At 40.6% G+C, this 288,358-nt stretch overlaps 2 protein-coding genes and 1 long non-coding RNA gene across 6 annotated transcripts; all 3 read right to left on the bottom strand.

Annotated features, from left to right (window-relative positions):
• Positions 1-16,510: 16,510 nt before the first annotated feature.
• On the bottom strand, positions 16,511-32,100 carry LOC132350249 (uncharacterized). Its single transcript, XR_009497882.1, has 3 exons — positions 31,839-32,100; positions 19,896-20,065; positions 16,511-17,010 (listed from the first exon to the last, which is right to left on the bottom strand). It is a non-coding gene; the product is annotated as an uncharacterized LOC132350249 (long non-coding RNA).
• A 3,086-nt stretch (positions 32,101-35,186) lies between these two features.
• DNAJB12 (DnaJ heat shock protein family (Hsp40) member B12) lies at positions 35,187-53,087 on the bottom strand. 3 transcript variants are annotated; one of them, XM_059899236.1, is made up of 9 exons: positions 52,855-53,087; positions 45,012-45,192; positions 43,654-43,799; positions 41,464-41,649; positions 41,265-41,344; positions 39,219-39,328; positions 37,572-37,744; positions 36,828-36,978; positions 35,187-35,704 (listed from the first exon to the last, which is right to left on the bottom strand). In XM_059899236.1, exons 1-8 carry the CDS (start codon positions 52,985-52,987, stop codon positions 36,857-36,859), a joined length of 1,131 nt encoding a protein of 376 aa, XP_059755219.1. In that variant the 5' UTR covers positions 52,988-53,087; the 3' UTR covers positions 35,187-35,704; positions 36,828-36,856. The 3 variants fall into 3 exon arrangements, with proteins under 3 accessions (XP_059755219.1, XP_059755218.1, XP_059755217.1); XM_059899235.1 differs by having other exon boundaries at positions 36,881-36,978; XM_059899234.1 differs by having other exon boundaries at positions 36,834-36,978; positions 52,855-53,070.
• Positions 53,088-62,691: 9,604 nt separating this feature from the next.
• MICU1 (mitochondrial calcium uptake 1) lies at positions 62,692-277,893 on the bottom strand. Of its 2 annotated transcripts, XM_059900042.1 has the most exons (12): positions 277,785-277,893; positions 240,675-240,836; positions 236,352-236,526; positions 223,729-223,891; positions 204,930-204,973; positions 180,515-180,629; positions 146,199-146,281; positions 140,617-140,814; positions 104,760-104,897; positions 95,290-95,398; positions 69,942-70,031; positions 62,692-63,712 (listed from the first exon to the last, which is right to left on the bottom strand). In XM_059900042.1, the coding sequence occupies exons 2-12, from the start codon at positions 240,833-240,835 to the stop codon at positions 63,552-63,554; spliced, it is 1,437 nt and encodes a 478-aa protein (XP_059756025.1). In that variant the 5' UTR covers position 240,836; positions 277,785-277,893; the 3' UTR covers positions 62,692-63,551. The 2 variants fall into 2 exon arrangements, with proteins under 2 accessions (XP_059756025.1, XP_059756026.1); XM_059900043.1 differs by lacking the exons at positions 204,930-204,973; positions 223,729-223,891; positions 236,352-236,526; positions 240,675-240,836; positions 277,785-277,893 and adding an exon at positions 181,457-181,579.
• Positions 277,894-288,358: the final 10,465 nt, after the last annotated feature.

The following is a 288,358-nucleotide window of genomic DNA, read 5'->3' as shown; positions in this document are numbered from 1 at the left end:
GGGACAGTGCAGTGGCCAGGAGAGAGTTGGATGAGAGAAGCGGAAAGTTTGGTGAAGCAGATGGTGCAATACAGGAGACAGATTGCAGTCACAGGGGCTTCGCTGTGGCCTTTGCACTAGCTGTTCCCTCTGCCGGAAACACCCTTCCCTCACAGCGTCACGTGGTTGGCTCCATGTCGGTCACGCTCCACAGGGAAACCTTCCCTCGCCACTCCCGCTACAGCAGCCTCTAGCAACATCTCCGTGCTTCATTTTCTCCCCGGCACTCACTACCTGCACTTTCCCTGTTTCCTTCAGTGGCCACCTCCCTCCTGGAGGATGGGAGTTCCATGAGAGCAGAGGCTGCGATCTGGCTTGTTCTTCATCGACTCCTCAGAGCCAGGCACATAGCAGGCCCTCCATAAATACTGTTGAGTTTAATTGAACTGCAACTGGGTGCTATGATAAAAGGAAGCCTATAATAATATTGTCGTTTTCTTCCTGAGCACTACTATATGCCAGGCACTGTGCTAAGCGCTTTACAAACATTATCTCATTTATTCCTCTGAACAGTTCTATGAGGGAGGTACTACTATTAGCTCTGTCTTAAAGGTGAGGAAATTGAGGTTCAGAGAGACTGCTTACGTTGCTCAAGGACACGCAGAGCCAAAATTTGAACCCACACGTTTATCCTCTCGACTAGCACTATCTGATAGAAATATGAGCCACATTTAAGTAACTGAAAGTTTTTCTAATAGCTACATTACAAAAATAATTAGGCAAAAGTAATTTTAATAATAGTTTAAATATTTAATAATATTTAAAATTTTAATCTGATATATTAAAATACTATCATTTCAACACATAATCAATATAAAAATATTAATGAGGGCTTCCCTGGTGGCGCAGTGGTTGAGAATCCGCCTGCCAATGCAGGGGACACGGGTTCGAGCCCTGGTCTGGGAGGATCCCACATGCCGCGGAGCAACTGGGCCCGTGAGCCACAATTACTGAGCCTGCGCATCTGGAGCCTGTGCTCCACAACAAGAGAGGCCACGATAGTGAGAGGCCGGCGCACTGCGATGAGGAGTGGCCCCCGCTCGCCACAACTAGAGAAAGCCCTCGCACAGAAACGGAGACCCTACACAGCCATAAATAAATAAATAAATAAATAAATAAATAAATAAATAAAATTTAAAAAGAAAACAATCTGTACTTAGAGTTCATAAAATTTGCAGTTCACCACAACTACTGAGCCCGTGAGTCACAACTACTGAAACCCGTGCGCCTGGGGCCCGTGCTCTGCAATGAGAGTCCACCGCAATGAGAAGCTCGCGCACCGCAACGGAGAGTAGCCCCCCCTCACCGCAACTAGAGAAAGCCCGCGCACAACAACGAAGACCCAACACAGCCAAAAATAAATAAATAAATAAAAATTTTTTTAAAAAAAATTTGCAGCTGAAAAAGTAGATCCTCATGTTCAAGTTGTTCCAAACATACTAAAATGTTTTCTAAGCACTGCATGGAGTATCACTTTTTTTTTTTTTTTTTTTTAATTTATTTATTTTTGGCTGCGTTGGGTCCTCGTTTCTGTGCAAGGGCTTTCTCTAGTTGCGGCAAGCGGGGGCCACTCTTCGTCGCGGTGCGCGGGCCTCTCACTATCGCGGCCTGTCTTGTTGCGGAGCACAGGCTCCAGACGCGCAGGCTCAGTAGTTGTGGCTCACGGGCCCAGTTGCTCCACGGCATGTGGGATCTTCCCAGACCAGGGCTCGAACCCGTGTCCCCTGCATTGGCAGGCAAATTCTCAACCACTGCACCACCAGGGAAGCCCGGAGTATCACTTTTTAAGCTTAAATGTAAACTGATTAAAATTAAATAACATGATAACTCAGTTCCTTGGCTGCACTAGTCACATTTCAAGCGCTCAACAGCCACCTGTGACTAGTGGCCACTGTGGGCTGTGCAGCCTCACCTGGTGTGAAGGCAGGTTGGGTGCGAGAGGCCCGGGGGGAGGGATTTGGAGCAGCCTGGGGAGCAGCTGTGGAAGAGAACGTGTGGGGAGCTGAGGTGGCAGACCTGGGCCCACCTAAAAATGAGGCGGGATGACCAGTCACGAATCCCACCAAGTAGCACAGGTCTGGCCCACTCACAAGGGGATCCCCTCCTATGGGCGCTACGTAGGTCTGGGCTTCTGCCCACCAAGAAAGTGATGGCCCTAAGACCCCTGGGTGGAGCAAATGGTGGCTCCTCTCAGAGCTTCTATCCCTTCCAGCACCACTACGAAGGGGTCCTGGGGGGGTGTGAGCCTGGATCTGGGCAGGCTCAGGCTGGGGATGGAATGATCTCCCTCTGCCCTCCCAGACCTCCCAGCTGGAGGGCGTGGTCAGGGGTGGGGTCCTGGCTAAACAACTCTGGAGTCAAATACACCTGAGTTCCAATCCCAGCTCAGCCAATTCTTTGCAGTGTGACCTCAGACAAGTCAAGTCCCCTCTCTGAGCTCTGGCTTCCACATCTAGAAAATGAAGACCAATAATGAAATGCTTGAGACTCTGATGATACCTACAGAGTGCCCAGCTCATAGTAAGTGGTCAATTAACAACAGCTAGTCTTCCTAGATAATGTCCTTTTCCTGATAAAAGCAGGAAAGTAGACTGGAGAATGTTCGCGATCACTGGAAAGGAGACCTCCAAAGTGAGCTGTAGACAGAGTGAGTTAATCTGGGTGTATGAGGGTTCCCTCCTCAGGGCTCCCGCACTTCCCCTCTGTGACACAGACCCGGTTAACCGTTGGGAGTGGGGAGGGGGATATGCCACTCCCACAGGCCCTGGGTGCTGAAGCATGACGTAAGAATGGCCAAGAGCCACCTTCCAGAAATGGGGCGGGTGAGTCAAACTGAATCAGGGTGAGGTCACCCTGGGTCCCTGGAGTTACTCAGAGTGACCCTGGTACATGCCTGGCAGGAGTGATGGGTGAACTGGCCTCCAGGAAAGCAGGTGGGGCTGGAAACCACCCAAGACAAGGAAACTGATGGATGGAAACTCCTGGCAGGCAGAGCATGGCCTGAGAGGCAGCAGGCAGAGGCCGAAAGTGGCCTTGCTCTGGGTATTTTTGAGGGTGAGGCAGCTCCAACTCCCTCTCCCAGTCAGCACCCCACTTGAGCCAGGAATACTGGTCCCGGACCCCAGCCTTCCCCAGTTCAACTCCCCAGCCCCCAAACCTTTGCTCTGCTGGGTCCTCCCAAGTGCGGGGGCTGAGACAGCCCTGAGCCGACCTCTGTCCTCTGCCCACCAAAGGTCTCTCTTGGCTCTTGTCACTTTGTCCTGCCAACATTTTCAACATTTCCTCCCTTGTCTGTCACCCCCTACTGGGACTGGTGCCCCTGGAGGTAGGACAAGTGTGTCTTGCTCACTGCTATATGTCCTGGGCACAGCTCAGACTCTGATACCCCACTGAGTGCTTAGGAGATACTTGCTGGGGCAATAGACTCAAGACCTTGGTGGGTTCTCATCACATTTCTAACGCTCGTTATGTGGCTGTGGGTCAGTCTTTCCGAGCCTTGTCTCCACATCTGTAAAGTAGGAAACATAATCCCCACGAAGAGCCTGGGAGAACCAGGTCAGAAAGCGGGGAGGATGAAGCGTCCAGCCAGCTCTAGGGAGTTTCTGATGGGTCACACTTCAGACACAGCTGTGAGCAAGTCACCCTACAGAAGAGGAAACTGAGGCACAAGGAAGCCATGCTAAAAGCCTGCCCAGGGAGGACTGGTGAGCCCTTCCTGCCCCACCCATACCCCCACCCCTGGCCCCATCCTGTCCCTGCTTTGGGAGATGGCCTTTCCCCATCACCTTCCTGTATGGGATGGGGCCTGGCTCCTGGCGGTAGGGAGGGTGCTGGAGACAGCACACAGGGCTGCCTCTGGTGCTGGGTGCTGGGGTCACAAAGCCCGGGCTGTGTGTGTGTGTGTTCATCACTCCAAAAATATTCACTGGATCCTCACTACACCCCAAGATGGAGGCAATGCAGCCTAATGGTGAGATGCTGGGACCCTTCCTAAGTTTCAGTCTCCTACCTGAAAAAGAGGGCTCTGAGCGTGACGCACGTCCAGTACTCAGCACAGGGCCCAGCTCATCATTAACACTTAAGATATAGCAAGGGTTTTTGTTTGTTTGTTTTTTAGACTGTCAGCCCTGTGACAGCACGAGGGACACTTGTTTTGGCCATCCTTAGCCACAGCCTTTACCTTTAGTAGGTGCCCAGGTAGATGAATGAATGAGTAGAAGGAAAGAGAGAACGAAGAGATGGAGGGAGGAGGAGGTGGAGAAGAGAGGAAGGAGCAGCTCTGTTCTGGGCTCTGCCAGTTTCCGTGCCCACTGCATCCTCCCTCGCCCACCCAGGAGCTGCCTCGAGGCTCCTATCACTGTGTGCTGCTGCGTGTGGTCCAGGGAGGAGAGCTGAGCTGAGATGGGAGTGCTGGGTCTAAATCCTGTTGCCAGTTGACTGAACTTAGCCTCCTCAGTGTTCTCTGTAAAATGAGGATGATCGTACCAACTACCTCACTGAATTGTAGGAAGGTCCAAAAGATGTCTATGAATACACTGAATACATTTGTAAACTGAAGAGTGTTAGGGATTATTAACTTGGTGGAGTGATAGGCAGTGTGGGCTCTGGAACCAGACTTCCTACATTCAAATTCCTGCTCCACTGATTGCAAACCTTGGGCAAGATGCTTAACCTCTCTGGGCCTCAGTTTCCTTATCTGTAAAACAAGGAAAATTACAGTACTCACTTCAGAGTTGTGAGATTTAAATGGGATAATGTATGAGAAGCTCTTAGATCAGTGGAGAGCGCGTGGCAGGCGCTCAATAAATGGTGGCCATGATAACAAAGCCTGCTCTCAGGAAGGATTCTGTGAATTATTTCTCATTAAAGTATGAATGAGTAACAAGACTATGCCCCCTCTCGCAGAGGAATTTGAATCTTAACAGGAATTAAAGGAGTGAAATCCCATCTAATGATAGAATTTTTAAAAGTAAAGGAGGGGGCTTCCCTGGTGGCGCAGTGGTTAAGAATCCGCATGCCAATGCAGGGGACATGGGTTCGAGCCCTGGTCCAGGAAGATCCCACATGCTGCGGAGCAGCTAAGCCTGTGCGCCACAACTACTGAGCCTGGGCTCCAGAGCCCGTGAGCCACAACTCCTGAAGCTCGGGTGCCTAGAGCCTGTGCTCTGCAACAAGAGAAGCCACTGCAGTGAGAAGCCCACACACCGCAACGAAGAGTAACCCCCGCTCACCGCAACTAGAGAAAGCCCGCGTGCAGCAACAAAGTCCCAACGCAGCCAAAAATAAATAAATACATTAAAAAAAAAAAAAAAGTAAAGGAGGAATATAGGGGGTAGACAAGGGCCTTCCTAGGGTCCCTCACAATCACAGTTGCTGCCTGCTGCACAAATCCTGCCAGGTCCCAGAGGAGGACCACACACAGGGGAAGGGAGAACACAGCCTCAGTCCCCAAGGAACCTCCCCTCTGCTTGGAGAAACAGGAAGCAACTAGACCCCAGGACAGTGCATAACTCCAGCTAAATATGGAGTGGCTTTGGCAGCACGGTGGGCAACAGCCCAGGCCCAGCTATCAGAAAGGCTCCAGGAACCCTCTAGGGAACAACAGGAGCCAGGGCCAGAGGTGGGGATGGGCACCAGATGTGATGAGGACTGACCTGGGACCAGTGAGGAAGGGGTGGGGCGCCTCATCTTCCACATCTATGTTTTCTCTACTAGGACCTCAGTACCAGGCTGGCACCTGTAGTAGAAGGGCCATGCGTTCTGGAGTCAGACTGCCAGGGCTCAATCCAGGCTCTACCTCTTTTCAACTGTGTGACATTTTGACGTCAGCGTGGAGGACACAGGTAGAGCTGGAAGCTGGCATCCATCTCCCATCTCTTCCGGTCCTTCTTTGGAGAAACATTCCTCCCGCCTTCTTTTCAGCTCATTGGAACAGGTGAGGCTGCAGCCATGGGGCCTGTGACCAGACCCACCAATCAGCACTGAATCTTCCTGGGCAGGGCCTTTTATCTGTGTGGTCATTCTACTGACCTGGAATTTGGGATGTTATGAACCTGGAGCTGCAGAAGACCACTCACGGCAGAGTGCAAGGATTCAGTCTTTATGATGTTTTAGAGCCTCCTTCAGTTTCCCAGAGCCAGTAAATTCTCTTCTTTGGCATAAACCAGTTTGAGTCAGGCTTTCTGTCATTTGCATCAGAAAGAGTCTGAAATTTCCATGGTGAACTTTCTTAACCTCTTTATAAATTTCAGTTTCCTCATCTACAAAAAGGGGATGATGATAATAGCATTCTTCAGGAGAAAGGAAGGGTTGTTCTAGGATGATTAAAAGGATTGGTCAGGGTCCAACACTTCACATAGAGCCTGACATATGTTAGACATTCAAAAAACGTCAACTTTTAGGTGCTCTGTGTTTGTTAATGAATCTGGCCCCAGGAGGTGAACTGCAAGGGCGTCTGGGAAAAAGCCTCTTCCTGTAACTCTGAGGGGTCCCAGGAAACTCTGGGGGTGGTGGTGGTGTGGGGGGCACTCTGCAGGGAGTGATCTGCCTTGTCCATGCAGATCACAGGTGCCACCAAGAAAGACTCTAGTGGGTGTGATGATTAATTTTCCTAGTCCTCACGATCTAATCAAGCCCATTTCACAGGTGAAGGATGTGAGGCTCAGAGATTACGTCCAATCCAATGCTAAATCCAGCGCCCACTCTACTGGCTCAGTCCCTCCCTTGGAACACATCAGTGTGGTCCCATGGTGGGGCGAGGTCTCAATCCCAACTAGGCTAAATTAAGTGGGTCCGCTGTTGTTAAATGAGGGCTTCCATTAGCAATTCTAGGTGGTTTTGAAAGGGCAAAAAGGAGTTATAAACACTCTCTCCCTTCCTCCCTGAGGGCGGCTCTATCTTTAACCCGCCGGCTCCTGCACAGGGAACTTTCTGGAGAAGGCTCGGTTTCCCCTTTCTGATCTCAAGCAGTGAAGGCACTGTCACCAGTTACAGGCGGTTTACCCCCCAGAGAGAGCCTGACGCAGTTTTGCTAGAGGAAACCACGCAAGCCTCAAGGCTTGGCACTACCCTTCCTTCCGGACAGACCAGGATGCCTGGGGGTGGGGGAGGGAACGGCACCTCCTACTTCCCTCCAGATAACCGCCAACCGGGCCAGATCATTCTCACGTCTGGGAATTGAGCTCACCTTGGGCTTTTCTCACGTAGCCTCCTTGAGCCTCAGTTTCCTCACCTGTAAAATGGCACCCACCTATTTCAGGGTTGTTTTGAGGGCATAACGGAGGGAAAAGTCCTAGGGTGTTCAGCACAAGGATCGGCACAAAGTCATGAGTGTTCGAACCCTCCCCCCAAACAGAGAGAGGGAGGCACCTGTGTGCTGGCGAGGACAGAGAGGATTCGAACCCGGGTCTTTTGTGACTCCAAGCCCACACCTTTACCTCTAGTAACTTCTGCCTCTTTTACTAGTGAGATCCTCCCCACCCCCTTCCCTAATATTTTTTCTCCTCAGCCTCCCCGCCACTCCCCGCCTCCTCCTGGCAGCCCTTGGGGACCTCCCAGCCGCAGCCCCAAGGAGCCAGACCTCCCAGGCCTGAACTGCTGCTAAGAAAAACTGTTTCCTCCCCGGTCCATTTACCCAGCTCCACGTCTAGCCAGCCCCGCCAGAGGAAAAGGCCAGCGAGATGCTCCCCACCCCGAGCCCTGACCGACTCCTGGACACAGCTCCACTGTAGCCACGATGTCCATGAGAAGTGGGATCATGTGCCCCTGGGTCTTCCTGCCGGATGGGAAGCGAAACCTGTCACCCCCTCTAATGCCCCAGTGGGGTCTCACCCAGTCTGCCCCGGGTTGGTGCCTTCTGATGGCGGAGGAGGGATCTCAACCTCAGTGGCCAATGAAAAGGCTCATGGGGGTGCTTTTAGTTGTCACGGCAACAGGGAACTGTATCTTTCTACCCCCATCCTGCGGAGCCCACTCTTCCAGGGACCAGCCAGGTCACAGTCTGCGGCCTCAGTTCTACCTTAGGATGGGGGGATGTCAAAGTAGAGGGACAGTTAGGGCCCAAACCCTTCACAAATGCTAACAGTGTAGATGAGCCCCACGTGAACAACACTGATAAGAGGAGGCTGCCTGGAGAAGGGGCACTATGCGTAGGCTTCTGTTAGAAGGGACAAGGAAACCCAACGTACTGTACTGGAGTGGCCACAGCACTGCAGGGGCAGGGCACAGGGCTGGGCAAATTTAGGTAGAAATGAGTGGAGTAGGTGCTTAGCATGCAGTTTAAGGCTTCCAAGCCGAGACTCACCCAGGACAGGGTGGGGGACCAAGGTGAGCAGCCACAGCCGAACTGTGGGTCTCACAGACCTTCAGGCAGGAAGAGAGAACCAAGGGTCACCGAGGCCATTACCTTGCCTCCGGGCAGCTTGCACTCCGTCTTCAGTACAGTCACGTCCAGCCTTGGGCATTCATTAACCTCATACTCTACCCAGGAAAGAGGAAGGTGACCAGGTTCATTGTCCCCATTTTACGGATGAGAAAACTGATGCCTGCCTGGTAAAGTATCTCACCCTTGGGCCCTAGGGCCTGGCGTTGGGTCCAAGCAGGGCTCTCCAGACCTTTAATTTCCTGGCGTGGTAGCTTGTCCAAGGAAGCCCCATGCCACAGTTCTGATGCTGTCCACCCTTGCTCATGATACAGGGATGCTGGGGCCACCTGAACCGCATATTTAACAAGGCAGGTGAAACAGCACAGAGAACCCCGCCCCTGCCTCTGATAGCTCTGGGGGTGGGGGGTGCAGTAAGTGCCTCCTTGGTCACTCTGAGAGTGAATCCAGCATCACTCCACACTCCCTTTCTCAAGAAGCCCACAGTCTAGGATGTAAATTAGTGAAGCCACCATGGAAAATAGTATGGAGGTTCCTTAAAAAACTAAAAATAGGGGTTCCATGGTGGTGCAGTGGTTAAGAATCCTCCTGCCAATTCAGGGGACTGGGGTTCGAGCCCTGGTCTGGGAGGATCCCACATGCCGCAGAGCAGCACCTAAGCCCGTGCACCACAACTACTGAGCCTGCGCTCTAGAGCCCGTGAACCACAACTACTGAAGCCCACGAGCCACAACTACTGAAGCCCACGCGGCTAGAGTCCGTGCTCCACAACGAGAAGCCACCACAATGAGAAGACCGCACACCGCAACGAAGAGTAGCCCCACTAGTCACAACTAGAGAAAGCCCGCACGCAGCAACGAACCCAACGCAGCCAAAAATAAATAAATAAAATAAATAAAATTTTTAAAAACCCTAAAAATAGAGTTACCATATGATCTAGCAGTCCCACTCCTGGACATATATCTGGAGAAAACTCTAATTTGAAAAGACATGCACCCTAATGTTCACTGCAGCACTATTTACAATAGCCAAGACAAGGAAGCAACCTAAACGTCCATTGACAGATGAATGGTTAAAGATGTGGTATACAGACACAATGGAATACTGCTCAGCCATTAAAAAGAATGAAATAATGCCATTTGCAGCAACATGGATGGACCTAGAGATTATCATACTAAGTGAAGTAAATCAGAAAGAGAAAGACAAATATCATACGATATCACTTATATGTGGAATCTAAAAAAATGATACAAGTGAACTTATTTACAAAACAAAAACAGACTCACAGACGTAGAACTAACAAACTTACAGTTACCAAAGGGGAAAGGGTGGGGAGGGATAAATTAGGAGTTTGGGATTAGCAGATACAAACTACTATATATAAAATAGATAAACAACAAGATCCTACTGTATAGCACAGGGAACTGTATTTAATATCCTATAATAAACCATAGTGGAAAAGAATATGTGTATGTATGAATAACTGAATCACTTTGTTGTATACCAGAAACTAACGCAACATTGTAAATCAACTATACTTCAATTAAAAAGAAAAAGAAGAAGAAGAAGCCCACAGTCTAACAGGGAGACAGATCTGCAAGGACCGCACAGTGTGAATAAATGCTGCAGGGACAACCTGGACAGAACACAGAGGCTCACAAGAGAAGGGGTGCCCGAGCCTGCTCAGCAAAGCCAGGGGTGACCTCACAGAGGAGGCAGCCTTTCAGAGGCCACAAGACATGTGGGCCTTTGCCAGGTAGATGAGCAAGGGAAGGGAGTCCCAGGAAGAAGGAACAATATCTTCAAAGACCTAGAGGCCTGGGCGAGCCTGATGCATGGGGAAACCACAAGTCAGGAGGACTGCGGCAGGACCTAGGCTGTGGAGTGAATGCCCAGGACAGGACTGTGTGCCCTGCAGTTGGCTGTTTCAATACCCTTCTGAACCAGCAGGTACCCACATTTGCTTTTCTCCAAATGGTAGAGTCATAGACCCTCCAGAACCACTTCTGAAAATCCCACTTTGAGAAACGCTGGATTAGAAGCTAACCACTGTCAACTACGGCTATACGCCAACAACGTGGATGAAATTCATGGGTATCAGGTTGAGAGAAAGAGGCCAGGGACCAAAGAGTCATTCTATATGACCCACTTATATCAAGTTCAAAGAAGTCAGGATAGTGGTTACCTCTGGGGAGCGTGGAAGGTCTTAAGGAGGGTGTCCAGGGGACAGTAATAATATTGTGTTTCTTGATCTGAGTGTTGGTTTCACAGATGTGTTCTCTTTGTGAAAATTCATCCAGCTCTATACTTCAGCTTTGTATATTTTTCTGTATGTAGCTTCTACTTTAAAAAGAAAAAAGACTGCTTTCCATAAACGTCAGTGCAAAGGTAGATACCAAAATTTTGTGCTCACATAATCGGCTGTAAGCCAGGCATCCAGATGATATAGAATATGTTTATATTGATTTTTTTTAGATTATTCCAAAATGAAAACACAAACATTTTATTGTCTCATAGAGAGCTCTCAAGCTCCAGAGAACCCATCCATATACAGACCCCCGGGGCTTGAAAAACCCCAGGTCAAGAGGAAGCATTACAATGCTCAGTCCTGGGCCTGGGAGATGGAAGATAAATGAGGGGCCTGGAGCCTCTTCCCTGGGGCAAAGGGAGGTGGTGTCCTCTTCCAATAGAATGTCTGGTGCTGGGAGGCTGAGGACCCCCAGGCAGAGGGGACTGTTTCCTCCAAAACCTCTGAGTCTTAGACCCAGCTCCATCACAGCTGAAATGGCTGTGAGAGGCGGGTCTTCCTGGCTTGGCTATGAGTTCCTGGAAGGCAGGGGCTTCTTTCACTCTGTGTCCCTGGTGCCCAGAGAGGGACCTGGCACACAGTGGGTCTCAGAGGAACCTTTTTGCCAGGGCCTCTTTGCCGAACCCCACATTGAGCGTGGAAGAGGGGGGTCCGTTTGGGAAGTTGTGGTTTCCCAGTCACTGGCTGAGTTCCACACCGCAGGCTCGCAAACCATGGATGGGCGATGTTGCAGGAGGGATTCAAGGGTGGGGTTTGAGTTGTCCAATTCCCCCTGGAGGGGAGAGCTGGAGGCAGAGGGGGCACTGAGCCTTGGGGACCATGAATATGGGCAGGAAATCCTAACCCTGCCTGCCCACCAGCCTTGCTGGAGTTGGTAACAGCCCAGCTCTGGGGGAGACAGACTGTTCCAGAACCCAGAAAGGGCTGCATCTGCGGGCAGGATGCTCAACATCCGCTCAACAGGTGTCTCCTCCTGTCCTCTGGGACATCCCTTCTCAGCCCTCCCCAGACTCTGCCACTCTTGCCCACTCTCAAGAACCAGCCTCCTTTCCCCACTTTGCTGTCTCCACTCAGCCAGCATTTCTCAAACCACCTTTATGATTTCTGCCCTAACCTTGTGCTACACAGAGTATTATTTACTTAATAGTTTTTCTTTAAAACAATGTTCAGTTGTTGTTGTTGTTATTGTTGTTGTTTTAACTTGCCCTTGTTCTAAGCAATAATATTTGTGAAATCCTGGATTTGATGTGCCAGTTTCATTTTTTTCTAACACACATTAAATTTTAATTTAAAATACTTGTTCTTGTATCACCTAAAATTACCCTGTGTACCACCACAGTGGAAATGATTTTGTACAATGGTTCAGCCAGGATGGGTGGTTATTATTATAAATAATAATTATAGCCTCACGTTAACAGCAAGTTGTATGCCTCTTCCATGCATTTGCATCTGCAGTCTCATTCAGTCTCTCAGTTCCTGCACTATGGACGTCATTGGCCCCATTTTACAGGTGATGAAACTGAAGCTCAAAGAGTAGTAGTGACTTGCTTAGGGTCACACAGCCAGTTAGGATTTTGGTCCTGATTCAAGGGTCTAGTGACCTGGAGAAGGCAGGGAAGCAAGAGGCATTTTTCTGTCTCCAACCAGAACTACAAGAGCCACAGGATGGCAACTCATGGAGTAGAGAGTTTGGATTAGACATGATGAAGGACTTCCTGGCTAGAAATGTTTAGACATGAGAATGACTGACCAAGGAAGGGTCTGGAATGCCCAGCTTCCCAAGTCCTCAAAACAAGACAAAGGCTTGCCCAGCTGGGATCATGCCAGTGCTGCCTAGAGGCAGGAGGATGGACTGAATGACCTCTCCAGGCCTCATCCAGGCCCAGAGATTGGGTGCATGTTTCCCCAAAGCATCTATTAAACAAGGAAAGGCATGTGGAGGCTCCCACTTAAAGGAACTGGGAACACCTTGTCTTGGCCCTGCCTTGTGAGGGAGTGTCAGCAACAGCAGGTCAGGGTGGCAGGGCATTAGCTCGCCCCCTTCCCTTCCCACTGCTCTGGCAGCTCCCAGGACACGTCTCCAAGGCTGGGAGTTGAAGGCCTGGCTGTTCTCAGAACCACTGGGGCTGCCTGGCCACCTGAGCCAGGGAACCTGCATTTCTTCAATCCTCTCTAGTGGATCCTTTTCAAAACTCCCTGATCTGAAAAGTTAGACACGTACTAACTTAAGGTGTTGCCTCTCCAGGGGATGAATTGTATTTTTTTTTTTTTGAAAGTCATAGTATTTATTTCTCAAAACAAAGAGGGTATTATCTTCCTTTCTTTAAAAAAAAATTATTTATTTTATTTTTGGCTGCACTGGGTCTGTTGCTGCACACAGGCTTTTCTCTGGTTGTGGTGCACGGGCTTCTCATTGCGGTGGCTTCTCTTGTTGTGGAGCACAGCGCGTGTGCTTCAGTAATTGTGGCACATGGGCTCAGTAGTTGTGGCTCACAGGCTCTAGAGCGCAGGCTCAGTAGTTGTGGCGCACGGGCTTAGTTGCTCCGTGGCATGTGGGCTCTTCCCGGACTAGGGCTCGAACCCGTGTCCCCTGCATTGGCAGGCGGACTCTTAACCACTGCGCCACCAGGGAAGCCCTATCTTCCTTTCTAATTAGACAAATAGGATATGCCCAGTTGTTTAAAAATATCAAATAATATAGAAAAGTATAAAAATGAATGTAAAATTACCCAATTTTTTTTTTAAATGCCATAGGTTCACTTTAAAAAAATATTTATTTATTTAGGCTGTGCCAGGTCTTAGTTGTGGCATGTGGGCTTCTTAGTTGCGGCATGCACGTGGGATCTAGTTCCCCGATCAGGGACCGAACCCAGGCCCCCTGCATCAGGAGTGCGGAGTCTTACCCACTGGACCACCAGAGAAGTCCCAAAATTACCCAAATTTCTATCATCTAGAAAATAGTGCTGTTGACAGTTTAGAGCACATCCTTCCAAAATTTTTTTTCATGGTACAATACACATAACATAAAATTTATCATTTTAACCATTTTTAAGTACACACGAATCATAGTTTTATAAGGTCTCCTGAATATCGGACTAATAATGCAACTTCAGAAACCTCCATGGGCCAGTGGGGAAGATGTCTGGGGGTAAGGGCCCTTCTGACATTGCTCAAGTGGAAACACAGATGCAGCCAGCCACTGTGTTTGGTAAGGTTGGTCCTGTTAAAAAATTAAAGCCAAGAATAACTCCATTTGGGTGTATGGAGGAAAGCAGGTCTGTCTCTTGACAGGGCTGCATGAGGAGAACTGAGGGGCATGGTTTTGCTGAACTTCTACAAGAGAACAGTCTGAGACAAGGAGGGCGAATGTGTCTGTGATTATCCATCAGGAGCCTCAGTGTAAGTTGTTTCTCTCTGCCCTGGCCTCTGGGGTGATCAGGAGCTGGGAACTTTGGAGGACAAGAAGGGCCAGGACGTGGCAGCAAGTCGGGTACAGATAACCAACCCTGGGGAATAACAGGCCCTTGGCAGGAAGGCGGCAGCCAGCAGACCAGGGAAGAGCGGCGTCAGCCTCCTCCACTTACATGGCCAGGCCAGAGCTTCCTTCCTCCAACCCTGCGGAGGGCAGGGGGCTGTGGGGGAGCCTCCAGTTCCCAAACAACGATTTCAGAGGGTGGTTGGGATGCTTTCAATCATGGAACCCCAGGCATTGATTCAGCAGATACCATGTGTTGGCTTCAGAAGATCCCTGAACTTGAGGAGCTGAAACAACCTGGGCAGGGCTACCCCCTCACCCCTGTGTGTTAACTGCACCCCCTTCCAGATCAGGAGTGCTGGCTCTCTTTGTTGATCTCCCACCACATTTACCGTGAGCCCTCACTCAGCCTTTCACACCCTCATTCCTGTTTTTTCCCTCTGTGCACTCCAACTGAGCTGTAAGATTCCTGAGGGCAGCTACTGGGGCTTCGGGGGTCTTCATAGCCCCCTGTTTTTGCCCAGTTCAGTGCCCCGTACAGAGCAGATGTTTAGGCAACATCCACATGGTGAGGCCTGTGTGAGAGACCCTGGCAACAAGAGCAGTTGGGGTTCTGAAAGAGGCAGTTCTAAGGCCCTCCGGATGGTTTGCAAGGCATCCAGGAGGAGGTGAGGAATACCTAGGCTCTTGGAGGTAGCACACAGTTCAGCTAATGGAGACGGAGCAAGCAGAGGGGGCATTCTGACGGGAGGACCTGCCGGGGCAGTGATGGGGTCGGGGCCGAGCCCCGGGAAGTCTCTCATGCAGTGACTCCCAGGTTGAGATGCCCTTGCTTGCAGGCCTACACCTGTGTCTGCCAGGAGGCGAGGGTGAGATGCAGGGGCTCCGATTACAGTCATGACCCGGGATGGTCTCGGGGGTGCCCCCTTTTCCAAGAAGCTGACTTTTGAGGAATTTGCCTAGCCACAGAAATCGTGATATGTTTGCACTGGCCTCAGCTGTTGATTAAACCTCCATCGGTGCAACTACCAACCCGGGAAGCACACTCTTTTATTCACAGTGTGTCCCCCGCTCCTGTTTTTCATGTTTATGGGCATCAGGTGGTTTGCAGAGGGATCCACACCCAGCGCACCCAATGAGGTCAACCGACGAAACGACAGCCGCCACCCTGCGGACCCTCGTTCTGGGAGCTGCAGGCTTGGGTCACCATCACCCCGGGCACGCCCCCTCCCTCCCGCCTTTACCCACCCCCAGTGCTTCTCTTCTGTCCCTGCTCCAGCCTCGCGCCTGCCCAAACTGTTGTTTATCAACACAGACCAGAACATTCCGCTGCCAGCAGAAACACACATGGCGATGGCGCTGCCATCCCACACCCTGCTGTCAACACACTCCCACGCGCTGTTGGCTGCTGTCAAAGCTGTGCTCACACACACATACTCACCCCCTCCTGCCAACACAGCTGTTCCCCGCTGCTTGGAATCAGGCCCTCTGTCTCACACACGTGTTCTCTGTGGGTTTTTCTCATGTGTACTCATAGCAGAGGCTCACACTTGTGGACCAGGCCAGCACACACTCTGCCCTCTGACCTGGGCTGTCAATCTCATCACTTGCAGCTGTGTGACCTTGGACAATGGACTTAACCTCGCTGGACATCAGACACCTCATCTGTAGAATGGGGATTATAATTACCTTATAGGCCTTTTCCCATAGGCTCAGGGGGTTGGGCGAGAGCACAGGCAACCAGGAAGTGCTCAGTGAGTGGGAGCTCTGAGGGTGGTGATGATGAGTGCTGTGTATCCTCTCTGGAATCTGGCCATTGGTTTTCCTTTCCCACGTCCGGCTGCTGGCCTCACCTTATGTTCACACCTTCCTGGCCATGTGACCTTGAGTGAGGCACATCACCTGTCCACTTCTCATATCCTCGCTGGCGAAATGGGTTTAACAACTGCCTGGCCTGCCGTGAGGGGCACGGGGAACAGGTTACCATCGTGCTTTGGAAGCCCATCAATGTGGTCACAGCTGCAGGGTGTTGTGGAAGAAAGGGATTTGAACGGGGCGACAGCCAAACTTGGGCTTTTTAGCCACTCTCCACCTCCTCTCATCTCCTCAGTCAACCCTCAAGCTGGAGTCAGTGTTTCCATTTGGGCTCTGCGGTGGGGCTGCAGTCCACCCAAGAGGCCGCCGCGGGGGCCTCGCTAAGCTGCCCACCTCCCCCCACCCGCTCCTTCCATCAGGCACAGCTGCTCTTCCCAGCAGGCCCAGTCTGCCGCGCCGAGCCCTCCAGCTTACTCACCTTCTCCTGCTCTCTCGCTTGCCCCCGGCCCTCTCCCTGTGTTCCCCTCCACCCTGTTGTCTTCTCCAGGACCCTTTCTGTCTTGTCTCTTCAACCTTGTCTTTCCTTCTCCTTGGCCAGCGAACCTGCTCTAGCCTTTTCTATTCTGGGAAACAGAGAGGTGTTCTTTTAGAGGGATATAGAAAACAAATGTGATCAGAGAACCGAGGCAGACCTGGGCTGAGAAGGTGGGTGTGCGTCACGCAGAAGCAGGCTCTGCAGCGGTGGAGCATCGAGTCAGGCCCTGTGGGTGAGCTGGGCTTCGCCCCACGCTGTAGCAACGTACCTTCCTGCCCCTTGATGGAAACAGGTGAAACTGCTGGAGGGCAGATCCTGGCCTGGTCCATGCTCAGAGGTTATGGCTTCTCCCTTTGACTCTGAGAGAGTCGCAAGCTCCGGCTGCCACTGGGAGGCCACTGGAGATCTGTTGGCTCAGGGGAACCATGGTAACGGGGCTGTCTCTATCCTTCGGGGCACTGGAAAGAGCACAAATGGAAACCCATATACCACATGTCTAGCTATCCAAAATGTACAAGTCAAGCTAAGAAGCTGTCAAATAAAATGTTTTATTTTCCTACCTCCATATATAAACTTTCAGAATGACCTCGAAAGTCAAGTTTGAATTTAGAATTCTTGGACTCTTCAGAGTCCCTCCCCAAGAACACGGGGACATGATAGAGCTTGGTTGGTGTGTGACAGTGTGTGCAAAGTTGGCTGATTTGGCATAAACATAAACTATGTTTCAATCTGATCAGTACCTTATGCTTTTAATTTCCTCCTAGGCTAGTGCAGCCAAAAGAGCTAGAAGGCAGTATGCACAGTGGTTATGAGCTTCATTCAAATCCCAGGGCTGCCAAAATCGAGCACTTAATCTTTTTGAGGCTCAATTTCCCCATCTGTAAAATGGGACTAATGATACCTCCCTGATTAAGTTATTGTGATTACTAAGAGAGATAATCCTTGTAAAGCCCTTAGCATGGTCCTGGAACACAATAATTGCTCAATAAGCTGTGAGCTATTATTTCTATTATAATTTCTCCACATGGGCAATGATAGCATCAGAGCAGGAAGTCATCCGCCTGTCTCTTCACTGCACACATGATGAAACAGGTCACTCAGCTAAGCAGAAGCAGATATGGAACTTGGGCTTCCAACTTTCCCACAGTCTTGGGTTTTTCCCTAGCTAAAAATAAAAAATAAAAAAATGGCGGCCCAATAATGTGAATACCCTTAATTTACTGAACTGCACACTTTTAAAATGGTTAATACAGCAAATTTTATGGCATGTTCATTTTACCACTGCGTTGGTTGGTTAGGGCTGCCATAACAGCCTACCACAAATTACCACAAACTGGGTGGCCAATTACAGAAATGTATTGTCTCACAGTTCTGGAGGCTAGAAGTCTAAAGGTATCAATAGCGTTGATTCCCTCTGAAGGCTGTGAAGAAGAATCTATTCCGTGCCTTACTCCTAGCTTCTGATGGTTTGCTGGCAATCTTTGGCTTTCCTTGGCTTGTAGAAGCAGCACTCCAATCTCTGCCTTTATCTTCACATGGTGTTCTTCCTGTGTATATGTGGCTCTCTCCGTGCGCCCAAATTTCCCCTTTTTATAAGGACACCAGTCAGACTGGATAGAGTCCACCCTATTGACCTCATCTCAACTAAAGACATCTGCAATTACCCTCTTCTTGAATAAGGTCACATTCTGAGGTACTAAGGGTTAAGACTTCAACACAGGAGTTTTGTGGGGGACACCGTTCAGCCCACGACAACCACAATGAGAAAGTGCGGCTACCTTGTACTCAATACCAGATTATAGGCAGGGGAAAAACACCTTTGGTGACATATCAGGGCTATGCTCATAGTAAGTCTTCAAGATGTGTTTCTTGAGGGACTTCCCTGGTGGCGTACTGAATAAGACTCCGCACTCCCAATGCAGGGAGCCCGGGGGTCCATCCCTGGTCAGGGAACTAGATCCCGCATGCATGCCGCAGCTAGGAGTCCGTGTGCCACAACTAACACCCAGCGCAACCAGATAGATAAATATATATTAAAAAAAAAAGATGTTTCTTGACTTGTGTTAAATCTGGTGCCAATAAGCTAAAAGGGCTGGACTCCCCCATTTTCCAAAATGAGTCCTTCTCTGGCCATGAACTAAAAGGATTTTTAACGACCAGTACTGTTTCCAGACAAGTACTTAATAAACTCTTTAAAAATAATTGGTTCTCTTTGGTTGGCTCAAGTCTGCAATCCTGGACACCATCTTGTTTTTACTACTTCTATCCTCAGAGAAGAGGTGAAATTCAGCTAGAGCAGGCTGAATTCTGTATTGTCTTGTTTTGCGTGTGAATAGCTTATTTTATTTAAATGTTTCCCTTTTTTTTAAGATTGACTGATTGATTGATTGATTGATTGCTATGTTGGGTCTTCGTTTCTGTGCTAAGGCTTTCTCTAGTTGTGGCAAGCGGGAGCCACTCTTCATCGCGGTGCATGGGCCTCTCACTATTGTGGCCTCTCTTGTTGCGGAGCACAGGCTCCAGATGCGCAGGCTCAGTAGTTGTGGCTCACGGGCCTAGTTGCTCTGCGGCATGTGGGATCTTCCCAGACCAGGGCTCGAACCCGTGTCCAGTGCATTAGCAGGCAGATTCTCAACCACTGCGCCACCAGGGAAGCCCCCTGTTTCCCTTTTTTTATGGAGAAATTCTTCAAACAAATAGAAAAGTTGCAAGAATGGCACAATAAACACCTACATACCCTCCACCTAGATGCAATGATTGTTAACCCTTTTGCCACATTTGCTTTATCTGCATCAAGTTTTTTTGGTGAACCACTTGAAACGAAGTTGCTGGCATCATGATGTTTCAGCTCCAAATATTTCAGCATGAATTTCCTAGGAATAAGCTGTTCTATATAATCACACGGTGATTCTCACATCTGAGAAAACCAGTTGTTCCATAATATCATCTCATATCCAGTCGGTACTCTAATTTGACCAGGCTGATTTTTCAAAAATTCTGAATCTAATGAACTCCAAATCTGTGAGGCTTAGGGTCTTGACAGTATGACTTGTGTAATGGGAAATTTTGGAGCTGAAAATTAACTTAACATCTAGAATCCTTCAGGCCCCACACATTAATGTTTCTTTTTCTCGTTTCCTTTGGCTAGCAAGCTAGCTCTATGAAAGCTCAAATGCATGCTTGGGGTGGGGCACTCCTGGAATTCCTTCTATTCTAAGACAGTGGCCTTTTGAGGAGTACCTGCAGGAAGACCTGTTTGGTCTGGGGACCTGCTACACTTGCCTGGGACCTCCCTGGGGGGAGTCGCCAAAGGGAGCTGGGTGGGGAGGGTAGCACGACCGACCTTGACCGGGGTGGAGACTCCCAGACTGAGCACTGCCTCCTCCACTGCTGGCCGGGTGCCAGTCTGGCGTGGTTGCCAGTGCTGCCATTGTCACAGGCTCTTTCTGGGGAGTTCCAGATGGCGGCCCAGAGGGTCATCCTGGCCTCCCAAAAGGCTGCTGCAAAGCAACACTGAAAGAAGGAAAAGAGGAAAATTCTGCAGTGAACTTCCCTGAGTTTGGCGGGCACGGTCTTCTTTCTTTCCCTTCTCTGCAAATCCAGGGCTCAGGATTAAGCCTTCAGTTTTAAAAACTGCTTCATAACTAGGAACAGCATTAATCCATAGAACCGTGCAAATAAAAAGGGGGGCCAACAAGGATGGAGGGTGTGGGGGGAATATCTGGTTTGTGATTCAGAACTGCCTTCTCCTCCAGCCCCCAGGCTTGCTCCAGCTTGCCTGCAAGTTCCAGCCAATGTATTTCTGGATGGGATGGGAGCCAGGGGTCAGATAAAGTTCCAACATATTTTGCAGCAGGCCTGACACTTTGCCCAGTGCTCTGGGCCCGTGAAAGCTGCCAGGATGGTGTGTTGGGAAAGCTAGGCCAGATGGAGCTGGTTTAAATGGGTTTGAGGGAGCGGGCAGTTGACTAACCGGACAACTCAGCAACACCCAGCCCGGTAACACCACGAACCAACGTGGCTGCCTGGGCCACTGAAGGGCCTGCACGCAGTTCCCAGGAAGTCACTAGCAGCCACCACGCTAATCCCCACCCCCCGCCCGCTGCATCTCCAGGACCAAGATCTGTACTCCCATCTTGTTATCTTTGGTAAAACAAGTAAACGCTTAACATACCAAGCACCTGACACGCATTATCTAATTTAATCCTCACAACAGCTCAGTGAAGTAGGTACTGTTATTACCCCAGCCAGACAGATAATAGCAAACACATGTAGATAACAGCTACACCTACACGTATGAGGCCCACTTCTGAACACTTGCCATGTGTTACCTAGTTTACTAGGGAAACCGAGGCACAGAGGGGCAAAGCCAGTCGTCCAGGGTCACACGGCTGGCTGGTAGGTGCGGACCTGAAACCGCTGGAAACTAGGTGACTCCAGATGGAGGGTCCACCCCTCACCACCCCGTGATTTTCCAGGTGGGGAACCTTTTCTGAGACAGGCAGGGGAAGAGAGACTGGGTTGAGATGCGAAACAAAGTGAAGGCGAAGGTCTGCACTCTTTTCCGCTTCCTGACAAGAATAATGAGAGGCACCCGTGGGAACAGAAACTCAGACATCTGACCCTGAGCCCTTTGCCACTCTTCCTTCCTCTCCCCTGGCCCACTTGGTCTGAACTGTGTTGTTCCAGGCCTCGTGGGAGCCACTGTGGGACAGACAGGGACAAGTGGGCAGGCCGCAGAAGGGCTTTTGCTCTCATCAAGCTGTATCTGACACTTCTCGACTCCGAGGCACCCAGCGGGCAGTGAGAAGCTGCCCTGTGCACCTCCCACAGCCGAGGCTGACTGTTCCAAATCTGGAACTGAGCCGGCTGGGCCCCCCCTGCATGAAGGCCAGGCTTCCTGTCACATTTTGGCTCTTCTGATAGCCCAAGGCCACCTGCAGTGATGTCACCTGGCAGGTCGAGATGCGCTGCCTGGTGTCAGTCCTGCTATGGTCATTGTCCTCACCAGCTCTGCTTTCACCTGCACGCGTGGACAAACGCACACATGCAGAGGAGCTGCTGTCCCCCGTCCCAGCTGCCCGCACACACTCATGGCCTCTGGACTGAACGCCGAGGAGGAAGCGTCAGGCCTTGCCTCGGAGCACCTGGCTGCGTGCTCTGAGGCAGCCCCTCCAACACAAAGGAAGGATAAGAGAGGACTCTCAGAGGAGATGATGTCTAAGCAAGGCTCTAGATACATAATAAACTGTGACAATGTCTATATCCTGCTCCTCAGTGGTACTTAGGTTGATGTATGCCGTCTTGACATTTTCTTATGTTTACAGACATATCTATGCCTTTATCTATATACATGCTCTGACTCCTGATATTTTTAATTAGAAAGGGACTTCCTTTCTTCACTTCTCAAGGCATCAGGAACACTCTTCCATGTGGGTATATATTGATCTAATGGCTGCGTAGTATCCACCGTATGGCTGTACCATCATTTGCAACAGCAGTCCCCTACTGATGGACATTTAGGCTGTTCTCAATGTTTTTGCTAATCAATCATCCATCCTTTCTTCCTTTCCATAAATATTTATTAACCTCTTACTATGTGCCAGGCACCTTGATCAGTGCTGGGTATATGGAGATGAAGAAAATGGACATGGTGGACTTCCCCGGTGGTGCAGTGGTTAAGAATCTGCCTGCCAATGCAGGGGACACGGGTTCGAGCCCTGGCCCGGGAAGATCCCACATGCCGCAGGGCAACTAAGCCCATGTGCCACAACTACTGAGCCTGTGCTCTAGAGCCCACAAGCCACAACTACTGAGCCCACGCACCACATCTACTGAAGCCCCCGCGCTCTAGAGCCCGTGCTCTGCAACAAGAGAAGCCACCGCAGTGAGAAGCCCGCGCACCGCAACAAAGAGTAGCCCCCCTCGCCGCAACTAGAGAAAGCCCGCACGCAGCAACGAAGACCCAAGGCAGCCAAAAGTAAATAAATTAATTAATAAATTTAAAAAAAAAAGAAAGAAAGAAAATGGACATGGTCTCTCCCTCACAGACCTTTCAGTCCAGTGGAGAGATAAACTTCTAATCCCAAGACGTGGTAAGAGTTAAGGAGGGAAGAAACAGGTAGCTCTAGAGGGAATAACAGGGCCCCTGCTTCACTGGGCACTTGAGAAAGACCTCTCTGGGGTGGGGACATTTCAACGGAGATCTATATGAGAAGGAGCCAATCATTCGAGGAGTGTAGGGAAGAGCAGTCTGGGCGGAGGGAACAACGTGAGCAAGGGCACAGCTGTATGTGTGTGTGGTATGTTTGGGGAAGTCTGAGATTCCTCCTAAGGCTACAGTGTAGGGGTGTAGTTGCAGTGAGGCTAGATAGGCTGGGTGAAATTCACGAGAGAAAGCCTTGAATACCAAGCCAACGAATTTGGACTTGATTCTCTAAGCAACAGAGCCACTCATGTCACTGAGTCTAGACACAGAATACTGAGGGCTCCTGCCTAGAAAGACCCAGGAGAATATTAATGTTCGAGAGGAAATCTCTGCTTCAAATGGAAGGTTCCTTTTCCTGCTTGCTAGGAGTTCAAAGCCTGTCCTGAGCTTTAGGGCCAGGCATGTTACCTTATTACTGAGTCCCCCTGAGAAATGTGGCCCAGAGAGATCAAGGCATTTGCCCAAGTGAAACAGCAAACCCATGCCAAAGGCAGAACCTAAGGCCCCAATTGCCAGCCTTCGGCTCCAGCCCTAAACCCCACCGTCTCTCACCTGGGCGTTCTTTCTGGCAGCCACTCAAAAGCAGGAGGAGGGTGAGAAAATGCACTTTAAAGAGAATTTGTGGAGCACCCACGAGTGTCAAGCACTGTGCCTGGCCTGGGAGGTACAGGCCAGTAAGGCCAGCCTGGAGGATACTCACAGCCCCCGAGACCTGCATGAGTTCCCCATCATCTTCACTCTAGAAATTCTCCCTGCGCCACCCCCTCCCGCCCCGAAAAGTTGTTATAAAATCATGCGTAACAAAGTGGCCAGGAGTTTCCGGCCTTGCTAAACTGGCTTACTCAATTTCCCTCATTTGTCCGCTCGGACCAGACGGAGCAAAGGGCAGCCATCAAAGGTGTCTGGGACGAGGCTCCGGCACCTGCCGGGTGAATGGGCCGCTGGGGACTCAGTCTGGCGGTGGTCTGGGCCGGGGGAGGGGGGGGGGACAAGGCCGGGGGCAGCCCGGTGCGCTGGGTGTGCAGTGTGCGCCACGTGCGGGAGGCCGCGAGCTGCAGCGGCCTGATGAGGCAATCGCCGGCAACGTGCGGCTGGGCCCGTGCGGGGCGGGGACTGGGGCGGAGGGGAGGGCGCTGGCGGGAGCCGCCAGCAGCACTTAACCCCCTCCCGGCTCCCTGCTCTCTCGGCCACCTGTGCTGGGCTCCAGGTGGGGTGCCGCGCTGGAAGCCCTCTACGCCGCCGCCGGCACTGGCTCGGCCCAGCGCCCTGAGCACACGCGTGGGGACGCGCGGGCGCACGGCCCGGGCTGGCTTGCTCGAATCCCCCCTGCCTCCCGGAAGCCCTGGCTCATTATCCCCGGGCTGTTGGTGTTCTCCTCCGCGCTGGTCCCCCCACCGCCGCACTGTGCCGACAGACACGCGAGTTCCTGGTGCGAACCCGCCCACACGCCTGGGCAGCTCCCCGTGGGCGCCGCACGCGCGGGGGCCCATCTGCCCCACTGGATTTGGAGAGCTATTCTAAGTCAGCCCCTAGATTTGTTGTCCTATGCTTGCTGGAACAAGCGCTGTGGCTTTGGGGAAGTTGCTTAACCTCTCTGAGCTTCAGATAAGTCATCTGTCGAATGGGGTTGATGATAGTACAACCTCACTGGATTGTAGTAGGAATTAAATAAGACAGTGTCTATAAAGTGTTAAGCCGCAGCGATCATTAGGACTCACCCAATAAATGATAACCATGATGATTTTTATAGAGGAGAAAATTGAGCTACACGCCCAGCTGAGCTCAGAGTGTCTGTAACGGGCAAGACTGGGCTTCTGGGTTTTGTTTTTGTTTTCTTTCCTATATCATGTTCATCTTTTCTGCCATATCACCCCTCCTCTCCTCGCCCAGGGCCTACAACACAAATCTCTTGATATTTGTGCCTACTACACGGCATCAAAAACTCTTTTTCGAGTATGTGGCACCTCAGGCCCTGCCAGCTACACCTGTGGCCTCCCAGCCTGGACTGTTGCCAGCTCTGGCCCCTGACTCATTGCAGTAAGTCACTTCCTGCCTCAGTCTCTCCATCTGTACTGTCCGGATAAGAGGCCTCCTCTCTCCAGTCTCCTGGAACTAGCAGAGGATGACTCAGACAAGGGTGGGGAAAGCCCACAGACACAGAAAAAGGCTCTTACTGGAGCCAGGGGCCACCGACTGATGCAAGGTTTGGGTTTTACGTGCAGTCCAGCAAGCGGGAACAGGGATGGTTTGGGGAAGGTGTAAGGAGCCTGGGAGAGCAGAGGAATTCCTGCCCCTCCCCAACATCAGACAGCTGGGGTTCGGGGACAGAGCCTCAGCCTAGGAGTTCAAGGGGAGAGCACTAGGTCTAGACTCTGCCACCCCCAGCTCTGTGACCACCAAAGGTTCATGATCCCTTTGATCTGTCTGCCCTTTCTGTCAAGTGGGAGTCGTGGCATTTCCCTTGCTGGGCTACTGTAAGGAGTGAAAGTGGTAACCCCGAGAGAGGGCAGAGTACACTCTGTGTTTCTAGGTGAGGGCTCAGGGTGAGGGAGGTAAGACAAAAGAAGGCAGCCCCCAAAGGCTTGGCATAGTCTAGTCACCCCAGGCTAGTGTCCAAGGGCCCCCTCCCCCAAAAGTCAGAGATCAGTGTACCTTCAGCCAACTCTAGACGTAACAGACCCCCACTTACACCCCATGAGGCACAAGAAATTTGGACTCAGAGTGGGTCCAGGGAATTCCCTGGCGGTCCAGCGGTTAGGACTCTGCACTCTCACTGCCAAGGGCTTGGGTTCACTTCCTGGTCGGGAACTAAGATCCCACAAGCCACATGGCACAGCCAAAAAAAAAAAAAGAGTGGGTCCAAACCTGGTCTCTACCATTTGCTACCTGTATGATGTGGGTGGAACAAGTTACTTACTGTCTTTGGGCCTCCACTTTTCCACACATAAAATGGGGACAGTAATGCCTGCTGTATGAGGCTGTTGTGAGGATAAGAGATAATGAGGTAAATATGAAGCGTTCATAACAGTGGCCATTGCTATTGTTGTAAAATGCAGTTTTTTTTACTTCACTGCTCCTCACCTTAACCTATCACAGGTGGAATATTATCATCTTGGGTCTTTGGGTTAGAAATGTTTACTGAAATCTGTAGTGTCTTTTTTTTAAGTTGATAGCCTCATGCCATGAGCTTTAATGGAAAGAGGTCTGTTTGCTGGGGGACTTTATAGACAATACTGTATTTGACATGTGACGGAGGCCTTATATGACACCCATTTTACAGATGAGAAAACCGAGGCAGGGAGAGGTCGAATAACTTGTCTGCTAGAAAATGGCAGCGCCAGGATTTAAACCTGACTCCAGATTGTCCCACCACACAGGGCCCTCCCTGCCTGTTGTGTTTCTGCTCTGTGTGTTGTCCTGCCCCTTCCTGAGTGGGCCTCTTAAGGTGTCCCCAAGGCCAGGGACAGTCATGATTATTGCTACCTTGTCTCCCAGGGTGTGGCTCAAGCACACAGTGGGTCCTCAGTCTATGCTGCTGACCAGAGAAGTTGAGTCCCGCTTAGCCGGGGGACGAGTCCTCTTAGGAGGGAAGTGACTCACACGGGCCAGCTGTGTCTGTGTGTCTCCGAGTGCGTCTCTGTTGTGGGTAGGGGTGGGGTGTGAACGTGGTCCTGTGGTGATGATGTGGAGGGAAACCCAGGCTGGTGATCCAGTTGCTGCTGTCTCTGCCAGCCCCAGCCAGGGCCAAGCCTGCCGAGTCACAGACCCCCCGGCCCTTCCCAGGCCCTGTCTGCTTGAAGCCTCTCTTCTCCTCAAGCTCCTACCCCACCCCGACACTCCTTGTGTCTCAGCCTTTCAGATGCTTCCTCCCCACCTCAGCGCCCTAGCTGAGCCTGGGAAGGGGTGGGGGCGGGGGTCTCAGGGCCATCCTCCTCCTCGGCCCAGTGCAGGCATCTGGCTGGGGCCATAGCTGGTTTCAGCTCCTCCTCCCCTGCCCCAGGAGAAGCTCTTTGGGTATGTCTAAGGCTGAGCCCTGCTATTTTTAGATGGCATCCCCTCCCTCCCCCTCCCAGCCTCATACCAGCTGGGGGAGGAAATGACTCACCTCAAGCCTAGACAGGTAGAGGCCGCCTCAGTGAGCCCCAGGCAGGCCCTGCCTGGTTCCAGCTCTAGGGCTGCCCTGCCCGGGGTCACCCCAGAGTGGCCTGCCCCCCAGCCTGAGGATAAAGCTGGGCTGGGATCAAGGCCCAGGATCCCACCAGGCTTTTCGTGGGCTCCCTCTGCTATTTCTCTCACAGGGCCTGGGGCAGGACACCTCCAATAGGTTGTGGACCCTCTGCTCACCTTAGCAGACTCTGGGCCTGTGCTAGGCCCCAGCCCAGTCTGAGTGGACTGACCATGGTCCCACTCATTAGCCTCAGTGGAGACCAGGGGTATAGAATGAAGAAAAACCCTGCTCAGTGGGGGACGGGGAAGGCACGAGGACCCTGGGTATGTGTGTGCTGAGTAGGGTGACCAGTTGTCCCAGCTTGCTCAGGTATGAGGAATTTCCTGGGACCTTCAGTGCCAAGCAGGAGAGTCCTGGGTAAGCCGAGACTGTTGGTTGCCCTGGCACTGAGTTATGGTCTGTATCTTGGGGAAAGGGCAGGTGTTGGGAACTTGTTTGGATGTCCTGGCCTAGTCCCACCCAGTCATGGCTGGAGGACCAAGTTCCTGGCCCGAGCCCTCTCTGCAGTCAGGGGATGGTGAACAGAAGTCCACCTCCGAGGGGAGGGACTCCGCCTGGGTTGTGCAAAAGGCCAGGAGCTCTGCACAGGTTGAGAGACCTGGGCAGCACCTTGGTCGGGGTACCTCTCCTTGCTAAAGCCAACGAGGGGAAGGTTGGGCCAGTCAGCACAGGGCTGAGTGCAAGGGTGAGCAGAGCCGGTGTTGGGGGAGGAGGGGTGCTGGGGAAAGACACTGGGAAGAGCAGGAAGTAATGACGAGAGCACAGGGTTGGCACTGGGGAGGCTCGGTTCCGGGCCCACTTACCGCCGGGTGCCTCAGTCTACTGTAAAATGGGGGAGAGGGGCACCTGTCTGCCTGCCCCAGCTACTTGCAGTAAGGACTCTGAGAGAATGCCTGGGGCAGTGGGTGGCAGGCTGGAAAGCTGGGGCTCGGGTAGTTGGTTAGTTGGAGAGGACTTGCTGGGGCTGACAGCCCACAGAGCTCTCAGCTGGTCGGGGAAGTGGGCCTTTGCCCTCCTCTCCAGCCCAGATCAGCATCTGGTCAACACAGCTCCTGGCCCTGAGGCCTCGCCTCAGGGGTCATATTAAAGGAGCTGTGGCTGAGGCCCAGACCTTGATGGGGGGACCCCGCTTTGCCATTGTCCTCCTCATCCTCCGGGTGTTGGCTCTTTTCCACAGACCAGGAGTGAGTGGCCTAGGCAGCAGCTCTGACACAACTGAGCTGGGCAGCCTGAGGCAAACCACTTATCTTTTCTGGGCCTCAGTTTCCTCATTGGTGAAATTGTGGGGTTAGATGAGGTCTCTGGTTTTTCAATATGTATTTTTGTAGTAGAAACTCTTCTCCAATCAAAGTTCCAGCTGCACTGAACGTTTGTTGTTTAGTGGGTGATTGAAACACTAAACAGCAGGGCAGGGCTGCTGGCCCCCTCTCACCTTCACCCTCGCACCCCCGGGGGCCCAAGGGCTCAGGGGGACACAGTATGAGACCCTTCTTTGGGGTGCCTGCCGTTTCTAACACTCTTATTATTTGTGCCTCGATGGCAAAGGTGTCCTTGTTTCCCTCTCTAGGTAGCCCAGAATTAGACCCCAAGCCCAGCACTTGGCACCGCCTACTAAATTCTCAAACTCCTGGTTCTTGCTGACACTGAGGTCTGTCTCAGCCTTTGTTACAGAGTTCAGTGGGCCCACAGGCCCCTGGTCCTGTCTCAGGGAAGTTACAGGACCAAAACCTACGCCACAGCTAACCTTGTGGGGCACTTCTGGGCTTGTGAAGGACTTCCATGACCTCATCTCATGTGCCCCCCGACAGCCTGCAGGACAGGCCTGAGAATCCCATGGGACATGGATCTTGGGAGATCGTCTCAAGATCCCCCTACCTGGGGTGCAGAGCTGGGCACCTAGCCAGGAAGCCAGGTCCTTTCCTGGAGCCACAGTCTGGGGCACCTGGCCAAGGCCCAGGCTTTCCTTAGCTTATCCCCGGGATGCTGGCATCTGCAGGCACCAATGACAGAAAGAGGAGGTAGGAATGTATGAGGAAGGCAGGAAAGAGGGAAAACTTTCTTCCTCATCCTGGGGGTCTGGGGCAGTCATTCTTCCCAGCCTACCGAACAGGGAGGGTTACCCCCACCCCACCCCATCACCTTCCCTGCTGAAGTCAGAGAGGGGCGGGGAGGGGAGGGAGGGCAGGAGGAGGAGGGGACGCCAGGACCGCAGAAGCTGGGACTGCACGAACGGGTACAGGAGGATGCCAGAGGCCAGGCAGCTGACCCGGGGTCACCCAAGGCCCCTGGGGAGGCCCCCGCCAACGCTGACATCAGCAGTGCCCTGGAGGGACGTGCAGTCCTCACGCTGTCTTCTCTGGCTCTCACGACAGCAGGCATGGGGAGGGGCCAGAGCGGAGTCAACAGTTCCTCGAATTGTGTTACCGCCCCGGCCTGCCAGCTCCTGAGCTAATAATACAAACAGATGTGGGTCACACAACTCCATCCCACGGCCTGAATCCCGCCCTGCTGCGTGAACCCCAGGCTCAAGTCCTGGGGCCCCGGGGTGAGGCCCTGTTTGTACAAAGCCCACCCCAGTCAGGCTAGCAGCCCATAGGTTCCACAGGTGACAGAGGCTGACATTAAGGACTCAATAGGTGAGGTCTGTGGAATGATGCTAATTGTAACAAAAATTTTTAAATGATACAAATGAAATATGATACAAATGTCCTTTACAGCCGAGGCTTGAAATCTGATCTCTGGACTCTGAGCCCAGTGCTTCAGTGCTGAGAAGGGACCAGAAGGAGACTGAGGCCCCTTGCAGTCCCAAGAGAAATGGCCCCAAGAACCACCACCCCCCTGCTGTGTGAGCCTGGGGCTCACAGCCTGAACGCCATGGAAACAGTTGCTACCCGTGTGGCACTGTGGGAGGCTGTCTGACACACAGGGCCCAGGATGCCATCCTCAGCACCCGGGGCCCTGGGTTGGTGACCAGCAGGTAGCAAAGCCTGCCAGCGGTGACCCTGAGGCCTGTGGCCAGGGCAGCACTGGGGCAGCCCAGGGACAGAACTGGGTCTGTGTCCAGGCGTGGGTGGTGCCAACTGGCACCGGCCTGAGCACTGGAGAACACATCCTCTTCCACCCATTAGGGGTGGGGAACACTTTGGACAGCGGTCAGAGGTCCCCTCGAGGATGAGCACTGTTTATGATTCTCATACTAGCCCCTGGTACAGCCATCCCCCCCTCAGGGAGAGGAGAAGTGGTGGGCATTTTCAGCAGGACTCTGCTTCCCCCATGAGGTGGGGAAAAGGGAGAGGCCTCACTCAGTGCTTATCTCACAGGAGCCTGGTTCACATATGCTATCCACCCAGCTGGATGCTGGTCCTCACTGGAGCCCTGTGAAGTTTGGCAGAAGTGTCCCTGGTCCTGCATGTGGGTTTATGGCTACAAAGCTACCTACAGGGTGACGCTGGGCAGGGTATGCGAGGTGGAGAAAGCTGCGGAAGGACAGCCACGAGTGGCCATCAGAAAGGTGTCTCAGTGCTGGGGGGTGCCCCTTTCTTCCTCAGCAGTGTTCATGGAGGCCCCACTGTGTGCAGGCCCCAGGGCTGCAGCACTGAACAAGTGGACAGGCCCCAGACAGGCCCTTGCCTCTTCAGGCTGTGAAGCCTTCTTCCAAGAACTGCACGAGCACCTTCAGTGAGAGGGCAGGGCAGGCCCAGGCTGCGGGAACACAGGCAGGCCTCCCGGAGGACAGTAGCGGAGCCACAGGAAGGCTCCGGGCAGAAGGAGCTGGGCGGCGTGTCAGGGGAGGGTGGGTGGAGCAGGCTGCATCGGGCAGCGAAGTCAGAGTGTGAGGGCCTGCAGGTCACCTGGAGACAGGAAAAGGACCTCACTCCATCCTCCCGGCCTCCACTTCCCTCATCTGTAAAGAGATCGTCAGCATCCTCCTGCACTGTTTGGGTGCCAGTCTCTTGGGCCCCTTCACTGTGTCCATCAGAAAAATGGCAACAATCCATCCAGTTAAGGTAGTGGGAGTGCTGACCAGAGTCCCTGAAGGCCCTAAGCCTGACCTCTTGGCTGTACGAGTACCAGCTCCACCGGAGAACTGTACCCCGTCCTCCCCAAGGAAAACTCCAGCCCGAGTCAGAGCTACAGAAGGCAGCCAGGCCCTCCCTGGGACTTCGTTTAGACTAAATTAATGAAGGGAAAGGGGAGAATGGGGTAAACAAGGTGTGGCAGTCAGACTCCCCACTCTTCTCCCAAGCAAAGCCCCAACTCCTGGGCTCTGGGAGGGCTGTCTGGCCCTGGGGGTCCTAGAGATGCCCCTCGCACCCCTTGTCCTGTCTGGGCCCTGGACCTTTATTTCCTGCCCAAACAGCTGTGGGGCTATTGGAAGTAACAGGAAGCCTGGGCTCTGTTCCTGGTGAAACATCCCTCCATGAGGGTCAGGGGGGACAGGGGTGACAGTGTGAATGCCACGGCCTAGGCCTCCAGCTTTGCCAACCTCTGTGCCTACTCCCCTGCTCGCCTCCCGCATGGCTGGCCTTACAGGGCTGTCTCCCTGAGGGCAGGGCCCAGCACCAAGAAAGGCTCAGACACGCTTGCTGAATGCTGAACAGAGTGGACAGGGGACAGCCAGGATTCGGGAGGCTCAGGGTCTCTTGTTCATTCATTCCCAGTGAAGTTCTTTCTCTGCCCAAGGCCACTGGGTGTGACTGGCGAGATGACAATCATAGATTGGGGACCTGGCATATGCATTGTTCCCTGAATGCAGTCCCTCCTGTACTTACCCAGCTTCAGGACTTTGCCCACACTGTCCCCTCTAGCCAGAGTACTCACCCCACCCGAGGCTCTGCCCAAACTCTCACCTCCTTCATAGATGCCAGTTTCTTTACCGAGAGTCCCCAGCCAGAGCCGCTCGCACCTCCACGCTCCCAGGTTTGTTGCCGTCACAGTCCTCTGCCCACTGGGGTCTGCTGAACGCCGGTTCACCTACCCGGCCGGTAGTTCCTCCAGGGCAGCCCGAATCTCAGCCGCCTTTGTGGTTTCGGTGTCTGGAGTGGGATTTGACACCCAGTTAGTGCTCAGTTAATCTTTGACTGAGAATGAATAACAACACTTAAATGGAGCTTCCTATGTACCGGACTGATTTTTTTAAAGTGTGTATATGTGATAACTTTTACTCCTCAAAATAACCCAATGAGGTAGGTGGTTTTATTACCTGCATTTTGAAGATGAGGCCACTGAGACAGAGGGAGCTTAAGTGACACACCCAAGGCCACCCAGCCAGTACGTGGATCAGCCCAGGAGGCAGCTGGGCTGTGGGGTCCACACTGACACCCAACTGATCCACCACGCTGCCTCTGGGGTGTGACTCCAGCTCAGGGAAGCCGCCCTGCATAGCAGGGTGGACACCTTTGTCATTGCTGGGAGAGAGAGTGCATGGCTCATAAGGGCAGCCCGGCCCCGACTCCAGCCCCTCAGATTAAGTCCATTTCCTTAGTGTGGTCTTTCCCCCCTTTCCCACCCTTCTGAACTCAGGACTCCTGCCACTCTACCTGGCACGAGTGGGTTTGATCCCCTCGAGGACAGCAAATGTTTTCAGAATGATTGCTCTGCCACATAGACCCCAAAGATATGCACAGCTTCATGGAGACCCTTGGGCATCACCTTCCCTACCTCAGGCCTCAGTTTCCTGCTCTGGGAAATGGGCAGACTTGCTCAAATCACATGGTGTGACCTTTGGTAAGGATTCTGAGCTGCTCCAGAGCCGACACTGTTGTCAACAGTCTATTTACCCGAATCTGCCTGTGCGCCTGCCCTCAACAGCCAGGTGACCCTGCCCAGGGAACTCGGGGCAGGGATGAGGTTACAGTCGGGCTGGGGTGTGTGTTCCTTGCCCCTTGGAGCAGTTCCCTTCTCGAGACCTGGGGGCAGCCTGGGACAAGGAGATAAGCTGGCTGATCCCAGGAGCCTGGACGGACTAGGCGCTCGTTTTGCCACCTGACAGTGGGTGGGGACGCTTGTCAAAGGCTCTTTTTTGCAGCAAACAGTCGACGGCGTCTGTCCCACCCCTTTTGGCTCATGGAGCCACACGGCCGAGGGCAGGGGGTTCGGGTGGGTTAATGGGGGCGGCTGGCAACGCCCCTGCCAACTGCAGCCAACAAGTGGCAGCTCGCAGACTGGGCTGGGCAGGCCGCGGTGACCCGGGCGGGGGCAGCCAATGAGCTCCCGGGCTGCAGTGGCACCACCGGGCAGCCTGCCTGTCTTTGGCTGGAGCGGCAGCAGCAGGGGCCTGGGGCCACCAGTCAGGGCTGCTGGGCCCTGTCTCTGGGAGGCCCGGGCAGATCTGCTGCTCCATTCACGTAAAGCCCTACTCGGGCTGCCACATTTCGAACTTCTCCAGCCCTCTGGGGGAGGAGGGTGGGAAGGCTGTGCAGCCAGAGACAGAAAGAAACTTTTCCCTTGCTCTGGGCCAGGGTGGGCTGGAGCTCCTCCCAGCTGGGAAGAGGGAAATCTGCTGGGCTCACAGCAGGCCTGATGGAATCAGAGGGATGGAAGGGAGGGAGCAGGACCAAGGGGAGGTGGGGGCTGTGATCGTGGCCCGGGCTGCCCACCCTGGACTGGTGTCAGGGACCCCAGGGTCCTGGCCTAATTGAGCCTCTTACCCTTTGCGGGGATGGAGTCAGCCCTGGAACAACACTTGTGACTGAAGTGGCTGTCAGCTGGGGCGAGGGGGCATTCAGGCTTGCCACCAAAACTCCTCGTGGTATGGGCTGGACAGTGTCAGCAGCAACAGGTGCTTGTGCCCTGCTCCCCACGCAGCTCAACCCCCTTGCTCAACACACACCCACCAAGGCCAACCAATCACATAATAAACATATATTTATAGATATACAATTTCAGAATTCTATTTCAAGAAATACAGCTTCTCAGTGGATCCATTAGGATCTATGTTCTTATTGCACATGGCTCAGCCCGTCTAGGGACATCTACTGAAACCAGAGGGTTGGGGTGGTGGGAGCCGAGCACCAGGGCCACCACGGGCAGGGTGCTCTCACCCACATCCAGTTCTGAGCATCTCTTTGGGAGGGGGCGGGGGGGGGGGAGGGCGCTTCATCACAGGGCAGGACCTTGTTTAAAAACCGTATTTGACATTTCTCCTTAACCAAGCTCCCTTTCCCAGCAAGAATCCTATTTGTTGGGGGACTTTTATAAAAAGAGCCAAGAGAAGCTCTGGGAGGGTGGTGATCCCCTCCTGGCTGGCAGCTTGGGGTAGTAAGGCTTTGGAGGATGGCAGGCTCAATGACACACCCACCACCAGAGGAAAATTTGGGAAAAACGGTAATTCCAAAAGGCCCAGTATAAACTGTGGGAATAAATAAAACCTCCCTCTCTTCCCCTGGCAGCAACTGCTGTTTTGAGAAAAATCCTCATTTGAGGGTGACCATAAGAAAACCCTTCTGGTTCAGGTGCATCCTTTATCCAACGTGCAAGAGAACGCCGGGTGGCATCATGTCCATGGAGGGTAGAGACAGAGGCGCCCACAGTCACGGACTTTCTTCGGGAGTCGGCTTCTGCCCCAGCGTCCTGGGCCCCACGTGGTTGACTCTGGGAGGAAAAGCCTTCTGGAGTCCTTGGTACAAGACTTAGGAAAAACCAGTAGCAACAATGGGGCTGTGCCCTGGGGCACCTATAAGGCAAAACTCACATAGGGACTAAGGGGGGAGGTGGTCAGGCAGAACCTGGTTCCCCTCTCCAACACTGCTGCTCTCAGTGGCATGGGGGGCAGGGGGCTCCTGGGCACCAGGACAAAGCGCCCACCTGAGCTGGCCAAACTTGCGGTGGGTGGTCTCATCCCCACAGGCCATCTGGGGCCTCTACCATGACTCAATACTGACCTGGCACCTGGCCCCAGGAGTCCTTTCTTCCCCCGCAGCCTGCTCCTCTCCAGTTTAACCATACCGCTGGCAACCTTCCAAGTTCTCTGCAGATTTATGCTATCATGATTACTGCTGCCATCAAAAACAGGCTGGGGTTGAGGGGAACGTTAAAAGCTGTGGCCCAACTTTCCTCATGCTGTCAGCTATGGCTAATGTCTAGCCTTCGAAGGACCAGGCTGCCTTCCCCAAACAGGCCTTCTTTTCTAAAACAGGGAAGAAATCAACTCAACAACTTAACCAAATCCCTGCATAGTTTAAAAAGTAGACTATATCTCTATATATCTATATATCTTTATATATGTTATTTACATATAAATAGATATATACATATACACGCATCTATAAATTACATTCTACAGAGAGTTCTCTTTCCTCCTCCTCTCTATCCTTGGCCAACACCTCTGATTACCTCCACTGAGGTGACTGGTGGTAGCTCCTGGGAGGGGGGAAGAAAGGCAGTTGGGTGCCCCCTCCCCCAGCCCTTCCTACAGACATTTGCTGCAAGTTTTACATTCTACTTTCGTTGTCATGGTTTCTGTATCCTAGGAGAGAGCCGATGTGGAGCCTGAGCCTCTGCCAGCCCTGGGAGGAAGGGAAGCAGCCCCATGGCAGGTTTTCCTGTCTGTCCTAACAGCTTTCTGCATTTACTGGGTGAGAGAGAGGGCAGTTGTGCAGCGTCCGGCCTCCAATTCCATTTTAATTTTTTTTTCTTTTTTTGTCTTTCCTTAAATATACAGTTCGTCACCTTGGCTCAGTGCATGTCACCACAAGTTCTCCAGGGATTTCATAGTCTGGGGAGGAGAGTGGTAACAGTTAGCTTGGCAGTTACGTGCCCCAGAGCCTCCAGCTCAGCCCACACTAACAAGCCAACTCCTCGGCCCTGTCCGGCGCTGCCCACCTCAGCCCCTGCCCCGTCGCCCTCCTGCAGTCTGTTTCTCTCTCCCAGAGGCACCAGCAAACGGCCTCAAAGCAGAGTCTGTAGCTGGATCCCTGCTGAGGGGACACAGGCAGAGGCGGGGGTGGGCAGCGGACCAACACAAAAAAGAACCATTAGCGGCTCTGCCCACACTCCTCTGGGCTTGGTCCAAGCTGTCCCCTCTGGCAAATGCTGGGAACAGAGCCTGCTATCCACACACAGGGGTAAAGGAGGCAGGGAGCCTGCTACCAGCACCATTTTTCCCCCACTCCTTCTGTGCTAAGGGTTCTCTGTTCGTTCGACCCTGAACTCATGACCTTCTGTTCCCTTCCTCAGACCACAGGTGAGATGCCTGGGTGGGCCGGATGCCTGCGGCTTCCAGGTGCAGTGGTGTTGAGAGGGCCTCTGACCCCACCAGACAAGGACCAGTCTGGGGGCACGGGCCCCTCCTGCTCCCAGCCTGTCGGCTCCCTCCCCTGGGCGCTGTCTGGCTGCCCAACCATCTTGTTCCATTTCCTCCTGCCTGGAAGGACAGGGGAAGAGGAAGGGCTCTCGGCCCACCCGTTCCCACGTGGTTCATCCTGGTGTCAGCTGGGGAGTGTGTGGGGGCTTTCAGGGGCTCAGTAATACTCGGCAGCCTAAATCCCAGGGCACAGATAATAGTCTGCTGCACTTGGGAAAGGGCCATGGGGGACTGGATGGCTGAAGTAGACCAAGGAGGCATGAGTGGCCCTCAGCAGCAGCCTTGGGCACCCCACAGCTCCAGAGCCAGCGAGCAGGGTAGGGTGCTGTGGAGGGGCACTAAAGGGCACTAAAGACTTCAGTTTCCCAGCACACCCCAGAGCTGTCCCAACTCTGCAGGCTGGAGGCCAGGCTGGGGACAGGGAAACTGTGCCGCGATCACAGGCTCCCTCCCTCCCTCCTCCCACCCTCCTCTGCCTCATGACCAAGACCAGAGCTGCCAGGAGTTGCAGGGCAGAGGAGGCCCTGGCTCATACTTGGACCTCGGTGGCAGGCTGGCCCAGGACTATCCATGCAGGGAGGCCTGCACCTCTGACAGTCGGTTACAGCTCGGGGTGCCCATCTTCTGTGCTTTGTGGTACATATCTGCGTCGCCAAAGTAGCGGGCCCGGTACAGCAAGCCTTCCTCTGCAAAGCAATGGGGCAGGGTTAGGGCAACCTCTAAGGCTGCTACAGTGCCTGCTTGGCCTGTGCGGGAGGGGAAAGGTAGTTACAGGCCCAGGAGCTGGGGCAGGGCTGGCTTCCCTTAGGGTAGACCCTGGAGGAGGAAATATGGTCCCACCTTGGGAGCAGAATAGAGGCCCCTTTCTATAGAGTATAGGCGAGGCCAGCCAAAGAGAGAACCTGTTATTCTGGTGAGACGGCCCCAGGGTCCCATGGATAGATCCAGATGCCCAGTCAGTGGGTGGGGAGGAGAAATGTTGTGATCTCTCTCTACATACTCACCTGCGGCAGCCAAACAACAGGCTGATTGCAGTGATTTACGGGAAGCTGGAGGACATCTCCAGGTGGCTCCTGGCTCCCAGCCCCAGGGAAACACAGGGGTGGAGGCCGGTTCTTGGCTAGGACATGGCTGGCGCAGGGCAGTGCCAGGTGCTGGGCCCACAGATCACTGGGGGAGCAGGGCTTTTTCCTTCCCTGCTCTCAAGCTTTGTGCCCCCAAACACACACGCACACACACACACGCGCACACACACACACACACACACATACACACTCACTTTGCTGCTTCTCCTTCCAACAGTTGTTTCGGAGATTGGCAATATAATCGTCTTCCACGTTCCGTTCAACCATTTTGAGGCTGGAGCCCGTGTACTCCTCAGAGAACGTGTCTGCCACGTAGTAAACGACGTTCAGGTGGTCGGTGACTCGCCTGTGGACGTGGCCCACCGACCTGGCCAGAAACAGACCAGGCACAAAGTGGGCTTGGGTCCCCAGGCCCAGGGCAGCTCTAGGGATGACCGGGGCTCCCAACAGGAGGTGTCACACAGGCCACAGGAGCAGCTGCTTCCTTCCCAAACTAGAGCAGGAACTCCACGCTACCCAAATGAGGGTGCGGAGAAAAGGCAGGGGGTCCCTCCCGAATGAGTGGCACAGACTACGGCAAGGCCCTCCTCAGGCCCCCTGCTTACCACACTGCTGCCGGCGCTTCTGCGGAGAAGCCCCTCTCTGGGAGGGCCTGGTCAGGGGAGGAGGGAACCCGGAGCGAGCACAGGCTCCACCTCTACCGAGCTGTGTGACCTGAGCTCCCTGTGCCTCCATTCCCTCATTCATCCCCTAAGCCAATCGTTGCTAAGGGCCTGCCTGTGTATCCAGGAGCTCCCAGTATAGAGTGAAGAGTCTTAGGAACAAAATGACAGGAAGGATTCCAAGGAGTTGCATCCTTCCAGCTCTTGGATTCTATCTTCCAGCTCCAACTGCAGGCTCTGCAGGCTCAGGGAAGAGCCTCAACATGCAGACAGGAGTTAGTGCTCTGGTGAGGACAGCCCCTGTCTGCCCATTCTTGCCTCTCAGCTCTCGGGCTGCAGAGAAAAAGGCTGGCATCAGGCCACAGAGCGCCTGTGCCGGCTGGTGTGGGTCCAGTGGACCGACTCTGCTCCCTGCTGGCTGAGAGGGATCCTGCCAGGCTCCCAGGCAGAGCCGGGCCACTAGATGGGAGCAGAGGGCTTCCAGCAAAAGGAGCTGAGCACCCGATCCTGGGCCAGGTGCTGGAAATAAATGAGGGGAGCTGACGCTTTAAAGGGGCAAATAACTTGCCCAAGTTCACTATCGGTGGTTGAGACCATATAGCCATTCAACAAATGTTGTCAAGCATTTCTAATGAGCCTGGCATTCTACGTGTATTACTCATTTTTCATAAGGAGGTAGATGTTATTATTATTCCCATTTTATAAATGAGGAAACCAGGGCTCAGAGAAGTTATGTAACTACTCCAGGGTCACATAGCTGCTTAGTTAGTAGAGGAGCTGGGATTCAAAGCCACCCTTGCTCTGACTCTAGAGCCCCTGTTCTTCCCATGGCCCCAGGGCCCTCAACCAGAATGGAAGAGAAGAGGTTCTTATTTCAAGGCCAGCAGGTAAGATGGGGAGAGTGTCATGCAGCCTGTGAAATCATATGCAAACCAGGTGTATGTGCAGTGTTCTAGGGGAAAGATCTGCAGGTTTCATTGCATTTTCTTAGGGGACTATGATCCTTAAAAGATCAAGAACCTCAGCTTCACAGGGAAAGTCTGGATTCTAAGCAGCTTTCTGCATTTTGATCAAGAACCCGCTGGATGAGGACGGGAAGGAAGGCCCCTGATGGGGGCTGAGACTCAAAGGCCCCCATCTACCCAGCATCCCGGCCTCACCCCAGCTGCAGGTACTCACGGTCTCAGGCTGAGACTGTAGGGTGGACTGGAAACCATGAGCTGGCTGAGAGCTGACACGAGGATCAGGATGAGGATGGGCATCAGCTGGACAAACACCCCCAGCCCACCCTGCAGGGAAGAGCCAACGGTCACCCAAGCCGGACCCGGGCGGGGGGCGACGCTGGCGGCAAACGCCACCAGCTCCCCCAGCACAATGGAGTCCGGATGGCAGCCAGCTGCCATGCAGATAGGCCATGACGCCGCTCCCTCCCCTTCCCTCCCACGGGTCCCCAAAATACAGAAACTCCTCTACCTGCCAGTTTCCCCAGATAAAAACAAAGCAGCAACTGGGGTTACACGCTGGGGTAGGAGGTGGGTATACGTATTCACTTGTGAGAGAATACCAAAAAAAAAGTGAGCAAAAGCGTCTGCCTCCAGACACTTGGGAGGCAGGGCTGGAGAGAGACCTTCCCTATATACACCCTTCTGAATTCTGAACCATATGACTATATTAACAATTTAAAAGCTGCCAGTTAAGAAATTATAAATAAAAAAATTTGTTCACTGTGTGATAATCTGTGATTTAAAAAACTCTTCTGTATGTTAAATACACACAAAATAAAAGTTTAAAACATGGATAAAAACAGAAGGCCACATTATCAGAGCAAAAGAGAACCCCTCTGCCTGGCGTAATTTTAAATATTCTGCAACTGTCCGCAGTATTTTAATCTTAGCTAACTGCTTTAATTTTAGTCAGCCAGCTGGTCTTATAATCTGTGGCATTCAAAATGTTTGATGCACTGTCTTGTTACAGCTTTTATATACTTTTTTTCTAATAAATTTTATTTATTTATTTATTTACTGGCTGCGTTGGGTCTTCGTTGCTGGGCACGGGCTTTTTCTAGTTGTGGTGAGCAGGGGCTGCTCTTTGCTGTTATTTATTTATTTATTTATTCATTCATTCATTCATTTATTTATTGGCTGCGTTGGGTCTTCGTTGCTGGGCACGGGCTTTTTCTAGTTGTGGCGAGCAGGGGTTACTCTTTGTTGCGCTGCGTAGGCTTCTCATTGCGGTGGCTTGTCTTGTTGCAGAGCATGGGCTCTAGGCACGTGGGCTTCAGTAGGTGTGGCTCACGGGCTCTAGAGCACAGGCTCAGTAATTGTGGTGCACGGGCTTAGTTGCTCCACGGCATGTGGGATCTTCCTGGACCAGAGATCGAAGCCGTGTCCCCTGCACTGGCAGGCGGATTCTTAACCACTGCGCCACCAGGGAAGTCCCTGTATACATTTTTAAAGAGTGCTGAAAAGAAGCAAGAAGAGCCAGCCCTATGTTGTCATCCTTTACAATTCTATCGTTAAGTTTAACTTTCCGTTGCTTGGAAAATGTCACTTTGGATTTACCAAATTGACCGGGACTTCCCCAGTGGTGCAGTGGTTAACAATCCGCCTGCCAATGCAGGGAACACGGGTTCACGCCCTGGTCCAGGAAGATCCCGCATGCCGCGGAGCAGCTAAGCCCGTGCGCCACAACTACTGAGCCTGCGCTCTAGAGCCCGCGAGCCACAACTACTGAAGCCTGCGCACCTAGAGCCCGTGCTCCGCAACAAGAGAAGCCACCGCAATGAGAAGCCCGCGCACCGCAACTAAGAGTAGCCCCCGCTCGCCGCAACTAGAAAAAGCCCGCGCACAGCAACAAAGACCCAATGCAGCCAAAAATAAATAAAATTAAATCTTAAAAAAAGGAAAAAAACCCAAAAGAACAAATGGACCTCACAAAGGCCATTCACACTGGAACCTGCCTGCAGGTAGAGAAATTTCTGCATTACATTCCCCAGCAGAGGCCATGAAACCCCTACTCTGGCTGTGGGTGCTGGGCAGTATGGCTCCCTCTGGTGTCCCTCAGCGGGATGGCACGGGGGGACCAAGATGGCTTCCCGGCTGAAGTTCTGGGGGCACTGCTGCCGCAGAATGTCAGCGAGGGGTATCACTCCCCAGCCCAGGCCCCATCCCCTCGGGTGGCACCGGGCACCCTCCCCGTCCCTTCCCCAGCGCTCTCCTCACTCACATCACCCTGGTTCTCCCTGCGGTCCTGCCTTTGATGGTACGTGTAGCGCATGCGGCCGTTGCTATAGACATGGACGTTACCTGGGGGGTCAGAGGGACTGAGTCAGGAGTGGGGCTGCTGGGAACGGGAGAGGCTGGCATCCAGTCTCCCACCATCACCACCAGGGAGGCCTGGCTGTCGGGACAGCGGGGGCACTTACTAGACGGGAAGCCACCTCCAAAGAACATGTTGAAGAGGTCTTCAGGGGAGATGTCGGCTTCAAAGCCGCGGTGGAAGTCCCCGTGCCCATGGCCGTGCCGGGCTGCCTGGTTCTTGTCATCGCCGAACTGGTCATACTGCTTCCTTTTCTCTGGGTTGCTAAGTACTGCGTATGCTGTGCCAATGGCTAGAAGGAAGGTAGAACGGTCAGGCCCGAGGATGCTGGGGGTGCAGCTGGAGGCGCCAATGGCGGTCAAGCGCTCACTTCCTTCAGGTACTCAAGTGGTGCTCTAGGAAGCAGGAGTCCTAGGGGCCAGCGGGAAGTCTGGCTGTTGAGCAAGAGGGGGCGGGTGGGGGACATGCAGGAGTACCTCTAAGTGAATGCGGGCAGCCTGGGCTGGGTGGAGGATTAATGCTCAGGCTCCTTACTCTCCACCTCGCGACGACGGTCCGATTTTTTCTACGCGCCAGGCCCTTTATGGGCATTATCTTTCTTACTCCTAACAACCCATCGCCATTTTACCAATGAGAAAACTGAGGCTCAGAGAGCTGAAGTGTCAGCTCACACACGTCTGCTGCTGCAGAACCAGGAATCAAACCCAGGTGTGTCTTGCTTCAAGTCTGCTCTCTGACTTTATGAAAACCACCAAAATGCCCCTACCTCATCGCTCTCTCTTGAGGTGTCCAGTGGGATGGGGCATCCCTTTCTGGAGGGTATGTAATCTTGAAGTCATAGCACGACATGAGGGCTGAACAAACATGTGATGTGCTGTTGTAAACCGGAGAGCAGCAGGAACTCCCAGGAGGGGCCACGTCCCCCGGCTCACCACTGCTGGTGGTGTGGCATGGCGAGCCCTGTCTTCCCTGGGGTCCAGGTCCCAGCCGCTCTTCCTTGGCGCAGCCCTGGGGCCTCCCCATTAGAGCTCCCCAGGTGGGAGGCCTGTGCCCCGAAGGCCCCAGCTCCGAGCCCTCCTTCGTCTCTTGCTCCTTCTCCAGCGGCCCACTCTCTCAAAGGAGTAGGTCAAAGCTGCATCTCTTCACAACCTGCAACCCCTGAGAATAAGGAGAATGCTCCTCCTGCTCCCATTGTGACAGGGCCCCGAGGCCAGGTGTGGTCTCTCAGTGCCTGTCGGGGCAGGGCTGCAGGCAGAGGTCAGGGCTGGAGAAACATGAACCACAGCTACCCTGCCTCCCCAGTCCCATTCTCCTTCTTCCCCTGGGGCTGGCGGACCAGCAGAGGGAAGACGCCTGCAGACTGCCTCACTGGGGACCAACCCCAAGCAGCCTGGAATGGAGCACCTGGGGCAGTGCTGTGAGACAGCACACTGGGTCTTGGGGTCTGCTCTGCCGCAGACTCCCCACTGGCTGTGGTCCCAGCCCCCGTACTGCACAGCACCCTGCTTGGGCCAGACAGGGCTAGTCACCATGCCATCCCCCAGAGGGAGTGAGCCTAAGATCCTGAAGGTTCCACTGAGGACAAGGTGGGTGTGAGAGAAGAGATGTCTGTGGAACTGCAGCGCCCAGCAACTCAGTGCTGGCACAGAACCGGCAAGTGTGCCTGATTTGTTCAGTGAAAATATAAATGATTAAAGGGCAGCTTATCATTTCAGCCAGAACTGAAGCACCCACCCCAGAACCAACAGACCCTGAGGCCAGAGAGACTTTCACATCCCCCCAGGGCAGGCCCTAGGCTGCGTGTGGTGTGAGAGGGACAGGGGGTGTGTATAAAGAGGCCAGGGTGGGTTGGCCACGGCTGCTGGTGCTGAGGAGGCCACCAAACTCTGACTCAGGGCCACCCAGTTTCTCAGCACAGGGAAACTATTACCAAGATCCCAGGATGAGGAAGTGAACATGGGTGAGTCAGGAGGCCTGCTTCTGCCCCTCAACCACCATGTGACCTTGGAGAAGCCACCGGTCCTCTCTTGCCTCAGCTCCCCTCCTGTAACCCCCGGGGAGTGAGGGGCAAGGAGAGAGAGGAGTGGCGCCATCTGTGCTCTGACAGACCATGTGGCTGGAGGTGGCTACTAGGACCTTCTTCCCAGGAAGCAGCTCCTGAGCTGGGAGGACTTGAGCCACTTCCCAAGGCCATTTCCTGGAAAAGCCCCTTTTCCCTCCCTCCCTCCTTCCCTCCCTCCCTCCCAAGGACAGGCGATCAAAACAGCCAAACACTAGGGAACCAGGGCCGGCTCACCTTTGAAAGCTTCAGTGGCGCCAGGCGCGCGGTTCTTGTCAGGGTGGAACTTGAGGGCCAGTCTGCGGTAGGCCTTCTTCAGGTCCTCATCTGAGGCCCCTCTGCTCACCCCCAGGATCTCGTAGTAATCTTTACATTGCTTGACCCTAGAGAAGGGAGAGGAGATTGGTGGGGGACCTCTACGTGGGCCCAGGTGGGGAGGTGTGGCGGGCGAGGAAAGAGCAGTGTGGGTGCACAGCTCTGAGCAGGCTTGGGGACCAGCAGGACAGGCCCAGTAGAGACAGCAAGAATACACTCAGGATTCAAGAGGGGGCAGTCGCTGTTTCTGCCAGGCCAGGAACCATTTCCCTGAGCTAACAGCACCCTCACTGCAGGCAACCACAGAAGGACTGTCGGTGTCCGTCAATCAGGGGCCTCTGCCCAAGGGCAGGTGTGTTCCAGGCTCTGCCAGCTCTACTCTCCTGGCTATCCGAGTCTGAGGGGGTAACAGAGAGGCCAGACACGGCAGGTGTCTGTTCACCCCATCACAGGGCCCTGAAGAGACGCTGTTTCTCTTCCACTGATTCTTATTCCTGGGGTCCCTGGAGAACCCCTGACTCTTGGCCCACAATCAGTTTCTATTGCTTATAACCCATGGGCTTGTCTGGTCAAAATCCTGTCTGGTCAGAAAGACTTAAATTTGGCAAATGCTTTTATGGCAAACTATAGTCACGCTGGGTCACACAGAGGCTGAACCCCAGGCCTGAAGCTTGCCAATGTCTTCACTAGCACCCAGGCCCATGTGGGAATGACTGCAGAGGGATTCCCGAGGCCGGCTGGTAGGGAGGCCTCAGGAGAAACGGGAGCAGGAGTAGCTACTGCTGAGAAGCCTTGGCTGGACCGGCTCAGCCTGGTAGCGAGCTGCTCTGTGCAGGGTCGGCCCAAGCCTTGGAGGGATAACCGTCTCCCGTCTCCACTCTACCCCACACAGGCTCTGATCCGAAAGGGCCTTTGCTGGGGGCAGGAGTGTGGGTTGGGGGAGTATCTGGAGGGGAGACCAGGCCTCATCTCTGACAAACAGGGCTGTGTAAAGAGGCCCAGGACCTGCTGGCCAGTGGCAGAGGAAGCCAGCAGCATCAGCTTTTCCAGCCTCTGCTGTGGGCTGTCTTGGTGGGAGGAACAGTAGAGCCCTGAGGCCGGCACTCCAGAGCCTCGTGGGAAACAAGGAGAGGGCCTGGTGAGCTCGGCTTCTTGAACCTCCTCCAGCCTTAAGACCCTCCCAGGTGAGGTGTATGACAGGCTGCAGGAAGCCTTCTCTAGAGTTGAAAATGTCCCAACACACCAGGCTCTGGCCCCTGCCCACCTGCCCAGCCCTCTACCTTTTCACGGCCGCTACTTGTTCGGCAGTGTAGCCTTTGGTGCTCTCTCCTCCTCCGGCTTCACCGTTGGCCGAGGGGGCGCTGGCCCCACCTGCTTTCCTATGAGTCGCCTGGGTTGCCTCGGCGGGTTGCGGTTGGTCGCCGGCCGACTGTGGTTTCTGGTTGAGGGACTTGATCAGGGCTGTGCAAAAGCAAGGAAGCTATTCAGGGCTCCTCCTCCAGCAAGGCCATGTGCAACGGCTGAGGGACTGCCTGGCCCTGGGAGATCCCGGGACCCCCACATCCCACCCAGTCTTTTTCCCAACGAAGCTCGCTCCTTCCCTGACTTGGGCCTGTGGAGGGCTAACGGGATAGTTGCCTGCTCTCTTAGGATCCACAGTTCTTAGGGTATAGATCATTTTTAAACTCAGCACAAAAATAAACCATTAACGCTTTAGGTTTTTAAAATCCCAAAGTGGACTTCCCTGGTGGTGCAGTGGTTAAGAATCCACCTGCCAATGCAGGGGACACGGGTTCGATCCGTGGTCCGGGAAGATCCCACATGCTGCGGAGCAACTAAGCCCGTGAGCCACAACTACTGAGCCTGCACGCCACAACTACTGAGGCCCGCGCCTAGAGCCTGTGCTCTGCAACAAGAGAAGCCACCGCAAGGAGAAGCCGTCACATGGCAACGAAGAGTAGCCCCCGCTCGCCGAAACTAGAGAAAGCCCGCGTGCAGCAATGAAGACTCAACACAGCCAAAAATAAATAAATAAATAAATAAATAAAATCCCAAAGTAATGTGTTTAATAGCCACCCTCCGTTGAGTGAGAAGATGGGCAAAGTACTCTGTAATGGGGATTCCACTTAGCAGGACCATCTGAGTCAGCTGGGATTGGTCAGAAGGCTTCCTGGAGAAGGCTTCCTCTCCCTTAGCCATGGAGAGGAATGGGGAGGCACTGATTCTGCCCCAGAGGGCCAGGGGTGGTGTGAGACTCAGGACTAACATCGGCTGTGCTCACTGCTTGCTATTGTTTACCTTTTCCAAATGGCTGGCCACATCAAATGTCCTACTTCAATGTTCATAGTCTATACAGGGCCTTAGCTGTCACCCTCAGAGAGGGTCACAGTTACTCAAACCCAAGTCCTTGGTGCCTGCCGACTCAATGAGGAAAGGCCCATATCTCTGGCAGGAGTCCCCTGTGCACATTTATTACAGGCACATAACCAGCTGTGAGCCCCCTAGTCACGCCTGGGGTACAGCACCCTGGGAAACCAGGCATCTGGACCACTGCAGGGACCCAGGACACCTCTGTGCAGAGCAAGGATGGCAGCACAGCCTGGATGGTCATCAGCTTCCTTCAAATGTGCCAGGTGCTTGCGGGGCTCCAGGCACCGTGCTGGGTGTCAGACACTCTCTACTGCGACGCGTGTGGGTCTCACCCAAAGCCTGGAGCAGGGCTCGCTGAGAGCAGAGCACTGGGGCTCAAGTGGACCACTGTGTCCCGAGCCACCGCTGCCCGTGAATTGCAGTAAATTCACGTGTTCTCACTGAGTCAGCAGCTGGGAAATCCAAACACAGAGGCTGACAGGTGAGCCCGCCCTGCATGATGGGGTGGAGAGGCTCCTGTAGCAAAGCCTGAGAAGGCGCTCAGAGGAGAGAGTGATGAGTGCTCACTATGAGTCAGCAGGCCTCGACACGGTGCTCTACATGTATTCGCCCATTTAACCTTGATAGTGACTTTAGAGGGGGGTTTTATTACTGCCATCCCTGTTGTAAGGAAGGAGCTGCGTTTGATCACCTTGCCTGTGGCTATACGAGATGAGTAGCAGCACTTAAATTCCAGGATGTCCAGCTCCTGAAACCACGCTCTTGACTACGTTGCTATCCCAGACCACAGGAGCCTGGCAGGGGGAGCCCCTTCCAGCACAGCTGTTCCAAGAGAGAAGTTCATTCACAAAGACCCAGGTTTCAAATCTCAGGTCAGCCACTTCCTAACACTCTGACCCTGGCTGATCTATGAAATTGCTCGGAATCTCGCTTTCCTCACAGTAGATAAGGATGAAATGAGATGTGTATAAGCACCTGGCACAAAGACTGACACAGAGTAAAAGTTCGAAATGAGGGGCTGCTAATACTGTGACCTGGGCTGATGAACTGGCTCGCCAGGGAGGTGAGGGGACCCAAGGTGTGGGCGCTGGGGAGCTGCAAGTCTTAGGAAGGCAAAGTCTCAGCACCCAGCAGGCTTTGGACCCAGTTGTAACCGTGAGACATCAGGCCGTACCAGGCCCCAGGTCTATGCCAGGCACCAAGGAAATGGCAAAGGAAGAAACCAACAGGTAAAGCGACGCTGATCAAGATGGCACTGAGGCAGGAGCTAGTTTGCTGGTTTCCTAGGGCTTTTAAAGAAGCTGTTTATTTCAATTTCTCTGGAAGCCCCAGTGGTCCAGGCTGATGCCCTAAGGACAACATGACCAGCCATTCAGTTGCTGTAGATGCACAGGAGCATCAGCCAGGAGATGGGATGGACTCTCTCCAGTACCTTTCAGGGAAGATTCTGGAAGCTTTTTAGGCAGTTACATGGAATCAGCCCCTCTAATTTCCCTACACTGCAAAAAGAGAGCCCAAAGGGGAATGGATGTGCTCTGGGTCACACAGAACGTTCCTGTTTGAGGTGGCAATTCAAGATTTCTGGTGTTGACAATTAAGTCTCTCTTGTGGCCTGGACATCCCCTCTGCTAGGCCCCGAATGTGGCCGCCTCATCCTGTCTCACTGTTACATCCCTCATGGCACAGTGGCTGATAGGCAAAGTAACAAAAGAGTAGGAGATAGAATAGTTTAATGTGGCGATGGAGTTAGACAGACATGATTGGGTTCAAATCCTGACTCTGCCCCTTCCCAGTAAAGCTGGCAGACACTTAAAAAGAAGGGAAATTGGTGGAAGAGACCAAAGCTGGGGTGGGGGCAGTAGCAGCTCAGGTAGATGTGAGAGCATTTCTACGGCCAAAGCTACTAGGGGAGGCCCCTCCTCAAACCCAGACTGGAGAGTCAGACTGCCCAGCTTCAAACCTGGCCTGCCACTTGCTAGCAGAGTCACCTTGGACAAGTTAACTTAGCTTCTCCATGTAAAATTGTATCTCCCTCAAGAAACTTGAAGGAGTAAATCAGTAAATGAGTGAATGCTTACAAAGGACTGAGCACAGTGCCCAGCAAACACTGTGTCATCTGTTACTGTAACTTCATCTCCAGGTGTCTCTATGTACCTGCAGTGCCCAAGCTAAGTGAGGAGAGGTACGCTGGATTAGGGAAGGAGCCTGGGAGTGGGGCTGGACAGTCTGGGGCCTTTGCTAATTAGCCATGTGGCCTTGTCAAGTTATCTAACTCCTCAGTGAAGACACAGTCCCTGCCCTCACAGAGTTGTTCAGGGGGTAAGTAAGATTCCATGAAATAAGGTAAATGGAAGGACTGATCACACAATGGGGGGTGCGCTCAGTCCTTCAATAGACAGCCCCATCCTGGACCTTGCCAGCCCTGGTACATCCCTCATTCCTGGACCCTGAATGCCAAACTCTCTCAGCTACCAATCCTCCCTTCTCCCGTGCGCTGGCCTTCCTGACTTAGCCTGGACCCCAGAGCCAGCCATTGCATAGAATCTTGAGCAGCCTTTGGCATGGACCTGGAGTCTGGGACGGCCTGACATCTCACGGTTACAACTAGGTCCAAAGCCTGCTGAGTGCTGAGACTTTATCTTCCGAAGCCCTGAGTTCCCCAGCACCCCACCTTGGGTTCCCTCACCTCCCTGACCAGCCTGTTCCCGTGGCTGGCCAGTTCATCAGCCCAGATCACAATATTACCAGCTACTCATTCTGAACTGTGTCAGTCTCTGTGCCAGGTGCTTCCACAGAATCTGAGGCAGCCGAGCTGTCCTCCATGGCTAACCCTCACTTTGTACGCTGGGGAAACTGAGGCCTGCAGATGTTCTCATCAGCTCCCTGGAAAACACTGTGCCTTCCATCATTGTCGCTAAGCCTGCAGTGAAGCCAAGGGCTACCAGGCTGCAGAAGCTGGACAGAAACTCTCAGAAAGGGACAGACTGGCCCCCTGCCCTGTGACTTCCCAGCTCAGGGCCCCGCTACATCTGTCCAGCCCTCGGTGCCTCCCCATCCCACCTCCTGCGGCAGAGTTTCAAGTCCCCTCACATCCTTTCACTGTGAGGTCCCTTGGCCCTTCGAGGTTCCTCTGAGCCTCCTCTCACCCCAGCCCTCCGTCTGTCCTTCCACTTCTCCAAGGCCAAGCTTCCACCCATGCTCTCGCGCCTTTCCCTTTCATTTCTCGACCTGCCCTTTTCCCACGCGGCCTCTGCAGCAACTGACAGTGCTGCTCACAGCCTCCCTGACACATGGCTCCATGGCTACCTGGCCACTGCCCTCTCCTGGGACTGCCTCTTCCTGCTGTTGCTCTAGCTCACTCTCCTGCTTCCTCTGTCTCTGCCTATTGCCTAAGGGCAGATGTGGCGATGGTCGTGCCTGCAGCAGCCTCTGCTACACGTTTCACACTTTCCCACAGTGACCTCAGCCAGGCACAACTCCAGTGGGTTCCAACCAACTGATGACAGCAGACTTTCAGCAGGAATCGGGAGCTCTCTCCTGAGCTCCAAGCTGACAGCTTCTTTGGAACATCCCACAGGCACCTTGCACTCTGCCCACCTCTTCCCACCCATGCTCTTCAGCCTTGGTTTCTTCCTGGTCACACAGGCTTGAATTCTGAGTCCCCATTTCTCCTCAGCATCCTTCTCTCACAGAAGGCTCGGTACCTTTCCTCCAGTGACTTTATCCTGATCCGTGCTGCCTTATCTCAGGCCCTCATAACTCCTAACCCACTCAAGGCAAGTGTCTCCCAACAGGTTTCTGCCTTGAGTCTCTCTTCCCACTGATTAACTCTTTATGCTGTTCTCTATTTTTTTAAAAAATAAATTTATTTATTTGTTTGTTTTTTATTTTTGGCTGTGTTGGGTCTTTGTTGCTGTGTGTGGGCTTTTCTAGTTGCGGTGAGCGGGGGCTACTCTTTGTTGCAGTACGCGGGCGTCTCATTGTCGTGGCTTCTCTTGTTGCGGAGCACGGGCTCTAGGCACACGGGCTTCAGTAGTTGTGGCACGCAGGCTCAGGAGTTGTGGCTCGCAGGCTCTAGAGCGCAGGCTCAGTGGTCGTGGTGCACGGCTTAGTTGCTCTGCGGCATGTGGGATCTTCATGCTGTTCTCTTTTTAAGAACAGTACCCTTATCTTCCTCCTGCTATCAAAAACTTCAGTAGTTTTTTCCATTAACTACAGAATAAAGTGAAAATATCCTGGCATGGCAGGAAAGAATTCCCACCATCTGGCTCCATCCTATTTTCCAACCATAGTCCTCTGTACACTCAAATTACTACCTCCACAGCCTCCACATCTTGTTAAACTCAATTCCTTCCCCCACACCTCTTACAATTTCCAGCCTCCATGTCTTTTTCCCCCGTATGCCCTTCTCAAGTCTCCTACCTTCCTCCAAAGTACAGTTCAAATGCGGCCTCCCATTCTACTCCCTGAAGCCTTCCCTCGCTGTGATCTACAATTATTTTTATGTCCCTGTCATGATACTGCTTATAGTTTATCCTCCACGCCGCACCCGCCCCCCATCTCCACCTCAGCAGACTGAACTCATGGAGGAAAGGGACTGGATTTTTCACATCCATCTTTAAGTTCTCAGCATCTAACACTGTGCTTAATTTTTGTTTAATCACAGCTCTTGTTTTATGGTTTGCAATATTATGTTTTCTGTAACTCTGTCTCCTTCACTAGATCGGAAGCTCCTTAAGGTGAACAATCATGTCTTACCAATCTTATTACCACTTAGCAACAAGCAGAGACTTTACAAATGAAACAAAAGAAAGAAGTCTTTGCATTAAATACGTATCTGGAATGAGTTCAAACTTTAAACATCAAGTGTAGACAACTACCTAATATTTTTTAACCAAGGTTTCCCCATCTCAAGCCCAAATTACCCCCACATCCTTGTCAGCTCAGTGCAGGGCTGCAGATGGCACAAGGTGAAGTTCACAGAGAATCACGAGCCATATACTCTTTTCAGAATAACATGAATATGACAAATATGCAGCAGGTCACTCTTCTGCCTGAGCAAATTCCAGTACTTGTGCCCCAGGAAGGACACCCATCCAAGCACCTGAACTGGACCAGGGGGCTTGCTGACAGAAGAGCTCCACAGGCCATGTTGTTACCATCCTTTCTTGGCTGCCTGTTTCTGAACCCTTGAAGTATCAGAGTCAGACAGAACGCTGAGAGCTGGAAGCCCCCCCCCCCCCCCGCCATATAGAGGGCTCCCCTTTTACAGAGTGTGATTTCACAGAAAAGTTCCTTGAGCAGGTTACCTCAGGAGTCCTGGAAAATACAGACTGAAACTCTCTCTAAGGCAAACAGGCCAAAGATCAACCCGCAGAATCAGGAGGGAGAAAAATTCAGGCATTCCAGGCTGCCTCTTCCACCACTATTACCCTTTCTCAATTTCATAACGCAGGCAAGAAGGGTTAGAAGGCTGACTGCTGCTGTTCAGTTTCATTTCATTCCTTTACTAAACATGTAGAGAGTCACAGAACTTTGCAATTTCTAGCTATGTAATCCTGGGTAATTCCCTGGCCTCTGAGGTTATTTCCTCATCTATAGAACAAAGATGATGATCTTTGCTCTGCCTCCCTGACAGGGCAGGCTCAAGAGAGAAAATGCACTGAAAGAGCTCTCTAAACTGAAAAGCCCTATGGGTATGATTGTTATTCACATTATCTGCGCCAACCCTCTAATTTTCCAGTTGAGGAAACCCAAGCTCAGAAAGATCACATGGTAGCAGTTAGGATGAGAACCCAGGTCTTCTGAGTACCTGCTATAGGCCACTTTACTAAGTGGTAACTGCAGGCGCAAAATCTGTATCTTTAATGGACAACCTCTTTCTCCCCTCCAGCGTGTATGAAGAAAAACTCCAAAGAAGACTTAGGTTAAAGAAAAAAAGGGTTCCTGGGTAGAGAGAGGTGATCAGTAGTATAGACAACCTCACCATTCCCTCTTTGGTTTGGAAACAGACCAGGGCCGCTTAGCAGCCTGTGGCTGTCCAGCCGTCCATATGGCCGGCCATTGATGGACTCCTGGGGGCGAGGGTGGGTGGGGGAGGATAAGGCCATCGCTCTGAATCTCGCAAGCGGGAGAAGAGTCTCCAGGAGGGAGTGAAGAGCCCGGTCTCAGGACAGACGCTCCAAGGTGGTGTGTGGAATGTGAAAAAGGCAGGCTCTAGTTTGGGGAGGGTGGTCCCCGGCCCTCGCCGGGAGACGTGCGAGGGAGTGAAGATATGGAGATGCCTTTTCAGGCCGTCCGAAGGTCGGAAGTCCTCTTTCCCTCTATAGAACTCATTCTCTCCTTCAGAGGAGTTATCTTTATTTTCCTGAACTATAATATTTTCAGGCCGGCAACTGCCCTTGGGCCACCGAAAGGCCCCTTGGGAAAAGTAGTTTCGATTTCTCTTCCACGTAAGTTCCTTTCGCCCCGTCTGCCAGCGCCTCTCATTCTTGGGAACTCCAAATCTCAGAGCGTTCTGCAAGCACCTGGAAATCTGAAGTCGCTGTCGCCCCTGTCATCAGGTGTCCAGCATCCCGGAGAGGCGTGGGAGCCAAAGACTACACCTCCCGGCGGCCACCGCGCGTCTCAGTGCGCAGGCGTAGCCGCGCCTCGCCACCCCTCCCCCTCCTCCAACTGCTCCCGTCGGTCCGTTCCCGTATTCCCCCCTTCAGTTCTAATGTCCCCTCCGTGTCTCCGGCACCTCACACTCACCGCGAACTCGCGGCGTCGGGTACAGCCGCTGCGCCTTCTCCAGGAAGCGGAGCGCCCGGTCGGGCTGGTTGCTCTGGATGGCCTTGAGGGCGATGCTAATACAGCGCTCGGCTTCATCCTTGTTGGATTCCATGGCGGAACCAGAGCGCGGAACCAGGGAGGGGGAGGCCGGGAGAGCGAAGAGCTGCGCCAGCACCCGGCGCGTCGCGGGGCAGGCGGTCGCAGGGTGATGACATAAACCCTCCGCCCCTCCTTTTCCGAGATTTGAGCGAAGGCGGAGGCGCTACCGTATGTCTTCTAAGAGGGGGACGTCAAAGAGAGGCGTTAAGGGTGCAAGCCCACATTCCTGGAGTCCAAGGGGGCATATTCGGAGGTCTTAAAGTTTTGTATGCTTGCACGTTCTTGGTAGTAACTCTATGCGTTTGAGACGAATGTCTCTTATTTATTCATTCAACAGATATTTATTGAGTACCCACTATTTGCCCGGCTAGGTATGCAGTAGATGAACAAAACAAAGCCCCTGCCCTCACGGAGCTTACATTCTAGTGTGTGTAGTGGGGTGGGGAGACGTCCAATAAAGAAATATATTCAAATAGTGATAAATGCTATGAAGAGAAAAAGAAAAGATAAAGAAATAAAGGGACTGAGAGTGGATGGTGCTATTTTAAACAGCCTGATAGGAGAAATCTTCTCTCAGGAGCTGTCATTTTAATAGAAATCTGAATTCAGGAGAGAGAGAGAAAGCAGGTATTCCAGATGTGACTACCTGGAAGAAAGGTGGTCCAGGCAGAAGGAAGAGCAAATACAAGGGCTCTGAAAGGGAAATTTTCTTGGTGAGTTATTACAGATCAACAAGGAGCATGTAGGATTCCACTGTAGAGTGGAATCCAGTTCTGTCAGGCTTTTATGCCTACCGATCAATCCAGTGAAAGCAGTCTTACCAACGTTACCAGTGACCCACATTGGCAAATCCATCAGTCATTTCTCTCTTTTTTTTTAAAAAAAACCTTATTTTTGGCTGCGCTGGATCTTTAGTTGCAGCATGCGGGATCTAGTTCCCTGACCAGGGATCAAACCCTCTGCATTGGGAGTGAGGAGTCTTAACCACTGGACCACCAGGGAAGTCCCCATCAGTCATTTTTCAGTCCTTATATTATGTGGCCTTCCCAGCGAGATTTGGTAAGAGTCTTACTACAGGTGAGAGTTTGGGGGCTACTACTATAATCCGGTTGAGAATTAATAGTAATTTGGATAAAGGTGGAGGTGGTGAGAAGTAGTCAAATTCTGGATATATTTTGAAGACAAAATGATTTTGCTGATGGATTGGATGTGGGATGTGAGAGAAAGAAAGGAGTCAAGGATGATTCCAAGATTTTGCCCTGAGTAAGTGGAAGAACAGTTTCCATTTACCGAAACTGGGGGAAGATTGTGAGAGGAGCAGTTTGGTAGGAGGAATATTAAATGTCTGATTTAGGGTGTGTTAAGTTCGTGATGCCTTTTGGAGTCAAGTGGAGACGTAGAGTAGGAATTTGTATATAAGTAGGGTGTAAGGAAGAGGATGGGCCTGGAAATATAATTTTGAAAATTATCACTATATATAAATGACATTTAAAGCTTCGAGGCTAGGTGGACAAAGAAATATAAATAGTATTTAAAGCCGTGGGACTAAATGCCCCAAGGAAGCGAGTGTAGGTAGGGAAGAGGAGAGGTCTGGTTACCGAGCCCTTTGCCAGTTTCATATTTAGAGGTGTGGAACAGGAGCATCCAGGAAGGAGGAATGAAGAAGCAGCTCGGCAAGGTAAGAAAATTACTTTCACTTAAATGTTTCCAGTGGGAGGGAGGGGCCAAACTCCGGTAAACCCTGTGGGAGGACAAGCACTTGTGAGGACTGAGAAATGACCAATGGATTTTACAAGGTGGGGGTCGGTGGTGACCTTGACAGGACTGCTCTCAGCGGATAAGCAGTGAAAGCCTGACAGGAAGGAATTTCAGAGAGTGAGGGTAAGGAAGAAATGGATGAAGAACGTGGGGAATGTGAAGAAGACTGTGGGGAAGTTTTGTTTTTGTTTTTTAAGATGGGCTATATTATAGCATTCTGTGATAGGAATTATTTAATTGGGTAAGAAATTTTGGTAAAAGGAAAGAGAGGAGACAATTATAGGAATAGACAGAGGAGGTGGCATACCGGGCATGGTGATGGCATGGCTTTAGATAGTGGCATGGACAACTCATTGATTCTCAGGAGTGTGGCTGGGTATACTGTGGGCCAGCTGGCAGATCTGGAAGTGGGAACACGAGGAAGTTCTTTTCAGATAGCTTTTATTTTCTCAGTGTAATAAGAAGCAAGGTCATGGCCTCCTTGGCTACAGGTTCACCCTTGGAAATTTCTTCACATCCAACCTTTCTTTCCATTCCCACTGTTGTCTTCCCAATGAAAACTCCAAGCTGGGCTGTGAAGAAATCAGCGTCTCCTTAATATGACAGCCCTATGCTTAGAGAAAGTTAAGGTCTCCACAAATTGATCGGTCCTTCATATGTGTTAAAGGATAAACACTGGGGCACCTTTCAAATAGCCTCTCTGAGGTTTGTTGACCAGGACTGCTAGGTAGTCCCCTCTCTTGCCAAGTATCTCTTCCATCTCCTGAGTGTCACGAGGCACCCCCCTTGTCAGGCTGACAACAGGCACGTCGCTTTGTGAGAAGGCTGCTCCTGTGTAAAAGGCCTGTAATTTGTTGTGTTAAGGAACTGGACTGTGATTGCTCAGCTACTGGCTGGTCAGCCCTCCTCTCCTTTCCCACAAGGCATATCAATTTTGAGTCCATAGTCAATAATTTGGCTTGGTCGGCAGGGTCTGGAGAGGCGGCGGAGTGTGTGCGTGCGTGGTAGAACCTCTTCCTGCCTCGTTTCACGGAACTGTTTCAATTCAGAAAGTCTGTGTTGTTTCAGAAGGGATTATAAATTCAGCCTGAATGCTGGTCTAACCAGCTTCCATGTTATCACTCCCTACCTTTCTTAAAGATCTCAAACCGGGTGTCTTGTTTTTTGTCCGGAGGCAATTTGACTTTCTGTGGTTCCTTCTCAGTCCAAAGGCCGGGAAGAGAGTCACATTCCTGCTCAGTTCATGTTAAACATTATGGCCCTTGGTCTATAGATGTTGTTTAAAAATGGAACTGGTATGCCAGGGGTGACCTGAAATTACAGTTTCTCCTTGATATTTCTTGAAATCAAGATGTCATGATGTTGATCTAAGGAAAACATTAGAAACTTCTATCCTGACTAGCTGGAATCATGGCATGGGTGGGAGGATGAGGCCTAAAAAGAGAGATAACATCCTTAATTGCCTTCATAGAAATCCAGGTGAAGTCACTGGGAAAATGATTCTCCCAATGAATCTCAGCTTCTCATTTTGCTCCTAGAGCTGAAATAACCCTTGTGCTGTATTAGGTGACCACCAGCCTCCGGATTCCTCTCCTCCGGGGACACCAAGAATTCAGTCTGACCTTAACATGCTTTAATCTCCTACGGTCCCCTTCCCATCACTCTTAAGATACATTTCACCCCTCCCCCCGCCCCCCATCCATCTGCCTGTCCTCCTTAATTATCTTTTACACCTGTCCAAATCTAACTAGTTCTTCAGGGCTCAGCTTAAACTCGATCTCCTCTGTGGAGAGATGGAATAAATTTAATAGATGTCTACACTGAAAGCCAGGCACTGTGCAGAGTTTTAGGGATTCAGAGATGCACTGAGAATAAAGGACAGGACCCGACATCAGGGAGCTTTCAGTCTAGTAAGGGAGATATTAAAAGAATTAGAGGACAGTGTGGTAAGTACAACAGTGGGATTGAGTGGAAGCTTGAAGAGGCTCAGAAGAGGGAGCTGTTACTTGTGTGTGTAGAATTGGAAAGGTTTCCTGGGGGAGATGGCATCTGAGCCTGGGTCTGAGGCTGAGAAAGGACCAACTCCTCCAAGAGCTCTCCCTGCGCTGAATTCGCATAGCACTTAGTTTGGTTCCTCCATGGACACCCACCTTCACTGCCCTGCACAGTTGGTGCCCTTTGCTTGTGAGTCTGTTTACATCCTGTCTCCAGCTAAACCGGGATGGAGATCTTGCCCTTATGCTCCCCATAGTCTGAGCACAAGGCCTGACACCGAATAGGGGCTCAATACATATTTGTTAAATGAATAGAATAAATGAATCCCAGAGACAGGTTTTTCTCTCCCCAGACACTTTATCCGGGGTTTTCCTAAGCTAGCCAGGGGGATAAATTCCTTCCTAAGGCTCCAGGAAGAATTACCAAGTCAGTGGAATGTCCCCCACTTCCTGTCCTTTGCTCTTTTGCTCGCTGACTCCCCAGTGTCCCCTGCTGCCTCCAAATGCCTACCCACCAAGGCCTCCCTTTCAGAGAGCTCCAGGCTCCAAAATCTCTCTCCAAAAAAACTACCCTTACTGATTAAACTATGGAACACAATGGAATACAGCTGTGGGAATGGTTGGGAATGAGGCTTTCCAATGTATACTTTTTTAATGTAAGTCTGATTTTGGAAACATGTGAATGTTCACCTATTAAAAAAAAAAAGAGAGAGAGAAACCTAAACCTCACATTGAAGATGATGAAAATTCACCCAAGAGTGTGAATGACTGGTAGGTAACTGAATTTTCAATTTTAGCTTCAGTAAATTATTTGTTGAATGAACACATGAAGATGTCTCCATAGCATCTCTGATCTCCACTTCAGTCCCTTGCTCCCTATTTCTCCCTAAAGAAGGAGGAGACCTCACATCTAGGGAGGGCCAGAGGCTGCAGGATAAGGGCACAGGGCACTTGAAGTCCTTTCTCCCAAACATGTCTGTTTCAGGGACGTCCCACCAAGTATGGGTTCTTTGATTCAAATTCCTTTCACTTTGATGGTCTCTATTCCCAGCTTCTCTTGGGGAAGAGATGGAGCTGGTATTAGGACACTGATTCAGACCTCATGTGTTCATGGTTAGTTGGCCTTGAAATTGGGAGAACCCAGGTTTTTAGGAGATACCCTAGACCTCTTTCCTGGGTCCAGACTCATATCTACCTACCTACTAGGTATTTCTACTGGGATATCTCTCAGGCACCATATCAAAAAATTGCCTCATCATTCTCCACCCAAACCTGGTTCTCTCAGCCTCCCTACCCCCCTGAAGAGCACTATCACACACCCAGTTACCCAAACAAATTTGGGTTTCATGCTGAATTATTTCCTCTCCCTTACCATCCTCCAGTTTATATGCCCCACGCTTACCCCTCAGGCGTGATCTGAACATCTTCCAAACCTACAAATCTGTTAGCAACTCTCCAACTCTGCAGCCATTCCCCTAATCCAGGCTTCCAGCATCTGTTAACTGGATTATTATAGCAGTCTCCAACCTGGATCCCACTCCAATCCATCTGTAGCCTTGCAGGCGAAGTCATCATTCCAAAATGCAAAGCTCATTATGTCATTTTCCTGCTTAAAACCCTTCAGTGGCTCCTAAGTGGCATTAAGATAGAAGTCCAAACTCCTTATTGGAGCTTACAGGGTCCTATAGAACCTGGTCCTATTTTCTTTTTTTCTCCCTTATATAAAGCCATCTGGGTTTGGTACATTTTGTTGTAAGCAGATTTTTAACTATTGATCCAATTTACTATAGCTATTGAATATTTTGTTTATAAATTTAAAAAATTATTTATTTTTATTTTTTGGCTGCGTTGGGTCTTTGTTGCTGCGTGTGGGCTTTCTCTAGTTGTGGTGAGCGGGGGCTACTGTTCGTTGCGGTGCGCGGGCTTCTCATTGTGGTGGCTTCTCTTTGTTGTGCAGCACAGGCTCTAGGAGCACAGGTTTCAGTACTTGTGGGACTCGGGCTCTGTAGTTGTGGCTTATGGGCTCTAGAACGCAGGCTCAGTAGTTGTGGCGCATGTGCTTAGTTGCTCCATAGCATGTGGGATCCTCCTGGGCCAGGGCTCGAACCCATGCCCCCGGAATTGGCAGGCGGATTCTTAACCACTGTGCCACCAGGGAAGTCCCTTTTTCCAACTTTTTGAGGCAGATGCTTAGCTTATTAACTGTCAGCCCATCTTCTGTAAATAAGTATGGAAGTTGTTAAGATGTTTCTAAGTTTCCCTTTAGCTGTGTCCCACAAGTTTTCATATCTAGTATTTTCATTATCATATTCAGTTCCAAGCATTTAAACATTTCCATCATGATTTTTTCTATAACCTATTAGTTATCTATAAGTGTGTTTCAAAATGCCCAACAGTATTTTTTGTCATCTTTTTTTGTGAATGACCGCCATCTTAATTCATCCTTGGGTAACAAAATCATTCCCCAATCTGTACTTACTGGATACACCCTAGAACTTCCGTTCCCAGAAACATCCTTTTTGGCCTTTGGACCTTTGCACATTCCGTACCTGCTGCCCGGACATTCCTCCTTCCCCCTTTGTTAACTCCTACTCAACCCTCAGGTCTCAGTATTTTTTTAATTAAAAAAAAATTCTCTGCAAGCCTGCCTTGAACTTCCAAATCTGGATTAGATAGCCTTCTGCTTTTCTAAGTGCTCTCACACAGCTTGTACTTAACCTTTTTGCTTCTTTTCTGTTTTTCTCATTTTTAGATTCCTCCTGCAAACTCCCTGAAGACCTTGCTCAGTGCCTGGCCCACAGTAGGTGATCAGTAAAGAGCTGTAGAATGAATGGTGACTCTTACCCTCTCACTTGCTGGTAAATCCCATTCTGGAGCCACAGAGAACAGTACACGGCTGCTTCCCTCCCCTCAGGTATCGTCATATCCATCATGTCTCTCTTCGTGGTGATGGTTCATCTCTGGTTGTTCATCCCCCTCCGCCCCATGCCACCCAGGTCCCTGGGAGGCCTATTCTCTGGGGCAGGACTGGGGCTAGGCTGGACTCCAGCAGCTGCCCCTCCCCTGCCAGTGACTCCTGGCGCTGAGCCTTCTTGCCAGCAGGTGGCACCTAAAGCCTGAAAGCTGAACTACTCTGTTCCACGTTCCTTTTCTGAGCTGCTTGTTGGGACACATAATCTGGCTTGGGCTGTGCTTGGGCTTGGAGAGGATGCTCTGGCCTGGGAACCTGACTCCTGGCTCCCATGCTGCCGTCCTTTCCTCCTTGTCTAGCAGCAGTCACTGTCTGGCCTTTTCCTTTGTCTTAAGAGTCCTATTCAGTGCCTATGCTCCAACCAGACATAAAACTAGGTGGGGCACTAAAAACTATTAAAATGATGATTTTTGTATATCATGTATGTTCTTACGCTCTTTCCTTAGTAACTCTCTCTCCACATTCTCCCTGCTTGTCCTCTTAGACCATCTAGGAAGCCCAGCTGAGCCCATCAAGGAAGCCCGGCAGCCTGGCTCCCCTCTTAGTTTCTTTTCCTCTCCGAAGCTTAAAGGCTGGAACTGGAGAGTAATTTATTTTTTTAAGAAGTAGAGAACAATAACAAAAGTAGACAACAGCTGTGGGTGTGTAGGAGTGTTACTGACATGGGTCCTTGGACTCTTTAACCAACAGAAATTGATAAGAGGCCAGATGAGGAATTCAGGCAAGGCTTTACTGGGACTTGTGCTGCAGCACGAGGGAGTGAGAACAAGTAACAGGTGCCCTTGCTCGCTCTCCGTGGAGGGCAGACTGGTTCCTTCAGTGGGGTGAGGACAGAGGCAGATCTGCAGATGGGGCCGGAGGAGTGGCTTAGGTGCTCTGCCCACCCCCTTGGTGGTGCCGTGTGCAGGGATCATGCACAGTACCCTGCTTTTGCTCCCAGCACCTAAGTGGCAGTCGGTTTGTGGCCTTTTATCTTATTGCTCATAATTGCCCGGATTGCGGCATGCATGCGGTTATTTTTAATTCCATTAGTTTCTTTGTATTCTGTTGCTCGAGGAGATGTGTGTCCAGGTGCAAGCACTGCAGTAAAGGGCCCAGGTCCCAGCCTGTCTCAGGAGGAATTTATTGAGGCACTGCTAGTATCACTTTTACCTCGTCCGAGAAATATTTTTAAATTTGCTTTTGGTGGTGGACTCTTTCTTTGATTATGTCACTGCTTTGGGTCTGAACTTTGTGGGTGACAGTCTCACAAAAATTACATCAAATTACAGCAGCGTTGTTATGGGTGGGCAAGTGATCCTTGGGGGGCAAAGGAGGGGCCGCTAATCTTGTCTGGAAGAGGATTAAGGAAGGGACAGTTTGATCTGAATCTTGAAGGCAGAGGGGAAGGTTATTCTGTCTAGGTAGAAGAAACAATGGGAATAAAAAGAGAAGCACGTATCAGCCTTCTGTATTCCCAAATGCTCCCAGCCTTACCCCCAAACTCTGCCTGCTAAAGTCCCCTCAGCCTACTCACATGCTTCCTTGGTGAAAGCGCCGAATCCTAGCCACTACACCACCAGGGAGCTCACATGCTTCCTTGGTCAGGGACTTCCTTGGGGCATCCTGGCCTCTTCTGGGTGACTTAGCTTGTACCTTTCGCCTGCACATTTGCCCTGTTGTGCCAAAGTGTGGCCGTCCTGTCTTCTTGAGCACCTGGACCGCCTCTGCTTCCTCAGGCTCTCCTAGGAGCTAATGGAGTTAAGCTGGAATTCCATGTACTTGTCATAGGTGCTCTTGACCCTGGCTTTCAAGATGTTGCAGGTGAGATCCTTATCCTTTCCTGCTATGCTTTGGCTTTCAGCTTCGGTGAACCCAGGCCAGTTGGCAGGTCTCTTCTGGTGAGGGAGTGAATGCCCCACAGAGGCTGTGAAAGGGACTTCTCTTTCAGGCTGGAGAAATGAGGATTGGGGAAAAGAGTGATTTGGGGATTATGGGACAAATTTAAGAAAAAGCTCACATTTTGCTGATGCCTCAGCCCTGGGGCAATGAGCAAGGCAAAGGCTACACTAGGGTGCCAGGAATACATACCACAAAAAAGGAAACAGTGGAAGATAGATGAGGTGCATGAGTAGCAAACTCCTTTGAGAGATAATCTAATCTGCTCCCAGAAAGGATGTTAGAAGTGAGGTTATTAAATTGCTCTGGAGAAAATGCTGGGGTTGGTACTGTCCTTGTAGAGCCACAGGTGCAGACCTATGTCTCTGCTCTTCTCTGCCTGATAAACACTCCCTACCAACTTCTAGGCCTCGCAGGAAGCACTGGGTTTTTGGTGTGGTGGTGCTATTACACTGGATGCGAGACCCTATCGTGCCAAGGAGCACTACCTGGAGGTTCTGGAGGTTGTAGGAATTCTGGAGAAGAGCTGAAGGAGAGGTTTCTGGACCTGGAAGAAACCTCTAAGCCCATTAAGCTCAACCCTATCTGTCATTTTATAGTTGAGAAAACAGATGGGAAATTGCTTGCTTGCTCAAGGTCACACTGAGGTGGTGGCAGAGTTGAATCCACATAAAACACTGGTTGCTGTGGTTCTTTTTTTTCTTTTTTCTTTTTTTTGGCCGTGCTGCGCGGCTTGTGGGATTTTAGTTCCCCGACCAGGGACTGAACCCGGGCCCTCAGCAGTGAGAAGGTAGAGTCCTAACCACTGGACCGCCAGGGAATTCCCGGTTGCTATGGTTCTTAACACTTAGGTCCACCGTACCAGATGATGTCTCATATCCCCCACCACCCTGTCTTAGTTCCTTCTCGTGGGGCATGAGTAATCAAGGACTACATTGGACCTGGTAGCCTTGGTCCAGGATGAAATGCTATCCAAACCTTGCTGAAGTGCCTTCTCAACAGGAAGGACCAGGCTCTGGTGGAAAGAAAACAGGTCTGCTGCTAGGATCTCAAAGCCAGTGGAGAAGTGAAATGAAAAGGGCCCCAGAGGACCCTAAAATAAAGGAGACAAGAGCCTTTGGTGATGGTGGTGGGGCTTTACTGCAAACTGTTACAATTAAAGTGCTATTTTACAAGTGTTTAAGACAGGGCAGACAGGCTCTGAGCCAGGACTCAGCTTCAGAGGCACACGCCTGGAGGGGAAATGGCACTCGCACACGCCTGGAGGGGAAATGGCACTCGCAGGGGCCATGAGCTTAATCACTGCTGCTCATTTAATAAGCACAGTCGTGCTGGAGTCCTCTTAGGGAGCCTGAGAGGAAAAGAAGGGAGTGGAGAGAGCCATGCAGCAGCTACTTTAAATTCCTAATCTCGCTCCATTCCCACTGGGCACATCACCTCAGAGCCACCCTGGAGACTGACACAAATCCTTCCTCTGGCCCAGGCTTCCCACCAGCTCAGGGTGCCTGGGTCATCCTCGTTATCATTCATCACTGATTTCCTTTTTCTGCCAGAGGTTTTCCCAATTTGTAGCTTAAAAAACACCAGCAGGAGGAGAAGCAAGGAATGTTCTTGTTAATATAAATCCACACCAAGATGACTCAAGAAATGGGTGTTTCCCAGGGTTGGCAGGTACATGGATGGTTCCTGCATTCTTTGTCTGTAGGGTGCTTGAATAGGTAGTACTGTCGAACGTGCCAAAGGTCTGCGCTTTTAGGACCTGCTCATGTTTTTGAGGACCTCTAGGGAGAATCACTGGTTTAGAACCAGGGCCTAGCGGAACACTGGGAGAGGGGAAACTTGATGAGTCCTGAGATCATTCCCAGGAGGAGGGGAGCACTTCTTCCGGAAGCAGCAGCAGGGAGGACTGTGCCAAGGCTCTGCCCAAGGGGCCAGGGTGCCTGGCCTGGAGGCGCGGCTCCTCGTGCAGTTCTGGGTTACTGTTTGGGCAAAGCGAAGTCCCAGGCAGTTTCCTGTGCACATTTCCACATGGCCTGCATGAGGCGGGTGAAGCCCATGTCTTTGGGCTTCTCCAGGCCTCTCATCAGCCGTTGCTTCATGATAGAAACAAATTCCTTATTGCTCAGCTCTCCGTTGCCTAGAAGAAGAGGCAAACACAACAGGGATAAGTGACGCCCTTGGAACAAAGACAATGAGACAATTCCATTACTCACATCATGTAGGTCCCAAAGCCTAGCGCTCTCTCACAGCCAAACTCAATTCTCTTGGTTAAAAATGAACTGTGGTTTGTACTGTCCTTGATGTTTCCAATTGCAACTCAGTGATAGTTCAGTGTAGTGTGACAGAAGTTGAATGAGAATATATATGTCAGGTCCTGTGCTAGGTGTTGAGAATAAAGAGATAAAAATGACTTTGTCCCTTGAAATACCATCAGGTTATGGGAGAGACAAGTACATTATTTCAATAGTATGGTGAATGCCACAGTGGGGTAAACAGAGGATGCTATGGGGGCACAGAGGAAGACTATCTAACCCAGGCTGGGGAGGGTGCAAGTACAGATCAGTAAAGGCTTCCTGGAGGTGACTCCTAAGTTGAATCCCAAAGGATGAGCAGAAAGTGGCCAAGCAGAGGGGAGTGAGATGGGGGAGGCATTCCAGTAGTGGTAGTAGCATAAGCAAAGGCACCTGTAGGAAGCAGCACAGCTGTTAGAGAACTACAAGGAGTTAGGTATTGCTGGACACACAAAGATAGGGGTATGGCCAGTAAACCAAAGAGGAAGGCAGGAGACAGGTCCTCAAGGATCTTGTATCCTCATGAAAGGGTTTGCACTTTATCTTCAGGGCAGGAAAGGACTGGGAGAGGGGAGTAAGATGTAGTTGGATTTCCATTTTGGGTAGATTTCTCTAGCTGGATGATGGTGATAGACTGGAGAGTGGCACAGATGGAGTGAGTATGGGAGCCGTGGGAGTGGGAGTGAGTTAGGAGGCTGCTGCAATAGTCCAGGTAGACATGATGAGGCTTTTCATGGTGAAGACTAAAATCAAAACCTGGCTTTGGGTTAAGCCCATTTTCTCATGGCTTCTCATTTGACCCTCTTCAGTGGCAGACTCTCAGGTCTGGAGGAGAACCTGGAGAGCATCTGGTCTGACCCAAGGTCACTTCTCAAGCCACATGGAATAGTAACCACTCCAAAAGTAGAGGACAGTTACCATTTGACTAGGTGCCCAGGAGTAAATGTCTGCTGATTAAAAGAATGGCAGCCATTACTGGTGGTGACAGGAAACTAGCAAACAGACCTCTACTAATGATCAGTCTGGGAAGAAAGTGGTAAGAGGGAATAATTGGTTTACTTCTCTATAGAGTACCTGAAAACCTAAACGGGCCCATGTTTGCTGTCTGAAAAGAGCATGGGCAGCCTCAGGGATACCTCAGAGCAAGATTAAAACAAACAAAAAACAGGTAAAGCTAACCTATGGCACTAGAAGTTAGGGAAGTGGCCACCCTCGGGGGTATAAGTGACCAGAGGGCAGCAGCACCAGGCAGCTCTGTGGTACTGGTGATGTGCTGCTTCGGGATGATGCATGGGTGTGTTCAGTTTTTAAAAATGTATCAAGCTCCACACTTACGGTATTTGCATTTTTTTGTATGTATATTATACTTTAACTTAAAAAGTTAAAAAGTAGCCTGGCTGGGCTGAAAGTTAATCAGTAATATGGCTTATTAAGAATGCAATTAAAAGAACAAAAAGGTCTAAAAAGGATTCTTAATATTTTGTATAAAAAGAAGCTTAAGATGAAAAACCTGAAGTTATTTTTATTTATTTATTTTTTGGCAGTGCGGCTTGCAGGATCTTAGCTCCCCGATGGAGGATCAAACCTGTACCCTCGGGCAGTGAAAGCGTGGAGTCCTAACCACTGGACCACCAGGGAATTCCCAAAACCTGAGGTTATTTCATTCAAACTGCTCTGGGATTTGCTTCTTGCTTCCCTAAGGCCAGGGCTGATCAGTCTGAACGGCCTTTGTTACCCGTGAATTGGATATATGACTGAATGTCATTTGTGTGCATGTGTGATCTGTGACTGCAGCTCTAAATTCTGTGACAAACACGTCTGTTTGAAAATCGGAATTCTCTGTCCCCTGGCATTTTGACCTAAGATCTTGCACTGGTAGAAATGACAATGGCTTTCGAATTTAATATCTACTTCCCTTTTCTATAGATTAAGAAAATGAACCCCGGGCTTCCCTGGTGGGTTCGAGCCCTGGGCCGGGAAGATCCCACATGCCACGGAGCAACTAAGCCAGTGAGCCACAACTACTGAAGCCCGTGTGCCACAACTACTGAAGCCCGCGCGCCTAGAGCCCATGCTCTGCAACAAGAGAAGCCACCACAATGAGAAGCCTGCACACTGCAACGAAGAGTAGCCCTCGCTTGCCGCAACTAGAGAAAGCCCGTGAGCAGCAATGAAAACCCAACGCAGCCAAAAAAAAAAATTAAAAACCCCCCAAAAAACCAAAAAACAAAACAAACAAACAAACAAAAAGAAAATAAACCCCATTTACCACCAAAAGCAAGGGTAACAAAAGCAAAAATAAACAAGTGGGATTATATCAAACTAAAAAGCTTCTGCACAGCAAAGGAAACCATCAACAAAATGAAAAGGCAATCTACTAGACAGGAGAAGATATCTGCAAATCATATACTGATAAGGGGTTAAAATGCAAAATATATAGAGAACTCATGCAACTCAACAGCAAAAAACCGAACAACCTGATTAAAAAATGTGCAGAGGACCTGAACAGATGCTTTCCAAAGAAGACATACAGATGGCCAACAGACACATGAAAAGATGCTCAGCATCACTAATCATCAGGGAAATGCAAATCAAAGCCACAATGAGATACCACCTCACACCTGTCAGAATGGCTGTTAACAACAACAACAACAAATAACAAGTGTTGGCCAGGATGTGGAGAAAAGGGAACGCTGTGCACTGTTGGAGAGAATGTAAATTGGTGCAGCCACTATGGGCAACAGTATGGAAGTTCCTCAAAAAATTAAAAATAAAACTACCATATGATCCAGATTCCACTTCTGGGTATTTATCTGAAAGAAACAAAAACACTAACTTGAAAAGATATATGCACCCCTATGTTCACTGCAGCATTATTTATAAGAGCTAAGACACAGAAACCACCTAAGTGTCCATGGACAGATGAATGGATGAAGAAAATGTGATATGTGTGTGTGTGTATATATTGTGTGTGTGATGGAATATTATTCAGCCATAAAAAAGAAGGAAACTTTGCCATTTGTGACAACATGGATGGACCTTGAGGCCATTATGCTGACATAAATCAGAGGAAGACAAATACTGTATGATCTCACTTATATGTAGAATCTAAAACGAACAAACAAAAATAATTGAGTTCATAGATATATAGAACAGATTGGAGGTTGCTATAGGTGGGGGGTGGAGGTGGATGAATTCTGGTGCAGGGATTCAAAAGGTACAAACTTCCAGTTATAAGTAAGTCATGGGGATATAATGTACAGCATGAAGACTCTATTTAAGGGACTTCCCTGGTGGTGCAGTGGTTAAGAATCCACCTGCCAGTGCAGGGGACACGGGTTCGAGCCCTGGTCCGGGAAGATCCCACATGCCACGGAGCAACTAAGCCCGTGCACCACAACTACGGAGCCTGTGCTCTAGAGCCCGTGAGCCACAACTACTGAGCCCGGGTGCCACAACTACTGAAGCCCACACGCCTAGAGCCCGTGCTCTGCAACAAGAGAAGCCACCCAATGAGAAGCCTGCGAACCGCAACGAAGAGTAGCCCCCGCTCGCCACAACTAGAGAAAACCCGCGCGCAGCAACAAAGACCTAAGGCAGCCAAAAATAAAAATAAATAAATTAAAAAAAGACTATATTTAAAAACACTGTATTGCATGTTTGCAAGTTGCTAAGAGAGTAGATCTTAAAAATTCTCATCATAAGAAAAAAAATTTGTAACATGTATGGTTACTAGACTTATGGTGATCATTTCGCAATATACACAAATATTGAATCATTATGTTGTACACCTGAAACTAATATAATGTTATATGTCAATTACATCTCAATTAAAAAATTAGGTCCCAGAGAGAAAATGATTTTTTAAAGGTAATAGAAGTAGATATTGATAGACCCTCCTTCTAAAAGGCTGGAAAATCAAACATTTCCCAGGACTTCCCAGGAGAAGAGGGGAACTGTGATGCTGGTTGCCATTACTCCCATATTCACTTCACAAACCAGCTCTTGGATACTGGCTTCAAAAATTATAAAAATGTTATTTGGAAAAAAACTCAAAGTACCTAAAAGTGATTAGAGTAAAAACAAAATCTGGGGAGAGTTACTCTCTCTGCAGCAGTGCTGTCCATTAGAACTCTCTGCGATGAGGGAAACGTTTTTATCTGTGCTATTTTCAATACAGGAGCCACCAGCCACGCGTGATACTGGAAGAAGTGAGTTTTAAATTGTATTCAATTTTAATTAATTTAAATTTAAATAACCACAGGTAACTGTGGTATCATATTGGACAGGGCAGCTCTAGAGAATAACCACCCTTCCCTGTGGATGAGGACTCTCCTTTGTCCTCGCTCTTGGGCTTCCTTTCACTCAGACCTCGGTTGTGGGTTCAGGGGGGAGATTTAAATAACTCAAGTTCAACTTAAAAAGTTAGTGAGGACTTCCCTGGTGGTGCAGTGGTTGGGAATCCACCTCCCAATGCAGGGGACGTGGGTTCGATTTCTGTCTGGTCAGGGCCCACATGCATGCCGCAGCTAAGAGTTTGCATGCCACAACTAAGGAACCCACCTGCCGCAACTAAGACCTGGCACAACTAAAAATAAATTAAAAAACAAACAAAAAAAAAGTTAATGAACACCTGTTATGTGCAAAGTACTGTCTGAGGTCCTAATTGCAGGGGAGGCGGGATCCAGAGGTGAATAGGACTTGTAACTACCCATAAAAAGCTCACAATTAGGTAGGGACATTAAGTCACATACACAGAGATGGAGTGTAACATGCAGCAATGCAGACAAATTGAACCAAGTTAAGGAATAAAAAAACCAGAGTGATTCATTATGCTGGGATCAAAAGGGAAGGTTTCACACATGCAGGAGCTTTTGATCTGTTCTTGAATTCTGTGAGCCTAGCTTCCTGGAGGAAGATGAACAGTGAATCTTGGCTGTGAGACAGGGAATTGAGGTCATATAGTACAGAGGGAGGCAGTGCACTTTTGCTTCAAATCCTGGATTCGCTATCTAATACTACCTTTGTGATCCTGGGAAAACTACTTAACCTCTCTGAGTTGCAGCTTCCTTATCTGTAAAATGTGGTTAATAACTACTCCTGTGTCAGAGGATTAAACAAGCAGCTTGCACAGTGTATCTGGCTCATAGTAAGCAATGAAAAAACTGTGAGATAACGAATAAGGACCTACTGTATAGCACAGGGGACTCTACTCAGTACTCTATAATGGTCTATATGAGAGAAGAATCTAAAAAAGATGGACAGATGTGTATGTATAACTGATTCACTTTGCTGCATGCCTGAAACTAATACAACATTATAAATCAACTATCCTCCAATAAAAATTTTAAAAAATAAAAATAAAAAAATTTAAGGCAAAAAAAAAAAAAAAAGAGACAAAAAACTGTGAGCCTCCATTGTTAATATTATCATCATTGTATCAGCCAACATAGCTGAGAAATAAGGCCAGAGCAGAACCAGGATCTCTTAAATGGGCTAAATAAACTGCAGAGTGCTCACAGACACAACAGACCTTGGTGTGCAGCTGGAATGCTATGATGGGTTGTAAATGACTAAAATGTGCCCTGGGTGGTGGAATGATCAGTACCATCTTCTTCCTAGAGACATTCAAATACTCAAGTGCACCTATCTACTAAGCAGTAAGCTGGGTCTAATTTTTTTTTTTTTTTGGCCGTGCCGCACGGCATGCGGGATCTTAGTTCCCCAACCAGGAATCGAACCCGTGCCCCCCTGCAGTGGAAGCGGGGAGTCCTAAACACCGGACCACCAGGGAATTCCCTTGTTTTTATTTTTAAGATCCTTAGGGTCATAAATGAATTTAGGCCTACAGGCAAATTAGAATTATAAGAAGAAATGGAGAACACAAACCAGGACCAGGGGTGGTATTTCTCAATGTCATGAGTCTGAGGGCTCAGCTACTGATGTGGGAAATGGGGAAGTTGAAGCAGTCTAGGCTGGTACCCTGGAGCTGGCTGCAAGGCTCCATCATAAAAGTGTCTACTTCAAGGGCAGTAAGGCTTGGTTTTTCCGCGGACTCCAGAGGGCCCCACTCACCATCACAGTCAAAGAGCGCAAACACGACATCACACACATGATCTGAGAGCTCCACTTTAGCCACTGTCCTGGCCACCTGCTGCATGGTCACTGAAAGAAGAAAGATGTTGAGTTAGCACAGCAGAGGGACTTCGTTTTGCTTTCTCTGAATGGAATGATAAAACTATTCAGTCACAATAAAAAATTTTCAAGTGTATTTACATCACATTTAAGAAAATGATAATTCAGTTTTTAATCCATAACCCCCTTTCCTTTTCACTTCAGATTCCATTTTCTTTCTACTGCTGCCACAGTTTAGGAGGTATATATAATTAAGTAAGAATGCCTGATACTAAATTTATAGAGAAAGTAGATTAGAGGTTACCAGGGGCTGGGGAGTTAGTGGTTAATCGGTACAGATTTTCTGTTTGGGGTGATGGAAAAGTTTTGGAAATAGTGGTGCTGGTTGTACAACACTGTGAATGTAATTAATGCCACTGACTTACATACTTAAAAATGGTTTAAATGGCAACTTTTGTTATATACATTTTACCACAATAAAAATTTAAAAAGTGAAAATCCACATAATATTTAAGGATGGAATTCTAAGTCTTCAGCATGCAGTGGTGGCTTTTCTAATAAATTATTACCAGAAGAGTGCCTTGAAAAAAAATAAAGAATGCCTGATAGTCTCCATCTTGGCATTTCCCTCCCACTGGAAAGAACACAATAACAAAAAGTCAAGGAAACAATGAGGCAGAGAAAGGATGGGGAAGTGGGGAACAAGGAGACTTGTCTGAGTGCACTGAGGCTTCACCCCCCAGTTGCTGACTGACAGTGGAGAATCTGCATGGCTGAGCTCCTGCCCTTCCTCCCAACAGGTTTTCCATCAGCCACTTTGTCTTTTCCAACCATGCCCCTTGGGAGAAGCGGTGGCCCCCATCTCACTAGATCAATACAGTCTCTCTTTTTTTTTCTTTTTCCAGATCTCATCAGAAAATCTCCTCTCTCTTGCCATTTTCTCTTTCTATGACATTTACTGTTTAACACTAGCAATCACGTGAGAACTGGGTTCTCACAAAAAACAAGCCAGGAAGGACGAGGCAATTTCCCCTGCCCTCTCTGCCATTTATCCTCAAGCCTGATCCAGCTACATCTATAAATTATGTTATTGCTTATAGACACGCTCTTCAGTGAGGTAGAACTCCCAGGAAAGAAAAAGATGAATTTCTATTTATAAACCAACTAGCAACGAAGTGTTCATATCTATAAACCTCAGATTAGATTCTTCTACAAGCAATGTGAACTTAAAGGCAGTGTGCCTTCTCTGCTTATTTCATTCCTATAATTTCAGTTCTTTCTTGTCATTTTTTTTCTGCATTTGCTCTTTCACTTCACCTCTATAGCCTCCATTATATTCACCACAGGGCCCCTGACGTCAGCTGATACAAATGCCAGAACAATGCAGAGGAGCAAGGCGACGCAGTAGAAAAACTGTGCTTGCAAGTCACAAGACCTGAGCTCTAGTCCTGGCTCCATCAACTTGCTGTGGTGGAGTCACCTGATCTCTTTAGGTATAATATTCTCATATTCAAATGAGGGGATGCCACAGGATAGCTGCTGAGGTGGCTTAGTAGTGCAAAGAATGGTTTATTGGTGTTTTCTAGAATCTGAGGGTGAGGGATAGGGGTGGAGGTACACAGAAATAGCTGAAGATCTTGTGTGGCGAAGGGTAGAAGAAAGGTATAAGGGCCACAAGCTGGGCTGTACCTTAGTGTCCACAGCCTCTGGTTGGAGGGGGACTAGGCTGCTCACGAGGGCGGGAAGAGTCAGATTCCTCCTCCTGCAGCTTTAGGTTACTGCTCATACCGCCCCTCTTCCCGGGATGTGAGTTAGAGTGAAAGAGGAATCAACATCCCTTGGAACTAAAAGACTTAAGCAGAATATATTATTGTGTGGATGTTCACAAGATGTGGTTAAGTGCTGACGGGGGAGATGGGGCCTCTACAAGACTGTAGAAATTCTAGGGTTTAGAAACTTAGCCTCGTAGGTCTAGACACTTGATTCTCTCAGTCAGCTCAGGAAGAACTGACTCCTGCTAACTAAATGGCCTGGGGAAGGAAGAGAAACCAGAAGGCCAATTTACAATGAAAACAGTAACTGTTAAGAGAACTAAACTGATGACAGCTGGTCATTATACTTCTCAGTAGGAAAATCTACTAAGGAAACTCAGTTCACCTCAGAAGATTGCTCAGTGAAAAGAGAATCAGATCAGAAGACACTGGATGCTCTCAAATTGTGATCATTTACTGAATTACCCTCTGTGGCCACAGAAATGTGTCCTGAGAAGTGGCTCAAAACCTGTTCGATGTAGATAAACATGAACGCTTTATGTTAACCATTCCTTTCTCTGCCAATGTTTGTTAACCATGCCTTTTTCACACCAATACCACACCTGTTATAACTGATAACTACCCTCTTTTTCTCTTTCCCAGTTCCATTTTCTCAGGGCAGAGTGCCTATTGCCAATTCTTTTTTTTAAATTGGAGTATAGTTGCTTTACAATGTTGTGTTAGTTTCTACTGTACAGCAAAGTGAATCAGCTACACATATACATATATCCCCTCTTTTTTGGATTTCCTTCCCATTTAGGTCACCACAGAGCACTAAGTAGGGTACCCTGTGCTATATAGTAGTGCTAATTCTTCTTGATGCTCCAAGTGCCTATCCTTTTCCCCATGAAGATAGAGCCTTTCCTCTAAATAAACCATTAACTAAATAATATCCAAGAATGTCAGTGAGAGCTCTTGGCTTTTTTTTTTTTTTTTTTTTTTAGTGAAAAGCTCATTAAAGTGGTATTAAATGGTTGTAGAATAGGGACTTCTGGAAGCCACTGTCAGGAATCCCTCATTACAAATACCATCTCTTGACAGAACAGTTACAGAATATGTTCCATCTCACATGGAGAGGGCTCTGACGCCATCTGTACTACAGGAGCTAAGTTATTCAAACCACTGGGATGTTACCAGCCAGCAAAGAGCCTGGCTGGGGTGCCCTTTCACAGTCCAAGATCCTCAGATAAGCCCCCAGGGTGTGAATCAGAGCAGTGGAGGAAACAAACATTAAACTAGCTGGTGAGCTGTACAGCCAAGAGCACTTGGAACAAGTAGGATGACAGCAGATTACAAGCCAAGTGCTTGACAGCTGGTCCTGAGAGTTGGCTCATTCAGATTTGCTTCCACATCTCTGAACCACAAAGCCATAATTAAATCACAGCAAGGAGAACAATCCCTCATCCCCTCCGCCCCAGATCTCAACTTCCCCATGCAGACCAGTTGTTGGTACTGGAATTTGGGCCTCCCTTACTTGATGATGCTAATTGATTGATGGTTGGGATTCTAATCTGAAAGATGTCTCTATGGAGCATGAAGTCACCCTGGAGAAGGCCTACGTTTCCAAGGCCTATCTATTCCTTTGGTACAAATCTGGTCCAGCTGCCTGAACAATAGATGGACATGAGATTGGGTGATTTCTACTAGATTGGGATGGGGAGGAATTTGCAGAAGCGTGCTGAATTGGCACTCAAAAACGTGTTAACCATCTGGCTTTTTGAAAAGTCCAGGCAGAATCTGAATTGTGCCAGGACCCCCAATTTACTCTCTGGCATAGTCCATGACTAGACAACTCAGCATCAGACAGAAACACATACTGAGTTTGTGTGACTATAATATCAGAAGCTATATTACATAAAACTATTCACAACAGTAGTTGAACAGAGGAAAGGAGAGTTCTGGAGGGATAAGACCCCAAACATCCACTTGGAATCAGAATCGTAGAACTGGAAGAGACCTCAGACGAAAGGTAAAATGCAGAGAATCTGAGTAACTTGCTCAGGGTCACAAAGCTAGCTAGTAGCACAGCTGGGTCTAGAATCTGGATCTTCTGACTTCCAGCCAATGCTCTTTTCCCTATACACACTGGATCCACTCGATCCCTTATATGGACAACGGATCCCCCCATGAATCTGTCACTCTGTTTTTTTTTTTTTTTTTTGGCCGAACCCCATGGTTTGCATGATCTTAGTTCCCCGTCACCCTCGGCAGCGAAAGCGCAGAGTCTTAATCACTGGACCGCCAGGGAATTCCCATGAATCTGTCACTCTAAACAAGAGAAAGAGCTCAGATGAAAGAAAAGCCAAGTTGGGGATTACTCCTTGCTAGTGGGCAGGGACGAATAACTGAGTAACAATTAGGGGTTGTGAAGAGCCAGCATTATAGTTTGACCACAGATCTGATTGCCCTATACATTAGCATTCCCTTGGAACGCGTACTGACAATTTTAAGAACTTAAAGAAGTTTATTAAAATGCAACCCAATGAAAAGCGTATGAAACAAAGGTGGCCCTGGGAGCTTCTATACCTCTGATGCATAGATAGACCTACAGACAATGTGACCCAGTTAGGAACTGCCTGTCTCTTCCTAATGCAAAGATGTTTGGAAAGGTGATACGCCACGTTGGGTTGACAGTCTCTAGCTGTGCGGCCATGTGATTATTCCTGTTTTCCTGGACTGCAGTGGAGAAAATCAAAAGCTGGCTGGTGACTGCCAAGGTTAAGTGAGGGAAGACATTTCTGCTTCAGCTTTGGAAGGGCTTATGATGCAGAGGTCCTAGTTTCTTAAATCCATGCCTAGATGGCTTCGGGGAAGGCGGGGACGGGGGAAGGATTTTCCTTTAAAAAGCACCTGTCCTTTCTTTTGCATCTTCTTCCAAGACACTTTGGTTAATACAACATACACATTTCAGCCTGATTGAGGGGGTGTGGGTGGGGAGGAAAGGACAATATTTAGGATGACAAGCAATTTAAGGAGCCAAGAGCAACGCAGTATACTAATAATGAAAAATATAACAATTCTGTGTTCCGCACGGTGCTTCTGAGCTGCAGGCAGGTTGACCCCCTCTGTGTGCTCAGGCAGTCCACTGTCAGAGGTGATGCTGGTGATCCTGGCTCTTAAATACTGGTATATGCCACAGAGAAAACCTGTGGTCAGGTTTTCTGAATCTCAGAGCATCATCCCAGATGACTGCTTCAATGGGCTTACATGATTAATCTAGTAAAACTGATTTACAGTAAGGTTTATTGCCATTGTTCAGTCTTGTATCTGGCGTCATTAAAAACACTCAACACATTTTGTCCACAAAGGGCAAGCATTTCTATCAGCACCATTAGGCAGTGATTTCAGGTGCCACGCTCAGAGGGCAATCACAGTTCAGTGGGGGAAACCATACAAACCATTAAGATGGAGAAATACATAGGAGAACTATCAGACATTAACAGACACATATGGGTCACTGTGGAATAGTCTGTATTTTGTTGGAGGTACATTTTGGATCCTAATTCTAAAGGATTAAAGAGACATACTGCTCCAGATTTGGCAGGTACAACAGTAGGTGATGGGGGGTGGGGGTCTGAGTAAAGTACTGAAAGCAGGAAAGGATGCTAATGCCTGACTAGAGAGCTAGAACAGAGGTGCAGGTGGGGATGAGATTTTGCAGGGGGCCAGTCAAGTCTCCTTGCAGGGAAACCTTTATAACACAGCCAGGTCTTATTTGGAGACCAATTTACCATATTAACTTGCTTTTCCCTCTTTGAGTCTTTAAATTTTCATTATTTTTTATTTTAAAAAGTTATTTTTCATTAGATAATACATTCAGCTATTTCAAAAGGGCTGAAATCTCCCTCCCAAACTTATACCCCTGCCCCCTAGTTGTCCAGAGGCAACCAATATCTCCAGTTTCCCCAGAAATATTTTATAGATATAAAATCAAATATTTATTCTTCACTTCTTCCCACGAAATGGTGGTTGGTATATTAAATGGTTTTGCTTGACTCATTTAACAATATATCTAAGAAATAATTCCATTCCAATACATAAACAGTTCTTTTTTAACAGCTGCATAGTATTCCACCAAGAGGATGTATCATTATTTAGATAACCACTTCCTCATATTATTCTAACCTCAATCTTGAGGAGGAAGTGCCTTTTATCCCCTCTTTACGAAATTACTTCTTTGGTGGGCTATGGTTGTCAGCTTCAACAGAGTCTGAATCTCTGATGGCTAAAGTTGAAAGCAACTGAGATATTTAAGTTCAGTTTGCTGAAATTATGCCAAAAGGCTAAATACTCTTCACCTTAACAAGTGTCTTAATAAAACTTCAGAGGTTTCTAAGGGTAGTAACCCCTTAAGCCCCACAAAAGCAGCACATGCGTTAAATAGTAATCTCTATACTTCCCCAGTTGGTATAATTCCTTTCTGATTCTTTTCATAGCAGGATGTAATGTTGGCTGATGTTTTTCTCACTTATCTATTTAAGTGGATGTTTTGGCAGTTTATCCTACCCTCACTCTCCTCTCTCCCCCAATGGTAATCATGAATCCCTAAAGCAGCTCTCTTCCTCCTTGGGGCACTTATATATAATTTTACTAAATCACAACATATTCAAAGCAACATAGTTAAGCCAGAATCAATCTTTAGAATTGCTAAGTAACTTTAAATTAGGGGAAAAAAATCAGGTCTCTGCAGAGAAAGTGCCTCATGAAGCAAACGTTTCTTTCAGAATTTGAGCTTCCCTGCCTACGTCATGAATAATTGTGTTTAAAAAATTGATGACTTTGTCTTAAATGAATGAAATTCTGGCCAACACTCCTCTTCACACATAAATGTTTTTACAAAATGCAGTAACGAACTGAAGCATAGGGGCTTGCCTCCACAAACTTTAAAAGAGTTTATAAAATAGGAGCTTTTTTCCCATAACCTCTTCCCCACACATCTTTATGACATTCCCATTTCCTGCCTTCGTTCTATGGCTGTCTGGGGATGCTTTCCCATACATTTCTGCTGTGAACTTTTCCCTATTTCTGCCTTCCCATAAAAGCACTGAGTCCCCAGTAGAATTCTCTAGGTCCTTCTCGTGGCAGTGGATGCCGCGTACTAAAGAGAACAATGGTATGGAAGTGAGTGAACCTGAATCTCTGGTCTCAGTTTTGCATCGCACTAGCTGTGATTTGAGCAAGTCATTTTCCTTCAAGTGTAAACAAAGAGGTTAAAACAATAAAGCAAGGGTTTAAGTAAAATGATTTCTAAGCTCTTTTCTAGCCCTAAAATTTTATGACTGCCATTCTTAACATCTTTTTAGATAACATGGCTTAGATTAGTTAAAATGTCCATATCTTCAGAAGTCCTCAAAGAATAGAATAGTGGTAATTTCTGGTATGGTGGGTAGAATTCTGAGATGGTTCTCAACATCCCCACACCCTGTAAAATCTCCTCTCTTTGAATGTGGGCAGGACCTGTGAATAGGATGTGATACCACTCTTGTGATTAGGTTACTTTATACGGAAAAGGTAATGGGATAGTCACTCCCATGATTACAGTTATATAAGAACCCATCTCAGCACACTGGGGAAAGAGATTCTCCTTCTGGCTTTGAAGAAGTGAGCTGCCATATTGTAAGAGGGCCTGTGAGAGGGCCGCATGGCAAGGAACTGCAGCAGCCTGCTGCGAGTGACAGCCAGCGAGAAAAAGGGACATCAGTCCTACAACCAAAAGGAAGTGAATTCTGCCAAGAACCCAGGTGAGCTTGGAAGAGGACTATGAACTCCAGATGAGAAAGCAGTCCTACTGATGTCTTGATTTCCACTTTGTTAAGACCCTGAGCAGAGAACCCAGTTATGCTATGCTCAGACCCTGACTTATAGAAACTAGGGGATAAACAGGTGGTATTTTAAGCTGCAAATTTGTAGTAATTTGTTATAAGCAAGAAAGTTAAGTAGGGAAGGTATTTATGGTTGGGAATGTCCTTTTGAGGTTCCTCAAATCATACTTTATATACAGCTACACTCATTCTAGGTACATTTTATGGAACTGTCACTTTTCTGCAACTACTATACCAAGCTCCATAAACTAGCTCTTATAGAGGCACTAGCCAAGATCTAATTAAGTTTTAAATTTCTTAACAAGAAAATAAAACTGCCACGCTTCTTTTGGGAATTCAACAGCCTTGCTCTGACTTCAAATGTATCTGATAATTATAAGTTAGTTCACTTTAACACAGATTTGGATACTTAGGCTATAACATGTCCCTTAAAACATTACAACATTCAGTAAAAAGCTGATTATTTATAGAATTTCAAATCTGGAAGCACGCTTGGAGATAATTAGTAAAACTCTAACTTGAGGTCAGAGAAATTGTGACTTGCCCATGTGTCAAGGAAATTAATGATATGGGAAGGTCTCATACTCCTATCATTCTCCTCCTCACTCTAGGTTTTTATTAGAGCTTTAGCATCCTTTTCAGGATCTGACCATGTTTAGAATTAATTCACTCATTTATTCAACATTAATTAAATATCTACTGTATAAATATACATAATTCTTCTAGGCTCGGAGTAGGACACAAAGAGATGGAAAACATGGTTCTTGTCCTCAGGAGTTTACAGTCCAGTAGAAAATTCCCCCTTGAATGTGAGATCCCCTGCTGTGGATACTAGAGATATTAATACTGCTTAGATATTCCTAGGAACAGAGAAGTTAAATAATGATAATGCCTTCTGAAAGCAATGATCCCAAGAATTTTTGGATGAATGATGAAACTTAGGAGAAACTAAAAGCTCCAATCTTCCTATTTAAAATATACAAAAAGGGCTTCCCTGGTGGCGCAGTGGTTGAGAATCTGCCTGCCAATGCAGGGGACATGGGTTCGAGCCCTGGTCTGGGAAGATCCCACATGCCACGTAGCAACTAGGCCCATGAGCCACAACTACTGAGCCTGCGCGTCTGGAGCCTGTGCTCCGCAACAAGAGAGGCCACGATAGTGAGAGGCCCGCGCACCGCGATGAAGAGTGGCCCCCGCTTGCCACAACTAGAGAAAGCCCTCGCACAGAAACGAAGACCCAACACAGCCAAAAAAATAATAATAAATAATAAATAAATTAATTTTAAAAAAATTAAAAAAAATAAAAAAATACAAAAAACCCCAACTTGTAACTTCTAAACTAATACGAATCTCAAAAAGTATCTACTGAAAAAAGCAGTACTACTTTCTAAGATAACAAAATTAAGCCTCATCAGGTTCTAGGATTATATATTTTTTTTAAAATAACTTTTTGGGACTCCTCTGGTGGCGCGGTAGTTAAGACTCTGCCTGCCAATGCACGGGACATGGGTTCGATCCCTGGTCTGGGAGGATCCCACATGCCGCGAAGCAACTAAGCCCGTGTGCCACAACTACTGAAGCCCGTGCTCTGCAACAAGAGAAGCCACTGCAATGAGAAGCCCACGCACCGCAAAGAAGAGTAGCCCCCGCTTGCCGCAACTAAAGCCCGCGTGCAGCAATGAAGACCCAAAGCAGCCAAAATAATAATAATAACAATAAATTAATTAATTAACTAAAAAAATAAGATAAACAGGCAGAGGAAAGTCAGTACCTTGGGGCTGAAAACAGAGCAGGCAGCTGTGTATAGTCATAATTTCAATCTAGTATAGTAATTTAGGGTTATCTCATTTAATTTTCACAATAGCCCTGAGGCAAGTAGCCTTTATCACTGTTCTACAGATCAGGAAACTGAGGTTTTGAGAGTTTCAGTGATTTGTTCAAAGTCACAAAGCTAATGAGTAATAGGGACTCAAAATCAGGTTTGAGTTTAAACCCAAAATTTATGCTTACAAATGTCTTGCATATATTTAGCTCTCAATAAATGCTAGATGTTGGAACCGTCTCTAAAAGTATAACAAAGTATTGCTACACCAACGAGTAGAGGTGATGAGGAACAGCTGGATCATTAAAAGCTGAGAAGTCCATCCATATCTGTATATCCTATAATTTGATGTCCAGAAACTGACAGCTTAGTATATACATATGTCTTTTCTGTTCTGTGGTATCCTTTAAAGGGATACTAACTTTCCTTGCTACATGACCTTATTTAAGTAACTTTAGGCTTTTGTGTATTGGTTTCTTCACCAAAAAGTTATATGGTCAGAAAAGTGAAGAACACAGATGTGTCTACTAAGATGTCCCTGTGTGGGATAAGAAGCTAGATTAGACAACTCCAAGAGTCTGTGTCACTGTAGGGTATGCATTACAGATGTCAGAGCGTGTCTGAGTGGGAGAACCTGATCCTAAACAGAAGAGACAATTGTAGGGGGAAAATGTCATATTTCACCTTCAAGAGAAGGACACTAACTCCAAAACATCATAGTTTACCAAAAGGACTTTATTCTCACCCAAGAATGGTCAACTCTTAGCCAAAGGGAACTGGGAGGAAATAGCCTAGAGCCTGTCTTCCCTAAGCTATTGAGAACCATAGTTCAAAATGGTGAACCTGCATTATCTCCTCCTGGATTGCGTTTCAGCAAAGATTTTCAAATTCCAGCAGCATTTTGGGATATACTGAGAGACAACATGACAGTCTGGATAGAACACAGACTGGGATCAGAGAGACCTGAGCTTGAATTCTAGCTCTACTTAGCAGGGTAACCAAGAGTAAGCTGCTTCATTTTGTATTTCCTTATTCATAAAATGGGGGATAATACTACCTAACTTTCAGTAAAAATACTTGGGATTGCAGAGAGTATCCTGTAGGGGATATGCCATAGGTTTTACTATTTATTTTCTTAGCTTGTCAGGTAATAAGGTAAACTGTACGTATAGGACGACTATAAAGAATTAAGGACAACCATGTCATAAATTATGATTTTCAGTTTAAATGGGCTTGTGCTGGGGCATGAGTACTAAAGGCCATGGCCTATATTTGTGCGATTATTTCCTGCATTATAGTTCAAAGTACATGGGGGACACAACTGGACCTACAAGTTTCCCAAATCTCTAATATCCTAAGGTGCTTATAATGGGGCTTTACCATACCTAGAAACCTTTTATTCTCTTGGCAGAAATAAGAATACTCTAAGTCATACAGGCCATAGCTCATTCTAGGGCTCCAACTCAAATAATTTCTAACTTTTCCATCATAGGATGCCATGGGGAAGGAGTCATGTTCAATTTTCCATTACCTTCTTCAGCAGACTAGGTAAATCATTCAGACAGCCCTTGAGAGGTAATATATCTAATTTTATGCCCAGTATGTATATGAATAAGCAATAGAACCAATTCCTCTTAAGTGCTAAACAAAAGAGATGACCTATAGTAGAAAGGTACTATAGTTCATGCAGAAAGGTTCTTTCTCCAAATGGTCAAAATTTAACAAAGGCATGTCATTCTTGCCTGAGAGTTGTCATTCTCACATGAACCATGTAGAACTAAAGAAATAGCCACAATGAAATTTGGCATTTTCAATCTGAGGGATTACATCACGCTGGAATGTAAATCTGCAGTTGCCACCTGCCTGGGTTCTCCAACTGTTCTGAGGAACATTAGCTCTATAAGTTGTTAAAAGACATTCTGAGTCAAGTCAAGTTTGGGAACTATATCACTCTCTTGGAGATTAATAATGCACATTAGCATACTAAAAAGTTGGCAGGAGTAGTGCTGCAGGAAGAAATTCTGTATAACCTGGCATTTTCCAAACTTATTTGAACCATGGAACACTTTTTTTGGGTTTTGTTTTAAACCCACAAAACCATTAACATAGTGCAGTATATAATGTTCTTCACAATGCTGTTTCGGAAATTCTGTACTAAATTATGTCTAAAGACAGGTTTGCAAGCTCTAAAATAGCCAAGGAAGAGAGAGTTCCAGGGCCTCTAAAAGGTGCCAATTTCTGAAGGTCCTAACCTTTTGAGAAAAAATGAAGACAGCTGAGACTGAGAGCAGCAGGCAGACAAAAGTACTCCTGTGTCCACCCCTGCCTCACTCTTTCCCCACCCCTCATAGGGGTCAGAGGCCCTAATTAGCACCTATCACAGCAACTTGAACAGCTTGTATCCTTTTCTTTCTCCCCTAATAGACTGTGAGCTTCTTGAGAGTAGAACCCTGTGCCCAGCACAGTGCCTATGCTGCTAGCTGAATGAACGGATGAACCACACTAAATCTGGTTACATCATCAACCTCATAATGGAAGCAGCAGACATTTATTAAACATTCACTGCATGATAGGCACCAGGTTAAGTGCTTTATGTAGATTTATCCTCAGGACAATCCTATGAGGTGGATATTATTATCCTGATTCTAAAAACACAGAAACTAAATTCAGAAATTGCCCAAAGCTACAAACCTAGTCAATGATGGAGCCAAGATTCAAATCCAGACTTTTATTCTTAACTATTACACTTTTCTTCCTCTCTTCTAAGATTCATCTCAGCAGTGAAATTCCATGATTCAGTGGAAGGAGAATTGGCATAGAACTCAAACGAATGGAAAAATCACTAGTATGACTATTAGGATCAGGAATGTTTAAAAGCAAAGGGGAGAGTGCAAGGAGAGCCTGCAAAAGATAGGCACATCTGGCAGAGCAAAGGAAGTGAAGACAGGCACATCTGGCAGAGGGAAGGAACTTGGAATGGTAGCCAAGCACAGGCTAGTCTTTCCATGCACACTGCAGTACATCACTTAACATTGCTGATATCATGACCCCCTTAAGCTCGGATGAAGGTGAAATGTATGTTAAGTCTAAAAGATAGGGGTTATAGTACACAATGAATTCATGACATGAATTTGTTCTCTGGGTCTACTGTCAAAGGTAAGGGGTTATTGGCTTGAGATCCTATGTCTTTTTCACATCTATCAAGATGTTCATTCACTCATTCATTTATTGAGCAAATATTTATAGGGTGTCTACTATATCCCAGATATTGTCCTAGGCACAGGGAATATATCCAGGAACAAGACAGATAAGCATTCTAGTAAACAGAGACAGATAATAAATGCACACATAAATACACAAGAAAATATCAGGTAGTGATAAAGGCTATGATACAGGCTGATGGAGTTACCAGGAAAGTGATTTATATGAGACCTGAGTTACAAGGAGCCAAATACACAGAGATCCTGGGAAAGAGCACTTGAGGTGAAGGAACAGCCCGAACAAAGGCTTTTGGGTGGGAATGAACTTGATATATCTAGAATATAAAAGAACATGTGGAATGGAGTGAACTGGTAAGAAAGTGATATTTGATGTACTCAAAGAGTATACAAGAACCATGCCATATGGAGCCCTGTAAGCCTAGGTAAAGAGATCAGGACTAGAGTAGGCTAGGTGGAGAAACAGAGTCAGATTCAGGATGTTTTAGAAGCAGGGACACGGATTTATTGAAGAAATAAATATGGGGATGAACAAGTACAGAATCAAGGATAATGCTTACTTTTGTTTGTTCAAGCTCCTGGACAGATGAGGCATAATTCAGTTAATAAGTATTTACTGAGGGCCTACTATCTATGTACAAAATATCACAGTTAGTAGTCTCTGCTCTACCTAATAAGCCATATTTGTGAAAATTCAAGCCGATGTATATAATTTATGGATAGAAATTGATGACAATAGTGAAGGCAGAAGATTTTAGGTTAATGCCTCTTTTTAAAAAAACTATAAAAGCTATAGACAATATAGTTAGTTTTTTATAATGTATATTGAGTAGTTAGGGAAGGCCTCTTTGAAGAAATAGAAGTTAGCCATGTAAAGAGTATAATTAGGTTTAAAAAAATGAATTTTTAAACAGACAATACAAATATTCTCACAGTAAATTAAACTCATATTTTTTTTGTTTCTATTTTTGCCTTACTTTGTGGACTATGTATGAGTGATATTTAGGTCTTGGTTGCTACAGTGCATTGAATGGTGGCCACCCCAAGAGATATGTCTACATCTTAGCCTCTAGAACTTGTGAATGTGACTTTGTTTGGAAGAAGGGGATTTGCAGATGTAATTAAGGATCTTGAGATGATACCAGGTGGGCCCTAAATCCAATGACAAGTGTCCTTACAAGAGATATACAGAGGATAGACAAACAGATATACAGAAGAGAGAAGGAGGGGGAAGACCACGTGAAGACAGAAGCAGTGATTGGTATTATGCAGCCACAAGCCAAGGAGTGACTAAGCCACCACAGGCTGGAAGAGGCAAGGGAAGATTCTTTCCTAGAGCCTTCAGAGGGAGTGTGGCCCTGCAAACATCTTGATTTCAGATTTGTGGGCTTCAGAACTGTGAAATAACTTTCTGTTGTTTTAGATCACCATGTTTGTGGTAATTTGTTACGGCAGCCCTGGGAAATGAATACACTTGGCTTCTCCCTCTTATTTAGTATGAATCTAGGCCAGTTTTCCCTAGATATCTATCTTTTACACTCAGGGACTCCAAAGTTAGACAGAGAAAACAATCTAAGAAGTAAAAAAAAAAGGCCAAATATCATCTATCTCAAAACCAAACATATTTTTGGATATCAGATATGACTGTATAATTTGTACCACTGCCTCTGTTAACAAGGATAATGAGGCATGAACGCTATGGAGAGACTAAACATCCCAGGAAATGGTTTGAAGTCATTTGAAAGAAACATTTTATCTTTTTTTTTTTTTTAACCACTAGGTTGCACTTTCCTTTGCTACCATTACCCTGAATCATTCTATTTTATACATCCTGTAATTTTAACACAGACAGTGATTCATCCTATATAATTGTTCTTTAAAGTGAATCTATTGTCTTTAGTTGGACTTTTCAAAAAAAGGTATGCAAATATAAATAGGAGCTTATTAATTTTATTTTAATAATAAGTGATGACTTCAAATCTTACATCTTTGGATTTGCAGATGCTGTCAAACCTGTTTTGTGAAACAAAGCAATACAACCAAAGCTATTCTGGAGAAATGACCCTGTGGTATTACACATACACATACATAACCTCCATGATTTCATTAATTTTTTCCAAAGCCTTCTACAAAGGTCAGAGGAGGTATTATTTTAAACAAACAAAAATAAATATGTAAACAAGCAAGGAGACAAATGCTGTTTTAAAAAGTTATGTGGATCAAGAAAATGAAATAAAAGGCATCCAGCTTGGAAAGGAAGAAGTAAAATGATCTCTGTTTGCAGATAGCATGATCTTATATTAGAAAATCTTAAGAAATCCACCAAAAAGTGTTGAATAAGCAAGACTGTGCTTATAAAATCTGAGTCAGTGCTTTGGAGAGATTTAAAAATCACAAATCACAGTACCCAATGGTGAAATAAAAACATTGTCAGATAAACCAAAAACTAAGAGAATTCACTGCCAGCAGATCTGTACCATAAATGGTAAAGGAAGTTCTTCAAACTGATGGGAAGTGATACCAGATAAAATTTTAGATATTCAGGAATAAATGAAAAACACTCAAAATGGTAAGTATGAATAAATGGTAAATGTGGCTAAGTATAAAAATTATTTTTTCTGTTAATTTACTGAAAAATATAATTGTTGAAAACAAACATCCTAACATTATATGATAGGGATTATAACATATACAGAGGAAATATAAAATGACAACTATAGCATAAAGGATGGGATGATGGTAAATGGAACTGTATGAATGCAAGGTTCTTACATTTCACTTGAAGTGGTACAATATTAACTTTAAGTAAACCATGAAAAGTTATAATTTCTAGAGAAATCACTAAAATATAAAACGCAAAAAAGTACAGCTAAAAGGCCACTAAACCCAACTCTATGTCTAGAAGAGATACACCTTAAAGACACAGATAGGTTTAACGTAAAAGAATAGAGGAAGACATACCATGCAAACAATAACTACCCAAAGACCTGGAGTAATTAAATCAATACCAGACAAAACAGACTTTAAGAAAAGGCATATTACTAAACATAAAGGGGGAATATTTCATAATGATAAAATGGCCAGTTCATCAGGAAAAGACAATAATCATAATCATTAAGTATGTATGCACTTAATACCAGAGCTCAAAATTAATGAAGCAAAGACTGACATCATTTAAAGGGAAAAACAGATGAGATTGGTTCAAGATGGCAGAGTAGAAGGACATGTACTCAGTCCCCCTGGTGAGAGCACCGGAATCACAATTAACTGCTGAACAATCATCAACAGGAAGACACTGGAACTCACCAAAAAAGATACCCCACATCCAAAGACAAAGGAGAAGCCTCAATGAGACAGTAGGAGGGGCGCACTCACAAGAAAATCAAATCCAATAACCACTGGGTGGGTGACTCACAAACTGGAGAACACTTATACCACAGAAGTCCACCCACTGGAGTGAAGGTTCTGAGCCCCACGTCAGGCTTCCCAACCAGGGGGTCCAGCAATGGGAGGAGGAATTCCTAGAGAATCAGACTTTGAAGCCTAGTGGGATTTGATTGCAGGACTTCGAAAGGACTAGGGGAAACAGAGACTCCACTCTTGGAGGGCACACACAAGTAGTGTGCACATCAGGACCCAGGGGAAGGAGCAGTGACCCCATAGGAGACTGAACTAGACCTACCTGCTAGTGTTGGAGGGTCTCCTGCAGAGGTGGTGGGTGGCTGTGGCTCACTGCAGGGACAAGGACACTGGCAGCAGAAGTTCTGGGAAGTACTCCTTGGCATGAGCCCTCCCAGAGTCTGCCATTAGCTCCACCAAAGAGCCAGGTAGGCTCCAGTGCTGGGTCACCCCAGGTCGAACAACCAAAAGGGAGGGAACCCAGCCCCATCCATCAGCAGACAAGCAGATTAAAGTTTTACTGAGCTCTGCCCACCAGAGCAACACCCAGCTCTACCCACCACCAGTCTCTCCCATCAGGAAGGTTGCACAAGCCTCTTAGATAGCCTCATCCACCAGAGGGCAGACAGCAGAAGCAAGAAGAACACAATTCTGCAGCCTGTGGAATGAAAACCACATTCACAGAAAGATAGACAAAATGAAAAGGCAGAGGGCTATGTACCAGATGAAGGAACAAGATAAAACGCCAGAAAAACAACTAAATGAAGTGGAGATAGGCAATCTTCCAGAAAAAGAATTCAGAATAATGATAGTGAAGATGATCCAGGACCTCGGAAAAAGAATGGAGGCAAAGATCGAGAAGATGCAAGAAATGTTTAAAGACCTAGAAGAATTAAAGAACAAACACCTAGAAGAGTTAAAGAACAAACAAACAGAAATGAATGATACAATAACTAAAATGAATATACCAGAAAGAATCTATAGCAGAATAACTTAGGCAGAAGAATGGATAAGTGACCTGGAAGACAGAATGGTGGAATTCACTGCCATGGAACAGAATAAAAAGAATGGAAAGAAATGAAGACAGCCTAAGAGACCTCTGGGACAACATTAAACTCACCAACATTTGCATTATAGGGGTCCCAGAAGGAGAAGAGAGAAAGGACTTGAGAAATTATTTGAAGAGATTATAGTCAAAAACTTCTCTAACATGGGAAAGGAAATAGCCACCCAAGTCCAGGAAGCGCAGAGAGTCCCAGGCAGGATAAACCCAAGGAGAAACACACCAAGACAGAAAGTAATCAAATTGACAAAAATTAAAGACAAAGAAAAATTATTAAAAGCAACAAGGGAAAAACAACCAGTAACATACAAGGGAACTCCCATAAGATTAACAGCCGCTTTCTCAGCAGAAACTCTACAAGCCAGAAGGGAGTGGCATGATATATTTAAAGGGATGAATGGGAAGAACCTACAACCAAGATTACTCTACCTGGCAAGGATCTCACTCAGATTCCACAGAGAAATCAAAAGCTTTACAGATAAGCAAAAGCTAAGAGAATTCAGCACCACCAAACCAGTTCTACAACAAATGCAAAAGGAACTTCTCTAAGCGGGAAACACAAGAGAAGAAAAGGACCTACAAAAACAAACCCAAAACAATTAAGAAAATGGTAACAGGAACATACATATTGATAATTACCTTAAATGTAAGTGGATTAAATGCTCCAACCAAAAGACACAGGCTTGCTGAATGGATACAAAAACAAGACCCATATATATGCTGTCTACAAGAGACCCACTTCAGACCTAGGGATACATACCGACTGAAAGTGAGGGGATGGAAAAAGATATTCCATGCAAATGGAAATCAAAAGAAAGCTGGAGTAGCAATACTAGTATCAGATAAAATAGACTTTAAAATAAAGAATGTTACAAGAGACAAGGAAGGACACTACATAATGATCAAGGGATCAATCCAAGAAGAAGATATAACAATTATAAATATATATGCAACCAACATAGGAACACCTCAATACATAAGGCAAATGCTAACAGCTATAAAAGAGGAAATCGACAGTAACACAATAATAGTGGGGGACTTTAACACCTCACTTACACCAATGGATAGATCATCCAGAAAGAAAATTAATAAGGAAACACAAGCTTTAAATGACACAATAGACCAGATAGATTTAATTGATATTCATAGGACATTTCATCCAAAACAGCAGATTACACTTTCTTCTCAAGTGCACATGGAACATTCTCCAGGATACATCACATCTTGGGTCACAAATCAAGCCTTGGTAAATGTAAGAAAACTGAAATCATATCAAGCACCTTTTACAACCACAACGCTATGAGATTAGAAATCAGTTACAGGGGAAAAAACATAAAAAACACAAACACATCGCGGCTAAACAATATGTTACTAAATAACCAAGAGATCACTGAAGAAATCAAAGAGGAAATCAAAAAATACCTACAGACAAATGACAATGAAAACACGACAATCCAAAACCTATGGGATGAAGCAAAAGCAGTTCTAAGAGGGAAGTTTATATCAATACAATCCTACCTGAAGAAATAAGAAAAATCTCAAATAAACAATCTAACCTTACACCTAAAGGAACTAGAGAAAGAAGAACAAACAAAACCCAAAGTTAGAAGAAGTAAAGAAATCATAAACATCAGAGCAGAAATAAATGAAATAGAAACAAAGAAAACAATAGCAAAGATCAATAAAACTAAATCCTGGTTCTTTGAGAAGATAAACAAAATTGATAAACCTTTAGCAAGACTCATCAAGAAAAAGAAGGAGAGGACTCAATAAAATTAGAAATGAAAAAGGAGACATTACAATGGACACCACAGAAATACAAAGCATCCTAAGAGACCACTACAAGCAACTCTATGCCAGTAAAATGGACAAAGTGAAAGAAATGGACAAATTCTTAGAAAGGTATAACCTTCCAAGACTGAACCAGGAAGAAACAGAAAATACGAACAGACCAATCTCAAGCAATGGAATTGAAACTGTGATTAAAAATCTTCCAACAAACAAAAGTCCAGGACCAGATGGCTTCACAGGTGAATTCTATCAAACATTTAGAGAAGACCTAACACCCATCCTTCTCAAACTCTTCCAAAAAATTGCAGAGGGAGAAACACTCCCAAATGCATTCTACGAGGCCACCATCATGCTGATACCAAAACCAGACAGAGATACTACAAAAAAAGAAAATTACAGACCAATATCACTGGTGAATATAGATGCAAAAATCCTCAACAAAATACTAGCAAACAGAATCCAACAACACATTAAAAGGATCATACACCATGATCAAGTGGGATTTATCCCAGGGATGCAAGGATTCTTCAATATATGCAAATCAATCAATGTGATACACCATATTAGCAAATTGAAGAATAAAAACCATATGATCATCTCAATAGATGCAGAAAAAGCTTTTGACAAAATTCAATACCCATCTATGATAAAAACTCTCCAGAAAGTGGGCACAGAGGGAATCTACCTCAACATAATAAAGGCCATATATGACAAAATCACAGCAAACATCATTCTCAATGGTAAAAAACTGAAAGCACTTCCCCTAAGATCAGGAACAAGACAAGGATGTCCACTCTCGCCACTATTATTCAACATAGTTTTGGAAGTCCTAGCCACAGCAATCAGAGAAGAAAAAGAAATAAAAGGAATGCAAGTTGGAAAAGAAGAAGTAAAGCTGTCACTGTTTGCAGATGACATGATACTATACATAGAGAATTCTAAAGATGCCACCAGAAAACTACTAGAGCTAATCAATGAATTTGTAAAGTTGCAGGATACAAAATTAATGCACAGAAATCTCTTGCATTCCTATACACTAACAATGAAAGATCAGAAAGAGAAATTAAGGAAACAATCCCATTCACCACTGCAACAAAAAGAATAAAATACCTAGGAATAAACCTACCTAAGGAGGTAAAAGACCTGTACTCAGAAAACTGTAAGACACTGATGAAAGAAATCAAAGATGACACAAACAGATGGAGAGATATACCATCTTCTTGGATTGGAAGAATTAATATTGTGAAAATTACTATACTACCCAAAGCAATCTACAGATTCAATGCAATCCCTATCAAATTACCAATGGCATTTTTTACAGAACTAGAACAAAAAATCTTAAAATTTGTATGGAGACACAAAAGACCTCGAATAGCCAAAGCAATCTTGAGGGGAAAAAAACAGAGCTGAAGGAATCAGACTCCCTCACTTCAGACTATACTACAAGGCTATAGTAATCAAGACAATATGGTACTGTTAGAAAAACAGAAATATAGATCAATGGAACAGGATAGAAAGCCCAGAGATAAACCCAGCACCTATGGTCAACTAATCTATGACACAGGAGGCAAGGATATACAATGGAGAAAAGACAGTCTCTTCAATAAGTGGTGCTGGGAAAACTGGACAGCTACATGTAAAAGAATGAAATTAGAACACTCCCTAACACCATACACAAAAATAAACTCAAAATGGATTAGAGGCCTAAATGTAAGACCGGACACCATAAAACTCTTAGAGAAAAACATAGGAAGAACACTCTTTGACATAAATCACAGCAAGATCTTTTTTGATCCATCTCCTAGAGTAATGGAAATAAAAACAAAAATAAACAAATGAGACTAATGAAACTTCAAAGCTTTTGCACAGCAAAGGAAACTGCAAACAAGACAAAAAGACAACCCTCAGAATGGGAGAAAATATTTGCAAACGAATCAACGGACGAAGGATTAATCTCCAAAATATATAAACATCTCATGCAGCTCAATATTAAAAAAACAAACAACCCAATCCAAAAATGGGCAGAAGACCTAAATAGACATTTCTCCAAAGAAGACATACAGATGACCAAGAAGCACATGAAAGCTGCTCAACATCACTAATTATTAGAGAAATGCAAATCAAAACTACAATGAGGTATCACCTCACACCAGTTAGAATGGGCATCATCAGAAAATCTACAAACAACAAATGCTGGAGAGGGTGTGGAGAGAAGGGAACCCTCTTGCACTGTTAGTGGGAATGTAAATTGATCCAGCCACTATGGAGAACAGTATGGAGGTTCCTTAAAAAACTAAAAATAGAATTACCATATGACCCAGCAATCCCACTACTGAGCATATACCCAGAGAAAACCATAATTCAAAAAGACACATACACCCCAATGTTCATTGCAGCACTATTTACAATAGCCAGGTCATGGAAGCAACCTAAATGCTCATTGACAGACAAATGGATAAAGAAGATGTGGTACATATATACAACTAAATATTACTCAGCCATAAAAAGGAACGAAATTGGGTCAGTGAAGTAAGTCAGAAAGAGGAAAACAAATATCGTATATTAACGCATATATGTGGAACCTAGAAAAATGGTACAGATGAACCGGGTTGTAGGGCAGAAATTGCGACACAGATGTAGAGAATAGATGTATGGACACCAAGGGGGGAAAGCGGCGGGGTGGTGGGTGTGGTGGTGTGATGAATTGGGCGATTGGGATTGACATGTATACACTGATGTGTATAAAATTGATGACTAATAAAAACCTGCTGTATAAAACAAACAAACAAAAAACTAAAAAAAAAAAAAAAAAAAAAAAGAAAGCCCAGAGATAAACCCAGCACCTATGGTCAACTAATCTATGACACAGGAGGCAAGGATATACAATGGAGAAAAGACAGTCTCTTCAATAAGTGGTGCTGGGAAAACTGGACAGCTACATGTAAAAGAATGAAATTAGAACACTCCCTAACACCATACACAAAAAGAAACTCAAAATGGATTAGAGACCTAAATGTAAGCCCAGACACTATAAAACTCTTAGAGGAAAACATAGGCAGAACACTCTATGACATTAATCACAGCAAGATCCTTTTTGACCCAACTCCTAGAGAAATGGAAATAAAAACAAAAATAAACAAATGGGACCTAATGAAACTTAAACATTTTGCACGGCAAAGGAAACCATAAACAAGACAAAAAGACAACCCTCAGAATGGGAGAAAATATTTGCAAATGAAGCAACTGACAAAGGACTAATCTCCAAAATTTATAAGCAGTGCATGCAGCTCAATATCAAAAAAACAAACAATCCAATCTAAAGATGGGCAGAAGATCTAAATAGACATTTCTCCAAAGAAGATATACAGATTGCCAACAAACACATGAAAGGATGCTCAACATCACTAATCATTAGAGAAATGCAAATCAAAACTACAAGGTGGTATCACCTCACACCAGTCAGAATGGCCATCATCAAAAAATCTACAAACAATAAATGCTGGAGAGGGTGTGGAGAAAAGGTAACCCTCTTGCACTGTTGGTGGGAATGTAAATTTATACAGCCACTATGGAGAACAGTATGGAGTTTCCTTAAAAAACTAAAATTAGAACTACCATACGACCCAGCAATCCCACTACTGGGCATATACCCTGAGAAAACCATAATTCAAAAAGAGTCATGTACTACAATGTTCATTGCGGCTCTATTTACAATAGCCAGGACATGGAAGCAACCTAAGTGTCCATCGACAGATGAATGGATAAAGAAGATGTGGCACATATAAACAATGGAATATTACTCAGCCATAAAAAGAAACGAAATTGAGTTATTTGTAGTGAGGTGGATGGACCTAGAGTCTGTCATACAGAGTGAAGTAAGTCAGAAAGAGAAAAACAAATACTGTATGCTAACACATATATATGGAATCTAAAAAAAAAAAAATGGTTCTGAAGAACCTAGGGGCAGGACAGGAATAAAGATGCAGACATAGAGAATGGACTTGAGGACACGGGGAGGCGGAAGGGTAAGCTGGGATGAAGTAAGAGAGTGGCATGGACGTATATACACTACCAAATGTAAAATAAATAGCTAATGGAAAGCAGTCGCATAGCACCGGGAGATCAGCTCAGTGCTTTGTGACCACTTAGAGGGGTGGGATAGGGAGGGTGGGAGGGAGACGCAAGAGGGAGGAGATATGGGGATATATGTATATGTATAGCTAATTCACTTTGTTATAAAGCAGAAACTTACACACCATTGTAAAGCAATTATACTCCAATAAAGATGTTAAAAAAAAAAAAGACCCTGTTAAGAAAATTAATAGGCAAGCCACAGACTAGGAAGCTATTCACAAAATATATATGTGATATAGGACTTATATTAGAATATATCAAGAACTTCCACAATTCAATAAGACAAGCAAACTTATAAAAATGGGTAAAAGATTTGAACAGACACTTCACCAAAGAAGATATCTGAATGATGAGAACACAAAAAGTTGCTCAATAGCAGAGGTCATCAGGGAAGTACAAATTAATAACACAATGAGGGGACTTCCCTGGTGGTCCAGTGGTTAAGAATCTGCCTTCCAATACAGGGTACGTGGGTTTGATCCCTGGTTGGGGAACTAAGATCCCATAAGCCACAGTGCAACTAAGCCCACGCGCTGCAACTACTGAGCATGCAAGCCACAACTAGAGAGCCTGAGTGCCGCAACTCCAGAGCTCACGTGCTCTGGAGCCCGTGTGCCACAACTACAGAGCTCACACACTCTGGAGCCTGTGTGCCACCAGAGAGGCTTTGCGCTGTAAATACTGAGCCTACGTGCTGCAACTACTGAGCCTGGGTGCCACAACTAGAGAGAGAAGCCCGCACACCTCAATGAAGAGCCCGCGTGCCGCAACGAAAGATCCTGCATGCCACAACGAAGATCCCACGTGCTGCAACAAAGACCCGATGCAGCCAAAAATAAAATAAAAAAATAAATATTAAAAAAACCAAACAAACACGAGATACCTTTATATACATTCCAGAATCACAAAAATTAAAAAAGACTGATACCACCAACTGTTGACAAGAATGTGGAACCACTTGAACTGCTGTACATTGTTAGTGGGAGTATAAAAAAGATACACTGTGAAAAAGGGTCTGAAAGTTTTTTTTATAAACGAAATACCTTTCTCTGGACACAGCAATTTACTCCTAGGTATTTATCCAAGAAAACTGAAAATACATGTCCTCAAAAAGACTAACACAAGAATGTTCATAGTGGCTTGATTCAAGATAGCCAATAACTAGAAACAGCCAAGGTGTCCAACAGAAGAGTGGATAAACAAATTGTGGTGTATTCATACAACGGATTACTATTCATAAAAAAGGAACAAACTACTGTACGTGCAACAACATGGGTGGATCTCAAGCACACGCTGAGAGAAACTTTAGAAAGAGTGTACATTGTATAATTCCATTTGTATGAAGTTCTAGAACAAACAAAATTAATCTATGGTGGAAAAATACACAGAATTAAGATTGCCTCGTGATAACCACGGGCAGAAATTGACTGTGAAAGGGCACAAGGGAACTGTAAACAACTACTGAACTTCAGTTAATATTCATGCTGAAGTATTTGGGAGTGAAGTACTTATGTCTCTAACTTAACTTTGAATGCGTCAAAAAATAAGAGAGATTGATAATCAGAAGGATGAATATATGCATAGATATTCTATCAGGGAAATATAGCAAAATATTCATTGAGGTGGATATATGGATGTTCTCTGAACAATTATTTCAACTGTTATGTATGTTTGAAATTTTGCATAATAAAATATTGGGGAAAAAACTGTTTTCAATTCCTCTGCTCTCTCACATTGACTGTACAAGCTGGAACTGAATTTGTATGAAGTAAGCCAATAGGGGGTGCTATTTTCAGAATCATGATTTTATCTTTTAAAGAAAAACACAAAAACTTTAACATGAAAAACAAACCAAACTATTCCTTCTCAACAAAGAATGAATTAAAATGAACAGCAACTTTACCTTCACATTATATATGTCATGACTCTGGCTCTAAAGAGAGAATTTCTGAATTTCATTCACTGTGCCTCAGCTTAGATGCCTGTTTCCAAGACTAATCATTTAAAGATGGGAATCTGCCTTGACTATATAGCCTTTAGCACAAGACAATATATTTGCTCAATTTGGCCTCTCAGGGTGAAATGCAAGGCTCATACAGTGTCAACAAAACAAATCAAAAAACAATGTCAAGAAAAATTCACGTATTACTGTTAAGGATGGGTAGTCACCTAATAGATTACAGATTCAGTGTTTATAGCTTCAAGAAAAAAATTTTGGGTTTCATTACCTTTATCAAGAGATGCCCCAGCCATATGGTAAAAGCTCAATGCAGTGTCTACATCATTAATGTTCTTTAGGAAAGTAAAAAAGTTCTCCACTTCTGGAAATGTCAGACCCTGAAAGAAGAAAGAAGAAGGCAGTTATTCATGCCTATAAATCAGAAATTTATGCTATGTCTAGAATAGAGACTCAACAAATTAGTCAAGGAATGTCAAATTTGTACACAACAGGGGAACAAAACTCTGGTATTTTACCCTGAGAAACGCACATTGGCTAACTGCTTTCCCCTCATATGTAAAATTTGACATGAAGCTGTTTAAAGTTATGGCTGGATATCTTTAAAGAAAATATTTCTAACTATACCCTCCAATTAGTCACAATATCTGTTGTAACACTTCCTAAATGAGCTGTAGCCACTTGATCTGTTATACATCATAACAAGTAAGACCCATCAGGACTTTCATTTTAATAATCTACTCATAGGCCAGTCAAGCTTTTTGAGGCTTAAGCTAATTGAAGAACCACCAAAGTCAGTAATATACATGGGAACGGTTTCAGCATTTAGCAGAACCCAAGCAACTGGGAAAATTGTTCATTATCTCAATTTAAAAGCTACTAATGAAGCAATTTGCCATGTAACTTTAATCTGATGAAAGTCTGTGAATGAGGAAATTCTTTCCAAAAGCTGGTCAAAGATTTGTTGATCTTTGATGCTACTTTCTATGATGGCTCAAGAGAGTAGCTGGATAAACAGGGATTAGAGGGAGGAAGATTTGTCCTATTGCCTGTTTCCCATTTCTCACACATCATGCTGTGATGGAAATGAATACAATCTCTAAGAAGTGAGTAACACTGGGGAGACACTCAGGTTAACGCCTTCTAATGAAGCATCAGGTCCTTTTATGGACTGCAGATGTTGATGGGCTTCTACTCAGTACTGATCCTCTTCCAATCTCCATTTCCCCAAACTACAGAGCCCAGGAATCCACATCGGTAACTCAGTAAAAAGGAAAGCTTAATATAGACAATCTATAGAACTTTTCTGGTACTCTCCAAACTGGCCAATGGTATCTTTCTCATTTTATCAAACTAAAAGCTAAAATACTATGTGTATGATTATGTCACTTGATCTTTTTAGTTTTTCTCCTTAGAATCATAGAACTTAAAATTTTTTAAATTATGGAATATGATGACCATATAGAAAGGCGCATAAAACAAACTGTTGTAAAATGAACACCCATAAAATCTCGATTCAGGTCAAGAAACAGACAATTATCAGCATCCCAGAAATCTCCCTCTCTTCCCCAACATGACCTTTCCCAGTCATGAGCCTCTTCTCCTCCCAGTGATAACTATTGCGACTTTTAGGATATTCATTTCCTTGCTTTTCATAAAAAATAGCTTTACTATCTATTTATGCATCCTTAGACATATGCTTAAGGAGTTTAAGTATGTCTGTTTAATTTTATAAATGGAACCATGCAATATGTATTCTATTATATATGGATTCTCTCTTTAAGATTTTTCGATGTTTTTGTGTATATCTGTAGTTCATTCATTTTTATTGCTCTAAGTATTCCATCGTGTGACTATCTATTCTATTTGGGCTATTTCCAGTTTTTGGCAATTACAAACGGTTGTCCATCTGTATTTAAGCATTCATTCAAACATTTATGGAGCACCTACTATATACCAAGCTCCATAACTTTTGGCAGTGAAAAAGGCCTATATTAAATAATTCTGCCCCAACTTGAGGTCATTCTCTTAAAGTCATTCTCAGAGGTAGGGTTCATTCCTTGTACAAATGCCATAGTATGCTATCTAATGTAAGCACTAGGCTAGAAACAACATTATAAGAGGGAAGAATTCCACTGGATCAGAAGCACAGGTTTTACAATATCACCTGCTTGTGGATGGATACACTAATACCATCTTCTCTTCCTCTCCATCAAAAGATGTGCAACTTCATAATTCCATCTGCCCAAAACTTTTTTTTTTTTTTTTGGCTGCATTCAGTCTTCATTGCTGCGTGCGGGTTTTCTCTAGTTGCGGCGAGTGGGGCTACTCTTCGTTGTGGTGTGTGGGCTTCTCATTGAGGTGGCTTCTCTTGTTGCGGAGCATGGGCTCTAGGTGCGTGGGCTTCAGTAGTTGCAGCACACTGGCTCAAGAGCGCATGGGCTTCAGTAGTTGTGGCTCGTGGGCTCTAGAGCGCAGGCTCAGTAGTTGTGGAGCACAGGCTTAGTTGCTCTGCGTCATGTGGGATCTTCCCAGACCAGGGATCAAACCCGTGTCCCCTGCATTGGCAGGAGGATTCTTAACCACTGCACCACCAGGGAAGTCCCTTCCCAAAACTTTTTATCTTTTTGAGCAAAGAACTGTTCCAGGTGCCTTTTATAGTCTTCCAGGGAATTGAAATTTTTTCTATTAAGATCTAAATAAGTGGAAATCCGAAGGTGCAATGTCTGGTGAACAGGGCAGATGAATTGGAACTTCCCAGCCAAACTGTAACAGTTTTTGCCTGGTCATCAAAGGAACATGCGGTCTTGCATTATCCTGATGGAAGATCATGTGTTTTCTGTTGACTAATTCTGGATGCTTTTCGTCAAGTGCTGCTTTCAGTTGTTCTAATTGGGAGCAGCACTTGTTGTAATTAATCGTTTGCTTTTCTGGAAGGAGCTCATAATAGAGGGCTCCCTTCCAATCCCACCATATATACACATCACCTTCTTTGGATGAAGACTGGCCTTTGGTGTAGTTGGTGGTGGTTCATTTCGCTTACCCCATGATCTCTTCCATTCCACATTATTGTACAGTATCCACTTTTCATCGCCCATCACAATTTGTTTTAAAACAGAACGTTTTTGTTATGTTTAAGTAGAGAATCACATGTGGAAATACGGTCAAGAAGGTTTTTTTTCGCTGAACTTTATGGAACCCAAACATCAAAGTGATTAACATAACAAGCTAGTGCAAATGACTACATTATTATGTGAATGCATTTATATGAAATTTCCAGAAAAGGCAAATCTATAGAGACAGAGGAAGATTTATGGTCGTGTAAGGCTACGGCGGAAATGGGGACTGACTGCAAGCTAGCATGAGGGATCTTTTTGGGGTGATGGAAATCTTCTAAAACTACATTGCAGTGATGATTACCTAACTCTGTAAATTTACTAAAAATCATTGATGGGTAAATTGGTGAATTGTACACTTAAAATAATTTATATATACTTTATGATATACAGATTATACCTCAATAAAACTGTTAAAAAATAAAAAGCAGTTATAGTAGAATGAGAAGAGGGGGAAGGAAAATTTGGCTTCCTCTGGAGTCAGCTCTAAAGCCAGATATCTAGTGCTGACAGGCCATAGGTAGTACAAACACATTGTAATGTTGTTTCCTTGCCTTGTCTTTTAATTGGTCATAGCAAATCCATCTGCCAAGAATCAATCTAATTGCCTGAACTCCCTCTGTGGTCCATTAAAAAAATGTCTCCTTCCTTCTTCCTTATATGCTATGTTTCTCACCAATCTAATCTCTCATCTGCTCCATTTTCTGCTTAGTTTTTAAAAACATTTAAATTATTTTTACACCAGGTAATATATGTATATGGTACAAAATGTTACACAGTACCAAGTAATTCTTCCTTTCCCTCTGTCATCCAGTCTCCCTCCCTACATGTGGTCACTGTCACCAATTTCTTGGGTACCTTTTCAGAGATGCTTCTGTGCTTGTCTTGCTCCAATAAAGCATTTCCCCATTGCAAAGCCCAGACATTTCTTCAACTGGTTGGTGTCTGGCAGCAGGGGGAAATTACACCATTTCCATTACTTGCATTTCTATAAGACTCTAATAGCCCTGAAACATCACTTTCTTCATATGTTCATTCCTCCTGCTGACAAAATATCAGTGACACCCACTATCAACTGGAAAGACCGCAAACTTCATAGCCTAGTATACAAAGTCCTCTACAATCTGATTCCATAATTCACCTTTCTAGCTATCTCACTAAGAACCTATAGGCTAGAGTATAGCAACACTGTTTTTCTTGTTTCCTCTAAACCTTTCTGCTTATTCAAATCATGGAGAATAAACAGTGACAATAAACAGGTTCATTAGTAGGAAGATTATGGACTCTGGAATGAGACAGTCCTGGCTTTGAATCCTAGTGCCACCTCTTAAGACACTGTGTGATCTCAGACAAATAACTAAGGCTCAGAAAAAGTATTTTTCATCTCAAAAATGGGGATTCTATCCACCAAGCAGGATGTGATAATTAGGGAGAAGATAAGTAAAATGCCTAGTACATAAAAAGTACTCAGTAAATAGTAGGGCAAAGTCCTTAGTTAGCTGGCAGGCTCATTACTACAGAGCCAGCGGCAGTGAATTTACTCTGTTATGCTCTGAAATACACTCTCTTCTCTGGTATGTGTAGGGCCTTGAGGGATAGGAAATAGGGAAAAGGTTGAGGTATATGAAACTAATTGTGTGTGTGGAAAACCAAAAATAAAATAGGGGAAAAATCCATAAAATTAAATCTCTTAATAGTAATTCACAGTTTAGTACTCCTTTGGGGGAAGTAAAGGTTTCAAAGCTAATCAGTAAAACAAAGCAAATCAGTAGAGTTCTAATCTTTTTTTAGTTTAACGGTCACACCTTGGGTGCTATACATAGTGGCTTTGGTGGGCACCCAATAATTGGAGTTAGAGTTTTTCAAGGGCTCTGCTAGCAATGTTTCTAGAATCTGATATCCTCTGAAGGCCACAATGTGGTTCAACTCTCAAATATCTGTGAGAATATGTGAACAGGGGAGCCCACATGAATATTATCCACAGAAAACATGAAAAGTTAATAATCTAATAGTTTTATTAAAATTGTTTGATAAGTACTAACCCTACTTAACGGCTAGTAGCAAGATTAATAAGCAATGCTATACACAAAGACTGTTGAGGATAGAGCTGTAAGAGGAAACACATAGCAAAAGCAAATACCTTTATAACCTCTGTTTGTCAAAATCCTACTCTGCCTTTCAGGCAAAGCTCAAATTGTACCTCCTCCAAGGTACAAGAATTCTTACTCAGTCTCTTCAGCTGGTTCTAATCTTTCTCATTGGTGCTCCCAAAAGATCTCATTATCTTTATTAGGGTACTTAATATACATTCATCAATGCATTTGACGAACATTTGCCTATGAAACATCGTATAGAGGATGGCAAAGATGAGTAAGACAGTGCTCTCAAGAGGCTCAAAGTTGAGTGAGTTGTCTTGTACCATAATTATTTATTATCTGTCTCCCTCCACTTGATGGCAGAGACTTGGTTTTGCTCATTCCTGTATTCCCAATATTTAGAAGAGTGCCTGGCACATGGTGGGTGCTCAATAAATACTGAATATGAAATTATATAGTTCTTTGCATACATCTATTTTTTACTAAACTATTACAGATAGGTGATGGTTTTATCTTTTATCTTTCTCACAGCACCTGGCTTTGTGTCTTGAACATAGCAATGTCTGCCACTGAACTGTAATTTTCAATTCATCCTTGAGTGGATTTGCTAAATTATTAAAGTTGCAGTTTCTGCACTCTTAATCATAGAGAACCGCCACTGTGAATTACACTTACGAAGTCTCAGAAAATTCTGTCTTTCTTTTAATGAGGAGAAGAAGGTAATTTGGAGGATGGAAAGTAAAAAAAAAGATAAAGTTGAGTCAGATTTGACCTAGAAGAAAAAGTCACAGAAAAAAGAGATATTGAGGGGAATGGGGACAATCTGATAGAGGATAGGGACTAAACTTTAAAACAAGGCAAAAACAAAACATGTTTCCCATAAAGCAAAAAAAGAAAGAAAGAGAAGAAAAATCTGTCTTTGTTAAATAAGAAACATGGCAGTTACTCAGAGCATGAATAGAGTAATTTTTCCAGGCATGGCAGGTTCCCCAATTCTTCCAGCTATTACTCAGGAACAAAACTAGAGACGCTGATGGAGCAGGCCTTTCCAGAGCAGTGGCTCGCAAGCCTAACTGCACATTAGAATCACCTGGGGAGACTTTTAAGAACTATTGATGCCTGGACCCACCCACTGAGCTTCTGATTCAGTTACTTTGAAGAGGGTTCCAACACCACATTTGTGAAAAATTCCCCAAGCGAGCCTACTGGGAGACCAGGTCTAAAGCACTGCTTTAGAGGAAGAGTATGGTTAGGAGAAATAGAATTTTGCTAGAGAAGGGACAAGATCTGTAATAGGAAGCCTTGGATTTTATTAGTCCAGACTCTGGGCGGATCATTAATTTCTCTTTCTCTCTGTCTCTGTATTTTCAAAGGCAAAATGAGATCTAACAAAGCTGTTAGAAACACAAAAAAGAAAAATGGCTGTGAAGCACTCATGGTCATAAAGTAATACACAAATATTTATTTAATACCACCACTAGGACCTTCAATCTTTTAGGTCTGGTTTCATATTTTGTACAGAACCCCACAGAGAAAATGATTAACATGTGCCAAATGAAAACACATTTTCATGTTAACAAATCCAAAGTGGAACAAAAGAAGCAATTAGGAAGCAGACAGTGATCCCCCTATAATGGGAAATGGTCCCAGAGAGATGGGCTGGTAACCTTAGGAGCAAAGGCCCTTCATTAACTCTCATTTTAGTTAATTGCTGTGTTCACAAACTAATCAACATGAGAGTACAATCAATCTCAATCTCTCTGCTAAGGCAGGCTAGAAATTCTGGGCCAGAAATAATTTAGCACCCCAGATTTTCATCATCTGACAAAATCTGTCCTTTCATTTCAGGGCTCTTTTGCAAGGTCTTCAGGTCCTAAATTAACTCCTGCCAAAGCTAAAATACTTTATTCCTTTAAGGGAGATGTCTCCAACAACCAATTTATTGCTTTTAAATATAAATTCACAACAAAACATGAATTAGCCTATCATGATATATAATTATTTTAAGGTCAAATCAATGCCTGGACTAAACTTTAAAAATAAGTCTGGTCAAAAGAAAGGAGTGTTCCCTATAAAATCCACCTGTATTTGCAATTAATTTTCTGAATTACAATTTCCAACAGATATGAGCTGGGTTTTAGGTAGTGTAGGAGTTCTCTCTGGAAGAAAAGCATTGTCCTCTGTCACTTTCTGTTAATGAGTCTTCCTCCACAGCCAAGGGAACACCTTGGGCTGGACTGAACTGAGAAGCTGACACTTTTTCTCAGAATCCAGCCTGTTCTCAGTTGCAGTCCACAGCCTGTTCAGAGGTCCGTTCAGCTTTTCAACATCCAAGACAAGGAGGAAAAAGTCTAGCTGATAAGAATTGTTTTCCACCAACTTGGGGCGATGCTATTCATGCAAGATTTCCTGCACGAAGACTAATAACGAAGAAAACTGAGACAAGCACTAGCAATCTTATTTCTTATTTTCAGTTACTGAGTCTTTAAAGCTTAGAGTCTGCATCTAGGACAAGGCTCTTCAATTCACGAGGCCAGGAATGTTAAGTGATTTGTCTAACGTCCACAGAAATCTCTGAGGTAGGACTTGAACTCATCTTCTAGCTCCATGTCTACCACACCACACTACCTTGGCAATCCCTCATGGAACATGTTTAGTGCCAGGTCAGTTTCCCAGTCACGGCCAAATGGTTAACTGTTGTCAGGTGGAAAGGGTACTGACTTGAGAATGAGATCTGGGTTCTAGCCCTTGCACTGCTCTCTCCGTGTGTGTGTGTGTGTGTGTGATCTTTAAGAGATCTGGCCTCTTTACTAGTTTCTGGTTCAGTTTGTTCATCCCACCCCCTGGAAAACCCCAGATGCGGACTCAGTTCTACCATCTGCCTCTTCCTGTACGAGGTACAGCTCTGGAGGGTGTCACAGAGCAGTGTTGACAAGTGTCATCACAAATCCATGGTCTGTAATCTCAGTGCTGCTCAAAAGAGGCCCAATCATCTCCTGAAATCTCTAATAATCTTATTCTCAATCTTTTTGCTTCTACGTTTGCTCCTTTCCAAACTACTCTTCATAAAGCAACCAGAGTCATCTCCTTAAACATACACACAACCATGCCATTTCACTGATCAAAACCCTTTAACAGCTTCTCTTTGCACTATGAATAGAACCCCAACTTGTTCCACACCTACAAGGTCCTGCATGTTCTTGCCCCCATCTCCCTCTCAGACCTCACCTCAGACCATTATCCTCTTTGTTAGTATGCTCCAACCACAACAGTCCCCTTTTAGTTCCTCACACATGCCAGATTGATCTTTCCTCCTGGTTATGGACTGAATGTTTGTGTCTCCCCCACCCCCCAAACTCACACACTGAAGCTTTAACCCCCACTGTGGCTATATTAGGAGATGGGGTCTCTAAGAAAATAATTAAGGATAAATGAGGTCACAAGGCTGGGGCCCTGATCCTATAGGATTAGTGTCCTTATAAGAAGACACATTAGAGAGCATGCTCTCTCTCTCTGCACAAACACTAAGATCATGTGAGGACATAGCAAGAAGATGGCTGTCTATAGGACAGGAAGAGAGCCCTCATTAGAAACCCAGTTTGCTGGCACATTGATCATGGACTTCTAGCCTCCAGAACTGTGAGAAAAGAAATTCCTGTTGTTTAAGCCACCCAGTCTGTAGTATTTTGTTATAGCAGCCTAAGCAGAGTAATACACTGCCTCAGAGTTTTAAACATATGCTATTCCTTCTTTCTGGAGCTTCCTCTCCGTTCTTCCTTCCTCTTTCCTTCTTTTCTACTTTCTTACTTCTTGTTCTAATATACCTTCCAATTGGACCACTGTAATAAAACAGCTCTCCGAAAGGTCATCATTTTACCAAAAACAATGGGTATTTATCATCTCATTTTACTGGACCGTTTTGGTCCCATATGACACTGTAGACCCCTTAGTTCATGAACACTCTTCTTCCTTGGCTTTGATTTCACTACTTCCTCTAGGTATTTCTCTAACCATTTCCTCAAGATTTCATTCTGGAGCTCTTTAAATGTTTGTGTTCTACTTGATCTTGCCCTTGGCTCATAGTTCTTTTCTGTTTAATATCCTCCTTGGGCAACTTCATCCATTCTTGTGGTTTTAACTCCAATAGTGTGTTGATGATTCCCAAATCTATCTCAGTCCTCTCAAGTAGATTTGAATATCCAATTGGCTGCTAAACATCTCTGCTTGGATAGTCCACAGGCATCTTAAACTCAAGATATCTACAAGTGAACTCTTTATCTCCCCCTGTAAACCAGCCTGTCTCTTTAAATTCGCAATCTCAGTTCATGGTGCCACCCGTGGTCTGAACAAAAAACCTGGGGTCATTTGGGGCTCTCCCCTCTTCCTCACTCACTGCTCTTTTTTTTTTTTCAGGTACCAGAGATAAATCAGTCATAATTAGTCATTATTTCACTCTCATTATGTTAGTGCCTTTGCAATAACAATATGCTCCCATGGTTCCTTTTCTTCCTCTAGGCAAAGATACCTACCTTTCCCTCTTTGAAGTGCTTCTTGAGCTGCTTCTGCATGGCAGTCAACTTCTTGGACTGCACCCCACTGTAGGCCAGCAGCATGCCACCAAACTGCCTCTCGGTGATTCTCCCATCCACAGGGTCATGGCGTTCAAACTGGGAAGGGAACAGAAAGAGTGTTCATGGGGTCAAATGGAAAGTACTCTGACATGGAATGCAGAATGATCAACTGTGTTGGATGGCAGAGAATAGCTGATGGCTGGGACCATATTTTGAACTATAATTCTCACCAAGATTTAAAAAAGTCAGTCAGAAACAAAAGATTTGTGTTGTTTTTTTTTTTAATGTATCTATTTTATTTATTTATTTTTGGCTGTGTTGGGTCTTCATTGATGTGCGTGGGCTTTCTCTAGTTGCAGCGAGCAGGGACTACTCTTCCGTTGAGGTACACAGGCTTCTCATTGTGGTGGCTTCTCTTGTTGCAGAGCATGGGCTCTAGCCGCACGGGCTTCAGTAGTTGTGGCACGTGGGCTCAGTAGTTGTGGCTTGCAGGCTCTAGGGCACAGGCTCAGTAGCTGTGGCGCATGGGCTTAGTTGCTGTGCGGCATGTGGGATCTTCCCGGACCAAGGCTTGAACCCTTGTCCCCTGCATTGGCAGGCAGATTCTTAACCACTGTGCCACCAGGGAAGCCCAAAAGATTTGTGTTCTTATTCCAGTTCTGCCACTAAGTTACCCAACTACTCTAAGCCTCAATTTCCTCACGGATAAAAAGAGCTGCTATAACATCTTATATACCTTCTAGATCAGGAGCTTCCTTGTGGGAATAAAAACCATGTTAAAACTCCATTCAAATTCATGAGTAATAGTATTAGTAATAAGTGCTCTCTGGATCATCCATGTCCCTGCTACTCAGAGAAAACTTAAAAGCTAATTATTACAAATTTGATCAATTATACATATGTAAAAGTCTTATCAGTTCCTTGATCTGTACGTAATATTGTTATACATTCAGACCTCTAAGCATTTCAAAGAAGAGTAGTGTTTTCAGGTTTCCCCCAAAATGGTAATCAAATGCTAGAACAACAAGAGCTTGAAAAAAATGTATAGAGCGTAGGATGCCTCAATTAGACATGCATACGTATCATAAAGCTACTAAAAAATCATGAAGTGTATTTAAACATGCAGATGGAAAGGTTAAGTATAAAGGACCTCTAGCTAATCTAAGTGATATCAGAAAACTAAGATTTTCATTTAAAAATGGAGAGAAGGGGCTTCCCTGGTGGCACAGTGGTTAAGAATCCGCCTGCCAATGCAGGGGACACAGGTTCGAGCCCTGGTCGGGGAAAATCCCACATGCCGCGGAGCAACTAAGTCTGTGCGCCACAACTACTGAGCCTGCACTCCAGAGCCCGCGAGCCACAACTCCTGAAGCCCAGGTGCCTAGAGCCTGTGCTCTGCAACAAGAGAAGCCACCGCAATGAGAAGCCCACGCACTGCAACGAAGGTAGCCCCAGCTCACCGCAACTAGAGAAAGCCCATGCGCAGCAACAAAGACCCAACACAGCCAAAAATAAATAAATAAAATAAATTAAAAAAAATAAAAATGGAGAGAAGAAAGTTATCTCAATGCCAGCTGCAGTGTTAGTGATACTTATAAATGCATAAATAATAAAATGGCTAAAGATGGGCCCAGAAACCAATTAGAAAGCAAAACGATTTCAAGATGGTAAAATTTCCCCATGGTTTTATTGGAAAATATCAGTTACCAGGAAACTTTCAGATTCCTATGTGGCAGGGCATAATCCTCTTCTCCTAAGAGGGTTATATATAGACATAAGACATGGCCAAGTAAGGTCATGTCAACAAACATTTCCTGAATGTCTACTAGTTGTTTAGCAGTGTGTTAGTCATTGCGGAGTACCGGAAAGTAGAAGATTCAGTTTCTGTCCTTAGGAACTTCACCATCTAGTAACAGGATAAGATTTACACATAAGACACAAAATAAGGAAGTATGTAGTTAAGAATGAAATTCTCTCTCAATTTTTTTTTTTTTTTTTTTGGCTGCACCATACGGCATGCAGAATCTTAACTCCCCAACCAGGGATTGAACCAATGCCCCCTTTAGTGGAAGCGCAGAGTCCTAACCACTGGACCAGCAGGGAATTCCCCTCTCTGTTTTTATTTCCTCGGTTAGTTTGGTAAGTTGATATACACCTTAATTTGTCTCCTCACCGGTCAGACTATGTCAGTGAGCAAGACAAAAAATTACATTTTATCAACAGCAATCATTTACTGAAAATGTACTACGAGCCAGGTACTTCACCCATATATTCTTTCATTTAATCGCTGTAACAACCCTGTGGAGTAGATATTATGAGCTCCATTTTACAGATGAGAAAACTGAGTGAACATGAAGTTAGAGCTCGGAGTCAAACGAGGCTCTATCTGGATCCAAAGACTGTATCTCAATATCATACTATTTCCTCCTTTTAAGCAGTAGTACATATTCATCCTATAGGATAGCATTATGTTGTTCTGGATGAACTTATAAAGCAATGGGATTTAATCATATTTGAGTGAGAAGCAAAACTACTTCCAAAGAAATCAACTTCATCAATATTAAGTGAAAGCCTCACTTTTAACTCAACCACTCAGTACTTCATGTTTGTCATACCATCACTTCTACAGAGCTGATTAATTTGTGACAGTACCAGAAGTTTTCAGGATTTAAGTTTGATTTATGATTCAATTTACCATACTGAAACAAAATGGAGGACTGATAAAATTTTTGCAAATGGGAGTACTATCTGCAGTGTTTAAATCAGATTTTCAGTGAAATGTGATTCCCCGGCCAAAGTTGGGCTTCTTTAAAGCAAGCGAAGCAAAGCTATGGTCCTAGGCTTCAACAATTTAGGGTGCTCATTTTACCCTTAACTGGAAGATTTCACAGCTGTGGAGAAATCCCATACATTTGAACTAGATGAGTTAAGCTGTATCCTACAAGATGGATTCAAGGTTGCAATGTCTCTTTTCATAGCATTGGCAGCAGCAGCAGTGTGCTCGAGGCTTATGAAAGACTGCATTCATCTGCCCTCCACAGGTGCATAAAACCTCACCTCTGCTATGTTTCAAAGGCAGTAAAGACAATTTCCAGTGGACATCCCCAAGTAACAATTCCAGTGCTCAAATTAGCATTTTTACTAATGTTCTTTGAAAACACAGACTTATCTTTTTCTATCATTATTATTATTGTTAATATTTTGATGTGGTTGGAACCTGAAACGGCTTAAAAACTATAAAACTCAGCTCCATGCAGTATAGCCCACTTCAAAGTTTACTACCTCCTCTGTAATTTGATTTGGGGCAGCACTGAAGACCTACTAGGCTAGGGAGCTTTAAGAGTCGTTTCTCAAGGACCTGCATTATGGCTAAATTTTCAAGGGCAATAGCTAGATATCATGTGGCACCATATGAATGTAATTCCCAAGGTCATGAGAGGGTCTTTGGGGAAAGACGTAGGTTATTGCAAAATTAAGACAGTGTAGAAAGCTCCTAATTGTATATCTGGAGGCAATTCATATGATTGGCTTGTATTTTATTTACCAAATATTGATTGAGCCTCTTAAGTTCCACTTCAATGACAATTAAGAAATTCCATTCTGTTTGATCCTGTGGCACAGAATGTGTGTGTTCCAGGACACCACCCACAATTTTCATTGCTCTTTCAGACTATACTACAAAGCTACAGTAATCCAAACAGCATACTGGCATGAAAACAGACGTAAAGATGAATGGAACAAAATAGAGAGCCCAGAAATAAACCCACACACCTGTGGTTAACTAATCTATGACAAAGGGGGCAAGAACATACAACAGAGAAAAGACCATCTCTTCAATAAGTGGTGCTGGGAGAACTAGGCACATGGAGAACAAAGAGATTAGAACATTCCCTCATACCATACATAAAAATAAACTCAAGATGGTTTAAAGACTTCAACGTAAGACCTGAAACCATAAAACTCCCAGAAAAAAAAAGTTTGTGACATAAATTGTAACAATATTTTCTTGGATCAGTCTCCTAAGGCCAAAGGGGAAAAAAAAAAAAACAACCAACGGACCTAATCAAACTTAAAATATTTGTAAATGATGAGACCAACAAGGGATTAATATCCAAAATATACAAACCGTCCATACAAGTCAGTATCAAAAAAACCCAAACAACCCAATCAGAAAATGGGCAGAAGACCTGAATAGACATTTTTCCAAAGAAGACATACAGATGGTTAACAGGCACATGAAAAGATGCTCAACACCGCTAATTATCAGAGAAATGCACAAATTGAAACCACAATGAGGTATCACTTCCCACTTGTCGGACTGGCTATCATCAAAACATTTACAAATAAATGGTAAGAAGGTGTGGAGAAAAGGGAACCCTCCTCCTATACTGTTGGTGCAAATGTAAATTGGTGCAGCCACTATGGAAACAGTATGGATGTTCCTTAAAAAACTAAAAACAGAAGTATCATATGACCCATCAATTCCACTCCTGGATATATATCTGGAAAAAATGAAAATACTAATTCAAAAGATACATGCAACCCAATGTTCATACCAGCACTATTTACAATAACCAAGACATGGAAGCAACTCATGTGCCCATCAATAGATGACTGGATTAAGAAGATGTAGTACATATATGCAATGGAATACTACTCAGCCATAAAAATAAGAATGAAATATAGTCATTTGCAGCAATGTGGGTAGACCTAGAGAACATTATATTTAGTGAAATAAGTCAGAGAAAGACAAATACTGTATGATATCACTTATATGTGGAATCTAAAAATGATACAAATGAATATATATACAGAACAGACACAGACCCAAAGATATGGAAAACAAACTTATGGTTACCAAAGGGGAGAGGAAAGGAGGGAGGGACAAATTAGGGGAATGGGCTTAACAGATACAAACTACTATGTATAAAATAGATAAACAATAAGGATATACTGTATAGGACAGGGAATTATACCCATTATCTCGTAGTAACCTATAATGGAGTGTAACCTGCAAAAATACTGAATCACTGTGCTGTACACCTGAAAAGAACACAATATTGTAAATTGACTATACTTCAATAAAACTAAAAAAAAAAAAAAAAGAAATTCCATTCTGTTGGATCCTGTGGCACAGAACGTGTGCATTCCAGCACACTACTCACCATCTGCATTGCTTCTTTGAGTCTAGGAAGAGAAATGAACAACTTAGCATTTTCTCTTCTGTGCCACTGCCACTTTCTCAAATGGATATAAGCTGCTGGCTCCCTGTTGTTTCCCCAGGGGGCTGCAGGGCAGGCAAAGAGGGGTCAGAGGAGAGGAGCCAAAAGACTGTCTGCAAGATTTTTCCTGGCTTCTTGTTCCCACCCTTGCCCCTTGTTGAGAGAAAGAACAGCTTTTTGGAAGGACAGATGGTCTATATATCCATTAGCATCTCGAGATGAAATGATTTAAGGAAGAAGGGAAGTGAGGAAGAGAAGAAAACATGTATTATAAACAAAGGCCAAAATAAGACTAGAAAAATAGTAAAAGGAAAAAGAAATCAGTATCTGCAAGTGGGTCTTGATTTATTAAAGTCTTCTGAAGTTAATATATTTCAACAAATGTAAACGTCAACCTTATTCTCTTTCACAAAATTATGTTTCAGGAGACTCTATCCCTCAGAGTAAATCCTGCCCTTTTACAAGTATTTCAGAATGATAATTTTCTTCATAGGCTTTTTCTAGCTTCTGAACTGTATGATTCAAGTAATGCATAGTAATCTTAAGCCACTGAGCTGAATATATCTATGTTTTTCAATCTGACAGTATTTGGCTTTTGAGATCTGAACCATGTCACTGCTGCTACTACCAGGAGTCTCAGAAAAACTGTTTTGCCCATCAGGAGGAAAAATGATTACAGGCAAAGTTCTCTACTGCAAACCACCCAGTGAGCATAACATACATTCCACAGTTTGAATATGAAATCTATGTTTCTACAAAATTGGCAATGGACATCAGAGAGCCCCAGGTCAAACTGCCTGGAGCCTGAATTTTCTTGATCTTTAATTATAAGATGCATCTTCACTGTCAACCCTAATATGATTGTCTTTTGGCTAAGGAAGAAGGCCTACAATTTGGAATGAAGGCAACATGGTTCAGTGCCCTGAGCAAGGACCAAAACAATCCATTAGCATCTGGGACCATGAGGTTATAGATTACCAAACTAAGCTGCTTGACTCTTCTACTTCAAATCCAAGGATTCTTTCCATTTAAAATGGTTTTTAAGGGACCTCCCTGGTGGTGCAGTGGTTAAGAATCCGCCTGCCAATGCAGGGGACACGGGTTCGATCCCTGGTCTGGGAAGATCCCACACGCTGCGGAGCAACTAAGCCCATGTGCCACAACTACTGAGCCTGCACTCTACAGCCCGTGAGCTACAACTACTGAGCCCGCATGCCCCAACTACTAAGCCCACGCGCCGCAACTACTGAAGACCGCGTGGCTAGAGCCCGTGCTCCACAAACGAGAAGCCACCGCAATGAGAAGCCCGCACACCACAACAAAGAGTAGCCCCTGCTTGCCGCAACTAGAGAAAGCCTGTGCGCAGCAATGAAGACCCAGTGCAGCCAAAATAATGCAATAAATTAATTAATTAATAAAAAAATTAAGATAAACAGGCAGAGGGGAGTCAGTGCCTTGGGGTTGAAAACAGAGCAGGCAGCTGTGTATAGTCATAATTTCAATCCTGTACAGTAATATAGGATTATCTCACTTAATTAAGAAAGTTCATGCTGGAGAGCAAATCAAGTGACTAAAAGACATGTGTACCAATCACACAGACCAGAAAAAGATTAATTTTCCAGTCTGAGAGTAAAAATTAGGAAGATAACAAGACTGATGTATGAAGTTAATACAGGATAATAAACATCATCATATTTGACTAAGGGTGTTGGAGAAAAATATTTTAAATCTGGAACAAAGGGATTCAAGGTTTGATAAGTTTGAGTTTCATTCCATACAAGGTAATATATTTAAATGACTAAGAATACAGGCTTTAGAATCAGCAAGGCCTCGGTCTGAATTTCAGCTTGAACACATACTTGCTGCTGTGACTTACTCCCTCTAAGGCTTCAAAATCTTCCCACTAAAAAATAGAGATAATATTCACAACCTCAAAGTGCTGTAAGGATTAAATGGGATAATGTATGTAAAGAAATTAGTCCAGAGTTTGGCGCATAGTTAGAGTTCCAATAAATGTAGCAATTAATATTCTTATCACCATGATATCACTTCTCAGGAAAGTGCCTCAATTGATTATTCTGTTCTTAGTAGGTATTAATTAAATTCAACGTACTAGGTCTCACTTTGCTTTTCATAATTGCTTTTGGCCAGTCTCTGTTTACAGAATACTACTTTCATATATGAAGAGCAGAAAAAGTGAATGCAACAAATTTTATTTATTATTCAACACAACAGAATAATTTCAAGATTAAACTACTTAGAGGTGGCTGAAGCAGAACAACTTAATAAGTCCTGTAATCTGGCCATATATTACTAGACAGAAAACTTCCATAAAGGAGGTGCTCAATAAATATGTAGCAAGTGAACAGAGACAGAACACCAGAAAATTAATTCACAGCACTCTGTCCTACTGTTGAGAGGATTTCCTATCTGAGGCAAGGATTACCTCTCCATTTCTCCCTTAATACCTACTTCCACGATATTGATTTCTGTAAGAATACGCTCGAGAATGTCTTTTTTTTTTTTTTTTTTTTGGCCTCACCTGAGGCTTGTGGGATCTCAGTTCCCCAAACCAGGGATTGAACCCGGGTCACAGCAGTGAAAGCCCAGAATCCTAACCACTAGACCACCAGGGAACTCCCGAGAATGTCATTAAATATGGCTAATCAGTAACATATTTGAGTTCTTATTAACTTGCCAGGTGCTGTCCTAGGAACTTACCTTATGCAATCCTCACAATGTTATATAACAGGTATTATTATTATTATTGTTGTTGTTTTATTTTATAGACATGGACACAAAAGCAGAGAGAAGTTAAATAACTTGCTCACACAGTTAATCTGGGGAGAAACTTCTCTCTGGTCTCAATCAAAACAGTTGATTTGTTTTCTTATCTTAAAGGTACCAACAATCATGTTTCCTTTTTTATCCTGGTTACTAAAAGCTTAGAGTCAAGTTTGTGGCCCCCCTCTAATAAAAACAGGAATTTATGACATATTTTTGATAATCTTACTCCTGGCTTTCTCTCAACCTTCTTCCATCTTTTTTTTTTTTTAAGATTTATTTATTTATTTTATTTATCTCTGGCTGCATCGGGTCTTAGTTCTGGCATGCGGGATCTTAGTTGAGGCATGTGGGAGCTTTTGTTGTGGCGCCCGGGCTCTTTGTTGCTGCGCACCAGATTCTCTCTAGTTGTGACGTACAGGATCCAGGGTGCGTGGGCTCTGTAGTTTGCGGCACGCAGGCTCTCTAGCTGAGTTGCGCTAGCTCAGTAGTTGTGGCACATGGGCTTAGTTGCCCTGTGGCATGTGGGATCTTAGTTACCTGACCAGGGATTGAACCCGTGTCCCTTGCATTGTAAGGTGGATTCTTTATCACTGGACCACCAGGGAAGTCCCAACCTTCTTCCATCTTTTAACTTTCATTTTTCAGCAAGTTTTATTTTTTGTCTCACTGAATGTATTCTTTAAGCCTTTCTTAAATCATTTTTGAACAAAGCAGGATATAAAAAATAGTGTCGGACATCTAGGTTTTTTCAATTTTTGGTTATAATAAATATCACCACTGGGATAAACTTTTTCTGTATTTATTTTTTCATCATTATTTTGGGGTTGATCTCTAGAAATGAATTATGAAATAAAAATCTATAGGCTCTTACAATTTTTTATTATGAAGTATTTGATATATACAAAATAATATATATAATAGACAAGTCATGAAGCATAATAAAAAAAACCACCCATGAACCTACCACTAATCTGAGGGAGGAAGCATTAGAACGAACAGTTGAAGCTCATCCCTCTGCCTCCCCTAAGAGGTAACCACCACTGGACTTCTTTCTCTATTGTCTTGTTATTTTTGTTTAGTTTAAAACACGTTTGTGTCCTTAAACAATATTATTTATTTCTTCCTGCTTTTGAACTTTATAAAATGGTATCATGCTGGATGTACTCTTCTGCGATTTGCTTTTTTTCAATCAACATTATATTTCTAGAATTCATCCATGTTGCTATATTTAAGCATGCTTCTTTCATTTTTACTCTACTATAGATTTCTATTATTTGAAAATACCAGTATTTATCAGCTTTCCTATAGATGGACATCTGAGTTATTGTCAGCCTTTTGCTATTATGAACAATGCTATTATGAATATTCTTATACCAGTGTCCTGGTGAAACAGTAACAAGAGTTCCAAGTCTAGGGTATATATCTAGAAGTGGAACTGCTGGCTTATCAAGATAATATCTAATTATTTTCCAAAAGAATCACACCAATACTTTTATCAGCCATGTATAAGAGCTCCCATTGCTTCACACCTTCACCAGTACTTGGTACTGTCAGACTTTTAGTTTTTTGCCAATCTAGTGTGTGTAAAAATGGTAGGTATAGGGCTTCCCTGGTGGCGCAGTGGTTAAGAATCCGCCTGCCAGTGCAGGGGACACGGGTTCGAGCCTGCGAGCCACACCTACTGAAGCCCACACGCCTAGAGCCCGTGCTCTGCAACAAGAGAAGCCACTGCAATGAGAAGCCCGCGCACTGCAATGAAGAGTAGCCTCCGCTCACCACAACTAGAGAAAGCCGGAGCAGCAACAAAGACCCAACTCAGCCAAAAATAAATAAATAAATAAATGTATTAAAAAAAAAAAGAAGAATCACTTGGAGATACCTTCGAGCTATGTTTCAAAAAAAAATGGTAGGTATAAACTCTTGAATGCTTTTGATATATATTGCCTAATTGATCTCCAGAAAGATGTATCAATTTATAATCTTAATAGTATAGTAGAACACCCTTGATAACATCAAGTATAATTTTTAAAAATCTTTGCTAGAATAAAAATGGTAACCCATTTTAATTAGTATTTCTTTGATTACTAGTGAGGCTGACCATTTTTCAAACATATGTACTGCTCATTTCTATTTCTTCCACTGAATTTTTTATGTTCCTTGCCTGTTTACTTACAGAAGTGCGGATATTTGTCTCATTAATTTATAAGATTAAAAATATTTGCCCTTAATTAATACAGTATAAATTTTTTTACCCAGTTTGTCCATCTTTTAATTTTGCTTAAGTCCGTTTTATGTACAGAAGTTTTAAATCTTTATTGTGGTGAAACGCATGGATCTTTCTCTCCGCAACTTGTTTCACTGGTTTATATCTAGCAACTCTTTCCTTGTTAGATAAGAGGCTAATTAAGTATTGACTTATCATTTCTTCATTTAAAAAAAGGAAACGTAACCTAAAATATTAAAACATATTCCTCAGTGTCTATCAATGAAAGTGATTAAATCCTCAGAACAAAAGCTAAGTTTGTTTTAAAAAGTCCTCCAGACACTGAGTGAAGTAAGTCAGACAGAGAAAGACAAATATCATATGATATTGCTTATATGTGGAATCTAAAGAAATGGTACAAATGAACTTATTTACAAAACAGAAATAGAGTCACAGATGTAGAAAACAAACTAATGGTTAACAAGGGGGAAGGGGGGGAAAAGATAAATTGGGAGATTGGGATTGACATATACATACTACTATATATAAAATAGATAACTAATAAGAACCTACTGTATAGCACAGGGAACTCTACTCAATACTCTCTAATGACCTACATGGGAAAAGAATCTTAAAAAGATTGGATATGTGTATATGTATAACTGATTCACTTTGCTGTACAGCAGAAACTAACAACATTGTAAATCAACTATACTCCAATAAAAATTAATTAAAAAAATAAAATCAACTGGGAATCTTTAAAAAAACCCCAATAAATAAATAAATTAAATTAAATTAAAGTAAAGTAAAATCCTCCAGTCTGCTGACTTTTTTTTAAACTAGTCTTAATGTTTGGGAATTTAGACTAAAATGGGGTCATTTAAGCCTAACTTAACCCAATTCTCCTTATTGAGGGAATAAGCTCAAGGAAATTCACTCCAGTTAACTTCCTTTTTTTGTTTAAAGGTATATAATCAGCTATGGAGTGATGGAGAAAGCAAGAAAAAAGTAGTTCAGTTCCAAAGAAAAGAAGGCCTAAAAGGACTTAGTTAGAAAAATTCCTCAGGTTGTTAAAGAATAATCCATTCTCTATCATTCATAATAGCAAATACTTACATAGCACTTATTATGTGCCAGATCCTGTTCTAAGTGCTTTCCATACACTAACTCACACAGCATTTTGAATTATACAAAATTTGTACGGTTATTTTTTCCTAAGATATGACCTTGATCAATATGAACAAGCCCCAAATTCTGGCAAAGTTAACAGCTATTTAATATTCCAATCAATCTATGAAGTTAGTGTTTCCACATGGAATTGCTATATCACGTTAGTCTCAAACTATTTTTTTCTCTAAGGTAACTCTTTCAGCAAGCAGTAGATCTTACCATATCCAATTTCTGCTTTCAACAACCATTTTATTCTAAATCACAGCAACATGAAAAAAACCTTAGTCTTGGCACTATATATTCCTTTGAGATTTGAGGCCCAACATTATTCAGAGTTCAAGGACATTCTTCTTTTCATGAGATCACAAGAGTTTTGGAAAACAGAAAGACTATCTACTGTAAAAAAATATAAAAGCTCCAATTTTAGGAGATAAGAACCAAGGATTAATCGTGGTAGGAAAGCAAAGTGCTATTTTTTCTCATTTGAGTGTCAAGTTTGTTTTCCTCTGACTTCATTATTTCTGCAGATAGCTCTCTGGGATCTACTGTCTAGCTGAAAATACAACATATTTCCATACTGCTTTTGTCCGAGCATTGCTGACAGTATGTCAGCACTCAGAAAAAAGTTGGAAGTTTAGCGTGTTCATTACTTGACACCTAATGACCACTATAAAAGGCCTGATGTGCTGATTTTACCTATAGGTGTAGTGAACTGGAAGGCAGGAGCCAGTGTGAAAAGCTGTTAAAAAATAATGATGACAGTTAAGACATACAGTTTACTCTGGGCTTGGTGTATTCATAGTTGATCACTTCCTCATCACAGTGAATGACTGAATAAAGAAAAATAAAAGCCTCAGCAAAATATTAGCAAACCCAATCCAGCAATATATAAGAGGGATTAAATACTATGACCAAGTGAAATATATCCCATAAATGAAAGGATAGTTTAACAACTGAAAGTCAATGAAGGTAAGACACATTAAGAAAATAAAGGTCAAAAACTACATAATCAAAAAAAAAAATGGGGAGAGAGGCAAACATTTCTTCTTGCTACCATTTTCATATGAGAATACGGGTAATTTCTCCCACTTCCATAATGGGAGAAAAACTCTCTAGGTCAGCAGACTTACTGCTTGCCAGCAGCAATTACTGGCAAATGATCAGAATATCAAAACTTGCCTAACAGAGGCAAGGAGGATATACATTTTTAGTGGGTCCCAGTGAAACAGCAGGGAAGGGGGCAGAGCACAACTTTTAAAAGAATGACAGAGCCGTTGAGGATATGACAAAGACTGGTTAGAACCGGTTAGGTCCAAGATGACATAAGATTTGACTTCCAGTGGACCTTAAGCCTCATTATACGCTCATTGTACTATGTTAGCATGTTAAGTGACACACCCACCAGCACCATGACAGTTCCAAGGCTGACCATAAAAGGCCAAAAAGTGGGCAGTGGCCCAATTCCTGGAAATCTCTGCCCCTTCCCCAAAATCGTTGGAATAATCCTCTTACTTGTTAGCCTATGAAATTACCCAGCCCATAAATACCAACCACCCCATGTTTTGGGGCCTCTCATCTTCTGAGATGGCCCACACTCTGTCTGTGAAGTGTGTTTCTCCCAAGGCCGTTCTAGCCTTTTGAGATGGACTGCATTCTGTCTATGGAATGTGTATCTCTCTAAATAAATCCCACTTCTTACCTATCACTTTGTCTCTCACTGAATTCTTTCTGCGATGAGACATAAAGAACGTGAGCTTCATTAAGTCCTGAGACCAGGTGTGTGATCTCAATTAAAAGACAGTGGGTTCAAATCCCAATCTGAGGGCTTCCCTGGTGGCGCAGTGGTTAAGAATCTGCCTGCCAATGACCCAACACAACCATAAATAATAAATTAAAAATAAAAAAAGAATCCACCTGCCAATGCAGGGGACATGGGTTCGAGCCCTGGTCCGGGAAGATCCCACATGCTGCGGAGCAACTAAGCCCGTGCACCACAACTACTGAGCCTGTGCTCTAGAGCCTGCGAGCCACAACTACTGGGCCTACGCACCTAGAGCCTCCACTCGACGCAACTAAAGAAAGCCCACGTGCAGCAACAAAGACCCAACGCAGCCAAAAAAAAAAAAGTCCCAATCTGAGTTGTGTGGTTTTCACCAGAATGATGCAAATTAGCCATCAACTCACTAAAATATGCAATATAAACTCCCCCAAGCTGTGTTGATTATGTACCTAATGTTTTTTGATAACAATAAAATATAAACATAAAGCCTTTCTATGGCAAGAAGAATTCAATCAGTTTTAGACATTCTGTATTCTAAAGGAGTCTTTCATCATCTGTGAAAGGATTTGGAATACCTCATGGCTCTAGGGAAAGGACTTTGTTTTATGCTAAGCATTTGGGTTTTTCTTTATCTTCTCTGTCTGGGATGTTGTTCCCCCTTCTTATCTATATGTACAAACCCTGTCCTTTCTTGAACTTAACCTCTCTTTTTGGCCCTACTGATTATTCCAAAACACACTTGATTTTCCTGAGTTTTCTGAAATCTTACAATAGGTAAGGTCTAGGCTTCATAGAAGAAAATAATTTGCATTATATTTTCCTTTCTTTTTTGAAAGTACATATATCTCTCATAACATTATACACTTCTTTTTATTTTATTTATTTATTTATTTTGGCTGTGTTGGGTTTTTGTTGCTGCGCGTGGGCTTTCTCTCTAGTTGCGGCGAGCGGGGGCTACTCTTTGTTGCGGTGCACAGGCTTCTCATTGCAGTGGCTTCTCTTGTTGCAGAACACAGGCTGTAGGTGCATGGGCTTCAGTAGTTGCAGCACGCAGGCTCAGTAGTTGTGGCTTGCGGGCTCTAGAGTGCAGGCTCAGTAGTTGCTGCGAACGGGCTTAGGTGCTCCGCAGCATGTGGGATCTTCCTGGACCAGGGATCGAACCTGTGTTCCCTGCATTGGCAAGTGGATTCTTAACCATTGCGCCACCAGGGAAGTCCCTAACATTATACACTTCTTGAAGGAAGAGTCCATGCCTTGTATTTTTTACTATGTCATAGCCAGAGCTGGGCCACACAGCATGTGCTCAATAAATAATTTTGGTTGGCTGATTAAATCTCTGCCTCATTTATAAGACTCACCTACAATTCTTTACTTATCATCTAGTAGGAACCTAAGACACCCTTTTCAGCCTACACTCTTGAATACCGAAGGAAAGACTGTGCCACTACTCTAGAACTGTAATTATTCCCAGGGGGAGAAAAAAAATCCTAACATTGCCCCTAGAGTTTCAAGGATATGATTAGCCGTGGCCTCTGCTATGAAGCTCCATTTGCTCCTTTACCTGAGTCCAGTTACACATAAAATTTCTCAATAATATTCAGTTTGCCTCTAACAAACTAAAAGAAACAATAAAAATAGGTAGGTAAATCAATAAGCACACAGGAGGATGCAGACAAGATAGGCAACGCCTGACTCTGCAGGCCAAAATAATTTGTACTCAGAGTCTGAGAACTATGCTGGAATGATAAATTAGTTGAGAACGGCAGGTACATTTATTCATTCAAGTAAAAACCACAAAAACCCATCAGTAAAGTTTCCCTTCTTCTGTCACTTGGTATTAAAAAACTACTATATCGGGCTTCCCTGGTGGCGCAGCGGTTGAGAATCTGCCTGCCAATGCAGGGGACACGGGTTCGAGCCCTGGTCTGGGAAGATCCCACATGCCGCGGAGCAACTGGGCCCGTGAGCCACAATTACTGAGCCTGCGCGTCTGGAGCCTGTGCTCCGCAACGGGAGAGGCCGCGATAGTGAGAGGCACGCGCACCGCGATGAAGAGTGGCCCCCGCTTGCCACAACTGGAGAGAGCCCTCGCACAGAAACGAAGACCCAACACAGCCATAAATAAATAAAAATAAATTAAAAAAAAAAACTACTATATCATGAATATTCATAAAATTCAAGCCAGGGTAGATGTCATAAAATCATTATAGTCACACTTCAGTCCATTAGGAAAATGAGAATATTTTGATCAAAACACAGAGACCCACTCATCTAAATTAAAAGTCTGAAATGTAGGATCTATACTCAGCTGAAGGTATCTGCAGGAGTCATCATTTAGTCTTTACTCACTGAAATTCTAGCTTGGTAGCCTCTGGGAAATAACTTTATGCAGTTCTATTTATTCTCTGTTCTGGCTCTCTGGAAGAATTAGGGTATTCTTCTTGTGTCCATATCAGAGATCTTTACTATTTGGGGTGTATAAATGAATCCAATATATTACAGTGGCAAGAATATAGGATCTGCAGTCAGACTGACTTGAGTTTGTTTTTTTTTACAGTTGGTCACTTACCAACTGTAAACTCCTGAGCAATCTATTTCACCTTTCTAACCCCTTGGTCCCTCATTTGTAAAATGGGTATTATAACAGTACTTTCCTCGTGGGATTATTCTGAGGGTTAAGTTAGATAATACATGTGAAATAATCACCTTATTTAATATTTTGATATATTTACTTATTTATATTTTTTACATTTTAATACCTCTGAAAGCAATATGCTTCTTACAATTGCTGTTGGCCAGGCAGCAGTTGTGACATTGTTGTCACTGCCTATACAAGATGTCAGAGCTTGCAGAATGAATGTCAGTGGCTTGGAAGAAAATCCCAGGTAACAGTGGAGTATTCCTTTAAGAAATGCTGCACTACCAATGCTCTTGATGGTTCAAAGGACAGTTTGGTGTGGAAAAACACAGACATTCATGATTCTGAGTCAAAAAGAAATTCAGAAGAACTGGGCCCTGAATGTGAGGAAGTTTTAGACCAATTTATTTTGCTTATAATGTCCTTTGATGAATGCACACGGATGACATATAATAAAAATCTAAGCCTAAAGGAGTACTTTAATAAGCATTAACTAAATATTTTTAGTGCAAAGAAAGCGTTTTTGTTATGATTTACTTGACAGCATTTTTTTCTTTTTTAGTGGTATATAAAATAATGGTACATCTCACCAATGCTTGTGTTTTAGATTCAATGAAATACAGTAGTACATTGCCTAGCACACACTAAGAGCTCAGTAAATGTTAGCTGCTATTAATAAAAAATGTTATTTAGCTACACATAATAATAATACAACACAACAATAATAATTTTGCTTCTGTTAACTTCAGCTCTGTTTAAAGAGAAACAAACTTTCTGTCCTCTATAAAGACAATACAGAAAAAAAATTGAGAAAGGAAAGGAAAACTACAACTAAGTAATTCTCTTAACTCTCTCCTTTCTACTCTTCACATGAATGTTTTTCATGTTTATGAGAAGAAAAGGAAAAGAGGTGGGCAAGAGTGGAACTATGCTCAGGGCATGGAAAGTTGAATGATAAACTCTCTTTCCCTATAAAAACTGGACTTCTGCAAAAAATTTATGGAAATAGGAGATGTAAGAATAAACTATAAACCCTGCAGTTACTACATATGGGACACAAATAAACAAGTGGGCTGAGAAATAATAATGTACAAAATGCTTCCTATTCTCTTGACTCTCATAATTACCTTTAAAATAGGTATAATAGGGCTTCTCTGGTGGCACAGTGGTTAAGAATCTGCCTGCCAATGCAGGGGACACGGGTTCGAGCGCTGGCCCGGGAAGATCCCACATGCCGCAGAGCAACTAAGCCCATGTGCCACAACTACTGAGCCTGCGTTCTAGAGCCTGTGAGCCACAACTACTGAAGCCCACGTGCCTAGAGCCCGTGCTCTGCAATAAAAGAAGCCACGACAATGAGAAGTCCGTGTACCACAACAAAGAGTAGCCCCCACTCGCCAACTAGAGAAAGCCCGTGCACAGCAACAAAGACCCAACACAGCCAAAAATAAAAACAAATAAATAAATTTATTAAAAATATTTTAAAAAATAGGTATAATAGTGACTATCTCTATTTACATAAGAGGAACCTGAGATATGAAGAGTAAATGGGACAAAGCCAAGACCACAACACAGTCTGGTGGGTTTTAAAATTACCCTACATGAATGTGTATTACTGACATAATTATAGGCATGATAAAATTATGTAACATTACTTTTTAATGAGTAAATGATTTAAAAAGCCCATGACCAGAGGCTGATTTAATATCATGTAACTACACATATGCCTAAAAAAATATGAAAAAAAGAAAACCTACTCAGGCAATTATAAGTTAAACTGCTAGTTTATACCCAGGAGGAGACAGCATCATTAAAAAGTTATTGCTTGATGTTTTCTATAGGAACAATGTCACAGATGCAAGATATGAAAAAATCAATTGTGGCTCAATTTGAAAAACATCTGTGTTCAAGGAATTCATCATGACAACTCTCTATGCTTCACAAAAGCTAGACAGTTTAACTGAAAGAAACACAGGTTTATTACACTAAAACAATGAAACGGTTCTATCTGTTTTTACCCACATGAACTAAGCTGAATATTAAGTTGTATATTCTCAAATTTCTACCTTCTTGGAAAATACTAAAAAACTATAGTTTGACGACACTATCTGTAAAATTAGGAATACATTCATTCCATTCTTTGGTCTCCAGAGCTCAAATCTCAATTTATCTCACTTCTTGAAATGACTGATCCCGTTTTGATTGGCTTAATCTTATCACCCATATCTGACCATTCAGAAAGCTACTACATAGGCAGTGAGTTCATGCTTATTAGGTACTATGGAACTGGTTATTATTTTTTAATATACTAAAAATTACCTTGGAAGCTGCCAATATTTTTTTGGAACATAAAATGGAGAGCTAGAGAGTGAAATAATATACAGAAATTAGAATTCAGGTTACGTTGACTGACAAGCATAAAGACAAATGCAAGAAAGACTGAGACTGAAGCTTAGAAATACGCAGCTCACTGAAGCTTTAATGTAGAAAGTGGGAAGAAATGATGAGTCCGAACATAGGCAGGTGAAAGGCAAAGTATCTAATGGACAAGATCACTTCAGTGATCATTCTCTTTCATTAAAAAAAAAAGATAATATGTTTTTCCCCTGACATAGGAAAATGAGGAAAGTCATTAAATTCTTTTAGATGACAATGGTTAAAAATAGAAAGAGAACTTGCTTTCTATTTCTATTGTATTCTAGGTTAACAATAAGTTTAGCTGTCTCTGCCAGGCCAATTACATGTTTTAGAGACCAACGAGTAACCACTGAGTGAGGTTATATGCTAAATCCCTCAGCACTAAAGGTTTTCTGTTTGTTTGTTTGTTTTTTTAAGTCACCGAGCTAATTAAGAAGGTTTTTCTTAAATGTTAGTTTTTCATTTTTTGTAAAGCAAATTAAGAGACATAGGAGATACTTTTCAATTACGTGGTAGATTCTCAGTTTTTAAAAAGAGCTAATTAGGAATTCTTCATGCTTAAGCATACGGGTCTTCAACACGGCAGTTAGTTAAAATAATCTAAACTCACTATGATACCCTATAAGGTACCTGAAAGTCATTTGAAGTTTGTTCATTTACTTTATGGGTTCAGAGACTACTGAGTCTTATTCTGGGCATGTTTTGAGGTCATTATTTTTAGTTTTTCTAGTTGTAGTAAGGCTTCTTTTTGGTTGTACATAATGGAAACCAACTCAAGTTAGCTTCAGCAAAAAAGAAATTTAGGAGCCCCAAGAAACAAAGGCAAGCTCATGAAAGGGAAAAGACTGAAAGCCAGGACTAGAACATTGTCAGGGCTCTCATTTCTACGTAGCTGCCTCACTCCTCATTTTCTGTTAGCCTTTCTTCCTCTGCACTTCATGGGTCTACACAGTGGGCAGCAGATGGTTACCCTGGAGTTCTGGAGTTTGTATGTTATAGTGCAACTATCAGAAAAGACCAACTATCCCTAGTACCAATTTCAAATTTCCTGTGGAGAAACTGATTGGTTCAACCTGGGTTGGGTATCCACTGCCGATCCAATTAGCTGAGGTGGGGGAAGGGGAGGGTGATGGGAGGAGAAGCAGTGGGAGGCGCAAGGTACAAATATGGCTTCCAGGAGCCCACACCTGTGTTTGGGAGGTAGGGTGGGACAAATCCTGGAGAAGAGGGAATTGTTGGAAGTTGAGTAGATAACCCAAAAGGTGCCTAATTTACTAAAACATAATGATGCCATTATGAGAGAGATTGAGAGGGTGTGTGCATGTGTGTGCACCTTCATCAAGCTTTTGTCCATATCTGAGGGACTATTCATCACTATTTCCTGAGCATCTAATTTGTGTCAGATACTGTGACAGTCGCTAAGGAAATAATAATGAGCCCAATACTCTATCAAAAGTTCTCGAGGAGTGTACTACAATGAAGTATCACCTCACACTAATTAGAATGGGCATCATCAGAACATCTACAAACAACAAATGCTGGAGAGGGTGTGGAGAAAAGGTAACCCTCTTGCACTGTTGGTGGGAATGTAAATTTATACAGCCACTATGGAGAACAGTATGGAGGTTCCTTAAAAAACTAAAAATAGAATTACCATATGACACAGCAATCCCACTACTGGGCATATACCCAGAGAAAACTGTATTTCAAAAAGACACATGCACCCCAATGTTCACTGCAGCACTATTTACAATAGCCAGGACATGGAAGCAACCTAAATGCCCACTGACAGATGAATGGATAAAGATGTGGTACGTATATACAATGGAATATTACTCAGCCATAAAAAGGAATGAAATTGAGTCATTTGTAGAGACGTGGATGGATCTAGAGATTGTCATACAGAGTGAAGTAAGTCAGAAAGAGAAAAACAAATATTGTATATTAACGCATATATGTGGAACCTAGAAAAATGGTACAGGTGAATCAGTTTGCAGGGCAGAAATTGAGACACAGATGTACAGAACAAACATATGGACACCAAGGGGGGAAAGTGGCGGGGGGTGGTGGTGGTGGGATGAATTGGGAGATTGGGATTGACATATATACACTAATATGTATAAAATGGATAACTAATAAGAACCTGCTGTTTAAAAATATAAATAAAATGAAACTCAAAAAAAAAAAAGAAAGTAGGACAGATTCTTATTGAATGTATGCAAATTATTATGTTGGCAAGAAAAATAAAGAGACTCAGCAGGAAAAAGAAAAAAAGTTCTTGAGGAGTGTTCGGAGACAGGTATTTAAGAAATAATCAGATGACTATATAATTAACTTATCTGAAGAAAAAGTACAGGGTGCTTCGGAAATACGTAACATAAAATGAAGTCTAGGGGCTTCCCTGGTGGCGCAGTGGTTAAGAATCCGCCTGCCAATGCAGGGGACATGGGTTTGAGCCCCGGTCTGGGAAGATCCCACATGCCGCGGAGCAACTAAGCCCATGCGCCACACTACTGAGCCTGTGCTCTAGAGCCCACGAGCCACAACAACTGAGCCTGCGTGCCGCAACTACTGAAGCCCACACGCCTAGAGCTTGTGCTCCGCAACAAGAGAAGCTACCGCAATGAGAAGCCCGCGCACCGCAACAAAAAGTAGCCCCTGCTCACCACAACTAGAGAAAGCCTGCGCACAGCAACGAAGACCCAACACAGCCAAAAATAAAAATAAATAAACTAAATAAATTTTTTTTAAAAATGAGGTCTAACTGAGCTCTGAGGGATAAGAAGGAGGTAACTAGGGGAAGGGAAAGGAGGAAGTGAGTATTCCAGGCAAATCAACATTAGTGCAATGGCCCTTGGGTGGAAGAGTGATTGGTATGAGATGAACTTGGAGGAAGAGGTGGCAGAGGTCAAATTATACAGAGCCCAGGGGTACTGGTTTAAGTCTTTATTCTAAGAAGAATGAGGAAAGCAAGAGTGGCTATAGTAAGACTAGTTGGGAAGCAACTAAAGTAGCTCAGCCAAAAGATAACTGTAGTTTAGACTCGAATGGTGTTGGATACGGACAGAAGTGGTAACATGAGATGGTGTTATTGACAGTGATTGTGCGAATGGGTGTGATGAAGCTATCTATGCCTAATAGGTTCTTTTCTGCTTCACACATATTTCTTTGAATGTGTTTCTAGCTACTTGCAAAGCCTATGGTTGCTTGGCTTTCTCACTGCTAACCTGAAGCCTTTACTAAAAGAAGGTCAGATAACTCCTCATTTCTGCCTGGCAGGTCTTTCCTTGCTGGTGCCAGCAGAATGTTCTCATATGTGAAATTATCTTCCTCAAATCTTTAAATTGCTTTTAATATCTTCACTTCTTGGGGTCCTATTAGACTTGCAACACCTGATACATTCATGTGAACGGACAATACAAGGTAACAGGGGCAGTGGTAACTATTAAGGAAGCTGCTCTCCTAATCTCCTGCAGCTCTCCAAAGTAGAAGAGGTCCCCTACTTTCAAGGGTATTTGACCTTAAGAGCTAGATGTAACATCGAAGACTAAGATACTAATATTGGTTGGTCATTCACAGTTCTATCTCTTTACTATAATAGTATAATTCAAATATAATTCAAATACCCACTTCTTCCCTTCTGGCTGTCATGCAGCTAGGAGGCAAAAATAAGCCTCAAATTATCTATGGAGGAACAAGCTGTCCATGGCTTTGTAATACAGAGAAGACTGCCACATAAACACGAGGTCAAAATTACTGCACCGTTTTCAGTATAGAGGCAAAGAGGAAGTTAATCAGTATTTCAGATCAGAACCAACCAATTAAATACACTAAATTATGTGTATTATGCCACCATGGTAATATAATGAGGAAAATTGTACATTCTTCTGTCACATATTTACCAGCACATGTTGGCAGAGAGAGGCAGGTATTTCAAATATTTGAAGCTATCTAATAACTATGGTTTGACATATACTAATTATAGCCTAGCAGTATTCATTTACTAAAACTGTGTAACTTTTACTCTGCTCTGAGGATCTGCCCCGTTGAGCCCTCTGGCAAATGGACATTATGATTACTGAAAAGCCCGAGTGGGAAGGTGAATCTTTTTGGATGACCTCTATAAAGCTGGTTTAGAAGGGCATCTAAGGCTACATCCCATTACGCCAGTTTGAAATTATGTTTCACTAGGCAGAGCAGGCTCCTGGGCACAGTTGACAAAGTATGTATAAAACCTGATCAGCTTTGGTGAGCTAATGACTGCATGTTCAAATAAATGGACTTATTAGTACACTCACCGGACCAACCAACTCTACAATTTATTATTCTTCCTTGGCATAAATTGAATGCAAAGCCACATTAACATCACATTTGAGGTTATACATACTCACAAGTGAGGAAAACCAAAGAGATTGTTCCCCTAGCCATCATAATCCCTGTAGGAGCATAAAGATATATATATATTAAAAGTGAACTAAAAAACTTAATTCAAATCTACAGTCAGGAAAAGAATACACCACAATATTCTTTAAGACAAGCTGTGGAGATATACTAAGAGAGTTTTGATTAACCTTTCCTGATGGAGAAAAGACAAAGCCTTCATGGGCTCTTTAAAGTCAAAATAAGATGGGACTTCCCTGGTGGTCCAGTGGTAAAGAATTCGCCTTCCAATGCAGGGGACATGCGTTCAATCCCTGGTCGGGGAACTAAGATCCTACATGCCGCAGGGCAACTAAGCCCACGCTCCACAACTTCTGAGCCCGAGCGCCTCAACTAGAGAGAAGCCCGCGTGCCGCAAACTACAGAGCCCACGTGCCCTGGAGCCTGCAGACCACAACTAGAGAGAAGCCCATGCGCCACAATGAAGAGGCTGCATGCTGCAACGAAAGATCCTGCATGCCACAATGAAGATCCTGCATCCACAATGAAGATCCTACGTGCCTCAACTAAGACCCGATGAGCCATAAATAAATAAATAAATAAATAGATAGATAGATAGATAGATAACAATATTTTCTTTAAAAAGTCAAAATAAGACAAAATCAGTAAACCAACCAGCACAATTTCCCAAGCATTAGAAAAATCCCAGCATTACTTTAGATCCAAACTTAAAAACTAGTCTCAATCAAATTCAACCTGATACTCACTTACTTAAGAAATGCTAAAAATTAGGTCAATTTAGCTGATAAGGGAATTCCTGACAGAGAGCAGAGTCTGTTCCCATTTCTTTAGTTAACATCACTGAATAAGATGAGTTTATACCTAAGTGAATAATTGGAAATTGTGTAAGGGGATAACCAAACAGTAGCTACTTTCTGCCTAAAAGTTCAAAGTCCATTAGACCAAAGAAATAAAAATTTTCAGACATCCAGAAGGTTATCACTAAGTGATGCATTATCCAGGTATTTTAATATGTATCATATTCTATGTATCATGAGTACAAAACTCCTTAAATCCTGAGTAAAAAAAGCAATCTGTTAGTTTTTAACACATTATTATTTTGTGTTACAGTGGGAATTTCCCAAGTTGATTACAAAATATTTCAGAAAAAAATCTACAAAGTACTCTCATAATGGACAGTGATTTCAAAGCGATCTTAACAGACATTTTCCTTAAATTACGAGCATGGAAACTAAAACACATCACATCATTTTGGCTGTACATTTGTTTAAAATGTCCAATACTTCTGCCACTAAGGGGAACAATATACCATGGTGCATAGCATAAAAGAGATTGAACTCCATCCCTTGGGGGGAAAAATCGAATCCTAGAGATTTAGAAGAGCCTTCTTCATCAATTCAAAAACTGCATAGTAGGGCATATTTCTCTGGAGACAGAAGGGACTGGGACAAGAATATAGCAAGCATGTGCAGAGTCTGGATCACATGAACATGCAGCTGGGTGTCTGGTGAAGTGGAGAGAACTATGGACATATGGTGCTTGAATACTACTAGGAAGCAAGCGTCTTCTGGGAAGGAAGAAGATGAGGCTGCAATCCTCTGTTCACTAGATTCACAGCTAATGAAACATGTGGGGGAGGACTGCAGTGACCCTGAGTAGTGCCAGGTGGTCCAGAAAGGCAATGAGGCATCTGCAATAAATCAGCCCAGGGCAGAAAGATAAACTGGTGGTTTGGCCTCTACAGTGAGTCAATTGCTGGGAAAGGGAGAGATGGTGGTAGGTCCATGAGACAGCACTACTGAAGATGGCATGTCACTGGAACTGTTTTTGACACAGCCCTCTGAAGGCTACTCTTTTACCCTGGGGAAGGTGGTGAGTGTACACAGGTGGTACCCTGTACAGATGGTCCCCAGTGTTCCTCATCTCCTAATATTCACTCTTGTGCAGTCTCCTCCCACAATGGACCATGTCATGAGAGCCCTGTGAAGAGGTCCACAGAGGAAGGAACTGAAAGCCTCCTGCCCGTGGGCATGTGAGTGAACTTGGAAGAGGATCCTCCAGCTTAGTCAGGCTTTTAGAGGACTGCAGTTCTGGCTGACACTGTGACTATCACCTAATGAGAGATAACCAGAAAACCCAGCTAAGCTGCTCTTGGATTCCTGTCCCTTAGAAACTGTGTGATATAATAAATCTTTGTTGTTTTAAACGGCTAAGTTTTAGGATAATTTCTTATGTGATAACAGCTGGCTAATACAGAGTTGTACTGCTCCAATTTTGGAGGGAATGGTTTAGAAACCATCTTCCTACTTTGAAGAACCACTAGAGCTTGAGCAGGAATCTATACCAGCAGTGGTAGTGACACCAATATCAGAGCTGGAGCTGCAGCATCAGACACATTACCTTGGACAAGACCAACTGTGAATCAACCCTATTAACATTAATTCACCCTACATGTCAGAGAGAGAGAGAGAGAGAGAGAAACAATTACCACCACAACAAAAATAACCCACCAGATAGGTAAGGTACTTGCACTACAGCAAATGAGATGCTTCCAGAGTTTCTGAGTTTGCACTTTGCCAGACTTAAGAGCACAGAAAATCCATGAAAACTACTATATAGGAAGGCGAATACTAGTATATTAACATCCTTGGCATTGACGACAGCAATAACTTTGTATTAATGGTTCTGTATATGATGTCCGTTAAGGAGACATCGCATGTGTTCAAGGAAACTACTTCCGTTCCTTAATTTCTGGCATCACGCTCCATAATGTATCCACCTGGAAATTTGAAAAATATTACCAAACATCTCACTGAATGATATCTTCCAGCACAATGAATTCAGTACACTTCACTTATTTTTCTAGTTGGAGATACTGGAAATCACTGATTTGGGGTAAAAAATTGAATCAACATAATGACTGTGAAACTGGCAATTTTCTGGAATCTTTTCAAACATTAAAGGTGACAAAACTGCAAAGGATATCAAGATGGGCCACTGGACGGAGATGTCAGGAAGTCACTGATTCTTCCCTCACCTCCTTTTCTGATAAAGCAAGAAGCGCAGGAGACACCAGCAGTCTCTGGGAAGGGTCTCTGTGGAGCAGCCCAACACTAGGCACCAAAACTACAAACAGGCAGCCACAGATGAATGAATAAATGAAGAAACCCTCCTAGAGTGCATGATGGATGCCAGGCATGGTGCTGGGGGCTTTCTTATCTCAGGCAGTCCTCCTTGCAACTCTGTGAGGTGGATATTATCCCAATCATACAATTGACAAAATAGAGGCTCCCAAGGCCAAAGAGGTAAAACTCAAATTCAGATCGACTTTCTAAAAATCCAAATGACATAGCTGTATACTATTATTCTTTCCACAAATATTTACTGTGCACCTCTTCTGTGCATACCTCCATCATTGTACTTTTCTTCCTGTACTATAATAACTGTCTAATTTCCCAGGCTGATTATATTGATAATTCCTTAAATTCAGGAAGCAGGGTCTACTTGCTTTCGTATATCCAGTATCTAACACAATGCCTGGTGTATACCTAAACACTCAATAATTTAAATTTGTTATTGGTTAAAAAAAAGACTAAGTTTTACATTTTTGGTTTTTATTTTTTCTGCTAGGCAGATAGGCTACCACATCTCAAGGAAAGACTGGTAAAGAAAAGGGGCATCCCCAAAAAGATTTTTTTGGCATTACTTTATTTGAGGTACTTTTTTTTTCATGCTAAAAATGATTGAAGTAGTTTATATTTCATTCATGCTAATGTTGTGGTGGATTGATACAAAATAAATAAGGAGAATGTGGGTGGGGAAGGAGAAAAGGCATTGATAAAAAATTTTTTTGTGCTGTTAACTGAATTCAGAGGATAATAACCTGATGTAATACCTATGACCCTCTAAAGTGGCATTTTTGCTCAGAGTCTGAATTCAACAGGCTGTAATGTATTATTCACAAATTACTGCGAAGCTGGCTCCGGTTCCTAAGACATTGTCCAGACTCCCCAGTCTCCTCTAAGGTTATGGCAGGCTAGAGGATAAAGCTATTTTTAAAAAAATCTCTTTTCCCTCTAAGAAAGAAAAAAGGCCAAATTAGTTAAAAGAAGGGGAAAAAATAAAAGGACAAACAAGCTTCTTTCCACTCATTAGTACAGTTGTTATTCTTTAAAGCCCAAATTCTTTCTTTTAAAATATCCATAAATTCTGAAGACCGTAATTTTGAAAGGCATCTTCAGAAACATGGCTAGAAGAGGAATAAAAATGGAAAGACCTGCTCAGATCCCTCAGACATCATTTAATCCCAACTTCTTCATTCTAAGTCTGAGTTAGAGGCCAAATTTGATCTTTCTACAGGTCCAGCTTGCTCCAGAAATCTGGAGAAAGTTCTCTCTTCTCTTATCTAGCCCCCTGCTTTTCATGTTTCTTAAGGATCCCTGTAGACCCAGACTTGAAGGCACAGGGACCCTTTACCAACCTGAGAACACCTAAGAGACACATTAATTTAAGTCTGGTTTGGGACAAACTTGATAAGAAAGGTCATTTTCTCTGTCACCCTCTCCTGGCTGTAGTCCCAGTGTTACTCAGCGCTCCCTTGCCTCTTCTCATCTGTTCTACAACCAGAACTAAGAGCGAACAAAAATTCTTTCTTTAGAATTTAGATAGAAGAAATTTCAGACTTAAAGCTGACTCAAGTATTGCCATCTCTGGGAAAACTTCCTGAGCAGTCCCTTGCCCTCTTACTTCACAGCCTGATTTACATGTCCCCTTTTATACCCTAAGTGCACTGTATAAATCTCTCTAGTACTGTACTTATAACACTGTGCAAGAATTTCTGGTTTATTCAGCTCACTTTTATAAGCTTCTTGGGAGTAGGGACAATATTTTGTTCATCCCTGAATCTTGAGCATTCAGCACAGCTCCTGGAAAGCTAGTATAAGTTAGTGGTTAAGTGCAGACTCTAAAAATGGGCAGAAGGCCTAAAGAGACATTTCTCCAAAGAAAACATACAGATGACCAACAGGCACATGAAAAGATGCTTAGTCTCACTAATTATTAGAGAAATGCAAATCAAAACCACAATGAGGAATCACCTTACACCAGTCAGAATGGTCATCGTTAAAAAGTCTACAAATAATAAATGCTGGAGAGGGTGTGGAGAAAAAGGTACCCTCCTACACTGCTGGTGGGAATGTAAAATTGGTGCAGCCTCTATGGAAAATAGTATGGAGGTTCCTTAAAAAATTAAACATCGAGCTACCATATGATCCTGTAATCCCACTCCTGGGCATATAGCTGGAGAAAACTCTAATTCAAAAAGATTTACGCACCCCTATGTTCACAGCAGCACTATTTACAATAGCCAAGACATGGAAGCAACCTAAATGTCCACTGACAGAGGAATGGATAAAGAAGATGTGGTACATATATACAATGGAATATTACTCAGCCATAAAAAAGAATGAAATAATAATGCCACTTGCGGCAACATGGATGGACCTAGAGATTATCATATTAAGTGAAGTAAGCCAGACAGAGAAAGACAAATATCATATGATACCGCTTATATGTAGAATCTAAAAAAAATGATACAAATGAACTTATTTATAAAACAGAAACAGACTCACAGACATAGAAAACAAATTTATGGTTACCAAAGGGGCGGAGGGGGAGAGATAAATTAGGAGTTTGGGATTAACATATACACACTACTATATATAAAATAGGTAACAACAAGGACCTACTGTATAGCACAGAGAACTTTACTCAATATCCTATAATAACATATATTGGAAAAGAGTCTAAAAAATAATATATATTTGTATGTATATATGTATAACTGAATCACTTTTCTGTACACTTGAAACTAACAGCATTGTAAATTAACTACACTTCAATTAAAAAAAAAAAGAGCAGACTCTAGAGGCAGACTGCCTAGAATCAAATCTCAGCTCCTCCTTTATTATGTGAGAGACCCTGGGCAAGTTACTTATCTTCTTTGTGCCTTAGTTTTCTTGTTTGTTAAATGTGGATAATTATAATACCAACCTCATAGTGTTGTGAAGATTAAAGGAAATAATGTACATAAAGCACTTAGAATAGTGCTTGGCTTATGGTGAACTCTCAAGAGATGTTGGCTAGTATTTTTATTAGGTAATATGTACTCAAATTATTGTTAAAATGCTTGGTACTGCTAGAGGTCTACACCCACAGACTGTTGTGGCTAGAAGAGTAGGCACAGATTAAACACAGATTATACATTCACAATCATCTTCTTTCATACTACTTTTCATTTTACTGTATCGCATTCAACTATATTGTAAATTAAGTATTCTGCTGTAAGACTAAAAAAAATTATCACTGTATTCTGAATTCCAAAGAGTTGACCTATGAACTTTTGATATGCTGGTACACAGCTCATTCATAAATTGAGAAGCATTTGTGTTCTACTAAAAAATGGTTGATAAGACTATTTGAATGATAGACTGAGGAAAAATTTCCCTCAGAGAAAGATCCGATTTTCATGATTTATTTATGAGCCCCTTTTTTCTTGTGGCCAGTTTAAAATTAACTTAGAATGTAAATTAGAGATATTTGACGACAGGAAAATCCTGGTGATTGCCAAGTATGATAAAAGGTATGACTAACATATTGACTTTGGAATTGCAACACCATCTGCAAATCAAAAAAAAGTATTAATCTCTAACAGTTTTCTGCACTTTAATGATCAATCTGAAAGGTCAGATTCAGAAGTACTAATTAATGCCTTTTAAAAATCATGCCTAGATCATGTATTTTAAACAACAAAGTATCACTCAACTTTTCCCTTCATTCTCCAAAAAATATGAAACAAAAAAGCACTGTTTTGTATAGTTTTTACAGAATAATTGTCAAGGTTACATTTACAACATCAAAGGAGCTTTATATCACCATGGACATTCTACCATGTATAGTATTTCCAGTCTGATTCTACCTATAAGTCACAAATGATAGCAAACTTGAGCTACAGGGTATAAAGGGAACTGCAAGAAGTTAAATGAGTTTGGTTTTGGGTGTTACATATCTTCTTTTAATGAGAAGATATATGTAACTCACCCTGAGAGCTAACTTGGTTTCATCAGGGCAAGACTTTGAACCTACCTGACAATGTGGTACAGAGAGAAGACAGAATGAGCTTTAAAAAGTGTTGACATCAAGTCATGGGTGACTGATTTATAAGGAATTATTGAGGACAATTAAATTTTTATTCTATTATTTTTATATATTTCTATTTTTAAAAAAATATTTAATTAATTAATTTATTTAGGCTGTGCCGGGTCTTAGTTGAGGCATGTGGGAGCTTCATTGCAGCATGCGGGATCTTTAGTTGTGGCATGTGGAATTCTTAGTTGTGGCATGCAGATTCCTTAGTTGTGGCATGCAAACTCTTAGTTGTGGCACATATGTGGGATCTAGTTCCCCGACCAGGGATTGAACCTGGGCCCCCTGCATTGGGAGCATGGAGTCTTATCCACTGGACCACCAGGGAAGTCTCTATATTTCTATTTTTTAAAGTGATGATTATTTCCTAAAAAGTCCCTTGGTGTCCCAGGCAAAGAAAGACTAGGTTTAAAACAAGGTTATTAAGATAATAATAAAGGTTTTTTTTTTTAAACCTTTAAACATGTACTTGGCTCCTTAAAGTTATAAATCCCTAAAAGAGACAAGTACTCTTTAATAACCCTTTTAATGACTTTTGGAAAATTCAAGCTGAAAACATCTAAGGATGGAATAAGGAACTATAGATTTATTACTATCCACATTCTGCTTTGTAGAGGCAAAAGTGGAAGAATAAAACTAAAAGAAACCCAATGAACATATCACATTTTGTTTCTTAGATTTAATTAAATCAAAGTCAACTCTCATCTTTAAGTTTACATAATAAGAGTCAGTTTCCCAGGGAAAAAAAAACCCAAACCAGGATATTAAGATAAAAAGAAATCTGCTCTGCCAAGAGTGTTCTAGTTCCAGAAAGTGTTTGGTTGAAAGCATTCTGGTCTCCTTTCCCACAATCTTTCAGCCAAGAAAAGAGCTGAAGTTTGTCTTTCAATATGGCCCTCTGTATCGGGACAAGAAAGATTTAATTCTACTTTAGTACTTTAAAGAGATGAGTACAAAGATGTGAGCCTGATGATCTAAAGGGTAGGCAATTCTGGAATTCCTTAATATTTAAATTAAATTAACCCTCATTTTTTTGCTCTACTCTTATTGGTAGATGGGAATAATTAGCATAGTTCTTTATGTTTCCCTGTTATCTTTCTTTCTGACTGAACAAATCTAGTTAACTTCAATATTTTTTTTCTTGAAGACTGGGAATGTAAGACAGTTACTGTTACCCTTTGAACTATATCTAATTTACCTTCAGATTGTTGATACTCATTCTATCTTAAAATGTGATAATCTTGTTGGTTATGCAATAAGCATGCGAACCCCCAAAACTAATAAAAAAGATCATGCTACAGATTGGAATTCCATTAGATGATACTCTTTCAGTTTCCTTGTTGTGTATTCTGGAGTTGGTTTCTTCCTTCTTGTATAAATTAGTTTTTGCTTTTCTTTGACATAATGACAGCTCCTTTTTCTCCTCCCCCCAAATTAAAATTAATCATAATCTTTCAAAGAGCTCTGTATTACCTTTCATTTTTGACTGACATCCTACTTGCTGTAGTCCTCAAGAAATCAATGAATATATTAACTGAAATTAGACTTGGCACCTGTCTCCAAGGAACTCAGCTAAATAGTTCTTGGGAGACTTAGATGGAATTTTTAATAACTTCAAAAGGGATTTTTAAAAAAACTGTGCATTCTTTTTTTGACATTAAGCCATTATGATTTATTAAAATGCATGTATATGTGGCTCTTATATGCATATGAAAATTTAAGTATTTAATTAAATAAATAGTTCATAATTTTATTCCAAGTCATTATAACTCCTTTTCCCAACAGCCTTAAACACAAAGGTATTTCATCATTATTGACTTATCTTTTCTTATAAAACTGTGCATTCTTAAGTCATTCTTTCAAACCCATGCTTTTTGAGTACCCAAATAAAGACATAAGGGTAGAATAAAACAAATATGACCAGAGATAAGAGCATTAGAACACTCTAAAAAAATCTAACAAGTTAATGATTGTTATGAAAAGAAACTAAACGGCTAGTTTATGTAGTATCTTATCAACACAAAAGAACAGTGTATTTCTTCTGTCATAACATTCAACTTGAAGGGCAAAGGAACTGGAAAAACATGGTGCTGAAGAAGGGAGACTATAAATATTCAAAACAATTTCTTTTTTGTTTCTAAATTTCAGAACGTTTTGTTTTTCTTTAGAGCTCTAAATAAGTCAGGCACAGAAACCTCATCTCAGACTAAAAGTAATAACAATCAGATGATGAATAGAAGAGTTCAGTCTGAAAGAGTGAGTTGGAACCCTGGTTGTACCATTTAATAGCTCTGCAACTTTTATCTTTTCGAATTTCAGTTTCTACCTCTGTAACACCGGTATAATACTGCCAAACCCAATAGGGTTGGGCGAGAACTAAAATAAAGAAGGCATGTAATATCTGTACAATGCCTGGCTCATAGTAGGCATTTGATAAATGTTCATGGACTTTTTCCCCTTCCCTAAACACTGTGGAAATTAAAATTGACAGATAAATAGTGTTCTCTTCACTCTCAAAGCTACTGTGGTGAGAAAAAGATAGAAATAACCAAATGGAGCTATAAGTCTTCTCGATCTAAAATTTTAAAGTAGATAAGTAAGCAGTGAAATAAAACTGGTAAGAGATAAATAGAAAGAATGATGGAACTATAAAACCCATATGAAAGTTAAGATACTGTTAATCATTCTTATTTTCCTCTTGGCTGTGATGATATTATATTTCATATTCAGTGAGGGGATAAATTACCCAAACTTTGAAAAGTAAAATTAAAAGTGTTTCACAAAAACAAAAACTGCTTCCATTTTCTAGATGTTTTATCAGAAAAATATTTCAAAATGAAAGTAAGGACTTTCAGTCATTCATCTGAGATGACCTGTTTACGTGTCTACTACACGCCAACTGTCATACTAAAGGGCAGAGGGTATACAAAAGAAGGTGAAAGTATCTGTTAAAGGCATAGTACATGCCAAGGGTTTTAGGCATGCACCACTGTGTTAGTTCACTAGGGCTGCCATAATAAAACACTACCAACTGGGTGACAAATAGCAGAAATTTATTTTTTCACAGTCCTGGAGGCTGGAAGTCCAAGAACAAGGTGTAGGCAGTGTTGGTTTCCTCTGAGGCCTCTCTCCTTGGCTTGCAGTTGGCTGCCCTCTTGCTGTCTCTTCACATGGTTGTCCCTCTGTGTACGTACACCACTGGTGTCTGTGTCTCTTTGTGTGTCCAAATTTCCTCTCCTTATAAGGCTACCAGGAAGACTGGATTAGGGCTCACCCTAATAGGCTCATTTTAACTTAATCACATCTTTAAAGGCCCTATCTCCAGACTGGGGGTTGGGATTCAACATAGCAATTCTGGGGGAAGACACAATTCAGCCTATAAGAAACATCATCTCACTTAATCATCACCGTGTTGTATAAATGAGGATATAGGCTTTGAGAGAATAAATAACTCATCGAATGTCAGATAGCCAGTAAGTGGTAGAAAGAAAATTTTAACCAAGGTCTCGTTATGAGTACACCAAAGCCTTTGCTCTTTCTGCTATTCACACCTCCTCAAAGAATTACACATCTAGTTGGGAAGACACAGTACTGATTGATGAAACTTTGAATATGGGGCTTATTGATAAGGAGGCACTTATTCATTGAACTTGTGTATTATATGGAAAGAAGGGACTCAGGATTACTAAACATTTATGTAATAAATAGAATATTTATTACGTTTTAGGCTGGGTTCTTTCACAAAAGAGTCTATTGGTTCCCTTACAGGAGGAATTGCTGATTGTCAAACAGAACAGTCTTGGTATGTCTTGGCCCAAAGCCTACAGATGATCCAAGTCAATGTCAAATACAAGAGGGCTTTCTAGAATAAATATCTTAGATATATTCTTTTAGATCTCTTTTCTTCTGCATTTGGGTGTAGGTTATGTGCAGGTATACATGTATGAAATCCCTAATCTGCTTCATAACATTCTACATTTATCTGCTTTATAACATTCTACATTTATCTGCTTTGTAACATTCGTTGGCAATCTACACAATATGTTAGTGGGCTTTAAGCTCTATAGCATCTCAGGATAAAAGACAAAAGTCCCATGCTCTGTCTCTGGAGACTCCATCCAGGAATGACTGTCAGGCTAGATTGTGGTGAAGCAGGCATCTGCTCCATGCTCTGATAACCTTGTATTGTTGTTTAAAGTTTGTTAAAAGTACCATTCTAGCTTGTGCTTTATTCTCTAACTACATTTGATGGATGTATACTATATGTTAAATTGTAATTACATAATTAATAAGTTAAATAATTTACACTCCTAGATTATGTTATAATGCTTCCAAAGAAGACCATTACAGGTATGCATACTATGGCATAGGTCTAGAATCCTGGTACATACCAACTCTTACACAAAAACTGTTGGACTCCTCAAAGACGGAAGTGAAACTCCCATGTGAAAGATGTCCTCCTTATACTACCAGGAAAGAAACAAAGACAGGCAACTGTGGACAAGTAACTAAAATATATGGGGGACTAAAGGAAGATAAGAATTATTTTAACAAGATCTGTTTGTACAAATTACTCTCGACTTTGACTCCCCTTTTCTGGTGATAAGAATGCAAACTTCACAAAGCTAAGTTGCCTCTCTTTGTTCAACTTAGTATATAAACAATTAGGCCTAGCCACTTCATTGGATCTTCATTTTCCTATGGGGATTCTCATGTATGTGTAAAAATCTGTATACTTTTCTCTTGTTAATCTGTCTTATGTCAATTTAAGACTCAGGCCCAGGTGGAGACCCTAGGAGGGTAGAGGTAAAGTTTTGTGTCCCCTGCACTATATATACAATAAATATATAGTACTTACCATGTATTATAAGGGCTACAAGAGCCTCCTGAATTGTGGAAAACCATTATTTTGAGGTAAGTTCCTTGAATATTAATTATACCATTTCCAAAAAAAACAGTACAAAAGCACATTCCAAAGTTAGATCTGATTTTTAGTATGATCTATTCTGCTTTTCTCCTAGAGAATGAATATTAAACAGTGTTCTTACCAGTAATGGGAATTCAGTTGTGATTTTTCAAACTGTCTCAACTGAGGGAAGTGGGTGGAAGAGGTGGGAGTAGTATATTAGAATCTCCAGGGAAAAACAGGAGAGCAGATAGAGAAGTAATATTCAGAGTTTAAAAACAAAGCAGTGCTTTTCTCCAATACTTTTATGTGTTTTTAGTCATAGTATTTAATGTTTTGAAATTTCAAGTAACATTAAGGTAGGGCATATGTTAACCAAAAACAGAGGTTGAGGAACACCAGCATAAGGGAATTTTTAATAATCAGAGACTTCATTTTTTTGTCTCCAGACTAAAGTGCATATAGAAGGCATTTAATGAACGTTTTGAACTGAACAGACTCAGTAGCCAATTAACCCCAAACATACTTAATTCAACAAGTACACACATAGAAAAAGGTAATGCTCTTACAGAGTTGTGTCCAGGAACTGAACACCATGATGGTCTAAACTTTAAGTGGAAAAGTAAATCCCCAAACCCAGTATGACACCTTTGTAACTCTGAGCACATATATTTTTATTTCTGACATTTTGTGTTTCCAGCTGTTACTACCTTTGTAAACTTTCATAGAAAGAGCTCCTTATTATCCCCCTCTCCTTACCTCTTTGGTGCCTTCTACACAATAAACATACATGCTCAGGTTGAGAACTGCTCTGACCCCTGAACTTCTTTTTCCTCAAGCTGAGTATCCAAAGACAACTAAGATTTTCAATTTAGACTTTTTTGGCTTTCAGTCCCAGAACAAACTTATTGTAAGACATATTATTTCCTACTGCTGTCAGGCTGTAGATCACTGATAAGGCTCAAACCAATCAGTTCTCATGGTTGGAGGTAGATTGAAAGAATACTTATAGTGCAGGCCCCTCCCAACCCAGCAGCTCTACGTGCATACATGATGGACAGTGCCCTGAAGTCCAAGGAATACCTACTTCCAGCTTCAGAACATCGTGCTGAAGTTTACGCTGAAATTCAAGGAAGTTTTTGATTGTCAGCTTCCCCTTGAGATCAGCTCCAAAAAAGTAGGTTGTGAGGGCTGAACACAAGCCAGACTTGAGGGTGTTACCAGTTGTAGAACGATCTCTGTGACGCATTCCCATGCTGGTTTGGGAGCGAATGATGCTCTGAACCTAATGGAGAAGGAAACCCCCGTCCAGAAAAACATTACAAGGTGGAAAATATGGAAAAGTAAGAATAGTAACTGACTATCGACTGCTTACTGTTTGCCTACACTGTGCTACAATGCTCTCTTTTAATGCTCACAACAGTCCTATGAGATAAGCCCCATGATTATTCTCATTTTACAGATGAGGAATTTGAGGTACACTATTAAATAACTTGCTTGAGGTCAAGTAGCTAGCAAATAATTGAACTGGTATTCTAACACACATGCTTGACACCTTTATAATTGGGATACCTTTTAAAATCTCTCTTTAGAAAAAAGTATGCATTTGTTTTAGGCTCAAAACCTCACATACAACATTAAACTAATCATCAACCTCACAGTAATACCTTCCATATCTCAGGAGACGTTTAAAAATTTCACACTTCTCACTACTGACTCTCCAGTTGTGATGAGAGGCAGTATAGCTATAGGCAAATACTTGATATCACACAGATATTGAGATAACACATTTATTAGAATGATAATGTGAAACATAAAGTTGGTATGAAGTAATTCTCCAAGAGAAGATGGGGAATTAGTTTAATCTTTGAGAAGTTTTAAATGAGCTTTTGAAAACAAACAACCCAATCCAAAAATGGGCAGAAGACCTAAATAGACATTTCTCCAAAGAAGATATACAGATTGCCAATAAACACATGAAAGGATGCTCAACATCACTAATCATTAGAGAAATGCAAATCAAAACTACAATGAGGTATCACCTCACACCAGTCAGAATGGCCATCATCAAAAAATCTACAAACAATAAACACTGGAGAGGGTGTGGAGAAAAGGGCACCCTCCTGCACTGTTGGTGGAAATGTAAATTGATACAGCCACTATGGAGAACAGTATGGAGGTTCCTTAAAAAACTAAAAATAGAACTACCATAGGACCCAGCAATCCCACTACTGGGCATATATCCTGAGAAAACCATAATTCAAAAAGAGTCATGTACCACAATGTTCATTGCAGCTCTACTTACAATAGCCCGCACATGGAAGCAACCTAAGTGTCCATCGACAGATGAATGGATAAAGAAGATGTGGCACATATATACAATGGAATATTACTCAGCCATAAAAAGAAACGAAATTGAGTTATTTGTAGTGAGGTGGATGGACCTAGAGACTGTCACACAGAGTGAAGTGTAAGTCAGAAAGCGAAAAACAAATACTGTATGGTAACACATATATATGGAATCTAAAAAAAAAAATGGTTCTGAAGAACCTAGGGGCAGGACAGGAATAAAGACGCAGACATAGAGAATGGATTTGAGGACACGGGGAGGGGGAAGGGTAAGCTGGGACGAAGTGAGAGAGTGGCATGGACATATATACACTACCAAATGTAGAATAGATAGCTAGTGGGAAGCAGCCGCATAGCACAGGGAGATCAGCTCGGTGCTTTGTGACCACCTAGAGGGGTGGGATAGGGAGGATGGGAGGGAGACTCAAGAGGGAGGAGATATGGTGATATAAGTATATGTATAGCTGATTCACTTTGTTATAAAGCAGAAACTAACACACCATTGTAAAGCAATTATACTCCAATAAAGATGTTTAAAAAAATAAAAAATACAAAAAAAATACAAAAAAAAAAAAAACAACGAGCTTTTGAGAAAGAATAATTTGGGGGACTAGCAACCATGGCCTAACAATATAAAATGAGCTTTTTGAGGCAAGTCTATGATTGATAAAGCATTTTTTTCACAAGTTCCTGCAATCTTTTCTACCTCTTAACAAGCTAAAAAAACAACTATTCAGAATAATTAAAATTGTGATATGTAAGGATAGATAATAAAGGTATATTATATAAATAAATAATATATATAGCCTTGTGGATAATGATTTTTAAATTGCCAAATTAGAAAAGCATAATACTTAAAAACAAGATTTGTAACAATGGATTTCCATGGTTAAGTGTCTTTTATTTGTTTTATTTATTACCTATGACCATAAAAAGACTTATTTAACACAATTTAAAAGTCTCTGGCTCTAAAAGGTAAAAATAGTATAATGGAAAGACACAAGATGGGGAATCAGGACACACAGGGTCTAATTCTGTTGCTCTGCAGTGAAAGCACAATTTATGCAGTTCATTTAACTTCTTTGGGCCTTAGTTTTCTCATTGGAAAAGTTCACGGTTAGAGATCATTGTCTCTAAGTCTCCTTATAACTCTAGGCTAATATCATAAATGCTTCTGATTATGATTTTTTTCTGGGTTCATGTTTTATCATGTAAATAAGATTTCTTGACATTTGTTTTTCATGCACATGGAGACTTGAAAGATAGGTATACAATAGATTTTAAAATTATTTAAGTTGAAGTTTTTTAGACATTAAATTGAAATACAGGATAATCAGTACAGTGCTGCTTCTATTTGAAGGCAATACACAATTCATTTTCTCTGCCTGGGTGTGAGAACTGAAGAATTTTCCAATAGCAGTGAACCAGTATTGAGCATCAACGTCAAGACCTGTCATGATTTAAATTTTGTCTGTGCTATAATATTGCAGCTTATACCCTTCCTATGGTGGAAATGTGTATGTTAGCTTCAAAAGTGTGGTGCTGAAGAGTGTATGTGGAAATTTCATTCCTTTCTTCTGTCTCACAACTCATACTTTCATACTAAAGAAACATTTCTGTCACAGCCTCAGGTGAATGTAGCCCAAACAGTTATGAGATTTTTAAAAATATATCTTTTGCTAGGTTAGTTCTGTTTTATGATCTGCTATGAAATGGGTTAAAGAAAAGGATCTGGGGGCTTCCCTGGTGGCACAGTGGTTAAGAATCTGCCTGCCAATGCTGGGGACATGGGTTCAAGCCCTGGTCCGGGAAGATCCCATCTGCTGTGGAGCAACTAAGCCCGTGCGCCACAACTACTGAGCCTGCGCTCTACAGCCCGTGAGCCACAACTACTGAGCCCACATGCCACAACTACTGAAGTCCGCGCGCCTAGAGCCTGTGCTCTGCAACAAGAGAAGCCACCGCAATGCGAAGCCCGTGCACTGCAAATGAAGAGTAGCCCCCGCTCACCGCAACTAGAGAAAGCCCACGTGCAGCAATGAAGACCCAGTGCGGCCCAAAATAAATAAATAAAATAAATAAATTTATAAAAAAAGAAAAGAAAGGTCAGAGAAAACTTACACTATTTACAGTTGAGTAATGCTTTTTAGTAATTTATGTTTATGCATGATCAAAGTGATTTTTGAAAAAGATGAATAAAAGTAATATTAGGTATTAGTTTGCTTCACACCACATTGACTTTGAAGATACACAATGATGAAATATGTGTGTCCTCATACTGGTTCTGTTTAACTTTTTTTGTAAGCTTGACAAATTTACCGTCAAGAAAATACCTATTTAGCTGGAAATCAAAGTTTGAATGTTTTAAAGCTTAGTGCACTTTCAACTTAAAAGAATTATTATATTGCCCAAAAATGTAAAATGTAGAACGATGAAGCAGAGAAACTTCTAATGAGAGCTATTCACTCCTGAACCACCTTATAATTATTTTTGTTTCTCTAAAGAGTTTTTACATCAAAATTTCTTGTGATCAATGTTACAAGTTCCATCAGTTTAACAAGGCCAGTTATCAAGGGATCATATTAGATGAAATTAATACTCCTTTCTCCGTCAAGTGAGCAGAATGGTGGAGTGACTGCTCCAAGTCATTCAGCATTTCAACAGCAATGCCAAAAATGTTGGTGAGGATGTGGAGAAAAGGGAATCCTCAGGCACTAGTGGGAATGTAAACTGGCGTAGCCAGTATGGAAAACAGCATGAAGATTCCTCAAAACATTAAGACTAGAGCTACCATATGATCCAGCAATTCCACTTCTGAGTATTTATCCAAAGGAAACCAATCACTATGTTGAAGAGATATCTTCAGCCCCACCACCATATTCATTGCAGCATTATTTACAATAGCCAGGACATGGAAACAACCTAAGTGTCCACTGGCAGATGAATGGATAAAGAAAATATGATACACTCACACACACACACACACTGGAATGTTATTCAGACATAAAAAAAGAAGTAAATCCTGCCATTTGTGATAACACGGATGAACGCGGAGGGCATTATGCTAGATGAAATAAGCCAGACAGAGAAAGGCAAATACTGTATGATCTCACTTATATGTGGAATCCAAAAAAAAGCTGAACTCACAGACACAGAGAACAGATTGTTGGTTGCCAGAAGCAGGGGATGGAGGGTGGGCAAAATGAGTGAAGGTGGTCTAAACTTCCACTTATAAGATAAATAAGCCTTGGGGATATAAGCATGGAGACTATAGTTAACAAAACTAAATTGTATATTTGAAAGTTGCTAAGAGAGGAGATCTTAAAAGTTCTCATCACAAGAAAAAAACTAACTATGTGTGGTGATGAATATTAACTAAATTTATTGTGGTAATCATTTCAAAGTATATACATAGGTCAAATCATTATGTCATACACCTAAAACAATGTTATATGTTAACTATATCTCAATAAAAATAAAATAGTTCTGTGTAAAATAAAATTAAAAATACCAAAATAAGTTCTATTTATAATCATTTGAGGCCACCTGGTAACACCAGTGACGTGCAGAATTATGAAAAGTGAAGGTATTAGATGGACATAGCTTGCAAATTTGAATAAATATCTGTAGGTATTTTGAAACATTTGTCTCTATGCATTTCTTATTTAAAGATACACTATTCCTGATACTTTCTCCCACTTCCTTTTTGCCCCTTTACTCATTGTGAATACAAAAATGTTATCTCCCACATATACATTTTTTTCTGTTTTGAAACCACTTCTACCAATCATAATAATTATACCTGGAGAGATACTATGGCCCTCCAAGAACAGAAGTTTGATGGAAATGTAATCTCTTCCTAGGATTCAGAAGAAACTATATACTTTTATGGCTGGAACCTGCTACAGTAAAAGGCATCGTACCATTTTTCCTTCTCTTACAGAAATCCTTTCAGAACATATGTCATTCATCCTTGTATTCTGGAACTGCCTGGCACAAAGGAGCTATTTAATAAATGTTGATTGAATATATGATTGAATAACCACAACTTAGCCTCTCAGCATTAGAGTCTAATTCATGTTGGGGAATCAGAGCAACATTGACCTTAATAATATGCTCAAATAATTCCTTACATTTAGAGTAAAAACAAACAAAAAACCTCACCTATTAAAAGTGGAGATAATTCTGAAAAATGATACCTTAGGTACTTCAAAAATTGGATAGCATCAGAATATACTGACCAAGGCCACAGTAACTCCAAGGCACATGAAAATGTGTTAAATATTAATGTATTCAAAGGAAATTTCCAGGAAAACTTACCTGTTCAAACTCCTCCATGTCTACTTCTCCATCTCCATTCAAGTCAAACATCTTGAAGGCAATTTCAAAATTTCTCTGAGGAGCTGCAAGTTAGGAAGGAAGGAAGGACAGGAGGGAAGGAGGAAGAAAAAAGAAAAATATTTAGAAGGTATCGACCAAAAATAATCATTCCTTTAAGAAAAAAAGATAAACATTAAAATGTAATATCAAGGCACAGAATGCCACCATATGTATCTTAATCAACCTTTTAGCAATAGTCCTTAAAACCAAAAGAGAATTTTACCATGGCCAGTAAAGATAGCACTTGTCTATCTTTGTGTTTCAACACTCTCTTAAATACTTCAGCTTTGCTTTCTTAGAAACCATCCTCTCTTAACTGAATAATATTAACGTCGTTCTGTTACTTAAATATAGTGTTATTTATCTGGGCATGAAAGTCTATTTGGGGTGAGATATACTGCTGCAAAGTAAGAAGCTGAAACTCTAAGTCTTTGTCTTGCCTCTTTAAAACAAGCTAGCTTTCTACTTTGTTTTTTCTAGTCTCTCCACTGTAAGTACAATCAGGAGTTCAGTGGATATCATTCTGCCAACAGGTTATTATCTACACCGCTCTACTCAATGTCACTATAGCTCTGTGGTAAGGCAGAAAAGCACACTGTCAGCTACCCAGCTACCCAGCCCCCTATTTTAACCATGTCAGCTGGGTACACAAATTACTAAGCAAAGTACACTTAAATGTTTAAAAAACAAAATGAAAAGTGCAAAGCTTGAGAAGACAGTATATATTTTTTCCCTTAAGTGAATGATGAAAGTGTTTCAAGACTTCTTTAATGTTCCTAGGTTAATCAAAATAAAATTAATATATTTGTGCATTAGGATAAAATATAAATAGAACAGCCCTCCTTCCTTACCAATGCTAAACGTTCTAGTAAAGAAAACTAGGGACTTCCCTGGCAGTCCAGTGGTTAGGACTTGGCACTGTCACTGCAGGGGCCTGGGTTTGATCACTGGTCGGGGAACTAAGATGCCACAGGCCACGTCGCGTGGCCAAAAAAAGAAAAGAAAACTAAGTCGTTTACCTCCTTCCTTTGGTGCTTCAAATTTATATAGCTATAGAGAATAAATCGAAATAAAATTTCCTATATATCCTAATACTACTGAATTAAATTTTCAGTTAATATCACTTTTAGTAAAAAAAAAATAATAATAATTAAAGATTATATGTAGACAGAAGAGTAAAAAAGGGCTTAGTGTATTATGCATTGTTGTAGAGAGTCCATATTCCCATCATGCTCATGAATTTGTCAGTATCAACACTTTCTAGGCTTAAATTCCATTTTCAGCTAGCCAGACAACTAGGTGGGTAAGTTCCTGGTTTTTAGTTGCCTGGTGAATCATGTGCTTGTCAGTTTCCAATTGCCTGTTTCACTTGATAATGTCTTCCAACAGGTTTGCTCTTCTTAGGTCACCAGTATGATTGCTGAGAAGGATGCAGTGGGGGGGATTAGATTTTCGTATATTTATTGTCACTTCTTAAATTATTCCTACCTGTCTGGATGCTATCTTTTACTGAAGAGTTACTATGTACCAAGCATTGGGCTGGATAATTTTAAGCTGTTATCTGATTTTGTATTCTCAATCTTGAAAATTTTATTTCTTTCTTAATTTTCTTAACAGAGTAGGAAATTGGGGCTCAAAGTCACTAAATGACTAGCTCAAAATCACACAGCTAATAGGCAGCGGAACTGGTAAGTGAACCTAGGTCAACACTGACTCCAAAGGCCATAAATTTTTCATTATGTTCCACAGCCTCCAATATGAAGACAGTGGTACTTAAAATAATAAACCAATACTCTTTATTCTGGTATGTTTTGACTTAGAAACAAAACAACCAAACATGACTCACTGGTTATGTCAGTCTCTGTAATAGCTCAGAGTTTCAAGTGGTCCATCTAAAGGATTTACCTGATATCAAAGAAACATTGCATGTGCAGAGCTCAGTAGTTTAAGCTTGGTTGCACTCATAGGCATAGACAACATCAGATCTCTGATAGACTTGTCACATATTTTTAAAAATTCTAAATATGAATTTCTTTAAACAGGAGTGCCTCCCTGTTCTCCCCTATTGTCTCAAACTTGGCCCACTGCACTCACATACATTATTTGCCTAATCCTTAAAGATACTTGAAATTGTAACAACTGCAGACAATATGAGGTCACTGAAAGTTTTAAGTGGAGGAGTGCCACAATCACACAGGCATTCAGAAAGAATTTCTCTGGCTACAGTGTGAAGGATGAGTTGGAAAACAAGAACCAGCCTCAGAGAAGATCATAAAAGCTCTTGTAAATGTTGCAAATGTGAACTGAGGTGATGGCAGTGGTCATGGAAAGAAGGAAAGGTATCTGAAATAACTTGAGGCAGAAAGTATATAACTTAATGATTAATTAGCTGTGATGAGTTAAGAGTGAAAAAGGCGGACAGCATGACTGGCTTAGGCTACCAGGTAGCCTGCATATCACTAATCAAGAGATAAAAAGAATAGAAAAGGTTTGAGAAAAAAAATGAATTCAGATAGGACCTGCTGAATTCAAGGAGTCCATAGCATATTCAGATGAAAATGTTCAGGAGATAGGTGGAAATATGGGTCTAAAGCTTAGAAGAGAGAGGTTAAAGCTGGGAATCATTAGCATAAATATGTTAGCCGCAAAGACCTGAAATGAAGTTGTCCATGGAGAACTGAAGGTTGAAGAGAAGGGTAAAGAAAGGGTAGAATGAGTTGGAAACCAATATTTAAGGTGAAAGGAAAGAGCGAGGAAGCAGTGACAGAGGAGGCGGTATCACAACATCAAGAGAAATGTGGTCCAAATGAATAGAAATAGGGAAAGATCTGGCCAGAAGCAGTCAAAGTGTTGCTATTCCTGAATTAAAGCAGCATTCTCATTCCCTATCTCCACTGATTACAGAGGGGACACAGAGTTCTTAAAATTTTAGCTTTATCATGATCTGTTATTCCTACTGTCCTGTGAGTTCTGTGACGGCATATGCCCAGTCATTTAAATGACTGAATGAGTTATTATGGCAAATCATACTTATATATTCTCCTACAACTAAGGTTAAATTCACTTTACCAAACAAAGCACATCCTGTACTGCTTGAGGTTTCTATATCTTTTTATCCTGGCTTACTCCCAAACAGAGTATCTGCTTTATGTGGAGCGACTCAGAATGTTTATTAAAGAATATGTGCTGACACTTTCAGGCTGAGCTCCTGTGCCCTGGTCACTGATAATGGCAAGTCAGGGCAGCAGCCGTGCACACTCTCATTTAGGCCTTAGCAGTGTATCAGGCAAGGTCCTTCAAGGAGTAGTTCTCTCAGTCTATTCAATCTTCATCTGCTGACCACGTCAAAGCACTTAAGTAAAAAACCAGCTTGCTTTAAGTGAAACATGCTACACAGGAATATGCTGCTAGGCAATTTTCTCATACTCTCCTGTCTCCCTTTAAATGTAGGCTTTGGAGTAATTTTTAAATCTAGCTGCTCTGGAAAGCTAAAGGTGTCTTGAGTTTACATTAATTCACAACCCATTTCCATAGAAAGGTAGAGAGAGAGGAATTCTTTTGAATTCCAGGCTGCTTGTAGAGTGACAGTGAAGCTCTGCTCTGCCCGCTCCTTGTGTTAATGGCTTAATCTACTTCCTGCACATCAATTTCTAAAACAATTATACATTGGAACTGATCAAAACAATGGAATTCTATACAAAGTTCATCACTATACATCTTTTACTCATAATTCCATGATAGTCTTTGCTATAAGTAAATGGAGATACATTAGATCTGTTCTAGTTAAGAATAAAACATTTTTACATTATTCTATCATTGACAATAATGACAACAGCAATAACAACTCTAGACTTGTTCAAAGCACAGTAGATTTTTCTACATTGTTTTAGTAATAAGAAAAAAAAACGTTTTTCTATGTGTGGTAAGTCAAATAATCAGATAGCAACAACACTACCTGTCTCAAGATTTTCATGACTTTCACTTATTTTTCTTTAATAGAAATGCAAAAGACTTGGGCTCTAATTCTGGCTTTTCCACAACATAATGAGTCATTATGCCTTAAATTCTCTTTTGGTAGTACTGACGGAATGAACAACAACAAAAAAATGGACAGGTTATAACATCAACAAGTTTCTTATTTTCTTTTTTTTTATAAATTTATTTATTTATTTATTTATTTTTGGCTGTGTTGGGTCTTCGTTTCTGCGTGAGGGCTTTCCCCAGTTGCGGCGAGCGGGCACCACTCTTCATCGCGGTGCACGGGCCTCTCACTATCGCGGCCTCTCTTGTTGCGGAGTACAGGCTCCAGACGCGCAGGCTCAGTAGTTGTGGCTCACGGGCCCAGGTGCTCCGCGGCATGTGGGATCTTCCCAGACCAGGGCTCGAACCCGTGTCCCCTGCATTGGCAGGCAGATTCTCAACCACTGCGCCAGCAGGGAAGCCCAGTTTCTTATTTTCTGTTGGTTTGATTCTCCTACCACAAAATTCCCACCTCTACCATTCCTGTTTTAAAATGATGCATAGGACAAATGAGGTAATTAATATGCAATATCAGAGAACTCTGAGTTAGAAAAAAACTTCATATAATATGACGCACCTCTCTTCAATGATGAACCTGCCTACTGAATTTATAAGGATGATCACACAGCCTCTGATTATTTCTGAGAGGGAGGTCACCACTTCTGCGGTGTAACCATTGTTGGCCATATTAATTGAACTTTTTTCCTCATGCAGAGCCCAAATCTAATTCTTTGTAGCGCTTACAAATTGTCCTAATTTAATTTTCTAGAGAAATAAAAAAATATAACTGCTTCCTCATATATGCTGGCCCTCTGAATACATAAAAGCATAGTGTCATGTCTCTACTAAAGGTTTCTCAGAACTTGTTTCCAGAACTTCAACATCCTAATAGCCCTCTCTGGGGTACTTTAGATGGCCAATGCCTCCCATAAATGCAGTATTCTAAACATAGTTAATTCTGGAATGACTTATCCTTTCTAGTAACAATAGGACTTCTTCTTTGCAGACTAATATATTAACATTTTTCTTATATGAGGGCTTAGTGTCTTGTTTTCTCACATTAGGCTTGGGGAAAGGAGAAGAAAAACCTGCAAGATGAGGTTTCAAAAAAGTGCCCCTCTCTCAATTCTTCTGAATTCCTCAAGGTATGATGCCTAGGTGCAGCCTGGAAGAATCTTTCTGCCCTTTTTACACAGAGTGGAGAAAAAAAGTTCCTATGGTATGATGCATTGTAGTTGTACTATAGCATTTCCTTGGGATGATTTAGCTTCCAAAGAAGGGTGCTACATTAAATGAAAATGTCCTAAGAATTTTTTAAAAACATACTTAAGCAACAGCAGATCAATTTTCTTTTCAGTGACCTAATTGCCTTCTAAGTCTGATTTGACTTCTGTTAGTAACTATTTTACAGGTACTCTTTGATAATCTATTAGTCTCTTCAGCATTTTCTAATATTAGGTTTCATGATAAGAGCCAGTCTAACATTATACCTAGTAAAAGGACTGCAGATATTTGAAAAACAGAAGACTTACAGAATGATAAAAGATAAGGACAAAGTCAAGGAATATTTCCTTTCATAAAGCTATGTATCTTATTTAATTTTTATACACAGTTAACTTTGTATAAAGGTGTATTTATGTGAAGCAAGGCATAGCATGAACAATATCAGTGGCTCAAAAATTTAACAATTACACTTTCTGCATCAACTCAGAAGTCCCATAGTCAGGCTTGCCCTCATCATTGTCTTGTAGAATTATCTATTGACCAAAATATCCACTATTAATCATGCCATCTGAAGTCAATGGTGATGATGAGAATAACTATGGCATTTTGCTCTGAAATCAGGCAAATGATTATTCTTGAAATGCAAGATCTGAAATGGCAAATAAAAAAAAATCCACATCTACTATAATTGGTTATAGAAGACACTGTGTTATGATATAAAGTTAAAATCAAGGTTTTCGCTGTTGGTTGTGCTAGAATTACAATTTAAAACACTGTAGGGACTTCCCCGGTGGTCCAGTGGCTAAGACTCCGTGCTCCCAATGCAGGGGGCCGGGGTTCGATCCCTGGTCGGGGATCTAGATCCCACTTGCCACAACCAAGAGTTTGCATGCCACAACTAAAGATTCTGCATGCTGCAACTAGAAGATCCCGCATGCCACAACGAAGATCCCACGTACTGCAACTAAGACCCGGCACAGCCAAATAAATACATAAATATTTTTTAAAAAACACTGTAATAACTTTTTGACTATACTAACAAATTTTAGTTAATAACCATTTAGTGATTGAATATGCTCAAACATGGGTAAGTTATTTAGACTGTTTCCTGAATATGTTTTCTGTGGCTGTGCAGCTGTATGCTCCCATTAAATTGAAATACAGGGGGCCCAAACTACATAAAACAGTAAACATTCTACCACTTAAAATATCTAGTTTCTCCCATGATGTGCAATTTGAAATGATAAAATGATATGACATTTTTATTGATAACTTTTGGAATACAATATCCAGAAAATTTCCTTAGTGGGGAAAAAAGAAAGACAATAAAGTGATCTGAAATAGCTGAAGTTCATGGTGCGTAAATGTAACAATCTAGTTTTTCTTCTTGGGCTTGCTCTTTTAACACAGGAAAGAAAAAAACCCTCCCCTGGTGAAATGACAAACACCACAGATAAAGAAAAACAGACCCCAACTATCCAGGAAGAAAAAAAAAAGTTATCATAAAGAAGAAAGTATTGGGTTGTATCATAATTCTCAACAACACTTGAACACTGCAGAGCAAGTTCTATAGTATAGAATCTTGAGGGAAAACAAATTTTATTTATTTATTTATTTATTTATAAAATTTATTTATTTGGCTGCACCAGATCTTAGTTGCAGCACATGGGATCTTTAGTTGTGGCACCAGGGAAGTCCTGGAAAAACAATTTTAATTTAAGAATTACATACAAGTCAACTCATCATTTACCTATATTAGCAACAGAAGACAGTCTCAGACAGGCAAGGACTTTGAAACTATATAATCCACAGATTCTTCCTAACAAAATTCCACAAAAAACAGTAACAAAAGTCTTAAGCAAGGATTGGTAAACTATGATCTGCTGGCTAGCCATTTGTTTATGTATTGCCATGGCTGCTTTTGAGGTACAAGGGCAGAAATGAGTAGCTGTGACAGAGACCTTATGGCCAGCAAGCCTAAAATAATTATCTTGCCCTTTAAGAAAAAGTTTGCCAACCCCTGGTTGAGGAAATTCTTCAGCCAACAATGACAAAAAAATCAATCAAAATAAATAAATAAAGATGGGGAAGATGAGATCAATTAAGAAATGAGCAGTAAATTAAGTGAGCAATAAAATCAGTAGAACAGAGTTAAGCTTAAATAATGGTTATTGATAAAATAATCATGGCATGTGGCACTTATTAAATGTTTATTATGTATCAGGCACTTTATATGAATTATTTAATCCTCCCAACCACTCTGTGACATTGTACTATTATACCCATCCCCTGCTAAAAAAGAGGAAACTAGGACTCCCCTGGAGGTCCAGTGGGTAAGACTCCACGCTCCCAATGCAGGGGGCCTGGGTTCGAACCCTGGTCAGGGAACTAGATCCTGCATGCATGCTGCAACTAAAAAGTCTGCATGCCACAACTAAAGATCCCACCTGCCGCAACTAAGACCCAGCACAGCCAAAATAAATAAATAAATATTTTTAAAAAAAATAGAGACTATTCTTAAAAAAAAAAAAAAAAAAAGAGGAAACTAAGGTATTGGGTGTCCAGAGTCAAAGAGCCAGGATTCAAATGCAGACAGTCTACTAGAGTATGCACCACTCTTAGCCATTATATGAGAATGGCTATAAAATAATAAAGTATAAGATTATTAAAAATGTAAAAACTGTGTGGAGAGAAGAAAGTGAAAGGAAGATAAATTTCTTGACTTCCAATAGAAGACATCAAAAGAAACAGATGATTCTGTCCTAGATAAAAAAGCTACATACTGGGACTTCCCTGCTGGTCCAGTGGGTAAGACTCCATGCTCCCAATGCAGGGGGCCCGGAACTATCAGAGAACTGGTGGGGGAACTAGATCCCACATGCCACAACTAAAAGATCCTGCATGCCACAACTAAAAGATCCTGCATGCCGCAACGAAGATCTTGCATGTGGCAAATAAGACCTAGTGCAGCTAAAAAAAAAAAAAAAAAAAAAAAAAAGCCACGTCTCCCCCCAACCCCCACAGATACATATACACATACACATTTAAATTAACTCAAAGATTACCACGAATAGGAGAGCATTAAAATTACTTGGGAGAGAAACCCAATGAATAAAGCAAAAGCTTAAAAGAAAAAAAAATGGAAAGAAAGCACAGAGAACAAGACATAAGGTGATAGATGTAAAAACAAATAAATCACAACAAAGTTAAATGAACTAAACTCCTCTATGAGAACACGTGCTCTCAGACTGGGTCTGTTATTTATAAGAAATATATTGAAAACAAAATAATATAGAAAGATAAAAAATAAGAGGAAATACAAGAAAACAAAACAGTAAGAAAGCAGAGGTGGTAATATTAATGAGACAGAAATGAACTAAGAGCAGAAGGATTAAGAACAAACACCATTTTTATAGTACTCATAAGTACCATCCATAATGAAAATCTATTATATATTTTTACGTACAGGACAACATCACATCAAAATATATAACAAAATATTAGTTAGATGTAAAGAATAAATTACAAAAATTACTGTAATATCTAAGCCTTTGACATATTTTGCAGAAAATTTAATGAGGTTATGGACACTATATAATACAAACTACAAGTTCAATTTAACAGATATATATTGAACATTGCTTTCTGGTAAACAGAGACTGCATATATTTTTTTTTTTTTTTCACACACACACACACACTGTATTTTATTTTTACAAGAGATAAATCGACTGACACCAAGCATTGTACATGGATGACCACAACAAAAGCAACAATGATTGCAATTACCAAACATGAAACACACTCATACTATGTCATAGTATTGACATTCGAGACTGCATATATTTTTTAAATCTTCAAGGGAAATTTAGAAGGACATTAGATATTAGTCGACATACACACACACACACAACACACACACACAACAAACACAAGTAAAAGAAGAAATTGTAAATGCAGAATTTTTACAACTATAATGCAATAAAACTAGGTCACAGGAATAAAGCCACTTTGATCATCAGGCTAGATGCTGAAAAAGCATTTGACAAAATTTTAAGTCTTCCTAATCTTTTTTTTTCCTGAGAAATAGAGGTAGGAGGAACTTACTCAATATAGTAAAGAATATTTATCTGACACCAAGATTCACAATATACTTAACTGAAAAATGCCAAGGACATTTATTTTAATAAACGAAGTGGGGATGCTCACTATTACGGATATTATTTTGAAAGTTCTAGCCAAAGCAAATATATAATGAGATAAAATAAAGCACACATGTTAGAAAAAACAATTATCATTATTTGAAGATTATATAAATATAAATGTCTTCCTAAAAACTCCAAGAAAATGAACGAAAAACTTTCAGAACTACTAATAACAGTAATGTGCAGTTATAAGATAAATATATAATATATATATTTATATCTGGGATAGGTGGAGTATATAAATATGACTGGAAAGTCCTGTTTCTAAGCCTCTTGGGGGTTGTGGGGGCAGAACTCATGAAACCAATGATTGGTTGGAACAATTCTGGAAGTTGAAGAATGCTGACTTCTTTTGATTTTACCTGCTTTTAGTTATTGACTAAATGGTGTGTGTATAGGGAGGGGCAAATAATGGGAAGAGAAGAGAACGACTTTTAGTGGGATAATACTCATTTACACATAGAACTTAACATGTATTTTTTTCCTTGCGGTTTTACTGAGATATAATTGGCATTCAGCACTGTACAAGTTGAAGGCATTATAGCATAATGATCTGACTTACATACATCATGAAATGATAACCACAAAATTTTAGTGAATATCCATCATCTCATATAGATAGAAAATAAAGAAAAAGAAAGAATATTTTTTCCTTGTGATGAGAACTCTTAGGATTTACTCTCTTAGCAATTTTCATAAAAAACATATAGCCGGGCTTCCCTGGTGGCACAGTGGTTGGGAGTCTGCCTGCCAATACAGGGGACACGGGTTCGAGCCCTGGTCTGGGAAGATCCCACATGCCGCGGAACAACTAAGCCCGTGAGCCACAACTACTGAGCCTGCACGTCTGGAGCCTGTGCTCCACAACGGGAGAGGCTGCGAGAGTGAGAGGCCCGCGCACCGCGATGGAGAGTGGCCCCCGCTCACCGCAACTAGAGAACACCCTCGCACAGAAACGAAGACCCAACACAGCCAAAAATAAATAAATAAATAAATAAATTTATTTTAAAAACCCCAAAACATATAGCCGTGTTAATTATATTAATCATGTTGAATATCACATCCCTAGTACTTATAACTGGAAGTTTGTACCTTTTGACTACCTTCATCCAATTCCCCCTCCTGCCACATCCAGCCTCTTGTAACCACAAAGCTGACCTATTTCATGAGGTCTTTCTGAGTTCATTTGTTTGTTTGGGATTTTTGTTTCTTTGTTTGTTTGTTTTTGAAGTATAACTGACTTACAACACTGTTAGCTCCTGTTACACAGCACAGTAATTCAGTATTTCTGTACATTACAAAATGATCATCATCATAAGTCTAGTTACCATTCATCACCATACAAAGATATTACAATATTATTGACTATATTCCCCATGGTGTACATTTTATTCCCATGACTCATTTATTTTATAACTGGAAGTGTGTACCTTTTAATCTCCCTCACCTACTTCACTCAACCCACAACCCCTCCCCTCTGGCAACCACCTGATGTTCTCTGTATCTATGACTCTGTTTCTGTTTTGCTATGTTTATTTATTTTGTTTTTTAGATTCCACTGTAAATGAATATATTGTATTTGTGTTTTTCCGTCTGACTTATTTCACTTAGCATAATACTTCTAGGTCCATCCACACTGTCACAAATGGCAAGATTTCATTCCTTTTTATGGTTAATATTCCACTGTATATATATACACCACATCCTCTCTATCCATTCATCAACCAGTGGGCACTTAGGTTGCTTCCATATCTTGGCTATTGTGAATAATGCTGCAATGAACATAGGGTTGCATATATCTTTTCAAATTAGTGTTTTTGTTTTCTTTGGAAAAATACCTAGAAGTGGAATTTCTAGATCATATAGCAGTTCTATTTTTAATTTTTTGGGGAACCTCCATACTGTTTCCCATAGTGGCTGCACCCATTTACATTCCCACCACCAGTGAGTGTACAAGGGTTCCCTTTTCTCCACATCCTCGCCAACACTTGTTATTTCTTGTCTTTTTGGTAACAGCCATTCTGACAGGTGTGAGGTGGTATCTCACTGTGGGTTTGATTTGCATTTCCCTGATGATTAGTGATGTCGAGGATTTCTTTCATGTACCTGTTGGCCATCTGTATGTCTTTTTTAGAAGAATGTCTATTCAGGTTCTCTGCCCATTTTAAAATTCTATTGTTTTCCTTATGCTGAGTTGTATGAGTTCTTTGTATATTTTGGATATTAACCCTTATCAGATATATCATTTGCAAATAACTTCTCGCACTTAGTAGGTGACCTTTGCATTTTGTTGGTAGTTTCCTTTGCTGTGCAAAAGCCTTTTAGTTTGATGTAGTCCCATTTGTTCTTTTTTGCTTTTGTTTCCCTTGCCTGAGGCGATATATCCAAAAAATATTCCTAAGACTAATGTCAAAAAGCATACTGCCTATGTTCTCTTCTAGGAGTTTTATGGTTTCAGGTCTTAAAACTGAATCTTTAACTCATGTTGAGTTTATTTTTACATATGGTGTGAGGAAGTAATCCAGTTTGATTTTTTTGCATGTAGCTGTGCAGTTTTCTCAATACCATTTATTGAAGAGACTGTCTTTTCCCCATTGTATAATCTTGCCTCCTTTGTCATAGATTAAATGACTATACAAGTGCGGGTTCATTTCTGGGCTCTCTATTCTGTTCATTGATCTGTGTGTCTGTTTTTGTTTCAGTAAGTTTCAGACAAGTTCAGTAAATAATTTATAAAGGTATGAGATATCAAGTCCTGTCTCCATTTTTTCCAGCTCTATTGAGATACAATTGTAATGTTTACCACCATAAGGTTAGCTAACACATCTTTCACCTCACATAATTACCATTTTGTTGCTATGGTGAGAACGTTAAAGCTCTACTCTCATAGCAACATTTATGTACACAGTACTGTATTGATAACTACAGTCACCATGCTGAACATTAGATCCCGGCACTTATTCATCTTCTAACTGAATGTCTGTAGCACTTAGCCAACATCTCCCTGTATCCCCTGCTCCTCAGTCCCTGACAATCACCATACTACCCCCTGTGTCTGAGTTTGATGTTTTTAGATTCCACATGTAAGTGAGATTATACAGCATTTGACTTTGACTTATTTCACTTAGCATAATGCCCTCAAGGTCCATTCATGTTGTTGCAAACGTCAGAATTCCCTTTTTTATGGCTGAATAGTATTCCATTATATATTATTTTTATGTCATATTTTTATATGATATATACTTCCTTTAAATACATATGTCATATATATGTTTATATGAATATATATGCCATATTTTCATTACCCATGTGCCTCTTTTTTATGCTAGTACCATACTGCTTTGATTACTATAGCTTTATATATTATAGTTTTTAATCAGGAAGCACAATGCCTCCAGCTTAGTTCTCTCTCAAGATTGCTTTTGCTATTCTGGGTCTTTTGTAGTTCCATACAAGTATTAATTTTAATGTTTCTATTTCTGTGAAAAGTAAAATGGAAATTTTGATAGGAATTGCATTAAATCTGTACATGGCTTTGGGGGACAGGGTGGACATTTTAAGAATATTAATGCTTTTTTTTTTTTTAAAGCATCTTTATTGGAGTATAATTGCTTTACAATGGTGTGTTAGTTTCTGCTTTACAACAAAGTGAATCAGTTATACATATACATATGTCCCCATATCTCTTCCCTCTTGCATCTCCCTCCCACCCTCCCTATCCCACCCCAATATTAATGCTTCTGATCCATGAACATGGAATATCTTTCCATCTACTTGTGCCTTCTTCAATTTCTTTCCTCAGTGTCTCACAGTTTTTAGTGTATGGCTCTTTCATTTCCTTGGTTAAGTTTATTCCTAAGTGTTTTACTGTTTTTGATGCTATTGTAAATGGGATTGTTTTCTTTATTTCTTTTTCAGCCATTTAACTGTTAGTGTACAGCAATGCAATTGATTTTTGTACATTGGTTTTGTGTCCTAAAAGTTTACAGAATTTGTTGATTAGTTCGAACAGTTTGATTGGTGGAGTCTTAAGGATTTTCTATATACAAGATCATGTTGTTAGCAAACAGAAACAATTTTACTTCTTCCTTTCCAATTTAGATGTCTTTTTCTTGCCTATCTGCTCTGGTTAGGACTTTAGTAATATGTTGCATAGAAGTGGTGAGAGTGAGCAACCTTGTCTTATCTCTGATCTTAGAGGGAAAGCTTTCAACGTTTTACCCTTAAGATATTAGTTGTGGGTTTGTCATATATGGCTTTTATTATGTTGAGGTATATTCCTTCAATCCCCAATTCGTTGAGCTTTTATCATGCAAGGATGTTGAATTTTGTCAAATACTTCTTCTGCCTTTATTGAGATGATCATGATTTTTTTTTGTTTTTCATTTTATTAACTGGTGTAACACATTGATTGATTTGCGTTATGTTGAACCATTCTCACATTCCAGGGATAAGTCCCACTTGATCATGGTGTATGACTTTTAATATGCTGTTGAATTTGATTTGCTAATATTTTTGTTGAGAATTTTTGCAAATATATTCAGCAGGGATATTGGTCTGTGGTTTTCTTTTCTTGTATTATCCTTGTTAGCATTGGTTTTAGGGTAACACTGGCTTCATATAATTAGTTTGGGAGTGTTCCCTTCTCTTCAATTTTTTGAAGATTATGAGAAAAATTGGTATTAATTTTTCTTTAAATATTTGGTAGAATTCACCCAAGAAGACATCTGGTCCTGGGCTTTTCTTTGTTGGGAAGTTTTGGATTACTGATTCTATCTCCTTGTTATTGGCCTGTTCAAATTTTCTACCTCTATGTGATTCAAACTTGATAGGTTGTATGTTTCTAGGAATTCATCCATTTCTTCTAGGTTGTCCAATTTGTTGGTATATAATTGTTCACTGTAGTCTCTTGAGATCCTTTGTATTTCTTTGGTTCATTTGTGATGCCTCCTCTTTCATTTACAATTTTATTTGAGTCATCTCTCTCTTTTTTTTTCTGGTCTAGTAAAGTTTTGTCTATTTTGTTATCTTTTCAAAAAATCAACTCTTAGTTTCATTGAAATTTTCTATTCTCTATTTCAATTATATCTTCTCTGATCTTTGTTATTTCCTTCCTTCTATTAGATTGGGCTTAGTTTGTTCTTGTTCTTCTAAGTTCCTTGAGGTGTAAAGTTAGGCGATTTCTTTGAGATCTTTCTTTTTTCTTAATGTGTGCATTTATCACTATAAGCTTCTCTTTTGGCACTGCTTTTGTAGCATCCCATAAGTTTCACTACATTGTTTCCATTTTTGTTTGTTTCAAGATATTTTTCATTTCCCTTTTGATTTCATCTTTGACTCATTGGTTGTTCAGGAGTGTGTTGTTTAATTTCCATATATTTGTAAATTCCCCAAATTTCCTCTTGCTATTGATTTCTGGTTTCTTACCACTGTGGCCAGAAAAGTTACTTGATATGATTTCAATCTTTTAAAATTTGCTGACACTTGTTTTGTGACCTAATATATCATCTATTCTGGAGAATGTCCATGAGCACTTGAGAAGAATGTATATTGTACTTTTGGATGGAATGTTTTGTAAATGTCTGTTAGGTCCATTTGATCTCAAGTATAGTTCAATGTTTCCCTATTGATTTTCTGTGTGGATGATTTATCCACTGTTGAAAGTGAGATATGGGAGTTCCCTACTATTATTGTATTGTTGTCAATTACCCCCTTCAGATCTGTTTGTACTTGCTTAATATACTTAGGTACTCTGATGTTGAGTTTGTGCATATTTAAATTGTTATATTATCTGAATGAATTAACCCCTTTATCATTATATAATGACCTTCTTTATCTCTTGCTATAGTTTTTGATTTGAAGTCTATTTTGTCTGATCTAAGTATAGCTACCCCTGCTCTCTTTTGGTTTTCATTTGTGTGGAATCTCTTTTTGCATCCCTGCACTTTGAGCCTCTGTAATCCCTTTAGCTGAAATGAGTACCTTGTAGGCAGCACAGAGTTGGTTCTTTTTTTTTTTTTGTAACCCATTCAGCAACTCTGCACCTTCTGATTAGAGAATTTAATCCACTTATTGGTAAGGATTTAGTATTGCTAGATTGTTAAATTTTTTTCTTTGTGGTTCCTTTGTTCTTTCTTCCCTTCTTGTTGTCTTCTTTTGTGAATTTATGACTTTCTGTAGTGGTATACTTTGATTCCCTTCTCTTTATCTTGTGTGTATTTACTATAGGTTTTTATTTTGTGGTTACCATGAGGCTTACTCAAAACATCTTGTAGCTATAACAGTCTATTTGAAGCTGATAACTTAATTTTGATTGCATACAAAAATTCTACCCTCCCTCCCTCAACATTTTATGTTCTTGATTTCACAACACACATATTTTATATTGTGTATTAACAAATTATTGTAGCTATAGCTAATTTTAACACTTTTGTCCTTTAACCTCTATATTAGAATTAAGTGGTTAACATGCCACCATATTGCAATATTAGAGTATTCTGAATCTGGCTATCTACTTAACTTTATCAGTGTTTTGTATATTTTCATGTTACTAGTTAGTTTCCTTCCATTTCAGCTTGAAGAACTCCTTTCAGCATTTCTTTTAAGGCAATGAAGAGCCTCAGCTTTTATTAGGGAAAGTATTTATCTTGCCTTCATTTTTGAAGAACAAATTTGTTGGGTAAAGTATTCTTGGTTGGCAGATTTCCTCTTTTAGCACTTTGAATATATCATTCTGTTCTCTCCTGGCCTGCAAGGTTTCTGTTGAGAATTCAGCTGATAGGCTTACTGGGGTTCACTTGTATGAGACATTTTTTTTTCTCTTGTTGCTTTAAAAATTCTGTCTTTGTCTTTGATTTTGGTCAGTTTCATTGTAATCCGTCTTTGAGAAGATTGTTTTGGATTGAAATTTTGGGGTGGCTTATTAGCTTTGTGAACTTGGATGTCCTACTTTCTCCCAAGGTTCGGGAAGGTCTCAGCCATTATTTCTTTAAATAAGCTTTTTACACCTTTCTCTCTTCCCCTTCTAGGACTCCAATGATGTGTAGGTTTTTAAAATTAATTAATTAATTAAATTTATTTTGGCTGTATTGGGTCTTCATTGCTGCATGCAGGCTTTCTCTAGTTGCACCAAGCAGGGGCTACTCTTCGTTGCAGTGCACGGGCTTCTCATTGCAGTGGCTTCTCTTGTTGTGGAGCATGGGCTCTAGGCACGTGGGCTTCAGTAGTTGTGGCACGCAGGCTCAGTAGTTGTGGTGCACGGGCTTAGTTGCTCCGCAGCATGTGGGATCTTCCCGGACCAGGGCTCGAACCCGTGTCCCCTGCACTGGCAGGTGGATTATTAACCACTGCGCCACCAGGGAAGTCCTAGATTGTTTCTTTAAATGGTGTCTCATAAGTCTAGTAGGTTTTCTTCCTTCCTTTTCATTTTTTTTTCTTTTTGTTCCTCTCCTGGATGTTTTCAAATGATCTGTGTTTGAGCTCACTGATACTTTTTTTCTGCTTGGTTCAGTCTGCTGTTGAAACTCTCTATTGAATTCTTCATTTCAATTATTATATTCTTCACCTCCAATATTTGTTTGCTTCTTTTTTGTTTTCTATTTTTTGTTGAACTTCTCATTTTGTTTTTTTCCCCTGATTTTGTTAAATTATTTATCTGTGTTCTCTTATAGCTAAGCAAGTTTAGAACAATTATTTTGAACTCTTTGCCAGGCAATTCCTGTATCTCCATTTCTTTGTGGTCAGTTACTGGAAGTTTACTGTGTTCATTTGGTGGAGTCATATTTCTTTCCCTGATTCTTCATGATCCCCATTGCCTGGTGTAGGTGTCTAAACATTTGAAGAAGCAGTCATCTTTTCCAGACTTTATGAGCTGACTTCGGTAAAGGAAAACCTCCATCTGAGGATGGGGGCACATTGGAGTGTGCTGTGATCTTGGGCCTAGTGGTGCAGGGTGCAAAGTGTAGGGGTGTGTGGCATCTCTGGGTCCAGGGGAGAAATGGTGACTCACTGGCTCAAAATGATGGAGTCCATAGCATCAACAACTGTGTAGTTCTTGGCGAGCATTGCAGGGGGTCCACAGAGGCTGCAAAGGCTGTTGGGGCCCTTGGGTGACACCTCTGGGTCCAGCAGGTAGGGACCAGGGTAGACAGTGGTGGTAGTTGGAGCCAGTGGTGTACACACACTTGGCTGTAGGGGCCAGCTACAGGTGCCTGTGTAGTGACAGAGGTCACTTGCAAACACACGTGCAGTGGTGGAGGCCAAAGCAAGCAGTAAGGGCCAGGGCCAACTGCAGACACACTGCAGGCTGTGGTGGCTCTGGCAGTCAGCATGCACTACCGTGGCTTTAGGATCTTTCCTTGGTGCATACATGGCAATGGAGGTTGGCGGCATGCAAGGGCATAGCTGCAGGGGTTAGCCCTGAGCATGTGCACAGTGGTAGGGATCTAGGCTGGAGTCTTGCATTTGTGTAGCCTCAGAAGCCTGGACTTGCTGCTGGTGTGGGTCCCAGGTTCCAGTGGAGCAGGGGCTGGGGAGAGACTCTGGAGCTGGTGTCAGCAAGTGCAAATACCTGTGGGATAGAAACCAGTGAAATCTGCAGAAGTCTGTGGCAGCTGTGCTGGACATTGGTTTGTTTAGTGGGAAAAGGTGCTGGAGTCTTCTACAGAGCATGTCTCTGGCAATCCTGATGCTCCCACTGCATGGCTTACATTGGTATTCTTGCTATTCTTCCTTATTCTTAGCCATCTCTATATGTCTCAGTTTTGCTGGTCTCTGGGTGAAACTGCAGTGAGTCCTTTGTGTGGCTGGGAAGATGCACATAAATGGAGCTGTTTTTCCTTCCTTTTTGTGTGGATATTCTCAAATTATTCATTCTGCGGCGTTCATGAAGTTTCTTAAGTCGACTCCAGAGCTCTCCCAGAGCTGTCTTTGTTTGTAGACAGCTAACTGTTGATCTCTGTGGGAGGATGGAGGCTGGGGTCTCCGATTCTGTCATCTTTGTGATAGCACCAAGTGGAATCCTCACTCCAGTGAATCCACTTCTGGGTCTCCATTTATGTTTAAAGAAGTTTCTGAGATTTCAACATCAGGTCATATCCCTATTTTCAAAAATTTTATTACACTACTATCATGTCCACTGCATGGACCTCACCATTTAGGGAATCTTATGGCTTTGCAAGCGTCTTCTTGAAAATATTTCTAGAACTATTACAGGAATTTATAGGTCATTTATAATTTAGTGTGAATTCATTTAATATGAGGATTCAAAATTTTTTGACCTCAATTTGTTGTATTATGAGAAAGGAAACTGTCTTTTTGAAAGGAAGGGTGAAAAGAGACAAATAGAGATATTCCTTTGGTAGCTTAGCAAAAAGCTGTCTTTGTAGATCTGAATTAGCTCAACGAAAGAAAGGCTAATGCCACCTGTACAGCAGGAAGCTCCCTCTTTCTAACAAGACCACTTTGTCAACCAGGATGCTCCTGTTGTTACACAACTCCTGGATGTTCCTGGATGGTCCCTGCCCTCATCCTAATAATTACAGAGAGGGTCAGGGGGGCACCGTCTTTTTCTTAGAGCCCTCTCCCTGATGTGCTCCGGCTGTGTCTAAGCACTTTCTTCTGCTAAATAGCATGTGGATGGGGACTGGGTAATTTTGCTGCTTTTCTGCCTGTGAGTTTCCCCACTAGAACTTACTTTAGATTACATTTAGACTACATAGTACCAGTAGTATGTGTGTTGGTGTTCCCTTTGCATAATGAAAGGGAAAATAATTTTTTTTGGATGAAGAAATTCCTAGAAGGCAGAGAACTTAGTCTACCTCGACAGTTCACCAAAGACCAGTATTTTCCTCTCAGTTTGTCTTGGTAGAGATCTAAGGGCTTCCATCTGTGGAGAGAGCCCAGGGAAGAAAGAAGCCCCATATGTCCAACTAACGTTCCACTGCTGGAAAGCCTGTGCAGCCAAGCACAAAACAGAATTATGAGCTGGGTTAGTCCTATAAAAGGCCAGGGAAGGATTTCCTGATGAATTCAGCATAAAGAAAGAGACAGGTGAGTCTGACATTGGACCCAGTCCAACTCTGGCGGGTTTCCAGACCCAGTCCAGAAAAAGAAATATGCAAAGTCTGGACACTCATAAAGCAAAACTGCAGAGTCAGGATCTGAGAGGGCTTCACCCACCATCTCCAGAGGCAGCGAGCCCAAGGGGTTCAACAGCTGAGAGAGTCATTACTGTGATCTGTGGAAATGTGCTACACATTATTTCTTCTCCTCAGTCTCTAAGCAAGAATGTTGTTTTCCTGAGATCAAGAATTAGAACGGGAACTTCAGGGACCTGGATTCTCAGCCTCAGGAATGCAGCTGCTCAGGCACTGTCCTGGAAAGAGACTGTATATGATACAGCATCACATCTGGAAACAGATGCTTCTTTATGATACACAGTACCACTCTTAGTCTCCTGTCCTCCCCTCTCTTTTTTTTTTTGAATCTCTCTTCCTCATAAATACCTATAAGTATTAGAGCAAAAGTACCCCATTTTTGCCCCTAATGCTAGATATGAACTTGGTCAAGTCATGACTGTCTTTTTATCTCTGCTTCCTGTCCTAACATGAAATAGTTTTATGAAAATGGATAGATTAGTGTTGCTATAGTAACATAAACAGGAATCACTGTATTATTTTATATACTGAAATGAGTCCATTTTTAAAGGGTGTTACTATTGGTGCATAGGTCAATCGGATGAGCCCAAAGAGAAAGCAATATTTACAGTCTGCCCAAACTACCAGAATAATTTGCTCTGATTTCAGATAAAATCTTCACTACTTCTGTTGTTTTCCTAAGAATTCAAAATAAATTTCTTAAAGTCTTAGGAATAAATAGATGACAATGTATGGTTTATGCTGCTAATTTGCAGTAGGTGAACCCAAATAGATTTCTTTTTAAAACTGTAGGCAACTTGTTTTGTTTTGAGGGTTCTATTAGAACCCTCTATTTTGGCTAGAAATAAAGGAAAATAGATTTTCTTTTATTCAAACAGCCATATTTCTATACATAGAATATGACATCTTATAATTTTTATTCTTATTTAGGTACATCCTATACCATACACACAGAGGATCTATATCAAAATCTATAGATGTATATCCTAAAATGCATGTGACATACAATATCACATATCATATGTGTATCTATATATACACATATTTACTGATTGATTCTAATATAGTTGCTTTATAAAATACGTTTCATCCTGGTTACAATTAAACATAAACATATAAAAGATATACCTTCTGGTTACAATTTTTTTTTTCCTTTTCAAATCAGCAGAGGTAATTGCTTTAAAATTGTAAATTGTAGGTTTCATTTGATTCTCAGCAAATTTATGCATCCACTTCTGTTGAAAGTCTTATTTTTTCATATCAAAACTCTTGCCACACAGTGAAGTCAAGAAGTCTTCTAGCATTAAAAATTTTTTTCTTAAACTCCTTTTTTTTGACTCAGAACTTTCATCAAAGAAAATTTTATGTAAAAGCTTATAACCTTTCTGACTGAACAGGAAAAGGGATGAGGAAACCCTGAGCCTTGCCTACCTTCCCACTTCCTCCCACCAAGGAATTCCATAAATGGACTCTGCAGACCTAACGTTTTGTGGACTGTGGTTTGTAAATAGAACGTAGAATATATTCAAACTTTAAAAATTATCCACTGTTTATCTGAAATTAAAATTCAATTTGTGTTATGTATTTTTACTTGCTAAATTTGGCAACCCTATTTACAAACAATTATTTTAATGAAAAGAGCTCTCAGTTCCATAACAGAGGAGAGGATTTTCCCTTAGTATTCGTAAATATCTTGAACACATGATAACTTCTCTAATTTCAGTTCTCCAACTCACCAAGTGGGTTTAATAATTAAGGCTCTAACTACCTCACTAGTTATTCTAAGAAAGAATTAGGCTTTAGGGAATTCCCTGGTGGGCCAGGGGTTAGGACTCAGCGCTCTCACTGCCAAGGGCCTAGGTTTGATGCCTGATTGGGAAACTAAGATTTTATAAGCCGCATGGTGCAGCCAAAAAAAAAAAAAAAAAAAAAAAAAAAGAATTAGGCTTTAGCCTAAAGTTTCAAGATGCATGAAGTTATCACTGATATTGGTTTTTAAAAAATTCCATTAAAAAGCACTAACTACTAATAGCATATCAAGAGTCATTTATAAAATGCTTAATAATTAAACATTCCAAACTCACTCTGTTTTCTTCAAGCTGTATTATAGTCTGAATGTGAATAATTTAATAAATATTTTAAATAGAAAAAAAAAAAAAAAGAAGACAGGTAACTCCATCTGTGAGAATAATGGTGTTAGGATAAAACTATGCTCTGCTTTGAATATTTTCACCTCTGGGTGCTGAAACAAGTTGAATTATGCACTATTTTGCAACAATCCCCAACATGTGATTTGTTATTCTCTCAGGTCTGTGAGACAATTTCTCCTCATTAGAATCAAACAGTTAAATATTACTTTATATTTAGACTACACTTGAAATGAAACTATTGAAGGAAACATTGCAGTGAGTCCTTCTGTGGAGAAAATAATTATGGTTTAATTCATCTGCTTTATAAGTCTAGATTTTGCATCATTGCTTTTCTTAACGTGAGGCATCCAATACCCTCTCTCTCAAAGATTCATATTCACTCAGCTTAAAAGCAACTCTGTGACAGATGAATGACACAGAAAGACTGCAGTTAATTATATAATTGTCTAGGGGCTTCACAGGGTTAATGTATCTAATTTGCTCCTAAATAACAGATTAGATATGCAATGTGTTTGGCCCATGGAGGAATTCTAGATACATAAATACATTTAACTATACTCTAAGCCTCTATGTTTTTTCACTATAAGAATCTAACATCTTTTCTCTTTTTATTTCTGTACACCAAGGTACCAGTAAAATAAACTTTTGGAATTCTATAGTACCAGTCAACCTAGACATGACTGAAAGACAGGCTTTCAAACACAAAAAATAATTAATTTTAAGAGGTGTTTAAAAAAAGGAAAAAGTTTTAGAACCATTAGAGAAGCTTAATAAACTATGGCTATCATCCCAAACATCCTTAACTATTGTTGTTAATTAGCAATAGAGTAGCTATCCTTTTCCCACTGTGTCTAAAATAAAAAGGAAAAAGGCTAAAAGAACAAGAAAAAGGAAGAAGGAAAAAAAGTGTAGAGAATTCTAGTGCCCACTGATATCTGTGTTTTCCTTGAGAGGGATGGTGGTGGCAAGAGCACATAGGACCTTGAAGGCCACTGTAATGACTTTGGCTTTTACTTCGAAATTAAAATCCAAGAGAGAATGGAAGCCTTGGGGGATTTTGAGCAGAGGGATGATGTGATTTTTATGGCGGGATTCTGGATTATTTCAAAGTAGAGCTGACAGAATTTGCTGACAGATGAGAAATACAAATATTCAGGCTATTTTAAAAAATACACACACGTACTCGACACACACACACACTTTTTCTTTTCCTAAAATGGAATCGTGCAGTAAGTATGTACTGACTCATCACTATACTGTGAACAGTTTTTTATGCTAATAAATCTCTGCATTACATATATGAAGTACTGTATTAAATTTCATTGCATAGATTTATTGTAATTTGTTCAGCCATCTGTTTGATATTTGAGTTCTTCCCAATTTATTTTTTGACCATCAACATCATTATACATGTGATCATTTTATTAGTCTAAACTTGTAGAATTGCAATTGCTGGGCCAAAGTGTAACCACTTAATGTAAGTGTTTGGGAAACACTGACAAGATTCTAAAAAAGCATGTTAATATTTTATACTTTTACCAACACTATACAGTCAATTAAATTTAAGTGTCATTCCAATAGTTAATTCTGATGCACAAAGAGCTTTGGGTACACTATGGATTTGGTAGTCAAATGAGAGGAGGAGAAACTAATTGCCCCTTCAAAAGAGGTAAACAATACTAATCTTTATCCTAGTTTCTTGGAGTCCTTTAGACCTTTGAGAGTGATCTCAGTTTAGGAAAGACTTCATTCACCCCATGTAGTTTTGAGGACTAAGCCCAAGTCTAAGCTAGTTTAGCTGTAGGGTAGACCAGGTGGTAAAGCTGCCTGAGATGCAAGGTACAGCCACGATGCCTACACTTTGTATAGTTCCTAGACAAACCCATAACCTTTGATTTACAGGTCTATAGTCAGCCACAGGGTAGCCAGGACCCCATGAATATGGGGTAGGAGGAAGGGAATTAAGTTGCTATTCCTAGCAGCAATAATTGGAAAGAGCTGGTTGGAAGACCCATGTTTCTACTTTAACAGATTTTGACCATAAGGAAAAAACACTGAGAAATTTAACGTATATTCTTAGAACAGACTTAAAATTCATATTGACTTAGTCTTGCTTTCATTTGAAAATCCTAAGACAATGAAAGAAACCACAAAAGATGTTACTATGAGGTTACCACCAGCAATAGCTACAGAGAGAGCTCTTTATTCTTTATTGTGTCTCAGTGTGATTTATTTATTTAATGTCAACTGGCAAGGTTTTCTAAACAATATGAAACACTACCTGTCAAAAACCTGAGTTTAAAAACTTCATAAGATTGTGAAATGTTTCTGAATTCCTTCAGCAAGGTTTTAGCTGTATAGACACTTATTCCTTCGAACTACTGCTCTTCTTCCATTTACCTCTTTTCTAGAAAATACATTTCAGCACTGATTCTAAAATATTTTATATCTATATATAAAATTTATATGCTTATATATCTATCTATATATCTCTAAATAAAATTTTACACCTGAAGAAAAGAAATAGCTAATGTTCATAGTTCACAGTACATAACCTGTCTTTGAGTTATATCTCAGCCTTACTTACTGCATGATCTTCAGAGAGCTGCCAGAAACAGTCCCTCATTTAAATTGCTCTTCCTTAACACTGTTATTTGACAGCTGTGCTACAGGAAGAGTATTCAATGCCAGAGATGTCAAAAAGCTTTGATTCCCCAAGAGTTCCTGGGAGATAAATTCTAAAAGGCATGCCAGTGTTTTAGCCTTGTATTAAGGTCACGTTCTTCTTTCAAAATATATTTTCTTCAAATGCATGTTACTATTTTTATGCCCAAGGTACATATGCCTGTTTGATAGATTCCCCACCCCTATCTTCAGAGATCTAAAAAAAAAATAATCATCTGCTTGACATTCATTTCATTCTATGTGGTTTCCATTCCACGTGCTCAATAACAGCCACACTTATGCCAAGATACAACTTAATGAATACATGCTTACAATTAGCTGCTTTAAAAAAGAGATTGGATATTTGATACTTAATTTATGCTCATTTTGAAGGACGCTCTTTACATGTGACTTAGTTTGGTGTTCACCCAAAACACTATTTTACTTTTCAGTTTAGTGTCCAAATAGAAAAAAATTTTCTATTCTAATTAATTTTCTAGCTTTCATCGTGTATATATAGATAGAGAATAGCTATTATTTTAAAAGTTTTAAATACTAGGCAGGATGCTAAGGGTACTTGGAGCAATATAACATTTTAGTATGTATACTAAAGTAACTACTCAGAAAAATTCTTAGATACTTAGCCAACAAATATACATGGAGTACTTATTATGTGCCAGATACTGGGCTGGATACCTTCTCCAGAAGGGATAGTGATTAGGTAAACCATTCCATGACAACCAGTATTTCTTGCCCTGGTTTCCTTTTTGCACCTTCAAATTCTTCAGCATAACAAATAAGCATTTTCTAAAGCTATTCCAGGAATAGGTAAGCAACACATCATGAAGCCTAAGCATAACCAAATACTATTAAGTTGTGGGTTTTTGGGAAAAGTCAGACATATAGAATGGACAGATACATTTGATTCCAGTCCAGCTTCTAAGAGGCAAACAATGCAAAAAAGTGGGACTCACAGACCACAGCAAAGATTTTTACACATCATCAATTACTGAGGGCTGAATTCCTACAGAGCCACCCCAATCATAAACAAAACAAGACATGGTAGAGGCTGAGGAGGATAGGACAGATGTTAGGTGAGTTATAAGAGGGGAAGTTTCTATAATCTGTTCTTGGGAAATGAAGGGAAGACTCTGGCAGGAAGGTAAACTGAGGTCCATTTGACACTGTAATGTATGGAGATGGATGGGTGGCTGGGTCTCCTTTCTACCTAGAAGAGACCCAAAGAAGCCACATCCCAAATATCCTTTCATTCAAATATTTTTGGAATGACTAGTATTAGTAAGATACAGTGTTAGGTACTTTGGGGATACAAAGCCATATGGCATAGTTCCTACTTCAAGATATTATTTAGTGATAACACACTGTCTAAACTTGCATCAGTTAGAGATTCTTTCAAATTAACAAATACCTCTGGAGCTGTTATGAGGTGCCATAATTCATTCACAGTTCAATGTAAAAAAGTTTTAAAAATTCTGATGTTTAAAACAAGTAAAATCTCAGCTGAGATATGCTATAATAATAATAATATTATAATAAATAATAAATAATGTTATAGGTTACGGTACTTTCTAGAAGGCAGAGAATTTAGCCTATTTTGGAGTTTTACTTTTCTTGCTTCAGGAATTTTCTCCCATTGATAAATGAGACCTAAGAAAGAGGGAAGCCTTCCCCTGTTAGGCCTTCCTTTCCGAGAACCTAAGGAGCAGAGAAGGAAAACCAAGGGCAGACCTCCTCCTCTTCTCTCTTCTAGAGCTCCTATATGAATTTCATATATCACAGAGAAGGGGCTCCCTGGAAAAGTGGCAGAAAGCTTTACAGGCCAATATAAGCCATTCAAGAGAGTACAAAATGTATGCAGACATAATAATAATTTTAGTGGCAGCATCAGCTCATAGAGCATACAGAAAACACTCCTAATTACCTCACTCAATACTCTTTTGTTGGGACTTCCCTGGTGACACAGTGGTTAAGAATCCGCCTGCCAGCGCAGGGGACACGGGTCTGAGCCCTGGTCCGGGAAGATCCCACATGCCACGGAGCAACTAAGCCCGTGCGCCACAACTACTGAGCTTGTGCTCTAGAGCCCGTGAGCCACAACTACTGAGCCCGTGTGCCACAACTAATGAAGCCCACGCGCCAAGAGCCCATGCTCTGCAACAAGAGAAGCCACCCCAATGAGAAGCCCACGCACCGTAACAAAGAGTAGCCCTTGCTCGCCACAACTAGAGAAAGCCCGTGTGCAGCAACAAAGACCCAACACAGCCAAAAATAAATTAAGATAAATAAATTTTTAAAAAATACTCTTTTGTTTTTAGAAAATAGGCCCATCTTGACTACTTGTATTGAAAGGGTAGAGCTAAAGAAATCATGTGATCTCAACCAGATTTCCATAAGATTTTAGGTCAATATTAGAATTTTACTAGAATTATTACAATATTACAATTTTCAAAAAATGAAAAGGGATAAATTCAAATAAAACTATTCATAAAAAGCATGAAAAGGCTAATAAGAACTGATTTTCTAATGGGTGTAAAATTATAAAATCTTCCTCAAGATACAGTCAAAATACATTTAGACCTTATTTTTGTGTAAGCCACAATTGGCTTCTTTACTCTCTGTTCTCCCCTTGGCCTTGTGAACCCTCAGAACAAATCTCAAGCAATTGTTCCCAAAGGATAAACTTCCTTTTGCAGATGAAATAGTTTGATCTTCTAGTATAGTCACAAGGAGATTTGAGAGAGTTAAACACAAACACCACTTATTTCTTGTTAATGTGAACAAAATTCTTGTGTGGTTGTTGATACAAAGATGTAAATGCTTCAACTTTCTGTAACAACGGGCTCTACTGAAATGACACATTCAAATAAATCTCTGGCTCAAAATGAACTTCATAAACATTTAATATATTTAAATGCATTATTTTATTGTTTTGATAGAAGTTACATTATTATAAAATCAATGAGTTAACCATAAGAACAGGTTATGCTAGCGAAAGAAGTTAATGGTAAACAACACAGTGAAATATAATACTTTTGGCCTTACGGCATGCAAATGAGTCTTTCTGAAGTTCTAAGCACTTTTTATAGGGTAAAATACCACTGAACAAGATTAACCCTTTTCTGCTTTGTCTTACCCTTCATGATATCAATTAGGCAATGGCAGATAATCCTAGACACAAAAATTACACAGAAAATAGCTAAACCAAATTTTCTCTATAACTTCCCCAACTCCAATGTGTCAATAAAACAGATCTGTAACTGCCTTAGATCTGTTTACAGATCTCAGTATGTTGCCTTGCCCATATTTTATTTTTTATTTTTTTTATTTTTTAACATCTTTATTAGAGTATAATTGCTTCACAATGGTGTGTCAGTTTCTGCTTTATAACAAAGTGAATCAGTTATACATATACGTATGTCCCCATATCTCTTTCCTCTTGTGTCTCCCTCCTCCCACCCTCTCTATCCCACCCCTCTAGGTGGTCACAAAGCACCGAGCTGATCTCCCTGTGCTATGCGGCTGCTTCCCACTAGCTATCTATTTTACGTTTGGTAGTGTATATATGTCCATGCCACTCTCTCACTTTGTCCCAGCTTACCCTTCCCCCTCCCCATATCCTCAAGTCCATTCTCTAGTAGGTCTGCATCTTTATTCCTGTCTTGCCCCTAGGTTCTTCTGACCATTTTCTTTCTTTTTTTTTTTAGATTCCATAAATATGTGTTAGCAGACGGTATTTGTTTTCCTCTTTCTGACTTACTTCACTTTGTATGACAGTTTCTAGGTCCATCCACCTCACTACAAATACCTCAATTTCGTTCCTTTTTATGGCTGAGTAATATTCCATTGTATATATGTGCCACATCTTCTTTACCCATTCATCTGTTGATGGACACTTAGGTTGCTTCCATGTCCTGGTTATTGTAAATAGAGCCGAAATGAACATTGTAGTACATGACTCTTTTTGAATTATGGTTTTCTCAGGGTATATGTCCAGTAGTGGGATTGCTGGGTCGTATGGTAGTTCTATTTTTAGTTTTTTAAGGAACCTCCAGACTGTTCTCCATAGTGGCTGTATCAATTTACATTCCCACCAACAGCCCTTGGCCATATTTTTCAACAGACTCACTCAACCTGAAAAACTTATTTTCATCTATAACTTCTATAACATTTTCATTAGCCAGAATGGCACAGAATGGTACTGCTATCTCCAAGCCACATACACTTTGTGATCAGCTCTGGACTTCAATATGGCAAGAGGAATAAAATATTATAAACTTTCACTTGAATGCTGTTGTAATTTCCCAAAAGGTTTGTATATTTGTGAGAAAGATGCATCACAATGAGGATGTAGTTTGTCAGTAAATCAAATTCTCCTACAGTGAAAACCCACTTAATTAAATTTCTCTACTAATTCCTTCAAATATAAAGAGGGAATCAAAATCAGAACACATTGACCTATGCCTGATTTTCATTAGGTCTGTTCCTAGGTACTGAACATGCCATAGCATTTTTTTGCTTTTGATTTTTCTGGTGGCTTTTCAAAGATTAATAGTAAATAGTAAAAATGCTTAATAATCAACTTTTTGATCATTTTATTATTGTCTCAAGCTATCTAGAACTGTTTTTATGTTATTAGCCCACAGGGTCAATAACTTTAGTTAGAAAATGTGTGAAGACAAAAAACAAAAAATAAATATTTCATAACTGTCAGTGGCAAAGATCCTGATTCTAAGTTATATTATCATAACCTAGTGAATCTTAGCATTAGCTACTGAATGATCCAAATCAATAAATAATATATAGCATTCAAGATAAACCTTGACAACCTTTCTCTGTATCTAGTTATGGAGGAAAATCTCTGACTTCAACTATAAGATTTAAGACCATCGCTAATGTTGTAGTTGGTTAGTGCAGAGAACTAAGCCATGCTTCTGTGTTCTCATTCCATTCCTATTAACCTACTTTAAGGATCAAAGGCTCTTTGGAAATTATTTAATAATAATTATTAACAGTCTTCTTTATCTTGCCTAGAATGAATCTGAATTTATTTTATTAATGAGTAGTTATTTAGTAAATACCTAATATTCTACTTAATACAGATGTTATGGCTCATGTTGACAACTCTTCAAGTTAATCCTCAAACCTGATCAGAGAGATAAGGTATGAAGCAATAGAATTTATGGATTAGGGTAAGAGGGGGATACAAATATGTGAATTCTGAATTATAAGAAACCTTGTAGTTATTAGAAAGTTTATATACTTCTTAGAAGAAAGCTTATTTAGAAGTAGATTAATTTAAAAACATGTTTCCCTCACTCCACTGGTACTGGATGCAGACTGAGGACATCAATGGCTAAAAGAACGGCTCTCAATTCAGTCAGGATATAAATAGCAAAGTCAAGTCTCATGTTTGATAAAACTTCCTTTTGGAGAAAATTGAAAAAAAAATTCTTGTTTTGTTACTTTGCCACAATGCTTTTTATACAGTAGATATGTTTGTGATGAATATCATTACAAATTTGTAGCGAATATCATTACAAACCTATGATCACTGTCAGTCAGTTACATTCTAGGTAGGAAGATGGACAATAAAGAAGATAAATCAATTATCCACTTCTGGGTAGTTATCCGAAGAACACAAAAATACTAATTTGCAAAGATATAGGCATCCCTATGTTCAATGTAGCATTATTTACAAAGCCATGCCATGGAAACAACCTAAGTGTCCATCGATGGATGACTGGATAAAGAAGATGTGGTATACATATAAATATAATGGAACATTATTCAGCCATAAAAAAGGATGAAGTCTTGCCACTTGTGGCAACCTGGACGGACCTTGAGAGTATTATGCTAAGTGAAGTTAAGTCAGATGCAGAAAGACAAATACCATATGATTTCCTTCACACATGGAATCTAAAAAAAACAAATGAAGAAACAAAATAAAGCAGAAACAAACTCATAGAGAACAGATTAGTGGTTACCAGAGGGGAAGGAGGTTGAAGGGTAGGCAAAATGGGTGAAGGGGGTTAAATGTATGGTGATGGATGGTAACTAGACTTGTCATGGTGATCACTTTGTAGTGTATGCAAGATGTTGAATTATAATGTTGTACACCTGAAACTTACATAATTTTTTAAAAAAAGAAATCAATTATATAGACTGTTAAATAGTGACAAGTGCCAAGGAGAAAAAAGAAAGCAAAAAAGGGATTTAGGAGATGTGTATGCATAAGTGTGTGTGTATGACACGATAAAAGGTATTTAAAATTTTAGGCTGGCCAAAGAAGGCCCCCATTATCCAAAGCACATACAAAGAAGAGTGAGAAATTTATGCCACTGCTTATTATAAGCACAAGATATTGCTGCCAAATTGGTTGTTATTCTGGGTGTGTGTCCAAAAAATTCTTGTTTAGCTAAACAAATGAAACTTCTAAAAAGTTTAAATAAGAAGAATTAACTCTATTTAATGCAGGAAATTACACTGCATAACATGCATTTTTAGTAAAGCAGCTTTCCTTTTTTTCTTTTTTAAAAATATTTATTTATTTATTTGTTTGGCTGCACCGGGTCTTATTTGCGGCACATGGGATCTTCGTTCCCGTGTGCAGGATCTTTAGTTGTGGTGTGTGAACTCTTAGTTGCGGCATGTGGGACCTAGTTCCCTGACCAGGGATCAAACCCGGGCCCCCTGCATTGGGAGCATGGAGTCTTAGCCACTGGACTACCAGGGAAGTCTCAGTAAAGCAGCTTTCTTAATTTTATTTTTAGGAAACGAATCATGAATCGAAAGAGAGAAAACAAATAATTTACTATATAAGGTTGTTGAATTTTATTTTAGACAACATGGTAGAGTTTCTAAAGTACTGAGAGGTTCCAAGTGTCAATCCATTTGGGTAGAGTGTTTATATTCTTCAAAATGATGGCAATTTCTTGAACATCATTGAGTCTATTAATTTTGAAAAAAACCCCAGCTAATTAGAAATACAACAGTCTTGCATTATCTGGGTTATGCTGTTCACGTTGCTGTGGCTGGTTTTCCACTGGAAATCTCAAGAACGGTCCATGTTGTCCACCACAGTAACAGATGAATAAATATGCTAATGCAATTCCCCTAGTCCCAAGCCACTCCCCAGCAAAGCTTTTCGTGTTTAAAGAATTGCATTCCTTCTTGCAGGACAACCTGGGAACAATTTAGTGTATTTAGATGTAATGATTCCTGGTTATCCACAAAGAAGTTGATCCACTGAGTGCCTCATTTCTTATCGTCCTAGCAGCAATTAGAATGTGGGAAATAACTTGTCTCAATGTAATTTCTGTGGCATATTTTCCTCCATGTCTTGTTAAATAAAGTAAACAATGCAGTGTACAACATTCAGATTGCAAGGATGCTTGAACTGCCCATTATCTACAGGAGAGTTTTAGGACCAGTCTTGCCACAGCCCAGCCTTAGAGAAAGAAGAGGCACTATGGTAAGCTATGGCTTATCACTGCTGAAAATGTGACCACAGCAGTAAAGCCAAGTGACAGGAGCCCATATGATGGGATGGCCTGGGTTCAAACCCTGAATCATCTACTTACTGTGGGACTTGAGATACGTTCTTTAATTTTTTGTATGCCTCAATTTCAAAATGAAGATAATAAACCACAAACATTATAGGGTTGATATGAGGAAAATATATGTGTAATTGAAGTCCTCAAAGGAGAGGATGAGGAAGCAAGGTATTTGATGAAATAACAGTTGAAATTTTTCCAAATTTGATGAAAATTATAAACCCACAGACCCCAAAACTCAAAGAATCCCAAGACAAGAAACATAAAGAACACTATTTCGAAGTACATAATAATACCAAAACCAAACAACCCTGCTAAAAACTACATCTGTGGTTCTCCACCAGGGATTATTCCTCCCCATTCCTACTCCCCAGGGGACATCTGACAATTTCTGAAGACATTTTTGTTTGTCACAACTGGGAGGGGAAGAGCGTGTGTGACTGGCATCTAACGGGTAGAGGCCAGGAATTCTGCTAAACATCCTATAATGCACAGGACAGCCCTCACAACAATGAATTATCCTGCCTAAAGCATCAATAGTGCTAAGGTTGAGAAATACTAAAAGCATGTAATAATCAAAAGGCTTAAAACTAGTGATAAAGAGAAAATCATATCATAATTATCTCATTCCTGACAAATATAGAAAGTATATGACATTGTAATATTAAGCATTTTTTGGTAAATTACTCACCATGGTGATGCCAGGAGCTGAGCACCAGTAAGTAAAGGTGCCCAGACCTGTAGACCTACTTGGAGGGGTTTCCAGAACTCACAGGTCAATGTGACCTTTTTTTCTTTTTTTAACCTAAATTTAGGGAGCTACACAATGTGCAAAGTATTCTCAAGATTCTGCCGTGGTTCTCCTGACACTTAATCACAGGTAAGAAGTGGTGGGACCAGAATTTGAACTGAAGTCTGTTTTGAAAAAACACCAAAATAATAACTAATGATACACAATTTAAGATCAAAAAAGTGCTCTTAGTTTACTATCTTGGATCTTCGTAACAAGTCAATGCGCATCTACGTTGCTAGAGCAGTGGTCCACTACAAATTTATTCAGATACTTTGGTAGCCCAAGACAGTTGTTAGTCTATATTTCTTGGCATATTAGTCTATATTTCTTCATTTTTCTGTCAATTGGAGGGAAGAAGAGTGAAGGGTAGTCACAGCTATGGCAGGAACTGTGTATGTTATTTATTGAAAATTGTTTATAGTTTTTAAAAAAATTTTTATTGGAGTATAGTTGATTTACAATGTTGTGTTAATTTCACTGCACAGCAAAGTGAATCAGTTACACATATGCACATATCCACTCTTTTCTAAATTCTTTTCTCATATAGGTCATTACAGAGTATTGAGAAGAGTTCCCTATGCTATACAGTAGGTCCTTATTAGTTATCTATTTTATACATAGTAGTGTGTATATGTCAATCCCAATCTCCCAATTTACCCCTCCCCACCCCTTCCCCCCTGGTAACCATAAGTTTGGAAAACTGTTTATAGTTTTATCTTTATAGATGCCTAGCCTGGAGAAGGGAAGGAAGATATGGTTATTTTTGTTTGATATGTTCCCCCATGGAAAAAAAATTGAGAATCACTTCTCTGAAATATATAAATCAGATCTCTTTGGATCAATTTAGGTAGATTTTAATAGAATGTACATGGAGAGCTAGAGACATACTTTTTTTTTTCTGAATGGTTAAAAAAAGTCACACTAAAGGAAAATAATACTAAGAACACTCATAGTAGCATACTAATCAACAAAATTGTTTAGCTTAGAAAAATTAGAAATTCATCAGTGCTCTAAATGAGTCAAATTTGAGTTCTGTGTCTTAAGAAGGTATCGTCCAAGGTTGAAAAATCAATATTCAACACAATTAGAACAACCAAGCCAGTCTTCTTCTTTAATAGAGGAAATACTAGATCAATATGTGTTTTACTGAGGAAGTATAAACATTAATGAGGGCTAGAGGAGCAGGCAATATATAATTTATCTTGAGCTTCAAACAGTTAAAAGTAGATGTGACTTCACAGTTTTGTTTTGTTTTTTTCTTTTAACTTTACATTTTAACTTTATTTTCCTTCCTCTTTCTCAGGTGGTTCTATATACAAGTTACAGAGAACTCAAAAGAAATGAAATTTGATGTAACTTATCATTCATTAACTTTGCAAACATGCCTTGTTTCCCCCTCCAATTGACTTAACTCTTTTTATAGTCCTATATATTCTCTATAAATGAATAAAAAGAAAAGTTTATACTTACTAGAAAGAACAGTCGTAAGGAAAATGTAGTCTGAAAAGGATATGAGTCCACATTCTCCAAGGGTGTAAAATATACTGCCTTCATCAGCAAATTTTTCTCGTTCCTGGGCAATTTTCTATTGAATGTATGGGTTCCACCAAAAGATAAAAAGAAGATATAACAGAACGAGAATATAAATAGTTAGAGATGAATCACCATTTATCTGACAGTTTTATGCTATTTATCATAAGCATTTCTCTGATGGCCATTCCAAATTAATGGATCCTTTACAGTTTTTAAGATGATTAAAATTATAAGAAAAAAGATGATTTTGTTTGTTTGTTTGTTTCAACACTGGCTTAATGTGAACAATGGAATAAAATTTTCAATTTTATGAACTCCTGCCATTTAACATATAACAGGCCCACTTCAGGGCTGGTTTTATCTCTTAGTTTGAAAAACAATCCACCTTTTTCTATAGAGGTATATAAGGTAGAGAAAAAAAAAATGAAAAACTAAAATAAAATCAGTTCTAAATGCCCAAGAGAAACTATACAACTAGTAATGAGAAATGAAGAGGTAAGCAACTATTGTCAACACCCACACAAATGCTCAGAAAACTAATTTCTGAAATACTAATTTTAACTTTTACCTTATGAACCCAAAGAACCTTAGTTTTGGAATGTAGAACAGTTTACAAAGTAAACAGCATCTCTGAAATATAATGTCAAATCAGACACACACCAAACTTTAGGCATGAGTTAATTTAATTATATTTACTGTGACCTTGGTGGAGGCTCCTAAATTTCAGCTATTTGAAGAAACTCTCCCAAAACTTAGCTTTTACTCTAAGTATGTATTTATTTTCTTTAATCTATAAAGCTCACAAAGAGAGTTAATTCTCAGGTTCAGTAATGGTCTATGTGGGAAGCAGTCTCTTCCTGGGTGTTTAAGGAAACTTACCCTGTTTTCTGATTTGCTACCAAACCATAAACTTAGTGGTGACATTGAAGATACTTTCAAAAACTGAAAAGGATCCACCAAAGAGTTAGACTTGAAACACATTTCCATAAGTTCTGGACCAACCAAAGAAATTTCAGGAATTATTCTGGGTACCAAAAAAAGAAATATGAGGTTTTAAAAACCCAAACCAACAAAGCACAAAGTAATAACATCATGCAAGCACAAAATAAGAAGCAGCACTGCAAGCATAACCTTGGGAGGAGTATCATGAAAATTAAACCAACAAGCACCACCACACCACCATCCAGGTACACAACTATCCAATAGGTTACCTCTGTCTAGTGAAGATCCCATCATACACCACAAAGGAAAGAAAACTGGTTAAGCAATTGAAGACACAAGTACCAAATGAATCATCATGATCTTCTTAGTAAACCCACTCAAAATAGCCTCTACTGGATATTTGCTTGTAATAGGAAACAGTAACCATGGACAGGCAAAAATCCATAGTTGAACGCCTGCAAAGTGGTAAGAGGTTTTGATGGCAGTTTCTACTTAGGAAAGTGCTTCTGACTCATTTGTGATGGGCAGAAAGCCTGGTCCAGCCTGACAGCATTTAGAGATTACTTCTTTGAGTCAAAACCAAAAATGAGCCCACGGTCCAATATGTTCAATTAAGGTTAGATCTCATATCACACTTGATCGTCTACCAATAGATTAAACACAAATTTCAGACAAAAGAAGGCTACTGGATGAAAAGAGCAGCAAAGCTGTTCACTGGTAAGTTAGTATTTTAATTTCTCAAAAGAAAAAAAATGTACATTTTTAACATTATCCAAGATACTGCAAAAGTAAAGCATGTGAATAAGAAAAAATACACAAAATGAGAACAGGCTGTCAAAAGCATACCATTACTAGCCAGAATAAATTTGTATAGAAGCTGAGTAACCCATATTAATTATGTAATAATCTTATGGAGAGATTGCTATAAGCAAATAAAATAAATAATATATTGGGATCCAGAAGTCGAGAAACAGACAAAAGTCTAAGGACAAACTGAAATGAGGCAGATAAGCCAAAAAAGCGTATCTAACATTATTTTTCTAAGAACCATCTGGACTATGCTGCTGCTCAGAAGATAAAAAGAAAAATCCAAGTTTCTCCACAACTTTTTATTTTGATATACTTTCAAACTCATAAAAGTGGAAAGATCCGTATAGGGAACTCTCATATGCTCTTTACTCAGAATCACCAACAGTTTATGTTATCACCCTATTTGCTTTTCATTTTATATAGATACATATTTTCTTTTACACCATATTGAAAGTTGGAGACATATGCCCCTTTACACTTAAATACTTCAGTATATATTTCCTATGAACAAAGACATTCTCTTACATACTACAGTATACATTTCATAAAACCAGGATATTTAATACTGATAGTACTATTATCTAATCCACAGTCTATTATCAAATTTAGTGAACTGTCCCAATAATTTCCTTTACAGCTATCTTCCCCCCAGTCCAGGATGTAGTCCACAATCATAAATGGCATTTAGTTGTCATGTCTTTTTAATCTCCATTAATCTAAAACAGCTTTCTTTGCCCATCTTTATTTTTTCCTTTGGAGGTTTATGCCCAAATTTATTTTTTCCTTTGGAGGTTTATTATTATTTTTGATTGTGGTAAAATTCACATGACATAAAATTCACCATTTTAACCATTTAACCATAAAATGTGTGGGCCTTTTAGGTTTGGCTTCTTTCACGTATCATATTTTGTAGGTTCATCCATGTTGTAGCATCAATCAGTACTTCATTCCTTTTTATCGCCAAATAATATTCCATTGTATATATACCACAAATTGTTTATCCATTCATCCACTGAAGGATATTCGGGTTGCTTCCACCTTTTGGCTATTGTGAATAGTTCTACCATGTACATTCATGTACAAGTATTTGTTTGAATATCTGCTTTCAGTTTTTTTGGGTATATACCTGAGAGTGGAACTGCTGAGTCATATCATAACTCTAAGTTTAAGTTTTTGAGGAATGGCCAAACTGTTTCCCACAGCGGCTACACTATTTTGCATTAATACCAGCAATGTAAAAGGGTTCCAGTTTCTCCACATCCTCAATTTTCTTTTTCTTTCTTTTTTTTTAAAAATTATATCCATCCTAGTGAGTGTGAAATGGTATGTTATTGAGGTTTGATTTACATTTCCCTAGGGCCTAATGATGTTGAGCATCTTCTCATGTGTCTGTTGGCCATCTGTATTATCTTCTTTGGAGAAATCTCTATTCAAATCGTTTGCCCATTTTTGAGTTGGGTTATTTGTCTTTCTGTTGTTGAGTTGTAAGTTTCTTTATATCAATATATTCTATACACTAAACATATCAGATATAGGGTTTGCAAATATGTTCTCTCATTCTGTTCATTGCCTTTTCACTCTCCTGATAATGTCCTTTGGTGTACAGAAATTTTAAATATTGATGAAGTTCTATTTGTCTATTTTTTTCTCTTATTGCTTGTGCTTTTGATGTCGTATCTAAGACTCCATCACCAAATCCAAGATCATGAAGATTCACCCTGTTTCTCTAAAAGTTTTGTAGTTTCAGCTTTTATATTTAGGTCATTGATCTATTTTGAGTTAATTTTTGTATTAATGTGAGGTAGGGGTCCAACTTCACTATTTTGCATGTGATATCCAGTTGACCCCATACCATTTGTTGAAAAGATTATTCTTTTACCACTGAATGGTCTTGGCACCCTTGATGAAAATAAATTGACCATATATATGTGGGTTTATTTCTGGACTCTCAATTTCATTCCATTGATCCTTGTGTCTATTCTTATGCCAGTACCACACTGCTTACGTTTTTATAATTTTTAAAAACTGTGGTAAAATGTACATAATATAAAATTTACCACAGAACCATTTTAAAGCGTAAAATTTGGTGGTATTAAGTACAATCACAATGTTATGTAACCATCACCACTACCTAGTTCCAGAACGTTTTCATAACCCCATTTGGAAGGAAACCCCTTATCCATTAAGCAGTCACATCCCACTGCCCCCTCCCTCTAGCCCCTGGAAATCACTAATTTGCTTTCCGTCTTTATGGATTCATATTTTTTGGATATTTCATATAAATGGAACCATACCTAGTTATTTTCTTAGTGGCCACTCTGCAGATTACAATTAACATCTTAAATTTACAGCAACCTAGTTTGAATAAATACCAACTAAGCTTCAATAGTATTAAAAAACTCTGTTCTTGTACACTTCCATTTCCCTTTATGTTATTTTTGCAAATTACATTTTTATACAGTGTGCCCATTAACATAGATTGATAATTACTGTTTCATGCATTTGTCTTTCAGATTACAGAGGGATAGATAAGAGTTATAAACCACAAATAAAATAATACTGGCTTTTATATTTACCTATGTTGTTACTGGTACTGGTGTTATTTCTTAATATAGCTTCAAGTTACTATCTAGTGTTCTTTCTTTTCAGCCTTAAGTACTCCTTTTAGCATTTTTTGTAGGGTAGATCTACTAGCAACAAACTCCTCTGCTTTTGTTTGTCTGGGAATGGCTTAATATCTATCTCCTTCACTTCTGAAGGATAATTTTGCAGGTATAGAATTCTTGGTTGACAATTTTATTTTTCTTTCAGCACTTTAAATATGTCATCCCACTGCCTTCTGGCCTTCATGGTATCTGATGAGAAACTGGTTGTTAATCCTATTGTGTACAGTTTGTGTGTGGTAAGTTGCTTCTCTCTTCCTGTTTTCAAGATTCACCGTCTTTAGCTTTTGACAGTTTGATTATAATGTATCTCAGTGTGGGTCTCTTTGAGTTTATCCTATTGGAGTTATTTAGCTTCCTGGATGGGTAGATTCATATATTTCATTAAATTTGTAAAGTTTTGAGCCATTATCTCTTCAAATATTCTTTCTGTCCCCTTTTCTCTCTCCTTGCCTTCTGAGATTCCTATTGTACATATGTGGTACACTTGGTAGTGTCACATAGGTCTCATAAGCTCTGTTCATCTCCTTTTTTTTTTGTTTCTCAGACTGGAAAATATTAATTGACCTATCTTCAAGTTCACTAATCATTTTTCCTGTGTATTCAAATCTGCTGTTGAACCCCTTCACTAAAATTTTCCTTTCAGCTATAGGAAATTTTCAGTTCCAGAATTTCTATTTGATACCTTTTTAAAATTTCTATCTATTTTTTGCTATTAGTTCATACATCATTCTCCTTGTTTCCTTTAAGTTCATTGCCTGTAGTTTCTTTTAGCTCTTTGAGTATATTTAGGACAGTTGATTTAAAGTCTGTCTGTAATAAGTTGCAATATCTGAGCTTTCTCAAGGATAGTTCCTATTCCTTTTTTTTCCTGGGCCATACTTTGTTTCTTTACAAGCATAATGTTTTTGAAAACCGGACATTTTGTATATTACAATGTGGTAATTCTGGAAACAGGATTCGCCCACCTTCTCAGGGTTTGTTGTTGCTGCTTGCATGGGTTGTAGTCATTTCTTTAATGATTTTTGTAAATTCTTTTGTAAATACTTGGTCCAGCATGGTCACTCAAGTCTCTGTTTCATACCTTAGTAGTCAGCTAGTGATCTGACAGAGATTTCCTTAAGCTCCTGGATCCAAAGGGTGGGGGAAAAAAAAAACCTCTCAAGATCCTTGCAGACTGGCTCTGTGTTGGGCATTCTTTCAATGCTTAGTCACTATTTATAATTCTGCCCTTGCCTTCATTTCTTGCTTGCTTGGAAGCTAAACATCAGCCAGAAGTGAAAGGTTAGGGTCTGTTGGGGTTTCCTCTAAGTACTCATTTGGCCCTGGGTGTGCACATGGCCTTTCAGATTCACCAGTATATGGTAGAGCATTTCAAAGTCCTTGTTCTCTCACCCATCTCCTGCGGCAGCCTCTCCTTTCCCAGCTGTTTTGGTTTGTCTGCTGCTTGTCTTCAGCTGCTGTGGCTAGTATATTTACCTTTATGCTTTTAACAAATGCCACCTGGGAGGTCACCCCAGCCCTAAGAAAGCTCCAAGGTAGGCGAAACAAACACAAACCCCCAAGCTGATTCCTCATTGGCCAGACAGGTCAAGGCCCACATTCACATTCTCTGAAAACAAGGTCTGCCCTGCCCCTTCTGGCACCAGGGAGCTATACCGTGAACGCACAATCTTTATGGCTGCCACTGTGCTGGGGGGTGAGGGGTGGTCATCAGGTAAGTTAAAACACCACAACATTCTCTTACCAAATTTCAACAGCTTCTTTCTTCTTTAAGCATTCCCCTAGTTGCTTAAAGTCTGATTAGTTAGATTCCACAGATCTGAAAAAGCTGATCGACAGTTTTCACTAGCTTAATTATTGTCTTAGTGGAGGTGTGTAGTTTTGGCGTTACCTACTCTGCCAATTTTGGTCTCTTTATACTTTTTGACCTTGAACAATTTGAAAAGTACAGGTGAATTATGTTGTAAAATATCCCTCAATTTGAATTAGGCTGCTGTTTCCTCATGATTACATTCATATCTATTTGTCTATTATAAACTATGAATTCATAATGATATCTCTAATTCCATTCTAATACCACAGAGCACAATTTAGTCTTGCCCTTTACACATGTGTTACTACTCCCTTCTCCAACAGAGAGAAATCTGGTTCCCATTATCCGCAATATATTTACTCATTTGCTCAAGCTTAGAATACAAGGAAGATAGTTTCACAATTGCTAATTATCTCTGCAAAAAACGAATGTATCATCTAGAGTTCAATATTTGTTACAGATTTAAGTAAAATCCACTTATGGGGAAATGCACAAATCCAATATACGATTCAATGAGTTTTAGAAATACATATCTGAGTAACCCAGATATATATTTGGGTTATAGAACATTTCCACCATCCCTGATGTTTCCTTTATGCCTCTCCACAGTTAATTCCCACCATATTTTTGTGCCACAGATTAGTTTTGCTTATTCTAGAACTTCCTATAAATGGTATCACCAGTATATACTCTTTGGTGTCCAGCTTCTATGGTTCAGCATAATGTTGGGGAGATTCATCCACACTCTATTTATCAGTAACTCATTCATTTTTATTGCAGAGTAGTATAATACTCACCAATAAAATTTAAAATATTAAAAATAAATAATTTATGTAATTTATTTTGCATATAATTATATTGTGCATATAATAATGCACACAAGTAATATCACAATTTATTCATTCCTTTAATGATTAAACAGGCACTTTTCAGTTTTTGACTATTCTGACTTTCCTCAAAGTTGTACTTCTTTTACTGGCACCATCAATGTACGACAGTTCTAGTTGCTCCACATCATTGTCAACATTTATGTGGCCAGTTTCTTTAATTTAGCCATTTTAGTGGTATCTCATTGTGGTTTTTTTGAGCATTTCCCTGATGACCAAGTGTTTTAAGCACTTAGCTTATTGACAATATATCTTTCTCTGGGAAGTATCTGTTCAAGTTTTTTGCCCATTTTCAATTGGGTTGTTTGTCTTTTTATTACTGATCATTATATGTTCTGGATATGAGACTCTTTTCAATGTGGTAGCCAGACTCCAAAATAACCCCAGTGTTTCTTGCCTCCTGGTATTCATGTCCTTGTGTAGATCTAGTCTCTTCCCACATTGAATCAGGGTTGGTCTGTATAACTAACAGAATACAGCAAAAGTGATAATGTGTGACTTCTGAGGCTAAGGCATAAAAGGCCCCTTGCTCTGCTGGAGGCAAGCCAGGTCTCATTTGAACAGAACACTCGAGCAGGCTTGTGGAGAGCCTACAGGGAGAGGATCTGAGGCCTCCCAACCACAGTCAGTACTATCTTATCAGCCATTTGAGTGAGCCACATTAGAAATAAATCTTCTATCCTTGGTCAAGCTAGACGGCGAAGGCCCTAGCCAACAGCTGACAGAAGCCATTTCTAAGCCATTTGTTGAAAACACCTTCCCTTCCCCCATTTAATTATTTTGGCACCTTTGTTAAAAATCAATTTACCACGTAAGTGTGCATCCACTCTTCTATAATAGCTTCTGACTTGAGTAGCCTATTTTCTTTTGAAGGTCTTTTGATTACTAGCAAAGTATATGATTGTTTTCCAAAATATAAATAATGTAGCTTGAAAGACTGTGCATGAGATTCATCTGGGGTCATAGTTTAGGCCTAGCCACCTCTACCATTAAAGCAATTATAAAGTCTGCAGAGATAACAAAGACGTCACTGAACAGACCTTAAATTGTATATTGATTGAGAATTACTACCAGAACATACCTCCATAGGGGCTATTTTATACTGACACTTTCCAATGCTAATTCAGTTAGTGTGATTGTCTCCAGGAGGAAAACCCCTACTCTACTGCATTAAATAGGATATGTCCATGTTTGCAATCCTAGTCCTCTAAAGGAGAAAATATTTCTGCTTGCAGGGCTATCTATGAGACCTCTGCTGTACTGAATACAGTTACAGGGACCAGGAGAGGCCAAAAGAAGGTCAAATTGCTCTACATAAGAAAAAGTTGAAGAAGACATCTGGGAGAAAAAATATAGAAGGAAAAGGGACCCTCGAAAGGTGAGCCAAAAAGAGGAAGGAGACGTGACCAGAGAGTAATAGAAAGTATCAAAGTTGGGAAAACAGAGAAAAGAAAGCATGTGAGCACATATGTGCACACATGTGTTTGAGAGAAAGGACAGAGAGTACATGTTTTGCAGTAGCTCTTTAAAAACAAGAAAGGGGGGCTTCCCTGGTGGCGCAGTGGTTGAGAATCTGCCTGCCAATGCAGGGGACACGGGTTCGAGCCCTGGTCTGGGAAGATCCCACATGCCGCGGAGCGACTAAGCCCGTGAGCCACAATTGGTGAGCTTGCACGTCTGGAGCCTGTGCTCCGCAGCGGGAGAGGCCACGATAGTGAGAGGCCCGCGCACCGCGATGAAGAGTGGTCCCCACTTGCCGCAACTAGAGAAAGCCCTCACACAGAAACGAAGACCCAACACAGCCATAAATAAATAAATAAATAAATAAATAAATAAAAATTAAAAAAACAAAAAACAAAAAACAAGAAAGGGACTTCCCTGGTGGTGCAGTGGTTGAGAGTCCACCTGCCAATGCAGGGGACACAGGTTCGATCCCTGGTCCAGGAGGATCCCACATGCTGTGGAGCAGCTAGGCCTGTGCGCCACAGCTACTGAAGCCCCCGTGCCTGGGGCCCATTGCTCCACAACAAGAGAAGCCACTGCAATAAGAAGGCCCCACTCGCCACAACTAGAGAGGGCCCGTGCGCAGCGGCGAAGTTCAGTTGGGTCTTCGCAGTTGGCGAAGACCCAACACAGCCAAAAATAAATAAATTAATAAATAAATAAATTTTAAAAATAAATAAATAAAATAAAAACCAGAAAGAAAGATGTTTAAAGAGGACTTTTAAATTAGCTATGCTTTGTGATGTGCCCTGTGCAATACAGTCTTCTAATTCTTTAGTAAAGGTCTACATTGTTCTTCCATGCTTCAGGAGTTGGGGTGGGGGTAGAAGGAGACAGGGAGAGAAGTTACATTATGTTTTCTGAGGCATCCACTTGTCAAAGAGTAGTTCAGGTACATTTAGGATTACACAACTATCTATCAATATTAACTCTAAGAATTTATAAGTGTGTTTTCAAGTATCCAAAACTCCAAAGATAACTGTTATAAAATTCATGACATATATTAATCACAAACACCTAAACTGTCATAAAACCATCATATTTGATCCCTCAAATTATTTAAAGTTAGGAGGAGAATCAAATAAATATGTCAAGATTTGGAAAGAAGTGGGAGTTACCAGAAACCAATTTTTAGACTATTTTGTGTTGCATGACAGTTTGGTAGCTGATATTCTTAAACCAAAGGCCTGATTCTACCATAAATGATATCCTCAAGTCAAACAGCCAAGGCACAAGGAGAAACTGTGAAAATAGATATACTGAAGTTTAATAATGAATAAATTTTTAAAAGCACCGAAGTATGGTGAAAATGGAAAATCAAGATTCAAAGAAGGAGAGTGGAAGGAAGGTTTTTGGTTATTTTTTCTTATTCCTAAAGTCTTATCAGTGTTTAATTTTGCAAATTGAGAATGTCAAGTAAATTGTTCCTTCACTTAATCTTTTAGATAAAGTTTAATCTTTGACTAAATTTTAAGTCATTTTTGTCTTAAGCAAATACAATTTATATACTTCAGGGGTAATATGGAGGCACAGTGCAAGGAAAACATAACCTTCCTTAGCAGATTGGTAGTAATGTTCATTTTCTCTCACTGTCTCAGAGGTGGTTATTTATATTTTTTGTTCCTAATGAACATTTATATTAATATGTATTTTTACTAGTGAAATCTATCACAAGGATTTGTATTTAATTCAATATAAGTAATAAATTCAATATAAATAATAAACATAAGACAAACTAAAAGGAAGAAATCTATATAAAAGTCAAAAGAAATAGAATATATTTCAATTCTATTGTAAGACCATATAATGTGAGATTAAGTAATATATTAACATATCATTCAGTAAAAAAATTTATAGAAACTTATATTAAAGCTCCTGAGGTAAGATTCTAGCAACTACTTCAGTGTATATGCTGAAAATTAAACAGAACTGGGTATTTTAAAAAGAAGCTATAATTGCAGATACCTTACAGAGCATTATACTATTTTATGCATCTTAGAAGCTACATATCAGACACTACTCTAATCACTTGAATCTCTGAAGTTAAGGCTGTGAAAGTGGAATGCAGGTAAACTGATCACAATAGAATTTCTATTCAATTTACTGACAAATGTTACTCCCGTTGTGGAGAACAAGACTATGCAAATTATTTCAAAGCAGTGTGCTCACTGACTTAAAATGAAATTTAACTGTTTTACTGTTCATTTACATGACCTAGTCTTAGATCTTATATGTTTTAAAATTTAAAACACAGCTACAGACTCAACATCACTAAAACATTCAAATTACTGACCTTAAGTACAGGCAAATAAATTAATAATCTCATAAGAATCCTGGTAATGATCTCAACTGTACCATATCCTGAATCTTTTAATTTTTTAGATAAGCAGAAAGACTTAAGAGTAAACTTACAGCAAATCAGCAATTACATGTGTAACTACTACACTTCTCAGTTAGTCTAAAACCTCAATTGTTTTACCAGGATGGCTTTGTGCTGAAGCATTCACACTCTTGTTTCTGACCAATCACAAAAACTTATAAAACATCTGGCTAAAGTTGCAGGTACCATTAGGAGCCCTGGGACTGGGAATTCCAGACATGATTCCAACTTGTTAATACTCACAGTGCTCAAACAGTGAATTCTGTTATAAAAGGATTGAACAAAATAGGGCCAATAACTTTGCCTTTTAGGACTTGACTGGATAAAGCCAAAGAGAAAAATCATATCTAGGAGTTTAACCTCATTATTTATTCTAGTTAAGATCCACTTTTCAAGTTCTATAGTTTGAAGTAAACTTTTTTCTATCGAGTAGAAGTTGATGGACTATGCCAGCAAAATAAATGCTAACACATCATCTAGAACCTTAAAACATCTCTGGTATGTAGGAAATCTGATAAAGAACGCAGCTTTACTATTTAAATTAAGATGTCATCCTTTATGAAACTGAAATAATTGGACTGTTTTAATATTAACATTTCTCTATATTGCTGAAATACATTTCGAAGCCTATCTAAATCCCTCAAGAAGTCCTTGTGTTGTATTTCAAAAACAAATTAATAATAATAGTATGCTTCTCCCAAAAGATGCAATTTCAGCATATAATTTCCAAATGATAAATAGTATTTCTACCTAAGGTTGGGGTGAGGGCAGGGAGAACAGGTGTTAGAAAGAAAGAGAAAATTCAGCAATTTCCCCATGCAATTAATGCTCACTCTTCATTATTTAGTTGGTGCACAGATGCCAAAGCCTTGTGTAAGATATCAATCTTAAACAATCACACTATTCTCAATCAAACAGAAAATGTTGCACAGTTAAAATATGTGTTATTCTTCTTCCCCCATCCCATACCTGAACTTGCAGAAGATAGAATTTGGGGATATGTCAGATAAAAATTAAACCGAGATGTTTCTAATTTACAGTACTTTATGATTTCTACTTCTAACTCAGAGGTTCCAAACTTTGTAAAGGTATTATTGCATTTGAGGCAACAAACACAAATTACTGTGCAACAAACTGTGGAAGGTGAATGCTTAAGATCCTGGAAACTTCACTCTGCCAGAAAGCCATTCTCTTTTCAGTCCCAATTCTAACCACTTCAGCTCTGAGAACAACTCCAAACACCTAGAATGCAAATGTTTTCCTATTTCATTAACTAGATGGCTAAAGAGAATATGGATACAAATGAAGATGCTTAAGAAAAACAGTGGCAGAAGATTTGATTAAAGCAATGATAAAAATTCAAAAGTCTACTGGAACAGCATTAACTTCAAAGAAATGATATAACTTTATTGAAATGATTTATTTCAGTCTTCAGTATCTGATGAGGTGTTCTCAAAACCCTAGATGGGGAAAATCATCAACTCTATTAGTTTCTACCACATTATGCCTGCAAACTTGCTTCAAGGAAGCTCTGGGTGGGAGAATCTATATTTTGTCATTACTGATTATCTGCTACCCAAATCTAAGAATTTAATTTTGAATGTTGGCCACTCAAGTCAATCAGTGCTGAGAAGAACTGTCCTGAGCTCAGCAGCAGTCTTGGTTTCAGTCACATGGGTTAGAAAAGGCTTCCCTATCACTTCATGGAAAAACAACCTCACATACAAATTTTGAAAAATAAGTCAATATAGTATTTCACCTTCTCCCGTTTGGAAAAAATTATTCCAAGAAAAAATGCACCATAAGAACGAAAAAGAAGAGTTTCACTCTGAGGATCACTGTTCACACCCTCGATTTACACTGTTCTAGTAACTATCATCTCCCAGGAAATCCTTTAGATGAAGAATTTTTCAATCATTTTGAAATCAAACATTTTTAGGTATTCCTTGAATACCACCAACCATTAAAGACATATCAAGAATTTAAAAATTATAGTTTGCATGTTCTATGCCAGGCACTGTGTTAAACACTTGCATTATCTCTTTAAGTTCTCACTGCAATTCTATGAGATAGATGATACTACTGTCTGCACTTAACAGATGAGAAAACTGAGGGTTAGAGAAGTTAAATAAGAAGCCCAAGGTGACAGTGCTATAAAGTGGCAGGACAGGTCATGGTCTGACTCCAGAACCCATGCATGAACTATTATATGTTGTACTGTATCAAATGCACAGAAATACATCAGGTGTCTATACTGTTTGCAATTTCTAAAATTTAATGCAGATTGAATATTTTTGGAGCAAAACATAGTTTATTATTGTAAAATATTAATCTTGAGGCTTAGCTTGTATTAGCTCATTTATCTTGAAGTTGAAGATGAAAATCTAGTTAATGATGTAGGTGCACATCGTATTTTTATGCCCTGATTTGTTCAAATGTATATTTTAATCATTTTCAAAATGAGTATCTATAAAAGAATGTTATGATTCTCTATAATCTTCTTAATTAATAGATGTTACATTGATCTATAATTGGAGAAGCTTTTTATTTATATATAGAACTTTTAAAAAATGCACCATGGCAAAGCCAAATATGCAAACCAAGAACTATCCTCACACTTTCTCTGCAACCAAAGGTCATCAATACATATCAGTTGAGAACCCATTTTTACCAGAACAGAAGAAATAAAATGTTTTGAGTGGTTTTCATAGAAATCTATTTGTGCAACTTTGAAACATGATAGGGTGTTTGTGCTAAAATAATTTTAAAACGGAAGTTAGTTTGGAACGAAGTCCTCTCATATCAAAGTGAATTTCAAATCTTGTTTCATGATGGAAAAGCTAAACATAAAGGTGTTGGAAATGTAATGGTCAGTCATGTTTACGCTTTCAAATCAACAATGATAAATCAAATGGGTTCACAGATGACCCCAAATTCAAACACAACAGAATCTAAAATAAAAACATATTTAAAGACATCTTAATAGAAGTCTTAATATTTGGGACAACCAAGTAAACTATATCCTCCTTGGGAGCACTTAATGATTATATTATTGTTTCTTTGTTCAAGATGAAAAATCAAGCACATGGGTTAAATCAACAGACTTTAGTAGTGGTGGAACTCAGAGACTGGAAAGAGACATTATGGATACTCCTCACAGCAATATAGTAAGTACTGACACCATTCATAAGCTGCATCTGAAGAACAGCACTCATACTATGCTACCAGAAAAACAAAATGATCCCAGCCTTTCCACAGGCAATAGGAACTTAGCATGCAAAGGACAAATCCCTGTAAGGAAGCAAGCAAGAAAGTCCTCTTGTATAAAGTAACTGCTCATTGACCTTTGGAAGCTTAAACAATTTATACTAGTGTCACCAAAATGAGTGATATTTATAGAACCCAATATAAACAATTCCTCCACTACCTATTCTAAGAAAGAGTTTATTATTTTTAATATAAAATATAAATATATTTTGTATATAATATACAAAGCTTATTAATAAGATATTCTTAAGAATACAATAAAACTTGATTCTGAATCCTTGATCAACAAAGGATACTACCTTCAATAGTCAAAGTTTAAAGAAGACTGATGCTCTTTGTCAACTACAGAGGTTGACTACTCAATGCTGCAGGATCTGGAGACTTCCAAGTCCTTACCAATTCCTACCTCTTTTCTCTTCTCCTCATTGTCTAGTAAGGGCACCTAAGTGAGGCAAGTCATTTTAAACCTCTAAGCCTTAAACCACACAATTATCAAAGGAGAGGAAGAATTTTTAGCTGCCTCCTACAAACTGTCCTGCCATAAACAGAGAACTGGAAGTGGCTGTCCTCAATCACAGGTGTTAACACCTCATTTGATTTACACTCCTTAGCACTCTGCATGATGGTTGTGCCACAGCTATTCTAAAACAAAATCTCCAGGATTAGAAACATTGATAATGGGATTATCAATAAATTATTTTGATACAGTAATTTAAATATTTGTTGGTTTGTTTCAGAATGCAATTAAAGGCAAAGGTGGTAAAATAGTCTACTGCACCAATAACAGGATGATTGGTTTGGGGGTTTGGTAAGGAGACTACTAAAAATATATATCATTTTAAGAACAAGGAAGCACAGGAAAAATGTTGTATAAAAATAAACAGCGGGCTTCCCTGGTGGCGCAGTGGTTGAGGATCTGCCTGCCAATGCAGGGGACACGGGTTCGAGCCCTGGTCTGGGAAGATCCCACATGTCGCGCAGCGACTGGGCCCGTGAGCCACAATTGCTGAGCCTGCGCGTCTGGAGCCTGTGCTCCGCAACGAGAGGGGCCGCGATGGTGAGAGGCCCGCGCACTGCGACTAGGGGTGGCCCCCGCTTGCCGCGGCTGGGGAAAGCCCTCGCACAGAGGCGAAGACCCAACACAGCCATAAATAAATAAATAAAAAAAATAAATAAATAAAAAAAAAATAAACAGCACCTTGTGATCTTCATTAATTAAATAATTATTTTACACCAAAGGAGGTTCTAATTAAGCTTAGTTTATATTTTTATTAAGAAATGCAAGAGTAATGTTTTTAATGAATATATTTTGAATACATTTTAATAGTTTATAAACTATAATTAAGAAGTCTAAGCCTTCAAAGATCAATTTGAAAAGTACTTCTTAGGCGTGTCCTTGAAATTCTCCTTTGTCAGCCTACAATCTATTCTTTTTTATGATTTTCTCCATGTATTTGCTGCTTTTCCATTTAAAGTTGTTGATTAGCTCAAAAAAGCAAAATAATGAAGTCTTTCTAAATGTTCCATCTGTTTCCCCTTAAGTCATTTTATTGAGCAAAGTACAACTAAGCAACTGCTTATCTGTATTTATTATTTAAGAAATTTCAAAAGAAAAAAAAAAAAACTACTGATTTTTCACTTGAAGTTACTGTTGTCTCACCATCCCTGCTACAGTTCAACTAGGAACACGGCATCCCTACTACTAAGACTATTTAAATGACCCAAGTAACTGAGTATCCATTATACAATGATTAAAACAGTTTCTTGACCTTTGGTGTGACACATAATGTTAAAACTTCCTTTTAAATTATGCTAGGTACTATATTCTCAAGGACTTGTGCAGTGTTTGAATTGTCATATTAAAGATTTGTTAATTTAAAGTGACAGGAACTGAATCACTCTGAAGGGAGCAGGGAAAGGACATGAACATGCACTGAACCTTTGTCCCTGAAGCGTTACTATGGGTTTTGAAACATTAATTAATTTAAGGCACATGCTGCTGAGTCAGTACCTGCCAGGAATCCTGATCAGAAGAGGAGAAAAAGAAAAATAAATAACATTGTTTGATTATATGAACAAAAACTCCCAAATCAAATATATTTATATCACAAACTATTATAACATATAAAGGACCAAATGTGATTTGGAATAAAATCACTGAAAACCCGAAACAGGAAATGAGGAATACATAAAAATATTTTATATATTATCTGCTAGGTACAGTAAGACAAAACAAAACAAAAACCCAAATAACTCAATAACCTCGCCGAAATAAAACATACAATTACAGAAAAACTTCACATTACTATAAAAAGAAAATGCATGAATAATTACCTATTTCTTAAAGAAAAGGGAAAGCAAACACTTAACTTTTTTCCATGGGTAGTGAAACCATTTCTTTAATTAAGGTTTCCTTTAAGGGTATCTCACTATCATTTCATGATATACTATTTTTTAACTTCATGGCAAATTCATTGCTTTCGCACCTATATTTAACATATAGGCAACCAAACTCAGATGAGTTCAGAGGATTAATAACTACCCTAAGGAAGAGTTCAGAATGACTACTTAGAAACAGGTCTCTTGCAAAATTATGTTGCACTAAATAAAGTACTATTCATGTTAGTAACAAAAAGCCAGCCATCATGAAGGCTGGCACTGATGAAGCAGTTTAAGTTAGCTAATTCAGCTGGGTACCACTCCAAAGTACCTTCATATATCAAATGGTTTAAAAAAATTTTTTTCAACAAATAAACTTCACTGGCTGTGAAATAAAATTTGACCTGAACTTATCATACTTCTCAAACCAACCTTAGCAGCATGATAAAAGTTCTTGACTGAAAAATATATGCTATCAACAATTTACAAGCCTAAGGCTAGGACTGATGTGACAGAGGCCCAAAGGATTTTACAGTACTGTGGTGAGATGAATCACTGTGAACACAGAACAGCTCAGATATGAGAAATCAAACCAGAGGTCTCTCTCCAGTTCATAGACTAGCCATTTAATCCCGGCCAATTGCTTGTTACAGAGATAACACAAGGAGATTTTTATAGCTGATTTAACTGGGAAGGAAAGAACACCGGAGAGAGCAATTATGAAGAGCACATGCTTTTCTATAGCATTTCATACAAACCGAGATAGAAGATAACATACATGATAGCAGCTAACTCCTTTCATAAATTGAGTAAAGGGCTGAAAGTCATGCAAAATAGCTATAATTTGTAGAGCCAGATACTTTACCTATTGTCCTGAATTTACGGTTACAGAAGATAATTGACACTCAGAGGTTAAGTGGTCTCTTGCCCAAGGTTATCCATCAAGTATGTGGCACAGAGTCCATATCTGAATACAGGATTGTCTATATCCAAAACCACATTCTCTCATCCTGCGCTATTACACACTAACGAGTACAGCAATCCATAATTTTGTATTTTTCATATTCGATTCAGAATACTTACATCTACTAATCGTTTACATGTAGCTTGTCAAATACTTAGATGCTCAAATTGGAAATCCCTTGTAAAATATTTCAGACACCAAAACCAGATTTTCTGAGGACTGCTGTGTATAAAAGAGAACTAAAATTGCTAATTTGTAAGAAGAGAGAAAAATGAGAAAATGGTTTTAAAATAATTTAAAGAACTTTGGATGGGAAAGAAGGAAGACAAAAAAATCTGAGACTAAAAATAAAACAGAAAGTTACAACAGGTGTCAAAGGATTTTCTGAAATGTTGAATCTGTACTTGATTTCATTTTGGTAATGTAATTACATTTTAAACTTCTGCTTGTCTAAAGACTAACTATAATGAGTAGCTCTATTCAAATTATTCTACATTTAACACACAACCAATCAATATTTGAAAGAGTAAATAGTTTAGTTTATAACAGAAATACTATTTTCTCTGCTATCTTGACTACAATGACCCAGGATCCAGTTTTTGAAATATAGATGACAGTTTTCACCTTAAGAGTGATGCCTTCGATTAAAAAAAAAAAGAAAAAACGACAGCATTTTCAAAATGCAAGTGGTGTTCATGGCATATGAGAAAACAATGGAGCAAATAACAGTGAAGTTGAAATTCTAACTTCTAAATTCAGGCATTAAAATTTGTATATCTCTTGTTTTCTTCCTTTAAAATGAAACACTATGTGGTTTCTCAGGTTAATATTGGCTTCTAGCTATACTTCATCAAAGCAGAAAAAATTAACTTCAATACTCTTACCAAAAACAACGTGAAATAGCAAATTCTTTCTCACACAAATAGCATTAAGTTAGTAAAATAAAAGAAATATTTGATGAGAAATTTCTATTTACAAATAGATCATGCAGACAAGTAGCTTAGATATATGAAAGGTGGTATAGCATAGTCCTTAAGATGGTGAACTCTAGAGCCAGACTACCAATTTGGAATCTTGGCTCCACCACTTACTAACTGTATGATCTTAGGTCAAAAAAAAAAAAAAAAAAGTTACTTAACTTTTATGTACTTTAGTATCTTATTTGTAAAATAATGAAAACAGTAAGCTATCTAGAAGAGTGGCTGTGTGGATTAGAGTAATTATGTATAAACACTTAGAACAGTGTTTGGCATATAATAAACACTCAAAAAACTTCAACTATTCTTCTTTGTCCTATTATTATGATTAGTAGCAGTAATAGTTCCCTCAAGAGACAAATAGAGTCAAGCATTTTTCATTTAGATTTTACTTTCAACTGGAAAAATAAACCACTGACAACCAATGAGTGGATATGTTAATGGGTTTTTTAAAAGGGCTCAATCATCACCCCTAAAATAATATATAATTATGAAAATATTTGTGGAGAACTTCGGCATTCGAAGAATTGAAATACTTTATCCTCTTAGAATGTTACACTTTTTAGGGCAAATGGAAACATGGATCAAAAAGACATGGAACAAAAATAATAAAATTCTGCCTATATATTCACATTTATCAATAGAAAGACCTGAATAAATACATCAATTCACCAAGAATTTAGAATTGACTGGTTTCAAGTCTCTGGAAACCAAAAGAAAGAGAGAGCGAGAGAGATGTGCCCAATTAACAATGCAGAATTCATAAGAACATCAATCCTGCTATAAAAATTTGAGCAAAATTAAAGCAATTCAAATAAATGTGAAGATTCACCAAACTCTATCCTATAGGAATTTCAGCAACACCCCCCCAATTTACATTTCTTTGATCTGCAATACAATTCACTCTTAGAAGACAGGAAATCCCTCACATAACTTACTATACACGTCAAGGAGTAATAGTAATACTAGACCTTATTCCAGACTCATATTTTATCTGTGATATGAAGTAAATAATCACAACTCAAATAAAGCATTAAGAGTATTACATTACAGGAAAAAAAAATGTGCCCACACTCCCCTTGGGGAACCACGACTTTCCCTTAAAGGGAATGGATTTTTAAACTTCATTTACCAATATTTTTAAAAGAACTTTTACCTAGTAAGCAATTAAAAGCATTTCGTTATATTAAAGCTTTGCTTTTTAACTACAGCTCCATCTTTTTTTCTGCATATCTTTTCTATTATAAACCCTGTAATTGGTATTTCCTTTTCTAGACTTTGACCATACTTTTATCTCTTTCACCTCAATGTGGACAACATTTCATCTTAATTTGATTTAAATTGTTTTCCTGTTCCATGTAAACAAACATTCTTGTAAGTATCATAAAGGAGATGGGAATAAAACACAAGTTAATTTTTTCTTCCAAATTAGGAGAGATTCTAAGAGGACTGTAATTACAAATAGTGAAAAAATTCATTCCAGAGGCAGGACTTCTGAAATGTTCAGGGAGAGGTTAGGGAAAAAGGCAACTTGATAGAAAGGAAAGAATAAAAAATCTATTTTCCAAAAAAAGAAATACATGGTGGAATGATAATGATGAACAATTAGTTTCAATGGGCGATTCACTGTTACTTAAAAGAAGAGTATGAACTTTAAAGTTTTTAGAAGAGAGAAGAGGACTACATCAAAGCTCCGGAATACTGGTATTCTTTGCTTAGAAAAAATTTTACCTAGCCCATGCAGTTTTCTACTGTAACTTAAAAAAAAAAGGTAGGGTTTGAGATGGAGGAAGTTGTCTATTATAGGCGATAGGAACAGAAAATACAAAACATAATTTCTATACTTGGTATGCTGAGGAAAAAAAGGAGAAGTAAGAGAAACAGGATAATGAAGGGTATAAACCACGTGAGATAAACCACACCAATACAGGACAGCAATTAACTGATTAAATGAACAAATATTTGACGATTACGTAAAATACAGGCTCCACTTAGAAATGGTGCTTTGTTTTATAGACCAATTATTGGATGATAAAAAATTAAACTCAGGAAAAAATATAGTTTTCATTAAAGAAATAATCCAAAATTCATGAAATAACTGCATTAACAAATCATAAGGAGAATGCATGGACAATGTAGGGAGAGAGTGCATTTTTTTAAAATCTGTGATATATTACACTAAAACAAAAGCCAGACCATATTTTGTATTACCATCTATACACTAGTGCTAACACTCTATTTATAATAATTTTCAAATATCCTCTAATAGAAAATCTGAACTCTTTCAAGCTTTGAGGTTTTTAAACTTTTAAACCTAGTCTGAATATTTTTACAAATATCACTTAACTAAAAAATATATTCTTAAAACCAAAGGTCACTGACTATAGCTTCTTTATATTGAAATACAAGGCCTGTGTTAGTAGATGGTAGATAGTGAAATGCATAAATGATGCAAGTGCCAATAACAAGGTACTGCAAGACTTTTCTACAAAGGAAATTGCTAAGCATCCTTAGAGTAAGGGATTAGCATACATTAACATAAGGCAGTGATAAGCTCTAGAAAAAGATCTTCCCCAAAATTCAAAAGCTGCTTAATCAAATTCAGTTTCACAGACTATCAGTTGAAACGGGAATGTTTCATTTACTTCTTGAGAATTTTCTAGTCAAAAAGAATAGGAGAAAAGATGACAAGTATCAAAGTAAGAAATAACTGTTCAATTATTTGTCAATATCAGTTGGGCCATTCTTTTCTACTTTGTATCTGGAGTTTGTATGAAATTCAAGTACAAATGAGAAAACACCCCAGGAAGATAATACTACTTCTACATTTGTTCTTGCTTTCAATGACAAAAGCACTAAAGTGCAATTCAACTAGAGGGCAATAAAATAAGCTAGTGTTTCTTACTGGTCAAATGATGGACTTAATTAAATGGTGTGCTGAATGTTAAAACAATGTTAAAACAATGGGGGAATAAGAGGATGAGAATAAATATTTCTCTAAGCAATTTATAATTAGTTCATCTTCCAAGTTTAAAAAAAAGAGAGCGAGAGAGAAAGAAAATTACCCATTAAAAAATTCAAAGTAAGTTTGAAAGGAAATTCCTCACAGGTGTTAACTTTCTACTAATTTCTAATCATCATGCATGAAATTTACTGTAATTACCATGTACATCTGTTTTTTCAACAGGATATTATCTTAGGAGTTATACACTCTGGAAACTGCTACTCAAGAATTGAGATTTTCTGATTGGGAAAACAAAAGAGTCATGAAGAGCCAAAGGAAAATAATTAAGATCGACAGTTGAATAAGCATTGATTCTTATAATTATCGAGTGAAGAACTTGATGCATGGCAAAAATCCCTGGAAAAACTACTAAACTGATTAAACACTGAATGAAATTTGCACTCTTCATTATATAAGATTTAAAAACAGTATAGAAACTACTTTCTTAGACTTCATATGAAATAAAAGACAATTCATAAAGATATAAACTAGAGGTGAACTAAGTTTAAGAATCCTATTTAGGAAACATAACCTTCACTCCAAAACAAAACCTTAATAATATATTTGATAGAAATTACTACAGGACTTAAATGAAGAACCTGGAAAAGGAATTAAACATGCATATTACAACATGGATGAAAGGGAAATCTGTGCACTCTGCTAGGGGAACAAGCTATCTGGCTCAGGGTCACTGTCTCAGTTTTATACCTCCTTATATAAGTATCCCACTCCTCTATTTGCTTTCAGAACCCGTTCCCCTGGATGAAGTCAACTTTCATATGCCTGACTTTCATGTAGGTCATACTTTCAAAGATTATACATTAATATCCTTTAATCTTGTCTTTCCTACTCTGATTTCAGAATTTTATGCTTCAGTGCATAAACACTTGCAACTATAATCTGCTAAGATTGCCTTCCAAACATAGAAGCACTGCCATTTTTGTTTCCATAGCAAGATGGGTACACAAATACTTTAATGTTTTACTGCATTTTACTCTTGCTATTTTATAAAAATGAGTGGAAATCAAAAAAAATGCAAATGGCACAAATGATAAGAAATGTAGAGCTCATAAATTTAATACAATTGAAACAAACGTGGAGCTCATCAGTCATGCCAAAAGTTGCAAATTTTTAGCATCAAGTGGACAGGTACTGGCCAAAACAGGAAAAAATTAAACAGCACATATGAAACATGAGTTACCATTAGGACTTCTATATTCAGGAGCTCTCTAGGAATGGAAATTCCCCTTTTAACATGTAAAGTTGCTGTTCAACTTGCACATATTCAACTTCTTTACATGTTTTCAGGTTTACAAGAGAGGACTGAATTCTCATGCTACTCTGGATTCCCTCAGTAGCCAAAAAAAAAAAAAAAAGTGATCTGTAAAATTGATTTTGCAATAAGATATTAGTGGCATAATGAGTCATACCTCCAAGAAATATGTGATTGACTAATTGATTTTTTTCCAAGTCATCAAACATTTATTGATTACCTCTTATATGCCAGGCATGCTCTGGACTCTTGAGTGACATAAAGACAGATAAGATAGGGACCTAACCTGCCAAAGACTCTGAAATCAGACCCTGACATCAATGTCTGCAGCAACCCCTCACATGGATAAGGTATTTTATCATACATAAAGCAGAGACACCAAGGATCAGCGAGAAGACTGGTCTGCCCCAAAGCAGAGCCAGGACTCTGAACCTGGGTCTCCTAACATCTAAATGCCCTTTCTTTTTGTTCATGCTTTCTTTTAGAATATGTGCCACCTGAATAGAAAAGGTAATTTTTAGGCTGGAAGCCTTGGCTGAGATCTCTCAACTCTTAAGGCAGCCACTCATTCCTTCTACTTGTGCAAAAGACCTTAGCACTTATATCTTCACCTTACCAGTACATGTAGTTTTACATAAGGATGCAGGATTGACACATCCCTGCAAGATCAGTTTCTACTAACCCTGACTTCTACCCACCTAGACATTTGTTTGTAATCCTGCCTTTTCCAGACACTTCATGATTTTCCTTCTGATTTCCTTCTCTTTAAGCTTTGTACAGCCATCCCTGACTCGCTCTTCCTTCTGCGCTTTCTTCCTCCTCTTTAAAATTGACCTTTTACTTTTCTTTCTGACCCTGTGTAATATTTTCTTTTTCTTTTTGGAGAATTCAGCCTGAAAGGGGAAAACATGTTTAACTGACTGTTTTGAGACAATAAAATTGAAAGTTTTATTTTCTATACTAAATGATTTACTATATGATTTATTCAGGCATAAAATAAAGAATTGAAAGTAAGCCTAATGCAAATTTACATGCAATTTGGGGTGCTCTTCATAATTGTTATAAAGCTGTAAGGACTTCTGTAATTTTCTAGTTAGGATTATTGCTATACACTATCAAAGCCTAAGGAAGGTCAAATCAGATAGGTGTTTTTATAAGAAATGTAAATGTAATATTGGGGGGCTTGTTAACCTTTATAATGGCTATTGAATTAAAATTCAAATGTCAACATACACTGAATCAGCCCTTAATATATACAGCGGGTAACCCATCAGTAATACCCTATACGGAAAAACACAGAAGAACATTCTGCTTGATTTTTTTCTGTAGAAGCATTTGAAGGCACTTACAGGCCTCCCAACCTAAGCAACAAGCTTTTTTGATAAGACAAACAGGTATTCAGAAATTTCTCACAAATAATTCTAGAGGAACTTTAAAATCTTCTTAGTAAACAACAGGATATATACGTTGTATCATAGTTCACTCACCTTCCCATCAAAGCGTTTTATTGTATATTGATCCAGACCCAAGTCTGTAAAAGAGAAAAAAGCAACACTTAGTCACTGATTATAACTCAGGTGAAACATATGAAATGACAGCTCTCAGTTTTGTTTCCAATCATTCAATTAAACGTACTAGACGGTTTAGCCACAACATTATTCAAAGTCCATAGAAATGAAAATTTTGTCCCACCTTCAGACTCAAAGTGTCAGTGCTAAAAGATACCAACCTTTTACTTTATATATGAGAATATGAAGCTCTGAGATAAAGAGGGTAAAAGTTCATGTGCAAACCTATTCAACAGTAGAGTCAAACTAGAACCCTGGACTCTTCCCAAGGTGATGCTCTTTTCCATTACATCAAAATGATATATATTACCTCTAAATAAGGTGAGGGATATTAGTTTAATCTGAATGCATAATAATTTTTTGTATAAAGAGAGAAGACTTTAATATCAGAAGACATTTTGCAACACACCTAAACAGATAAATAGACCATCTTAATATTACTTTTTAAAGGTGGGTTAAGGGACTTCCCTGGTGGTCCAGTGGCTAAGACTCCATGCCCCCAGTGCAGGGGGCAAGGGTTTGATCCCTGGTCAGGGAACTAGATCCCACATTCCACAACTAAAGATCCTGCATGCTGCAAGTAAAGATCCCACATGCTGCACGAAGATCCTGCGTGCTACAACTAAGCTCTGGCACAGCCAGATAAATAATAAATTAAATAAATAAATAAATAAATAAAAATAAAGATGGGTTAAATAATAAATTTAACCTTGGGAATCCCTAGCATTGTGAAATCCTAAGCACTGTGAAAGATAAAAGCAAGTATATTAAGTGCTCCTGAGGGCTGGGATTTTCTGTCTTTGCTGACTCCTTTATCCCAGTACTTGGAACAGTGGTTGATCAATAAATACCTAAAAAAAAATTGAATGAGTAAGATACAATCCCTTCCTTGAAGAGTCACAATTTAGTAAGAAAGACATATGCATATAATAATATTACAAGGAAGGATACAATGAGTTCAATAAGAGGGTGGTGTGGGAGTTTTTAACTGGGAGGGTGGAGAAATTGGAACAGATCTGTGTTTTTCATTAAGTGCTCTTCACTATAGTTTGGAAAATATTTTACCATGTGCATCTGCCAAATAAAGGAGGGGCATGTAAGGACAGCCTGGCATGTAGTGAGAATTCCTTCATTTAAAAGCAAATACAGGGACTTCCCTGGTGGTCCAGTGGTTAAGACTCCATGCTCCCAATGCAGGAGGCCAAGGTTCGATTCCTGGTCGGGGAACTGAGATACCACATACCGCAACTAAGCCTGTGCGCTGCAACTACTGAGCTCGTGTACTCTAGAGCCCACGTGCCACAAGGAAGACCCAGAGCAGCCTAAATAAATAAATAGAAGCAAATACAGACATAAAGTAGGCCAAGAGATTCATAATTTCAAGTTGGAAGAAATGATTATTTCATCTTGTTATATTTAGATTTCTTTACCTGTCAAATGAAGCAGATGGTTGGATTAGATCAATTCTTAACATGGTTGGGGATGGAGTATGGAAAGTGTGGATGGATGAAAGAATTCACGCTATCCTTACTCACTACTCCTCTTGAGATTCTAATAGGCCAAATTATTGGGGGGGAGGGAGAGTATGGAGAAAGAAAGGAAAAAACACAGCATGTGTAGTTTGAAAATATAATCAAATGACTATCCTTCCATTTCTCCACCCTCATTCTTTGGGTCCCAGCTTAGAAACACTGGATGTTATGCTGTTTTCCCTAGGGTGCTTTCTATGAATCTCAGACTTCTCTTCAAAGAACTCTCACAGTCATTTAATGCTAACACTATCTCCCCCTTTTCATTAATGAGAAAGCTGACGCTCAAAAGGATTAAACGATTGTTTCTGATTTTAAGTCTAACAATCTTTTTAAATGGTGGCAGTTGCCTGTCTTTTTGAATCCATGGCAAAAATAATGTAAACATGCAGAAATACTATAAGAATAGTCTCAGTTTAAGCTTCAGAGTGAATATCTAAAAGGAGGCTTATTTTAAAGATGATAGCTACTCATTTTGCCAAAAGACAAAAGTGAAACAATCAAATATGTCATTCTGATATCTATAAATTAGAGCTTAAGTAAATGGAAACTCTATACAATTTTACTTAAGAAGTCCCAGCTATCTCTCAAAAATTTAGAGATTCATTTTTTCAGTTTAATACTAGAATTTATCCTAAAAAATGTACCCAAAGAATATCCTAAAATTTTATTAAAATAATTATATTTTCAGCTTACGTAAGTCAGCAAAAGTACAGTTCAAGTTCATCAGGTATGAGAGATAAATTTTTTTTAATTGAACTGCTGAAAACCAAAAACAAAGAAAAAAATCTTTGAAGCAGCCAGCTTAAAGTGCTGAAAGAAAAGAACTTCAACCCAGAATTCTTTATTTAGTGAAAATATTCTTCAAGAATGAAGACAAAATAAAAATGTTCTCAGATGACGGAAAACCTAGAGAATTCATCACCATCAGAACTGCTCTAACAGATGTTCTGTCCTTCAAGGGGGAAGAAAATGATACCAGAGGAAAGTATGGAACTTAAGGAATAAATAAAGAGCAACAGAAGTAGCTAATATCTAGATATATATATAACAGACTATTTTGATGGTTGAAGTAAAAACTTAAAACAATGTCTGGCAGAGTTTTCAACATATGTAGATGTAATACGTATGACACTACACCATAAACTGGGGAGAAATCTTTATAGTGGTTAGATATCTATATTCCCCTTGAAGTGGTAAAATTATAAATTCTCAGCAAACTGTGAAAAGTTAACTATGTATATTATAATCCCAATAGCAACCATTAAATTAAAGATACGCAAAGAAATATCATCAAACCCCCCTGCCAAAATCAATTAAAATGAAATATTAAAAAATCTTCAAATAATCTGAAAAGAAGGCAGGGAAGGGGTAAAAGAAGAACATAAAAAAGGGAAGACAAATAATAAAATGGTAGACCTAAATTTAAACATATCAACAGTTACATTAAATATAAATCATCTAAACACATTAATTAAAAGGTAGAAACTGTCACATTGGATAAAAAACAAGATCCAACTATATGTTGTCCATAAGAAACCCATTTTAAATACAATGATATAGGTAGGTTAAAAGTAACACGATGGAAAAAGATACATCATGAAAAATGAATCAAAAGAAAGACTGAGTGGCTACATAAATATCAGACTATGTGGACGTTAGAGCAAAAAAAATATTAGCAAGGATAAAGAGGGTCAATTATATAATGATAAGAGGGTCAATTCACCATGAAGCTAGAATAACCCTAAGCGTGTATTCACCTAATAAGAGTTTCAAAATATTTGAAGCAAAAACTGATAGAATGGAAAAGATAAATGGACAAATCCACAAATAAAGTCAGAGATCGACACCCTTCTCTCAATAATTGACAGAGAAGGGAAACAGATAATCAGTAAGGATATGGAAGACAGAAAGATGGGCTGCCTGGGACTTGCCTGGGAAAAAGTGGGAAGGCAGGATTACAAATGGGTATGAAACCATTCTAGAGGGTGATGAATACGTTCATTATATTGATTGTGCTTATGGTTTCACTAGCATATACATGCGATTAGTATATCAAAACTCATCAAACACTTTAAATATATGCTGATATTCTATGTTAATTACACCTTAATAAATCAGTAAAAAGAAGCAGACAGTACAACCAAGGAGAAGAATGGTATGTTTGAGAATACTGACAGCTTCTGTATATTAAAAATTATCAGAAACAAAATAAAAAGATGGGCCACAGACTAGGAATAAATATCTGCAATATATATGGCAGACTCCAATAGAGAATACACATAATACTTTTACTAATCAAAAAGAAATCAAATAGAAAAGTGAGTAGAGAAGATAAATAGGCAATTCATACACATGGCAATGTGAACAGCCAATAAACATTTGGAGATAAGCCTTACTAGTTACTAATGAAATGCAAAACAAAACCAGATACAATAATTTCCATCAGATTGCTAAAAATTTAAGTCTGATAATACCATGTCTTGGCAGGAATGCAAAGGAGGAAACTCATACATTCTTGGAGAAAAAATAAATTATTTTATCCACTCTGGGAATCAATTTGGCAATGTTTAGCAAATTTGAAGAGGGTATCCTACGGGCCAGCAAGTCCAACTTCCAGGTATATATTTTGAAAATAACTTTTTGTAAATATGCACCAGGAGACATACAGAAGAATGTTCACTTCAGTATGGTTTACAACAGAAAAAACACTGGCATATTAGATTTTTGTTCTCAAATCTTCACTTCCTCCTCCTTGACCTCTGTGGAAAATCCCTTAACTTTGGGCTTAGCCATGTGATTTGTTTTGGCCAATGGGATACTGGCAATTATGACATGACTAGATCCTTAAAATGGACTTCTGACGTTGGCTTGCTTTCTTGCACCTCTGCCAACAGTATGAGAGGATAATATCCCAGATAGCCCTTTCGTCTAAAAAGGATGAGAAACATATAGAACAAACTAACAAATCTGACAAAACCATCAAGCAGAGATGACCTAGCCTAGATTAGCCAGCCCCTAGCCTATCTAAGCAAGGCCAGCTGAGATCAACAGAGCACACCCTTTGTGACCTGAAGATGCATGAGGTAAATAAATGCTTGTGTTTTATGCCACTGACATTTTATATGGCTGTTTGTTATACAGCAATAGCTGACTGACAAAATTGGAAATGTTCATCTACGTGAACATGGGTAAATTAAATACTGGCATATTTATACAAGTTTAAACAACTGATATACATAACCATATAGCAGTGAAAATAAGAGAACAACAGCTACTTGTGTCAACAAACACACACATATAAACATAATATTTAACATATAAAAAAAGCATGGGAAATGTAGCAGCTCGAAAAGGCTAAGTTCTGCTACAGTAACAGCTTTAAAATCTCAGTGGCTTACAACAAGGAAGGTTTATATAGTGCTCATGCTACCTATCTATCATACTGGCTACAGCTCTGCTTCACATGGTATTGAATCTGGGATCCAGGCTGACAGGGCAGCAACCTCTATTTGGAACATGGCAGAGGTAAAAGAGAACACAGCAAACCACAAACTGACTATTAAAGCTTTTGCTTGAACATAATGTATATAATTTCTGCTCACATTTCATTGGTCAGAGGAAATCACATGGTTAGGTCCAAACTCAATGCTAGGAGATGAATACAATCATTCCCTAGGGAAGGACAATGGATATACATGAATGTTATAGTCTTCATCAAGAATGATAAACACCAGGGACTTCCCTGGTGGCACAGTGGTTAAAAATCCACCTGCCAATGCAGAGGACATGGGTTCGAGCCCTGGTCCAGGAAGATCCCACATGCCAGGGAGCAACTAAGCCTGTGCACCACAACTACTGAGCCTGCGCTCTAGAGCCCATGAGCCACAACTACTGAAGCCCCTGTGCCACAACTACTGAAGCCCATGTGGCTAGAGCCCGTGCTCCGCAACAAGAGAAGCCTGAGCACCACAATGAAAAGTAGCCCCCGCTCACTGCAACTAGAGAAAGCCCGCACGGAGCAATGAAGACCCAATGTAGCCAAAAATTAAAATAAATAAATAAATAAAAAAGAATGATAAACACCAAATTAAGGACAGTGGTGTCAGGAACCAGGGGCAGAGACCCTTATTTCTTACTATAAGAAACCCTTGTTTCTTATTATTCCACAAGAAGTCAGCAAATATTTTTCTGTAAAAGGCCAGATAGTAAATATTTTAGGCTTTGTGGGCCACTTATAGTCTCTATTGGAACTCCTCAACTCTGCTATCATAGTACAAAAGCTGCCATGGACAATACATAATGAAAGAGTGTGCTTGTGTTCCAATAAAACTCTTTTTATGGACACTGAAATTTGAGTTTCATATAATTTTCAGGCAGCACAAAATATTCCTCATGTGATTTATTTTTTTTAATGTAAAAAATATTCTCTGCTCATGGGCCATACAGAAACAGGGAAGTTCATTGTAGCTGGCCAACACCTGCTCTATACTCAGCATCACTGCAGGAAATTAAAATAAAGGATACATGCACCCCAATGTTCACTGCAGCACTATTTACAATAGCCAAGACACAGAAACAACCTAACGATAGATGAGTGGATAAAAAAGATGTGGTATATATATACAATGGAATACTACTCAGCCATAAAAAGGAACAAAATTGGGTCATCTGTAGAGATGTGGATGGACCTAGAGTCTGTCATACAGACTGAAGTAAGCCAGAAAGAGAAAAACAAATATCGTGTATTAACATATATATGTGGAATAAAATGGTATAGATGAACCTATTTGTAGGGCAGGAATAGAGACACAGACGTAGAGAACAGACATGTAGACACAGGGGGGGAAGGGGAGGGTGGGACAAATTGGGAGATTAGGTTTGACATAAATACACTACCATGTGCAAAATAGACAGCTAGTGGGAACCTGCCGTAGAGCACAGGGAGCGCAGCTCGGCGCTCTGTGACGACCTAGATGGGTGGGATGGGGGGGGTTGGAGGGAGGTCCAAGAGGGAGGGGATATAGGTATACATATAGGTGATTCACTTCATTGTACAGCAGAAAGTATCACAATATTGTAAAGTAATTTTACTCCAATAAAAAAAATTTTTTTAATAAAATAAAAGTAGAAGACAAGGTTCTTATATGGAAGGAACTTACCTTGTTGGGGCGAAAACATTAGAACAAAAATGTTTCAAAAATACATTCATAGTATATACTTTCATATGTTTCTTGTTACTTAATAGTGCCCTTTCATTTCAGCTTAAAGAAGTCCCTTTCACATTTCTTGTAAGGCTAGTCTAGTGATGAAAAATTCCTTTAGCTTTTGCTTGTCTGGAAAACTCTCTCTCCTTCAATTCTGAAGGGCAACTTTGCTGGGTAAAGTATTCTTGGCTGGCATTTTTTTCTTTCAGTACTTTGAACATACCATGCCACTCCCTCTGGCTTTCAAGTTCCTGCTGAAAAATCTGCTGATAGTCTTATAGGGGTTCCCTTGTATGTAACAAGTTGTTTGCCTCTTCTTGCTTGCAAGGAGTCTCTCCTTGTCTTTAACTTTTAACACGTTAATTATGTGTCTTGGTGTGGGTCTCTTTGGGTTCATCTTTCTTGGAATTTCCTGGGCTCCTGGATCTGGACATCTGTTTCCTTCCCCAGGTTAGGGAAGTTTCCAGACATTATTTCTTCAAGTAAGTTTTCTGCCCCTTTCTCTTTTCTCCTTCTGGAACCCCCATAATGTGACTGTTGTTGGTCTGTTGATGTTTTCCCGTAAGTCCCTTAAGCTATCTTCACTCTTTTTCATTCTTTTTTTCTTTTTGCTGCTCTGACTGTATAAGTTCCACTGTCCTCAAGTTCACTGATCCTTTCTTTCACTTCATCTAGTCTGCTACTGAACCTCTCTACTGTATTTTTCAGTTCAGTTATTGTTTTTCCATTCTGTGGCTTCTATTTGGTACTTTCATGTATTTTCGATCTCTCTGTTGAAATTCTCACTTTATTCATGCATTGTTCCTGTGAGCTTGCTAAGCATTTTTATAACCGTTATTTTGAACTCTTTATCAAGTAAGTCACTTATCTCAATTTTATTAAGGTCTTTTTTTGAGGTTTTATCTTGTTCTTTTGTTTGAAACATATTCCTCTATTTCTTCACTTTTTGTAACTGAGTTGGTTTCTATGCATTAGATAAAACAGCCACCTCTCCCAGTCTTGAAGGAGTGGCCTCTTGGGGAAGCTGAACCTTATCATTCAACCCTGCCCTAGCTCTTGGTTGTCCCTCAAGCCTTTGTGATTGTCCAAGTAACCTACTTTATTCTTGGAGGCTCCCAGTAGTTGAGGCTCCTACTTTACTCTTAGAGGCTCCCAGTAGTGCCAAGAACCATCAGTGTCCCAAAGGGGAGGCTCTCAGTCAGCACCTAGATTCAGGCTGACTGGAAGCCAGACCCTCAGGCAGCAGTTTTTAAAGTATGCAAATAAACTTCTTTCAGGAGAAGGCTGGGAGATGAGTGTTTGATTCCTCTACACTGAGCCCTGGGGTGATAGCCAGTTAAGAACTGTTACTTTGCTTGCTACCACCTATCGAATCCATGAACACAAGCCCCACTGGTCACCAGAGCCAAGCTATTAAGGGATGTGTCCTCTGGGTGGCAGCCACAAAAGCTGGGGAGCCAGACATATACACAAGCTCCTTTTTCATAGATACCAGCAACCTGGGTCAGGGCAGAGGGAGGGCACAAAAATGATGCTCACTGGCCTTCCCAGTCTCTGGAGAGGATTGTAGTCAGACCATAGATATGTGTTTAATTAGAAGCCTGCCCCTCAGGCCACAGCTATAAAGATAAGTTAATAAGCCTCTCTTACAGAACAACTGGGGTATATTTCATGCTGGTTATCTGTGCTGTGCCCTGGGAATGGGATAACCAGTTAAGAATTGCTTCTCCATTTGTTACAGTCCTATGAGACCTGAGAACGTAAGCCCCAGAGGCCACCAGAGTCAAGTGATCAAGGGATGTGTCCTGGGCGCCAGCTGCAAAAGTCAGGACGCCAGACATGTACACAAATTCCCTTCTGGGAGATACCAGTGACCTCAAGCAAGGCAGAAAGATACGCAAAGTTGGCTCCCACTGGCCTCTGCAGTCTTTGGAGAGTATTTCAGTAGGCATTCAGATGTGTTTTACACCAGAAGCCTGCCCCTTAGGCCAAAGGCTCAAGGCAAGCAAATGGGCCTCTTTCACAGAAACACTGGAGATGTCTTTCAGTCTGCTGTCTCTGTGCTGTGCCCTGGTGGTGGTAGCCAGTTAAGAATGGTTTCTCTGTTTGTTACAGAGCCCACCAGCCTGTCTTTGGAGAATATTTCAGTAGGCCCCTAGATATGTGTTAAATTAGATGTCTGCCCCTCAGGCCAATGCTTTAAGATAAGCAAATAGGTCTCTTTCACAGAAAGACTGGGCACTTTTCACTCAGCTGCCTTTGCACTGGGCCCTGTGGGGCAGCCGGGCATGAGCACTCTAAGAAATGCTCCCCAGTTCACTATAGCCTTGTGGGTCTTGTAGATGCAAGCCTCTTTAGCTTTCAAACCTAGATGCTCTGGGGGCTCATCTCTCAGGTGTAGGTCTCAAAAGCTGGCATGCCAGATTGAGGTTCAAAGCACCCGCTTCTCAGGTAGAAGTTCAGGTCTGTGAGTTCCCTCCTGACCACTGGTTACTGTGCCAGGGGTAGAGTTTATGGTGAAATTGTGTCTCAGCCTCTTCCATCTGTTTCGGTGTGGGTTTTTCCTCATTTGCCTGATGTGTAGGAGTTGCTCATCTAGTTCTGGGGTTTCTTATTGTTCCATATATAGTTGTAGATTTGGTGTGTCTGTTTGAGGAGGTGAGTTCAGGATCCTCCTACAACACCACCTTGAACCAAAATCATTGTATACAATCGAGTGTAAAATTATGTGTCTCAAACTAAAAGTGCTCTAGGTAAGGGTATCATTAAGGGCATGACTCTTATCCTAGAGAGAATATGGAGTCCAGGACAAGTAAATCACAGTATGATCTGTGTTTCCCCTTTTCACATCCTTTTCGTCTTCCATGTAGACATAATCAGATCAAGATGAATAGGTCAGCCAGTGGGATATGGTGGAAAGGAAAGAGAGATCCTCTTTGCTCTGACGAAAGCTCAAGTATACTTTGCTCTGACAAAAGCTCAAGTTTTTCTATATGGTACTTTAAAAACTCTCCCCATGCTGCTGCTTCTCCAAGTCATTGGCTAGCTACGCAAAACTGGTTATTACAAGCAGCACGACCCAGAGCTTGAAGCAACTCCCTTATCCACTATATCCAGAGGTTTTGATGATACTAAGATTGCACAGAAAGGGAGATGAGATGTATTCCAGTCATACACTCTACATATTTTTTCCTTTTAATGTTCTTCTTACTTACCTATGGCTACTCTAAATTCTTTTGGTATTCAGTACAAAATTATTCTTAATCAGCTTGTTACTGAAATTCATCAGCACTCCACTCATTTAAAAACTGCTTAATTTTAGGGCTTTGTGATTATTTTTGAACTGTTCTAAAACTAAAACTTACAAGTTTAGATCTGTTAGGTATCCTGGGATATGGTATGTGTGAAAGACATGACAAAACAAAGTTGAAATATGAGCTACTGGCTAGAGTCCAGATATCTGATGATAGAAATTCAAATTACAATTTGAATTACAGCCTCACTCTTTTCTTTATTTCAACCCACATTGGAATAATACATATTTTTACTTCTGCTACATCAACATTTGTGGAAATTTGTGTTCATGAGCAAACAAAAATGAAGCCAAATTTTCCATTAAATCTCATTTTAATATACTACAATTTTCCCTCATGATTATTATCTTAAAAGAAAAGCAATCATTCATTATTCTGGCTTTTTATGAAAACCAGAAATGTGCTTGGCATATTAGACATTTAGTAACTATTCTGTCCGTGTGGCAGGTCTTTCAATAATTAAAAAAACAAAATTACAAAGTTAAATGCCAAAATGTGTGTAAGCAATTAGAGTATATAATGATTTCCAAAGGAAAAAAAAAAAAGAACTTCCTTAAATGACCAGATAATCTTTAGTAAACTACCTAAAGTGTTGCTTCATTTTCACTGTCACACTGGAAGCAAAGTACAGTTTTATTTAAAGTTACTGTTACATATTAGATTTCATCTGGTTTTAGAAATAATTTGACAAGTACAAAATATTTTGCCATCATAAAACCCAGGAATATATCTTGCAATCCTTTTTTCTGTCTTACACACGTCTTCTTTAATCTTTCCTTCCACATGTCACAAAACAAGGTGCTAAAACTAATTCAAAAGGCTAAAAATCTAAAATTCAATGCAATTAATGGAAACTTTATATACCTTCTTTCTGATTATAAAAGATGTTATATTCTATAAAGGAAGAAATTTTTGTCTGTTTTATTCATTCCTGCATGCCCTGCACATAAAATAGTGTCTAACCCATAGCAGAGCTAATTGATCAATACTTGTTGAATGAATGCATGTGAAGTTTATTAGAAAATAAAGGAACAAGGAACATTCAAAGAAGAATAAAATAATTCCTCATAATTTCAACATTCAGAGAGTTAACATTTTGGTATATTCTCTTTCAGCTGCTTTGTACATATTTTCTACATGGCGGAAATACAAAGGATAGAGGAACGTATTAAATAACACCATGGAGATACAATCAGTAAAATCCAAAATGTGGGAAACTCTAGAATATAAATGACTTACATTCTTTTACGAATAAATGATGTACAGTTTGAGTTTCTTAAAAAGTAGAGTCAGTGCAGGAGGACCAGGAAAAGTGAAACAGGAAAGGAAGGAAAGCCAGTTCAAGGGTGTGTCATTGAGCTGATTACTGCTGTAGAAAACTAGGGCTCAATATCCCTTAGCCCACCCAAGAAACCATGTAGTTTGTATCCTCAGAATTGACCATCCAAGACAGTGGAGAGGAGAGTATTTATGCACCAAATCTCAACAAAGAGTAAAGTCCTTTATACCTCTATATGTGTGCATGTGCCAACACGGTTGAGCAGGCTCCCGAAGGGGACCCATGCTATAGCAGCAGAGATGCTCTATAGCAGAAACAAGAGATACATAGTGTAGCTGAGGGTCTTTCCTGTCAGGCTATATCTCTATCCTGCTAAATGCTGCAGCAATAATCTGAGCAAAAGGTAAAAGCTGGGCTGAGAGATGTGAAACAAGGCATAAAACTTGTCTTGCTTAATGGCAAGGAAAAAATGGCAAGAAGAAAAAGAGAGAAGAAAAACCCATAAAGAAAAACTGAAGAGATATCAAACATAGCGTGTGACCATTTTTGGAGGTTGATTTGAACAAATCAACTGTAAACAATATATTTTAGATAGGGAAATTTGAACGATGCCTAGATATTTGCTATTAAGAAATTACTGTAGGGCTTCCCTGGTGGTGCAGTGGTTGAGAATCTGCCTGCCAATGCAGGGGACATGGGTTCGAGCCCTGGTCTGGGAAGATCCCACATGCCGCAGAGCAACTGGGCCCGTGAGCCACAACTACTGAGCCTGCGCGACTGGAGCCTGTGCTCCGCAACAAGAGAGGCCACGATAGTGAGAGGCCCGCGCACCGTGATGAAGAGTGGCCCCCACTTGCCACAACTAGAGAAAGCCCTCACAGAAACGAAGACCTAACACAGCCAAAAATGAATTAATTAATTTAAAAAAAAACTAGTAAATTGGCCACATAAGATCTTTAAAAAAAAAAAAAGAAATTACTGTAATATTTTAAAATTATTGTTATTACTGGTACTACTATTGTTTTTTTTTTTTAAGTACTTATCTTTTGGAGACACATACAGAGGTGTCTTTAAAATTGCTTTAAATTGGCTTTAAAACAATCTGGGGTGAGGAGAAGAAGTAAGAAGGTTATAGATGAAATAAGGTTGGCCACGTGTTGATAGTTGTTGAATCTAAGTGACAGGTACATATGGGTTGATTATACTACCCTCTGTACTTTCTATGTTTGAAAATTTCCCTAAGAAAAAAATTTAAATATACGGTAAATTTCCTGCACCTTTGAATATTTCATTTTTCCTAGAGATATGTGAATGTTAATAAACATGGGCAAAACATTATAAATTCCTTGGTTAGAAAACACCGTAACTGTTTCTGGTTCCCCAAGCTCACATTGTTATTTCACATGTCTGTATTTCTGACCACACAATTTACTCACTCTGAGTGATGCCTCTGCCCGCTCATGTATACAATGAACTATTATTATTCACTTTTCAAAACCCATCTCAAATGCCACCCCCTTTAGGATGCCTTCCTTACAACACATAGTTTCTTTTTCATAGCCTACTACCGTAACATATATGACTGATTCTCACTAATTGTGAGAGTTATGTTCTATAAAGTTGCCATGAACAAAGAATCAGTGAATATTGACCTATTACTCCTAGGGGAAATACAGGGTTAGGTTCCTATGATCCTCTGGTCACAAGTTTTTTTTTAAACCAATCAATACACAGACTTATTTTATGTGTGTTTTTTTTTAGAGACACCTTTTTCTCTCTCCCCTCCTTCCATACATATTTGATATATCTATATATATATTTGATTCATTCTTTCTCTATATATATCCTTGATTAATTAACAATGAACTCATGGCCAACTCAAGCCTGAAGAAAGCTTATCTCACACACATATTTTCTCCTTAAGGCACATTACAGCCTTTTTATGTTTAAGAACACTAGACAGCACGTCAATACTACATGGGGTGGGGGGAAGAGGGACAGCAATCACCAAGATAAAGCACAAAAATTCTAAAAACATGGCACTAAATAAACAAAGCAAAGGACACATATGAAAGCTGAAACAAAAGGGCAGAGCATTACTTTGTTTGACCTCAGCTGGGAACATGTACACGGGGTGACTCAAGTTTTTTGCTGCACTGCGCATAACCACAGATGACTGCAAAAGCACCATTAAGTACTGATTATGGGGTTACAAGTAAGTTTTAGTGAGCATGCAAATTTGCAAATACAAAATTTGCAAATAATGAGAACTGACCATATATTCTTTATTCCCTTTTTAAATTGAGGTGAAACTCAAATAACATAAAATAACCATTTTAGAGTGTCCAGTTCAGTGGCATTTACTACACTCATAGTGTTGCATAACTACCACCTCTACCTAGTACCAAAATATTTTCATCACTCTAAAACAAAAACAAAAACAAGAAAACCCACCTTGTACCCATTAAGCAGTCAGTCATTCCCCCAACCCAGCTGCTGGCAACCAACAACGTGCTTTCTGTCTCTATGGATCTATCTAGATATTTCATACAAATGAAATCATATACCAATATAAAATAAAAATGAAAAAAAAAAAGAAATCATATGATATGTGGCCTTTTGTGTCTGGTTCAGGGTTCATCCACATTTGAATAATATTCCACTGTGTGTCTGTATCACAATTTGTTTATCCATTCATCTGTTAAAGGACATTTAGGATGTTTCTACTTTTTGGGTATTGTGAATAGTGCTACTATGAACATTCATATACAAGGACTTGTTTGAGTGCCTGTTTTCAATTCTTTTGGGTTTATACTAGTAGTGCAATTGTTGGGTCATATGGTAATTTTTTACTTACATTTCTGAGAAATTGTTTTTCATAGTGGCTGCACCATTTTACATTCTCACCAGCAACATATGAGGGCTTCAATTTCTCCACATCTTCACCAACACTTGTTTGCTTTTAAATTAGAGCCAACCTGTGTGATAGTATATCGTGGTTTTGATTTGGATTTCTCTCGTGACTAATGACATTAAGTATCTTTTCATCTGCTTATTGGCCATTTGTATATCTTATTTGGAGAAATGTTTATTCAAGTCCTTTGCCCATTTGTTAATGGGGTTGTTTAATTTTTTGTTGAGTTGTTAGAGTTCTTTTTCACTTCTGGCAGTTTGTGTATTACTAGGAACTTGTTTCATCTAGGTAATCCAATTTGTTGGAATATAATTGTTCACAGTATTATCTTATAATCCTTTTTATTTCTGTAAAGTAGGTAGTAATGTCCCCACTTTCATTTCTGACTTTAGTTATTGGCTTCTCTTCTCTTTTTTTCTTAGTCAGTCTACCTAAATGTTTCTCAATTTTGTTGATCTTCTTAGAGAGCCATCTTTTTGTTTCATTGATTCTATTGTTTTCTATTCTCCATTTCATTTATCTCTGTATTAACTTTCATTATTTCCTTATTTCAGCTATCTTCGGGTTTTGTTTGCTCTTTTTTTTTTAAGTTCCATAAGGTGTAAAGTTAGGAAAGTGATTTGAGAACTTTCTTCTTTTTATTTCATTTTTTTAAAATTTATTTATTATTTATTTATTTTTGGCTGTGTTGGGTCTTCGTTGTGGTGCGCGGGCTTCTCATTGTGGTGCCTTCTCTCATTGCGGAGTACAGGCTCTAGGCACATGGGCTTCAGTAGTTGTGGCGTGGGGGCTCAGCAGTTGTGGCTCGCGGGCTCTAGAGCGCGGGCTCAGTAGTTGTGGCACACGGGCTTAGTTGCTCCGTGGCATGTGGGATCTTCCCAGACCAGGGTTCGAACCCATGTCCCCTGCATTGGCAGGCGGATTCTTAACCACTGCGCCACCAGGGAAGCCCTATTCTTTTTAAATGTAGGTGTTTACAACTATAAGTTTCCCTCTGACCACTGCTTTTGCAGCATCACATCAGTTTTGCTAAGTTCTGTTTTCTTTTTCATTCATCTCAAAGTATTTTTTAAGTTCTCTTGTGATTTCTTCTTTGAGCCATTGGTTGTTTAAGAATGTATTGTTTAATTTTCACATATTCATAAATTTTCTATTTTTCCTTCTGTTATTGATGGATAGTTTCATTCTGTTGTGATCAGAAAAGATATTTTGTATGATTTTAATCTTTTAAAATTTATTAAGATTTGTTTTGTAGCCTAACATATGGTCTATCTGTCTATTCTGGAGAATATTTGATGTGTGCTTGAGAAGAAATGTATTCTAATGCTCGAGTAGAGTGTTCTATGCATGTCTATTAGGTTTAGTTGGTTTACAGTGTTAAGTCTTCTATTTCTTTAAAGACCTTCTGACTAAATGATCTATTCATTACTGAAAAAGGGTTATGAAGTCTCCAACCATTATTGTAGAACTATTTCTCCCTTCAATTCTGTCAGTCTTTCACATATTTTGGGGTCTTTCATTTGGTGGGTATATATATTTAGCACTGTTATAACTACTTAATGAACTGACCCTTTTATCAATACACAATGTCCTTCTTTGTCTCTTGCAACAATTTCTTACTTAAAGTCTATTTTGTCTGATATAAGTATAGTCACCTCAACTCTCTTTTGTTTACTATTTGTACCCTTCATTTCTAACCTATTTGTACTCTTTCATTTTCAACCTATTTGTACTCTTTCATTTTCAACCTATTTGTGTCTTGGATCTAAAGTGAGTTTCCTGTAGACAATATACAATTAGATCATACTTTTTTCTCCTGTCAGTCTCTGTCTTTTAACTTGTGAGTATACTTTTATATTTAAAGTGATTAAGGATAAGAAAGCACTTGCTTCTTCCATCTTGTTATTTGTTTTCTATATGTCATATCTTTTTTGTCCCTGGATTCCTCCAATCTTGCCTTCTTTTGTGTTTGATTGATTTTTTTCTAGTGTACTATTTCTATTTCCTCCTCATTTCCTTTTCTGTATATTTTTTAGTTATTTTCTTAGTGGTTAACCTGAAGAGTACAATTAACATCTTAAATTGAAAAAAATCTAGTTTGAATCAACATTAACATATTTAAATTGTTGTTTTACAAATTTGTCTTTTAAACCATACAGGAAAAAAAGGTTGTTAAAAACCAAAAATAAAACAATACTGATATCTCCCTATGTAGTTACCTTTACTGGTCTTTATCATTTAAAATTTTTCTTTGTATGACTTTGGTTACTATCCAGTATACTTTCATTTCAGCCTAAAGGATTTCATTTAGCATTTCTTATAGGGAATGTCTACTAGCAACAAACTTCCTCCACTTCTGATTATCTAGAAATGCCTTCATTTCTCCTTCTGGGACTCCTAATATGCGTATGTTGATACACTTGATATTGTCCCACAAGTATCTTAGGCTCTATTCATTTTTATCCATTCTTCTTGCTCTGCTCCTCAGACTGGACATCAATTGACCTATCTGCAAGTTTCTGGTCCTTTTATCTGCCTGCTCAAATCTGTGTTGAACTCTTTCAGTAAATTTTTCATTTTATTTACTTTACTTTTCAGCTCAATAATTTCTACTTGATTCCTTTTGACAGTTTCTATTTCTTTATAGGTATTCTCTATTTATTAATACATAATACGCCCTACTTCCTACAGTTCTTTGTCTATGGTTTCCTTTAGCTCTTTGAACATATTTAAGATAGTTGATGTAAAGTCTTTGTCTAGTGAGTGCAACGCCTGGGTTTCCTCAGGAATGGCTTCTGTCAATTTCTTTCTTTTTTTTTCCTATTAATGGGTCATACATTCCTGATTATTGTTGATATGCCATGCAATTTTTTAAATTGAAAATTAGATATTTTGAATATTGCAATGTGGTAATTCTGGAAATCATATTCTCCCTTCTTCCCAGGGTTTGACATGGTAACTTGCTGAGGACCACAGTCATCACTTTGTTTAGTGATTTTTCCAAACTATTTTTGCAAAGATTATATTCCTCATTATGTGTCATCATTGAAGTTTCTGCTCTATTATCTAAGCAGCCATCAAGTGACCTCAGAGATTTCCTTAAATGTTGGAGGCAAAAAGAATGAAAAAACGAAACAAAACAGAACCCAGCTCTCCTAGTGTTTGTAGATTGGCTCTGAGCTAGGGCCTTCTTTTGATGTTTAGCTAGATTCTCCTACAACTCCACCTTAACTTTCACCTGCTTCTTGCATGGACCACAACTATACAAGCCCACTCAAGTCTTTTCCAAGTATGTGTCTGGCCTGAGCATCACTCTGGATTCCCCAGGCAGTAGCCCTTGAAAGCTCTTATTCCCTGAAATGTCTTTATCCTCAGCCTCCTCCTTCAGAGGCTTTTCAGTCTGTCTGCTGCTGGTCCCATCTGCCCTCTCTTGGCCCAATGGCTACAGGTGGTATATGCCTTTAAATTTTTTCAGTAGATGACACCTGGAAAGGTACTTCAGCTTGAGGTGGGTGAAACAAAAGGCAAGCCTTTGTGCTGGTAGCTCAGGAAACTACCAGATGAGTCAAAATGCACAACCATTTTTTTTGCAGAAATAGTCTATATTGCCTCCCAGTGATCTCCCCATCACTAGTAAGCCAAACGAGGAATGGAGGCTGCCATCCTCATGGCTGCTGCTAAGCTGGGAAACAGGGCATGGTAGGCAGGTAAACAAAAGGCCAGGACACTTTCTTTCCAAAATTTAACAGCTTCTTTCTTCATTAAGCAGTTCACTGGTTGCTATAACTTTTTTATTAGATTCCAGTGATCCAAAAAAAGTTGATTCCATCCATTTTGGGCAGCATAATGATTGCTTCAGTGAAAGAATTGATTCTTGAAGCTCCCTACTCTGTCATTTTTTCCACCACGTCTCCCATATACATTTGTAAATAATTACCTTTAACTTACAATATTAAGCCCTTTATTTTCTTTCCTCACAACTTGTTTGTTCGGCCATTTCCTCTAAATGAGACACCCTTTCCTCTATTCTTTGTTTGTCTAACTTTTATTCAAATTTAGATGTATTCTCTAGAACCATTCTCTAAACTTCCAGACTGAGTTAAGTGTCCCTTCTTTATACTGCCATAGCACCAGTTCTTTAACAAATTGCCACATTCCTGAAATTACCTGTTACTGTCTTTGTCTATCCCACCAAAGAGTAACTTGACAGCAGTCACATCTGTAATCCATTGCCTTCAGGAACAGTCTAATTACAAGCAATGACTCTCAGCCAGAGGTGTATAATCTCCTTAGCGCTTTAGATTACAGGCTCCTCTTTTCTACTCCTAAACCCTAGCATAATGCCTAACATTCAGTAGCTACATAGTGAATATAATTATTACATGGACTTATACAGTTTAGGCAATACATAGAGAAACAAAGAAGCATATAAAGAAATAAATATCACAATCTTATTTTTCACTTCAGCAACTTACGTTCTGGTTGTTTTTCATTGGGTGTTATGGATCGCACAAAATCTTGTGGTGTCATAAACACTTCAGATTCACCATGCTCACTGATTACTTTCAAGGTGGCAAAATACCGGAAGATTTTGTCTGGTGTGGAATATGCGCGAATCCTATTCTCATATTCCATCACCTAAAATTGGAAATTCAGAGAGTGTTACTGTATTAAGCATCTCATTTTCGTGTATATTCTCTTATTTGGGGGGCAATTTTATATCTTTTTTTTCTCTAACTGGATTTTTTTATATTAGAAATTACTTGTGTCTCAAACACTTGTGATATACGATTCCTACTCCAATTGAGGCAATGCTTGTATAAGTTTTCTTCAGAATTTTGAATATTTTCTAATTTCTTAAATCATTGAAAGCTAGCAAAATTGAAAAATGTCATAAAAGAATTCAAAAGGTCTCAGTAAAAGAGTATAATACCATATATATGGGAGCCTATCATTTTTTAAATACCTACCGAGTTTTTAAAAAGGGACTGATTTTACAGTTTTTACTTCCATGCAATTTCTTGACTTCAAAAACAAAACAGACGTGGGACTTCACAGATCTGAATAGCTAACAGTCCTTCAAACAGAAAGTACATTACACAATAGCACAAAAAAATAAAATTACATATCATGGAAACTCAATTATTAACAGGTCTGAAGCAATAAGACTTTTACTTTTGATTAAAAAATTAGACTTCCAGGGACTTCTCTGGTGGCGCAGTGGATAAGACTGCGATCCCAATGCAGGGGGCGCAGGTTTGATCCCTGGTCAGGGAACTAGATCCCACATGCATGCCGCAACTAAGAGTTCGTGTGCCACAACTAAGGAGTCCGTGCGCCACAATTAAGGAGCGGGAAAGCTGTAACTAAGGAGCCCACCTGCCACAACTAAGGAGCCTGCCTGCTGCAACAAGGAGCCAGTGAGCTGCAACTAAGGAGGCTGCCTGCTGTAATTAAGATGCAGCGTGACCAAATTAATTAATTACTAATTAATTTAAAAATGTAGACTTTCAGATAACATTTAAATATAGCATATTTAGAAAAGAGTAGACTTGGGAAGAACACAAGCAAATATTTGAATAGGAACAAAATTATATATGGCATACGTTTAATTAAAAGATTATAATGTTAATATAAAAGCCTGTTTCCTTATCCTGCACCCAAGCCCCCATTCTGTACACGAAACATACAAAATACTGTATCTTCTGCATAATATTCTTCTACAGCCTACACAGTACTTTGGTGAAAAGATGTCTCTCATACCTGAATTTTATATGTTGAGTTAACCAACATTAAATAGTATCTTATAAATAACTGGTTAGAAAATGTGTCAAGGCAATATGATCTAAAAATCCAGTGAATTCAATGTCTATAAAGCAATTCACTATATTTAAAAAAACATTATTAATGTTTTAATTTACCTTATTAACACAGCTATTAGTGTAACTGTCATTTCTGGCTAGATGGTCACTTTGAGGTCACTGATGGCAGCCGCTTAAAAATGGTCTCAATTCCACTATGAGATGTGCTTTCAACCAATAAGAAAGGAATGCTAATTTGTAACTATACATGACAGGAACCTTTCTAATGCTAATTTGCATTAAAGTCTGAATACTGATTTCAGAAAAATTTTCAATAGATTTGGCATGTGGCAAACACACTAAGCAGTCCCTTGGCACAGCAGTCCCCAACCTTTTTGGCATCAGGGACCGCTTTTGTGGAAGACACAAAAAGCTGGGGGGGCAGGGATGGTTCAGGCAGTAATGAGAGCAATGTGGGGGGATGGTTCAGGCGGTAATGCGAGTGATGGTTCAGGCAGTAATGCAAATGACAAGGAGTGGCAGATGAAGCTTCACTCACTCGCCTGCCGCTCACCTCCTGCTGTGAGGCCCGGCTGCTAACAGGCCACAGACTAGTACCAGTCAGTGGCCCGTGGGTTGGGGATCCCTCCCTTAGCAGCCTTAAGACTTAGCTATGAGTCTTAAATCAAAGGCATTTTATATTTAATTACAACTATCTGCTGGGTCATACCAGCTATAGAACAAAAAATAATCGGTTTACAATATTTAGGGTATGGGCTACAGCTACTGCCAAAGATGGCTTTGTAAACTAAAAAGTCAATCATATATAAGATAAAGATAGAAAAATAACAACTTAAAAGTCAATGGTTTACAGACTGAAAATCAGATCCTTGATTGTTACCAAAAAAATATGCTGCTGAATATCATTAATTAGTTTTAGTTTGAAATAATAGGTCGAGGAGATAGACCTTCTCCATTCCCGCACTGGTAAGAGTTTAGTATAGACATACTGTATAGTATATTTTTGCTTTTTTTCACTTAGCAATGTATCTTAAAGACCATATCACACAATTTGATATGGAGCTGCCTCCTTTTAAGTAGTCATGTTAAAGGAACACTAACAACTATTATATAAAGGGTTTAAAATATAGCATCTAAGATAACAAAGGCTTGGAAGCTAAGATATATAGAAAACTGTTGAAGAATTTTGGAACATTTAGCCTGGTGAAAAGATTTACTAAGGAAATTATAATAGTTACATTCAATCATCTACTTAAAACATTCTTGAGTTTCATGTTAAGACAGCTGTCTTCACTAAAACAGCCAGACTTACTTGTATCAGAGTTCAGCATTATATTTCCTATATGAAATGCACAAGAGTAGCCAAATAGTAGCTGCAATCAACTACTATGAGAAATGGCAGGGCGGATAGGCTGGGTGGATAGGCCAGGTTGCTGGCACTTCCCAGATCCATGCCTTCAGCCAGCCAGCCAAAACCCCCTCCACACACCCCCATCCTGTGCCTAGTTACCCTACCCTAATGCCACGCAACACAGTTGGGCTCACACTACCTGCCCTGGGCATTTTACTGCATCCAAGATCCTTGCTCCTACCCGCATCTGGAGCTCCAGAGACAAGGGTCCTGATCTGCCCCCACTCTGAGTCTGCTTGGATGGAGCCTCTCCCAACCCCCATTTTTCACCAGTTTCCCCTGATGGCTTAGGGGGCTCATGTGAAGGGAAGTCAGCATTGAGATGCAGCCTCTGTTTCTGGAGCCTCTTGGAAAGCTCAGAAGATCCCAGAAAGGGCCCAGACCAACTTGGATGAAAGACCCCCAGTCCATCCCCAATATTTGTGCCTGGGAGAAATAGGTCCCTCTCAGCTCTACAGTTCACAGCCTGACAACTACAACCCCTGGAAAAAAAGTAAAGAACCAACGTCAAGATGAAAGCAGCCAACATGTGGCTTCCAAGGTCAATTCTACTCATGGCCATTCCACCCTGCAAGAAAGGGAGAAAGGGCATTGAAAAACCTTCTGGGAGATATTATGTGCCAGGTCTAGAAATGGCTAACATCACTTCCATTCAGTGGAAAACTAGCAAACTAGTAATATCCATTAAAAAAGATAAAGTAAAAAATCAGGGCTCAGGATCACCTTTAGAAATCTGAAATGGCATGATGTTAACTGACCTAGGGTACACCATGAGCAAAATTTTGTAACCAAAACATGTTATGTTAGAAGAATGCAATGGAAAGAGCAAGGGTTTTAGAGTTACACAGACTTATATTTGATTCCTTCTATTGTAAGTAACCAGCTATACTACTTTAGACAAGTTACTCAGTTGGTTCAAGCATTAAGTATATATGTATGTATGTGTGCACACATGTATATGTGTGTACATACACACATATATGCACAAACATACACACATTTACATGTGTACACATGTATGTACATATACTATGCCTGGAAGACAGAAAATGCTCAATAAATGTTACTTTCCTTCCATTTTTCATTTGTTCTGTTATGTGTATAATAAGTAAACTTACTTGGGTTTTCTAGTCACCTAAGTTCCTAAGGATTTTGTTTGGCATATAGAGCATATTTTATGTCTTTTATTATTCATGTTCACCTATCAATCAATTTAAAAGTATTTACAATTGTACTGAACTAAATAATTTGGCTTCTTAATATGAAGATGCCATTCCAAAACCAAAATAGCGACATCAGAAGCTCCCGAACTCCCCATCTCCCATGGATGCACCAAATGTACAGCTATACATGGAGTATTTCCCTCTGAAAGAAATTCAGAAACTAGCTGAACAATGCCTATACATTGGGTCAACGAGAAAGTACCGACATCAAAACTGGTAGGAAAGACTGAGACACACTCTTGCCATAAATCCCACCTCTAGCACAGTGCCATACAAATGGGAGGGAACTCTCAGCCTCCAGCTTCTCCCTGAGCAGTAAAGGGTTTGGATGCTACATCTAGCACCCCAACTTGTAAGACTCCCACTTGAAGGATGGGCCCCCAAAACAACTACTATGAAAGCCAATGGGACTTCCATCCATGAGATCCACAAGACTACAGAAAACAAAGAAACAGTTTTTAACAGGCTCTGGAGAACTCAGAGTCTCTGTTGCCCCAGGGATCAGTGCAGAGGAAGAAGGCAAAAAACACCTACCTCCCAGTCTTCCCTTGAAAAAGGTCTATTTGCACATATTAAAAGCTGCTGCCGGAAGGTCAGGCTTCTAATTTAGCACACATCTAAGGGCTGGCGGACACCCTCCATGGGGACTGGGGAAGAGAGTGGATGCCTCATCCAATTTCTCCATCTAGCCTACTCCAAATTGCTAGGATCTCCCTGGAAGGAGCTTGTACACACGTCTGCACCTCAGCTTTATTAGCTGTCATCTGAGGTATAAGTCCCTGAATCACCTGGCTCTGCAAGTCAACAGGGCTTGCATTCCTGAGTCCCACAGGACTGTAGCAAAAAAAGAAGCAGATTGTAATGGGTGCAGGAGGACAACCCTATGGCTATACACCTGGGCCAAGCTCAGGGGAAGCAGACAAAAACCTCCATCTCCCAGTTTCTCCCTGGAAGGAGCTTAACTAGCTAGTTTCCCAGATGTTGCCTGAAAAGCCAGCTTCCAATCAACATGCATCTAAGTGCTGACTGTGATCCTCTGCTTTGGGACACTGACAAGTCTTGGCACACTCTCAACTACAGGGAGGCACCAAAAACAAAGAAGGCAACTTGGACAATCAAAAAGGTTTTAGAGACAATCAAGAGCTTGGGCCAGGCTGACTGGCAAGGTTCATCTCCTACATGAGACCATTCTGCCAAGACAGGGAGAGATGGCTGTTTCATCTAAGGACTAGAAACCAACACAGAAAGTCTAGGAAAATAAGGAAACAGACAAATATGTTCTCAAAAAAGAACAAGTTAAAACTCCAGAAACAGACCTTAATGAAACAAAGGTAAGTGATTTCCATGATCTAGAGTTCAAAATAACAATTATAAAAAGATGCTCACCAAGGTCAGAAGAACAATGCACGAACAAAAAAAGAATTAAAACACAGAGATAGGGACTTCCCTGGCAGTGCAGTGGCTAAGAATCTGCCTGCCAATGCAGGGGACACAGTTTTGATCCCCGGTCCGTGCAGATCCCACATGCCGCAGAGCAACTAAGGCCATGCGCCACAACTACTGAGCCTGCGCTCTAGAGACTGCGAGACACAACTACTGAGCCCGCGTGCCTAGAGCCCAAGTTCCGCAACAAGAGAAGCCATCGCAGTGAGAAGCCTGCGCACCACAACAAAGAGTAGCTCCCGCTCACCGCAACTAGAGAAAGCCCACATGCAGCAACAAAGACCCAATGCAACCAAAAGTAATAAATTAATAAATAAATAAATTTATTAAAAAAAAAAAACCCCAAAGAGATAGAAATGTACCAAACAGAAATCACAGAACTAAAGAATACAATAATTGAACTGAATAATTCAATAGAAGGGTTCAACAGCAGACTAGATCACATAGAAGAAAGAATAAGTGAACTCAAAGACAAACAGTGGAACTCATACAGAGGAGCCAAAAGAATAGAGAATGAAAGAGAATAAAAATATCTTAAGGGACATATGGAATACCATCAAGTGAACCAAAATACACATTAAAGGGGTCCTAGAAGTAGAAAGAACAAGAAAAAGGGGGCAGAGTGGGAGAGGGTTGGATTGGGAATTGGGGATTAGCAGATGCAAACTGGTATATATAGAATGGATAAACCACAAGGTCCTACTATATAGCACAGGGAACTATATTCAATATCCTGTGATAAACCATAATAGAAAAGAATTTGAAAAAGAATGTGTGTATGTATATATATATACATATATATATATATATATATATATATATATGTATATATATATATGTGTGTGTGTGTGTGTGTGTAAATGAGTCACTTTGCTATACAGCAGTAATTAACACAACATTGTGATTCAACTATACTTCAATAAAAAAATGAATTAAAAATAAAAATTACAAAAAAAGAAAAAGGGGACAGAAGACTTATTCAATGAAATAATGATGAAAACGTCCCTAACCTGGGGAAAGAAACAGATATCCAGATCCAGGAAGCCTATAGAGTTCTAAACAGGATGAATCCAAAAAAACACACACTGTCAAAAGTTAAAGGCAAGGAGAGAATCATAAAAGCAAGAGAAAAGCAACTTGTTATATTCAAAGGAACCTCCCATAATACTATCAGCAAATTTTTTCAGCAGAAACTTTGCAGCCAGAAGGGAAGGGGATGATATATTCAAAGTGCTGAAAGAAGAAAACTGACAACCATGAAAACTCTACCTGGCAAAGTTATGATTCAGCATTGAAAAAGAAATAAAGACTTTTCCAGATAAGCAAAAGCTGAGGGAGCTGCATCAACATTAGACCAATCTTACAAGAAATGTTAAAGAGCTAATTAATTCCTCCAACTGAAACAAAAATGTAATAATTATTAACAGGAAAACATATCAAGATATAAAACTCACTGGTAAAGGTAAATATATTCAGAATGCTCTAATTTTTAATAGTAGTGGGTAAATCATTTCTAACTCTAATATGAAAGGTAAAAGGAAAAGTATTAAAATAATTACAATAATTTTACAATGGACATACAATATAAAAAATATAAATTGTGACACGAAAAACATAAAATATGGGGGGGAGTATATAAATATAGAGTTTTTGTATATGTTGGAAGTTATCAGCTTAAAATACACTGTTATAAATATAAGATGCTTTATGTAAACCCCATGGTACAAACAAAGCAAAAGCCTATACTGGAAACACAAAAGACGAAAAGAAATCTAAGCATATCATTGCAAAAAATCAAATCACAAAGGAAGAGAATAAGAGAGGAATAAAAGGACAGAGGAATTACAAAACACCAAGAAAACAAATAACAAAATAGCAATCATAAGTCCATATTCATCAACAATTACCTTAAATGTAAATGGACTAAACTCTAAAATCAAAGACACAGAGTGACTAAATGAATAAAAAAAAAAAAATCCAACTATATGCTGCCTACAAGAGACTCACTTCAGCTTTAAGGACACACCCAGACTGGAGGGAAATAATGGAAAAAGATATTCCATGAAAACAGAAGCTGAAAGAAATCAGGGGTAGGTAAATTTATATCAGAAAAAATAAACTTTAAGCCAAAGACTATAACAAGAGACAAAAAAGAGAATAATATAATTATACAAGATCAATTCATAAGGAGGATAAAACATTTATAAACAGTTTTATATCCAACAAGACAGAACCTAAATTTATAAAGCAAATATTAATAGAACTGAAGGGAGAAAAAGACAGCAATATAATAATAGTAGGGAACTTTGATATCCCATTTTGAACTGATCATCTGAATAAAAAATAAATGAGGAAACATTGGACTTGAACTACATTTTAGACCAGATGAACTCGAAGACATTTACAGAAAATTCCATTCAAAAGCAGCAGAATACACATTATTCTCAAGTGCACATGGGACCCTCTCCAGGAGAGATCACATGTTAGGTCACAAAACAAGGCTTTATAAATTTAAGAAAATTGAAATCATATCAAGTATCTTTTTTTGACCATAATGGTATCCAACTGAAGTTCAACTACAAAAAGAAGAAAACTAGAAAATTCAAAATATGTGCAGATTAAACAACACATTCCTGAAAAACCAACGGGTCGAGGAAGAAATGAAAACAGAAATTAAGAAGTATCTTGAGAGGAATGAAAATGGAAACACAAAATATCAAAACATAGGATGCAGCAAAAGCAGTTTTAAAAGGAAATTCATAGCAATAAATGCCTACATTGAGAAAGAAGATTCTTGGATTGGAAGAATCAATATTGTCAAAATGCCTATACTACCCAAGGCAATGTACAGATTCAATGCAATCGCTATCAAATTACCAATGGCATTTTTCACAGAACTAGTACAAAAAAATTTTACATTTATATGGAGAAACAAAAGACCTGTGTGGAGACACAAAAGACGGAGCTGGAGGAATCAGGCTCCCTGACTTCAGGCTATACTACAAAGCCACAGTACTCAAAACAGTGTGGTACTGGCACAAAAACAGAAATATAGATCAATGGAACAGGACAGAAAACCCAGAAGTAAACCCACGCACATATGGTCAATTAATCTATGACAAAGGAGGCAAGAATATACAATGGAGAAAAAACAGTCTCTTCAATAAGAGGTGCTGGGAAAACTGGACAGCTACATGTAAAAGAATTAAATCAGAACATTCTCTTAACACCATACACGAAAATAAACTCAAAATGGATTAAAGAGCTAAATGTAACACTGGACACTATAAAACTCTTAGAGAAAAACATAGGCAGAACACTCTTTGACATAAATTGCAGCAATATCTTTTTTGATCCACCTCCTAGAGTAATAAAAATAAAAACAAAAATAAACAAATGAGACCTAGTTAAACTTAAAAGCTTCTGCACAACAAAGGAAACCATAAACAAAACAAAAAGAAAACCCACAGAATGGAAGAAAATATTTGCAAACAAAGCGACCAACCGGAGATTAATCTCCAAAATATACAAAGAGCTCATTCAGCTCTGTCAAAAAAACAAACAGGGAATTCCCTGGTGGTCCAGGGGTCAGGACTCCACACTTTCACTGCCAAGGGCACAGGTTCAATCCCTGATCGGGGAACTAAGATCCTGCAAGCTGCATGGCATGAGGAAAAATAAAAAATAAAAAAATGGGTGGAAGATCTAAATAGACATTTCTCCAAAGAAGACATACAGATGGCCAAAAAGCAAATGAAAAATGCTCAACATCACTAATTATCAGAGAACCGCAAATCAAAACTACAATGAGGACCTCATACCAGTCAGAATGGCCATCATCAAAAAGTCCACAAACAATAAATGCTGGAGAGGGTGTGGAGAAAAGAGAACCCTACTACGCTGTTGGTGGGAATATAAATTAGTACAGCCACTATGGAGAACAGTATGGAAGTTCCTTAAAAAACTAAAAATAGAGCTACCATATGATCCAGCAATCCCACTCCTGGGCATATATCTGGAGAAAACCATGGTTTGAAAGAATACACGCACCCCAACGTTCACTGCAGCGCTGTTTACAATAGCCAAGACATGGAAGCAACCTAAATGTCCATCGACAGATGAATGGATAAAGAAGATGTGGAACATATACACAAGGGAATATTACTCAGCCATGAAAAAGAATGAAATAATGCCACTGGCAGCAACATGGATGGACTTGGAGATTATTGATATCACTTATATGTGGACTCTAAAAAAAAATGACACAAATGAACTTATTTACAAAACAGATTCACAGACTTAGAGAACAAACTTATGGTTACCAGCGGGGAAGGGCTGGGAGGAGGGAGAGACTGGGAGTTTGGAATTGACATGTACACACTGCTATATTTAAAATAGATAACCAACAGGGACCTACTGTATAGCATAGGGAACTCTTCTCAATATTCTGTACTAACCTAAATGGGAAAAGAATTTGAAAAAGAGTAGATACTTGTATATGTATAACTGAATCACTTTGCTGTACACCTGAAAGTAACACAACATTGTTAATCAACTATATTCCAATATAAAATAAAATTTTTTTAAAAAAGATAAGAGATCTTAACAAGTGTTGGTGAGGGTATGGAGAAAAGGGAACACTTTTGCACTGTTGGTGGGAACATAAATTGATTCAGTCACTAGGGAAAACAGTATGGAGGTTCCTCAAGAAATTAAAAATAGAACTACCAGGCTTCCCTGGGGGCACAGTGGTTGAGAATCCGCCTGCCAATGCAGGAGACACGGGTTCAAGCCATGATCCGGGAAGACTCCACATACTGCGGAGCAACTAAGCCCGTGTGCCACAACTACTGAGCCTGTGCTCTAGAGCCTGCGAGCCACAAATACTGAAGCCTGCACGCCTAGAGCCCGTGCTCTGCAACAAGAGAAGCCACCACAATGAGAAGCCCACGCACCGCAATGAAGACACAACACAGCCAAAAATAAATAAAATAAATAAATTTATAAATTAAAAAAAATAGAACCACATGACCCAATAATCCAGCTTCTGGGTGTATATCCAAAGGAAATGAAATCAGCATCTCAAAGAGATATCTGTACTCCATGTTCATTGCAGCACTGTTCACAATTGCCAAGGTACGGTAACAACTTATGTGTCCATCATGCAATCTCAAGGGACTCCAAAGACCCAAAATAATTTTGAAAAAGAAGAACAAAGTTGGAGGACTCCAACCTCCTGATTTCAAAACTTATTACAGTCATAAGAAGAATGTGGTACTGGCATAAAGACAATCATATAGAGCAGACAAATAGAAAAGAAAGCCCAGAAATAAACCCTCAGACACATCATCAAATGATTTTGACCAGGGTGCCACAACCGTTCAATGGAGAAAGGACAGCCTTTTCAACAAATGATGTTGGGAAAATTGGATACCCACATGCAAAAAAATGAAGTTGGGGGCTTCCCTAGTAGTCCAGTGCTTAAGACACAGCGCTTCCACTGCAGGCATGTGGGTTCAATCCCTGGTCAGGGAAATTCCGCGTGCCACAAGGTGTGGCCAAAAAAAAATTTTTTTTCTTAATTAAACAAAATTCTTAAAAACGGATATGGCTTCCCTGGTGGCGCAGTGGTTAACAATCTGCCTGACAATGCAGGGGACATAGGTTCGAGCCCTGGTCCGCTAAGATCCCACATACCGTGGAGCAACTAAGCCCATATGCCACAACCAGTGAGCCTGCGCTCTAGAGCCCATGAGCCACGACTACTCAGCCCACGTGCCACGACTACTGAAGCCTGCACGCCTAGAGCCCATGCTCCGCAACAAGAGAAGCCACCGCAGTGAGAAGCCCACGCACCGCAACAAAGAGTAGCCCCCGCTTGCCACAACTAGAGAAAGCCTGCACACAGCAACGAAGATCCAATGCAGCCAAAAATAAATAAATTTTAAAAAAAAAAGAAAAGAAAACGGGATAGAAAAAGAGTACGTTTTTAAATAGGTTCTTGGGGAGACAAAATGACACATGGAATGGTTACCCATTCACTGAGACTTCAGTGAAAGAAATAAGAACTATTTCAGATATAGATTAGAAAGGTTTTATAACTCTGGGAGCTACTAATTAAGTAAATTACACTGATAGCTTTCATTTTTTCTGTGAAGCATAAGATATAGTCATCTGCTAAGCAGAAAGTGGGAGCAGAAAATGGAAGATTCAAAAATAAACATTTATTTGGGTCATTTTTGCCCAACACTGTAAAATGTAAAGTTTGACTATAAGTAAAGCTGATTGTGCAAGATAAATTTGAACTTTCCTCAAATTCACTCAGGGCAAAAGATTAAATAAATGTATCATTTTGGAAAAAATGGCATGATAGATAATTAACTTGTGATACATAACTTTTGTTCAAATTCAGTTTAATCAGAAGTGGATTTGGAAATGAGACGACATATTTAATAGCTTCATCCAAATAAAAGATCCAAGTTTCTCAAATTTCTCTTGCTTGCAATTATACACCCCCACAACACACACAAAGTAACTCAAATTATCTTGTTGCATTAATTAGCTATATTTTAGCAAGTAAAGGTAATTCCCTGAATTTCAATGTTAACATGCAAAATGTCTAAGAAATTAAGCCTTTTGCCTTTTCGTCACTGGTCTGCTGAATTCAAATGCCCAATATCATAGGCATTATTACAGAGGAGCTAAACGTTTCTCAGGTAAAACTGTATAACAGCATATTGTGTTAAAGATATAAAATGCCGGAATTATGTTGAGTTTATGCTGTCCTCAAAATTAGTTGATTTTTTGGAAATATTTATATATTTCCAAAGAGATTTTATTCTGCCTTTACAATTTGGCATCATGACAAATCAGTATATCACAGACTCAACTTCACATATATGAAAACATTCAGCATCAGAAAGATCTAAAAAGCAATAATCACCTCAGGTGGTTGAATTGAAAGAACAAAGAAAATACATGCTAATCCTGATTACCAATCCTAGGTCCTTTTCACTATCCCAATTAACTTCACATTCAAAGAGTACATTTGCCTTAGAACATGCCGGAAAATAGCAAAGAGGTGAATAACTTCAAAGTGAATATAAACCATCTGAAATATATGATAAAAGACTCAACAGCATTATTCTAAAATAGAATTAACTATAGTTTTAATTAATTTATAAGACTGTGTTCCATACTTTTCTGTCTCTGAATCCAGAACGTTTCTTCTTTTTCTCTTCTGGATAAGGCTCAAGACAAACACCTGAAGCCTTTTTTTCGTGGTTACAATCTTCCCCTTCATCTTTACTCTTCCCTTTATCACCAAGTTCACTCTTTAGGTTGTTTACAGATGGTGGAGATTGTGCAAGGGCCCTGGATATGCAAAAAAAAAAAAAAAAATCTATCAATCAAGGAGGTCCATCATATTAAACAAATAAAGATTTTCAGATAAAGCTTAGCAGGAGCAACAGCAATGAAATTCGTGAAAAGTTCTACATGAAAAGGTTCCTCAAAAAATTAAAAATAGGGGCTTCCCTGGTGGCACAGTGGTTGAGAATCTGCCTGCCAATGCAGGGCACACGGGTTCGAGCTCTGGTCTGGGAAGATCCCACATGCTGCGGAGCAACTGGGCCCATGAGCCACAACTACTGAGCCTGCGCATCTGGAGCCTGTGCTCCGCAACAAGAGAGGCCACGACGTGAGAGGCCCACGCACCGCGATGAAGAGTGGCCCCCGCTCGCCGCAACTAGAGAAAACCCTCGCACAGAAACGAAGACCCAACACAGCCAAAAAGATAATAATAATAAATAATAATAAATAAATAAATAATTTTTTTAAAAAAAAATTAAAAATAGAACTAACATATGATCCAGCAATCCCACTTCTGGTTATATATCCGAAAGAATTGAAAGCAGGGTCATTCAGAGATTTTTGCACACTCATGTTAATAGCAGCATTATTCACAACAGCTAAAACATGGAAGCAACCCAAATGTATATCGATAGATAAATGGATAAAGGGAATATGGTATATCTGTATAATAGAATAATATTCAGCCTTAAATAAAAAGGATATGACACCAAAAGCACAGGTAACAAACAAAAACAGGCAGGATTACCTGACACTAAAAACCTTCAGCAGAGCAAAGGAAATAATCAACAAAATGAAAGGACCATCTACACACTGGAAGAAAATACTTGCAAACCATATATTTAATAAAGGGTTAATATTTAAAATGTATAAAAGGAACTCTTACAACACAATAGCAACAAAATAAATAACTTGATTAAAGGTGCTCAACATCAATAATCATCAGGGAAATGCAAATCAAAACCACCATGAGATATCACCTCACACCTGGTAGGATGGCTTTGCTCAAAAACAAACAAACAAACAAATAACAAAACAAAAACCCAAAAGATAACAAGTGTAGGCAAGCATGTGGAGAAAAGGGATGCCTGGTACACTGTAGGTGGGAAAGTAAATTGATACAGCCACTATGGAAAACAGTATGGAGGATACTCAAAAATCTAACAATAGAATATGTTAGTTTTCTAACTAGAATATGATTAAGCAATCCCACCTCTGGTTACACATCACAAGGAACTGAAATCAGGATCTCAAAGAGATATATACACTCTCATGTTCAGTACAGTATTATTCACAGTAGCCAAGATGTGGGAGAAACCTAAATTTCTATCAATCAACACAGAATTTGCAAACGAAGTGACCGACATGGGATTAATCTCCAAAACATACAAACAGCTCATGCAGCTCACTATCAAAAACACAAACAATCCGGGACTTCCTGGAGGTCCAGTGGTTAAGACTCTGTGCTTCCATCACAGGGGGCAGGCACGGGTTCAATCCCTGGTCAGGGAACTGAGATCCCACATGCCACGTGGTGGGGAGAAAAAAAAAAAGTATCTCTTAAAAAAAAAAAACAAACAAACAGCTCAAGCAAAAAATGGGCAGAAGATCTAAAGAGACATTTCTCCAAAGAAAACATCCAGATGGGCAGCAGGCACACGAAAAGATGCTCAACATCACTAAGTATTAGAGAAATGAATATCAAAACTACAATGAGGTATCACCTCACACTGGTCAGAATGGCCATCATCAAAAAACCTACAAACAATAAATGCTGGAGAAGGTGTGGAGGAAAGGGAACCCTCCTACACTGTTGGTGGGAATGTAAATTGGTACAGCCACTATGGAGAACAGTATGGAGATTCCTTAAAAAACTAAAACTAGAGCTACCATATGATCCAGCAATCCCACTCCTGGGCATATATCTGGAGAAAACCATAATTCGAAAGGATACATGCACCCCAATGTTCACTGCAGCACTATTTACAATAGCCAAGACATGGAAGCAACCTAAATGTCCATCGACAGAGGAATGGATAAAGAAGATGTGGTACACATATACAATGAAATATTACTCAGCCATGAAAAAGAACAAAATAATGCCATTTGCAGCAACATGGATGGACCTACAGATTGTCATACTAAGTGAAGTAAGTCAGACAGAGAAAGACAAATATCATATGATACCGCTTGTATGCGGAATCTAAAAAAAAAGGGTACAAATGAACTTATTTACAAAACAGAAATTGAGTCACAGATGTAGAAAACAAACTTATGGTTACCAAGGGGGAAAGTAGGGAAAGGCATAAATTGGGAGACTGGGACTGACATATACACACTACTATATATAAAATAGATAATTAATAAGAACCTACTGTATAAAACTGAAGTATAGTTGATGTACAGTAAGTTACAGGTATATAATACAGTGATTCACAATTTTTAAAGATTATACTGCAGGATGGTGAATTTTATGTTATACATATTTTTTACCACAACAACAACAAAAATGCACTGAAAGAAGAAATGTGAGACCAAAAGAATCACAAACAGGTATTTAGATAAAAACTTGCACTTGAAAGAAAATTCTACATGAAGACAAATCATCTGATGGGCTTCCCATGTTCATCCTATTATGAACAGCAAGAAAAAAACTGAATGTTCAGTAAAGGCCCCTTGGGCTAACTAGAAATTGAAACTGATAATCTATTCTATAAAGATTTTTCCTACTTACTCAGCCAAGGTAATGACTCTATTCCTTCAACCTCCTACACTATTTAGTGACTGAACCTTAACATGTAATTTAGGCTGGTTTTACAAGACCTTCACTGTGCTTACCACCCTCTGGTTTAGTGAAAAGGACTAAAGGCATTACTAAGACTCTACTGGCAAAATTTGTAGAGGCCCTCCAAATACCTTGGCCAAAGCATTGTCATTGGTCCTTCTAAATCTCAGATCCACCCCTTTTGGAACTCATAAACTCTCACCCTTTGAAACAGTCACAGGATGCCCAATGCACTTGTCTCCTGCTTCTTCTGACCTACAAATGATAAAAGAAGAGATACTCCAATATTCCAAAGACCTAATTGCTTCTATTAAAATTAATCATGCTTTGGTAAAGCAATCTTTTCACAGTGCACTCTTTGGAGATGAAGACCTTAAGCATCACACCTTGCACCTGGAGATGCTGTCTACTGGAAAAGACATCTCCAGAAGAACTCTCTTCAAGCTTGCTGGAGAGGCCTCTATCGGGTACTGCTAACCAACCCTTGTGCTGCCAAACTCCAAGGAAGAGACTATTAGATTCACATCACAAACCTAAAGAAAGCGCCAAACCCTGACTGGACCTGCACGTCATCTGGTGACCTGAAACCAAAGATTTCCTGAAATTGAAGGAGACAACATCTGATGAGACAGCTATCCCAAGATATCTGGACAAGGCCTGTTGGAAATGTGTTGCCAAAACCTTTAATGATGACAATGTTTCAGATGATTTCCAACGTCTATGATCCTGGTAACAGTGAACTTCAGATAAAACGTGCATGAGAGTTCTCCCTCTTACACCTCCATGTTACTCAAATGTGACCTCAACAGGTTTCCAATCTGTGCACTTCCTCTCCAACGTCAGACATTAGATCCAGGAAAGTTCCTCCCTGGCACTGAAATATGAAAACTCACTGACAGTAGAAAACCTGGTTCTTGATCAGCAATGCTTTCAGAGAAAGATCTTGGTCAAAAGGGGAAAATGTAAAAAATTAATAAACAGAAACCTCAATTAGAGCCAGGGGGAGCTCTCACACTCTGTAATGATAGCAGAGCCCAACAGGAAGAAGAAAGACACCTCTTCTTTCCTGACAAGGACTCAGCCAATAAAAAGCCATGGACTCTGTTTATTATACCCCTCCCAACTTCTTTTTCACCCTATAAAAGACAGGCAGACCTTGAAGCAGAATATTTCCTATTTGTTGCTTTGACATGATAGCTTAATTCCCTGAAACATCTCATTTCATAGACAAATATTATCAATGCCAAATGATTTAGCAAAGAAATTCTGATACAAAGTCAAGCCAGAAATCAATCCCTTTTAGATAACAGAGACAACTGGAAGAATAAAAGTACATGCAGGAACAGGATGCTCAGATAACACTCACCTCTTCCACAAGAGACCAGTACTTGCAGTTACTGCAGATGCTCCAAGAAAAGCCACCATCATCAGCCGTCGCCTGATCTGGGTGGGCTGTGATGCTCTATGGTACCATCGAGAGCCCACTGCCAGCTCTGCTAATGCAGAAATAGAGTTAAGACGAAACATCCTGTGGACAAAAAGTAGAAATGTTATTCCTAGTTGGTGGCAGTGACAGTGATGATGATGATAATAACAGTATTAACATCACCAACAAATACTAAGTACTTAATGGCAGACAGTATTCTAAACACTTGGCAATACTATGTATTATCCCATTTAATCCTCAGAACAATCAGAGGAGAAAAGTACTACTACTTATAAACCTTATATATCAGTCAAGGTACAATTAGAAGAAACCACATGGTAATTTGAACAGGGAAAATTTAATATAAAGCATTATTAATTACAACAGGCAATTAAGTACCAAGGGGTAAAGAGACATTAGATACAGGGAGCAGTCACTACTTAAAGGGCTGTTGCAGAGCAACAAAAAAGGAATAAATCTGTAAACGGGCCACTCCCAACAGGGTTGAGATCCGGACACTCTGGTGAGGACGTAGCCATGGATGTCTGAGAAATTTACTAAAGTGCTACACCAAAAGAACTCACTGTAAGGCCATCTGCAGGTGACTGAAGGAGAAACAGACATTTCTTCTTGATTACATGACTTTTTGTAGTGGCAGTTCATTCAAATCACACAAAGTATCCATACTTCTCCCGTTTGATTTTCTCAAAGCATAGTTTATTTCTTCCTGATTTAAATTACCTTGCACTTTGTATGTATATCCACATATTCACGTATTTGTTCATACATAACTTTGCCTCCCCGCAACCCTCAATATACATAATTGCTTCTGAGCTTCCTTTAAGGCCAAAATTATTCTTTTCCTCTTTGAAAACACACAGTCTAACATAGAGCCTGTTACATTACAGCTGCTTAAAATATTTAACTATTTTACTTTAATATGAAAAATGTCAAGTTGAAAATTATACAGGTACTGGCTCTGAACATTTACGTACATTTCTCAACCCCAAGACACTAAGAAAACTATATCTTTTATTGTTTGGGTTCAGGTCAAGTTAGACTATTTAGCTGTCTCCTAACATCACCGAGGTGGTTACTGATTCTTCTCTGGGACCTATACCTATAATCTCTTAAGTAAACCTTTCTCCTAGCCTCCTTCATTCAACCTAGGTCCACTGCCAAAGTTGGAGCTAAATCTTGCCCTTAAAGATAAAGTTGGGGGGCTTCCCTGGTGGTGCAGTGGTTGAGAGTCTGTCTGCCAATGCAGGGGACGCGGGTTTGAGCCCTGGTCTGGGAAGATCCCACATGCCACGGAGCAACTGGGCCCGTGAGCCACAATTACTGAGCCTGCGCGTCTGGAGCCTGTGCTCCGCAACAAGAGAGGCCGCGACAGTGAGAGGCCAGCGCACCGCGATGAAGAGTGGTCCCCACTTGCCGCAACTAGAGAAAGCCCTCGCACAGAAACGAAGACCCAACACAGCCATAAATAAATAAATAAAATTAAAAAAAAAAATCCTTATAAAAAAAAAAAAAGATAAAGTGGGAAATAATTTTTTCTCCTATATGCTATGACCTAAGTAAGCTTCAGCACCACAATTCTTACATCCCTTCCCATCCTAGAAATCACCTCATTTTATTGCACATACTCTAGCAAATTCCAGCACCAAGGAGACTGTCTTTTATGTTTTCTTCCATCCGTCAACTTCTGATTCATTTTAAAATTAACATTTTCCAAACCCACAAATGCATTCATACGTAGCACTGCTTTCGTCTGTAACAAAGACAAGCACAACTAAAACATTCATATCTGGAGAAAACATTATTCATCACTGACAACAGAAAGAAAAGAGCATTTGAAAGTTCTCAATGTGAAAGACAAATAACATAACCAATTCAAAAGCTGGACTAGGCAAGGGGTATAAGGCTGGAAGAAAAGTTTACAACATCTGATCAGATATGGAGAATATATAAATGATCAAATAGGAAAGCTGCGATCACTTGAGAAGATCCTTTGAATGCTGCACTGAGAATTTTGATCACATATACAACAAACAGGGAGCCACTGAAGTCCTTAAAAGGAAAATAACATGATGCAAACATTTTTAAAAGAATTCCAATCTATCTAATAGCAGTGAATAGAATAAACTACAAAGAACCATAGGCAGAGAGAGCTAACAGGGAAGTAATGAGTACAGTCAGAGGCAGCTAATAACCAAAACTATTGTGATGAGCACCTAGATCAGGATGGTTAAGTATAGAAACCAAAAATAAAATAAAATTTTCCAAAGAGAAACAAAACTATCAGATATCAGTGTTTGACACACATCAATATCTAACTGCATTGGAATTCCCTGGTGGTCCAGTGGTTAGGACTCTGCACTCTCACTGCTGAGCACCCGGGTTCAATCCCTGGTTGGGGAACTGAGATCCTGCAAGTCGTGTGGTGTGGCAAAAAAAAAAAAAAAATCTAACTGCATAGAAGATGTGGAAGACAAAAAGGGGAAAGAAATTAAAATAATGACAACACTAAGGAATATGGTAGAAAGTGAAATGGAATAGGAATCCAATGACCCAAGATCTAGTCTCAACTCTACTACTAAACAGTTGTGCACAAAGGAAGTACATCTCCCCTCCTCAGAGAAGAGTATACCCATTGATGAGAGAACTACCTACAGGAGCTTTAGGGCTTCTTTCATCTCTTTAATGGTCCCATACCTCTGGTGAAAAAAGGTATGGCAAAATTTAATCTACTTCAATTGGGGGGGAGGGACTAAGACCATATCATATATTCAAGATTTATTAGCTTTGAGAATCCATACCTGTATGCTATGGCTCCAGAGGATTTTAAAGTTTAGAGGTTCTGAGTTATACTAACATTCCACTTACATTTGATGTTGTAATTCAAATGTTACTGTCTACATCTCATTTCACCACTGGTTTTAATCTCATTCCCCAAAGTACACATCAATATATATATCTAGTCATCTACTCTAGTGTAATTTCCAATAGATGCCAAGTAAACAGAGGAAAAAAATTATCCCACTGAGAACAGGCTCTATTATAATTTAATTCTCAGCTTTGTACTGAAGAAATAGTGTAACTAGGTGAATGTGTTAATTTTTGATGAGAGACCGTTTAAACAGATTTAAGGAGGTCAGCTTTCCAACTGAGTCTGGAAAACTGAATAGGCCAACTGGCAGCAGTTGTGCAGTAATGAAGATTAACATGCAGATTTATGACATGGATTAAATTAAATCAAAACCAGTGCATTTTTCTCCTTCCTATCAGTCCCCATCCTTCTCCCAAAAAAAGGCATGCCTCTAAAAAATAGCTTTGATTGCAACTGAAAAAAGATGAAGAGGTATTTCTAATCAAGAAATGTCAAGAGAAGCAAGTAAAAGATAATCTTGTTACCAAAGAAAAGCATTATCTATCCAACAAGAAACAGAACAAGTTGTTTTTTTAAAAAAACCAAAAAACCGAAAAACCTGTAACAGTGTATCACTGCTGTGTTTCTATATCTATTATTTTTAAACTATCATGCTTAATGTATTGCTTTTGGTAACTTTCAAAGGGTCACAGAACCAGAAAATCACTTAATTCAACATCCTTATTTTAAAGGTGAAGCAACTAAGATCTAGATAAGTTATGTAGTTTACTCATAGCTAATTAGTACAAAAACCTACAATAGATCCCAAAATTCTTGATTCCCAAATAAATAATGTAAGGGGGGGAAACCTTTTCAAAACTGTTCCCAGAAAAATAAATATAATAGCCACACTTCAAAAGGAGATCAAGTGTCCAATTACAGAAAGATAAACAATGTTATAATGACAGAATACAATGTAGTATAAATATTAAAAATGATAACCATTAAAAAGTATTAAAATATTATTTAACAAAATAACAGAAAGTTGGGCTAAAGATATAAAAAGACAGTTGAAAAACAGAAGTAAACATGGCTCTATAATCTATGAAGATACTTAATATCACATAATAAGACATGCATATTAAAACTATACTGACAAACTTTTTCACTCATTAAGCTGGCAAAATCCAAAAGTTTTAAAACATACTAGTTGGCAATGCTGTAAAAATGGCACTGCTGAGGAATGTGTAAATTGGTACAATCTACAGAGGGCAATTTGGTAATATCCATCAAAATCACCTATGTAAATTGCATATATTGACCCAGCAATTCCACTTCTGATATAATACGCTATTGATATACTTGCACACCTTTGAAACTACACACGCACACATTCATTGCAACATGGTTTGTAACAAACAGCAAAAGACTAAAAACCACCCCAGTGATCACCAAGAGAGAACTGGTTAAACTACGATAAATATCAATATATACAAGGCAATACCACATAGCAATAAAAAGAAAATGAAAAAACTATGTATAGATTTGGAAAGATTCTCAAAACATACTGTTATCTTAATAAAGCAAGGTGTGGGACAACATATATAGTATGCTACCTTTCATGTAAAAAGAGGGGAAACAAGAATGCATATTTGTATGTTCTTATTAATTAATTCTGGAAGGACACACAAAATAGTAATAGCAATAGTGCCAGCGGGGGTGGGAGATGGGTGAGATATGAAACAGGGAGATTTTTTTTTTAACATCTTTATTGGACTATAATTGCTTTACACTGGTGTGTTAGTTTCTGCTTTAGAACAAAGTGAATCAGCTATACATATACATATATCCCTATATCTCCTCTCTCTTGAGTCTCCCTCCCACCCTCCCTATCCTACCCCTCTAGGTAGTCACAAAGCACCGAGCTGATCTCCCTGTGCTATGCGGCTGCTTCCCACTAGCTATCTATTTTACATTTGGTAGTATATACAAGTCCATGCCACTCTCCCACTTCGTCCCAGCTTACCCTTCCCTCTCCCCATGTCCTCAAGTCCATTCTCTACATCTGCGTCTTTATTCCTGTCCTGCCCCCAGGTTCTTCAGAACCTTTTTTTTTTTTTAAAAGATTCCATATATATGTGTTAGCATACAGTATTTGTTTTTCTCTTTCTGACTTACTTCACTCTGTATGACAGACTCTAGGTCCACCCACCTCATTACAAATAACTCAATTTCGTTTCTTTTTATGGCTGAGTAATATTGCATTGTATATATGTGCCACATCTTCTTTATCCATTCATCTGTCAATGACTCTTTTTGAATTATGGTTTTCTCAGGGTATATGCCCAGTAGTGGGATTGCTGGGTCATATGGTAATTCTATTTTTAGTTTTTTAAGGAACCTCCATACTGTTCTCCATAGTGGCTCTATCAATTTACATTCCCACCAACAGTGCAAGAGGGTTCACTTTTCTCCACACCCTCTCCAGCATTTGTTGTTTGTAGATTTTCTGATGATGCCCATTCTAACTGGTGTGACATGATACCTCGTAGTTTTGATTTGCATTTCTCTAATAATTAGTGATGTTGAGCAGCTTTTCATGTGCTTCTTGGCCATCTGTATGTCTTCTTTGGAGAAATGTCTATTTAAGTCTTCTGCCCATTTTTGGATTGGGTTGTCTGTTTTTTTAATATTGAGCTGCATGAGCTGTTTATATATTTTGAAGATTAATCCTTCGTCCGTTGATTCATTTGCAAATATTTTCTCCCATTCTGAGGGTTGCCTTTTTGTCTTGTTTGTAGTTTCCTTTGCTTTGCAAAGGCTTTTAAGTTTCATTAGGTCCCATTTGTTTATTTTTGTTTTTATTTCCATTACTCTAGGAGGAGGATCAAAAAAGATCTTGCTGTGATTTATGTCAAAGAGTGTTCTTCCTATGTTTTCCTCTAAGATTTTTATAGTGTCCGGCCTTACATTTAGGTCTTTAATCCATTTTGAGTTTATTTTTGTATATGGTGTTAGGGAGTGTTCTAATTTCATTCTTTGACATGTAGCTGTCCAGTTTTCCCAGCACCACTTATTGAAAAGGCTGTTTTTTCTCCATTGTATATTCTTGCCTCCTTTATCAAAGGTAAGGTGACCATATGTGTGTGGGTTTACCTCTGGGCTCCCTATCCTGTTCCACTGATCTATATTTCTGTTTCTGTGCCAGTACCATAATGTCTTGATTACTGTAGCTTTGTAGTATAGTCTGAAGTCAGGGAGCCTGATTCCTCCAGCTCCATTGTTCTTTCTCAAGACTGCCCTGGCTATTCGGGGTCTTTTGTGTTTCCATACAAATTGTGAAATTTTTTGTTCTAGTTCTGTGAAAAATGCCATTGGTAGTTGGATAGGGATTGCATTGAATCTGTAGATTGCTTTGGGTAGTAGAGTCATTTTCACAATGTTGATTCTTCCAATCCAAGAACATGGTATATCTCTCCATCTGTTTGTATCATCTTTAATTTCTTTCATCAGTGTCTTATAGTTTTCTGCATATAGGTGTTTTGTCTCCTTAGGTAGGTTTATTCCTAGGTATTTTATTCTTTTTGCTGCAATGGTAATGGGAGTATTTCCTTAATTTCTCTTTCAGATTTTTCATCATTAGTGTATAGGAATGCAAGAGATTTCTGTGCACTAATTTTATATCCTGCTACTTTACCAAATTCATTGATTAGCTCTAGTAGTTTTCTGGTAGCATCTTTAGGATTCTCTATGTATAGTATCATGTCATGTGTAAACAGTGACAGTTTTACTTCTTCTTTTCTGATTTGTATTCCTTTTATTTCTTTTTCTTCTCTGATTGCTGTGGCTAAAACTTGCAAAACTATGTTGAATAATAGTGGTGAGAGTGGGCAACCTTGTCTTCTTCTTGATCTTAGTGGAAATGGTTTCAGTTTTTCACCATTGAAGACGATGTTGGCTGTGGGTTTGTCATATATGGTGTTCATTATATTGAGGTAAGTTCCCTGTATGCCTACTTTCTAGAGGGTTTTTATCATAAATGGGTGTTGAATATTGTCAAAAGCTTTTTCAAGATAGGGAGATTTTTATCACATACTATTTCAGTTTTAAAACTATGCTTATGTATTTATCCAGACAAACAGTATTTCATGCAAGCATCTTCAGTGAAGTTTAAAGACAGAATACAAAGTAATATGTGCATGCCAATTAAAATAATGTAAAATATGTGTACCTTTTTAATTTATAAAAAAATTTAGATGATGCAAATAAAATTTAAAGATTACTCTGGGGGAAGAGTTTTACTCAAACTTTTTCATTTAAAGAAAAATAAAGGCAGGCCCAGGTTGATGTTTCATCCTCCTCAGCCAAGAACTGTAATTTGCCAGACCTATTAGTGGGTTCAGGCCCAATAATGTCTCAGAAATCAACCCATATCATGGTGAATTTCCCTAGTAAGATAAGCCTTACTCAAATCAAATTCATATCCTGATACTCTGATTACTGGCACATCCTGATTCAACTTACCAAACTATTAGAACTCCAGACCTTATCCTGAGCCTGACTTAATATATCTGCTTGCACTTTCTATATTATTATGCCTCTGGTATTTATGACCTCTGGCAACTGCACATTTATAGAACAACTGCTTGGCTCTTCCACTCCTGACACTGGCCTACATAAACCTCTTTTGTACTATTTCTGACTGTTACCCAGCACTATTGTTAAAAGCAACATCTGTTAATACTGAGGCCAAAATAAATTTCTGAGATCTACCTAAATTTGGCTATCAACAAAACTCAGACGTCAGTTAACTAAAACTTCAAGGTTTCAAAGTGTCTAGTCTACATGAACTAAGATTCTGAGAAAACAAGGACTGAGTCTCCTTTATATCTGTATTTCTAGACTCTGTCTAGAGCTAGTATACATAGCTGATGGGTCAGTGCACTCCATGAACCTGGAAATATGTTTGCTCTCTGAGAACCACATTATAAAATCAGCACTATCTGGAGTGCCCACAAGAATTCACTCTAGTCATCCCAGTGGCAGCTGGATACTAACCATAGAATTGGATTCAGTAGGCCATCAGAGCCTCAGCCATTAAGTATCTTAATTATACACTTAACTCTCTTTTATTCTATTTCCATGCTCACTAAGTAATTTGTACTTCCTATTTAGATTGTCTTCAAAGAGAGAACATGTTGATCAGAAGACGGGAGTTTCTAGTTCTTATGGTAAATTAATAAATTGGCAATCTGCAATCTGGTTTATAATTTTAATCTCCCATGATATTACTCAGTCTAAAGAAGCTTCTCTGAATCCAACCAATTCCAAGGCAGTGATAAGATCCAGTTTAAGGACTTCCAAAGTTCAAAGCCAAGGTCTTGGACTATGGTGACATCTTGCCCCTCTGCCTTGCCATTTCATTCAAACTTACAACCCAGTGAGAATTTCTCAAAAGCTTTGTATGGCCAGAGTCATTGAACCTAGGGATCCACACTCACTTTCCCTTCTGCCCAGGGTGTAATCAAGTTACGGGAAGAGAATAAAGGAAGAGTCTAAAGAAAGGAAAATCATGGGAATATTGTTTTGCTGGACATGATACAGATTTTTGTGTGGAATAAGCAAGACTACTTGCATTTTTGTTACAATAATAATACAGGAATACACTTTTATTGTTGAAAATGTTGTTGTAGAGAAATACATAAGAAACTATGTATTCTTTTTCATACATCTGAAATTCCACCACTCTCCCTAGAAGAAAGAACAGAAGAGGGAAAATAAGAATGCATATTTGTATATCCCATCAAAGGATATACAGACATACCTCTTTACTACAGAGTATTTCATTCTATGACTGTTCCACTATGACTGTTTAACTATTTGCCAATTAATACAGTAACGTTGTTTCCATACTCTGCCATTACAAATATAGCTCAGAGACTTTTTTCCCTATGCATTTATTTTTATTCATTTTTATTCAAGTATATCTGTGGGACAGATATCTAAAAATGAAACTGTTAGGTTAAAAGAGTGTGATCGTTTTTAAGGTTTTTAAAAATTCTATTGAAGTATAGTTGATTTACAATGTGTTAATTACTTCTGTACAGGAAAGTGACTCAGAGATATATATATATATATTCTTTTTCATATTCTTTCCCACTATGATTTGTCACAGGATACTGAATATAGTTCCCTGTGCTATACAGTAGGACCTTGCTGTTTATCCATCCTATATATAATAGTTTGCCTCTGCTAATCCCAAACTCCCATTCCTTCCCTCCCCTACCCCCATTTTTGACTTTGATAGATACTGCTAAATTACCCTTCAATACTGACATTCCAATTTACACACCACCAGCAGTGTATGAGGGTATTCCTTTCCCTGCACTTGCTATTCTCAATCTTTTCCATTTATATGAGAGATAAAAAATCTAAGTAAATGAGTTTGATAATATCTGTTTAGTAAATGAGTTTGTTAATATGTGTTTACTTTTCAAGAGTCCATCTTTCTTTGGTGTTCTGAGGACCATTCGAATATTAAGCTGTATTTATTTTCTTTTGTTCCAGTCATATTCCCAGTCCTCAGCCTTCATCTTTCCTTATTTGCAAAAAAAAATAAAAGGCGGGGGGGGGGGGGCGGCATTTGTTTCACCTAGATTTTTTCAGTTATAAAATAGTATGTTTACGTTAGATGTAATATTAACACTATTTCATTCAATGTTATTTTTGAGTAGAATGTTATTTTTATTAAACAACAAAAAGGCTATAACTTCCTTAATCTGAACCATTTCAATACTCTTCTTATTCAACCTGACTGAGCTCCACCAGATCTGACTGGGAAGATTTTTTCCATCTAATGTTTTGCTTTCTAATGGCTAGTTATACTTTCAAAATACTTGAATTGATTATCCATTCATCACATTACTGAAAAGAATGATTTAATCTAAACAGTAACAAAGTTCTCAAAAATACCCCTCAAGTGTTTCATCTTCACACAAGCTAAAATTTACACTTCACACATACTAAAATTACAGTGTGCCCAATTCAACTGCAGTAGAGGGACATAGCTACTTCAGTGTTTCACAACAAAGACGGATGCACTTTTTCATATGTACTTTTTCGTAATTTATTTTACGAAAGCTACAACCTAGAACAACTTATTAAATACACACTAGGCAGTAGTGCAAACATCAACAAGTGTATTTATTTCACTGATATGTGTAATACTTCTTCTCTGCAAAGGGTGTGTGTTATCCCCAAAGTCCATGCAATCTATGAAAGCAATAGTTGCAATGAACACAGGAGAATAAATAACAGAGAAAAAATGAGCATCTCCTATTGTTATATTTAAGATTTATGGACTTCTGAGAGCAGAATTAAGTAGCTTCAGATTAGTCAGTCAAGTTGTTCCTTGGGCAAACTATAAGGATTATTGTAATTAATATTTTCATAATTGATTTCATATTCATAGTTTATATACCCACAGAGCTCAACAAACTGGGCTTATACGTCTTCATGAAAGCACAAACATGAGGACTGTAACTAATACAATACACAAAGCCTAATACAATACTTTGGGCATCAGACAGATTTAAATAGAAATATAAGATTTTGAATAATGCCTAATAATTTAAAAATATTGACTATATAATAGGCTATTGGACTGGAAGTGAGGATAGTCAAGTTTCTGGCTTGGTTTTATTATCGTTTCTAAATGTCTTAACATGACAAACTATTTCTGTATTACTCCTCTGACCAGCCCCTCTTTATTTTTAAAATTAATTTATTAATTTATTTATTTTTGGCTGCGCTGGGTCTTCGTTGCTGCGCACGGGCTTTCTCTAGTTGCAGTGAGCGGGGGTCACTCTTTCGCTGTGGTGCGCAAGCTTCTCACTGCGGTGGCTTCTTTGTCGTGGAGCACAGGCTCTAGGCGCGCGAGGTCCAGTAGTTGTGGCAGGTGGGCTCAGTAGCTGCGGCACGCGGGCTCAGTAGTTGCGGCGCATGGGCTTAGTTGCTCCACGGCAGGTGGGATCTTCCCGGACCAGGGCTCGAATCCGTGTCCCCTGCATTGGCAGGCAGATTCCCAACCACAGCGCCACCAGGGAAGCCCGAGGCCCTCTTTAGATGCAAATGAAATCCCACATCGTCCATAAAAGCTATGTAAAATAATTACCACTCTTGATTTCTTCCTCTGAATTCCTGTAGAATTAACATTCTGTACCATTATTATGGTACCTTGTTTACTAAATCATTTTCATGTATACCTGCCAACTTGCCAAAGAGACTGCAAATCTAAAGATATGAAGTATATTTTAGGCTTCTTAGTATCCTAAGTGCCAGTTAATAAATCTGAAGTTATTACTAACAGTAATAACAGATATTAATGTTCAATTACACTAGAGTTCATACAGAAAACTTAGGGCCTCTTTCTACCTCTACTACCATCCTGCTATGTGATCAGTAAAAGCCTTATTCTTCTCTAATAATGCAGGGAGATGCACGGCACAGGTTGTTATTCCTAAATCCTTTCTGGCTTTAAGAGTTCATTTCAGAAAAACAAAATGTAAAGGTGTTTTGTACTTTTTGGAAGAAAGTCATCCTGAATGGTTATTAATGACATAACATCCTACATTAGCCTCACTGGCTTAAGAAAATTTCATATAATCCAAAATGTCCAATTGTCATTATTTCATTTAAGTCATTAGCTATTTATTGAGCAAGGTACTGTGAGGGTACTGCAAGAGGCACAAAGATGAGCAAGACATAATGTGCCCAAGAACACCTTATAATTTGGTAGTGGACATAAAACAACTATTCAAATAACCATAATGCAACGCAGGAAAAAAGGTAAGAGCTATAAGAACACAGTAACATAGAGTCAAAGAAAGGAAAAATTACATTAGGTGGGTAAGTGGAAAAGGCGTAAGAAAGGATCCAAGGAAGATTTACTTAGGGTAGGAAAAAGTTAAGCATTCTTTACAAGACTTTGAATGTATTATCTTAGGAGCCTTTGTTATTTTACCTGAGGAATGGGATAAGGTACCAGAAATATAATCTTTACTGCACAACAATGACACTTCTAAAAATGCAGTAATATATTAGATTTCAATTATGCCAAATAATTTTTAAAACATCTCTATACATTTCTTTTAGATGAAATGAATCAGACTGAAAGTTCTGCAATGAAGACACCAGGATGACTGCCAAAATACAGTAAAGATTAATGTTCACGTCTAGAAAAGATGCATTTTCATACCTCAAAGTGACATTACTGACAGTATAAATAAGGAAAGCTCACACTTCAGCTCACTCTGTTCTGAGAAGTGAGTATTTTTCAACAGCAGAGAAAGAGCTATTTTAATGATCTGGGGAATGTAAAGTTAATTTAAGTCACAGAAGTCTCTAACAGTTAAAAAAAAAACAACAACACAGTAACTGTAGGCACAAAAATCATCTCACAGAAATATTAGGTTTGACACAGAACTTTTGTACATATTCTTGCTAAATGAAGATGCTATGGAAAAGCAGGTCAATATCCCATAGTACTCAACTTTCTGAAACTCTGTGAAACATTCCTTCGTCCAGCTAAGAACCTCCGAAGTTCACTTTTTCAAAATACATACACACCTGGATGCACACACATATCATAGAGACTTTTTTTTTTTAAACATCTTCATTGGAGTATAATTACTTTACAATGTTGTGCTTCTGCTGTATAACAAAGTTATATGTATACATATATCCCCATATCCCCTCCCTCCCACCCTCCCTATCCCACCTCTCTATGTGGTCACAAAGCACCGAGCTGATCTCCCTGCGCTCTGCAGCTGCTTCCCACTAGCTATTTTACATTTGGTAGTGTACATATGTCAATGCTACTCTTTTACTTCATCCCAGCTAACCCTTCCACTTCCCCGTGTCCTCAAGGCCATTCTCTACGTCTGCGTCTTTATTCCTGTCCTGCCCCTAGGTTCATCAGAACCACTTTTTTTTTCTAGGTTCCATTTGTATGTGTTAGCATACAGTATTTGTTTTTCTATTTCTGCTTTACTTCACTCTGTATGCTAGACTCTAGGTCCATCCACTTCACTACAAATAACTCCATTTCTTTTTATGGCCGAGTAATATTCCACTGTATATATGTGCCACATCTTCTTTATCCATTCATCTGTTGATAGACATTTAGGTTGCTTCCATCTCCTGGCTATTGTAAATAGTGCTGCAATGAACATTGTGGTACATGTCTCTTTTTGAATTGTGGTTTTCTCAGGGTATATGCCCAGTAGTGGGATTGCTGGGTCATATGGTAGTTCTATTTTTAGTTTTTTAAGGAACCTCCATACTGTTCTCCATAGTGGCTGTATCAGTTTACATTCCCACCAACAGTGCAAGATGGTACCCTTTTCTCCACACCCTCTCCAGCATTTATTGTTTGCAGATTTTCTGATGATGGCCATTCTGACTGGTGTGATTAGTGATGTTAGCATCCTTTCATGTATTTGTTAGCAATCTGTATATCTTCTTTGGAGAAATGTCTATTTAGGTCTTCTGCCCATTTTTGGATTGGGTTGTTTGTTTTTTTGATATTCAGCAACATGAGCTGCTTGTATGTTTTGGAGATTAATCCTTTGTCAGTTGCTTCGTTTGCAAATATTTTCTCCCATTTTGAGGATTGTCTTTTCGTCTTCTTTATGGTTTCCTTTGCTCTGCAAAAGCTTTTAAGTTTCCTTAGGTCCCATTTGTTTATTTTTTATTTTATTTCCATTACTCTAGGAGGTTGGTCAAAAAAGATCTTGCTGTGATGTATGTCATAGAGTGTTCTGCCTATGTTTTCCTCTAAGAGGTTTATAGTGTCTGGCCTTACATTTAGGTCTTTAATCCATTTTGAGTTTATTTTCGTGTACGGTGTTAGGAAGTGTCCTAATTTCATTCTTTTACATGTAGTGTCCAGTCTTCCCAGCACCACTTATTGAAGAGGCTGTCTTTTCTCCACTATATATTCTTGCCTCCTTTGCCAAAGATAAGGTAACCATATGTGCATGGGTTTATCTCTGGGCTTTCTATCCTGTTCCGTTGATCTATATTTCTGTTTCTGTGCCAGTACCATACTGTCTTGATTACTGTAGCTTTGTAGTATAGTCTGAAGTCAGGGAGCCTGAATCCTCCAGCTCCGTTTTTCTTTCTCAAGATTGCTTTGGCTATTTGGGGTCTTCTGTGTTTCCATACAATTGTAAAATTATTTGTTCTAGTTCTATGAAGAATGTCATTGGTAGCTTGATAGGGACTGCACTGAATCTGTAGATTGCTTTGGGTAGTATAGTCATTTTCACAATGTTGATTCTTCCAATCCAAGAACATGGTATATCTCTCCATCTGTTTGTATCATCTTTAATTTCTTTCATCAGTGTCTTATAGTTTTCTGCATACAGGTCTTTTGTCTCCTTATGTAGGTTTATTCCTAGGTATTTTTTTCTTTTTGTTGCAGTGGTATATGGGAGTGTTTCCTTAATTTGTCTTTCAGATTTTTCATCATTAGTGTATAGGAATGCAAGAAACTTCTATGCATTAATTTTGTATCCTGCTATTTTACCAAATTCATTGATTAGCTCTAGTAGTTTTCTGGTAGCATCTGTAGGATCCTCTATGTATAGTATCATGTCATCTGCAAACAGTGACAGATTTACTTCTTCTTTTCCAATTTGGATTCCTTTTCTTTCTCTTCTCTGATTGCTGTGGCTAAAACTCCCAAAACTATGTTGTATAATAGTGGTGGGAGTGGGCAATCTTGTCTTTTTCCTGATCTTAGTAGAAATGGTTTCAGTTTTTCACCACTGAGAACGATACTGGCTATGGGTTTGTCATATACAGCCTTTATTATGTTGAGGTAAGTTTTCTCTATGCCTACTTTCTGGAGGGTTTTTATCATAAATGGGTGTTGAATTCTGTCGAAAGCTTTTTCTGCATCTATTGAGATGATCATATGGTTTTTCTCCTTCAGTTTGTTAATATGGTGTATCACATTGATCGATTTGCGTATATTGAAGAATCCTTGCATTCCTGGGATAAACCCCACTTGATCATGGTGTATGATACCTTTAATATGCTGTTGGATTCTGTTTGCTAGTATTTTGTTGAGGATTTTTGCATCTACATTCATCAGTAATATTGCCCTGTAGTTTTCTTTTTTTCTGACATCTTTGGTTTTGGTATCAGGGTGATGGTGGCCTTGTAAAATGAGTTTGGGGTGTTCCACCCTCTGCTATATTTTGGAAGAGTTCGAGAAGGATAGGTGTTAGCTCTTCTCTAAATGTTTGATAGAATTCACCTGTGAAGCCATCTCCATAGAGCCTTTTTATTGCAATAATAAAATCTGAAACTCATGTCTGACGAGGGAAGAATGGAAGAGTAGCAATTTCCCTTCCTTGAACAACTGCACAGAAGAACAAATCAACCAAAGAAAGTCTATTTAAAACAAAAGCAAACAAACCATCCAGGAAACTACACAAATAATAACCAATATAAATTTTCTAAAACCACTAGGATGTGCTAATGTGTTGAGATGAGTAAGCTTCTTTCAATATTTAAAATTTCCATAAAACTACATCTCCAACTTTCGATTCAACTTTTGGAAATTAGGTAGCCATGGAGTTTTAATGGTTAATAAATACTTTTAATGTACTTAAGAACCATTAGAAAACTACAGGGTGAAAAAAAAAATCAGCTATCAATAAGGACAGTTTAAGCACTGCTCCAAAAGAAAATAGTGCCAAGAAAGTACTAACTGTACAAGGCAAAGGTCAGGGTGTGTAGAAGTGAAGAGGAAGAAGAGTAGTCCAGAGGAAGCATGTGGAAAACCATTTTTACTCTCCACCTCGCCTAAACATCTTTGGTTTATCCAAAATTAAGATACATTTCAATTTCAAGCCCTATCTAAGTCTTAAAATTTTTATGGTTACTTTGCCATATTTTTGGCAACACCAGCAGTCACAAAATCTTAGTATATAACATAAAATTTCATTTAAAATGTTTCTGTTTAAACAATTCTTATTATAGGATAATCCAGCAATATGCTGTTAACCAATATTTGATTATTCAATTGGAATTTTCTAAATGTCAACTCTCACAGAATACAAAACTTAATCTTTATCATCAAATGAAAGTATAAAGTGTTAGGTTAAGGTTTGCTATGATGTATATGATTTCAAGACAACAAACAGGGGTAGCTGAAGACATTAGCAGACACCTCATTCCTAGCTCCCAATATTTCTCCAAAAGAAATGCAGAACAAGAAGGGGAAAATAACTATATGAAAACCATGCATAAGGGCAGAAGGTATATGGGAAATCTCTACCTTCTCCTCCATTTTGCTGTAAACATAAAATAGCTCTTAAAAAAAGTAAACTCTTTTAAAAAATTCATGTGGAATCTCAAGGGACCACAAAAAGCCTAAACAATCTGGAAAAAAAGATGAACAGAAGTGGAGGACTCTCACTTCCTGATTTCAAAACTTACTACAAAGCTACAGCAATCAAAGCAGTGTGGTATGACATAAAGACAGACATATACCAATGACATAAAATATAGAGAGCTCAGAAGTAAATCTTAACATATATGGTCAACTGATTTTCAGCAAGGGTGTCAAGACCGTTCAACAAAGAGAAGACCTCTTTTCAACAAATGGTGTGGAGAAAACTGCATGTCCACATGCGAAAGAATGAAGCTGGACCCTTAGCTTACACCCTATGCAAAAAATTAACTCAAAATTGACCATAGACGTAAGCATAAGAGCTAAAACTATAAAACTCTTAGAAGAAAACATAGGGGTAAATCTTTATAACACTGAATTTGGCAATGGTTTCTTGGTCTGAACACCAAAAGCACAGGTAACAAAAGAAAGAATAAACTAACTTCATCAAAATAAAAACTTTTGTGCGTGAAATTATAGTATCAAGAGAATGAAAACACAACCCATAGAAGGGGAGAAAATATTTGCAAAGCATATGTCTAGCAAGGATTACTATCCAGACTATATAAAGAACTCCTACATCTGAACAACAAAAAACAAATAATCCAATTTAAAAATGGGCAAAGGACTTGAATAGACATTTCTCCAAAGAAGACACACAAATGGCCAATAAGTACATGAAAAGATGCTCAACATCATTAGCCATCAGGGAAATGCAAATCAAAACCACAGTGATATACCACTTCACACCCATTAGAATGGCTATTGTCAAAACTAAAAATGCACTTCTCAAACCTTTAAGATTTTCAAGCTGGAACTCAAATATGTAATGTACTGGCATGATAACAATACATCATGGGAATAATATCTTTATCATATGTAGTCCTAAAGTTCTTAATTGTTAATTTCCAGAAGAGCTTAAAATAATTACTTTAAACAAAAAATTCAAGGCCACAAAAAAAAAAAAATTTCAACGCCCTGGAACACAATATATTAGACTTGAATAACACAACTACACATTATTACCTTACAGAACTTCAAAAAGGATTGTGCAGGATAAGAAAAAATGCATCAGAAAGAATATTTTAAAAACCAGAAAGGATATATTTTTATCACCATGATCAACAACTTAATGTAATGGACACATATATAATAGAACACTGAACAGCTGTATATTACACATTCCTTTCAAATACACACAAAAATTATAGAAATTAACCACATGAAATGAAATGACATCAGAGTTTCACATTTAAAAATCAAGTGACAGTGGGAGTGGGAAGTTACAGATGAACGACTGGCCAAATGTTGATAAATAATGAAGCTGGATAATGGGTACATGGGAGTTTTGTATTGTATATTAAGACATTTTTCATAATTTCATATATGTTTCAAATTTTCATAACAAAAATTATTTAAAAAGAGATTATAGAGGTTCTGGCTCCAGTTAAGATGAAATGAGCACACTCCTTCCTGTCTGTCCCACTGAATGCAACTGAAAGCCCTGGATGGAATATCTATCTGAGGACTCTGAAAAGTAAATGTCAGCAGGCAGAATGGAAAAGGAAATAGATCTCAAGGTAGCGCTGAAATGGAAGTGAGCTTCCAAATTTTTTCCTCTGGTCTCTCCATGCCAGAATTCAAACTTAGCCTGACACCAAACATGTGCACTGGACGCAGACAGAAAGATCTCCAAGAAGAGCCATTTATTTCTGGTTTGATGAGTGGGAAAAGGGACTTACATGAGTAAGAGAGAGTGGGAGAAATCCCCTGGATTTGCGTGTGTGTGTGTGTTTGTTGTGTGTCTTTTTTTGTTTTCTCCCATCCCAGCAACAAAGCACTCCTACAGAGGAACCAGCAGCTGGGAAGTCATCTAAAATCAGAAGGGAAGAATTCTTTTCTAACCAGAGGAACTGTGCTCCAAGAGCACTGGGGCAGCTCTTCTATTTTTCTATCCTCTGTTCACTAGACCCAGGAGGCTGATGTAGTTGAATTATATGACAGGGTAGGGAAAGGAAAATTTCAGGTTTGAATCATGAGAAGCGGGGTCCTTGGGAGCAAGTAAGTGTTGGGGATATCACAAAGAAGGGGAGCTCAATAAAGTGAAACCATAAGGTTCAGTATGATCTCCTGAGCTCACCTCCAAGGTACACACGTAGATCTTACCCTAAGCAGTATAGCAAAGGATCTATGAACTAAAATATGGGGTAGACCACCACCAAGGTTCAAGACTGGCCACTGTGTGGGGCACAAAAGGGACAAATATGGATAGTACTGCAAAGGCTATGAAAACTGAACTGACATTGGAACTACAACCCATAAAAGGTGGGTTGGAATTTGCAGCCTGAACCTAACTAGACCAACTGCCTGCTAAAGAAAAAAAACCAACATTCTTTACAGGATTTAAGTAAGATCTGTAGTGTCAAAACATGACATTCTAGGAGAATTATTTGCTCACAGACCCACTCCAAAAAAATATATAAAGTTCTTCAGATGGAAAAAAAAAATACTGGAGGGAAACTTGGAAATTCGGGAATGAAGGAAGAGCAACAGAAATTGGGTTTCATTGTTTCTGAAAAGTTTGCTGTAACTCTTACCTTTGTTCCTTTGTGTGTAATATGTCACTTTTCCTCTGAGTACTTGTTATTTGGTGCATGCTAGACTGGTAGCAATGGGTTCTCTGTTGTCCTGGGATAGCCACAATTTTCAACAGTGACCTTGTGTCACTGGGTCTTGTGCATGGAGCTTTCTCAGTGGCCCTGTCTCTCCTCAGATGTAGACTTCTGAAGATCTCAGCTTCTGACAGTTTCCTGCCCCTCCCCCAGCGGTTGAGGATTTCTTTTTCTTTTCTTCTTCTCTAGAGTTAATGGATTTTCACCTGTGCTCTGAGGTGACAGGGTTGCCTTACACACTGGTAAAATTAAAAGTCCAACAACACCACATATTGGCAAAGATCTGGAGCAAGGGGAACTCTCACACTTGATGTTGGAAGTGTAAATTGATTCGAGCACTTTAGAAAAGTTTTACATTATCTTGATAAATTGAAGACATGAATACCTTTAACCCTGCAATTTTACTGTAGAAAAATTCAAACATATTCTGAGATATGAACAGGAATGTTCATTGCAACACTGCTTGTAATAACCAAAACTAGCAACAACCCAAATGTCTATCAACAGTTAAATGGATAAACATGTCCTAATTCCTAATGTGGATAATGAATAAACAGGGATCCACGCTATAGTCATTAATGAGTACCTTTATTTTTTTACACATTTCACTTCAAAATAAAATATTTTTTTTAAAAAAAGAATTACTAAATTAATTTTGGAAAATTTACATCCCCCCCCAAATGCTTTACAAATAACACACCGTAAGTCTCATAAATATAATGTTCAGTGGAAAAGAATATCATAAAAGAATATACATGGTTAGGTTTCATCTATATAAAGTTCAAAAACAGACAAAACTAAGTGTTTAGTGATACACATAACCATGATTATCACCAAAATTCTGGAAGATAATTTATCTCCTGAAGAGATAAATTGTTTTATCAAATTATGCTCAGAGACTGAGATTGTCTTTGCCAATAACTTATTTAACACAGGTTCATTGCGGGAATTATATAATAATATGTCACAAGCCAACAGCATACAGGATAATGTCTCTTAATAAGCCAATACAGAAATATACTCTAAAGCAATGGTAGATTGCTTTGGGTGGCTGATTCAAATGATTACACTATTGTTCCAGGCAAAGAGGAGATGAAAGAAATAAAGCCCAAATTTAGTTGAGGTGTACCTTTCTATAAGTTGGTTTTCTGAACAGTCAGCTTAGCCAACCAAGAGCTGCCAGTGCAAACTGAAGTCCCTTGTTGCTAGAGCTGGATGCTAGTGGAATGAAGGCACCAGTGCTGGCTGACAATATGATCTCCTTCACAAGACCGCTGCACTGTTTTCATCACTGCTGGCAAAGAGTAACCTTGCCACAGCAGGTCTTTGGAGAGTTATTTTAGATCAGCAAAGAGTAGCCTTGCCCAGATTGAACACTCTCAGTAAGTCCTCACAAGTTCTTGGTATTTAAAGTTTAAATGTTCATTACAACATAGTCACTCCTCCATATGTTCACATCAACAAGCACTTAGTAGCACAACAACTTTGATGATATCATCTTGACACAGCCTCCCCAATGTAAACAAATTCACCCTTAGATCAAAACAACTTCACTTAAGCCATAAACAAGTAGGTATGAAATCATAACAAACCAACACACAGCAAGCTGTGTGATCAAAGAAGGGCACATCTGGGACTTCTGGGGTGATGTAAATGTTCTTTTTGGCCTGATATGGCTCACTTTTTAAAATTATTCTTTAAAGTGTACATATCTGTTTCATGTAGTCTTCTTTATGTGCTATATGCCATATCTATATGTGATATATACAATATAAAATTCTTTTTTAACGATACCCAACCATTCAAAAGCTGATATTAGGCTGAGTTAATCTAACCATACAAGAGAACAAACCTAAATGGCCTATGTAAACCTACAACCATATCCTCATTTGTAATTTGCTAACCGTCTAATTCATTCGTTGCTAAGTCTGTTTGCTTTGCTCATAAAGCTGTAACATGGGAATGTATAGCAAAAGCAGTGGTTGACTAAACCTAACTTTACAAAAAGCTGAGACTAAACCCAGGAAGAGCACATTTTTTAAAAATAAGGGAAACACAAAATTTTGATCAACAATAATGTTATTATATGTACCATAGAACAAAGAATGCTTTATGCGCTTCCCTATTAAATTAAAAGCTCTAAATCCTACTGTGATATAGAAATATGTGAACATAAAATGAAGGAATCAATATTTAATAAGAATGTCACCTTACGTTTGCAGAGAACTTTATATTTTAAAATGCTCCAATGAATACTCTCATTTGCACTATACTCAGTTTCCAGAAATGGAAAACGAGGTACCTGTATTAAAATGTAATAACAATTCCATGTCAGAACTCAACTGTGAGGCCATGACATGTTTCTCAGAGTCTCATTCAACAGCAAAGAATCTGTAAGAATAATATACATTTCTGCCAAAGGAAGTCTCTTTCTACATAAATAACAATTTCAGCGGAATTTTTTAGTGTTCACAACAGACATCTTTATTGATACTCTTTTATAACAATCTGTCTATATTTACGTTCTCTCTAGAAACAAACCTGCTAGGCTGACAGCAATATTAGATATTTCACAGGATGTTTTCCTGCCTTTTTTACCTTTACTCCAATTTCTATTTACCCAGGTACTTTTTTTTTTGTTTAAGACTTTCGCTTATTTACTTGAAGATGTTTTAAACCTTAGGATTTAATTAAAGCAAAATTAGAACATCACAAATTAAAGTTCTACTAAACATGTAGATAAGTTTGTATTGTTGTATAGTTTGTTTTGTTCTGCTTTGTTTAATAAACTGAGGCCCAGAAAGTTAACTGTCTTACTCAAGGTAATCTAGTTAACTTGACCTCTTACTGGCCATTAATTTTGAAGTCAGCCAGACCTGTGTTTCTGACTTTGGCAACTTTGTGCTTCCATAGAACAGGGATACTTACTGCAAAGAACTATGAGGAGGATTAAATGAGAAAATGCTTGTAAAAAGCTGAGCACGGTAGCAAATTATGAATAAATGTTTGTTTGGAAGGCAGTATAAGAGAATGCTGCTAACGGTGATAAATCAAATAAAAACTGTATAGTGTAACATAAATTTCACTAAAATGTTACATAAACATATAACGCCTAAATATTTTCCTTTTAATGCAAACATTTAATTAAAACACAGAATAAGACTCCAATCATAAACTTATCTATAATCTATCCTTGCTATCTAATCAAGGAAATGGACATTTTTGTTTCTTTTTCTAATCTAAATACCATTTCAAATCCATGAAATCACTTTGCCATTTCTAAGAAACCTTGCATTTTGACTCAAAACTATCTACTCCAACAAGAAAAAAACAAACAACCCAATTCAAAAATGGGCAAAGGATTTGAACAGCCATGTCTCCAAGGAAGATATACAAATGGTCAATAAGTACATGAAAAGATGCTCAACATTATTAGTCATTAGGGAAATGCAAATCAAAACCACAATTAGATACCACTTTACACCCATGAGGATGGCTATTATCAAAAAAACAAAAGCAAACAAAAAAGAAACAGAAAACAGCAAGTGCTGGAGAAAATGTGAAGAAATTGGACCCTTGTACACGGCTGGTAGGAATGTAAAACAGTGCAGCCGCTATGGAAAACAGTTAAACATAGAATTACCATGTGATCCAGCAATTCCAACCTTAAGTATATATCCACAAGAATTAAAAGCAGAGATTCAGGGACTTCCTGGTGGTCCAGTGCTTAAGAATCTGCCTTCCAATGCAGATGACCAGGTTCGATCCCTGGTCATGGAACTAAGATCCCACGTGCTGCAGGGCAACTAAACCCATGCACTGCAACTACTGAGCCAGCGCACTCTAGAGCCTGCACACCACAACTAGAGAGCCTGCATGCAGCAAGTACTGAGCCCGTGAGCTCTGAGGCCCATACACCACAACTAGAGAGAAGCCTGTGCGCGCCACAATGAAGAGCTCGCATGCCGCAATGAAAAGATCCTGCATGCCGCAACGAAGACCCAACACAGCCAAATAAATAAATAAATGCAGAGATTCAAACAGATACTTGTATACCAGTGTTCATAGCAACATTATTCACAATAGCCAAAAGGTGGAAATAGCCCAGAAGTCCAACAACAGAAAAACAGATAAAAAAAATATTCTGTGTACATACAATTGATTATTTGGCCTTAAAAAGAAATGAAATTCTGATACACACTACAACATAGTAGTCAGATTCTATTTTTAGCTTTGGGTCCTTTAAATTCCCCTGTACCCCTTATGGCAGCGTGTAGTGCAGCTGCAAACGCCTCCAGATCATCATCCACCCTATCCTGCCTGCATGTAAGTTACCCACAACAAACTTCATAAATGCACTTTATGGAGTTGCCTGCTTTGTTTTTTGGTCTCAAAGTTCCTTCTCAGTTCAGAAAATATTATTCAATATCTCTGCTTTCCAACATGGGTCAACAGTAGGCTATTAGTAGTTAAGTTTGGGGGGAGTCAAAAGCTATATGTGGATTTTTGACTGCTCAGCGGGGGCGGGGGGGGGGGGGGGGGAGTGTCAGTGCCCCTAACCTCCACCTTGCTCAAGGGTCAACCATAATTACCAACCTACAAAGAGGGAACCAAGAAACTATATACCCAGACCTCACTCGTCTCCCATCCTCTGCCACTGGCCAAACCCTACTGGATACCAGAGCGAATGGAGCTTGTAGCATGTAGTCCATAAAGGTCAGCTTCTTGGAGCACAAGCAGGATGGAGAAGGGTAAAGAGTGAATATAGGGACTTCCCTGGCGGTCCAGTGATTAAGACTACACGCTTCCATTGCAGGGGGAATGGGTTCGATCCCTGGTCAGGGAACTAAGATCCCCACGTGCCGCAGCACAGCCAAAAACAAAAAAAGAGTGAATATAGAGGGAGCAAATGAAGACTATCGAGCACAATAAGACATACTACTTTACTTCACATTTCTATTTTATTATACAAAAGGAAGAATTATAATAAACATATTTTTCAGTACAAAGAAGTTGTTCCTGTTGCCACAAAAAGTAGGGAAGTGAATAGGTTAAAAAGAGAAAGGTTTTTTGTTGTTATTTAAAAAGAAAAGAAACCCACACATTATTTTATTTTTGGCTGCATTGGGTCTTCGTTTCTGTGCGAGGGCTTTTTCGACTTGTGGCGTGCGGGGGCCACTCTTCATTGCGGTGCACGGGCCTCTCGGTGTCGCGGCCTCTCTTGTTGCGGAGCACAAGCTCCAGACGCGCAGGCTCAGTAGTTGTGGCTTACGGGCCTAGTTGCTCCGCGGCATGTGGGATCTTCCCAGACCAGGGCTCGAACCCATGTCCCCTGCATTGGCAGGCAGACTCTCAACCACTGCGCCACCAGGGAAGCCCAACCCACACATTTTTGATAAGAGGATTCAGTACACAGTCTGCCACAATACCTTTGCAAACACAGAGATAAAATATGAAGAAAGAAAAAGGAACAATATACCAGAATATTAGAGCTAAAAGAGACCTTAGAAATTTTCAAATTTTCAGTACAAAAGGAAACAGGCCAGAGAGGATGATTCTTCAAGAAACGTCATTAAAATCATAAAGCTACTTAGCAGCAAAGTTGGAAACAGAAACTAGGTCTAGTAACTCCCATAACTACTTGTCTAATTCTCTTCCCATCATACTTACACTATAGAAATTAAGCTGGAAATGTTTCTATCAAACAAAATTTCTCTAGTTGTTCTATCAAACAAAATTTCTCTAATATCTAGTTTGATATTAACTATCAAACAAGTTAAAAAACAATAACCACCACTGAGACTCATAGGTTAGAATGCTTCTTATAGTAGTAGAACCCTAGGTTTCCCACAATAACAATATTCTGCCCTCTACCCTCTTAACCAAAAAATGACACTGTGTGAATCTTAATACAGTACACATAGTACCTAGAAGTTGAACAGAGACTTAACCTGAGCTTAAGAAAATATGCAGTCAGGAAAGAAATTATCAATGAGTTGAGAGCCATTTTCCTATAGAGCATGAAATTAAAACCTCTGGGTTAAATAAGTAATGCGAGTAATCTAAAGCTTTGACAATTGAATTGCTCCTTCAAAAGCTAGGATATATATGAAGAATGCATACTCCATTGGTCAGGATGAACACAAAAATCACTTCCTAAAAAGGACACTAATTATATACTTAGTTAAAAAAAAAAAAAAAAGAGTAAAAATGGAGTATCTGGAAGACAAAACCCATAAAATCAATTATAAAGAGAAACTAATGAAAAAAAAAAGGATTGAGAAACTAAGTGTTAAGGATTAAATTATTTATAAAAGTAAAAGCAAATTAAAAATGGCTTCTTGGGCTTCCCCGGTGGCGCAGTGGTTGAGAGTCCGCCTGCCAATGCAGGGGACACGAGTTCGAGCCCTGGTCTGGGAAGATCCCACATGCTGCAGAGCAGCTAGGCCCATGCGCCACAACTACTGAGTCCACATGCCACAACTACTGAGCCTGCCCACCACAACTACTGGAGCCCGTGCTCCGCAACAACAAGGGCCACTGCAATGGGAAGCCCGTGCACAGCAATGAGGAGTAGCCCCTGCTCGCTGCAACTAAAGAAAGCCCGCGTGCAGCAACAAAGACCCAATGCAGCCAAAAATAAATAAATAAAATAAATTTTTTTTTTTAAATGGCTTCTTTTGGGACATCCCCGGTGGCACAGTGGTTAAGAATCTGCCTGCCAATGCAGGGGACACAAAATCGATCCCAGGCCCAGGAAGATCCACACGCTGCAGAGCAACTAAGCCCATGTGCCACAACTACTGAGCCTGCACTCTAGAGCCCACGTGCCACAACTACTGAAGCCCGTGCACCCTAGTGCCCGCCTGTCACAACTACTGAGCCTGCATGCTGCAACTACTGAAGCCTGTGCGCCTAGAACCTGTGCTCCGCAACAAGAGAAGCCACCGAAATGAGAAGCCCGCGCACTGCAATGAAGAGTAGCCCCCACTCGTTGCAACTAGAGAAAGCCCACGCACAGCAACGAAGACCCAAAGCCAAAAAAAAAAAGACTTCTTTTCCATTAAAGAGAGATATTAACGGGGCTTCCCTGGTGGTGCAGTGGTTAAGAATCCACCTGCCAATGCACGGGACATGGGTTCGAGCCCTGGTCCGGGAGGATCCCACATGCCGTGGAGCAACTAAGCCCATGTGCCACAACTACTAAGCCTGCACTCTAGAGCCTGTGAGTCACAACTACTGAGCACGCGAGCCACAACTACTGACGCCCGCACACCTAGAGCCTATGTTCCGCGACAAGAGAAGCCACTGCAATGAGAAGCCCATGCACCGAAACGAAGAGTAGCCCCCATCGTCGCAACTAGAGAAAGCCTGCGTGCAGCAACAAAGACCCAACTCAGCCCAAAATAAATAAATAAATAAATATTTTAAAAAAGAAAGATATTAACATCAAACCTTTATAGTTCATTTAAAAACTTTCAAACACTCAGAAAATTTCAAAGAATACTATTATGAACACCACATGTACATTACCTAGATTGAACAATTAACATTTCACCTATTTGCTTCATCTATCTATGTCTATCAGGCTATTTTTAAGGCTGACAACTTCAAAGTTACAGACATTAAAACACTTTAAATATTTCAATAATATTTTCCTACATAACTACAATACCATTATCACACTTATTCAAATTAATTGCAATTTCCTAATATCTTCTAATAGTAGTACGTATTCAAACTTCCACAAAATATATAGCTGATTTTTCAAACTAGGATCCACACAAAAATCATGTATTATCTTTGGTTTTGTTTCTCTAATCTCTCTAATCTAGAATAGTTCCTTCATATACAAACTTTTTCTCCCCTGACCACCCTAATCTTATTTTATTAGCTATACATAAAATTTATCCACACCCAGTAGAATGGCTATTCTATGTTTGTTTGTTTATTCATTATATGAAAGTGGAATCCTTAGGGAAAAAAACAAAAAAAGAAAGTGGAATCCTTGTGCACTGCTAATGGGAATGTAAGATGGTGCAGCCACTACAAAAAACAGTATGGCAATTCCTCAAAAAATTAAACATAGAATTACCATATGATCCAGCAACTCCACTCTGGGGTATATACCCAAAAGAACTGAAAGCAGAGACTTAAACAGCTATTTGTACACCCATGCTCATAGCAGCACTATTCACAGTAGCCAAATGGTGAAAGCAACACAAGTGTCCATCAACATGAATGGATAAACAAAATGTGGTTTATAAACACAATGGAACATTACTCAGCCATAAAAAGGAAATCCTGACACATGCTCCAACATGTATGAATCTTGATGACATTATGCTAAGTGAAATAAATCAGTCACAAAAAGATAAACACTGTATGATTCTGCTTATATGAGGCACCTAGAGTAGTCAAAATCACAGAGACAGAAAGTAGAATTGTGGTTGCCAGGGACTGGAAGGAGGGGTATTGGAGAGTTATTTAATGGATGCAGCATTTCACTTCTACATGATGAAAATAGTTCTTGAGATGGATGATAGTGATGGTTTCACAAGATCTGAATGTACTTAATACCATTGAAGTGTACACTTAAAAAATGGTTAAGGGCTTCCCTGGTGGCGCAGTGGTTGAGAGTCTGCCTGCCGATGCAGGGGACGCGGGTTCGAGCCCTGGTCTGGGAAGATCCCACATGCCGCGGAGCAACTAAGCCCGTGCGCCACAACTACTGAGCCTGCGCGTCTGGGGCCTGTGCTCCGCAACGAGAGGCCACGATAGTGAGAGGCCCGCGCACCGCGATGAAGAGTGGCCCCCACTCGCCGCAACTGGAGAAAGCCCTCGCACAGAAACGAAGACCCAACACAGCCAGAAATAAATAAATAATTTTTTAAAAAAAATGGTTAAGATGGTAAATTTTATATTATGTGTATTGTACCACAATTTTTAAAATTGAAGAAAAAGGAAGGAAATTCTGATACATCCTACAACATGCATGAACCTTAAAGACTTAAACTAAGTGAAACAAGCCAATCACAAAAAGACAAATACTATATGATTCCACATATATGACAAACCTACAGCAGTGAAATTCAAAGAAACAGAAAGTAGTATGGTGATGCCAGAGACTGAGGGGAGAAGGAAGTAGAGAGTTATTGTTTAATGGGTATAGTTTTCTGTTTGGGAAGAAGAAAAAATTCCAGAAATGAATGGTGGTGATAATTGTACAACAATGCAGATACACTTTATGCCTGCCAATTGTGTACTTTTAAATGGTTTTTTTTAAATGGTAATTTTTTTAAAACAGTGGTAAAATATACATGAAATTTACCATTTTAACCATTTTAAAGCTTATAGTAAGTATATTCACCACACTGTGCAATCACAGCACAACCCTAATTTTTTAACAGAACAGGACATCTATATTGCATTTCTCAAATTCTGTATGTATCTAATTGCTTCCTTGTAGAATGGTTTAAATATTTCTCTAGCCCCTTTATTTCCTGTAAACTGGAAGTTACATCTTGACTTGTGTTCTTCTCCCATGTCTAATCTGCCATTAATAACATCAAGTGTATCTTTCATCTCAGACATTGTAGTTTCCATCTCTGGAGGTTCAGTTGGGTCTTTTTTATATCTTCCATGTTTCTATTTAAACATTCGCTCTTTCTTCTAGTTTCCTGACCATACGGAATACAGTTTTAAAAAACTGTTTTACCATCCCTCTCCACTAATTCTATCACCTGTGTCCTTCTGTTTCAGTTTTCATTGTTTTTCTTGTCATTATGAGTCATATTTTCCTGCTCCTTTGCATGCCTAGTAATTTCTGATTGGATGCCAGACACTGTGAATTTTACCTTTTTGGGTGCTGGATATTTTTGTATTTGTGAATCTGTTCTTGAGCTTAGTTCTAGGACATGAATACGTTACTTGGAAACAGTTTGACTGTTTCAGGTCTTGCTTTTAAGTTTTTTTGGCTGGGTCAGAGCAGTGTTTAGTTTAAGGCTAATTTACCCCACTACTCAGGCAAAACCCTTCTGAGTACAGTAGTCCCCCCTTAACTGTGGTTTGGCTTTCTGTAGCTTGTTACCAACAGTTAAGCTTGATCCAAGAATATTAAATGCAAAATTCCAGAAATAAACAATTCATAAGTTTTAAACTATGTGCTATTCTGAGTAGCCTGATGAAATCTCACACTGTCCTGCTCCGTGCCCCGTCCCCTGTCCCACCTGCCCCCCATATGAATCGTCCCTTTGTCCATCATATTCATGCTTTATATGCTACTCACCAGTTAGTATATACAGGCTTTGGTACTCCCCAGTTTCAGGCATCCACTGGGGGTCTTCGAATGTATCACCCACATATAAGGGGGGACTACTGTACTCCACCTGGTGACCTGTTAAAATATATTCCACTCTGGCTGGTAGGAAAAAACACTATCCCTGCCTTTGTTCGCTCTTTTCAGGTAGTTCTTCTCCTAGCCTCGGGTAGTTTCCTCACATGTAGTCACTGATCAATTCTCAGCTGAATACATGAGGGTTCTCCCTCCTTCTGGCTCTCTCATCTCTAGCATTATGCCCAGCAAACTCCAGTTGTCTTGGCCTCCCCAGACTCTCTCAATTCAGGAAGACCACTGTGCTCTGCCTGGGTTCGCCCTCCCTACTCTGCAGCTGGGAAATGCTCTCCAGGCAGCAAGTCAGAACAATCACAGAGCTCACCTCATTTGTTTCCCATCTCTCAGGGATCACTCTCCTTTGCTGCACAATGTCCAAAATCCAGGAAACAACTGTTTTGTATATTTTGTCTCCCCTTGTAGCAGCTCCAGGTGGGAGGGTAAATATGGTCCCTGTTATTCCTTCTTCACAGGAAATGGAAGTTAAGATCAATTTTTCTGTCCCTTTTATTCCTCATTGTCTTTGTATATTATTTTAAGGCAACTCTCAGACATGGTATCATTTCACTGCTATATAGTTTAGTATGCCTCTCCAAAAACATGGACTTTCTTTCTACATAAACATGTCACTGTTATACTTAACAAATTTAACAATAATTCCCTGGTATCATCTAATGTCCAGTCCATATTCCAATTTCCCCAACTTTTCAAAAAATTCTTTTCCTTGTAAACAACTGGTTGTTCAAATTCTCTTTAACGCTAGCATCTAATGAACACTACTCTGTGAGGGATACTATGCTAAATGTTTGATATCCATTGCCTTATTTAATCCTCAATAACCCTGAGCTAAGTATTATTATCATTTCTATTTTACTGAGAAGGACACCAAAGCTCAACACTTTTAAGAAATTTGCCAGTGGATGGCAGGGGAGGGTTTCTCTGATCCCAAGGCCATTGCTCTTAACCATTATGCTTCATTACCATCTCAGGAATTATGAGGATAGAAAGTCAGATGATATCAATGCTTAAGTTGAAAATCAAATTCTGAAACAACTTAATTTAAATGTTATCATAGATCAAAGACCCAAGAAAATTAGCAATGCTTCTTTATTTGAAATACATTACAATAGAATCTACTTGATCATTTTTAAAAATACAATTTCCAAATCTAAAAGTAAGTTTGATTTGAACAAGGAAGGAACATGATTGAAATACAAATTAACTATCATCTGAAACTAGCAAATGTAGATATAAGTGTATTTATAATAATCCACAATTCTGTCAAATAGAATGTGCTGGGATGATAGAAATGTTTCATATCTGCACTGTTCAACACAGTAACCACTAAAACAACCCAATCAAAAAATGGGAGGAAGACAGAAATAGACATTTCTCCAAAGAAGACATACAGATGGCCAAGAGGCACATGAAAAGATGCTCAACATCGCTAATTAGTAAAGAAATGCAAATCAAAACTATAATGAGGTATCACCTCACACCTGTCAGAATGGCCAACATCAAAAAATCTACAGGGCTTCCCTGGTGGCGCAGTGGTTGAGAAATCTGCCTGCCAATGCAGGGGACACGGGTTCGAGCCCTGGTCTGGGAAGATCCCACATGCCGCGGAGCAGCTGGGCCCGTGAGCCACAATTACTGAGCCTGCGCGTCTGGAGCCCGTGCTCTGCAACAAGAGAGGCCGCGATAGTGAGAGGCCCGCGCACCGCGATGAAGAGTGGTCCCCGCTTGCCACAACTGGAGAAAGCCCTCGCACAGAAACGAAGACCCAACACAGCCATAAATAAATAAATAAATAAATAAATAATTAATTAAAATTTTAAAAAGTAACCTTATTAAAAAAAATCTACAGGGCTTCCCTGGTGGCTCAGTGGTTAAGAATCTGCCTGCCAATGCAGGGGTCACAGGTTCAGGCCCTGGTCCGGGAAGATCCCACATGCTGTGGAGCAACTAAGCCCGTGTGCCACAACTACTGAAGCCCGCGCGCCTAGAGCCTGAGCTCCGCAACAAGAGAAGCCACCGCAATGAGAAGCCAGAGCACCACAATGAAGAGTAGCCCCCGCTCGCTGCAACTAGAGAAAGCCCACACACAGCAAAGAAGACCCAATGCAGCCAAAAATAAATAAATAAAATAAAATTTTTAAAAAAAAAAAAAAAAAAAAAAAAAAAAAAAAAAATCTACAAACAATAAATGCTGGAGAGGGTGTGGAGAAAAGGGAACCCTCTTGCACTGTTGGTGGGAATGTAAATTGATACAGCCACTATGGAGAACACTATGGAGGTTCCTTGAAAAACTAAAAATAGAATTACCATATGACCCAGCAATTCCACTACTGGGCATATATCCAGAGAAAACCATAACTCAAAAAGACACATGCACCCCAATGTTCACTGCAGCACTATTTACAATAGCCAGGTCATTGAAGCAACCCAAATGCCCATCGACAGACGAATGGATAAAGAAGATGTGGTACATATATACAATGGAATATTACTCAGCCATAAAATGGAACGAAATTGGGTCATTTGTAGAGATGTGGTTGGACCTAGAGACTATCATACAGAGTGAAGTAAGTCAGAAAGAGAAAAACAAATATCGTATATTAATGCATATATGTGGACTCTACAAGAATGGTAGAGATGAACCTGTTTGCAAGGCAGAAATAGAGACACAGACGTAGAGAACAAACGTATGGACACCAAGGGGGGGGGGATGGGGTGGTGGGATGAATTGGGAGATTGGGATTGACATATATACACTAACTAATATATATAAAATAGATAACTAATGAGAACCTGTTATATAGCACAGGGAACTCTACTTCACTTCACTATACAGTAGAAACTAACACAACATTGTAAAACAACTGTACCCCAATTACCTAAAGTCACCATAAATTCTGATCTGAACTTTCAAGGTGCTCAATGCTTAGCTCCCTTTGTATAGTGAAGGAACATGCTATCTTCCACTTACTGAGCTTTACTGAGCTCAGAGTTTGTGTAAAATTCACTCAATACATTCCCCCAGCCTGACAGTTATACTTGGAGGAGGCAATCTTTACTTTTTATGTTTTTTTAATTGAAATATAGTTAATTTACAGTGTTGTGTTAGTTTCAAGTATACAGCAAAGTGATTCAGTTATACACACATATATGTGGGTGTGTCTATATATATATATATATATATATATTCTTTTTCAGATTCTTTTCCACTTTAGGTTATTACAAGATATTGAGTATAGTTTTCCTGTGCTACATAGTATGTCCTTGTTGTTTACCTATTTTATATATTGTAGTGTATATATGTTAATTCCAAACGCCTAATTTATCTCTCCCCTGCCCCAGCCCCACTATCCCCTTTGATAACCGTAAGTTTGTTTTCTATGTCTGTGAGTCTGTTTCTGTTTTGTAAATAAGTTCATTTGTATCATTTTTTCAGAGTCTACATATAAGTGATATCATATGTTTGTCTTTCTCTGTCTGACTTACTTCACTTAATGTAATAGTCTCTAGGTCCATCCATGTTGCTACAAATGGCATTATTTCATTCTTTTTTATGGCTAATATTCTACTGTATATATGTACCACATCTTCTTTACCCATTTATCTGTCAGTGAACATTTAGGTTGTTTCCATGTCTTGGCTATTGTAAATGGTGCTGCTGTGAACACTGGGGTGCACGTATCTTTTCGAATTAGAGTTTTCATCTTTTCCAGATACATGGCCAGGAGTGGGTTGCAAGATCATATGGTAACTCTATTTTTAGTTTTTTAAGGAACCTCCACACTGTTCTCCATAGTGGCTGCACCAGTTTACACTCCCACCAACAGTGTAAGAGGGTTCATTTTTCTACACACCCTCTCCAGCATTTATTATTTGTAGATTTTTTGATGATGGACATTCTGACTGGTGTGAGGTGATACCTCATTGTAGTTTTGATTTGCATTTCTCTAATACTTAATGATATTGAGCATCTTTTCATGTGCCTGTTGGCCATCTGGATGTTTTCTTTGGAGAAATGTCTATTTAGGTCTTCTGCCCATTTTTTTGACTGGGTTGTATTTTTTATATATATCAAGCTGTGTGAGCTTAAGCAATCTTTAAAAACTTAGGCAGTCTGCTAATAATTATGTAGTTTAAACAAAGTTTTCTCATTTATTGCTATATATGCAATATAGAATTTTAAAACCTGCTAAAATCAAGACAAGCTGAATAATGAACAATCTTGCTAATTCTGCAGACACCTATATATTTTAAACTCTCTGGGGCTAAGCATTCTGAAATTGGGAAAATAAACTCTTCTAGACATTATTTTTTGTCATTGTTATTATTAACAATTACATTTAATGAGAATCTACTACATCCTAGGCACTTGGCATATATTAATTAATCCTTACAAGACCCTTTGAGATAGGTATTATCATCTCCATTTGTAAATGAAATAATCTCAAGTTCAGAGAGATTAAGTAACTTGCTCAATATCAAGTGATGGAGTTGGGTTTTAGAATATAGACCTGCCTGTCTAAACTAAAGCCTGGTAGCCAATTGTTAGCCACCAATGTTAGCAATCAAAGTTCAAATGTCCATTGAATCGAGCTACTAGCATCTTTTAAATGAAAACAAGAGTAAACAATATGCTGATTCTATCGTATTTTCTCTTAAAATATAATGAACCGACAGAATAATCCATAAAGATATAAAACCAGACATTAATGTTAACTGTAGTTTTAAAGTTAACACCCAGTGACAACAATTAGTGACTATTATCTTTTATATTTTACACAATGTCAAAATGAAGTAGTTTCTATGCAGATTTTTGAACACGGAATAATTAAAAGAATCAGCATGTAATCATATTTACTATATACACTTAAATATTTAAAACACTTTTATTTACTGTTTATAAACTACAGTTTATATAATCAAGTTCACCCACAGTACAAAAAATACTTACCAATAATCAATTTTAACAAGCTGGCCAAATATACAATATATTTAAAGTTAGAAAATCTGAATACTCCAGAGCATGAGTACTTACACATGTAATAACAATACAAATAGGTGCAAAGAGTTTAAATTTCAAGTTTTATAAATTAATAAAATAATACACATTAAAAAAGGAAACATCAACATGTAAATTTTAAAATACAATTAATTTATACTGGGAAAGGAAAGCAATTAATTTTTTAAAAATATATGTAATATTATTTTAGTGAACATCTGCTGTTTTTGTCTGCCCAGCAATCTTTCTGCCTTCTCCAGGAAATGACACCTCAATTTTCCTTTAGGAACTGTATGTCACCTACCCTTAATTCATGTGGTTTGAAAATGTATCCCCCTCCACCCCACTCCAGGGTGGGAATAAGATCCAATCCTAGCCACACAAAGCATTCCAACTGTCTGGCCACAGAGATTGCCTCTAAGATGGGCAATGACCCAAGTCAGGCCAAGGAGACTCCCACACAGTCGTTTGGTGTTATCATAGAGAAAGGGAAATCTTCTCTCTTCTGGAGTTTCTGAGGTTGTAGGATGTAAGCCTAATACTATTAGTACCATTTTTCCCAGGGAGTCTGACTCCAGACTCTACTTTTCCACACTGACTCCCAAAAATGCAAGGGGAACTAGTGGTTACCTGGTGGCAGGGAAAAGATAAATTAGGATTTCAACTTTGTGTCATACTTTCTACAATGTTTTTATTTTTCAAAAATAAGCACATATTACTTTTATAATAGGAAATATAAAACATTTAAAAATACTAGCCTTGTGTTTTGTTCTCATATATGCTGAGATATCAATATCTCATGTCTTAAAAGCATTAATAATTTTCTCATAATTTACAAAAGTGAGTAAACATCTACTTAAAAAGAATCAGCTTTTTCCCTCGGCACGAAATCAAGCTATTTTCATTTTGAGTGGGGGGAAAAAAGCTGTGAGTAAACTTTTTTAAAAAATTGGCTCTCTTTTAAAGGAAATAGTAAAAAAAAAACTCTACTCCTTATGGGAAAAAAATGGTAAACATTCAGCAATTGCTGCAGCCATTGTAAAAATTGCTCAAGAGGGAAAACTAAAGATTGAAAGTGGCCAAATTAGGTATAATAACTTTATCAATTACTTTAGTCCTATAATTCTGAATAATATAAAATCTGAAGTGTCAGTTAAATCTTTCAGTTATAATTATTTTACATAATATTGCATTATGGGAGAAATTAGATACCATTGGTAAATACAGGAAAGTCACTCTCAAAATGCACCCCTTGGAAATGTTAAAAAGTTTACTGAATATAGTAAATGTTCTATAGATTATAAATGAAGATAGCAATACACTCTTTTGTTCTCTTGCTCTTATTAGTTTCTATCACTCTTTCCTTTTCCCCCCAGGCACACAACCAACTCCTGAATCTTTCCTTTTTGTTAGCATTACTTTGTGTCTTATAATCCTCAGTAAGGACACTTAGAGCAGCTAGAGGCCAGAGCCACCTTCTCACAAACAAGTGGCAGTAGGTTCTAAAAATTTTTTAGAGTAAGGCAATATTTAACAAGCTCAATACCTTACCCAACGCTAGGAAGATAACGGGTGGTCGAACTGGCCAACACCTCTCTCAAGATGCTGGCATTTTATTAATTTGTCATACAGTTTAATGAAACCTAAACTCTCCTACAGCTATCAACCCCAAACTGTTTCACTCCTTTCTACTGCTAGATCACTTGCACATGTAACTCAAAGGAATACTTTAACATAAACAAAGGTATACCCAAGAAACTGCCCCCAAACCGATAGACACACCTATTGATCCTTATAAAACAGAAATAAAATAGGACTTTCCAGGTACCACAAGGAAAATAAAGTATTTTACTCTAGTCCCTTAACTATAATATGGTTATTCTACTTATATTTATAAATATCTACAATACTTTTTAGGCATCTGAAAGAGAAGATAAAGAAACCATGACATAACAGAGATCGCAACCTAAAAAACAGTTTGTTTTAAACTCTTTTCCGAACAGTCACACTGAGTCAATAACGCCCGGCTCATTCTCAAAGCATCGTATTGTGGGCCAGGATAGTATGGTGAGAAGGAAACTTGACAGAGAATGAAAACTGGTTACGGCACTGGGAAAGATAAAAACTGAACAGTCCAAGAAGCCTGCACTTTGTTATGTTCCTTCAGGTCCCAGTGATTTTTCCACTTCTTTCTTCGTTTCAAAGATTAATACTTCCCCCATCAGAGATCTAACTGTAAACTCCGCACCCACTTCCAACCACATCCACAAATCCCAAGGATGCGTCCCTGGTCACCCGTGAGAAGAGGGACGTCGGCGCTCAAGTGAACCCTGCGGTTGGGAACTCGGTAGTAGAAGTTCTCCTGGGACAGGGAGAAGGGATTGGGTGAGGTGAAGGTAAAGCCGAGGAAGGGAAGAAGGCAGGACTAAAGACTGCTCTCAAGCCCCTAAACTGAGCACATCAGGGAGAGACAGCTATCCCGCTCGACCAGAGAAGTCGCCTGACCCCAGAGCAGACAAACAGCCGGAAACAGCCGGCCCCGCAGGTCAAGTCCCTAAAGCTGTTTCGCATCCCCTTCCCTTTCGTCTTTCCTAAAAGGCTGTCTCCTTATACCCTTCAGAGTCCAGGACTTACCCGTCCACGCTGGAGCTCCAGCTGCTTCTCCGTCAAAGCCGCCCACCTCTGAAAACCATAGAGACGAAGAAACAGGCGAGACCAGGCTCCACCGCCCACCCTCACGTGACTCTCCTAGCCGCTGAGCCTGTCGGGATCGTGGTGAAACGCGTGTGGGAGGGGCACGGAGGAAAAGGAGTGGGGAGAGCCCAGGGAAGCAACCGGCCCCTCCCCGGCCTCGGGCCCCGCCCCCTCAGTGTTTAGGCGGGAAGGTGAGCGAGTACCCGGAAGATCTCTGGCTTTTTCTCTGGCGTTCCTCCCTCCCCGCCCCCCCACACAAGGGGTACAGGAGTCTTTTAAAGAGATTTATTGTGCGTGCTGCCACCTTGTTGGTACCCTTTTACGTGTTGGCTAAGCAAAAAGGAGTCAGTGAAAAGGAAATTGGACCACAGTGAGTTGGGAATTGTTCTTTTCGAACTGCATCTATGAGATTTAGGCGTCTGACAAAATTTGTCTATTTCTCGACCTTGAAGCTTTTTTCAATTTAGAAACCACCTCACCGCTTCCTCTACTGTGAGGTTTCTCAAATGTTCTCTTTGCAAACTAATGTTATTGGAGAGTTTAGTCAGTAAGCTGTTAGTAGCGTGTTTTTCTCTGATGTTGCTATCCCAACTAAGGCTCCAGAGGGGTTCTCTTTTCTGCTGTGGAAATAGAATGACAATATTTTGATTATGATATGACAGAACTTTCAAATAAAAATTTCTTCAAGAATTTACTTAGAGCTGTAGAAAAGCTACAACCATGGAAACAAAAGGAGGCAGACAGAACTATCACTGGGTTAAGTTGTGAAGTAAGCAGAACAACTATTCTCCATTTCTTCTCAGAGGACCGTCCCTCCCCACTACCCTAAGAACGACAAATTATTGTGTTCATGGCACTGCTGCTAGCACTTTACAGGCAACCCAATGTTTCTTTACAACCACCCTGTCGATGGAAACTTTTATTCCATTGCAGGTAGGGAAGCAGGCGAAGACCCCTAAGTGACTCAGAAAATGCTGGAGCTGGCACAGACCTAATCGAAAGGTCACCAAGGACATCTTAAGCAGTTTTCTTCAATCTGCTGTCCTCTGGATCTACTTGCCACAGGAGTTAGGAATCTGCTGGTTTGCTTCTCAGCTATCAAAATGTGCCTTTTCTGTGTTACTTTCCATTTAGAGCCTGTTCTCTGTTAAATGATAAGTCTGATAAAGACATCCTTCCAGGTTTACTAGTAGGCACTTAGCGTGGTATCCTTCTCGGGCAGCATGTCCATTCACGCTGATCGTGGGAATTTCAAGTTGTGTCATAGATTACTCTCCAGAACTCTCGGGGCTCCTGGAATCTTAACTCGTAGCTGAGTCAAGTGTGTCTCAGAATAAGAAAAAGAAAGTTATCAATACATAAATGTTGAACAAAGATCAATTTTTAATACTTGGTGAAATTCAATACTGATTTCGGTCAAAATTTGTATAAAACTAAATAACCAGTTCAGCTAATTGTTAAGTAACCTGTAAAAACATAAATCACTGGTCTCAAACTCTTTGGTCTCAGGACCCCTTTACACTCTTAAAAATTATTAAGGACCCCAAACAACTTTTGTTTATGTATGTATAACTATCAATACTTATCATGTTTTAGAAATTAAAACTGGGAATTTTTAATTTTTTTAGTCATTAAAAATAAGCCCATTATATGTTAACATAAACAACATATTTTTAATAATAACTATATATTTTCAAAAATATAAGTGCAGCATGGTTTTACATTCTTATTAATTTCTTAATGTCTAGCTTATAGAAGACAGATGATTCTCATATTTTTCTTCATTAATCTGCTTCAATATCACTCATCAAGTAGCCTCTGGAAAACTCCACTGTACACTCAGAGAATGATAGTGATAAAGGCAAATAACAGCTTCTTATTATTAGGAAAAAAGTCTTGACCTTATAGATCACTAGAAAGGATTTCAGGGAACCCCTGGAATCCATGGACCATACTTTGAGAACCTCTGTTTTAAACCATACAAATGTTAGCTACTTTTTTTTTTAAACCATTTGTCATCAAGTGGAACATTTCGTGGAAAGAGGAACAAGACAGAGATAATTTACAGAATAAACCAATCTTGTAAACGGGAGTATTCTTTCTTCATTTATCAGGAGCATAGAGTTAGTTAGCAGAATTTAGGATCATAACTGAACACAACTACATTCTGCATTAGAAACCAGTCCACCAATACTGTCTTTCAGCTTGCTATGCAAGGAGGTTCCTGTCACATGAATATATAATATCACTAAAGTGGGTTTATATCCCCTGCACAAACTAATATTGACTCAAATAAAATTTGAAGTTAAAATTATTTTCTTAAGCATATATTGAATGTCTACTATATTCAAGGCTCATAATAGGTGCTGGGCTTATAAAAATTTATAAGCACAGTTCCTGCCCTCAGGCAACTTATGTATATATAATGAGACTTACACCCTGGTATAAATGTATTTTCTGCCACGTTCAATAGTTCCCAAATCAGCTTTATGATCAACTGTCTCAGAACTATCTGGGGAGATTTTAAAGATATATATTCCTAGAGTAAGAAATATGATGTTTAAGGGCACCAGGGTGATGCTCAGGAATTTGGATTTTTAAAAAGTGACCCGAGTATTCCCATATAATGATGGGTTTGGGAATGAATACAAAGTACATGCAACAGAGAAAGGGACTTGGTCTTTGTCCCTAGTACTGTCACACATAAAATGTGATCTCTTTATTTCATCTTCAGTATTTCAAAAGTATATCATTGTTCAAAGACCTGTGTTATCAAGAGACAGAGTACATATTTAATTTCATTCAGTTAAAATAGAAATTGATGTACTTATTTCAAACATTTTATAGTTCATATGCCTTTATCACATAAAAATAATGTGAGATGTTACCACAGCAGTTTGCAGCACAAGAAGCAAAACATCTTTTGCAACAAGAATCTGATGACAAAAAATGTTATTTTATAGAGCTTTGATTCAATTTCTTTAATTTCTTTAAAATGAATTCAGTGAGATGTCCTATGTTTCATTACACTTATCTTCAGGATTCCACAGATTAGCTTATAGTATTTCAAAACCTACGCAATCTTCCATCACAAATTTCTTTTGAGGATATATTATATTCAAGCAACTATTGAGAGACTTATGATCCATAGTTGCTATTGCAATCTGTGTTCTTTGCTAATGTTGTAGCCAGAATTATATTCAAGTAAATATGAAAAAATTTAAAAATAAGCTTAATGTTTCCTTCCTACCACAAAGAAAAAAAAAGGAAATAGCTAAATCAGCTGTAAATATGATGATTTATAAAAATTGATATATATTCCTCTTGACCTTATGATTGAAAATAACTTCAAAATTAAAGACTCCCTACACAGACCTTGATTTCTAAATGCCTTTCCCCATGAAAAGGAATCAAAGCTTCTTGAAGAAATGGCTGATTTCAGGGCTAGGGCAGGAAGGTACAAGATGATCTGGAACATCTTGTTGGGCCAGAAATAAGAAAGTGATCAGAAAATAAAATGGGGGCATGCCAACAGCAACCAGCTTGAAGGACCTCTCACTGGGCAAATCTGGGATAATTAGAGTATCAAAATAAGAACAGTAATGAATTATGATCTATTGAATAAAATAAGAATTCATTCACGTATTCTAATGAGAGAGAGAAAGAGAGGGAGATAGGGGAAAAGGAAAGCTGTTCTCTAAAGAAAATGCCCACTGATAAATACAGAGAGTGGTGGAGTTGGAAAATCACCATTTTGCAACTATCATAGAAAAGATTAGTTTGGAAAACATCATCAATGGATTCTAAATCTAGGGGGATATTTTGATAAGCAGTATACTTTCAGATCTTGAAAGTATCTCTCCACAGATTGTGTATTTGTTAGAAGGGGGGAAAAGTAACTATACAGTGGAGAAACTAGGCAGCACTTTGATCAGTGACCATATGCCTCCTGATGTGATACCCTGAGAAAGACATAATATCACTTGAATCTAATCGTGAGGAAACATCAACCAAACCCATATTGAAGAACATTCTATTAAATAACTGTCATGAGGGGGACTTCCATGTGGTCCAGTGGTAAAGAATCTGCCTTCCAATGCAGGGGACGCGGGTTCGATCCCTGGTCGTGGAGCTAAGATCCCACATGCCACGGGGCAACTGAGCCCGCGCGCCTCAATGAGAGAGCCAGTGTGCTGCAAACTACAGAGCCCATGCGCCCTGGAGCCCACATGCCACAACTAGAGGGAGAAAACCCCCTGCAGGCCACAACTAGAGAGAAGCCTGCGCACCACAACAAAAGATCCTACATGCTGCAACTAAGACCCGACACAGCCAGGAAAATAAATAAATATTTTAAAATAAATAAATAACTGTCATGAAAGACCCCCCCCACCACCAAAATGCTGAGGAACTGTTATATATAAAAGGGACTAAAGAGACTTGGCAAAGTCGATACATGATCTAAACTGGAACTTGTACCAGAGCAGGGGAAATACTATAAAAGATTTATTGAAACAGTTGACAAAATTGGAATATGGACCATAGATTAGAAAAAAGTAGCTCCCACATTTGATAACTATGTGATGATTATATAAAGTAATATATATATTCATAGTAAATACACACCGAGGTATGAAGAGGTAAGGAGGCATGATACATGCAATCTATTCTCAAATTGTTCAGAAAAAATAAATGAAAATATCTAGAGAGAGAGAATGCAAATGCAGCAAAAAGTTAAAAGTTGGTGAACTTGAATAAATAATATTCAGGAGTTCTCTCTCCTATTGCAATATTTCTGTAAGTTTAAATTGTTTTTAAAAAGAAAAAAAGTTAAGGGCTCTCCAATTTCTCTCTCTTAGATTTCATTCCAAATGGGCTAGAACATTCATCATGAACCTTTTAATTTATTTAGTTTTTTTATTTCCACTATTATTACTAGTCAGGTGGTAATTATCTTTTATAATTTTAGTTGATTATATACTACCAGTAAGAAGGAAAGCAACTGACATTACAAAAGGCAAAAACAATTCCTTTTTTTAATTAAATAGTATATTTTTATTGAACCCAACATATCCAAAATAGCACTTCAACATGTAATCAACGTAAAATATTATTAATGAGATATCTTACAGTCTTCTTTTTTGATAACATGTCTTTGAAATCAGTGTGTATTTTATACTTATTTTATACTCACATTCCAATTTGGATTTTTTTTTTTTTTTTTTGGCCGCACTGCATGGCTTGTGAGAATCTTAGTTCCCCAACCAGGGATTGAACCCCGGGCCATGGCAGTGAAAGAGCTGAGTCCTAACTGTTAGCACTGTTAACACTGACTGAAACCACCCACCCTGGCCAGGCAAGATAGTAGCCACTTGCATGCATTATCTTAGAACAGGGGATCCTGGTAAGGAATGTGGAACTAACAAGTTATCACCAACTGGAAGAATTCGGGAAAGGTCAAAAGGAGAGAGGGGACACCAGTCCATGCATCCTACCAACCTCCCAGAATCCTTCTTGCTGAAATCCATGTCGGCTGAGCAATGTGTACACCACCAGGAAGGACCCTGAGTCAGAAGGATTGGCCAAGGACTTCCCTGGTGGTTCAGTGGCTAAGACTCCGCATTCCCAATGCAGGAGGCCTGGGTTCAATCCCTGGTCAGGGAACTAGATCCCACACGCCACAACTGAAGATCCCACATGCCACAACTAAAGATCTCGTGTGCCACAGCTAAGACTTGGTGCAGCCAAATAAATAAATAAATATTAGAAGAAAAAAAAAAGAATGATTGGCTAGAGACAACCCTGAAACTAACCCCATCACCATAAAACCTGAGACTGTGAGCCATGTGGCAGAGCAGTTCTGGGTTCCCTTACCTTCCTGCTCTCCACCTGGGTGCCCCTTCCCAATAAAGTCTCTTGCTTTGTCAGCATTTAACAAGCAAGTCTTTTTAAATTTAATTTTTAGTTTATCAAAGCTAACTAATTTTTAGTTTATATAAGCTAAGCATATATAGTTTTTTATAAGTAGTATAAAAGTCAAATAATTTGACTAGTAAAAATTGTTTCTAATCATTATATAACACATTCACATGGTTTAAAATTTTAAAAGTACAGTGGTATATGCTATGAAAAATCTCTCTTCCACCTCAGTCCCTGAGACACCCAAATCTACTCATGGCAACAAATGACATTAATTTTTATACATCCTTCATGCATGTACAAATATACATACACCCACATACCCTTTGAAGACCTTTTTATATATAAAGGGCTTCCTCAGTTTTTTGCATAGCAATGTGGTATTACATTGTATAGACATGCCTTTATTTAATCAGTCACCTGATTTGTTTAGTCAGACCTTTAGAGTGTTTCTAATTCTTCCTCTAAAAATAATCTGCTAAGAGTAACCTCAAATATATATCGTTTTGCTGATATGTGGGTAATCTATGGAATAAATTCCTAAAAGTGGAGTTGTGGGTCAAATTTTTCACAGGTTAGGTTTTCTGGGAAGCAGATTCTGGGACAGAAATTTAGAGTTCACGGTGTTTGTTTATTAGGGAGTGCCCTTGGGTTCAACATCTGCCGAAGGGAGAAGGAGGAAGTGGGATTGAGCAGAAGGAGAAGTTGAGCTTTGAAGGTGCCCCATGCAGCCTCAGCCAACCCCACAGGGAAGCTGTGGAGCTGAAATGACCTACCAGAATTGGCCCACATTGGGTGGAAAAGGCTTTTATACCCCTTGCTCCATCATTGGGCTGCCCCAAGAAGGCACTGACTTTAGATGGGGCAACTCTTTGCAGCTGAGGCAAAACTTGCATGGGCTGACAGTTGAAGATTGTCAGCTGACAGATCTTCCAGCAGCTGGGACAACAAGACCTTCCTTGAAAGGGGATATCTGGGAGGCCCATCTCCATGTCCAACCGAAAAGGGTATGTGACTTTGGTAGATTTTGCCAAATTGCCATACCAATTTATACTCCCACCAGCAACATATGAGAATACCTGTTTACCCATGTTCTCCCCAACACAGAATTTTATCAAACTTCTGGATCTTTGCCAATCTGATTAGGTGAAACATGATGTCTTGGTATAGGTTTAATTTTCTTTTCTTTTATTCTGAGGGAAGTTCAACTTCTTTTTGTCTTTTTTTTTTTTTCCTTTGAACTGTCTGTTTATATCCTTTGCATAGTTTCCTACTGGGCTAATTTTTTTTTTTACGTAATTTGTAGGAACTCTTAGTGTTAAAGAAATTAACCATACTCTCGCCACATACCCTCCCAATATAACCATATATCAATAATATTTGGTTAAATTAACATTTTGTGTTTCCATCATTATGACCTTTCCTTTCTTATATCATTTCTGTTTTTCCTATAGTTAATACTTTACTCACTTCTTAACTTTGCTTAGTTTTGTATGTGTCTATCACTAATTCCTCTTTCATCCCTTCCACGATGTACCACTGTAGTGTGTGCTACCAACATCTCTTGCCTGAATTATTGGGATAATTGCTTCTTTATTAGGCAATTACTAGGCAATCCAATTGCCTCCTTATTATAGTAAGTCCCCTACATACGAGCCTTCAAGTTGTGAACTTTCAAAGGTGTGAACATGCGAACGTTTATTCAAGAGGTTAGATAGAATTGAATCCAGCAAGGAACCAGAACCTGTGCCGTCAACGTCAGGCGTGAGTGAAATTGCAGCTTGCCCTCTGTCTCCTGTTGCTGACGATCCCTCAGCTCTACCATCTCCCACCTCCTCTCCCTCCTCCAGTCAGTAACTCTTCTTGCCTGTTCACTTGATGCCAGCCCCTGTATGCCAGCTGTTGTACTGTACTGCTGTACTTTTCAATGCACTGTACTGTAAGATTAAAAATGTTTTCTTTATTTTTTGTGCTTTTTTTTAATGTATTATTTGTGTGAAAAGTATTATAAACCTATTACTGTACAGTACTACATAGCTGATTGTGTTTGTTGGGTACCTAGGCTAACTTTGTTGGACTTATGAACAAATTGGACTTGTGAACTCGCTCTTGGAACGGAACTCATTCGTATGTAGGGGACTTACTGTATCTCCCTGTTTCCACCCTTATCTGCCTATAGTCTATTCTCCCAAAGCAGCCAGAGTGATCCTTTTAAAATGTAAGCCAATCATTTCATTTCTACAATGGCTCTCCCATTTCCCTCAGAGAAAAGCCAGTTTCTTCAGTGATCTGCAAGGCCATGCATGACACATTCCCCCACCACGTACCTCTCTGACCTCATTTTCTACTACTGCTCTGGCATCTCTCCCCCTCATGTTTCTTCACCTCTGCTGGCAGTTCCCTCTGCCTAGAAGGTTCTTCTGCCAGATAGCCACATGACTAATTCCCTAATTCCAATCCTTTCCAGTCCAATTCTTGGGTCTTACCTGAAGCATCACTTTACAGTGAGGTTTATCCTCACCATCGTATTTTAAATTGTCATATACACCCTATCCCCCTCCCCACCTAGAGCAATTTTAATCTTCCTTACCCTGCTTTACTTTTTCTTTTTTAATAACATTTACTGCCTTCTAATATAGAATTTATTTCTTTATTATGTTTATTATCTTACTCCCTGTGCTAGAATGAAAGCTCCATAAGGATAGTGTTTGTGCGTCAAGGTGAATATTCAATAAATATTTATTGTGAATTAATATCTTTTTTCTTTATATGTTCCAACTCATCAGAAAAGCTATTTTTGTGCCTCTTGGAACCCCCTGTCTTTACCTTTTGTTTTGTTGGCCTCCTGTACATCTGTTATTCATGAACTTGCCTTCATTATCAATTTGAGAATCCCCTTCACCTCTCTCCTATGGTAGATCTCCTAGTACCTAGACCCTTGTCTTCTTTATTGCTTTTCTCCCTCTTTTTCATGAGCATTTCCTTTTTCTTAGTTTATTCTTTCTTTTTGGTGGTAGCTTTCTAAGAAAGAATGCAAAGCTTCTGAGATTTTATATGTCAGGAATTGTCTTTCATCTGGCTGTAAGCTTAATTGATAGCATGACTAGGTATAGAACTCTAAATTAGAAACAATTTTCCTTGAAGATTTTTGAGACATTATACCACTCTCTTCTAGCTTCCAGTGTTGGTCTCAAGAAGTGAGATGAAATTTTAGTTCTTGATCTTTCACATGTTTTTTCTCTCTGAAAGTTCTTAGGTCTTCTCCTTTTTTCCCCAGTGCATGATATGCCATGTTGTGGGCCTTTTTCTTATTTAATCTGCTGGCCACTCAGTAGGTCCTTTATCAGGAAACTTGAGTCCTTTAGTTCTAATAAACTTTGATTTGTTTCTTTGATAATTTCCTCCTGTCTGTTTTCTCTGTTCTCTCTAGAATTTCTTCAGATGTGGCATCTCTTTTCAAAAAACACTCAGCAGATTTGTGTCTAGATTCTATTTATTAGACATAATTTGCACAATAGTACAGAAAGAGAACTGAAAGAAACAACATAATCCAGGATTTAATAACACATGAAATCCTCATCAAGAGACAAAATCAGTAGGCTATCACTTTCTAAGAATAGCTGAGCTAAAGGTGTCTCTTGGGCCAAACAGGAAGTCATCTCCCCTTTCAAGTCTCTCCAGATATCCTAAAACCTAAAATAGTACCTAGCACATTGTGGGAAATTGGTAAATATTAACTGAATGAATAGATGTCCTTCACAAGTATTTGCACTTAAGTACATTCTTTAGATAATATAAAATAAACACTGCACACACACCCCAAGCAGCATTATCTCTGGAGAGTCCCTAATTTTTATCCCTTAAAACATTTAAAATAATGAAGATCTAATATTTACATTTTTTGTCACATTTACTTCTCTATCAACCTGGAGTCACAATTCACATTCACTCTGGAGTAAAGGGAGCTATTTTGCTACAATACAAAAGTATCATTTTTGATATTTCAAAATTTCAATATCATTTTGATGTTTGACATTGATTGTCAAAAATTTAGTATACAGGTTTTTTGTTGTTGTTGTTGGCTGCACTGGGTCTTTGTTGCTGTGCACGGGCTTTCTCTAGTTGCGGTGAGCCAGGGCTACACTTCGTTGCGGTGCGTGGGCTTCTCATTGCGGTGGCTTCCCTTGTTTGTGGAACACGGGCTCTAGGCATGCGGGCTTTAGTAGTTGCAGCATGTGGGCTCAGTAGTTGCGGCACCCGGGCCCCAGAGTGCGCAGGCTTCACTAATTGTGGCGCGCAGGCTCAGTAGCTGTGGCTTGCAGGCTCTAGAGCACGGGCTGAGTAGTTGTGGCGATGGGCTTAGTTGCTCCGTGGCATGTCTTCCCGGACCAGGGATCAAACCCGTGTCCCCTGCACTGGCAGGCATATTCTTAACCACTGGACCACCAAGGAAGTCCTAAAGTTTTTTTATTAAGTGCTGGATATTTTCCAAGGTGAGGGGCTTAGAAATAAGCCGAGGAAGTATGATACTGTTCCTTTTTCCCCAAATCAAACTTCCCTTCATTTTTCTTCATGGATATGGATATTATATGATT

The sequence above is a fragment of the Balaenoptera ricei genome, chromosome 16, assembly GCF_028023285.1.
Source record: "Balaenoptera ricei isolate mBalRic1 chromosome 16, mBalRic1.hap2, whole genome shotgun sequence".
NCBI classification, from domain to species: Eukaryota; Metazoa; Chordata; class Mammalia; order Artiodactyla; family Balaenopteridae; genus Balaenoptera; species Balaenoptera ricei.
Note: the sequence above shows the minus strand (reverse complement) of the source record. Positions and strands in the feature narration are given on the sequence as shown.

Excerpts from the sequence above, each read along its gene's own strand:
- MICU1 (XM_059900042.1), bottom strand. The coding sequence starts at position 240,835 with ATGTTTCGTCTTAACTCTATTTCTGCATTAGCAGAGCTGGCAGTGGGC. Across the intron at positions 180,630-204,929 it reads TAAAACGCTTTGATGGGAAG|AAAATTGCCCAGGAACGAGA; the intron begins GTGAGTGAACTA and ends TACATTCAATAG. Across the intron at positions 104,898-140,616 it reads ACGATGTTCTGAAGCTGGAA|TTTGAACGCCATGACCCTGT; the intron begins GTAGGTATTCCT and ends TTCCCTTCCCAG.
- DNAJB12 (XM_059899235.1), bottom strand. The coding sequence starts at position 52,987 with ATGGAATCCAACAAGGATGAAGCCGAGCGCTGTATTAGCATCGCCCTC. Across the intron at positions 37,745-39,218 it reads TACAGTCTCAGCCTGAGACC|GTCGGTGGGCCACGTCCACA; the intron begins GTGAGTACCTGC and ends GTTTCTGGCCAG. Across the intron at positions 35,705-36,880 it reads GCTGTAACCGACTGTCAGAG|ACTATGAAATCCCTGGAGAA; the intron begins GTGCAGGCCTCC and ends TCTCCTCCCCAG.